At 47.0% G+C, this 236,673-nt stretch overlaps 1 protein-coding gene and 1 pseudogene across 2 annotated transcripts; both read right to left on the bottom strand.

Moving 5' to 3' along the window:
• Positions 1 to 15,169: 15,169 nt before the first annotated feature.
• Positions 15,170 to 166,707, bottom strand: NOS1 (nitric oxide synthase 1). 2 transcript variants are annotated; one of them, XM_055236050.2, is made up of 30 exons: positions 166,486 to 166,707; positions 135,424 to 136,568; positions 116,431 to 116,557; positions 95,871 to 95,999; positions 93,652 to 93,797; positions 91,687 to 91,849; positions 90,827 to 90,918; positions 86,324 to 86,465; positions 83,651 to 83,790; positions 78,018 to 78,192; positions 73,997 to 74,098; positions 71,250 to 71,444; positions 69,742 to 69,827; positions 66,394 to 66,538; positions 64,993 to 65,097; positions 64,364 to 64,422; positions 61,896 to 61,997; positions 59,724 to 59,840; positions 54,294 to 54,468; positions 50,168 to 50,306; positions 49,499 to 49,577; positions 41,435 to 41,628; positions 38,830 to 38,999; positions 34,243 to 34,453; positions 33,495 to 33,582; positions 31,819 to 31,940; positions 29,831 to 29,979; positions 27,187 to 27,381; positions 25,114 to 25,232; positions 15,170 to 22,402 (listed from the first exon to the last, which is right to left on the bottom strand). In XM_055236050.2, exons 2-30 carry the CDS (start codon positions 136,146 to 136,148, stop codon positions 22,387 to 22,389), a joined length of 4,407 nt encoding a protein of 1,468 aa, XP_055092025.1. In that variant the 5' UTR covers positions 136,149 to 136,568; positions 166,486 to 166,707; the 3' UTR covers positions 15,170 to 22,386. The 2 variants fall into 2 exon arrangements, with proteins under 2 accessions (XP_055092025.1, XP_055092026.1); XM_055236051.2 differs by lacking the exon at positions 61,896 to 61,997.
• Positions 52,434 to 53,205, bottom strand: LOC129459369 (elongin-C-like; annotated as a pseudogene).
• Positions 166,708 to 236,673: the final 69,966 nt, after the last annotated feature.

A 236,673-nucleotide genomic window follows, 5' to 3' on the forward strand; every position in this document is an offset into this window, starting at 1 on the left:
GTCTTGCTCTCACCCAGGCTGTAGGGCAGTGGCGCTATCTCGGCTCACTGCAACCTCTGCCTCCTGGGTTCAAGCGATTCTCCTGCCTCAGCCTCCCGTGTGGATGGAATTACAGGCGCGCGCCACCACGCCCAGCTAATTTTTGTATTTTTACTTTTTTTTTTTCTTTTTTGAGACGGAGTCTCACTCTGCCACCCAGGTTAGAGTGCAGTGGCCGTGATCTCGGCTCACTGCAACTTCTACGTCCCTGGTTCAAGCAATTATCCTGCCTCAGCCTCCCGAGTAGCTGGGATTACAGGCGCCTGCCACCACAGCCGGCTAATTTTTGTATTTTTAGTAGAGACAGGGTTTCACCATGTTGGTCAGGCTGGTCTCGAACTCCTGATTCGAGATTACGCTGGGATTACAGGCGTGAGCCACCGCGCCCAGCCCCTTGTCTTGGATTCTATTTCAGATCCGCTTGACTTTTGCTTGTCGGTAATCTTAACCATATGATGTAATAATAACAATATTCTTGAGTGGGTGCTATGGTAAGCCCTCTATGATAGTGTAGGGGAGTAATAATAATCCTCAAATCTGTGCCCTGATTTTAGGCTAATAGAAGGCAGGCAGAAAGCTCTCCTGTACTGGTTTCTTAATTGTTTCCAGCTCAACAATCCTTCATATTTGGGGAGCATAGTCTGACCTCTCACAATAGGTACCACAGTTATACCTATTCTACAGAAAAGGCCAAGTTCTTCCAGGTGGCAGTCACTGGTTCAAAGTCACAGAGACAACAGTGCTAAAGCCTGGATTTGAGTCTTCAAAGCAGGAGTTATCACTCAGGATTGGGTGGGTAGTCTCAGGATCTGCACATTTAAAAAAAAATTCAGTTTAGTTCAGTGCCAAAGCCCTGTGTTGTGTGCCCTGGGGATACAGGGGTGAGAAAAATGGAGTCTTTGCTTCAAAACCTCAAAGTCCAATTACAGTTAGAAGGATCTGTTGTCAGTACATGGAGGCTCCAATGAAGTCCTCCTGGCAACTTGGAAATCAACATGCCCCGAGAGAGCTGAACTAGTAAAGTGACTCTCAATGGATGGCGTTGAGCCATCTGTGGCTCCCTATTGCCCGTAGAAATGAATGTGACATCCCAAACATTGTTGCAAAGCAGCAGACTCCACCTCTTCTTACCTATCTGAAGTCTTTCTCTCTCACTAGCCAAGCATACCCCAGCAAGGCTGGTCATCTCTTTCCTCCCATTTCTGGCCCTACATATACTATTCCTGCTGCCTGCAACGACTTCATGCAGTCCTCCCCCTTCCAGTAGCTCCTTCCCTTCCTCCAGGGCTCAGCTTAACCTTTCCAAATGCTCTCCCTTCCCTCGCCCCAGCACCAGCACCAGATATGGCTCCTGCCCAGCATTTTGCAGTCTTGTAATAACTTACAACTATTCAACATGCATCTTTCCCACTAAATCTGAAGGGAATTCAGTGCTAGGACTGTGTCTGAGTCACCTCTAGAAGCCTAGTTACTTGACCCATGCCCTGCACAGAGCAGATTCTCAATTATCTATTGATTGTGATAGTCTAATCAGCTGTTTGACTAGGGAAGTTACTTAGCCTTTCTGAGGCCCAGTTTTTCATCTGTAACATGGGAATAATAATTAATAATAATAATGCCTGTCTCCTGGGGCTGTTATGAGAATTAAATGAGGAAATTCATGTGAGGGGCATAGAACAGTGGCTGGTATAGAAAAAATCCTTGAGCTGGATGCGGTAGCTCACACCTGTAATCCTAGCACTTTGGGAGGCCAAGGCAGGCAGATACCTGAGGTCAGGAGTTTGAGACCAGCCTGACCAACTTGATGAAACTCCATCTCTACAAAAATACAAAACCTAGCCAGGCATGATGCCAGGTGCCTGTAATCCCAGCTACTTGCAAGGCTGAGGCAGGAGAATCGCTTGAACCAGGGAGGTGGAGGTTGCAGTGAGCCGAGATCATGCCTTTGCACTCCAGCCTGGGTGACAGAACAAGATGCTGTCTCAAAAAAAAAACAAAACGAAAAAAAAATTGCTTGATAAAACTGTGTGGGAAGCAGGGAGAAATGGCTCAATGGATATGGGTTTTCTTGTTTGTTTGTTTTTTGAGATGGAGTCTCACTCTCTTGCCCAAGCTGGAGTGCAATGGCACGATCTTGGCTCCCTGCAACTTTGGCCTCCCGGATTCAAGAGATTCTTCCGCCTCAGCCTCCCGAGTAGCTGGGATTACAGGAGCATGCCACCATGCCTGGCTAATTTTTGTATTTTTGTAGAGATAGAATTTCACCATGTTGGCCAGGCTGGTCTTGAACTCCTGACCTCGTGATCTACCTGCCTCGGCCTCCCAAAGTGCTGGGATTACAGGTGTGAGCCATCGTGCCTGGCCTGGATATGGATTTACTTTGGGGTGATGGAATGTTTTGGAACTAGATAAGGTGGTGGTGGTGGTTGCACAGCATTGGGAATATACTAAATGCCACTGAATTGTTCTCTTTAAAATGATTAAATTTTACCAGCATGGTGGCTTAAACCTGTAGTTCCAGTTACTCGGGAGGCTGAGGTGGGAGGATCACTTGAATCTAGGTGTTCAAGGTTGCAGTGAACTATGACTAAACACCATTGCACTCCAGCCTGGGCGACAGAGCAAGACAAGACAAGGCCTCTGTGACTCCACTGTCTCCTGGTTCTCCTCTCACCTCTGGGGCTGCACCTTCTCCATCTTCTTTGCAGCCACTCAGATGTTATATGTTGAGGTATCTTGGGCCTCAGCCAGCCCTCTTCTTTCACTATCTTGCCTCTGTCCACAACATGAATGACGATCCAAATCCAATTGAAATATCCACGTTTCTCTCTTCTGCCCCACCTGCTCCTCTGGGATCTAGTCTGGCTTAGCCTGCTCACCTGCCATTCCTTTGGGCCCTTCAAACTCAACTTATCCAGGAGGGAACTCATGATCTTTGTTCTCCACTTTACTTTGTCTTCTCTTAGTAGTTCCTGCCTTAGGAAGGGCTACTCATTCATCCATTCCTATAAAACATGAACTTGTCACCATCCTTGCTACCTCTTTCTCCTTTACCATCCATAACCAAATGCCCAACAGAGGTTAATTTCTGTAAGCCTCAGTTTCCTAATCTATAAAATGGGGATAACAATCAATCTTCCTATTAAATAAGACATATACATCAGTTAGTATTGCTGTGTAACAAATAAACCCAAATTTAGTGACTGCTCTGTTTTTGGCAATGTGGGTACAAAGGTGAACAGGGTAAAGTCACAAATGCCCTGGTCACAGAGCTGAGATATTAGCGAAGGTGACAGTGGATACTGCCAATACTATCAGGACTTATCAGTGCTATCCTTAGGCAGTGATAAGTACTGGGAAGAAAGGGATAAACCAGAGGAAGAATATGGAGAATGTGGACAGTGGCAGTCTCCTTTTTCTTTTCTCTTTCTTTTTCTTTTCTTCTTTCTTCTGTCTCTCTCTCTCTCTCTTTCTTTCTTTCTTTTTTCTTTGTTTTATATTTTTTTATTATTATACTTTAAGTTTTAGGGTACATGTGCACAACGTGCAGGTTTGTTACATATGTATCCATGTGCCATGTTGGTGTGCTGCACCAATTAACTCGTCCTTTACCATTAGGTATATCTCCTAATGCTGTCCCTCCCCCCTCCCCCCACCCCACAACAGTCCCCAGAGTGTGATGTTCCCCTTCCTGTGTCCATGTGTTCTCGTTGCTCAATTCCCACCTATGAGTGAGAACATGCGATGTTTGGTTTTTTGTCTTTGCGATAGTTTACTGAGAATGATGATTTCCAGTTTCATCCATGTCCCTACAAAGGACATGAACTCATCGTTTTTTATGGTTGCATAATATTCTATGATGTATATGTGCCACACTTTCTTAATCCAGTCTATCGTTGTTGGACATTTGGGTTGGTTCCAAGTCTTTGCTATTGTGAATAGTGCTGCAATAAACATACGTGTGCATGTGTCTTTATAGCAGCATGATTTATAGTCCTTTGGGTATATACCCAGTAATGGGATGGCTGGGTCAAATGGTATTTCTAGTTCTAGATCCCTGAGGAATCGCCACACTGACTTCCACAATGGTTGAACTAGTTTACAGTCCCACCAACAGTGTAAAAGTGTTCCTATTTCTCCACATCCTCTCCAGCACCTGTTGTTTCCTAACTTTTTAATGATGGCCATTCTAACTGGTGTGAGATGGTATCTCATTGTGGTTTTGATTTGCATTCGTGAAAATGGCCATACTGCCCAAGGTAATTTATAGATTCAATGCCATCCAACATCAAGCTACTGATGACTTTCTTCACAGAATTGGAAAAAAACTACTTTAAAGTTCATATGGAACCAAAAAAGAGCCCGCATCGCCAAGTCAATCCTAAGCCAAAAGAACAAAGCTGGAGGCATCATGCTACCTGACTTCAAACTATACTACAAGGCTACAGTAACCAAAACAGCATGGTACTGGTACCAAAACAGAGATATAGCTCAATGGAACAGAACAGAGCCCTCAGAAATAGCACCGCATATCTACAACTATCTGATCTTTGACAAACCTGACAAAAACAAGCAATGGGGAAAGGATTCCCTATTTAATAAATGGTGCTGGGAAAACTGGCTAGCCATATGTAGAAAGTTGAAACTGGATCCCTTCCTTACACCTTAGACAAAAATTAATTCAAGATGGATTAAAGACTTACATGTTAGGACTAAAACCATAAAAACCCTAGAAGAAAACCTAGGCATTACCAATCAGGACATAGGCATGGGCAAGTACTTCATGTCTAAAACACCAAAAGCAATGGTAACAAAAGCCAAAATTGACAAATGGGATCTAATTAAACTAAAGAGCTTCTGCACAGCAAAAGAAACTATCAGCGGAGTGAACAGGCAACCTACAAAATTGGAGAAAATTTTCGCAACCTACTCATCTGACAAAGGGCTAATATCCAGAATCTACAACGAACTCAAACAAATTTACAAGAAAAAAACAAACAACCCCATCAAAAAGTGGGCAAAGGACATGAACAGACACTTCTCAAAAGAAGACATTTACGCAGCCAAAACACACATGAAAAAATGCTCTTTCTTTTTTCTTTTCTTTTCTTTTTTTTTTTTTTTTTTGAGACAGAGTTTTGGTCCTGTCACCCGGGCTGGAGTGAAGTGGCATGATCTCTGCTCACTGCAAGCTCCACCTCCCGGGTTCAAGAGATTATCCTGCCTCAGCCTCCCAAGTAGCTGGAATTACAGACATATGCCATCACATCCAGCTAATTTTGTATTTTTAGTAGAGATGGGATTTCACAATGTTGGCCAGGCTGGTCTTGAACTCCTGATCTCAGGTGATCCACCCACTTCGGCCTCCCAAAGTGCTGGGATTACAGACATGAGCCACCATGCCTGGCTGGCTTTTTTTTTTTTCTTTCTTTCCTTCCTTCCTTCCTTCCTTCCTTCCTTCCTTCCTTCCTTCCTTCCTTCCTTCCTTCCCTCCCTCCCTTCCTTCTTTCCTTCCTTCCTTCCTTCCCTTGTCTCTCTCTCTTCTTTGTTTCTTTCTTTTTTCTTTATTATTTTTTGAGATGGAGTTTCGCCCTTGTTGCCCAGGCTGGAGTGCAATGACCAGTTCTTGGCTCACTGCAGCCTCTGCCTCCTGGTTTCAAGTGATGCTCCTGCCTCAGCCTCCCGAGTGGCTGGGATTACAGGCATGCACCACCACACCTGGCTACTTTTGTGTTTTTAGTAGAGATGGGATTTCTCCATGTTGGTCTGGCTGGTCTCGAATTCCCGACCTCAGGTGATTTGCCCACCTCGGCCTCCCAAAGTGCTGGGATTACAGCATGAGTCACCGTGCCCGGCCTCCTTTTTTTTTTTTTTTTTTTTTTGAGAGACAGTTTCACTCTGTCATCCAGGTTGGAGTAGAGTGGCATCATCTTGGCTCACTGCAACCTCTGCCTCCTGGGCTCAAGCCAGCCTCCCACCTTAGGCTCCTGAGTAGCTGGGGCTGCAGGCACACACCAGCACGCCCGGCTAATTTTTGCATTTTTTTTTTGTAGAAACAGGGTTTCACCATGTTGTGCAGGCTGGTCTCCAACTCCTGAACTCCCACCTCGGCCTCCCAGAGTGCTGGAATTACGGGTGTGAGCCATGGCACCCAGCCTTCTTTTTCTTTTGTTTTAACTTAAATTGTTTTCCTTGATTTATATTTGCAATATGAAATAGAAGCTTTGCACAAACACACACTCATGCCAGTCTGGGGAGAGAGGGCTAGGGACAAGATCACTTGGCAGCAGGGCTGGTACCCCAGACGCTTAGGATGGCAGGAGGGGGAACCCGAACCCTCACCCAGCCCCTCCCACCCTGGGGTCCATGAAATGTACAGAAGTGGAGAAGGAAGTATGGGATATTGGTGAGAGTGTCCAGGGCCCGGTGGGATTGTATAAAAGAATGGCGCACACACAAAAGATTTATGTACCTATCAAAGGGACAGAGGATATAATTACAAACACAAAATTTCTCAAGGAAATTCTCCAAGAAAGGAAGAAGGGAATGAGTCTCTTTCCTTTTTCGCATAGGGAAAACTCTATTTTTAAATTTTCCCCTGGGATACCTTTTTGCTGAACTGGCCTCATGCCCTGACTATATCCAGCTGGTCCCCTCAACCCTAGTTGAACCTAATTGGGGTCCACTTGACCTGCACAGCAAAGCCAAACACTGACATTGGGATTGCAGCGAGGGAAAGTGAGGCATTTATTGCAGGGCCCCAATCAAGGAGAATCGGGCAGCTCATGGTTTAAGACCCAAACTCCCTGATGGCTTACAGGTAAGAGTTTTTTAGTTTGTTTGTTTGTTTGAGATGGAGTCTTGCTCTGTTGCTCAGGCTGGAGTGCAATGGCGCTATCTCAGCTCACTGTAACAACCTCTACCTCCCGAGTTCAAGCAATGCTCTTGCTTCTCAGCCTCCTGAGTAGCTGGGATTACAGGCATGCACCACCACACCTGGCTAATTTTTGTATTTTTAGTAGAGGCAGGGTTTCATGGTGTTGACTAGGCTGGTCTTGAACTCCTGACCTCAGGTGATCCACTTGCCTCGGCCTCCCAAAGTGCTGGAATTACAGGCATGAGCCACCGCGCCTGGCCACAGGTAAGAGTTTTTAAAGGCAAGGAGGCAGAGGTTACAGGCAAAGCCATAAATCAATTACATGGAGGCTATCCATTGGTTTGACCTAAAAAGGCGGGACATCTGGAAGCAGAGGCCCACAGGTCATAGGTAGATTCAAAGGTTTTTTGTTGTTGTTTTTTTGTTTGGACAACATGGTGAAACCCTGTCTCTACTAAAAATACAAAAATTAGGCAGGTGTGGTGGCAGGCACCTGTAATCACAGCTACTCGGGAGGCTGAGGCATGAGAATTGCTTGAACCTGGGAGGCGGAGGTTGCAGTGAGCAGAGATTGTGCCATTGCACTCTAGCCTGGGCGATAGAGCGAGACTCTGTTTCAAAATAAATAAATAAATAAATAAAAACTTACTTATTGTCCCTGTCCTTCTTCTGTAATGTGAGTGCTACTGGTTGATCTACCAGAGTGTGCCACATAATAGGTCCTTATTCTATTTCTATGGAATGGATGAATGAATCCTACAAGTGCATCAATTGAGCTGACTGTATTTTGTGTGTGGGGTGGACATGAATCATTGGGAGCCAGAGGATGGGCTGTGTTAAGCTGGAAATGATCCCCAAACATGTCCAGTTTCTAATGCCCGAGAATTGTGAATATGTTACCTTATGTGGCAAAAGGGGGCTTTTCAGATGTGATTAAGGAATCTTGAGAAGAGGAGATGATCCTGGATTATCTGGGTGGGTCCAATGTCATCCCGAGGGTTCTCATAAGAGGGAAGCAGGAGGGTCAGAGGCAGAGGATGAGGTGGGACAATGGAAGCAGAGGTCGGAGTGATGCTGGGCTGTGAGTCAAGGAATGTGGGAGGCTTCCAGAACCTGGAAAATGCAAAGGAATGGATTCTCCTCTAGAACAGTAGTAACAGTCAACGAATACAGATTTAATTCATATTTTGTATTAGCTTTCCTTTTTCTTTTTCTTTTTTTTTTTTTAAGGAGTTTCTCTCTTGTTGCCCAGGCTGGAGTGCAGTGACTTAGATCTCTGATCACTGCAACTTCCACTTCCCAAGTTCAAGCAATTCTCCTGCCTCAGCCTCCCAAATAGCTGGGATTACAGGTGCCTGCCACCATGCCTAGCTAATTTTTTGTATTTTTAGTAGAGACGGGGTTTCACCATGTTGGCCAGGCTGGTCTTGAACTCCTGACCTTAGGTGATCCACTTGCCTCAGCTTCCCAATGTGCTGGGATTTCAGACGTGAGCCACCGCGCCCGGCCTTAGCTTTCCTTTCCCTTTGTGTGTGTGTGTGTGTGTGTGTGTGTGTGTGTGTTTGTTTTGTTTTGAGACAGTGTCTTGCTCTGTCACCCAGGCTGGAGTGCAGTGGCACGATTTCAGCTCACTGCAACCTCCATCTCCCGGGTTCAAGCAGTTCTCCTGCCTCAGCCTCCAGAGTAGCTGGGACTACAGGCGCCCACCACCATGTCTGGCTAATTTTTGTATTTTTAGTAGAAATGGGGTTTCACTATATTGGCCAGGCTGGTCTCAAACTCCCGACCTTGTGATCTGCCTGCCTCGGCCTCCCAGAGTGCTGGGATTATAGATGTGAGCCACCACGCTTGGCCAGCTTTCCTTTTTCTTTTCTTTTTTTTTTTTTTTTTTTTTTTTTTTTTTTTTTGAGATAGGGTCTCACTCTTTTTCATGGCTCACTGCAGCCTTAGCCTCCTGGGCCCGAGGGATCCTCCTGCTTCAGCTTCCCAAGTAGCTGGGACTACAGGCGTGAGCCACCATGCCTAGCTAATGTACTAGCTTTCTTCAGTTACTCTAACAAACTACTACAATCTAGTAGCTTCAAACCATGTAATGTTATTATTTTATAGCTCTGTATGTCAGAAGTCCCCAGTAGCTCTTTTCAGGGCTAAAATCGAAGTGTTTAGCAGAGCTGTGTTCCCACTGGAAGCTCTAGAAGGACATCTGTTCTTTGTCTTTTCAGCTTGTGAAGGCCACTCGCATTCCCTCGCTCACAGCTGCATCCCTCCAACCTCTGCAGCAATAATGCAGTATGCCAGGGAGATTTTGTGGCTGTTTGTTACTCAGCATTAGTGTGGCAAGAGCTGACTGGTACAAAGAGGCAGACAGGACATACGCACAGACACGTACACAGACAACTATTGCCAAGCAACACTTCCTGGGTGCAAAGTGATTGGTATAGACAAGCAGCATAGCCAGAGGCTATAGGCAGGCACACAAAGGGGCTGTTTGAACCAAACCCTCAGCAATAGAAATGGTATCAACAGAAATAAGGGAGGAAGGTGGGTTTCCAGGTAGTGGGGAGTGGCAGAGGCACAGGCCCCATGGGAAGGAAAAGAAAAGCTGTGTTTAGAACCACTGGGGTGAATCAGCCCAGAAAGGTAGACTTGAGTGGAGCTGAGGAAGAAAGGGAAGCCAAAAAGGGCCATGTGTGGTCACACAAACACTGACTGCTGGCCAGAGGGGCTGGCCCTTCCTCCTCTGATCCCTAGTGGCACCGAATGACTTTGAGCAAAGGCATGACAGGATGAAAGAGATGTTTTAGGAAGGGCAATCTGGGGGGCAGCATGTGCTTTCCAAGGAAGGGAATGCCACCAGCCTGCAGGGAAACGGAACAGGTGTCTCTCTCCCCATAGACTTTGCCGGCAGCGTTCTGCTAATAACAGCGTTTCCGTTAGAGACTCTTTTTGAAACGTTCAAAACTAAACGGATTTGGTGACTCACTGCACCATGTTTAATTAATGCCACAGATACTACACTTCGAGTTTATTGCATGTCTCTGAGGCTTTCTCAAACTTGTTTTTTTTATTTTGAGATGGAGCCTCGATCTGTCGCCCAGGCTGGAGTGCAGTGGCATGACGTTGGCTCACGGCAACCTCCACCTCCTGGGCTCAAGCGATTCTCCTGCCTCAGCCTCCTGAATAGCTGGGACTGCAGGCGCACACCACCATGCCCAGCTAATTTTTGTATTTTTAGTAGAGACAAGTTTTCACCATGTTGACCAGGCTGATCTCAAACTCCTGACCTCAAGTGATCCGCCTGCCTTGGCCCCCCAAAGTGCTGGGATTACAAGCGTGAGCCATGGCACCCAGCTGTCTTTCTCAAACTTAATTGTTGCTTTATCTGGTAGTTCCTTTCATTATGAGAAAAGGAATTGAAGGAAAGAGGAGGAGAGTGGAAAACATCACCCCTGAATATCTTAAAATTCTTGGTCACAGTAAATTAGCAAAGGGCCAAGAGAGTGAGGCTTCCCATGTCAACTCCGGGTTCCAGCAGAGAAAACCTAGATGCATGAATGCCAGGAGATCACTCACCTCTGTACCCCCATCCCTGAGTCTAGTAATACAAAGAAATTTGAGGGTTTTTTTGTTTTGTTTTTGTTTTTTAAATCACTTTACCTGGCTGGGCGAGGTAGCTCACACCTGTAATCTCAGCACTTTGGGAGGCTGAGGCGGGCGGATCACCTGAGGTCAGGAGTTTGAGATCAGCCTGGCCAACATGGCAAAAACCCGTCTCTACTAAAAATACAAAAATTAGCCAGGTGTGGTGGCGTGCATCTGTAATCCCAGCTACTCAGGAGGCTGAGGCAGGAGAATCGCTTGAAACCCAGGAAGCGGAGGTTGCAGTGAGCAGAGATGGTGCCATGGCACTCCTGCCTGGGTGACAGAGCAAGACTCCATCTCAAATAAAAATAAAAATAAAAATAAATAAATAAATAAATAAAACAAATCATCACTTAACTAATTACTCAGGTCTCAACTCTTCTGCTGTCTGATTAACGTAACCTCATTTTCTTCTAGAGGCCATCACTAAAGTGATTTCCTTTTAGTGATGTGTATCAAACACTATATTGATTCACCTGGTTGTAAAGACTTTGCCTGTTTTTGATTTCCTGGTAATCTTGCGGAAGGTACCACAAACAAATAAACACATTTTGACTCTGTAAGGGGCTGTGAAGCTCATATTCTATGTTCATTTGTAGTGACTCAAAGATATTTTTATATTCCCTCCCCCACCACTTATTTCCCACCTGCTTCTCTTTCTGATTTGTACTTGGGAAGGTTCTGTTTTGGTGTAGACTCGGGTTTTTTACGTGGTTGCCAGGAAACAGAAGCCATTTGATTGAAATGCATATAATGTTAAATTGTTCCCAACTGCCTCTGGGGCGAAGCCTGTTGAAACTCCAGTGTGTATATAAGTCATGCTGAGATCTGGTTAGACATGAAGACGTCCGAGCCTTTCCCTGGATAGGTCAGGGAGATGCCCAGGCACTGGCTCTTTTTTTTTTTTTTTTTTTTTTTGAGACGGAGTCTCACTCTGTCACCCAGGCTGGAGTGCAGTGGCATGATCTTGGCTCATCACAACCTCCAACTCCTGGGTTCAAGCAATTCTCCTACCTCAGCCTCCCCAGTAGCTGGGACTATAGGCACACACCACCATGCCTGGCTAATTTTTGTATTTTTAGTAGAGACAGGGTTTCATTATGTTAGCCAGGCTGGTCTCGAACTCCTGACCTCATGATCCACCCGCCTTGGCCTCCCAAAGTGTTGGGATTACAGGCATAAGCCACCGTGCCTGGCTTCACCTGCTTTTAAAAGGAGAGATCCCTGTAACTGCAGGTGGTCCGAGGAGGCCTAAGAAACTCAGTGCTTAAGTATCAAATAACTTCAGGATGGGCTGTTGGAACTTCTAGAAGACACAAAAGCTGAGAAGGCTGGAAGGCACCAAAGCTGGGGCCTTATTTTATCTACCTATTCTACTCCATTCCATTCCATCCTGTCTTGCCCTAAGCATATTGCAAATATTAACTCATTTAACCCTATCGTAAACCAATGGCGTAGAAACAATCATAACCTATTTCACAGTGAATAAATGGAAGTATAGAAAGGATGGGTAACTTACCCAAAGTTGCACAGTTAGAAAGTAGAGGAGCTGGGATTTGAACCCAGATAGTCCGGGTGTCTTAGTGACAGCACGGGGTGGTGGATAGGAATGCAGATTCTTCGGCTGCACAGCTTGGGTTCAAATCTCACCTCTAACATTTACATGCTATGTTGGCCTTGCATAAACTGTCTGATCCCCTTGCACGTCAGTTACCCAAGCTTTAAATTGGAGGAGAGTAAATAGTAACATGTCAAAGCATTCTTGTCAAGACTAGGTTTTTTTTCTTTTTTTCTTTGTTTGCCTGACTCACTCTGTTGCCCAGGCTGGAGTGCAGTGGCATAATCATGGCTCATTGCAGGCTTGACCTCACAGGCTCAAGCAATTCTCCCATTTCGGCCTTCTGAGTAGCTGGGACTATAGCTACACCTGGGACTACAGGTGCACACCACCACACCCAGCTTTTTTTTTTTTGAGACAGATTCTCGCTCTTTCACACAGGCTGGAGTGCAGTGGTGTGATCTCGGCTCACTGCAACCTCCGCTTCCTGGGTTCGAGCGATTCTCCTGCCTCAGCCTCCTGAGTAGTTGGGGTTACAGGTGTGTGCCACCACACCCAGCTGATTTTGTATTTTTAGTAGAGATGGGGGTTTCACCATGTTGGCCAGGCTGGTCTTGAACTCCTGACCTCAGGTGATCCACCTGCACTGGCCTCCCAAAGTGCTGGGATTACAGGCATGAGCCCCTGTGCCCACCAAGACTGCCTTTTAATAACTGTTAGCCCTTCTTTTTTTTTTTTTTTTTTTTTGAGATGGAGTCTTTCTCTGTCCCCTAGGCTGGAGTGCAGTGGCGCGATCTCGGCTCACTGCAAGCTCCGCCTCCCGGGTTCACGCCATTCTCCTGCCTCAGCCTCCCAAGTAGCTGGGACTACAGGCACCCGCCAACACGCCCGGCTAATTTTTTGTATTTTTAGTAGAGACGAGGTTTCACTGTGTTAGCCAGGATGGTCTCGATCTCCTGACCTCGTGATCCACCCGTCTCGGCCTCCCAAAGTGCTGGGATTACAGGCGTGAGCCACCGCGCCCGGCCTACTGTTAGCCCTTCTTAAAATTGGCTAACACATTGTTGTAGGACAGTAAGTATGGCACGGAGTTCCCTGACTCCTGCTCTGTCTCTGATCTTCATCCCACACTTGAACTTAGGCGTGAGGCTCAGGGATGGGATGGAGGAGTCAGGAGTGATGTATGTGTGCAGGTGGGGTGGGCAATGAGTTGAACAAGCTACTTGGTAATTTTAAAAAAGCTGAATGTCGGCTGGGTGCAGTGGCTCATGCCTGTAATCCCAGCGCTCTGGAAGGCTGAGGCAGGCAGATCACCTGAGGTTAGGAATTTGAGACCAGCCTGGCCAACATGGTGAAACCCCGTCTCTACCAAAAATACAAAAAAAGTAGCCGGGTGTCGTGACGGATGCCTGTAATCCCAGATACTTGGGAGGCTGAGTCAGGAGAATCATTTGAACTTGGGATGGATGTTGTAGTGAGTCGAGATAGTGCCCTGCACTCCAGCCTGGGTGACGGTGATGGAGGGAGAGTCTGGCTCAAAAAAATAAAAAATAAAATAAATAAAAAAGCTGAAATGTCTAGTCACAGCATCCAAATCGCCATGTCTGGAAGGACACGATGAAGCCTCATCCCCCTGCATCAAACCCAACTGCTAGTTTATTCCTTTATGGTCACAAACCTGTCAGGCATTTGACATCAGCGCTTCTTCATCTTTTTTTTTTTTTTTTTTTTTTTTTTTCCTAGATGGAGTTTCTCTCTTGTTGCCCAGGCTGGAGTGCAATGGTGTGGTCTCGGCTCACTGCATCCTCTGCCTCCCAGATGCAAGTGATTTTCCTGCCTCTCAGCGTCCTGAGTAGCTGCGACTACAGGTGTGCACCACCACGCCCGGCTAATTTTTGTATTTTTAGTAGAGATGGGGTTTCGTCATGTTGGCCAGGCTGGTCTCAAACTCCTGACCTCATATGATCTATTAGCCTCAGCTTCCCAAAGTGCTGGGATCACAGGCATGAGCTACCGAGTCCGGCCTCTTCATCTATTCTTTTACTGCTTTTGAGGTCCCTTTGTTTTGGAACTGGGCCGGAAACCAGCCAAGAATTAGAGTTTAGGGTCCTCAGGGAGGAGGGCCCTAAATGGAAGAGGGCTGAGGGTGAAGGTCCTACTGTTTCTCTGGGGCCCTGGCTATGGATGCAGCTGTGCTGGAGGAAAGGGGGTGTTGGGGAGGAGGGCGGAGAGGATGCTCAGCTGCGCCACCCAGATCTGCATTGGGAATCAGGCACGAGTCCCCTGGCTGCTGGGAGCACCCTCAGCCTTCAGCCCCTTGGGTATGGCTTCTGCTGGTGAGAGTTGCCTGACTCAAGACCGACTGATGTAGGGGTCTAAAATCCTGCCTTCCAGTCCCAAATCAGGACACCTCTGAAAGGTCACCTTTAGAATGCCCTGCAGGGCTGGCTGAAGCTTCTGTTGAGACTTATGGCAGCTCAGCTTTGCCTCTGACCAGAGAGGCCTCCTCCCCTCCCCTCCTCTCCCCCTGCCCTTCCCTTCTGCCTCCTCCTTCCCCTCCCCTTCTCTCTTTTTCCCTTAGCTTTCTTCTCCCCTCCCTCTTTTCCTCTCTTTTTTCTTTCCCTCCTCTCTGCTCCTTCTCCTCCTCCTCTTTTCTCTCCTTCTTCTCCCTCCTCTACCCTCCCTTCTCTTCCCTTCTTTTCCCTCCCTCCCCTCCTGCTCCTTCCCTGGTCTTTCTTCTCCCTCTCCCCTGTCCCTTCCTCTCTCCCCTCTTCTCTCCTCCCCTCCCCTCCCCTCTCCTCCCTTACCCTCCCCCTCACTCCCTCCCCTCCCTTCTCTTCCTCTCTCCTCCCCTCCACTCCCTTCTCCTCCCTTCTCCCCTTCCCCTCCCTTCTCCCCTTCCCCTCTCTCCCCTCTCCTCCCCAAGAGCACTCCCTTGTCAGCCTCCTGCCAACTCCATCTCAGACCAGGCTTCTGGGGCACCCAACCCAGGACAGCAGGCCAAAGTGTGAGAAACTCCAAGCAAATCCAACAGAAGACAGCAGCCAGCCAAGTTGAATCCACTTTTTAATATTGTAACCATAATGCAAACAAGCATAATAGGCTTTTGTTGAATCCCATAAAATTGGAAGATGAGAACTATACAGAAGAAGAGCATGCGACAAACACAGCCTGGACAACCTCACAAAGAGCGTGGGGTGGGCGTCAGTCCTTCAAGGAAGGTACTGGAGCACAGGGACACTTGGCAGAGATTAGCAGCATCGAGAGCTCAGAGGTAGGGGGGACGGCCGAGTTTCTGACAGCGTGTGTGTGTGTGTGTGTGTGTGTGTGTGTATGTGTGTGTGTGGTGAGATGCAACCAGGTCTGCCCACCTCCCCAGCTTCCCAAGCCCGGAACGGACACTGTGACGTGGGGTGCCCGGCACCGCTCTTTGGGCCCTTCTGGAAAACCACTGCTGAGCCAGGAGTGTGAGTCTTAATAATCACAACGAGAACACAACAATGAAAACAGTGGCGGCAGAGCACAGGACATGGGAGGGGACTGAGACCCAGCTCAAGAGCACTGGATCTCAGTGGATCTTAATCAGAACCACCACCAAGGACATAGTGTTTTATCAAAACGGACTGCCATCCTCTGTTCTGGCATGGGAGGGCTTTTTTTTTTTCCCCCCACAGGGTCTCATTCTGTCAACAAGCTGGAGTGCAGTGGCACCATCTCGGCTCACTGCAGCCTCTGCCTCCTGGGTTCAAGCAATTCTCCTGCCTCAGCCTCCCGAGTAGATGGGATTACAGGTGCCCACCACCATGCCGGGCTGATTTTTGTATTTTTAGTAGAGATGGGGTTTTGCCATGTTAGCCAGGTTGGTCTCTAACTCCCGGCCTCAAGTGATCTGCCAGCCTCCGCCTCCCAAAGTGCTGGGATTACAGGTATGAGCCACCACGCCTGGCTTGGGAGGGGTTTTTGAAAGGACGCTGCCCTCCCCATGCCCCCTCCCCCAGATATCCTCAAATCCCACTTTGGCAGCAGATAATGGAAACAACCATTGGGCTAGGCAAAGTTTCTGCTGCTTGTTCCGGGAAATCTATAATGAGAAGTCCTGGGGTAGCCAGCAGAGATTCTCTTGACCGTGAAGTACAAGAGAGGGGTGTTGCCCCCTGGGGACGTTGGGCAATGTCTGATGACATACTTGATTGTTACCGTTGGCAGGATACTGCTACAGGTATCTCATGGATGGAGGCCACGAATGCTGCTCAGCTTCCTACAGTGCCCAAGACGGCCCCCACAAGAAAGAATTATCCAGCCCCAAATGCCAATAGTGTTGAGGTTGACAGACCCTGCGCTAGAGTCTCCTAGAACTTAGGAGTCACATCTGGGCACTTTGATGTCCTAGAGTCATTTTCTAAAAGACTACAGGAAGCAGTGCATGGAGGCAGATTTGTTCCTGCCTGCCAGGGCCATCTCGTTAATAACGGACTGTGTTTTGGGCCAGACAGGCATAGCCCCGCTTGACCAGAACTGTTCGGATATTTTAGAACAAAACAAACTCATATAAACATACTAAGGCATATTGGCACCTGACCACCTCCCTCGCACGTGGCTTTGATAAGTATTAATAGGAGACAGACTCTCAACAGACACTGCTTTCCATGGGTGAATGTGTACCTGGGTCCTTACATTTGGGGAAAGGCAGCTTTTCTTTTGGGCTCCCTTTGCCACAAGGCAGGGACTGGCAGTGGGCCAAGGATAGGGGGTGTGAGATAAAGGGCAGAGGCCAGGCCAGGTTGGCCTCCAAAGGTCAAATCCCTGTTCATGGGGAACATCTGTGTTGACTCCCTGGGAGGCAGGTCCCTTCCCTCAGTCCCTCAGACCCTCAGACCTGTGTTTCCTCAATCTCAGCGCCTAGTCTTTCATTTTAATTTTTTTTTTTTTAGAGACAGGGTCTTGCTCTGTCACCCAGGCTGGAGGGCAGTGGTGCGATCCTAGCTCACTGTCCCCTCGAACTCCTGGGATCAAGTGATCCTCCTGCCTCAGCCTCCCAAGTAGCTGGGACCACAGGAGCAAGCCACTATGCCCAGCTAATTTTTTTTTTTTTTTTTTTTTTTTGGTAGAGACGAGATTTCGCTATGTTGCCCAAACTGGTCTCAAACTCTTGGCCTCGAGTGATCCTCCCAACCTCAGTCTCCCAAAGTGCTATTACAGGCATGAACCACCATGCCTGGCCTACTTTTTGAGCCAAAGAGGACATTTGGATGCAGGAGACTATGAAGGTTGGGGACAGCCAGAGAGTATGAATGGGTTATAAAGGAAGACTAGTTAGTGTTTCTCTCTCCTTGTTGCTTCCTGGCAGTCTCAGACTACCTTCCTGATATAGACAGAAGGCTTTGAGGACATGGTGGCCACAGCAGCATGCTGGGTATCTGGGGCAGCGGGTAGGGAAATATACAAGGAAACATGGCTGGCTTAAAACACAGGCTAGAAGTCCATGGATTTCCTAATGGCATGAATGAAAAGGCTGCATTAGGTTCTGGTGCTGTAGGAGTGAAGGGGCTCAGGCATCCGGATTGCCCATCCTGTCAGGACCATTTGCCCCATGAGCTAGGAGGTCAGGACACCGCTCAGTTGTTTTGAGCTTAGGGCAAGACCTGACCTCTTTCAAAGTCCAGAGCAGGCAGCTGCTGAAAGCGTGTTTGGTCAGAAGATTCCGTGTTCTTAGCCAATGTCTACTGGCTGGGGGTCAGTTTTCCCTCCGGGCATCTGGGCATGGCTGGACTTGGGAAGGATTCACCCTGTCGACTCCAGAGAAGCTGACTATCACATCAGCTCTGAAAACTCATCTTTCCCTTGAGCCTGCTCTTCGGAGACCTCTCTCTCAGCTAGGGGCAAGATGTTTTATTTTATTTTATATTTTATTTATTTTATTTTATTTTATTTCATTTATTTCATTTTGAGATGGAGTCTTGCTCTGTCACCCAGGCTAGAGTACAGTGGTACAATCTTGGCTCACTGCAGCCTCCATCTCCCAGGCTCAAGCAATCCTCCTGCCTCAGCCTCCCAGGTAGCTGAGACTACAGGCGTGTGCCATCATGCCCGGCCAATTTTTGTTATTTTCTTAGTAGAGTCAGGATTTCTACTAACTGGCCAACTGGTCTCCAACTCCTGACCTCAGCTGATACACCTACCTCGACCTCCCAAAGTGCTGGGATTACAGACATGAGCTACCGCGCCCAGCCTGCAAGATGTTTTAATTTCTCCTTTGTTCTCACCCTCTACAATGGATGGGGCGCCAGGTATGCTGATTCAGTCCCTGGCGTCTCTTTATCACTACATCTGCCTGTTTCCTCACTCAAGCCTCGGTTGCAGCAATAACCCCCCAACAGCTCAACGGGCCATGCTCTATACTGTGGCCAGAACTTTCTTTTCCAAGCATAACTCCAATCGCCTTAATGTCCCCTTTTGAAAAACACTCTTAGGGACTCCCTGTTGCCTTCTGAATAAAGCCTAAATTTCTTGTAATGCCACTCACCTCTCCCCATGGTCTGGTCCCAGCCCACCTTTTCTCACCCTCCTCAGCCTTCCAAAGCCAGCCTCAATTTATCTTACATGCTCCCTGTGAGTGCCTTTCCTCTCACTCTTCCCAATTCCTGGCCAACTCTTACCTTCCAGAAGCTACAAGTGAAATCCCATCCATTTCTCAAATCCCAGAAATTTATGTCAGTTCCAAGACGGGTGTCTCTCTCCATCAGATTATAACCTTTGGCCAGGTGTGGTGGCTCATACTTGTAATCCCAGCACTTTGGGAGGCTGAGGTGCGTGGATCATTTGAGGTCAGGAATTCAAGACCAGCATGGCCAACATGGTGAAACCCTGACTCTACTAAAAATACAAAAATTAGCTGGGTGTGGTGGCAGGCGCCTGTAGTCCCAGTTACTAAGGAGGCCGAGGCAGAAGAATCATTTGAACTGGGGGAGGCAGAGGATGCAGTGAGCTGAGATCGCACCACTGTACTCCAGCCTGGGTGACAGAGCAAGACTCTGTCAAAAAAAAAAAAAAAAAAAAAAGATTCTAACCTTCTGCACGAGAGGAACTGTGTTTTGCTTATCTCTGCACACTCCCTGGTGCCTTCCACACACGGGAGAAGCAAGACATGTTATAAGTTAAGTGAAAAATTAAAATGCAGTAAGTTTTGAACCAGGTACTGTAACCGGGCATTTCGTGGGCATCATCTCGTTCAATCCACCTTGTTATACAGGTGGGTATGTAGATCTTAAAAAGTCAAGTGAGCCGCCCACAGCCATCTGCACCAACAGGGGCAGAATTAGGATTTGCACTCAGGTCGGCTCCCAAAATTCCATTTTGACGGGTCTGAAGTGTCCCCCCGCAAAAGAAAGACACCTGGCTGTCTCACTCCAGGGAAACCAAAAGAAGCCCTCTCTCCTCCCGAGGAGTTTAACATCATCTCTCTGCTCTTTCACGACACAAGCTGCAGGAACTGGATGCATAGTGATGGCAGGTGAGCATGATGTTCCGGTGTTCCTATTTCAGGAGACATCTTATTCCTCCTGGCCAAACTCACTTTTGTGAAATGGGGCTGGAGTTGCTACTGGCCAATTCAGGGGGAAGAGGAAAACAAACAGGCCATAACCCGAATAACCCCCAAATACCTTGTCAGCCCTATTTTGCTTACCCATTGCTTAATTCTGTTTTGCACTTACAGTTGGCTACGAGGCCTGGATGAAAAACCACCACGAGAGGGCCGTATTTCCCCACTCTTGATCTGAGCGTAACTCTAAATCTTGATTCCACTCTGGTCCTTGATAGGTTACTCAACAGAGAAAGGCTTTTGGTACCAGGAATTCTGGCAAATGAAAGAAACACATCAGATCGCTCTCCTGCCTTCTGCCTGGAGTTGTGAAGCAGCTTGTGTTGGGGATTGAAAGGTGTTTACTTAAAAAAAAATCTTTCTGGAGAAGAAGGATGAATCCTGGTTTTATAATCATTTCTTTGGACTCCTTGACAAAACGAGACAATGTTTCTGTCTGTCTGCTACTAGAAGGGCAGGGACATGCAGAAAGGAGGTGCCTGGCACAATGTAAGCTCTTCTAAGTATTTATTCCCTGATGGAAAAGCATTCCTGCATAAAGCTTGACTTGGAGTGGGAAGCACTGACCAATTTCTCTTTAATGGGGATTGGACACAGCAGTTTCCTTCCCTGGGGAATTGGGGAGGCGTCTCCAAAGGTATAAAGGATTGGAAAGAAAGCCTTTGCAAGGAAAGCTACTAGGAGCTGGAAATGGGTTTGCAGGAAAGGAGTTTAGAATGGGCTTCCCTTCAGGATAGAAGGGGTGAGTGTGGGATGCTAAGTGTTTGTTCTTCATATCTGTGGAAGAATGAGCAGGGGAAATTGAGATTAAAGGAAGGCAGGGGAGATTATAGCTGGCATGAAGTCAAGCTCCATGTGGCAGGAACAGGACACCGGTGGGGGCTGCCAGGGATGGTAGAGCAAGGTGAGTCATAGATTGCCTTTTCACTTTAACAGTCTCCTGGCCTGGGCCCTTTGGGGTCTTGGTGCCCCCACTGTAAAGCCCTTTCAAAGAGGGCCAGTGCACTTCCTCTTTAGCAGACACCCAAACTGAACACCAAGATATGCCCATGCACAGTATGTAAAAGAAATGTGGTTTTTCTGTATGGCAAGACACAACAAACAGGGTAGAACCAGCAGAACGTTCCCTTTCCATCCTTGGGGACCCTGCAGTCTGGGAGGCCACTAGGATTTCTTGTCTCTTTCTAGGAACTGCCTGACACTAATTTGTAGTATTTAAAAAAGTATACAAAGGGATCCCTTCCCACCATTTACTCTGAGAGAGTAAATTCAACAGGTTGCCTCTTAGGGAGAAATTGCACCGGCCCCAATTCCTACCGAAGACTTGGCTGCCCATTTTTGATCTGAGTTGAGGGTAATGTATTTGTCAAAATTACTTTAACAGGTTTAAAACTTTGGAGATCAACTGTAGAGGGCAACAAGCCTGAGGGCCAAGTTCTTCCCACCCCAAGTTGCGGTTCCTATCGAAGAAGCCACGTGGGACCTCATCATGGCAACTCTCTCCAACCTCATCCACTTTAACCAGCTTCCATTATTTCATCCCCAAGGGTGAAGAAGCAGCAAAGCCCCCTTTGGGGGAATAAAAAAATAACAATCACATTGTTACTTGATATTGTTTCCAGGCCCCAAAGCTTTAACATTTAATCCATTCATATTCTTTAGGTTCGTATGACATTATGACTAGGAAACATGGAGGACAAGTGACCCATCCAAAGTCACCTGGTGGCAAAGTGGGAAGATCCTTATTGCCACCAGGCTTCTTTGAACCACATAACTTCCGGGCCCCTTGGATGCTATTGCTGGAGGAGGGGGGAGTCAATGGATGTGGCCAAGTGATTCTGGCTGGGATGGGTGGGTTTGGGGAGGGGATTTGCCCAATCCATTGGATGGGTTCATGTCACATGAGGGCTCTGCTCACTGGTATCAGAATCTAAATGCAGCAAATTCTGGGAATGACTCTTTCATTGGGAGACAGCCCCTTTAATCAATTTCCCACTCCTCTCCCCATGCCCTGAACCCTTTCTAACTAGAACAATTATGGGGCTTCCAAATGTTTCAGGTACATGGGCATGGACCCTTAATTATGGACACACGAGGGATTAATATGGGCCAGGGACATGTTTCTTGGCATTGAGGGTCTCCAATGAAAGCAGTGGCGATCTAAGATCGACACACTTGTGCAGGGAAGAGGACGGACAGAGACCTGGCCCATCACACACACACACATACACACGCACAACCAAAATGTCATCATAAAAAAGGAGAAAGAGGGACTTCAGTGGCTGAGGGACTGGCTCAGAGAGCTTGTGCCTAGTTCCTGCAGCCTTTCCAGGGGAACCCCAGAGAAAAAAACTCCCACAGTGACGGCCATGTTCCAGTGCTTTCATGCACCCGTGAGTTGCCCTTGTCAGCAAGAGAGGGAGTGGGAACAGAGTTTTGTAAGAGCCACTGCAGATTAGAAAAGCATTGCATCGCAGCAGGAAAACTCAAGGAGTAAACCCAGGAGGGCCGAGGAAACCACTGAGGGGCGAGAACCCCGAAGAGAGAAACCAGGGCACAGCGACAAGGACAGGAGGCAGAGCGAGGGCCACGCGGGGTCCCAGAGGAAAGGTTCAGCAGTGTCTGTCCGCGCTTTACAAAACTTGCAGCCGGCTGGGCAAGAGGGTCCAGTTAGGAGCTGAAAACCCTGTGGAAGGAGAGGTCAGGGGGCAGTTAGTGCCGCAGGGGTGAGGCTGCTGTTTCCTCTGAGTGCCCCAGAGAAAATCACCCACGCTCTGGGTTCCGGGGCTTCGTCTCTTTCTATCTTTTTTTTTTTTTTTTTGAGACGGAGTTTTACTCTGTCACCCAGGCTGGAGTGCAGTGGCACGATCCCGGCTTACTGCAACATCCACCTCTCACTGAAATCCCAGCAGGGTTCAAGCAATTCTCCTGCTTTAGCCTCCCAAGTAGCTGGGATTACAGGTGGCTGCCACCACGCCCGGCTAATTTTTGTATTTTTAGTAGAGATGGAGTTTCACCATGTTGGCCAGGCTGGTCTCAAACTCCTGACCTCAGGTGATCTGCCCACCTCAGCCTCCCAAAGTGCTGGGATTACAGGCACCCAGCCTGTGTCTTTCATTTATTCTGTAGCCCTAGTGTCTTGGACAAGACCCGGCACCTAGCAGGGGCTTGTTTTGAAAGAAAGAAAGAATGAATGAATGAATGCTCACAAGTACAACTGGCCAGGAAGAGAAACATTTAAAAGGACTTTTTTTTTTTGAGACTGAGTCTCACTGTGTCACCCAGGCTGAAGTGCAGTGATGAGATCTTGGCTGGCTACAACCTCCGCCTCCTGGGATCAAGTGATTCTCGTGTCTCAGCCTCCTGAGTAGCTGGGATTATAGGCACATGCTACCACGCTTGGCTAATTTTTGTGTTTTTAGTAGAGACAGGGTTTTGCCATGTTGCTCAGGCTGGTCTTGAACTCCTAGGCTCAAGTGATCCACCCATCTTGGCCTTCCAAAGTGCTGGGATTACAGGTGTGAGCCACTGGGCCTGGCAAAAGGGCTTTTTTTTTTTTGAGACAGAGTCTTGTTCTGTCACCCAGGCTGGAGTGCAGTGGCGGGATCTCGGCCCACTGCAAGCTCTGCCTCCCAGATTCACGCCATTCTCCTGCCTCAGCCTCCCGAGTAGCTGGGACTACAGGCACCTGCCACCACGCTTGGCTAATTTTTTGCATTTTTAGCAGAGATGGGGTTTCACTGTGTTAGCCAGGATGGTCTCGATCTCCTGACCTCGTGATCTGCCCACCTCGGCCTCCCAAAGTGCTGGGATTACAGGTGTGAGCCAGCGCACCTGGCCTTTTTTTTTTCCTCTTGAGACACGTTCTTGCTCTGTTGCCTAGGCTGGGGTGCAGTGGTGCCATCATGGCTCACTGCAGTCTCGACCTCCGTGGGATCAGGCCATCCTCTTTCTTTAGCCTCCCAAGTAGCTGGGACCACAGGCGTGTGTCACCCTGCCCTGCTAATTTTTAAATTATTTGTAGAGACAGGGTCTCCTTGCGTTGCCTGGGCTGATCTTGAACTCCTGGGCTCAAGCAATTCACCCAACTCAGCTTCCCAAAGTGCTGGGATTATAGGCCACCACACCTGGCCTTAAAGCCTTTTGACAACCCAGGGACTTGTGGCCTTAAAGGCAATGATATGAGTCTACCGGCCACGACAGTATGTTTTCAAGACTGCTGTGTCATCGTAAAGGGAAAACAAAGAAGATGCCAAATTCAAGAAATGAGTGTATGCCTTGTGCTGCTGAAAAAAGAGACAGCTGAGTCCCCACCCAATTTAAAGTAAAGGGCATCCAGGGGTGGTTTCCAGGGCTTCTTTGGCAGGGACTGGGGCAAGCAGCATTGGGAAGTGAAATTACGATCAAGGTTGCTGTGCCATGGAATTCAAGTAAGGTTTAAATCATGAGACCCGGTCATAGCCTCCTGGTGCCTTAGACTGTTTCCAGCAATTTCTAGAGGTTCAGTGAAATTGTCAAAATCATATGAATTGTAATTTGTGTTGATGAGAAAGCCCCCAGCCATTTAGGGGATGAGAGAGCCGGTGGAAAGGACACAAAAACTGAGTGCCAGACCTCCATCTAGCTCCAGGGGCGATCCCATTCTTCTCCCCACTTTCCTAAATGAGCAACGTTCAAACACTTTTGTAGAAGAAACCCTTGCCCTAAATCTGATGCTAAACTCCAGTAGGTAAAAAACAAACAAGAAAGATACTTCTGGTAGAAATGTCACAGATCCGGCCGGGCGCGGTGGCTCACACCTATAATTCCAGCACTTTGGGAGGCTGAAGCGGGCAGATCACTTGAGGTCAGGAGTTTGAGACCAGTCTGGCCAACATGGCGAAACCCCGTCTCTACTAAAAATACAAAACTTAGCTGGGCGTGGTGGTGCACTCCTGTAGTCCTAGCTACTTGGAGGCTGAGGCACGAGAATCGCTTGAGCCTAGGAGGTGGAGGATGCAGTGAGCTGAGACTGTGTCACTGCATTCCAACCTGGAGTACAGAGCAAGACTCCATCCAAAAAAAAAGCAACTTCCCAGAGGTAGGAGCCATCATTCCACTAGGGGGTGCCCCAAACAGAAGCCAGCACCCAAAGCAGGGGTTTCCTCCCACACTGGACGGGGCCTCAGGGTTCCGCTGGAGGATTTGTTAAAATGCAAACTGCTGCATCCTAACTCCTGAGTTTCAGATCCAGCAGGTCTGGGGTGGCCTGGGAATTTGCATTTTGAACATGTTCCCAGATGGTGCTGATGCTGCTGTTTTGGGGACCCTACCGTGGGAAAGCCAGACACCCCTGCCCAATAGGACCTAGAAGAGAGGGCTCTTCCCGCCCCTCACCCAGGGATGGAGCCAGCTTACTCATCGATGTCTTTTTTGCTCTCTTCAATGAAGGCAATGGACTCGGATCTAAGGCGGTTGGTCACTTCGTACGTTCGCAGGGTGACTCCAAATATATCCTCATGGTATCGGTTGTCATCCTAGAGGACAGAAACAGCCAGAAAACAGCTCTCAAATGCCAGATAAAGGCTTGGAGCAGGGGCAGACTCGCCTGACATCTGGAATGGAATATCCCTAAGGAAGATGGTTCCTAAAGAGATGAGGCTGAAGCCAGTGTCCCTGAGGTACCTTTGATCTCGAAGACTCTGCTCAGCAAAACTGTTCTCTGGGACGTGGGGCAACTGTTCTCTGGGACGTAGCCCAGTTGGCAAAGAACATTTAGGTTGCCATCTGGAAACACCGCTGCTGCTTGGTGGATTCTCAGGTGAAAAGGAGCGATGAGGTCAAATGGAAACCTCACCATTCCCCCTTTCCTCCCTCCCTCCAACGTGCTCCTGCAAGTTCAGGTCTGGGCAAAACTGGGTTTAGTGTGAAATAGCCCATGAGACCAGAAGAAAGGGGAGGAAGGAACAAGCAGCCGCTTAGCACACAGGGAACTCCCCACAGCTGCCCACAGTGGAGACTCCTTGGGCATGCATGAGTTTCTCTGAAGATGAGCCTCTTTGCTCAACATTGCCCAGAAAGAATCAAGCAAAGAGAAGAACCTCCCTGGAGTCTCAAGAAACAGTCCAAGTGACGACTGACTTGTGACATCTGAGAATTTACCAAGCTATGGGAGCTCCTGTGGTGGGCAGTCAATATTCTCAAAGGGCAAGGGGATCAAACAAGGGGAAAATGCATCTCAGTGCTGAGGAAGGGCAGTGGTTGGGAGTGTGCGTCTGGCAAGCCAGGCATAATCGTGCACTAGGTTCCAACCTCCCTTGGTCCTGAAGGTTTTGAAGAAAGTCACCCATCTGTAGAGTGGGTTCATTTTCAGTTGGGATGAGTTTTGTTGTTGTTGTTTTTGTTTTTTTTTGGAGACAGAGTCTCGCTCTGTCACCCGGGCTGGAGTGCAGTGGTGTGATCTTGGCTCACTGCAACCTCTGCCTCCCGGGTTCAAGTGATTCTCCTGCCTCAGCCTCCTGAGCAGCTGGGACTACAGGCATGCACCACTACGCCCAGCTAATTTTTGTATTTTTAGTAGAGACGGGGTTTCACCATGTTGGTTGGCCAGGATGGTCTCGATCTCTTGACCCCATGATCCACCTGCCTTGGCCTCCCAAAGTGCTGAGATTACAGGCGTGAGCCACCGCACCTGGCCTTTTTGTTTTGTTTTGTTTTGTGTTTTGTTTTTTGTTTTTTGTTTTTGAGATGGAGTTTCACTCTCGTTGCCCAGGCTGGAGTGCAATGGCACGATCTTGGCTCACTGCAAACTCCACCTCCCAGGTTCAAGCGATTCTCCTTCCTCAGCCTCCCAAGTAGCTGGGGCTACAGGTGCCCGCTACCATGCCCAGCTAATTTTTGTATTTTTAGAAGAGACAGGGTTTCACTATGTTAGTCAGGCTGGTCTCGAACTCCCGACCTCAGGTGATCCTCCCGCCTTGGCCTCTCAAAGTGCTGGGATTATAGGAGTGAGCCACCGAGCCCAGCTGGGGTGAGTTTTAAACTCTCTTCTGCAAAATCCTGGGGAATCTTTAAAAGTGTCTCTTGAGGGTCACACTAAAGAGACTGAGTGTATAGAGGGCTCCACAGTTCTCCTCAGATCTCTTTGTGCAGTGCCCAACCTGCGCAACTACACGGGGCAGTGCTGCAGCTTCTGGGACAGGAGAAGTTAGGTTAGAATGGTTTCTGTCTAGCTACCAGACTAGACTACCTCACTCGTTATTTTCACACACAGCCTCCAATCATATTTACTACACCTGCCTGCATGCGCAGCCATCCTTCTACTTTCTCTGTCATTGTTTGGGACCACCTCTACCCTCAGTGGTAAGTGCAATGAATGGGAGCAGGGATACCATCGTGGCTCCCCTAATCATCAAGACAGGTTGGATGAAAAAGGGGGGATAGGAGAGTGGATGTAGGAAAAGGGACCTGCGAAGCCAGCCTGTCACGCACCCTCATCCGGCTGATGAACACGCCGGCGTCCTCTGTGGAGAGCTTCCCCTGCTGGGTCATGATGCGCTGGATGGCTTTGAGGACATCAGCGGCCATGGTGACGTCCCCACAGACGTAAATGTGGCCCCCTTGCTCCTTCAGGGCTTGGTACACAGACTCCGCCAGCTGCTCCTGCAGGATGTCCTGCACGTACTTCTGCAAGGAGCAGACAGCAGTGAGAAGGGGCTGGGCTGTGCAATGTGCCTGCCATAGCCAATGTCCTCCCAGGAAGCAGAGCCTGACTCAGGGGCTTGTGGGCAGGTAGGATCTTTTGTGAGCTGATCCCAGGGAACAAGAGTGAGGGACTGGGAAGAGTGAGATAGGGAAGGCGGGAAAGTCAATTGGAGGGTGAGGGAATGCATCGCTACCCTCTTTGGACAACTGGAGCTCAGCTCTGCTAAGGGCCCTCCAGGGAGCTGGATAGACTGCTTCTCAGAATCATCCCCCGGAGAGGGGAAAGACGGGGAGCATTCACTACCCACTTCTCTCTCCTGGTGGCCAATGGTCACCGGGTGTTAACACCTGCACATTTCCAGGAGTGCAGCTGGTTATTGCAGGCTTCCTATGTTACAGTGCCAGGGAAGCCCTGGGCCGATAGCAAGAGATGGGGGTGAGGTGAGGGGCCGCCAGCTTCCACCTCTGCAAAGCCGGCTGCTGTAGCGATAGCAGAAGGAAAAGGTGGGCTAAGGGGGTGTGAGGTGGGCACAAGGGGTGTCTAGTACAGCTCCAGGGAGCTCATTTGTTCAGGATGTCTTTAACTTGTCCAGGAAACTCCTGCTCTGAAGCTGATATTCAGCTGGAACATGCTGGCATGGCTGTAGCGACTCTTAAGACTGACATACTCCCACCCTAGTTGTCAAACAGACACTGCCCAGACTCTCTGAGTGGCCCCGCAACCTGCCGCGATGTCCTGACTCCTTCTCTGGGACCCCAAGACCTCCCCAAGATCCCATGGAGCTTTAGTCCTGTGGCCTGTGTCCATTCTGACTAGTATTGCCTCTTAAGGGCTGTTAAATTTATTTGTTTGTATTTATTTATTTATTTTTGAGACAGAGTCTCGCTTGTTGCCCAGGCTGGAGTGCAGTGGCATGATCTCAGCCCACTACAACCTCTGCCTCCCAGGTTCAAGCCTTCCTCCTGCCTCAGCCTCTTGAGTAGCTGGGACTACAGGCATGCGTCACCACACTCGGCTTTTTTTTTTTTTTTTAGTAGAGATGGGGCTTTACCATGTTGGTCAGGCTGGTCTCAAACTCCTGACCTCAAGTGATCTACCCACCTCAGCCTCCCAAAGTGCTGGGACTACAAGAATGTGCCACTGTGCCCAGCTAATTTTTATATTTTTATTAGAGATGGGCTTTCACCATGTTGGCCAGGTTGGTCTCGAACTCCTGACCTCAAATGATCTGCCCGCCTTGGCCACCCAAACTGCTAGGATTACAGGTGTGAACCCGGCCTAAATTTATTTTTTTAAATTTCTATTTTTAAATATTTTTAATTTTTATTTCTAATTATTTATTGTTTAGAGACAGAGTCTTGGTCTGTTGCCCAGGGTGGAGTGCAGTGGCATGATCACAGCTCACTGAAGCCTTGACCTCCCAGGCTGCCCTCCCGCCTCAAGCTGCCCTCCTGCCTCAGCCTCCCAAGGAGCTGGGACCACAGTCATATGCCACCATGCCCAGCTAACTTAATTTTTTTTTTTTTTTTAATAGGGACAGGGTCTCAGTATGTTGCCCAGGCTGGTCTTGAACTTCCAGACTCAAGTGATCCTCCCACCTCAGCCTCCCAAAGTGCTGGGATTACAGGCGTGAGTCACGGTGCCTGGCCCCACATTTTTCATTATGGTAAAAACGTCATGTAACATTTACCGTCGTAACCACTTTAAAGTGTACGATTCAGTGGCATTAAGTACCCTTCTCGGTGTTATGGGATCATCACTATCTGGTTCCAGAACTTTTTTCTTTACCCCAGATGGAAACCCCATGCCCATTTGCAGTTACTCCCCATTCTCCCCTCCCTCAGCCCCTGGCAACCACTAATCTACTCTGTCTCTATGGATTTGCCTATTCTGGATATTACATATAAGTTGAATATTATAATATAGGCTGTTAAATATTTTATTTCATCACATATATATTTTTGAGATGGAGTCTCACTTTGTCACCTAGGCTAGAGGGCAGTGGTGTGATCTCAGCTCACTGCAACCTCTGCCTCCTGGGTTCAAGTGATTCTCCTGCCTCAGCCCACCAAGTAGCTGGGACTACAGGTGTGCACCACCATGCCTGGCTAATTTTTGCATTTTTAGTAGACAGGGTTTCACCATGTTGGCCAGGCTGGTCTCGAACTCCTGACCTCAAGTGATCCACCCGCCTTGGCCTCCCAAAGTGTTGGGATTACAGGCGCTCGGCCTGTTAAATATTTTACATAGATATTTTCCCTACCCATGCTTTCCGAAGTACAGAGCAACTTCATAGAGGGGAAATCGGGAAGCTTAAGAGTGAGGGTGAGGGGTTTCTGAGAGTGGAATGTGCAAGTGTGTACACACATGAGTGTGTACCAGTGTGCATGTGTGTTGGGCTGGGCTAGGGGGTGGGCTGCTGGGGGTTACCTTTGGTTTGTCTGGCTCCCGGGAGTAAGCCGTGTACAGCTCTCTGAAGACCCCCTTGTTCTTGGCCTGCAGGGTCTCTTCCCTGTAGATATGATCTATCTTGGATTGCCGGCACCCGAAGACCAGGACCATGGGGCAGGGGTTCATTCCTGGGGACCAGGAAGACCTTATGTCACTGACGGCTCTCTGCCTGATGTGCAGGGTGGCTGAGGTGCCAGGGATGGGGTACTGAGACCTTAGCGTGCGCCATGCAGATAGAGGCTCATGAACACTGGGGCAGGCAGATGTATGCGGGCACACACATGTACACAGGTGCTCACATGCATGCACATGCACACACATACACATGCACATACTGAGGAAGGAGGTGAAGTGTGTTCAGATTTTAGTGGATCTCCCTCCCAGGTCTCAATCCTTCCTTCTGCTCCTTGACTACTTAGGAGCCCCCACCTGATGCCCAGACTCTGGGCCTAAGAGCCCAGACTCTGGAGCTAGACAGCCAGGGTTGAAATCTCAGCTCTGTGATGAACAACTTACTCAACTTTTTTTTTTTTTTGAGATGGAGTCTAGCTCTGTCACCCAGGCTGGAGTTCAGTGGCGCAATCTCGGCTCACTGCAACCTCTGCCTCCCGGGTTCAATCGATTCTCCTGCCTCAGCCTCCCAAGTACCTGGGATTACAGGCACCTGCAACTGCGCCTGGCTAATTTTTGTGTTTTTAGTAGAGACAGGGTTTCACTGTGTTGGCCAGGCTGGTCTTGAACTCTTGACCTCATGATCTGCCTGCCTTGGCCTCCCAAAGTGTTGGGAGTATAAGCGTGAGCCACTGTGCCTGGCCTTTTTATTTATTTATTTATTTATCATTATTATTATTATTATTATTTTAAGATGGAGTCTCACTATGTAGCCCAGGCTTGAGTGCAGTGGTGTGATCTTGGCTCACTGCAACCTGCAGAGTGAAACCTGCAGAGTTTCACTCTTGTTGCCCAAGCTGGAGTGCAATGGCACTATCTCAGCTCACTGCAACCTCTGCCTCCTGGGTTCAAGGGATTCTCCTGTCTCAGCCTTCTGAGTAACTTGGATTACAGATGTGTGCCACCACACCTGGCTAATTTTGTATTTTTAGTAGAGACAGGGTTTCACCATGTTGAACAGACTGGTCTTGAACTCCTGACCTCAAGTGATCCACCTGCCTCAGCCTTCCAAAGTGCTGGGATTACAGGCGTGAGCCACTGCACCTGGCCACAACGTACTCAACTTTCTAAGCCTCTGCTTCCCTATTTGCAAAATGGAAATAACAGGACTGTTGTGAGAAATGAACATGAAACATTACAACTCTGCCTGAGACCTGGCAAGTACTTTATAAATGTTAGCTGTTCCGCTAGAATGACAGTTCCATGGGGGCAAGTTTTTACTGACTGATTGATGGATTGATTCATTTTTGTAATCATCCCTCAAATCAATGGAAAAGTTTTCATTTCTATTTTAGTTGTTTTTCTGTCTTGTTCACTGCCATGCCCCAACGCCTCCAATAGTGTTTGGCACTCATTAGGTGCTCAATAAATCCTTGTCTAATGCATGCCACAATTTGGGTTTCTTTCTCTCTCTCTCCTCCCAAAGCTGATCTGCTGTGTCTTTCACACAGCACTTGCTCTTGAATAACAGTCTTTGCAATAATTACATAAGCATAGCCATTTGATAAGGACTAATGTCTATCTTTTCCAGGCTATTGGATTTTTTTTTGAAGAGATCACATCTTCACAGTCAAAGAAATGTCCTCTGGGCCTGGAATTTCAGGCCCCTGGGACAGGCTGTTTGGATTACACCATGAACTTCACCTGTGGGTCAGGTTGGTGCTACATGCCCCAGCTTTTCTGAGGCAGTGACGCCATGGAGAGACACCTTCACTGTTCTCTAGGGCTGCTGAGACACAGCTGGACCTCCCCAGGTCTGGAGGTGGGAACTAAGTGGCCGCTGGACTGTAACCCACCTTTGTGTTGGATATCAAATTGCCGCTGTTGCCAGAAACTTCGGAAAGGGGCAATGCCGGTGCCCGGTCCAACGAGGATGCAGGGGACTTGGGGGTTCCGGGGCAGGTGGAAGCTGGGTGCTCTGGGCAAGGAAGAGGGGGTCAGAAGTCTTGCAGAGCTCAAATCCAATCAAGAACAATTGAATCTTAGGTAGACCAGGTGGCCGTGTTCGGTAGCCATACAATGAGACTTACGGCTCTTCAGCTGGGGCCAGGTGCCCCTTTTCAGGGTGGGAGTCTCACCGATTAGGGGAATTCCAAAAATGGGGGGTCTTCAAGTTCTGGCTATTTCTCCATTCCCCAATTCTTCTCACTGCTGAGCTCAGCAAATTCAACCCAGGGTATCTCTACACTGGCACCATTGTCACTTGGGGTGGACACTCCTCTGTCGTGGCACTGTCCTATGCATTGTAGGGTATTGAGCAACATCCCCGGCTTCCACCCACTAGATGCCAGGAGTACATGTGAGTTGTGACAACTCAAATGTCTAAAGACATTGTCAGATGTCCCTGGGTGGCAGGGGTGGGGTGGGGTGCTGTAAAAATTACCCTAGTTTGAGAGCCACCATTTTTTTTCTTTCCTTTTTTTTTTCTTTTTTTTGAGACGGAGTCTCACTCTGTCACCCAGGCTGGAGTGCAGTGGTGTGATCTTGGCTCACTGCACTCCACCTCCCAGGTTCAAGTGATTCTCCTGCCTCGGCCTCCCAAGTAGCTGGGATTACAGGCACCCGCCACCACCCTCGGCTACTTTTTTTTTGTATTTTAGTAGAGATGGGGTTTCGCCACGTTGTCCAGGCTGGTCTCGAACTCCTGACCTCAAGTGATCTGCCTTCCTTGGCCTCCAAAAGTGTTGGGATTACAGGCGTAAGCCACTGTGCCCAGCCCAGAGCCACTCGTTTAACCAACCATGAAATCTTTAAATCAAGGAGTCACAGACTTCAGTGTGTAAAAGAATCACCTGGGGATGTTCAAGGTGCAGATTCCTGGGCCATGCACTACATCTGGGCTCAGGACTCTATGTTTGAAACACCCCAGAGGACTCTGATGCCAAGGATATTTAGATCATTATCAATGGCATGTGGACCATATAGTGAACATTCTAACCTCAATGGTTGAGAAAAATGATTGGCCAAAGCCAGTGTTCAGGTAGAGAAGTTATTCATCAACAAAACAGGTTAACTATAACTGGTCTAAGATCAGCTATAGCCTTTACAGCTGAGTTTGGGAGGAAAAGCTCCAATGAATGGGGGTGATTGGATTTTTTCCATCTCTAGGAAACTGGGACTGATTTTGAGTGAGCAGTAGAATTTGGCTAGAATTTCCACTAGCCCATATGGTCCATGAAGGTGGAGACTGTATTTGCATGGTTTTCCCCAATAGCTCCAGCATCTAGCCCAGTACACGCCCAAGTGAAATGTGTGTTGCATTGACTTGACATTGACCGGAGGACTTGCCTAGCTTGCTATGCTGCTCTGATCTTGTTTCCTTAACAACTAAGAGAGACGCAGGACATTGGTCTCCATCGTGTGTCACCCAGCCATCTCCCTAGAGCCCTTCAGACTGGTCCACCTACCCCAACTTGCGACGTCAATATGCAGATTTGAGGTGATTGCTCATTTTTCTTCACTTATTACTCACCCTCTCACGAAACAGGGGACCACTTCGTCAGCCTGTATCCGGTTGAGCCAGGAGGAGCACACGCCGTGGTGAATTGGTCCTTCTCCATCTAGCAAAATAACCAAGGCAGTCAGGGCCACCCACTGCTCCCAAGCAAGGCCTCCCCTCCTCCCTCCAATGCAAATGCCCACAGGCCCAGTGCCAAGTTTATCCTTTGGAATTCCTCCCCAGGATCCCTTCCTCTGAAGGGCAAGAGGAAATGGTATAGCTGGGGTGACTTCGTGCCTGTGCAACCACCCAGGATTCTATTGGGTAGGGGTGGGTCGGATTCGAATCCTTCCCTATTGAAGGGTGCTTTTGGTGGCTTGCTGGGCTCCTGGGACGGGCACTGTGCATTTTAATTGCTTTATCTAGGAGGAAAAATACAGGGCAGAGCTTGGGTTATCTCACTTACAACCAGCTGGGCAGGATACAGCAGAGCGCTGTCCCAGGGAGTGAGTAGTGGTGGCTTGTTCTAGTTGCTGCTTTGGGTATATTAGGGGGCGCCATTGTAAATACACATCTTGCCTCTTTCCTAATTCTGCTCAGGCTTGGCTCTGCACCAGGGGACAGTTCACCTGCTGCTTCTTCCCCCCAGTTTTCTGGTCTTGGGGGTGAGTTTCTTCCCAGGGATTTGGGATTTAGCCTGCAGGCAGTGGTTTAGGGAGCCCTCCAGAGGCCCCTTGGGGGAAAACGCAGCCAAGGAGGCTCTCCCAGTGCCTCCGCCCACCTCGAGTGCGGTAGGAAACGATGGCCACAGTGAGGTGCACTTCATCAGGGTACATGTCTGGGGAGGAGCTGATGGAATAGTAGCGGGGCTGCAGCAGGGACAGCTGGGTCAGGAGCAGGGTGGCCGGCATCTGGATGGATGGGAACTCCTCCAGCACCTCCACGATGGTGGGGTTCTTGCCCCATTTCCATTCCTCATACTCCTGCAAACCCTGTGCCAAGGAGATGGACAGAGACAAGCTTGAACCCAGCTGCTACATACTTCCCATGAGGACCTGAGGGGGTCCAGGAAGAAGGCAAAATAAAAGTAACAGTTGGCAGGTGTGGTGGCTCATGCTTGTAATTATAGTGCTTTGGGAGGCCAAGGAGAGAGGATCACTTGAGGCTAGGAGTTCAAGGCCAGCCTGGGAAACACAGTAAGATCCTGTCTTTACAAAAAATTAAGAAAAATTAGCGGGATCTGGTAGTGAATGTCTGCAGTACCCCAGTTTCTTGGGAGGCTGAGGTGGGAAGACTGCTTGAGTTCAGGTGCTTGAGGCTGCAGTGAGCTATGATCATGCCACTGCACTCCAGCCTGGGTGACAGAGTGAGACCCTGTTGACAGAAAGAAAGAAAGAGAGAGAGAGAGAGAGGGAAAGAAAGGAAGAAGGAAGGAAGGAGAAGGAAAGAAAAAGAGAAGAAAAGAAAGAGAGAAAGAAAAGAAAAAGCGAGCAATAATAGTTAACACTTGAATAGTAATTATTCTGTGCTAAGTTTTGATTCTCATGAGGACCTTATGAAATAGGTATTACTGTTTCCCCATTTTATAGATGAGGAAACTGAGGGTCATAGAGGTCCCATGGCTACTAAGTGGTGATGCTGGGTGAAACTGATCCTTGCTCTAGACAGTGTGTCCTCAGAATCTGTGTTCCTAGTCACTACACACTCCTGAAGTCAAGAGAGACGCACTATGGAAGGGAGTCATGACTCATGCAGGGAGTGGCAGGTATTCAGTAGAGACCTGTGATTTGTTGGTTGCAGAGTCTGGAGATGCATCTTTGGAGAGCTTGGGTCATGTTCATGACGGTGAGTGACAGCCCTGGAAAATCAGGTTGGGGTGTGTGGAGGACCATGTTTGGGGACGTGTTGACAGCAAAGCCCAGCTGTAACCAGGCAACAGAGGAACTCTCTGGAGCTCTGGAGTTATTTTTCCTTAATCTCAGAAGATGCCCTAGGCAGTCTCTGATTGCTGGAACAGAAGGCTCAGTTTCTGAGACCAGGGTGCGAGTGCACTGTGTAACAAAGATTTTTACCATGTTCCTAAAGACTGTCCTGGCCTTATTTATTTATTTTTAAAATTTTTTTAAATTTATTTTTTTTTGAGATGGAGTCTCACTCTGCTGCCCAGGCTGGAGTGCAATGGCACGAACTTGGCTCACTGTAAGCTCCGCCTCCCGGGGTTCACGCCATTCTCCTGCCTCAGCCTCCCAAGTAGCTGGGACTACCGGCGCCCACCACCACGCCTGACTAATTTTTTGTATTTTTAGTAGAGACGGGGTTTCACCGTGTTAGCCAGGATGGTCTCGATCTCCTGACCTTGTGATCTGCCCACCTCGGCCCCCCAAAGTGCTGGGATTATAGGGGTGAGCCACTGCACCCAGCCTGTTCTGGCTTTATTAATAGGCGATGGCATCCTTGACATTGTGCTTCTCAGACCTCTAGCTTGACTGGCCTGCAGTTGCAGGAGCAACATGGACCAAGAGCCCTGGCCTCTCAACTCTTTGAAACTGACATCACCTGAAACTGACATCCATCACCCTGTTGGTGCCAGGCCTGGCTTCACACAGGCTGCTCCCTGCCAATAACGAAGCACAGGAGTCTCCAGGGCTACTCAAGGACCTTGCTGGGCCTTCCTTAAACTGCACTGCAGTCTAGAACGTTCCCGTCCAACCTTTCTTCCTTTTCCTTTGGTTGGGGTTAGATTTGTTTTGAGGTCTGATGGTTCTCCCAGCCTTATCTGATCCATATTTTCTGTCACACAGGTGTTTCCCCTAATAAAAATCCTTGCTCATTTAATCCTGTCTTGAAGTCTGCACTTTTTGGAAGAAATGAACTAATACATATGGGTTATATCAAATTCTACTATCTATCTATCTATCTATCTATCTATCTATCTATCTATCTATCATCTATCTATCTATCTATCTATCTATCTATCTATATCATCTATCATCTATCTATCATCTATCTATCTTAGAGACAGATTCTCGCTCTGTCACCCAAGCTGGAGTGCAGTGGCATGATCTCGGCTCACTGCAAGCTCTGTCTCCTGGATTCAAGCAGTTCTTCTACCTCAGCCTCCCGAGTAGCTGGAATTACAGGTGCCCACCACCACACCCAGCTAATTTTTGCATTTTTAGTAGAGACAGGGTTTCACCATGTTGGCCAGGCTGGTCCCAAACTCCTGACCTCAGGTGATCCGCCTGCCTTGGCCTCCCAAAGTGCTGGGATTACAGGCGTGAGCCACTGCGCCTGGCCTATTTATTTACAGAGATGTGGTCTTGCTTTATTTATTTATTTATTTATAGAGATGGGGTCTTGCTCTTTCACCCATGCTGCAGTACAGTTGCAAGATCGTGATTCACTACAGCCTCGAACTCCTGGGCTCAAGTGATCCTCCCACCTTAGCCCCCTGAGTAGCTGGGACTACAGGCATGTGCCATGATGCCCAGCTAATTTAATTTTTTTGTAGAGATGGGGTCTATGTTGCCCGGTTGGTTCCAAACTCCTGGCCTCAAGCAATCTTCCCATTTCTGCCTCCCAGAGTGCTGGGATTATAGGCATGAGCCACTGTGCCCAAATTCTGCTTTAAATAAGGTAAAAACAGTACAATCTAATAAGGTACCAACAGTGCAATCTATGATCCTTCTTCCTATTAGCCACCCTCCCCCATTAATTAAAAGTTTTAAATCAAAATTATACTTGCAGATAGTCTAAAAAGTTAAATAACTTTGTAAAGCTTATGATTAAAATTAATGGTCTCCTGTTCTACCTCTGCCATCTGCTTCTAACTCCCCGGAGGTAACTACTTACAGCTCTTTAAGTGTTCCTTCTGGTATTTATTTTCATATTTCTAAATACTACGCACTCACTAATTAGCCTCTTCCTTGCTGCCCACCATTCAATCCCCTCTCCTGGACGGCAGAAGAAAGCCAAGCCATCCTGTGCTGGGGGCTTGCTTACTGGGAAGGAGCCCCCATTGGGAGCAGCGTGGGTGATTCTCCTGGGTAGAATTCTTACTGAGCAAGGCTTTGCAGCGGGCTGGGGCAGGTGATCCCAGGTTTCTAAGCAAGGTGGTAGAGGCGACGTTTGGTTCATTTTACAATCAGAGACCTCTGATCTCTAGCAGTCCCACCTGCAGCTCCTCTGCATTGGCAAAAGCTCATCATTTGCAGCCACATGCACGGAACTGGAGGACATCATCTTAAGTGAAAGAAGCCAGGCACAGTAAGACAAATTTTGCATGTTCTCACTCATTTGTGGGAGCTAAAAACTAGAAGCAAATAAAGTCATGAAGATGGAGAGTAGAAGAGGGCTACCAGATGCAGGGAAGGGTAGCGGCGAGGGGTGGGGGAAAGCGGAGATGGTTCATGGGTACAAAAATACAGTTACATAGAATGAATAAGATCCAGGCCAGGTGCGGTGGCTCATGCCTGTAATCCCAGCACTTTTGGGAGGCCAAGGTGGGTGGATCACCTGAGGTCAGGGGTTTGATGGTGAAACTCCATCTCTACTAAAGAAAAAACTACAAAAATTAGTTGGCCATGGTGGCAGGCACCTGTAATTCCAGCTGCTCGGGAGGCTGAGGCACGAGAATCCTTTGAGCCCGGGGAAATGGAGGTTGCAGTGAACCGAGATTGCAACACGGCACTCCAGCCTGGGCTAGAGAGTGAGACTCTGTCTCAGAAAAAAAAAAAAAAAAAGAATAAGATCTAGTATTTCCTAGATCTAGACAAGGTGACTATAGTCAACAACAATTTATTGTATATTTAAAAATAACTAAAAGAGTGCAATTGGAATGTTCCCAACACAAAGAAATGATGAATGCTTGAGGGGATGAATACCCCATTTGCCCTGATGTGATTATTATACATTGTATGCCTGTATCAAAACATCACATGTACCCCATAAATATATATACCTACCAACCAAGTACCCATAAAAATAAAAATTAAAAAAACAAAAAACAAGAAAAAACCTTATCTTTAAATCAAGGCGTGGTGAGATCCTGTTTCTTTTTCTCCTAAGCATGGGCTAAGATGGCACTAATGGAAGCTCAAGGTTCCAAAGGAAGACAGAAACAGAATAGCAATTTCCGTTGTAGCCAGGGAACTGTTGATTCAAGGGAGTCACTCTTGCTCTGCCAGGCCTTAGAACTGGTGGAAGACCAGCCACGTTGGACCAGCCAATATGGCGACCTACAGCAAATAATGGCCCCCTTGGCTCAAGACTTCCATCTGCTGGAAGCCTGGTAATAACAGTTTTCAACTCTTTAATGACAAGGAGGTGAAAGGCGCCCCCTAGGGTTGTGCGAAGCCTGGGGACCCACCTTGCTGAGGACCAGCAGATGCTGCTTCTCCTTCTCGCTAGTAGCTAGGGAGGCAAACTGCTGCAGCTGCAGGGGCGTTGGCGGCGTAGTGATGTCCAGGTAGTACTTGAAGGCCTGGAAGATGGTGCAGGGTGGGAGGCGGTGCTCGTCTGTCCAGTTACTGATGACACCTGTGGAGGTACAAGGCAGGTGAGGGGTGGGTGTGGGAGGGCTTGAGTCCAAGTCGGGGGTTCAGGTCTGCTCCTGGAGCAGAGGATGGGGCCAGGAGAGGAGGGTAGCTCCAGAGCCAAGCAACCTTCTAGCTCTCCACCTTTCATGCCCGGAATCCAGGGGATTTCATGTGTGCAAGAAGCAAATCCAAAATTAGGCAAATGAATCCAAAAATTAAGAAAAATACATGAAGAGAGGAGAAAAATATTAAAATAGCATGACATAGTCCACTGGCGTTCTATACAACGAGCCCCCAGCTGCGCATGACAGAGATAAGCCTATTTCAGCCTCACGTATCATGGCATAGTATCAGCCTCTCACCCCCTGAATGGGATGTTAGTGTTTGTCATTATAAACACTAACACTTACCTAGCACATTCTATATGCCAAGTACTATTATTAGTATTTTATATTAACTCATTTAATCATCACAACAATCCAAGACAGTGTTATTCTTCTCCCCGCTGAGAAAAATTGAAGCACAGAGAGGTTAAGAAATTTACCCGAGGTCACACAGCTCATAAGCATGAAGTCAGGCAGTGTGGCTTCAGACCTTGTTCTAACTACTATAATGTACTCCCTCTATATACTCTTCATCCAGTATGTCCCTAAATATAAGCCTCTCCTCCAACAGGGGTTCAATCCCAAATACAAAGCTCTATTTCAACACAGAGGAAGTACTGTCTGGGTTGGATTTATTTTTATTTTTATTTTATTTATTTATTTTTTGAGACAAGGTCTCACTCTGTTGCCCAGGCGAGTGCAGTGGTGCAATCACAGCTCACTGTAGCCTTGAACTCCTGGGCTCAAGTGATCCCCCCACCTCACGCTCCTGAGTAGCTGGGACTACAGACGTGTGCTACCATGCCTCACTAATTTTTTTTTTTTTTTTTTTTGAGATGAAATTTTGCTCTTGTTGCCCAGGCTGGAGTGCGATAGTGCGATCTTGGCTCACTGCAACCTCTGCCTCCCGGGTTCAAGCGATTCTCCTGCCTCAGCCTCCCAAGTAGCTAGGATTACAGGCATGTGCCACCACGCCCGGCTAATTTTTTGTATTTTTAGTAGAAACGGGGTTTCGCCATGTTGGCCAGGCTGGTCTCGAACTCCTGACCTCAGGTGATCCACCCGCCTCGGCCTCCCAAAGTGCTGGGATTACAGGAGTGAACAACCATGGCTGGCCTGATGCCTGGCTAATTTTTGTATTTTTTTGTAGAGATGCAGTTTCGCCACGTTGCCCAGGCTGGTCTCGAACTCCTGGGCTCAAGTAATCTGCCTGCTTCAGCCTCCCAAAGTGTTGGGATTACAGGCGTCAGCCACCTCACTCAGTCAGGATTTATTAAGAGAGGGTATGTCTCAGCCAGGTGCGGTGGCTCATGCCTGTAATCCCAGCACTTTGGGAGGCCAAGGCAGGTGGATTACCTGAGGTCAGGAGTTTGAGAACAGCCTGGCCAACATGATGAAACCTCGTCTCTACTAAAAATACAAAAAATTAGTTGGGTATGGTGGCACGTGCCTATAATCCCAGCTACTCAGGAGGCTGAGGCAGGAGAATTGCTTGAACCTGGGAAGCGGAGGTTGCAGTGAGCCGAGATTGCGCTACTGCACTCCAGCCTGGGCAACAAGAGCAAAACTCTGTCTCAAAAAAAAAAAAAAAAAAAAAGAGGGTATGTCTCTCTAAAGTAGTGCGTTCCTGAGAGGTTTTCAGCAGGGCTTTGACTACATGCTACTTTCACGTTCTATCCTGACTTTACATCCTAGCTCTTTTGTAAAAGTGACAGTCCTGTATTGGTCTGCCAGGTAAGGTCACTGCAGTTCCTTGTACCTGACCCCTGAGCCCACCTGTGCTCCTGGATGAAGTACTGAGACCCATTTGCCTTTGAAAGTTCTTCAATATGAATGTCAAGGATGGACACTCAAGCAGGCGAGAACTTGATCTAATGAGGTAAAAAATGTGGGCTCAATCCCTAGTTGGCCATCGAGCTTCCTATAGTACCTTTTGATTGTGAGAGGAGGCAGGATCAGACTTCTGCTGTTATTTACTTGGTGGACAATGGGGTACTAGAGATTTTCCTGAGGGCTAGTGGTGAGGATAGAAAGTGAAAAGAATGGCTACTGCTTAAAGTCCATGTCTAGTCAATGAAGGAAGGTAGCAGCCCCCTTCTCCCAATGGTGAGCCATCAATGGCCTGGCACTATGTGCATTTATTTGCTCAGCTGGTTGGGCCAAGGTTGATCAGTCATGAGAAAGGGGAAAATCTTTAGTCTCATAGGCTGTTAGCAACAGAGACCCACTCTCCTGCCTGGACTGGTGATTGGGAAGAAAGGGTATCTTCTTCCCCAGACACCCAGTGCCTCTGCAGCTCCCTAGAGCAGGGAAGGGCCCCCGGGAATGTTACCTAAAGCCGTATTCCGCTCCTCTAGCAGTTCCACTTTCACCATCTGGTTGACAGGGGGCGCGTCCTCTAGTCGCTCGATCAGGGCATTCACGAGGTCCTCGTGGTTGCCAGGGAAGACACCCAGGTGGTCCCCAGGCTGGTACTGCAGCTCCTGATTCCCGTTGGTGTGGAGACGCACGAAGATAGTTGACCGACTGCAGGAAATTGCAGAAGAATCATAGGACGAGGGCCAGCAACTACTTCCTCCTTTTTTTGCTCTTCTGTCTGTCCTTATTGGCTGCAGTTCTCCTCCTTCCATTCTTGTTGGGGCCTGTGCTAACCAAGCCTATGCTCCCATCATTCTATTATTATATTATTATTATTATGGTGAGACAGGGTCTTGCTCTGTCGCCCTGGCTGGAGTGCAGTGGTGCGATCACGGCTCACTGCAGCCTCTATCTCCCAAGCTTAATGATCCTCCCACCTCAGCCTCCCAAGTAGCTGGGACTATAAGCAGGCACTGTCATGCCTGGCTAATTTTGGAATTTTTTGTACAGATGGAATTTCCCTATGTGGCCCAGGCTGGTCTCAAACTTGTGAGCTGAAGCAATCTTCCCACCTCGGCCTTCCAAAGTGCTAGGATTACAGGTAAGGGCCACAATGCTCAGCCATCATTCTACATTGAGGCTTTTATCAAGGTCACCAGTGAACTCCTCACTGCAAATCCAATGGCTGGTTCCTAGGGTTCACCTGGATCTGGAAGCAGTATTGGGCATAACTACTCACTTTCTCCTTCTCAACTCCCTTCTTTTGGATTCTAGCACCCCATTCTCAGTACTAATGGGGGTTCTCTCAGTGTCTAGCACTTCACTGGGACCACAGGCTGTGGTATCCCCAATCTGTGAAATTCTATATCTCCTAGGAATTCCAAGCCCCACTCCCTTTGGCAACCAGCGTTCCTCGTATTGTTATGGTAAAGAAAAAGACTTGGCTTTAAGATTGGGTTCCTCCTATGCATAAATTCATCAATATTACAAAATTGAGAGATCTAAAAAGAAAACACGGAAGGAAACTTATTGATGCCTACCGGGTTATAACCTTTCGGCATTGATTTTCGTGTTTCAAGTTCAAGAGGCCTGTGCTAATCCAACAGCTTTCAAGAATAAACTCTCAGAATGTGATTATTCTGGTTCTTTAAAAAATTTCAGTACAGGCTGGGCACGGTGGCTCATGCCTGTAATCCCAGCATTTTGGGAGGTGGAGGTGCGCAGATCACCTGAGGTCAGGAGTTTGAGACCAGCCTGGCCAACATGACAAAACCCTGTCTCCACTAAAAATACAAAAATTAGCTGGGCATTGTGGCACATGCCTGTAATCCCAGCTACTTGGGAGGCTGAGGCGGGAGAATCACTTGAACCCAGGAGGTGGAGATTGCAGTGAGCAGAAACCGCACCACTGCATTCCAGCCTGGGCAACAGAGCAAGACTATATCCCCCTACCACCACCCAAAAAAGAAACAAACCCCACAAAAACCTTTCAGTACAGATATACTGCATTTCCCGCAACACCAGCAAACTCTAGGATCGATTACACTTTGAGAAATCAAATCCTTTGCACCCTTTGAGCTATGATTGCTTTTTCATATCTGCTTTTTCTTCACTGCCAATTAATTTTCAGTGGCTAGAGACGCTTGATATTCAACATGAAGTTTCTATATTCTCTATGGTATGTAAATCAACACTTGAATAGCCCAATGGGACTCGCTATTTAAAGGAGTTTTTGGCTCAACCAAGAACCCTTTTGTGCTACAAATAGCCATCATTTTTAAAAAGAGTTGAGCGGGCACATTATTTCGGGGGAGGAAAGGGTGTCAAGTATTTTCTTGAAGCAAGGCATCCCCGCCCTTAGCATAGTGGGGAACTTAGCGACCATAATTGTGAATGGCAGCATTAGGGTCTGGAGTCCCACTGGCCCTCCCTGGGCACATCTTGCCCTGTCTGGGAACGTGCACGACTGAACCTTCTCAGAGCTCACACCAGTCTTTGGTTCCTGGGGAGCAAAAAGACATCACCTCCAGAGAGCTGCAAGAAGGAAATCGCAGAAGCCGGGGCCAGCAGGGGGCGCTGTGGGGTTTCTAATTTGGGAGCCTCCTAAGACTACCCAAAGGAAGCCTTTGAAAGGCCCGCAAATCAATTCCCGCTTTCTTCCCAGATCATCACGATTTGTACAAAATAGAAATGCAGAGGACCTAAACTTGCTGAGCTAGCTCACGAGCACAGCCACCTCCCCCAAAGTCCTCTTGAACGAGGCAGAGGGTGGCCGTGCAGACAAGGAGCAGGCAGGGGAACGTGGCTGGCAGGTGGGCTAGAATAGAAGGTGGGCCCAGGCTCTGGCCCTGCTGGGAGTTTAACCAAGGGGACTGACTCTGCATGTCGCTTCCTGAGAACCCAGGCGGAATGCCTGCGGGGCCCCAGGGCACCTTGGTGGACTGGTCTTTGATGCTTTGCTGGGAAGCCGACCCTCTGGGGGATAGCACTGGCTCAGAAACCAGTTGTCTTAAATCTCAGTTCTGGTGAGCTTTGTAAGTGGAGAATTTTTAACATTTTATTATTATTTTTTATTTTTTTTGAGATGGAGTCTCTCTCTGTTGCCCAGGCTGGAGTGCAGTCCACCTCCTGGGTTCAAGAGATTCTCATGCCTCAGCCTCCCGAGTAGCTGGGATTACAGACGCCCGCCACCATGCTCGGCTAGTTTTTGTACTTTTAGCAGAGACAGGGTTTAACCATGATGGCCAGGCTGGTCTCAAACTCCTGATTTCAGATGATCCACCTGCCTCAACCTCCCAAAGTGCTGGGATTACAGGTGTGAGCCACCACACCTGGCCTATTTTTTATTTTTTCTTAAAGCTTGGGACACATATGGGCCATATGCGAAGTACAGGGAGAAGGGGAAGAGGCAATGGAACAGCAGCAGCCATTTGGGCCCTATTCCCTTCTCCCCCGAGTGTCCCCTCTGTGTGACTTATTTCTAGCCACATCCAGAAGCATCACATACACACACATACTTGGTGGTGGCTCAATGATAGGTTTGCAGATAAAAGAATAATTTGCTAATGTCCAGCATTAAATGGAAAAAAAAACCCCAGAAAATGTGCATTCTTCAGTGAAAAGAGTAAATATTGTCAGCTGTGAACTACTCAAGTTAACAAGGTTCCTTCAATCTACACCTATACATCTCGTGCCAGGCACTGTTCTAGCCACTGGTGAGAGAGGAGAAGGACAGCAAAGTGCCCTATTCTCATTGAGAAGTCACTTAAAAGATCTCAGGTGGGGTTGGTGATGTGGATGAGTGGGTGGTGATGGGTTGAGGGGAGTAGGCTATGTCAGATAGGACGGTCAGGGAGACCTCTCTGGCGATTTGACACTTAAGCAGAGACGTGCAAAGACCTGCAGGCACAGCATTCCAGGGATGGGGAAGAGCACGTGCAAAGGCCCAGAGGCAGAGAAAAGGTGGCATGTTCAAAGAAGGGAAAGAAGGCTGGAGTGTTTGTTTGGAGGGTGCTAGTGGCCAGATCACAAGAGCCTCATGATGACCTGTCATGGCAAGGAGTTTGGAGGTTTCCTGAAGTCCAGCAGGAGACCATCAGGGGCTGTGAAGCTGGGGAGTGACAGGCTTCAATTTATGGTTTTAAAAGATTCCTCTGTCTGAGGACCCGCTCGCATAGTAAAAGATTAGGGTGGGGGTGGCCAGAAATTCACACCCTATACAAGTAGGACACCTAGTCCTAACCAGTTTTTCTCGCCCTATGCAAATGGCATGCCTGGTCCAACCAATATTTTGCGTCCTATGTAAATCAAACACTGCCTCCTCACCAGGCATCTATAAATCCCCCTGCATTTCACCGTGGATCTGGCAACCCATTTCTCCAGGACCCCTCTGTGCAGCAGAGAGCTATTGTTTCTTTTCTTTTTTTTTTTTTTGAGACGGAGTCTCACTCTATTGCCCAGGCTGGAGGGCAGTGGTGTGATTTTGGCTGACTGCAACCTCCACCGCCCAGGTTCAAGTGATTCTCCTGCCTTAGCTTCCTGAGTAGCTGAGATTACAGGCACCTACCACCACGCCCACCTAATTTTTGTATTTTTAGTAGAGACAGGGTTTCACCATGCTGGCCAGGCTGGTCTCAAACTCCTGATCTCGTGATCTGCCTGCCTCGGCCTCCCAAAGTGCTGGGATTATAGCCGTGAGCCACTGCACCCGGCCCTTTCTTTCACTTATTAAACTTCCACTCTTAACCTCAAATAAATAAATAAATTAAATAAAAGAAAGGAAAGATTCCTCCGTCTGCTCTTCGGAAAATGATATTTTTAGAGAAAAGCTCAGAAACCAAGAGACAAGTTTGGTGGCTATTCCAGTCACTCAGACCAGAGACGCCTATGGCTTTGCTCAAGGTGGTGGGTCTGAGATATAGTTGAAAGACAAGGCCAAGGCCACCTGCTGGGAGACTGCATGACCCAGGCGAGGGAGAGAGAGGAGTGAGGATGACACTGGAAGTTTTGGCTGAAGCCAAATGTTGATGTCTTCTGTTGAGATGGGGAAGGCTGGAGAGAAGAAATTTTACTTGAGGGGAGATGAGACTGAAGCATTCTCCCCATCAAGAACTCTCCATTGTAATGTCTGCCGTTCTCCCAGACATCCTGGTGCTGACCTGGACTTCTGCTGTTCTTTCTTCCTGGACCCCCCTCCTCTCTCCTGCCTTTCTAAAGCCCACCCTCCCTTAAGAGGTTCATCTCAAGTCCTGCATTCCCCTCTTGCTCCTGACTTCTAGAACTTAGTATCTACACCCCACACATTAGCGATCCATTATGTTCTCTCTTCTGTGTCGTTTGCTAATTGTTGTACGTGCATTAGAAAATTTATTTCCAGGCTGTGATGGTGACTGCGGTCACTCTTCTCTTTAGATTTTCAAGGATCATCCTCAAAAGGCTGCCTACTTCCTCATAAGCACTTTGCCTGCAATTAATGGTCTCCTGCAGAGGGATTAGTGATATCTTGGTTGTGGCCTTTTGGGCCAGACAGCCCAACTTCAGCCTTGGGCGGGAAAAAACAGGAGAGTCATGCTTTTCCACTCAATTATCCTTTTTCTTCTTCTTTTTTTTTTTTTTATAAGACTTATGAAGCTGGAAATGGTATTAAGCTTGAAAATAGGTAGTGCTTTTAAAGCACTTTAAGCTTGAAAATACAGAACATGCTTTTTAAGAGATAAACACAGAGGTATGACTGGGTCCTTTTTGTGCTAATTCATAATTTATTTTAATTCTACACTCCAGTTCTAACCTTGTTTGGACTATTCTCTTGCTAGTCACTTTTAGACCCGTAGCTTAGAGTCAGGTGCCTCCCCTGGATTGGCGGGGGTGGGGGCTGATTTTGGGACTTTTGGTTCCACTTAGCATCAAAACATTTGCAAGTTTCCTTGCTACTTATGTACTATGGCTTTTGGAGTAAATTCTGTAAGCTGGTCTTTCACAGTTTGTTGCTGAAAGAAATTTCCGGTAGATTATTAGGCCTTCTCATGCAATGCTACTTAAATCATCCCTTCCCACAGGACCAAAATAAGTAGTAAGAGATATATTTCAAATACGGAGCCCCTCTCTATATCAGGGACCATTATGCTCTGAATTGCACTTAACTAATTATTCAGAGATTAATTTCCCACTCCATTTCTTTAATGTTTGAGAATCTAAGAGAGAATATGAGAGCCCTGGGGCTCTGCTCTGTTGATCACTTTTATCAAAGGTTTGGAAGATTACATAGAAAGCACTCACACTAAATTTGCAGGTGACATGAAGCAGGGATGGATAAGGAATACTGCCGGGACTCTATGATATGCTAGTTGCTTTATGTAGCTTATTTTTAATACTCAGCAGCCTTGCAATGCTGGTGAGGCCATCTGTGTAGCCATTTGGCACACTGACTTTGGAGTCAGATAACCAGGTCGGTGTGACCTTGAGAAAGTCACTTGTATTTTCTAGCTGTCATTGTTCCTATTTAAAATGTGTATGATAAGGGTGCCTGCTGCCCAGGCTGATTAGAATTATAAAAGATCCTGGACAGAGGACTCAACACAGTGCTTGGAACACAGAAAGCTCTAGAAAAACATTAGCAATCTTCATAGCTATCATTCCCATTCTGTAGGTAAGGAGACAGGGGCTCAGACCACCTAAATGACTTGGCCAAGCCCGCACAGCTAGTGCATGGCAGAGCTGGAGTTAGGACCCAGGACTGCTCAACTCAAGAGCCTACTCTTAGACATCACATCTCAAATTGATCAAACTGGGTCTGTCCATCCATCTTTCTACTTGTATAAGTAATTTTTCTTTTTCTTTTCTTTTCTTTTCTTTTTTTTTTTTTTTTTTTGAGACAGAGTATCACTCTGTCACCCAGGCTGGAGTGCAGTGGTGCAATCTTGGCTCACTGCAGCCTCCGCCTCCTGGGTTCCAGCGATTTGCCTGCCTCAGCTTCCTGAGTAGCTGGGATTATAGGCCCCCACAACCACACCTGGCTAATTTTGGTATTTTTATTAGAGACAGGGTTTCACCATGTTGGTCAGGCTGGTCTCAAACTCCTGACCTCGTGATCCACCCGCCTTGGCCTCTCAAGGTGCTGGGATTACAGGTGTGAGCCACTGTGCCTGGCCAAGTAATTTTTCTAGCACTAATGAAGGTTTTTGCATTGGTTCCCATTGAATGGAATGTTTTTCACTTTGTAGTTACAACAGAAGATCTTTTCAAGTCTTGATTCTTTGCACAGCATAGTTCACTGCACTATGCTTCATTCACCGGATTACCCACCTGTGTTCCCAGAGCAGCAAGGGGGTCTTTATGGCACTTTGCAATGACTGGAAAACAGCCAGTCCTTGGAATCAACAAGAGCTTGTCCTTTATTGTGGGTGGCACCTGGGAGCAGAGGTGGGTAACCTGGTGAACGAAGCACAGCGCAGTGAACTATGCTGTGCAAAGAATCAAGACTTGAAAATATCTTCTGCTGTAACTACCAAGTGAAAAAGATTCCATTCAACAGGGATCTATGCAAAGACTTTCATTAGTGCTAGAAAAATTATTTATACAAGCAGAGAGATGAGCAGACCTGGTGTGATCATTTTGAGAAGACGTGATGTCTAAGAACAGCAGTGACCGCTTTTAATGGAAGAGCAGAACGGCCATTAGAACCACGCCTGCGATCTCAGGCAGCATTAGCGTCTCCTGTTCAAATTGGTGATGGTAATAATAACCTCAGCACATTTGGCAGTGATCACATGCTCTCCACTGCACTGTGACCAGGTGAGAGTGACATTTCCAGCAGGACAGAGTGTGTCCTTTTACTAAAGCCAGAGGCTTGGGAAACCATGTCTTAGGAAGAATGACTTGAAGGAATCAGGCCCCACAGGAGACTGGTCAGTGTCGTTGGCTACTTCCAGGTCTCTCATTTGGAAAGAAATAAACTTATTTTAGGTGTCACCAGAGAGTAAAACTGGGTTTAAAATAAAGTACTAGGAAGACATGCTTTGGTTACATTAGATAAAAAGATATTGGTTATATTGGATATTAAGCTAATTTCTAACACTTAGGACTTCAAAACACAGAGTAGGCTGTTTTGTGAGGTAATGAACCTCCCATCAACCCAAAGAAATTTAAGCAGAGTGTGGGTAGCCACTTTTTAGCACTCCATTAAAAAAATTATCCACAATAGGAAATACTTGGACTAAGTGATTTCCAGCTAAGATGCTGTGGTACAATGAACATGTAGCGAATCTACAGGGGTGTGGTCTACTGTTAAAAATTACTCAGAAAACCTTTTTCTTTCCTCTTTTCATGAGATCAACACCATCTCCTTTTCTCATTCCTTCAGGTTGGAGCTGGGCAAAAGGAAAGCAGGAACCCCAGACACTATAAAGCAGCAAGGGGGTCTCTATGTCACTTTGCAATGATTGGAAAACAGCCAGTCCTTGGAGTCCACAGGGCTTGTCCTTCATTGTGGGGGGCACTCGGGAGAAGAGGTAGGTAACCCAGTGAACCAAGATGTTCCTACCTTGATTTAGGGCTCTGGAGGTTTTGACGGCTAAGGAGCCGGGCAGCTGAGACTCGCTTTTTGTGGACATTGGATAGACCTGTGGGGAGAAAAACGACAGTCTTCCTGAGAAGGGGTTGAATGTTCCATTAAAAACTCCCCAGGTGGGGCAACGTGGCTCACACCCATAATCCCAACTACTTAGGAGGCTGAGGTGGGAGGATCACTTGAGGCCAGAAGTTCAAGACCAGCCTGGGAAACATAATGAGATCTCGTCTCAAATATTAATACAAACAAACACTCTGCAGCATTTTATTCACTCTCTACTGACACTTCCACTGCTCTCTGGAGTAGAATGAGAGACAGAAGAGAGGAGATGAGGCAGGTAGTGGTTGGGATGGGTGGGGTGGTTATGGGTAGTGCAAAACAAAAAGAAAATATAGTTGAATTAAGTTGAGAAGAGGATGGTTTGGAAGAACACAGTATATTACTAGAGAGAGAGAGACAGACATTTCCCAGCACTTGTTTTACCGAGCGTGGGAGAGCAGCAAAGTATTCATTTTGGTAGGACTGCACTAAAGGGAGATCAAAGCAATGAAGCCCATCTTCTCTAAGCACCTTCCAGAGGTGAGATCGCTTCCCTTTCCCCCATTGTCATGAATGCCTCCCTGGAAGGGTTGTGGGAGGTACCTTGTGTGAGTTCTGGAGCTTCGGCCACATAGGTGAGGCGGAACTTGTTTCTCTTCCAGCTGCGGTCATTGCTGATGAGGGAATTGTTCGCCTTTTCAATGTTGACATCATCTCCCACACAGAAGACATCACAGGCTGCCTGTGGTGTACACAAGGCTTTCAGTGACCTCTTTCAGCCAAGCGGATCTCCTCTCCAACAGCTCCAAGTCATGGCATGTATCTCTCCATTCACCCATCCATCCATCTATCCAACCATTCATCCATCCATCCATCCATCCATCCATCCATCCATCCATCCATGCATCCATCCATCCATCCATCCAGCCAGCCAGCCATCCATCCATCCATCCGGTAACCCTTCCCTCCTTCCCTTCTTCCTTCCCTTCCTTTCTTCCCTCTACCCTTTCATTGTCTTCCTTCTATCCATTCACCCATCCACTCATCTACTCTTCCATTCATCTATGTTTCCACCCTCCCGTCCATGTATCCATCTTTCCATCCATCCATCCATCCAACCATCCATCCATCCATCCATCCATCCACCCACCCATCCATCTTTCCATGCACCCATCCTTCCATCTATCCACCCACTCATCCATCTTTCCATGCATCCATCCTTCCATCCACCTACCCACCCACCCACCTATCCATCTATCTTTCCATGCATGCATGCATCCATCCATCCATTCATCTATCCATCCATCCATCCTATATATTTTGAGTGTCTGCGATGTGCTGGACACGTCAGATTTGACATTGACTTTAGGACCTAAACTGTACTTAAGATATAATTCTATTGTGTCATTTATTCCTAAAACTGATGTGTGTAGAGGTTTAACATTGAAGAAGAAAGTAAACATCTCGGAATTTCCCAATCCATCTTCCTCTAAATATTTAAGAATTATATAAAGGCAGAGCATATTGAATGTCTGGATGACTGCAAATACATTTTTCTTTCTTTTTTGGTCAAGCTCACTTGTTCTTCGATTTTAACAATTCTAAGAATTGCTGTCCTTATTTGTTTATTTATTTAAGACAGAATCTCACTGTCACCCAGGCTGGAGTGCAGTGGTGTGATCTTGGCTCACTGCAGCCTTGATCTCCTCCCCAGGTTCAAGTTATTCTCATGCCTCAGCCTCCCAGGTAGGTGGGATTACAGGCATGTGCACCGCGCCCAGCTAATTTTTAGTAGAGACAGGGTTTTGCCATGTTGGCCAGGCTGGTTTCAAGCTCCTGGCCTCAAGCAATTTGCCCGCCTCAGCCTCCCAAAGTGCTGGGATTGCAGGCACGAGTCACCATGCCCGGCCAATGTCCTGATTTACTTTTTAAGGTAAAACCACAGATAATTCAAAATAATAACTTTTAAGAGTAGTTTTTACCATTGTTTGACCTCACGTTGACTTCAAAACAATCCAAATATTCATCAGTGGATGAATGGATTAACAAGATTTGACACATCCATACAATGGAATATTATTTGGCTATAAAAAAGGATGAAGTTCTGATACATGCTACGACATGGATGAACCTTGAAAACATTATACTAAGTGAAAGAAGTCAGTCACAAAAGACCACATATTATATGATTCCATTCATACGAAATGTCCAGCACAGGGAAATCTACAGAGACAGGAAATAGATTCGTGGTTGCAAGAGCTGAGGGTGGGATGGGAGGACAGGAAGTTGATGGCTAAAGGGTACAGTGGCTTTTAACAAGCCTTGCTTCCTAGTTGCTCAGTCAAGGTTGGATGATGGAAATCAAGCAACAGAATTATCCCAATGGGTATAAAAAGCCATCATCTCATCTCTCTTTGTCTGGGAGGAAATGCAGGAACAGGCTGATGAACACGGCCTCCCCACCTGGAAATCTTTATAGCCCAGGGACCTCAGCTTCCCCATTTGCTCTCTACCTGCATTTGCTTTCAGGATGAAAAGTGCCAATTGAATGACAGAAGGTTGCATAGTACCCTTCCCCCTGGGGTTGCTGAGGAGAATGTATTCCAAGGCTAGGATGGAGTGGGTAAAACTGGCACAGTCTACATTCATTACCACCTCCCACCCCAGAATGGCCAGTTTAGTCCTCCTCATATGCACATAGAAGGCCATGCATGGTTCATTTATTCTCCTGTGGCCTTAAATTTAAAACAGCTCTGGCCAATAGGATGTCTTATCATGATGGAAAGGTTCTGCACTGTCTAATAGGGTAACCCCTACCCCTGTGGCTACTGAGCATACAAAATGTGCTTACTGCAACTGAGCAATGGGATTTTTTTTTTAAATACTGAAGAAAGATAACAGTTTATTATAATTTATTTTATTTAACAATCTAGGAAGTTCACAGCCATCAGCAGTTCCAGTGCAATTTCAGGTATAACTGGGGATTCTGGAATCTCAGTGGAGCTGTGACTGTAGTGAACGTTGTATGTAAAATGCGTGCCACGCCTGTAATCCCAGCATTTTGGGAGGCCCGGAAGGCAGACTGACTGAGCTCAGGAGTTCATGACCAGCCTGGGCAACACGGTGAAACCCCATCTCTACTAAAACACAAAAAATTAGCTGGGCATGGCGGCAGCTGCCTGTAGTCCCAGCTACTTGGGAGGCTGCGGCAGGAGAATTGCTTGAACCCGGGAGGCGGAGGTTGCAGTGAGCCGAGATTGTGTCACTGCACTCCAGCCTGGGTGACAGAGCAAGACTCTGTCTCAAAAACAAAACAAAACATGTATATTTTTGGTAATATAGGGATAGGACTCGCTCTCTCAAATTAACTTCATTTGTTTTATTTTCAGCAAACTGACCTGGGCCACTTAACTTGGCTTTTATCATCCCTGATATTAGCACATGTTCTATTTTTACAGTACGTTCCTGACCATCAGAAGGTATCAATTAGACATGCGTGGCACCAGGGACTTCACAGGCACCATAGGCTTTCTCCTCTCCATCCATTATGTTCTAATGAAATTCTACTTTGCTTCCCCAGGAACTTTAGTAGTTTCCTGGTGAGGTGGGGATGCAGAGTCTGTCGCTCTATTCTGTCTGAAGGAAGTCAGGAATGGGATTTTAAACCTGTTTAATTTAATTAATTAATTATTTTTTTAAGCAGACGAGGTCTCACTATGTCGCCCAGGCTGGTCTTGAGCTCCTGGGCTCAAGCAATCCTCCTGCCCTCGCCTCCAAAAGTGCTGGGATGACAAGCATGAACCACCATGCCCAGCCTTATTTGATTTTGTACTATATAGATAGGTATAAATGTAATTCATATAACATACAACTCACTGTTTAAACATGCACAATCCTGTGGCATGTAGAACGTCCACAAGGTTATGCAACCCTTCCCACTATCTGCTTCTAGAACATTCTCATCACCCCCCCCACACTGGAAAACTTTTTTATCTATTAGCAGTCACTTCCATTTCCCATCCCCATAATCCCTAGCAACCACTAACCTGCCTTCTGTCTCTATGGATTTTCTGATTCTGGACATTTTACATAAATGGAATCCTGCAATACATATTCTTTTGTGACTGTCTTCTTCCACTTAGCGTAAAGTTTTCAAGGTCCATCCATGTTGTAGCATATATCACCACTTCATTCTTTTTTATGGGTGAAGAATATTCCATTGCATTGATGTACCACATTTTATTTACCCATTCATCATATTGAATTTTAATTAGTTTAAGTTTAAATTTAAATGGCTATGCATGGCTAGTGGCTACCATATTGGTTAGTGAAGATCTAGTACAAGAGGGGTAGGCTTGTCAAAGTTGGTAGACTGCCAAGATCTTAAGTTTAGTTTGGTTGACCAACTCTATGTTTTCTTTGTGTACCTGTAGACCAAATGGGAGTGACGGATGGCTTCCTCCCAGCCCTGACATTCCAAGACTCTATATAATTTTTTTTATGGACCAACTCCTTGCCCATAATGTAGAATGTTGGATTCTGGGTAGAAAATATGTGTTTTCAGGACACCCAAATTTGTCTGAGCTGTTTAAAGCTGTATCTTGGCTGGACACATGGGAGAGGTACTGAGGGTTCTCTCAAGTTTATTCTCTTCTTGATGGTTTAGGTGCTGTCTTTGGGGGTATGGGGAGCATTACTTCTTCCTATAGGTCCATGAGATCCAGATTACCTTGAAGACCTTCTTGGCCCAGGTCCTGAAAGCCTCTTCCTGCCCACAGAGCTCATCCCCTTCCCTCATCTTCAGGATCCTCTCCCCTCCCAGTTCTTCCAGGAGGGTGTCCACAGCATGTCCGAAGGCACAAAAGTGAGGGTATGCTCGTGAGCCGAGGCCAAAAACTGAGAACCTGTCAAGGAGACGACAGAATGTTCATGCTAAGGGACTGTGGGGAATGTGGGGAGTGTCTGGTGTAATGGGCTAAACTGTGTCCCCCCAAATTTCATATATTAAAACTCTAATCTCCTTACAACTGTATTTTGAGATAGGGCCTTTAAGGAGGTAATTAAGGTTAAATGAGGTTATAAGGGTAAAGCCCTGATCTGATAGGATTAGTGTCCTTATAAGAAGAGGAAGATCCTGGCTAACACGGTGAAATCCCGTCTCTACTAAAAATACAAAAAATTAGCCGGGCATGGTGGCAGGCGCCTGTAGTCCCAGCTACTTGGGAGGCTGAGGCAGGAGAATGGTGTGAACCCGGGAGGTGGAGCTTTCAGTGAGCCGAGATAGTGCCACTGCACTCCAGCCTAAAAAAAAAAAAAAGAAAAAGAAGAGGAAGAGACACCAGAGTGCTCTCTCTCTCTCTCCTCTCTCTTCTCTCTCTAGCTCCCTCTCTTTCTCTCTCTCCCTCTTCCCTTTCTCTCTCTATCTCTCTGGACATAGCAAGAAGGTGGCCATCTGCAAGCCAGAAAGAGTGACCTCACTAGAAAGCAGCCCTGCTAGCACCTTGATCTTGGACTTGTGGCTTCCAGTACCATGAGAAAATAAATTTCTATTCTTTAAGCTGTCTGTGAGTTCTAGAATTACAGCCAATACCACTCAGTCTGTGGTATTTTGTTATGGCAGCCTGAACTAATATATCTTGTATCTCAAGAAGGACAATGTTTAGCTGTTGGTGGTCAAGCAACCCCAAGCTCATCTGTGGAAGGGCACTTGAAACCTAAGGGCTCTCAAGGGTTTCTCTTCCTTTCTTTTGGTCTCTTCTAAGTATCGCCATCATCAGGAGAATATTCTAATTGGTTCTAAGGAGGACGAGTTAGGGATAGCAATGACCTGGAACCACTGGCTGTTTCTTGCATGCTTCTAAGCTGGACCAATTGGGGAAATTAGTCTATGCTAGTGGAAGGCTTGAATTCTACAAGTGACATAACTAGATTAGTTTTAAATATGAAGATAATGAAACTATAATATAATGGTCCTCAGGGACTTGTATTAATGAAAAGACCAGAAGAAATTGTCATCAACACATCAAACAGGTTCTTCTAAAAGGGGATGAAATAGTTATAAATATTCTGGTTCCATTCCTTGTAAGGTCTATGAAATTAATTTGCTTCACAGACCCTCTGTGCATAGATGCCACCAAGAAAATGTTGGTGCTTGAACCAGTGGGGTCAAATTCATGAGCTATTTCTCTATGTTGAGGTGGGGACACTTTGACTGAAGTATGGAAAATAGAGGGCTGTGTCCTAGATGGCTCCTGTAGGGCTGGTACACAGTCCTTCAGACACTTTCTGCTACATTTCCAGAACCTGGTCTTGGCTGTAGGTCTAGACCTCACAGGGACAGGAACAACAGGTTCACGAATGGGACAAATATACCCCATCTTGCCCCAGTTTTTAAGGTCAGAGTGTTCTGCTGTAGACTGTCACCTCAGATAAACCATGGAGTGGGGCTACTTAACCTACTCCATACAGGATCAGGCCCTGCCCCTGAATCTCTTTTTTGGATGATGGGGACAAAATGGTAACAGATTGAGATGGGAAGGAAGGAAGAAGGTAGAAGTTGGAAAGGCACTCTCCATCATTGGAGTATGAACTTGGGGTGGGTCCAGGTGCCTCACAGGTGAAAGTTAATGTAGGTTAATATACACTCCCCTCAAATCCACACTCATATTGTATCATTTCATCTTCCTTTTCTTCCTTGCCCTCCTTTCCCTAGAATTCCAGAGCCTTTCCAAATAAAGTATGTGGGATTAGATAGCATTTTGCCATTTACTTCTTTTTTTTTTTTTTAGACAGAGTTTTGCTCTTGTCACGCAAGCTGAAGTGCAGTGGTGTGATCTTGGCTCACTGCAACCTCTGCCTCCCAGGTTCAAGTAATTCTCCCACCTCAGCCTCCAGAGTAGCTGGGATTACAGGCCCCCACCACCACACGTGGCTAATTTTTGCATTTTTGTTAGAGATGGGGTTTCACCATGTTGGTCATACTGGTGTCAAACTTCTGACTCACACACTTCGGCCTCCCATAGTGCTGGGATTACAGGCATGAGCCGCCGTGCCCAGCCTGCCATTTACTCCTAACCAATGATCTTCGTGGATCTAAAAACATTATGCGTTTCTTGCAGGGTGGCGGCCTGACAGGTAGACAGAGATGGTGACTGGGTGTGGACTGACTGGAGGGGTGACAGGAAAGGGAAACCCTGCCCAAAGCCACCTGCCTCAGCCTTAGCCCAGTGCAGATCTGGGAACTTCCAGCACTAGTCATGCCTTCTGGTTAAGGTGTTGTTTCCCGAATCTCTGTGATTTATGTTGTGATGTCTGCCATATTCGATTCCGACTGACACTGTCAATCACTCATTTGTGTTTTTGAACTTGCTTTTAATTTTTCCTCACTAGCTCATCACTCCTATGGTCTGAAGGTTTGTGTCTCCCCCAAATTCATAGGTTGAAACCTAATCCCCAATGTCATGGTATTAGTGGCCTTTGGGAGATGATTAGGTCATGAAGGTGAAGCCTCATGAATGGGGTTAGTGCCTCATAAGGGGCTGAAGAGACCAGAGTTCTTCCCTTCTGCCATGTAAGGACACAGCTGGAAGGTAATACCTATGAGCCAGAGAGTGAGCCCTCACCAGACACTGAATCTGCTGGCACCTTGATCTTGGACTTCCCAGCCTCTAGAACTGTGAGAAATAAATTTCTGTTGTTTACAAGCCACCAGTTTATGGTATTTGGTACAGTAGCCCAATGGACCAAGGCTCCCAACTCTTGTGTTCACCAACAGATGATGATTCAGGCGGTTGATTCATTAATATTCTTCTTGGTGGGCCTGAGGACCTAGACTACAGTCACTTCTAGTCACATTTCCATCACAATCTTCAGCTTATGATTTCAAAATACCTATTTTAAGCCTGGAAACCAGGAGTTGGCAAACTCTTTTTTTTTTTTTTTTTTGAGACAGGGTCTCGCTCTATCATCCAGGCTGGAATGCAGCAGTAGTGTGATCATGGCTCACCGTAGCCTTGATCTCCTAGGCTCATGCGATCCCCACACCACAGCCTCCCAAGTAGCTGGGACTAAAGACATGTGCCACTATGCCCAGCTAATCAATTAATCTTTTTCATTTTTTTTTTTGTAGAGATAGGGTCCCGATATGTTGCCCAGGCTGGTCTTAAACTCCAGGGCTTAAGTGATCCTCCCACCTTGGCCTCCCAAAGTGCTGGGATGGTAGGCGTGAGCCACCGTGCCTGGTCTTGGCAAACTTTTTTTTTTGAGACAGTTTTGCTCTATCGTCCAGGCTGGAGTGCAGTGGCGCCATCTCGGCTCACTGTAACCTCTGCCTCCCAGGCTCAAGCGATCTTCCCACCTCAGTCTCCAGAGTAGCTGGGACCACAGGTGCATGCCACCATGCCCAGCTAAGTTTTTATATTTTTAGTGGAAACGGGGTTTTGCTATGTTGCCCAGGCTGGTCTCAAACTACTGAGCCCAAATGATCTGCCTGCCTTGGCCTCCCAAAGTGCTGGGATTACAGGCATGAGCCACTGTGCCTGGCATTGGCAAACTTTTTATATGTGGGGGTCAGACAGCAAATATTTTTAGGCTTACAGGCCAAGAAGCAAAATTGAAGCTATTACATAGGTACTTACAAAACAAGAAAGAAAACAAATTCCTGAACATTCTCAACTGATAAAATTAAAAACATAATAATAACAATTAAGCATACTTTAACACAGGTCTACTATGAGAAGACTGGAATTCATTTTTTGGGAGAGAATAATAACATTTTCTTTACTGGGGTTCAAAGGTAATGTTTTATACCATCAAACTAATTACAAATGTTCATCGGTAAGAAAACCATTATTAGCTCACGGGTTGTAAAAAATATGCAGTGACCAGGCTGGATTTGGCTCACAGGTGTTAGTTTGCCAACTCCTGCCATGATAGACTTAATAAGGGAAAAATGGGTCTGACTGTCAAACTCCAGAACTGACGTTTCAATGTTGAGCTGAAAAAAGTACTGATGTCAAAACCTATAGAATGTTCAACACCAAGAGTGAACCCTAAAGTAAACTATGGACTGTGGCTGATAATGATGTGTCATTATAGGTACATCAGTCCTAACAAACGCACCACTCTGGTGTGTGATGCTGATAGGAGGAGAGACTGTGCGTGTGTAGGGACAGGAGGATGTGGGAACTCTCTGTACTTTCTGCTCATTTTGCTGTCAACCTAAAATTGCTTTAAAACGTAAAGCCTATTTTAAAACGTCCTGGAGGACATAACAGATATTTCAATAGCTAGCAAACCAGTGATCTGTATCATCTACTAAGCATTGCTCTGAGTAATTACGGAGAAGGCTCAGTTAGTGAAGGTCTGAGAGATTTGTGGCCAGGCCTGAAGGTTCTTCCTACAGGGCAACTCACATCAGTCTTGTCTTGATCAATATCCACGAAACCAAGGGTTTGACATCCCAGTTTTCTTTCCTTCCAAGAACCCATTAAACTGAATACACAACTATTGTAATACAAAATATCTGTCCATGTGCCTCCTAAAATGATCTCATAGTATGTGACTATGCCATGAGATAATGTGAGGTTAGGGCAGTATTTGTCAAATCTGACTGCACATTAGAGTCAACTGGAGAGACTTAAAGAAAAAAGCAACACATGGGCCCAATTCTAGATCGATTCCATCAGAGTCTCTGGAGATGGGTCTTGGTTATTGTATTAGTACGCTGCAAACCTCTCTAGGTGATTTTGAGGAGCCTCCAGGATTGGGAACCACTGGGTCATAGCAGGTTGTCTACAGAAGCTTCTATTAAGTATACACCGTAGCTATTGGGAAGGGCAGCTCATTGAGCAATATCCAGGGATTGATATCCTTCAGCACAAATAATGGGGTGAATCTTGGGTAATGGGGCTCTGAGGGAGTGTATACACGGAAAGAAGTCACAGAAAGGATAAAAAATGGTGCACAGGAAGACCAGGCAATGTGACTTAATGGGTGGGAGGGGTCCCAGACAGCCAGGATGCAGCTGGGTTTATGAGAAATGAATGGACATAGAAGGGAGACTACCTCCCCACAACGAAGAGCTCACTTTGTAACTAGGTCAAGCTCCCCAGGAGCCTTAGTCTTCCCTGACCCCCGACCCCCTTATCCCCTTGCTCACCTCACATTGGCCAGGGGTCCAGCACTCTCAAAGTTGTCTCTGAGGTCAGGCCCATCACCTGATGATTTTTGGGAGTCAGAGTAGGAGGAGACGCTGTTGAATCGGACCTTGTAGCTCCTGCCAAAACCAAAGAGAACCTGTGAGCTCTGGCCTGGAGCTCCCTCCTGAGGTCAACATCCTTGATGGATCTTCAAGTGACCAGTCCTGATTCTAGGGTCTTCTCTTGTATGTTGAGTCAAACCATAAAACACCCATGGCTTCTTCTATAATCTACTAACTTACCCATGTCCACCACAGTGGTAACTGTTCATCTGCACTTGGTCTTACTAGTACTGAAAATGTTTCTGGCCATGCTTAACTCAGGAAACCTGAGACCCATAAAGTTAAAATGATTTAATCAGTAAGAAGTCAGGAACAGAACTAACTACTCCCCTAAACCATGAGACCATGCTTTCTTGTTTCTCAAAAAAAAAAAAAAAAAAAAAAAAATTTTTTTTGAGACAGAGTTTCACTCTTATCGCCCGGGCTGGAGTGCAATGGCACGGCCTCGTCTCACTGCAACCTCTGCCTCCCGGGTTCAAGTGATTCTCCCGCTTCAGCCTCCCAAGTAGCTGGGATTACAGGCATGTGCCAACACGCCCAGCTAATTTCGCATTTTTAGTAGAGACAGGGTTTCACCACATTGGCCAGGCTGGTCTCGAACTCCTGACCTTAGGTGATCCACCTGCCTCAGCCTCCCAAAGTGCTGGGATTACAGGCGTGAGCCACCGCACCGGGCTGTTTCTCAAATTTTAATGTGCACAAGAATCATCCTGGGATTTCCTTAAAATGCAGATTCTGATTAAGTAGTTCTGGGACCTGGCTTGGGGTTCTGCGTTTCTAACAGGCTCCCAGGAGATGCCAGTTCTCCAGACTTCCCTTTAAGTAGCTAGAAACTAGACCATGCTGTCCAAGATGGCAGCCATTGGCTAAGTGTGGCTATCTAAAGTTAAATTAATTTGAGTTAAATACAAGTCAATGTGGTTGGTACACTGCAAACCTCCCTAGGTGATTCTGATGTGCACTCAGCTTTGAGAACCGCTGGGTCATAGCAGGGTGTCACTTGCACCAGCCACATTTCGGGGCTCCAGAGCCATGTGTGGTTAGTGGCTGCTATAGTGGACAGCACAGATATAGAACATTTACATCTCTCTAGAAAGTTCTTCTGGACAGTGCTGGAGTATCCCATTCAATACTGTCCTTCCATAAAGTTATGGTCCTCAGACATTTCAGGACTCTGTCAAGTTTCATATTTCAAGTAAATATGAACAATGTTCAGCACTGACACCTGGCGTGGAAAGAGATTGCATTTTTTAAATTAAATTATTTTGAAGGTGAAGGAAGATTTCATCGGGACTCAAATCTCAGCATGAGAGGCTCAGGAACCTTGAGATTAAAAAAAAATCCAATTCCTCAGTTTTCCTCTAAAAGTGGTAAGTTCTGCTCTCAGGCAAGGCAAAACAAAGCAAACAGAAACAAACAAAAAATCTGAGACCAAACAAACAAGCAACCAAAACTCCAAAACAAAACCCAAAACTCAAGAAGCAAACCCAACACACAAATCTAATTACAAAAAAATTAAAAAGAAATGAGAAAATGAAAAAAAGAGAGAAAAAGAAGAAAAGAAAAGAAATTGTGCATTCTGGCAGCAGGGTTTCTTAGCTGGATGTTCTTTAAAGTTTTCGCTCCAGCATCAGGAAAGTTCTAAATATATGTAAGTGTATTTTCTGCCCTAAAATAGTCTCACATTGAGTCATGCAATATATCAGGGGGTGGCTGTGTCGTTAGTGTGGGAGGAATGGTTGATGGTTGTGGGTAAAAATAACAGCACGTGCATTGGTACGAGGTTGGAGGTTTTTTCAAATGCTTTCCTTTTTGTTATTACCCTTTGACCCTGCCAATAGGCCACAGAAGTGGGTGGGGCAGAGCTAATTTCTCCCCATTTGGCAGATGAGAAAGACCAAGGCCCACAGGGGTTAAGTGACGTGCTCAAGGTCACTTAGTGAGTTAGTGACACAGCTCAGGTTAGAACTCGGGTCTCCTTGAGACCTAGATGTGTGGCCTGGGATGTTCAGGCATTGGGCGTGCATGCATACACTCGCACACACCTGCGTGTACACACATGCACACTACCTGCGCTGGCTGTCACGGGCTGCAGCCAGACCGTGGACTTCTGTGTCACCACTGGGGAGGGGAGGCCCTTTACGGGGAAAGAAACGCAAGGGTTCCGGGTACCTAGAGGGGAGAATCGATGGTGCCCTATCTCTCCCTGAAGGAGGGGTGAGAGGGAACCTGCTGGGAGGCCATCTAGGATGGGGTGGGAAGGGGAGGGGCAGGGAGAATGAGGACTATGATGCTGGAGTTGGGCGTAGAACCAGGGCTGACCACAAAGGACTCAGCAACGGTCAGTCTCCTGGGTACCAAACTTATGTGAATATGGCAGCACGTTCCCTGCACAAAGAAAATCAGAAGGCATTTTCCGTTTTCCTTTTTTTTTTTTTTGAGATGGAGTCTCACTCTGTCGCCCAACCTGGAGTGCAGTAGTGCAATCTCGGCTCACTGCAACATCCGCCTCCCAGGCTCAAGTGATTCTCCTGCCTCAGCCTCCTGAATAGCTGGGATTACAGGCGCACACCACCATGCCCAGCTGATTTTTATGTTTTTAGTAGAGATGGGTTTCACCATGTTTGCCGGGCTGGTCTCAAACTTCTGACCTCAGGTGATCCTCTCGCCTCAGCCTCCCAAAATGCTGGGATTAGAGGCATGAGCCACTGTGCCTGGCCCCAGAAGGAATTTTCTGCTTAACACAGCCAATAAACACCAGCCAGCTAGAGCATTTGATGTTCACCTTAAGACACAGGGATCTGCTTGCTCCATGCTGGAGCAAATACTGAGTTGGCCTCATGAAAGGCAGCTCAGTGTGCACACACTGTGTGTCCTATACCTTATGGGGGATGCAAGGGCTTTTCAAGGGTAATTAACAAAAAATTTTTTTGGCAGGCTGTGGTGGCTTACGCCTGTAATCCCAGCACTTTGGGAGGCTGAGGCAGGCAGATCACCTGAGGTCAGGAGTTCGAGACCAGCCTGGCCAACATGGTGAAAGCCTGTCTCTACTAAAAGTACGAAAATTAGCCAGGCATGGTGGCGTGTGCCTGTAATCCCAGCTACTCAGGAGGCTGAGGCTGCAGAGTCGCTTGAACCCAGGAGGCGGAGGTTGCAGTGAGCCGAGATCGTGCCATTGCACTCCAGCCTTGGTGAGTTTTTGAAACTTCATCTCAAAAAATTTATTTTTATTTTTATTTTTTAGAGACAGGGTCTTGCTCTGTTGTCTAGGCTGGGGTGCCGTGGTACAATTATGGCTCACTGTAGCCTCAACCCCCTAAGCTCAATTGATCCTCCTGCCTCAGCCTCTGGAGTAGCTGGGACTTCAGGTGCACACTACCATGCCCAGCTAATTTTTAATTTTTTTGTAGAGATGGGATCTTGCTATATTGCCCAGGCTGGTTTGAATTCCTGGCCTCAAGCCTCAAGCAATCCTCCTGCCTCAGCCTCCCAAAGCACTGGGATTATGGGCATGAGCCACCATGCCCAGCCATCAATGGTAAGTTTGATTAGATGCTTTTTTACTTTACCAAATACCTTTAGAACTCAATCCCACATTAGATGCAGCTCCATTACAAACATATTTTTGACTACAGGCATGTTTTGTCTTACAAGGTATCTTATCTTTTGAACTCAACTTCTAGATTAGCTGCAACTTCACTGTGAGCATCAGACAGGAAGCTTCCAGGGAAAGAAGTTCCATTCTTTGATTTTAACTTTTTTTTTTTTTTTTTTTTGACAGATCTGGCTGTTCAGGCTGGCCTTGAATTCCTGGGGTCAAGTGATCCTTGTGGCTCAGCCTCCAGAGTAGCTGAGACTACAGGTGTGTGCTACCATGCCTGACTGCCTTGCACTGATTTTGAATGTAGGTTCCCAAAGAGGGAAAAAGAATAAGAACAATATTTACACAGTGCTTTTTTTTTGAGATGGAGTTTTGCTCTTGTTGCCCAGGCTGGAGTGCAATGGTGCGATCTTGGGTCACTGCAACCTCTGCCTCCCAGGTTCAAGTGATTCTCCTGCCTCAGCCTCCTGAGTAGCTGGGATTATATGCATGCACCACCATGCCCGCCTAATTTTTGTATTATTAGTAGAGACAGGGTTTCACCATGTTGGCCAGGCTGGTCTCGAACTCCTGACCTCGTGATCTGCCTGCCTCGGCCTCCCAAAGTGCTGGGATTACAGGCGTGAGTCACCACGCCCAGCACACAGTGCTTTTACATCTAGTTTGTGATTTGATTCTTACTAATTAGAAAGTCAAGGCAGGTGCTATAATCTCTATTTGATAGAAAAGGAAACTGGGGCATAAGGCTGTGAAGTGACTCAGATACCAAAATATTGGCCCCAGTAGACTGCAGACACCTCACAACTAAGACCCATCACAAATGGACTTCAGAGTACAGCCACCATCCAGAACTCAAGTGTGAACCCCAGGTGCCAAAAGTCAATGTCCAGTTACCCTCAGGGGGTGGCAGGTGACGTCGGAGGGGTCATTCACTTACTTCCTTTCTTCCTGCACAGAGTTGGGGTGCCTCATTTCCATCAAAGCACAGCCGAATTTCTGGAGGCCAAAACATATGGGTGAAATTAGCACATCTTAGTACATGGGAAATCAGGTCGGGCACTGAGGGTCTGGGGTCCTGGCTGTCAAAGAGGAGACTGATGCCCGGAGGCCAGGTTGTCAGGCGTGGTCAGGGGCTCAGGCTGGACAGTAATGCCTGGGTTACAGACAAAGTGGATACACCTGCTATTTAAATGACTACAGGTGTAGACTCCCTACCCCCAGCACACAACTTCCCTTTGGAGCCTTCCTTCTATAAAAATATTGTACCCACGTCCCTCATCTACATCAGGTGACACCAAGCTCAAGATAGGAGCAGCCATTGCAAACAAATAGCTCACTTAGGTGACTATATTTTCACCAGGGACTTGCTAACTAGTGGACACCAGTAGACTGAGTACTTGGAATTGTCCAACCTTTGTATAACGTGGATCCAAATGGAAATTACTGGGTTTGAGGCTCTGGGAGGGTTTGCTACTGAATAGCAGGTGTAGGAAGAGTCTCAACTGTGCCCCCCACTTCTTCCCGATGATGGAACCACACTCTTGAACAGGTAAAAGCTCATCTCACCTCCCCATTCTCAGGGGGATCTCCGTTGCCAAAGGTGCTGGTAACCACGAGGACCAGAGTTTCATGTTCCAGGTGCACGATGTCATATTCTTCCATGGACATCACCTAGGTGGGTGGGGCACAGGTATAGGATGGGGAGAGGAAGAAGGGGATGAGGAGAGAAAAGAGGTGGGAGAGACAAAAAGTGATGGGGGAAGGGGAAGAGGAGAGAAAGGAAAAATTCAAGTCATTTTGAGTCATCTCCTTTGGAAGGAGAACCAAAAGATCTGGGGTGTTAGTATTTCGGTGGACTCAAGTGGGTAGAACCAAACGCTTTTTGGTAGCGTGGGACCTTGCTATGGTCACTGTGGCCTGAAGGGTTGTGGAGAATCTGGAGCAATGGTTCAAGAGATTGGCAGACACTAGAAACAGAGCTTGATGGAATCCCGTGGGATTCTTACAGTCAACTGGTCTTGGATTCTTCTTGACCCCAGTTAGGCTGGGAATGATCTGGCTAGAGCTGACTAAGCCTTCTCAACCTCCTCTCTAATCCTCCCCCCAGCAGTGTGGAGCACCTGGCCAAACAAGTCTGAGATATCTGCCTTCTGGAAAGATGATTGCCCTGTGTCTCATCATCGTCTGAGCAACATTTCTCAAAATAGGTTCTAGAAAATCCCAGTCTCCTGAGATGCTCCATGAAAACAAGTGATCCACGATCAAACATGTTTGGGAAACGTCTATATTCTATCCTTGCCTCTTTTGGAGATTAGAACACATGCTTATAGATTACAGGCTCTGGGAAGTCCTGCCACAGCAATGAAAACCATTGAGCTGGCCGGGTGCGGTGGCTCACGCCTGTAATCCCAGCACTTTGGGAGGCCGAGGCGGGCGGATCATGAGGTCAGGAGATCGAGACCTTCCTGGCTAACACAGTGAAACCCCGTCTCTACTAAAAATACAAAAAATTAGCCGGGCGTGGTGGCAGGTGCCTGTAGTCCCAGCTACTCGGGAGGCTGAGGCAGGAGAATGGCGTGAACCCGGGAGGTGGAGCTTGCAGTGAACCAAGATTGCGCCACTGCGCTCCAGACTGGGCGACAGAGTGAGACTCCTCAAAAAACAAACAAAATCATTGAGCTGTACTTCAGGCAAAGCTTCCCAAAATGACCTCAGAATGGTTTCTTTTCTTATAAACCTCTAACATTTTGCACTAAAGAGGGGAATTTCATTTTGTGACTCCTGGACCCATGGGGAGAGGGATATCACAGTCCCCTGAAATTTATGCAAATGTGTATGTGAGCTGATAGGCATCGTCAGATGTGCTTTCATCCTTTGCTGAAGGCTGCTTCTCTGTTGACCCTCTCTCCTCTTCCTGCCTTAATTTACCACGAGAAGCTGGCGGAGCTAGGGCTACCCCCTACCTACCTTGGCATCAAAGGCGTGTTTGAAGATCTCACACAAGGTCTTGGCATAAGCTTGCGATTTGCCTGTCTCTGTGGCATAGAGGATGGTCGCTTTGACCCTCTTGGCCATAGCCTGTCCCATCAGCTTGGCCGAGAACTTGACAGCTCTGGAGGGAAAAGGATGGAGATGAAAAATGGGAAACAGAAAAGGGGAGAGAAGATGCTGGATTGGGACTTTCGTGCAAGAACCAGGATCCATGAAATATAACAGAAGAGAACTCTCTTGATCTTTGATGGCTTCAGGGGTTTCCTCAGAGGCATTTGAAGCCCTTGTGTTTAAGCACCGTATTATTAAAGTATTATTAAATCCGTTTATTTTTTGAACTTCTCTAGAGATAATACTGGACATTAAATCCTTTATTAAATCCCACCAGAGGCCGGGCATGGTAGCTTATGGGTCTGTAATCTCAGCACTTTGGGAGGCCGAGGCGGGTGGATTGCCTGAGCTCAGGAATTTGCCACCAGCCTGGGCAACAAGGTGAAACTCCGTCTCCACTAAAATACAAAAAAATTAGCTGGGCATGGCAGTGTGCGCCTGTAGTACCAGCTACTTGGGAGGCTAAGGCAAGAGAATTGTTTGAACCCGGGAGGCGGAGGTTGCAGTGAGCTGGGCACCACTGCACTCCAGCCTGGGTGACAGAGTGAGACTCTGTCTCAAAAAAAACAAATCCCACCAGAGCAATTAGTCATGAGTTAAAAGGAGTAGTTAGTTTTGTTAGCTTGCTACTTGATTGATCCCAGGCTTAAGAACCTTGGTTTGCCAAGCTTTGCCTCAAAATATGATCGTTCATCCATTTCCTCTCTCTTTCATTCATCAAACATTTATTAAGTGCCTAACCATGTGTCAGTATTGTTATAGGAACTGGAGACCATAGAGAACATAGCTATGGCATGCAGCTGTCATGGGGCTCATATTCTAATGTGTGTGTGTATGCACATGTGTGAATGAGAGAAAGAGAGAGAGAAATGAATCACGAATAAGTCACCAGGCATTGAGTTTGATGGGATTTTAGAGGTTTATTGGTCCACAAGGGAAGGATCAGGTCTGATTTATTCAGCAATGCATGTCGAGGGTCTTGCACAGAGCCTGATACCCAATAGGCACTAAATAAATACCTATCAAAAGAGGTTATGGGATGGGCATAGTGGCTCATGCCTGTGATCCTGGCACTTTGGGAGGCTGAGGCAGGAGGATCACTTGAGGCCAAGGGTTTGAAACGAGCTTGGTCAACAGAGCGAGACTTTGTCTTTACAAAAAAGAAATAAAAGAAGTTATGAATTTTAAAAGATGCTGCCACTGAGACCCTGGGGAGTCTGAACATCAAATCCAGCCTCTTTCTAGCTAAACAGAGAAGCCCAAACCAGTGTCTCTTCCTTCTGCTCTACTGGGCAGGGCGAGTTCCAGGGGCACAAAGCAGACAGGCCAGAGGCTCAGAAATACCCGGGCTCGACCCCTTAACAAGTCTCCCTGTTGTAACTAGAAATCTCAGTGCAGACAAATCGATAACTTTCCCCCATCTGAGATTATCGGCATTAAGTTCATTATTTTTTAGAATCAGGGAAACCGCCCATGCTGCAGGAAGACTTAGCTTAGGGGAAGAAACAGAAAGGAATAAAAGGTATCTGGAGGGTTCCCTTTGAATAATTTGAGCCTAAAGATGCATCTATAATTAATTCCCATTGTTACTACCCAAAACTTAATAGTGCAATTAATGTTTTAGATTTCTCCCTCCCCTTTCCCCCCAGAGACAGTGGAGCTGAACTGAAGCCAACAATTGCCCTCCCTGAGAATATCTGAGATATGCTTGTTAGGGAAATAGTGGCTGCTGATGTGTTCTTGCTTGGCTGGGGGATGGGATTAGGGTGGAAGGAGAGACAGGGAGGGAGGGAGGGAGGGAGGGAGAGAGAGAGAGAGAGGAGAGGGAGGGAGAGAGGGAGGGGGAGGGGGAGAGAGAGAGGAGGGAGAGAGAGAGAGAGAGAGATTGATTGATTGATTCTATGGGCTCTATTAATGGAGCCAGGACCTAGGTTTGGGTCTCTGCAAGACCCACCAGTGTCTTGCCTCTGGGGCCCATGGCTTAGATGACACCTGTTGTACAGCTAGTTATCATACATAGAGAATTCTGGACCTGAGGGAGCTAAGGAAAGACAGTAGTGTCTTCTGACAAAAAGTTAGCTCCAAACAGTGGTCTTTGGTAAGTGGATCAGTGGGGTTCTCTGTTTTTTGGGCAGAAGGCTGACATCCCCATTAAATCAACTTAGTTAACCCCACCCTACTTGTCAGCTGGTCCCCTGGCTGGTCAGGCATTCTTCAGGAAAATCACTCCTCAGTAGTCTCAGGCCATAACCCCTTCCTTTCCCTCTTTGTTTGAACTTTGTTAATCTCATTCTTTAGCTCAATTGTCACCTCCTCTGGGAAGCCCTCCCTGACCTCCCAAACTCCGTGAACCATTATTATTTCCAGGAACCATTCCTCAATGGTACCTTCCACAGCTGCCATGTTTGCTGTATTTGTTGATTCTTTGACAAAGGAATGGCTGTGAGCTTCATGACAGCAGGGACAGCATTTGTCTAGCTTGCCATGATCCCCTTGAAGCCTCACACGGTGCCTGGCACAGAATCTGAATAGCTAGGACTACAGGCGTGTGCCACGACACCCAACTAATGAATGAATGAATGAGTAAAATTAGGGGTCAGCCCTGAACGAGGGTGCTCTCCAGGCAGTAGTGTGCTGGAGCCAACTAACTCCAGCTCCTCCCTACTCTGGGTTCAGTGACTTCCTAGGCCAGGTGCAGTGGCTCACGCCTGTAATTCTAGCACTTTGGGAGGCTGAGGCAGGAGGATCACTTGAGGCCAGGTGTTCGAGACTAGCCTGGGCAACAAAGTGAGACCCCACGCAGCCTGGGGAACAGACTCTATCTCAAAAAAGAAAGAAAGAAAAAAAACAAATTGGTCATAGTGGGAATGTTTACATCATGGAAACTGGCAAACATGAAAATCAAGGTATTACTATTACTATTACTGTTATTATTATGATTATTCTTAGGAGGGCTGGTTCACCAACACACCATTGTCCCCAGGACAAGAATTTAGGAAACCGGGGTGAGGAAAGTGAGGCTGAGAAGGAGAAGAGTTGGAACGACATTCACAGCTCAGACTCAGAGGCAAAGAAGGGCACAGGCAGCTGAAGAAGATGAAGAAATCATTCTACAGAGAGGTCAGAGGGCACAGGAGTCTGCCCAGCCTCCTTCTCTGGGCTCTCTGAGTTTGTGGGCACATCCACCCCACCTGCCCACTGCAGGAAACTTACTCTGCTAGCTTCTTGAAGCCAATGGCTCGCCGCTTTGTGGGGGTCCCGTTGGTGCCTTTCCAGACATGGGTGTTCCAGGGATCAGGCTGGGAAGAGAAGGAGAGGGCTATGGTCACTCACTGCAGTGAGGGCATCTATCTCCTGTTGGGGATGCTCAGGACCACCTGGGGCTTGTGACTGCCTGACCCTCGGCCTCTGAAGGGAAGAATTCTGCCCAGTGGTGACCACCATGGGGGAAGGGATGCAGGTGGGTGGGGGGGTCCTTGCCTGGGGGGGGGTCCAGCCTTGGCAGTGTCCTGCTAGCTCTTTCCCCTTGGCCCCCAGTCCCTCTCAAACTCTGTTCTTGTGACCCCTGACTACTCACTCTTATTTTATCCCTCTTTCTCTCTCTTAAGAGATGGGGGTCTCACTCTGTTGCCCAGGTGGGAGTGCAGTGGTGTGATCATAGCTCACTGCAGCCTTGACCTCCCTAGCTCAAGGGATCCTCCTATCTCAGCCTCCCAAATAGCTGGGACTACAGGTGTGTGCCACCACACTCAGCTAATTTTCTTATTTATTTTCTTTCTTTCTCTTTCTTTCTTTTCTTTCTTTCTTTCTTTCTTTCTTTCTTTCTTTCTTTCTTTCTTTCTTTCTTTTTCTTTCCTTTTTTTCTTTTCCTTTTCTTTCTCTTTCTTTTTCTTTCTTTCTTTCTTTTTCTTTCTTTCTCTTTCTCTCTTCCTTCCTTCCTTTCCTTCCTTCCTCCCTCCTTTCTTCCTTCCTTTCTTCCTTTCCTTCCTTTTTTTCCTTCCTTCCCTCCCTCCCTCCCCTTCTCTCCCTCTCCCCACTCTCCCTCTCTCCCTCTCCCCTTCCCCCCCTCTCCCTCTCCCCCTCTTCGTCCTCTCCATCTCCCCCTCTCCCTCTCCCTTTCCCTCTCTCTCTTTCTGTCTTTCTTTCTGTCCCACTCTGTTGCCCAGGCTGGAGTTCAGTGGCTTGATCTTGGCTCACTGCAACCTCCATCTCCTGGGTTCAAGCGATTCTCTCATCTTGGCCTCTTGAGTAGCTGGCATACGCCAGGTTAATTTTTTGTATTTTTAGTAGAGATGGGGTTTCGCCATGTTGACCAGGCTGGTCTCGAACTCCTGACTCAGGTGATCCACCTGCCTTGGCCTCCCAAAGTGCTAGGATCACAGGTATGACCCACCATGCTCAGCCTGCTAATTTAAAAAAAAAATTTTAGAGATGGGGTCTCACTATATTCCCCAGGGTGGTCTCAAACTCCTGGCCTCAGGCCACCCTCCCGCCTCAACCTCCCAAATCACTGGGATTATAGGCATAAGCCATCATGTCGGCCTCATATAGTCTCTCTTGTTCTTTCAGCTAGACCTGTGCTATGCAGTATGGTATAGCCACCAGCCACATGTGGCTATTGAGTGTTCAGAGCGGTAGCCTGGGTTGAAATGAGCCTAAATGTGACACACACACCAGATACAGGACACTTAATATGAAAAGAGGCAGGGACAGGGAAGGACCTGGTATTCGAAGGAGGGGGTGAGCCGGTAGTTGAGCATCTCCTGGTGGAACACAGGGGTGATGCTGCCGGACATGGGGGGCACGATCCACACCCAGTCGGCAGGGCAGCCCCCCCGGCAGCGGTACTCATTCTCCATGTGCTTAATGAAGGACTCGGTGGCGGAGTGATGGTCAACAATGGTCACTTTGTCACTCTGTGGGAGGAGAGGGGACAGGGGTCAGGAGGTATGAGAAGCTGGGGTATTTTGGGACTCCCTCCCCCAAAGAGCAGCATTTCCCAAAGGGTGGTTCCTGAGATGGTTTAGAGCAGCGTGAAGTGAGATGGTGATTCTCTTTGCATTTCTTGTCCAGTCCTTCTACTTAGACTAAGGAGAAAGTCTTTGTTGGGTGCCATTGTGTCTTTAACACCTTTCTTGCTGATCTTGCCAATCTTCCTCTATCCCATCCCACCCCTACCTTCTTTCTTTCTTTTTTTTTTTTTCAGAGTCTTGTTCAGTCGCCCAGGCTGGAATGCAGTGGCTTGATCTCGGCTCACTGCAAGCTCCGCCTCCCAGGTTCACGCCATTCTCCTGCCTCAGCCTCCCGAGTAACTGGGACTACAGGTGCCCGCCACCACGCCCGGCTATTTTTTTTTTGTATTTTTAGTAGAGACGGGGTTTCACCGTGTTAGCCAGATGGTCTTCATCTCCTGACCTGGTGATCCACCCGCCTCAGCCTCCCAAAGTGCTGGGATTACAGGTGTGAGCCACTGTACCCGGCCTTTTTCTTTCTTTTTATATTTTTTAATTTTTATAGGTTTTTGGGGAACAGGTGGTGTTTGGTGACATCAGTAAGTTCTTTAGTGGTGATTTGTGAGATTTTGGTGCACTCATCACCCGAGCAGTATACACTGAACCCAATTTGTAGTCATTTATCCCTCACCCCTTCCTACCCTTTCCCCCTTAGTCCCCAAAGTCCACTGTGTCATTCTTATGCCTTTGTGTCCTCATAGCTTAGCTCCCACTTATGAGTGAGAACATATGATGTTTGGTTTTTCATTCCTGAGTTACTTCACTTAGAATAATAGTCTCCATTCCCATCCAGGTTGCTGCGAATGCCATGAATTCGGTCGGTTCTACATTTTTAGCAATTGCGAATTGTGCTGTTGTAAACGTGTGTGCAAGTATCTTTTTTGTATAATGACTTCTTTAAGGTTTTTTTTTCTTTTTTTTTTTTGAGATAGGGTCTCACTCTGTCGCCCAGACTGGAGTGCAGTGGCGCAATCTTGGCTCACCACAACCTCTATCTTCCAGGCTCAAGTGATTCTCCTGCCTCAGCCTCCTGAGTAGCTGGGATTACAGGCACATGCCACTACTGCCAGGCTAATTTTTGTATTTTTAGTAGAGATGGGCTTCACTATGTTGGCCAGGCTGCTCTTGAACTCCTGACCTCAAATGATCTACCCTCCTCGACCTCCCAAAGTGCTGGGATTACAGGTGTGAGCCATGGCGCCTGGCTAGTTTTCACTGTTCATCTCAATTACATCCCTGTTGTCTCTGGCTTGACAGACTTCATACCAGTCCATCAGGCCACATGCCACACTCCTGAAACCTCATTCTCCATGGTTAAGACAGAAGGGAGGTGGCCTCCTTCCCTCTTGCCCTGTCTCAACTTGTCCCTTCCCTTTGACATTCCTCAGTGCACCCACTCCATCCACATCTGACATGGGGACCTAGGGCTTCTATTCCTATCCATCCATGGCTTGATTTAACACATTCATTCTGCTGGCTGTGTGTGCCTCTCACGTGCATCTATGGTGGTCTAGCTGTCTAGACTGGAAGCTCCCAGAGGACAGTGATGGTCCCTATTATAGAGAGCAACTTCTAGTTTCTCAATCTCCTGGTTGGCCCAGGAGAATCCTAATTGATGCCCACTGTCCTGGCATAGTTATTACTAGTGTCCCCCCTCTGGCTCTCAAAAGTGTTGTGGTGGCCAGGCAAGATTCACGCCTGTAATCCCAGCACTTTGGGAGGCTGAAGCAGGTGAATCACCAGAAGTCAGGAGTTCAAGACCAGCCTGGCCAACATGGTGAAACCCCATCTCTACTAAAAATACAAAAATTAGCTGGGCGTGGTGGAAACCCCATCTCTACTAAAAATACAAAAATTAGCTGAGCATGGTGGTGGGGCACCTGTAATCCCAGCTACTCAGGAGGCTGAGGCAGGAGAATCGCTTGGGCCTGGGAGGTGGAGGTTGCAGTGAGTCGAGATTGTGCCACTGCACTCTAGTCTGGGCGACAAGAGTGAAACTCCATCTCAAAAAAAAAAAAAAAGTGTTGTGGCTTAGTTGATACATTTTCCAGCCATCCTGCTATAATGCCATTTAGCACAGCCTCATGCATTTAGAAGCCTATATGTTTCTGATGATGTTGAAGAGTATTTGTCTCGTTATGTGATAGTCTGAGGCCCTAAGAGATGACAAGACAGAGAGGATGCCTCTTGTTTGAATTCTAAAGAACTCTAAGCAACAAGACAGAGCACTCCCCTACCCCTGCCACCATCTGTTCATCTCTTAATCAAATGGTCCCCACCCGAGATCCACACTGGAGAGGAGGGCATGCAGGATGGAAGCTAGACCATACTCACGCACACTATCCCCCCAAAGGTGGTGTCTGGCAGTGAGGCCTCTTGATCCTCTGCCTCAAGGCTCTGAAAGGTTTGAACTCCCATTTGAAGCCTGACTCTGGTGGCGCGGGCCCTGGTGTTACCTGGAAGCTGTAGAGAACCGCGATATTGATCTCCACCAGCGCCTGGTCCTTCCACAGGGAGGAAGTCTTCCTCATGTCTAAGTTCATCTTCTTGGCCACTTCCTGAAAGAGGAAGGAAACACAGATATACAGGCTGGGGTATCTGTGGATTTCAGATTGAAGAGGGACAGGTCTAGTGGCATCAAATAATTTCTTTTCTTTTTTTTTTAAATGGAGTCTCACTTTGTCGCACAGGCTGGAGTACAGTGGTGTGATCTTGGCTCACTGCAACCTCTGCCTCCTGCGTTCAGGCGATTCTCCTGCTTCGGCCTCCTGAGTAGCTGGGATTACAGGCATCTGCAGCTACGCCTGGCGAAGTTTTTGTATTTTTAGAAGAGATGGGGTTTTTGCCATGTTGGCCAGGCTGGTCTCAAACTCCTGGCCTCAAGTGATCCGCCCGCTTTGGCCTCCCAAAGTGCTGGGATTACAGGCGTGAGGCACCTCGCCTGGCCAAGAACTTCTTAATTAATTAATCAACTCATTCATAGACTAATTAACTCACTCATTCAAAAATGTTTTATTGATCTGTTGGACTAGGTATGAAATAAAAATGTAAAAAAATTTAAAAAGTTAACATTTTTATCGAGAACCTAGCAGCAGCAGGAAACTAGAGACTTGGCTGGCCCTTTAGTTATTAAGCTTGCGTTGTAATGGGGGAGAGAGACACTTAATATAGTGGTAGATGCTAATTCTTAGGAAGAAAATAAGGAAATGGGATGAAGAGGGATACGGGGGCTGGGCTAATTCAGCCAGGGTAGTCAGGGAAGGCCCACTGTGGAGACAGCATGCAAGGCGAGCCCTAAGTGATGAGAAGAAGCCAGATATTTGCAGATCTGGAGAGGGCGTGCTCTAGGCAGAGGGCGCAGCAAGAGCAAAGGCCCTGGGGTGGGATCAGGCTTGGGCTATCTTAGATATGGAAAGAAGACCAGAGGGTGCTTGGAGGGTGGTACGTAAGGGGTAATTGGTGGGAGTGAGATCAGGACTAGCCGGTGTAAGATCTTGAAAGACATGCCAAGGAGTCAGGATATTATTCCAGATGTGATGGGCACAGGGGGCAAGATCTCTGGAGGATTTTTTTTTTTTAGACAGAGTCTTACTCTGTTGCCAGGCTGGAGTGCAGTGGCGCGATCTCAGCTCACTGTAACCTCCACCTCCCGGGTTCAAGTGATTCTCCTGCCTCAGCCTCCTGAGTAGCTTGGACTACAGGCACACACCACCATGCCCAGCTAATTTTTGTAATTTTAGTAGAGACGGGGTTTCACCATGTTGGCCAGGATGGTCTCGATCTCTTGACCTTGTGATCCACCCGCCTCGGCCTCCCAAAGTGCTGGGATTACAGGTGTGAGCCGCTGCACCTGGCCTCTGGAGCATTTTAACAGAGATGTGTAGGTCTGTGAGTGCATCATCTGCTTTCTAGTAGGAAAAGCTCTTCATCCATCCTACTCTACCCCCAGAGTGGTCATGACTTAGCATCTAGGCCTTGGGTGCTCTGAGCTCATGAGGTCCCTGCCAGACTCCGACACATGGGGAAACTGAGGCTCAGAGAGGTGCCTGGACTTGTCCAACGTCCACAGAACCAGTTGGCCTCAGAGTTGGAGCCCAGGGAGATGCCTAATGCCTAAGACCTTGGAGCTGCTCTCTAAGCAGCTGACGCCTTTGGCAAAATTACTTGCAGAAAAAGAACTCATGACCTGCCTGTTACAGCCAAGGCAGAAGCAGGAGCTGGTGTCAGGAGCAGGGAAGACCCAATAGCAAGTGCATTAATTAAAGCCCTGCTTTTCACTTCTTCTGTCAATACCAGTCACTGGTGGGAATCCAGGTCTCATTATGGGGCTAGAATGCAGCAATTTCTTTGCTTTGGGTAAACGGCTCCTAGACCCAGCTATCAACATTTGTACATAATGGCAGGTGGAATTGGAGGGTTGGGGTGGGAGAGAGGCTCATTTCAGTTACCTGGAGACTACTCTTTGCAACTGAAGTGTAAACAGAGATCAGAGAGCAGACTTATTAACTCACTCTTTGAGGCTGAGGCATTAGTTTCTGCTTGGGGTCTCTATCAGCGACACAGTTGTGGTAAGTAAGAAATTTGATGCTGCTTTCCTAAATACATATAAAACTGGAGTGTATGACAGAGGAAAGTGTACACACACAGAGGAAAGTATGTATAGAAGAACAATGCTATTATTATTCTATAGCATTATTTGCTTAATAGAATAGAAATTAATTGCAAGGAAAAAAAAAACTCCTTAAAAAATAATCCCCAAATGCAACTTGAGCCACATCTACGAAAACTGGCTGAAACATTTTTTCCTTCCTGCCAGAAGTTTGCACGCATTAGTGGTTGTTTAGGCTGTGTGTGGTGGCTCACCCCTGTAATCCCAGCACTTTGGGAGGCCAAGGTGGGTGGATCACCTGAGGTCAAGAGTTCAAGACTAGACTGGCCAACATGGTGAAACCTCATCTCTACTAAAAATAATAATTTTAAAAATTAGCCAGGTGTGGTGGTGTGTACCTGTAGTCCCAGCTACTTGGGAGGCTGAGGCAGGAGAATTGCTTAAACCCAGGAGGTGGAGGTTGCAGTGAGCCAAGATTGCACCACTGCATTCAAGCCTGGGTGACAGAGTGAGACTCCATTCCCCTATACCCGCCCCCCTACCAAAAAAAAAAGAAAGAAAGAAAAAAGTTTGCATGCATCAGTGGTTGTCCAGAAGAATCTCCTGGGGAACTTTGCAAAATGCAGATACCCAGGGCCCACCCCAGACCTATGACATCAGAACCCTGATGAGTGGGATCCGGGCATCACGAAGCCCCCCAGTTACCCTCCGATGTGTGGCAAAGCTGAGGATCCCTGGCATCTGTTTTTCACAGTGATACCGGTGGCTTTTTTTTTTTTTTCTTTGAGACAGAGACTCGCTCTGTCACCCAGGCTGGAGTGCAGTGGCGCAATCTCGGCTCACTGCAACCTCTGCCTCCCTGGTTCAAGCAATTCCCCTGGCTCGGCCTCCTGAGTAGCTGGGATTATAGGCAAACACCACCATGCCTGGCTAATTTTTGTATTTTTAGTAGAGACGGGGTTTCACCATGTTGGTCAGGCTGGTCTCGAACTCCAGGCTGTGATCAGCCTGCCTCGGCCTCCCAAAGTGCTGGGATTACAGGCGTGAGCCACCGTGCCCAGCCAACCAGTGGATTTTTAACAACACAAACCTGATGCTCGGTTCTGGGTTCTAATCTTGGTTCTGTGCCTTAGCTCCTGTGTGACACAGGCCCGGCTGGTGCTTAACTTCTCTGTTTCTCAGTGCCCTCTTTTGAAACAAATCCAACAGCAGCAGAGTGTTGTTAGAGACATTTGCTGACAAAAACACAGCAATCATGATGCTTTCACCAAAGTTGGGCTTCAGGAAGCACCGCTCCAGCACTTTTTAGTAGATACGGATGACTCAGCCCGGGAGGGAATCAGACCCTCTGCCGAGAAATGCTTAGAGTGGGGAACCACTGCCAACCCTCCTCGCTTGTTTTTTAGAAAAGACACTAAATATGTCCCGAGTTTGTCAGTCATCCTCAAGCTCTTCTAACAAGATTTAAGACCGAGAGGCAGTGGAGTGCAGTGGTAATGAACTTGGACCATAAAGTCAAAGTCCCAGCTCTGCTGCCCACTAGCTGTGTAACCTTGAGCTTGTCATCTGTCGAAGGGGGATTCTCATACTTCAAGGTTCAGGTGAGGATTAAATGAGAATGGAACACAGAAACATTGCTTCGAATGGTGTTAGCACGTGCTATGTGCTATGTGTGTGTTTGCTGTTACTTTCATCGTTGTTAAAGACATGGATGCCCCTGGCATTTCCAGGGGCTTCTCTGGGATTGCAATTCTATTCTAACGCCTTCAAGTTTCCAAGCCACCAAGCTCGCTGTGGGGACGGAGACTGCTGGGCTGGCACCCTCTGCTATGTGCTTTTCCCTTGTGGTGACCAGAGAGGGCCCTTACCTCCAGGATATTGTAGCGGGAGTTGTCACAGTAGTCGCGGACACCAATCTCTGTGCCCATGTACCAGCCACTGAAGGGACAGGCGCTGAACTCCAGGCCACCAATCTCCAGGAGCATGTTGGACACAGCAGGGAGGCCGTACCACTTCAGCCCCAGGTCCTTGAACCACTCAAACCTGCAGGGAGCAACAGGTCTCAGCTCACCTGGAGCAGGTGTCTCATGGGCAGGACAGCTTGAATCTAGAGATGCTGAAATGCCAAGGATGGACTGGGACTGACAAGGTCAGAATATGGTTCCTGGGCCCTGCTTCACATCTGTGGAATCACAGGTTCTGCAGCTGGGGCCTGAGAATGTGCATTTTAATGTATTTCTCAGGGGCCTCGGATGGATATCCAGGCCTGGAAACTACTGCCTTAGGCTGCTGTTTCTCTCCCAAACCCACCCTGAAAGTGAGTCTAGGCGAAAGTGTGGGGACTTCTCTTCCCCTTCCCTGACTGAGCACCTTCCTACCCTCAGGGCCTTTGCACAGGCAGCCAAACTTCAGAGCCAAACTCTGTCACCCAAACTTTTTCTTTCTTTCTTTTTTTTGGGGGGTAGGGGAATGCAGTCTCACTCTGTCACCCAGGCTTCCTCCTGGGATCTTCTCCCTTCCTTCTGTGCTTCCAGCTCTTACTCATACTTTAACTTTCAGCTAAAATCATGCTTATTCTGGAAAGCCTTCTCTGAGGCCCAGCTGGTCAGGGGATTTCATCCTAGGCACCATACATTTCCTTTGCAGAACTTTATTAAAATTAAGTTGTTATTTGAGTAATTATGTGTGTAAGAACTTCTCTTCCTTCAGATCATAAGCACCATGGGGGCAGGGATTGAGTCAGCCCCAAAAGCTAGCACAATGCCTGGCCTGCATGGGGAACTGTGTTGGATGAGCCAATAAATGAATGAATAAATGTAGGCTACATTTCACCAAGGAACTGGGTGAATCCCCAGATATCAGGCAGTGTCAGGAGCCTCAGGACACTTGCCTCCTCTCCAAGGCTGGGACTAGGGTGAGGCAGGTGTGGCACTATCCTTGGGTGTAAAATTTAAGTAGGGGGAGCTATTAGGTTGATGCAAAAGTAGTTGTGGTTTTGCAATTACTTTTGCACCAACCGAATAGTTTTCCCCTCTTAAGTTTACTTTTGCCATTAAAAGTAATGGCAAAAACCACAATTACTTTTGCATCAACCTAATAAAAACTCAATAATTAAGATCAACGCTATTATTTATTTATACAATATTTTAAATTAATGCAACATTTAAAAAATCAAAATTTATGTATATATATGATGAACAATAACGTAGGATTCCACCCTACACTTGTATGACACCTTGTTCATCTCACCCTAATCTCAGTCCTGAGCTGGATTCTATCTTTATTGAAAATGTTGATATATTGTTCACCATGTGATGTTTTTTAAAAAAAATTAACTTTGAGACCAGAAACTATAAAACTACTAGAAGAAAACATCAGGGAAATGCTTCAGGATATTGGTCTGGGAAAAGACTTTATGAATAAGACCTCAAAAGCACAGGCAACAAAAGCAAACAAACACACAGGATTATATTAAACTAACAAACGTCTGCAGAGTGAAGAAACAAGCAACAGAGTGAAAAGACCACCTAAAGAATGGGGGAAAATATTTGAAAACTATTCATCCACCAAGGGATTAATACCCAGAATATACAAGGAACACAAACATTTCAAAAGCAAAAAACCCAAACAATTGGATTAAAAAATGGGCACTTGCTCAGAACAGACATTTCTCCAGAGAAGATAGATAACCAACAAATACAGGAAGAAATGCCAACATCACTCATCACCAGGGATGTGCAAATGACACCCACAATGAGATAACATCTCATCGCAGTTAGGACGGCAAATTATAAAAAGACAAAAAATAACAAATGCTGGCAAGGTTGCAGAGAAAAGGGAACTCTTATACACTGTTGGTGGGAATATAGGCTAGTACAGGAGTATGCAGAACTGTATGGCAGATCCTCAAAACACTGCAAATAGAATTACCACGAGATCCAGCAATTCCACCAGTGGGCACTTATCCAAAGGAAAGGAAATCAGGCCTGCCGCAGTGGCTCACGCCTGTAATCCTAGCACATTGGGAGGCCGAGGCAGGTGGATCATTTGAGGTCAGGGGTTCAAGACCAGCCTGACCAACATGGTGAAACCCTGTCTCTACTAAAAATACAAAAACTTAGCTGGGCGTGGTGGTTCGTGCCTGTAGTCCCAGCTACTTGCGAGGCTGAGGCAGGAGAATGGCTTGAACTTGGAAGGTGGAGGTTGCAGTGAGCCAAGATTGTGCTACTGCATTCCAGCCTGGACTGGAGTGAGACTCCGTGTCAAAAAAAAAAAAAAAAAAAAAAAAGAAAGGACATTAACATGCCAAAGTGATATCTACATCCCTGTGTTTATTGAAGCACTATTCACAGTAGCCAAGATATGGGATCATATTTGATTGTCTAACAATGGATGAATGGATAAAGAAATGTGTGATATTTTATATATACTGTGCGATAAAAAGAAAATGTGTGATATGTTATATATACTGGCTACAGTCAATAATAACATAATTGTATGTTTCAAAATAACTTAAAGAGTGTAATTTGATTGTTTGTAACTCAAAGGATAAATGTTCGAGGGGATAAATACCCCATTCTCCATGATGTGCTTATTTCACGTTGCATGCCCATATCAAAACGTCTTATGTACTGCATAAATATATACATACATATATATATACACACCTACTATCCACCCACAAAAATTAAAAGTAATAATAAAAAAAAAAAACTCTGCCAGGTCTGGTGTGGATCAAGTTCAAAAGAAATTTGGAGTCATGAACTCCAAATTAATTCTCTCTCTCTCTCTCTGTCTCTCTCTCTCTCTCTGTATCTCTCTCTCTCTCCCTACACTGGAATACCATTCAGCCATAAAAAAGAATGAAACCATGTCACTCACAGCAACATAGATAGAACTGGAGGACATTATGTTAAGTGAAATGAACCAGGAACCGAAAGTTAAACACTGAATATTCTCACTTATAGGTAGACGCTAAAAAAAAGTTGATCTCATGGAAGTCAAAAGTAGAACAGAGGATGCTGGAGGCTGGGAGGGGGAGGGAGAAGGGGGAATGGGGAGTGATTTGTTAAAGGATACAAAATTACAGCTAGAAAGGAATAAGTTCTACTGTTCTACACCACTGTTGGATGACTATAGTTAACATTAATATACATTTTCAAATAGCTAGAAGAAAGGATAGTGAATGTTTCCAATACAAAGGATAAGCATTTGAGACAATGGGTGTATTAATTACATTGATCTGATCACTATACATTATATGTATTAAAACATCATTATATATCTCATGAATATATGCAATTATTAGACATCAATTAGAAAAATAAAATGAAACATTAATTTTGATTTAAAAAATATTGCATTCTTATATTTATCTTATTATTGAGTGTGTTAGCAACTCCCCTTGATTTTATTCAATCCCAGGTTTGGGTCTAGTGCCTCACGGTGGATGTCCTTTACTCTCAAAGGGCAAATGCTGTTTGTGTTGCTGGCCCGAGACCTTGCAGCAACTTCATGACTCCAAATTCCCTTTGAACTTGATCCATACCGGGTTCTGTAGAGTTTTTTTAATTATTATTTTTAATTTTTGTGGGTACATAGCAGGTGCATGTACTTATGGGGTACATAAAATGTTTTGATACAGGCATGTAATGTGAAATAAGCACATCATGGAGAATGGGGTATCCATCCCCTCAAGCAGTTATCCTTTGAGTTACAAAAAATCCAATTACACTGTTTATTTTAAAACATACAATTATGTTATTATTGACTATAGTCACCCTGTTGTGCTATCAAGTAATAGGTTGTATTCATTCTTTCTATTTTTTTTTTTTGAGATGGGGTCTTGCTCTGTTGTCCAGGCTGGAGTGCAGTGGCACAACTTGGGCTCACTGCAACCTCCGCTTCCCAGGTTCAAGTGATTCTCCTGCCTCAGCATCCCAAGTAACTGGGATTATGGGCATGTGTCACCATGCCCAGGGAATTTTTGTATTTTTAGTAGAGATACGGTTTTGCCATGTTGGCCAGGCTGGCCTTGAACTCTTGACCTCAGGTGATCCTTCTGCTTCGGCCTCCCAAAGTGCTGGAATTACAGGCATGAGCCACCATGCCTGGCCTCTATTTTTTTTGTACCTCTTAACCGTCCCCATCTTCCCCTCACCCCCTCCACTACCCCTTCCCAGCCTCTGGTAACCATCCTTCTACTCTTTATGCCCATGAGCTCTATTGTTTGGATTTTTAGATCCTACAAATAAGTAAGAACATGTGATGTTTGTCTTCCTCTGCTTGCCTTATTTCACTTAACATAATGATCTCCAGTTCCATCCATGTTGTTGCAAATGACTGGATCTCATTCTTTTTTATGGCTGAACAGTACTTCATTGTGTATCTGTGCCACATTTGGTTTATCTATTCATCTGTTGATGGACATTTAAGTTGCTTCCTTAGTGTTGCAGGTATTGTAAACAGTGCTGCAACAAACACAAGGGTACAGATATCTCTTTTTTGCACTGATTTCCCTTCTTTTGGGTATATACCCAGCAGTGGGATTGCTGGATCAAATGGCAGCTCAAGTTTTAGTTTTCTGAGGATCTACAAACTCTTCTCCATAGTGGTTGTACTAATTTACATTGCCACCAACAGTGTACAAGGGTTCCTTTTTCTCCACATCTTCACCAGCATTTGTTATTGCCTTCTTTTGGATAAGCCATTGTAACTGAGGTGAGATGCTATCTCATTGTGGTTTTGATTTGCATTTCAATTGAGAGAACTGTTTAAAACTCTATCTTGATCATCAGATCCTATAGAGTTTTAAACAGTTCTCTCAATTGAAAATGTGGGTCAGGTACAGTGGCTCATGCCTATAATGTCAGCACTTTGGGAGGCTGAGGTGGGAAGATCACTTGAGCCCAGGAGTCCAAGACCAGCCTGGACAATGTGGCAAAACCCCGTCTCTACTAAAAATACAAAAATTAGCCAAGCATGGCGGTGTGTGGCTGTAACCCTGTAATCCCAGCTACTTGCAGGGGTTGAGGTGGGAGGATCACTTGAGCCCAGCAGGTCGAGGCTGCAGTGAGTCATGTTTGTGCCACTGCACTCCAGCCTGGGCAACAGCAGCAGACTCTGTCTCAAAAAAAAAAAAAAAAAAAAAAAAAGAAAAAGAAAAAGAACAGGAAAAGAAAAAGTGTGCTCACAACAAGACAGTATGGTACTTCTGCTCTTTCAATGCTTAGGGCTGGAAGAAGGGCAGGTCCTTGTTAATGGCTTAGGAGTGAGATGGTTCAGAAAAGGTGGTGCTCCCCAGGCTGGTCAAAGAGGTCTTTTTGCTCCTTGAGGGAACTCACTCTGCCCAAGCCCGCAGTAAGGACAGGAACCAAGCCCCCCCTTTCCCCTTTTAGCTTCTGTCTGGACTAGAAAGAAAGCCAGGGGGGATGGGGCTGGGCAAAGAGGGGCACTGGGCAAACCCACTCACCCTCTCCCACCCCTTGCCGGTCTCTCTTACTTGGGGTGCCTGATGGGAACTTCCAACACCAGCTCTGGAGGAATCTGGAAGAGCTCAGGGTCATTGCCGTTCGCCTGAAGCAGGAGCGGCAGGACATCGAAGCGGCCTCTCGGCGGTTTCCAGCCCTGCTGTATGCAAATCTGCAAGCAGACCCGGCCAGGTAATGCCACTGTACCCCACACCCTACAAACACGACCCTTATGTGGGAAGCGGGGGTGGGGTGGACAGAGATCCAAATGCAAGCCCTCAGGAGACAGTAATTGCGGGTTTTGCCATTACTTTCAATAGCAAAAACCACAATTACTTCTGCACTAACCTAGTAACTAGCATGAGTTCTCATAGGCCCACAGGACAGAGGGCAAACCCTTCCTCTGGCACTGAGCTTTGTTTTCCGGGTCTTCCCTGCCCACTGGAATTCCCAGAAGGCAAGGGCTGAACCTGACTAACAAGTGCATCTGCAGGCTGCCAGCTCCGTGTTTGTATTAATATTAGGTACTGTAAGATACAAAGAAAATCTGCTGAATTTGATGAAGGCAGATGTATTAGAATTACAGTATATAATGCATTTGTTAGAGCTGTCCAATAAAAATATAATGCAAGCCACCTAAGTAATTAAAACTTTCTAGTAGCCACATTAGAAAAAAAAAAGGTGAAAATAATTTTGATTTTATCTTTTTTTTTTGCTAGGCTTCTTCAAATCATGGGAGAAAATAATATTAATAATATACTCATCTTAAAGTTCAACAATGTCCTTGATATTAACACTAATTTATTAATAGTAAATTAAAATATGACTATCATATATTCTAATTATATATTTGACATTAAAATTAAATATGTAACATACTTATTCATCCAATATATCAAATACATTAAATATCAACATTAATCTGTTAATAATAAATTATTAATATGAGTGTATTTAAATAATATATTTAACATTAAAAATAAAAATATGCTTATTAATCCAGTTAATCTATTAATTTGTTAATAAATATATTACCCTAATGTATCCATATTATTACTATTTCAACATTAAAAATGATCAATGGGCCAGGCGCGGTGGCTCACGCCTGTAATCCCAGCACTTTGGGAGGCCGAGGTGGGCGAATCATGAGGTCAGGATATCAAGAGCATCCTGGCCAACATGGTGAAACCCCGTTTCTACTAAAATACAAAAAATTAGCCGGGCGTGGTAGCGTGCATCTGTAGTCCCAGCTACTCAGGAGGCGGAGGCAGGGGAATTGCTTGAACTCAGAGTTGCAGTGAGCTGAGACTGCACCACTGCACTCCAGCCTGGCAACAGAGCGAGACTCCGTCTCAAAAAAAAAAAAAAAAAAAACCAAGATCAATGAGTTATTTCTCTCTCTTTTTTGGACCCAGACTTCGAGATCCACTGTATATTTTCTCTTATGGCACATCTCAACTGGGACGGCCACATTTCAAGTGATCAATAGCCACATGTGTCCCTATTAGACAGGGCAGGGTTAGAGGGTTTCAAAAGGTAAAATTACATGGTTAGGTTTGGAACGATTCTTTGTGCTTAGTAAAAAGAGGAAGGACCAAATCACGGAACAGGAGAACATGTCCCGCTCAGCAAGGTTTCCAGAGATGGAGCGAGAGGAAGAGGTTGGGGCGTTTATGTTCTGGTGACCACGAGGACAAGGTCAGCCAAGTACACAGTTAGGGCTCAGCCAAGTGGAGCAGGGAGTCTGAGCCTGGCTGCCTCTAAAATGGCACAGGTGCAGCTCCTGGTTGCCCTGGTTACAGTCCCCTCCTCATGAGAATAACATTTTCATAAGAAAAGCCACATGCAAATGAAGTCGGCAGCCAGGAGGGAGTGCAGCGGCCCTTAGCCTTGCCAGCTACATCTTCAAGGAGGTACCACCTGGGAGGGGCTTGAGCAAGGGACAACGGTGAAATTCAGCGGGGTATGAGTTGGGTGATAAAGGAAAGGTGGTAGCAGGCCTGTGTGCCTGAGATCATTCTAGACACGGGATGTGCTTGTGCTGTCATGTGGGCATGGTCTGTATAAGCTACCATGTCTTACCTGTGCTACCTGCCCGCGCTACCACCTGGAAGGAACTCTGGGCAGAGAGATGGTGGTAGTCACTTTCCTGGTGGCTTTTATGAATTGACTTGGGCTACCAGTAACTGTAGTGATGCTGGTGACAGACAAAGTCAAGCCTACTCAAAGGCTTGGGTGGCTCAAATTGTTGTATCAACAAATGAATGAATGAAATGAAACTGACATTATCTCGTAACTCAGAAAAGGTGGATGCCAGATATGGCTTCCATTTCTTGGCTCTTCCCTTCCTGGTGAGAGGCAGGAGATTTGGACTGTAGTTCTAGCTTTTCTTCTCTACTCATTTAGCAGTCTTGAGTAACTCACTTGGCCTTGGTGAGACTCGGTCTACCCATCTGTGAAATGGGAGAACAGTTCCCATAAGGAGGGCTGAGTGAGGTAATGGCATGAAAGTGACCAGATGTCCAGCTGTAAAAGAATTAGAATGGGGAACAGCCTGATGGAGAAGCAGGTTTGGAGAAGACTGATCAACCCCATTGGCGGCTCTCCCTGTGATGATAGTATTAAGCCCGAAAAAGTCTGCGGGTAAAAGTCTGGGGACATAAGAGCCCATGTTAGGGCAGGGTAGGGGGCGGCAACACTCGCACCTCTGTGAACTGCACGTTGGCCGGGTCCCCCAGGGTGGAGCCGTCGGGCTGCTTGTAGCCAGCGTAGCGGATGAGCTGGGAGTTCCAGACTCGGAAGTCATGCTTGCCGTCTGTCCTCTGGGGGAATATGGTGATGGCAGACCTGTGGTGGAGAGAGGGGAACATCCGGCATCAGGGCGGGACTTGCGCTGTGGGAACATACTAAACATGGCGCCACCCAGGGCGACAGCTGCTTGAGGCTCAGAGTGGATTACCTCCGTGCCAAGGTCCCCAGGGCCAATGGAGCAGCGGTCGGAAGGGAGGGGCCGGGCTCTGTTCCTTCACCGGAACTATGGTGTGAGGAAAACGGTGGAGGGGGTGGGTGGCCCCATGCCTCCATGCTGAAGGAAAGAATCTCTTTCTAGCTGGAGACTTTTAAATAATATTGACTTGAGCCAGTCTTCCAAAGAGTTCTTTTGCGGCCAGTCATTTCCATGGAAACAGCAGACCTTGTTTCCCTTTAAGAATGCACTATGCGCTGGGCACCATGGCTCATGCCTATAATCCCAGCACTTTGGGAGGCCGAGGTGGGTGGATCAGGAGGTCAGGTGTTTGAGACCAGCCTGGCCAACATAGTGAAACCCTGTCTTTACAAAAATACAAAAAGTTAGCTGGGTGTGGTGGCGCACGCCTGTAATCCCAGCTACTTGGGAGGCTGAGGCAGGAGAATCGCTTGAACCTGGGAGGCAGAGGTTTCAGTAAGCCAAGATCACACCACTGCACTCCAGCCTGGGTGACAGAGTGAGACTCCATCTCAAAAAATAAAATAAAACTAAAAATAAAAAAAGAATGCACTACAGGCCAGGCATGGTGGCTCATGCGTATAATCCCAGCACTTTGGGAGGCCAAGGCAGGTGGATCACGAGGACAAGAGATGGAGACCATACTGGCACACATGGTGAAACCCTGTCTCTACTAAAAATACAAAATTAGCTGGCCGTGGTGTCAGGCGCCTGTAGTCCCAGCTACTCGGAGGCTGAGGAGAATCGCTTGAACCCAGGAGGTAGAGGTTGCAGTGAGCCGGGATCACACCACTGCACTCCAGCCTGGCAACAGAGTGAGACTCCATCTCAAAAAAAGGAAGAAAGAAAAAAAAAAAAAAAAAAGAATGCACTACAGAATACCGATTCCAGTCTTCTCCCAGCCATCATTAATTCTCATCCACTTTGCCCACCTCCCTTACCAAACCAAAGTTTATAGACTTATGATTAAAAAGCAATCAGCTTGCATTTATATTCACATATATTTATTTAAAAGAAAACTGCAGGTCACCAGCCATTGGCTTCGCCTGCCTAAATAGGCAACAGTGAAGGCTGTATTCTTTTATTAATTGTGGAAAGATGTTGTCTGCTGTGAAGGTCCTATCTGGAGCCCTGGTCTCTCTGTTAAAAGGGAGATCAGCAAGTATTAGGTGTTAACAATATCTTAGTACCAAACTGAGCCTTTCTCCTCGACATCATCATCAGGATTGGAAAAAAAAAAAAGGAAAGGAAAATAACTTTTTCACGATGTAGTTCAATGTCATCTCATAGCAGGAGCTTTTGCCAGCTGGACTCGTTGGTCCCCCATCCCAGGCTATGGAAACACAGTCCTGGCTTCTTGTGTCAACACAAAGATGGCATCTCGGGTCCAACTCGCTGCTTATAGATCTTCTCACATATACATTTCTGTCCAGAACTGTGTCCCTGCTGATCCCCTTGGCTGGAATCCCCCTCTTCCATTTTACGTCCAAGTTCAAGACCTGACTCAAATCTGCTTCCTCCATACAGCAACCCCTGTCTCATCTAGTTTCATAGGGCCTTCTTTCTGAGCACGGTTTTTAGGTCTTACTCTCTACACAAGACAATGTAGCATGTAATTCTGCTGGGGTGATGCATCGCAGCTGAGGGTGAGTCTAGAATCCAGGCTGAAGGCCAAAATCACATAGGGTCAAAGATGCTCTTAAAGATCTCTTAACAGAGGCACCATCTTGGAGATAAACACAGAGTGAGTCAAACAGCTTTCCCTCCAGCACTAAAACACATTGCTGTTTCTCTGGTTGAACATCCGATAAAGGGTGTTTGTGTAATGTATATATTTTAAAAGTGTGTTTAGAAACACCAGAATCACACACAGTGAGTGGGGTGTGATGCCTACTCTATGTGCAGAAACTGAGACCAACAAAGGAACCAGAACACACATCTATGCCTCTACTCTCCTGCTTCCCTGAGCACAGGGTAAACCTGCATCTCTCCCTCTCTTCTTCTCTCTGCTGTCCTTCCCCTCTTATGCATAGATTATTCCTGTAACATGATATAACATTATATATGTATATATAATATATATATATATTTTTGAGACGGCCTCACTCTGTCACCCAGGCTGGAGTGCAGTGGTGCAACCTTGGCTCACTGCAACCTCCACCTCTTGGGTTCAAGCATTCCTCCCACCTGAGCCTCCCAAGTAGCTGGGACTACAGGCACACTCCAGCACGTCCTACTAATTTTTTGCATTTTCTGTAGAGATGGGGTTTCACCATATTGCCCAGGCTGGTCTCAAACTCGAGCTCAAGTGATCCATTCACCTTGGCCTCCCACCTTGCTGGGATTTCGGGAGTGAGCCACAGTGCCTGGCTGCATGGTATACATTCTTATACAGTTCTCATCGCTTTCAGACATGAGGGTTAAAAATTATAAAAAGAGAAAGAATCTGCTGAATGTTTTCTTTAATAGAAGATCTCGCAAAGACCCCCTAATACAGCAGTGAAAAAAGTGGAGGTGCACTGCTGGGACTGGGGTGACCCATGCTCAGAGCCTGCTCAGAGCCCCATTTGAAAACTACCAGAAGAGACTAGGCATGGTGGCTCACACCTGTGATCCCAGCACTTTGGGAGGCCGAGGCAGGTAGATCAGCTGAGGTCAGGAGTTTGAAACCAGCCTGGCCAACATGGTGAAACCCTGTATCTACTAAAAATACAATAATTAGCTGGGCATGGTGGTGCGTACCTGTAATCCCAGATACTCGGGAGGCTGAGGCAGGAAAACTGTTTGAACCTGGGAGGTGGAGGTTGCAGTGAGCCAAGATCGTGCCACTGTACTCCAACCTGGGTGACAGAGCAAGACTCTGTCTCAAAAAAAAAAAAAAAAAAAAAAAGGAAATCCACCAGAAGAGCCCATAAACTCTTTGAGGGCCTAACCTTGACCAGGTCCGGATACACAGGAGGGTTCTTTAATATTCTTTAAGGGGTGAAGTCTCTTGGAAAAGAGTTGTCTTGGGAAAGAGACCTAAATACCAATTCCTCATGCAGGCCCAGGCTTAGATTACAGGCCCTTTTCTTACTGGTGGACTCAGAAAATCGGCAAACACCATTTCCTTCTTACGGAAGAGAGGAGACACATCTAAGAAAACTAATATTTCATGCAGAGAAGCCACTTTTGGATGAACTCAGTGAAGCCCGGGGGCTTGTGGGAATATCTCTGCAGTGATCCTGTGTGGCTCCAAGATGGGACTGGTGCTCAGTGGCTGGGAACAGATGCCGTGGCAGCAGTGAGCGAGCAGAGTCAACAAGTGTAGCTGGCTGTCTGTGGGGCCCCAGCTGTTTACTTCCACCTGTCCCTCTCCCAGCTGAGACTTTCCAGCGTGGCCGCCACCAGCCACATGGATGTCTGCCTGCCTCGGCCTGCTCCCTGTGGCTTTGTTCTTTGTATTGGTGAAGAGGAGTCCGAGGCATGGCTTGGCTGGGTGGAACCTGAAGGGGCAGTTCCCATTGTATCAGCAAGAGAAATTGCCTTTTAAACCAAGGGAGATTTGGTTTGGTTTGTCTCCAGGCGACAGAGCAAGACACAGTAAAAGCAGGTCACCGCCAGCAATAGGATTTTCTGATTCCCGGGAATCTCAACTATTTGTTCCCATCCTCTCCAGGAAGGATACTGAACTGTGGGTTGAATGTGATGTTTGCTGCTGTAGTTCTGCAAACCACACAGGAATCCACTTGCCCCAGAAAAGAAGGAACATGGGACGGTGTATGGAATAAAGATGCCGGGGCCGGGCGCGGTGGCTCATGCCTGTAATCCCAGCATTTTGGGAGGCCGAGGCGGGTGGAGCACTTGAGGTCAGGAGTTTGAGACCAGCATGGTCAACATCATGAAAGCCCATCTCTACTAAAAATAAAAAAATTAGCCAGGTGTGGTGGTGGGTGCTTGTGGTCCCAGCTACTTGGTTGGCTGAGGCAGGAGAATCGCTTGAACCTGGGAGGCAGAGGTTGCAGTGAGCCAAGATCACGCCACTGTACTCCAGCTTGGGCGACAGAGCAAGACTCTGTCGCAAAAAAAAAAAAAAAAAGATGCCAGGACACCTCTCCCAGCTTGGCCCGTGTCCCTGAGATGAGGAGCATTTCCCTGGCAGGTGAGCTGACTCCAGAGTCAAAGTATAATGCTGTGGGGACTTTTGACCCCCTGCTCCCCAGTGCCCAGCTGGTCAGCTCACCTGAGGTTCCCTTTGTTGGTGGCATACTTGACGTGGTTACAGATGTAGTTGAACATCCCATGGGCCGTGGTGCAGTCGCGGGCATCGAATACCTGGAAGAGGTGCAGGAGGGAACTGATTGCCTCTTCTTTCCTTCCCCAGCTCCCCCAGTGCAATCTTCCCATTTTAGAAGAACCCAGATCCCACTCCAGCTGCTGCTCCATTGGTAAAGTGGGCACCTCATTACTGAGTCCCAGGCTGCATTTTATATTTTCTCTTTTCTATCCTAATAACCAAGGCCAATTTGATCAGAAAAAAAAAAAAAAAAATCCCCTAAAAGTAGGCATGGCATGTAAGTGAATGTGGGAAAGGAATGGTAAATGAAGGAGGGGGTTTAGATGGGCTGGTTACATTTCCTGCTAGGTTACTAGGGATTAGGGATTAAAAAACAGAACAAAAATCAAACAAAACCCCCCGATCTTGATAACAAATCTACTTCCAACTTTATTTCCTAAAATGAAATAATAACCAAGGGACACAGAAACTAATGCCTTCAGGGAGTAGGCAGATAAATAAGCTAAGTAGGTGCAAGACAAAAGGGAGTGGTGAGGTCTGTGGTCAACTGAAAAGTATAAGCCCTCCCTTCCAAGAGATATGCAAGTTCATTTTTGCAAAAGCGCTGCGTGGGCTAAATAAGACATGATTATCATCTAGAGCTGGCTGTGATCTTGGAATGTGGGACCCCGTGACCATCATCTGATAGGTCACCATGGCCACCAGGTACCCTTGGTAGAAGCTTATCCTTTTTAAAGCTCCATCCACTCCCCTTCCCCTCTTCCCTCATTTAAGGGCTCTTCAAGGTATCTGACTTCACCACCTACCTGCAGCTTGGACCACTGGATCCTGCCCACACAGCGCGAGGCATTCCGCCAGGCATGCTTGGCCCCATAGATGAGCTCTGTGTCCTTGAGCTGGTAGGTGCTAGTGGTTTCGATCTCTTTGTTCACCTCTTCCAGCCTTTCCATGTGGGCTTTGGAGCCAAATCTGAGTGAAGAGGAAGGGACATGGGAACATCACCCCCTCTTCTGAATTAGAAGTTGGTGGAAGGGGAGAGCTATTCCAAGAGGCTGGAAGCTACAAAAAATTCCAAGTTGATTTCTGGATAAAACAGCTTGATTTCTGGATGCAAGATAAAGCAGACACTGTAAACTCAAATGCCCACAAAGGCTGAACATTGTACGTATAACTCAACCAGCTGGGTGGGGACTGTGGCAAACAAGTGAGCCAGACCTTGTCCAAAGGGGGCAGCCATGACTCCACTCCTGTCAGTTGTCACCTGACAGGAGTGAGGGCCCAGGACGGCTAAATCTTTCCAGAGAAACTGGAAATCTGAGTTTTAAAGGGAACTCATAATTTTTAAATGTTGGCAATGAATTCAATTTTAGAAAGTTAGAAAAATTTTTGGTTTACAAAATGGTATACAGGATAATATAATAAACTCCCATGTCCCAAGCCTAAAAAATACTCTAATAGTTTCTTGGGGAATACTTCCCCACTGTAGCCCATTCTCTCCTCAGAAGTGACTGTTATCTTGAACCTGGCATTTACCATTCTCATGCACTTGTTTATATCTTTGCCACATGTATATCTATCCTTCAACCATGTACAATGTCATTTTGCATGTTTAAAGCATTCATATAGGCATATAGGCCGGATATAGTGGCTCACACCTGTAATCCCAGCACTTTGGGAGGCCGAGGAGGGTGGATCACTTGAGGCTAGGAATTTGAGACCAGCCTGGCCAACATGGCAAAACTCTGTCTCTACAAAAAATACAAAAATTAGCTGGGTGTGGTGGCGTATGCCTGTAATCCCAGGTACTCAGGAGGCTGAGGCAGAGAATCGCTTGAGTCTGGGAGGCAGAGGTTGCAGTGAGCCAAGATCATGCCACTGCACTCCAGCCTGGGTGACAGAGCAAGACTCTGTCTCAAAAAAAATAAATCAATAAAAAAATTCATATAAATGGTGCTATACTAGATGTCTCCTTTTACAATTTATCCTTTCTTTTGCTCAAAGTTAGCTATGAACATGAACTTCAATTCCATTAACATGCAGAGTGCTAATCCCTTTGATTTTTACGGTTGTATATTATCCCATCACTGGAATATACCATAACTTACCCATTCTCCTGTTGATGGTGTTTATGTGGTTTCTTTCTTTTTTTTTTTGAGATGGAATCTCACTCTGTTCTCCCAGGCTGGAGTGCAGTGGTGTGATCTTGGCTCACTATAACCTCCACCTCCCGGATTCAAGCAATTCTCATGCCTCAGCATCCCAAGTAGCTAGGATTATAGGTGTGCACCACCATGCCCTGCTAATTTTTGTATTTTTAATAGAGGTAAGTTTTCACCATTTTGGCAAGGCTGGTCTTGAATTCTTGGGTTCAAGCAATCTGCCCGCCTCGGTCTCCCAAAGTGCTGGGATTACAGGCGTAAGCCACTGCGCCTGGTCTCTTGTTAGTTCTTTAATTTAATTTTTTCCTGCTATAAACAATGTTTCAGTGAACACTCTTACTGATGGTTTCTTGTGAACAGGTGTGAGAATTTCTTTAGGGTATGTATCTAGGCATGGAATTGCTTGAAATCTTTCAAATTATAAGCAACCCTTTGCAGGTGAAACAAAAGCACTTCTGGGGAACAGATGTCACCTATGGGTAGCCAGTTTTAAGCCTCTGTGTATGGCAGAGGCCTTGTGCTTTGGCCTTGGTTTGCAAAGTTGGGGCTGACATCTTTGTCTCCAGCATGCGATAACTTACCTCAGGCTCCCCAGAATTGACACACACTTGCCTTTTAATTGATGAATAGTATTGATCAATAAACTCTTTGGCGAGAGGGAAGAGCTGTTCTTTTGTGCGGACGTCTTCAGGCCTCCTTGTATGCTGAGAAGGATGCATGATGGAGCCCATGCAGATGTACTCAGTGCATCCCGTTTCCTGGACGATCAAGAGATTTGGGCTATTGCTTGGTTTTACCCAAGAGTGGCAGGTGTTAGGCTGTGGGCTTGGATCTCATACTCATGGTTGAGTTTATCTGGCCCTTAATTCCCAGAGGCAGTTTCTCAAGTACCAGCTTCAAATCCTTGCTGGATATGGTCATAGTCATGTTAAGGAACAATAAGTAGCATTTTAAGGTTCCTAAAGTATTTGCTCCATTCATCTTGGGAACAGAAGCTTTTTGGCTAGGAATCAGAATCACTGGTACTAAAATCGGAAATATTTTTAGATCTTGCATGATGATCAAGGAGGAACTAATAGAGTGGCTACAGTAACTCATTTGAATGCATCTATGATAGACTGATTGCAAAATAGGACCCTAATTTTTGCCCTCCCTGTATTCACACCCTTTGTGATGTGGCTTTACAGCAATTCTCCATGAAGAAGTGAAGCCTATCCCTTAACCCCTTGACTCTGGGCTGGTTTTGACCCTTAGGATGTGGCAGAAATGACCCTTTGACAACTCTGAGTCTAGGCCTCAAGAGTTCTTACATGTTTCTGCTCATTCTCTTAGAACCCTGCAACTACATGTGAACCAGCCCAAGCTAGCTTGCTGGAAGAGGAGAAACCACATGGAACAGGGCTGAGTTATCTCAGCCAGGACCATCCTAGACCACCTTGACCTTAGTTGACCCCTCAGATGTAACTACAGATGCACGAGAAAGCCTCACCAAAATCAACAGAGTCTGGACCAGATCACTGATCTACCCAGCCAATCCGTAGACTTTTGAAAAATAATACGTAGTTTTAATAGTTGTTTTCAGCCACTAAGTTTCAGGGCAATTTGTTACATTGTAATAGCTTGCAGATACCATTCCTCCAAGAGGCCCAGGTTCAACAAAAATTTAAAGCAATATAGTGGTTTGTTGACTATTAAAAATATGAAATAAAAATATTGAGGACACACTGTGAAATCAAGGAAGGGCTTGTTTAATACTCCACCAGTGGTCAGACTGTGAGAGACAGAGATGGTATTCACAAGCAGCAACTCTCCTTAGATTCTTTTGTGTACTGGGTTCACAAATAAAAAGCATTTACATAAGAGAGTGAGAATCCACCAGTGGTTCTCAAACAGGGGTGAATTTCTTGCCCAGGGAATGTTAGGTAATGTCTTGGAGACTGTAAGAGTTGAAGAAGGAAGAAAGAAACAGGAAAAATGGCTTAACAATCAGAGACAGGTTTATTTTAAAGAATAAACCTGAGAGGGGCTTCTGGCCAAGTTAGGTTAGGAGCACTCTTTATTTTTTTTTTCTTTAAGTTCTGGGATACACGTGCAGAACGTGCAGGTTTGTTACATAGGTATACATATGCCATGGTGGGCACCTATCAACCCATCATCTAGGTTTTAAGCCCCGCATGCATTAGGTGTTTGTCCTAATGAGGAGCATTCTTTTTTACAGGCTAAGAGTATTTAAGGGTTTAGGGTGGTAGAGCTTATCACAAGCTTGGAATGCTTCTGTGTCTCTTTGTCTTGCTTATCTGGGAGGGAGAGTTTTTGTGTCTATTCCCATACATTTTCCTGCAGCTGCAGGCATACCCCGCAAGTCTGCTTTTAGCTTCCCTATCTTAGTGCATCTAAAGGGAAAGGAATATGCTTATTAAGGCCCACTGTTTCACTGGAGCCCATTGTATGAGTGTGAAGTTTGGTGGTTACCCAAGAGACTTTCCCCCCTCCCTGTGTGCCTGAGCTGTCTTATCTGTGTTTTACTATCTGCTTTTTCTGCTTGTTGTTAGAAGGGAGGTGATTTCCTTGAAATACATGAGGTTAGAAAGGGAGCTGGAACTTAAAATGGCAGTGTTTGCCCAAGATGGCAGTGCTCTTGCTCTGTCAGAGACATTTTTGGTTGTCACAACCTGGAAGGGGGCATACTGACATCTAGGGGGTATGGATCAGGGGTGGTGCTCAACACCCTACAACAGAGGACAGCCCCCACAACAAAGACTTATCCGACTCCAAATGTGGATAGTGATGAAGCTGCCACCCTCTCATCTACACCCTGCTGGGATACTTACCAATGTGCTCTTAAGGTGGAGGGTGTCAGTGAGAACCACGTCAGTCTCCCAGTTCTTGACCTTGAGGAAGCGTGGACACTTGGAGGGGCTGCCATTCTTTGTGGGGGACTGTTTTCCTGAGGCAGGGGGCTGCAGGAGAGAATGAAGGTGGAAGATGAGGCAGGGCCTTGAGTGGACTGTAACATTGTCTCCACAGAGGCTGGGAGAGCCATTGTTCTTCCTGGGATCTGCCTTGAGTCACCAACTGTCTACATCCAGATTAAGATCCTGCCCTCCCTGGTTGACATGTACAAGGTTCCTGGGAAAGAAACACCATGGAAAAGCCTCTAGGGTTCTGCTCTGGGGAGAGGGGTCAGGAACTCAAAGGTAGTCTCTCTGGTTCAACTGGTCTGACACTGAGGAAGGACTCAATGAATATTTGTTGAATGAATCCATGACTGAAAGGACACCATCAGCCTCTTTGAATGATAATAGCCCCCAGCACCGAGGAATCAAATCTAAAGCTGGGTCGATTTACTTGGATTTCTGGGCCTTTCTGTGACAGTCCAAACTCACCATTTCTGGCGAGTACTGAGAAAACAGAAAGATTTAAATTGAAAAATCCCAGCACTCTGGGAGCCCGAGGCGGGCGGATCACTTGAGATCAGAAGTTCGAGATCAGCCTGGCCAACTTGGTGAAACCTTGTCTCTATTAAAAAATATAAAAATTAGCCGGGTGTGGTAGTGCACACCTGTAACCTCAGCTACTCAGGAGGCTGAGGCAGGAGAATCGCTTGAACCCGAGAGGCAGAGGCTGCAGTGAGCCAAGATCACACCACTGCACTCCAGCCTGGGAGACAGAACGAGACTCCATCTCAGAAAAATAATAATGAAATAAAATAAAATAAAATAAAATAAAATAAAATAAATTGAAAAAATTTGAAGCAAAGAATATTGTCCCCAAATTTCTGGTTTCTGACTTTTAAAACTTCCAGGCTTGTTCCTGCCTCAGGGCCTTTGCACTTACCGTCCCCTCTGTTTTGAATACCTACATGGAAAGAAACCATGGAAGAGCCTCTTTATGGGGACCGTTAGTCCCCCATTTGTCTTCACTCTGCAAATGATTTGGCCAGTAGGTGAGGGGGGATAAGTCTCAGGCTGACCAGTGTTGGCCCATTCATTTTAGACCTCACTGATAAGGATTACATCTGTCTTTTTTTTTTTTTTTTTTTTTTGAGACAGGGTCTTGCTCTGTCACATAGGCTGGAGTGCAGTGGTGCAATCATAGCTCACTGTAGCCTTGACCTCCTAGGCTCAAGAGATCCTTCCACCTCACCCTCCAAGTAGCTGGGACTATAGGTACGTGCCACCATGCTCAGCTAATTTTTTATATTTTTTGTAGAGACAGGGGTCTCACTATGTTGCCCAGGCTGGTCTTGAACTCCTAGACTCAAGTAATCCTCCTGCCTCAGCCTCCCAAAGTGTTGGGATTACAGGTGTGAGCCATCGTGCCTGGCCTAGGATCACATCTGTCTTGGATGCTTCTGGGTTATTGTCTACCTGCCTGGGCACAGGCACACACATGCGTCAGGCAAGCATTGGTCACTTAGTAACTCTAAGGGAGGGGCAGCAGGTGCACCGTGATGCGAAAGCCAAGCAAGATCAGGGAGAAGATGAGCCAATGTTAAGTGACACTCATGCAAAGAGTACATCAGTGCACAGTGACCTTGAGGCAGGGCATTCATACATTCAACTAGTATTTATTGAGCACCTATTATAATACATGCTCCATAAATACACTGGGGATTCAGCAGTGAAGAATACAGACAGGGACCTTGCCCTCTGGAGTGTTATGTGGTAGAGGTGGAGATAAACAGTAAGTAAACTAATATAGGGTCAGTATAATTCCAGGTGATGATAACAATAGAAAATGGGGAGGTGACTGTAACTAAGTAGAGGGGAGAAGGGCAAGTGCAAAGAAACTGATGTGGGAATGAGCTTGTTAAGTTCAAAGGACCAGCAAGGAGGTTCAGTGTGGCTGGAGTGTATGCATGAGGGCAAGTGTAAGGAGATAAAATCAGAAAGGAGGCAGGGCACTCATCTCACTGGCCTGGAGGAGCTCAGGCTGGTGAGGGTAGCTGTGAATTACGATCAAATGGGCTGGATCAAAGTCCAGGATAGAAGTCACAGAGAACTGCGAAGGACTAATACTGAAAACTAACATTAAATGAGCACTTATTATGTGCCAAGCAACAACTTTATTATCTCCATTTTACAGATTAGGAAACTGAGGCACAGAGAGGTTAAGTTGCCCAAGATCGTAGAGCTAATAAGCTGAAGAAAGGAGTCCAATCCAGGCAGTCTGGCTCCCAAACCATGCCCTTAACAGCTTGACTATCCTGCCTCCTGGCCATTAGGAATAATTCACTCATTTAACATATGTTTAGTGAGTAGTTCCTATGTGCCAGGTGAGGCAGCAGAGACCAAGACTACAGTGACAAACTAGATGGATGTGATCTCTGCTCCCATGGAGTCACAGTCCTGTAGGGGGTGATGAAAACTGAATGAGCCATTGCAATCGATTGATCACAATGGATGCCATTACATGGGACCTTGGCAGCACAGGGGAGGTGGGAGCACAGAGAAGACACATCTAACTTCTAGGTCAAGACCAGAAGATGAGTACGTGCCAGCCAGGCAAAGAAGAGGAAGCAAGGTCTTACAGGCAGAGAGAACAGATCATGCAAAGGTCTTGAGTTAAGAGAACTATCATGGCCACCTTTGCAGCCAGTGGAATAAGAGTTCTGTGTTAAAGCATTCATGGTGCCATGTTGGAGCCTGGAGAACAGGAGGTGGGAGAAGAGCATGCCACTGTTAAAGACTGTTCTGGAAGAGTGCAGGCTGTGGCAGCACAGGGAACACATGGAAGGTGCTAGGATTCATAAGCTTCCACTTCTCCCCCACCCCGGCCAGATCTGGTCCTCCTCAGTGCCGGGCGCTACCAACCATCTGTGCAGGACAAGCCACAGGTGGGAGCTATCTTAGTCATCAGCCTCTTCGCTATCTCCCACACCCAACTCATCACTGATGCTCCCCCATTTTAGCTTTTTAACTAGCTCTAGAATCCATTCACTCCTCTCCCCTTCCGCTGGCCAGCACCCTGACCAAGTCATCTCTTACTTGGATGATCACAATCACCTCCTAAATGTTAGCCATTACTTATTATTATAAATGTTATTATTATGTGACTACTAGCCCAATTTACAGTATTAGAAGTATAAGTATTACTTGTAGTACTGCAATACTTCTGCAAGTATTACTACTTGTATTATTTGTATATTATTACTTGTATTATTATTACTACTTGTATTATTACTTGTATTACTATTATTACTTGTATTATTATTACTTATATTATTACTTGTATTACTATTATTATTACTTCTGCAAGTATTACTACTACACTACCACACTGGGAGCATGATAAAGGTTTGGATGAGTTCTTTCCTTTGTTCCTTATTTATACTTTCTAGCCTAAGTTATTGTGCCCATGTTTCCCTAGGAAGTTGCATACAAACAACCCCACTTTGTTCGAAGGCCTGCCCAGGCACCCTAAACACTTCTTTAGGATCCTGTCTCCCCTCCTGTGTCTTCCAGGAGGAGTCTTGGAGGTGATGAAAGTCACATCTGGGCATGGCTTGTAGTAAACACATCCCTCTGATTGTGCCAACAATCTGTATCATTGAGAAAAAAAATAAACAATCCTACCTTGCCCACAGGAAGGCACCCCAGCCATTCTCCCTACATACCCAGCTTCACTCAGCCAGTTTAGAAACCCTCTCAGCCACCCATGTGAACACTGTAGAGGCTGAGGAGCAGCTGAAATCCCAGGGTGGGGATGACAGATGTGGTGGTGACATCGGGTCTGGGCCCAGGACTCAGAGGGAGGGGTCCAGGCATGAGGAGGAGGAGCAGGGTGTGGCCTGTGGGCAGCAGCCGACAGTCTTCATCGCCAGGGAGGGGGAGGAGCAAGATAATAGGACTAATAAAAGAGGCCATCTGCGGAGGTCCCAGATGTGCGAGGGGTGGTCGTTAAGAGTCAAGTAATTGGCTGCCCGAGTGCGAGCCGTGCCACCCTCCGCCCTGGGTTTCACTGGATTGCACACTTGAAACCAGGCATTAGGAGGCTTCTGGCAGGGCTGTTGTACTTGGCGCTTTGATGTTTTAATTAGCCAGCAGCAATATTAGATGACTCATGAGGGGAGAAACTGGGAGATTAATATAGCAGTCAGGGGCCCTGCATGCAGGATGCAAATGACTTTTCTGAGTGGGCACCAAAGTTCTCCTGGTCAAAATGCAGATTAGCAGCACTTGTGAGTTATTATGCTGGGCACAGGGCACAAGTGGGCTTTGGGCTGTCCCTACATACACCCTTTTCTGGCTTTATGTCTGCAGTGGGGACAATGGAAGCTTTTAGGTGGGAGGAGACATTGGCTCGCTCTTTGTGGACCCCTGGGACACCTGCCCCTGAGTGTGCAAAGGAGGCCATGAGCTCATGGGCATTTTCATAGCCTTGTCAACACCCCTTTGCCTAGGAAGGTTGCAGAGGCCCTGAAGGAATGAAAGGAAATGGTCCTGCAGCCAGGCTCAAAACGAGGCAGGGAGGTGCGGTCATGTTAGCCGGGGCTCTGGAGCTGAGAACGCCACTTCCAAGGACTGCTGAAGCTCTGATTCCTTTTCCCCTCTCTCCTTTTCTCCCTTCTTTCTCCCCTTCAACAAGTGCATATTGAGCACCTACTATATTTTGGGGACTAGTATTCTAGGACTCAGCAGCCACTGAATGACTCTCATCCCACAACTGGGAAAAGCATCTTACAGCTGCTTCTTCTAAAGCAGAGATCTGCAGACGGCGTGGCCCACTGTCTGTTTTTATACAGCTCCTGAGCTAAGAAGGATTTTTTCCATTTTTGGATTATTGAATGCAAAAATCAAAAGGAGAATATTTTGTGACACATGAAAGTTATATGATGTTCATATGTTAGTATCCATAAATAAAATTTCATTGGGGCTCATTTGTGTCCATATAGCATGTGGCAGCTTTGACATGACAATGTCAGAGCTGGCTAGTAGTTTTGATAGAGTTCAAGGCCATGTGGCCCACAAAGCCAAAAACATTTATCTTGTCCTTTAGATAAAAGGTTTGTAGACGCCTGATGTAAAGGGTTGAATTCCAGTGGCTGACCCCGATCACTGAGTTTGCTCAAATGCCGTCGTGTTAGAGATCTTTCCTGATCATCTGATCATTCTTTTTTTTTTTTTTTTTTTTTTTGAGACGGAGTCTCACTCTGTCACCCAGGATGAAGTGCAGTGGTGCGATCTTGGCTCACTGCAACCTCCATCTCCTGGGTTAAGTGATTCTCCTGCCTCAGCCTCCTCAGTAGCTGGGATTACAGGCATGCACCACCATGCCTGGGTAATTTTTCTATTTTTTTTTTTTTTTTAGTAGAGACGAGGTTTCACCATGTTGGCCAGGCTGGTCTTGAATTCCTGACCTCAGGTGATCTGCCCAACTCAGCCTCCCAAAGTGCTAGGATTACACGTGAGCCACTCTGCCGGCTGTGATCATTCTTTAAAGCAGTGTCACCTCCTTGTCATTCCCTGCCCCCAATCACCCTTACCATGCTTTGTTTTCCCCATAGCACTTAACACTACCTGTGGTCATCACGAGCATGTATGTACCTGGACATGTATGTGCATATCTACATTTCTATATCTTGTAGATATAGATTTACATATACCTATATAGGCATTTAGATAATACTTGTTTTCTGCCTACCCACTGTTCAGTTTGTTCTATCCCTGAAACAGTGCCCAGCACACAGTACATGTTCAATAAACATATGAGATCTGCATGAGACTGCATTCTGTCCTTCATCCAAATTTATTTGAAGCCTGTGATAGTTAATATTGAGTGTCAACTTGATTGGATTGAAGAATGCAAAGTATTGTCCCTGGGTGTGTCCGTGAGGGTGTTGCCAAAGGACACTAACATTTGAGTCAGTGGACTGGGAAAGGCAGACCCACCCTCAATCTGGGTGGGCACCATCTAATCAGCTGCCAGTGCAGACAGAAGAATAAAAGCACCAGAGGAACGTAAAAAGACCAGACTGGCTTAGCCTCCGAGCCTATACCTTTCTCCCGTGCTGGATGCTTCCTGCCCTTGAACATCGGACTCCAAGTTCTTTAGCTTTGGGACTTGGGCTGGCTTCCTTGCTCCTCAGCTTGTAGATGGCCTATTGTGGGACCTCACCTTGTGTTTGTGTGAGTTAATACTCCTTAATAAACTCCCCTTTATATATACATCTTTCCTATTAATTCTGTCCGTCTAGAGAACCCTGGCTAATACAAAGCCCTAACTCCCATCCCCCCACCCCCATGTGATTTTGTTGGGAGATAGAACTTTTAGGAGATAATGAAGGTTAAACAAGGTCATAAGGATGGGGCCCTAATCTGATAGGATTGGTGGCCTTACATGAAAAGGAAGAGAGAGCTCTTTCTCTCTGTCTGCCATGTGAGGACACAGAGAAGGCAGATGTCTGCAAGCTGACAAGAGAGCCCTCACCAGAACCTGACCATGCTGGCACTATGATCTTGGACTTCCAACCCCCAGAACTGTGAGCTGTAAATTTCTGTTGTCTAAGCCACCCACACAATGGTCCTTTGTGATTAAAACCTGAGCAAACTAACACAAGGTCTTAAAAGTTTCAACACTGTAGAGTTCCTTAAATGCTAAGCCAAGGACGTTGGCCTTGATTTCATAGAGAATCACGAGCCCTGAAGCTGCCTGCCTGAATGAGTGATCTTATCTCACCTGGGTTTTAGGAAAGACATGATTGCAAGGATTGCAGGAGGGAGAGGGTCAAGGCAGAGAGACTCATGAGGAGGATGGTGCAATGAGGCTGGGAGTAGCCATGAGGTGGGAATGCAGCTGCAGGGGCAGCAGGACTGGAAGCGGGGAACTGAAGGTTGGGGGCTCCGGAAGTGGAACTGAGAGTCTCTGGGTAGGAGAGGATCGGGGCAAAGGATAAAGTCAACCTGGGTTGGGTAAGTGGAAGGATGGTGGGTTTTTTTTTTTTTTTGAGATGGAGTTTTGCTCTTGTTGCCCAGGCTGGAGTGCAACGGTGCGATCTCGGCTCACTGCAACCTCCGCCTCCTGGGTTCAAGCGATTCTCCTGCCTCAGCCGCCTGAGTAGCTGGGATTACAGGCATGTGCCACCACGCCTGGTTAACTTTTGTATTTTTAGTAGAGACGGGGTTTCTTCATGTTGGTTGGGCTCATCTCGAACTCCTGACCTCAGGTATCCACCTGCCTTGGCCTCCCAAAGTGCTGGGATTACAGGTATGAGCCACTGCACCCGGCTGGATGGTAGGCTTTTTAGCAGATGCTAGGAAGTAAGAAGCAGGTGTGCTGGGCAGTGGACGGAGGGAGATTTTTTAGGCAAGAAGACAGAAACTCAGCACCAGAACTCAGAACACCTAGACACAGAGGCCAAGCACCTGCCCTTCCCCAGTAGTGGCTGTCACTGCCATGAGCCTCACAGTGAAACCAGGACTGACAGCTACACCAAGGGAGGGGGGCAGGCGCCTCCAAGACATACAACATCTTAGGAGCTATTATGGCAGCAGTCCTCAAGCTTTTTGGCACCAGGGACCGGTTTTGTGGAAGACAATTTTTCCATGGACCGGTGGTCGGGGGCATGGTTTCAGGATGATTCAAGTGCATTACATTGATCGTGTGCACTATTTCTATTATTATTATATTATAATACACAATGAAATCATTATACAACTCACCAGAATGTAGAATCAGTGGGAGCACTGAGCTTGTTTTCTGCAACTAGATGGTCCCATCTGGGGGAGATGGGAGGCAGTGACAGATCATCAGGCATTAGATTCTCATAAGTGCAGGCAGCCTAGATCCCTTGCATGTGCAGTTCACAATAGAGTTTGAACTCCTATGAGAATCTAATGCCGCCACTGATCTGACAGGAGGCAGAGCTCAGGCGGTAATGCGAGCGATGGGGGGCAGCTGTAAACACAGATGAAGCTTCACTTGCTCGCCCGCCGCTCACTTCCTGCTGTGCAGCCCAGCTCCTAACAGGCCAGTACTGGTCTGTGGCCTGGGGTTTGGGGATCCCTGTATTATGGGCTGAACCATCTCCTCCCTCCCCATCCCCATCAAATTCATACGTTGATGTCCTAAACTGCCTCAGAATGTGGCCTTCTTTGGAGTTAGGGCCTTTACAGAGGAAATCAAGTTAAAAATGAGGTCATCAGGGTGGGTCCTGATCCAGTAGGGCTGGTGTCCTTACAGAAAAGAGAAATTTGAAGGCAGATGTGCTCACAGGGAGAATGCCATGTGAACATGAAGACGGCCACCTACAAGCTAAGGAGGGAGGACTGGGTCAGCTTCTCCCTCCCAGCCCTCGGAAGGAACCAGCACTGCCAACACCTGGATTTTGTATTTCTGGACTCTAGAACTGTGAGGCAATCCATTCTGCTGTTTAAGCCACCCGGTTGTTTACAGCAGCCCTAGTAAACTAATCTAAGAGCTAATGCCTAAACTTGTATAAAGCAAGTCGCTTCTTATTCTTATGCTATCGGCACCAGTGACAGCTCCTCTCTTAGAGGCCTGCAGCAATCTGCCCTGTTTGGCTTGTCCTGAAATGAGGGCAGCACACTGGGGCTGAGCTGGGCAGAGGGCCATTCACACCAGGGGCCAGACGCCACACACTGTGCCCTTTGCTGCAGCCCTGGGCAGCACTGCACCCACCTGTGGGTACCACCTCTCCCGGGCAGCAAGTGTAACCCAGTTACAAGCTGGGGTAGCTCAGGGTCCAGGCCCACAGACTCACAAAACCAGAAGGTACCCACTTATCCATAGAATTAAAAAATTGCTATGTATAGAACTTAACCAAGTGTATTTAGTACTTGGGAATATAATTTCCTTTAGTGTATTCAAAGCACTATGTCTAAAGTGATTCGTTCCTTAAGATAACTCAATGGAAACTTGACATTGCCGGCCGGGCGCGGTGGCTCACACCTGTAATCCCAGCACTTTGGGAGGCTGAAGTGGGCAGATCACGAGGTCAGGAGATTGAGACCATCCTGGCTAACACGGTGAAACCCCGCCTCTACTAAAAATACAAAAAAATCAGCCAGGCGTAGTGGCAGGCGTCTGTAGTTCCAGCTACTCGAGAGGCTGAGGCAGGAGAATGGCGTGAACCCGGGAGGTGGAGCTTGCAGTGAGCCGAGATCACGCCACTGCACTCCAGCCTGGGCCATGGAGCGAGACTCCGTCTCAGAAAAAAAAAAGAAACTTGACATTGTGACATTGCTTACTCTGTCCCCCTCTCTCTCTCTTCTGTAATTCAACAGTCTGTAGAGGGTGATTAAGAAAGGGGGTGCTTGGGAGTCAGACTCATCCCAGTTAAGGATTCAGGGTGATACTGGAGACCTCTGGAGGACCAAGAGGCATCAAGGCTGAATTTTTTAAGCTTTCTCCAAACTGCAGTGATATCACAGTATAGCCAGATGTTACTGGACAACTTTCAGCTTGGTCCTATTACCAGACCAGAATGTATATACACACTAGGAATTAATCTGAACAACAACCCTGTAATTATCTCGTGGCCTGCCCTACGATACTGCATTGTACCGTGTTTGTCTGTTGAAAGCCTTAACTTGCTAAATGCAAATGTTGAAAATGCACAACAAGTTGCATGTTTATGTTTTGGCCCTTTTTCTTAGAAAATCCTGGGAACCTCAGGAAATGGAAGTAGGCTGGGACTGTTGACACGTAAGAGCCTCTGTTTGGTTGGGGGTTGGTTTTGGCAACTAATACCAATTTACAGAGAGGAAGAAAAATGACTTTCACCCAACTTGCCCTTTTTGATAAAAGCATTTCAATATGGGGTGACGCAGTGAAGGAGCATGCAGAGTGGTGTCACTGATTGTGAACCACAGTGTCATTGTCAGACCTGGACAACGGTCGGGACAGCCTGCATTGAATATACTCACTCTTAAAACAAACAGTTAGCAAAATATGTGGAAATTCCAGCAGGGCTGAACCCAAACACCAGTCAATTCATGCACCACTTCCTGGCTCTGACCACCCAGGACAGCAAGCTTGGTTGCTGGCCTCTTGGCTCAGTGACCTATAAAGACCTGGGAGTCACTGAGCAGGCAATGCCTCAGGTGGAAGGAAGGAAGATGCCTCTGGAATGGAATGAGACTGTTTAGTATATATCCTTAGAAAGCATCTTGGTGGGGGGGTCTGCTGGTTTGAGGGCACCCTGGGAATGTTGGATCACCCTAGGAAGTGGGGCACTGAAGATGCTTTTGGGAAAATCCAACTTGGGTATCTAGACCAAGGCAAGGGATACCTGACCTAACTGAAGTAGGAGCAAAAATGAGTTGGACCACGGCTTAGAACTAGGGATTTGGGGCATCCTCCTACAGAGGGAAATTAATCTCAAAATGCAAAAGGTTTCTCAAATGCTTCGAGAGAGACTTAGGGAAGGGAGTAACCAAGAAGCACCCTGAGATGTCAGCCTCAAGGGAGCCAAGGGACTCTGCCAAAGCCAGCCAAGGGAGCTCTGTGGGTAACATCTGTGCATGAGTCTGTGAAACCCCAAATATCACAATACGATGACTACTGTGTGTATCTCCATCTGTAGTTTGTCTTGAAAGTAGAAGTTTTCAGAAGTTGAGGTGCATATTAAATGAGAAGAGGGGATGGCTCGGCTGTGAACTGCTCCAGGGCAGTGATCATACTCAATTTCATTTCTTTTGAGATGGAGTCTCACTCTGTCACCCAGGCTAGAGTGTAGTGGCACTATCTTGGCTCACTGCAACCTCCGTCTCCCAGGTTCAAGCGATCCTCCTGCCTCAGCCTCCCAAGTAGCTGGGATTACAAGTGTGTGCCACCACACCTGGCTAATGTTTTTTGTATTTTTACTAGAAACAGGGTTTCACCATGTTGGCCAGGCTGGTCTGAAACTCCCGACCTAAAGTGATCCACCTGCCTCAGCCTCCCAAAGTGCTGGAATTACAGGCATGAGCCACCACACCCGGCCTTCATTTCATTTTGAGTAACATTCAGTAAATGCCTATTTGGTGCCTGACCTGGGCTAGGCCACTGCACATCCATGGGCTCATTGAATCCTCATGGTAACTCATTCTTCAGATCAGAAAATAGAGGCTGTGAGAGGTGATGTGGCTTTCCCCAAATTAATGAAAAACAAGCAATAGTGCTGGGCTTGGAATCCAGGCTCTCAAAGTTCCCCTCTTTCCACTCAAGGCCCTCCTGCTCTTTACTCTGTGTGTTTCCACAGCCTGGCCCCCAGGAGGCATAAATCACATCTGTCCCATTGGTTTCAATGACTGACAAAGATGATGATGTGGTCATAAAGGGGAAGAGATGCAGCCTTGTCATGACTCAATGGGTGGTCACTTTGGGCTTTGGGTCACTTGTGGGCCACAAGGGTTTCATCCGTAAAATGGGCAAAGTGCTTCTTATCTGCCTCAAATTAGCCATATATTATTTAGCCAAATAAGAACAACAGTAATGACCCCAACATTTTCGAGCATTTATTCTGTGCCAGGCCCTGTAGAGTGGGCTCAGGGCTCCATGGCCTGGGTTCAAATCCCATCTCCATCACTTACTGGTTATGTGACCCTCATTGAACCACAAAACCCTCTGTGATTCTCAGTTTCCTCATCTGTAAAATGGAGACAATCACAATATTTCATTGGGTTGAGCTGGGGGTTCAGTGAGACCATGGACCTAAAGTGCTTAGCACAGTACTGATATTGCTCAATAAATATATTAGGTCCCATTGTTATGGTTGACATCATTATCTCATATGTTATCTCATTTCATCCTCCCCACAACTTGATGAGCCTATTAGCCCCTATTAGGAAAGGGAGGCTTAGCACAGATGCTATGAATCATTAGTTGTCTGACCAAGGTCACCAGCTAGGTGCTGGACTCCTGGCCTCAGTGCTATGGGCTCGTGAGTCCAAGGGTTAAAATGGCTACACACCTGCACCGTGATATTATTATCACTGTTACTATTTTTTTATTTTTTATTTTTTTTGAGATAGGGTCTCACTCCAATGCCCAGGCTGGAGTGCAGTGGCGCGATCTCGGCTCAATGCAACCTCCGCCTCCCCGGTTCAAGCAATTTTCCCCGCCTCAGCCTCCTGAGTAGCTGGGACTACAGGCACAAGCCACCAAGCCCAGCTAATTTTTGTATTTTTAGTAGAGACAGGGTTTCACCATGTTGGCCAGGCTGGTCTCGAACTCCTGATCTCAAGTGATCCCCCCTCATTGGCCTCCCAAAGTGTCGGGATTACAGGTGTGAGCCACTGCGCTGGGCCATTGTTACTGTTATTTTCTATCCTGACATCATTACCGTACAATGAGTCAGGGCTGATTTAGAAGGCTTCCTGGTGAGCACGCTGGGTTGTCTCCAAGAGGCAGAGCATTTTACTGGTTTGCCTTCATTCAGACCCAGGCCGGCTGGAGCTGGCTACACCCTTTTGGTTTTCAGCAAGGCCAGCAGTAGCAGGCCAGTTGGTGTCATCCTGGTGACCTTGGATCCCCTAAGATTGGGAAAGAAACGGCCCGCAAGCCTGTCCCCCACCTTTCTCATAATTTAGAGCTCTCTAGAGAAGCTGGAGGGTGCTGTCATTTACCTGGAAATAGGGAAAATCTTCTCAACAGATTTTGACATTTTGAAAGCAGCTAGCAAGCCCTGTGTCCTCAGGGGAGAGAAAATGCCATGATCCTGAGGCGGCTGAGCTTGGGGAGTGGGATTTCGATGTAACAGTCATCTCTCTATCTGATCGCCTTTACCAGCCAGAGGCTGGGGGGAGGGGCAAGGGCAGTGGGAAGGATGGAAAAGAGGAGAGAACCCCAAACAGAAACACCACTTCCCCAGGTCTGGCCCTGTCCCCACTCAAAGCTCATACTAAGTGTTTGATTGACGCTTAATTGGTATCTGAAAATAGATGTTCTGTCCCCAAACAGGGCACGGTTCTACCCCTTCTCTTTTAGGAAGGCAAACCAGACAGGTAAAGGAAACAGATGCTTAATAAGAAAGGCAGGCAAGAAGGGCTTGATTTGAATCCTAAGTTTGTGCAGGGAGGATGGCCCGACAGCAGGTCCTCATGTTATTTATCTAGGGCAGCTTTTTACTTAAGACAATTATTATGATAAGAGCCTTTAGGATGATGTTAAAACTCAACATGTGTCTCAGGTGGTGTTAGCACCAAAGACAACCTCAGAGAACTAATAATGATCCTTAGCGAAAAAAATAAAAAGCAACGTATCAGCCACAACCATTCCCTTGACTATAATACCTTTTTCCATTTTCTTTTAGGCAAACTTCTACCTGAGCTTCAAAACCCAGACCAGGTGTCACTTCTTGGGGTAAACCTTCCCTGGTACCTGCTTGCTGAGGTAATTATGTTCCCAAAGCATTTTGTGTTCCCGTTTATTTCAGCACTAATTGAACCTTATATGAGTCTCTCCTCACACACAGCCGTGAGGGTCTCAAGGGCAGGGAGGTCTGTGTTTGCTCAGCTTTGTGTCTACCCCAGAACTATGCACATGGCAGGTTATCGAGTGAATGGTGACCCGTGAACTGATTTGTTCTATCTACTATCCCGGGCCAGATGCAATTCGCAAGGGGGTGGTGAAGATGAGGCTCACAAAGTCACACACACAACGCACTCTGTGACTGGGGACTCGAGTCTCACTGGCCCCACCCACAGTGACCCAGACTGTTGGCAAGAGAAATGACTGCTAGATAAAGATTAAGGCCTCAGCCTCCTGAGATGGACTTAAAAGAAGATGCCTCTAGGGCTGATTTTCTTTAAATCTAGACAAATAAGAGCATCGAAGAGGGTGGGGATCCCTTCTGGGATTCCCAAGGAGTCAGACCTCACTATTTCCTCCAGGAACTCATAGTCTCCTGTGTCAGGAAGTTCTTCCTCATGTCTAACCTGCATCCGTCCTGCTTCAATTGCATTCTATTGCCTTTTGCCCAGTCCTTGGCAGTTGCTTTGCTGCCTTGCCCAGCTGCTTCTCAACCCCCACCTATCCCTTCCTGACTCAGGATTGCAGGTAGTGGCTGGGTTCCTCTTTGTGACATTAACAACGCTAGGCCCCCTGTGGATGCTTAAACAAGCCGTAAATGTGGGTTACAACTGGAAGGATAGAAGCTGATTCCGGCCGGCCGGGCGCAGTGGCTCATGCCTGTAATCCCAGCATTTTGGGAGGCCGAGGCGGGTGGATCACGAGGTCAGGAAATCGAGACCATCCTTGCTAACACAGTGAAACCCCGTCTCTACTAAAAACACACAAAAAAATCAGCTGGGCGCGGTGGCGGGCGCCTGTAGTCCCAGCTAGTCGGGAGGCTGAGGCGGAGAATGGCGAGAACCTGGGAGGCGGAGCTTGCAGTGAGCAGAGATCGCGTCTTGCACTCTAGCCTGGGCGACTAAGCGAGACTCCATCTCAAAAAAAAAAAAAAAAGAAGCTGATTCCAGGAGCTTCAGGTACAGTGGCTTTGAGCAGGTAGAGGCGAGGTTAGGAGATAGTCTTTCAGGATGGAAAAAAGAACATTGTGTTTTCTATTAATTTGCTCACCTTGGGAAGCATTTCTGAAGCCGGTGCCTATGGAGATGGCTAGCAGGCGGTAATAGGGCTGTTTCCTTTGCGCTGGAGCTGGGACTCAAATGTATCCGAGCGCTAGGGTCTCTGCCTCCTGACGGCTCCATTTCTGAGAGGCATTTGGAAAACTGAATCTCAGACAACAGAGCCAGGATGATTTCGCAGGCCCGTGACTTTTTTTTTTTTTTTTCTTGAGGCAGAGTCTCACTCTCTTGCCTAGGCTGGAGTGCAGTGGTGCAATCTCGGCTCACTGAAACCTCCAACTCCCAGGCTCAAGCAATTCTTGTGCAGCCTCCCGAGTAGCTAGGACTACAGGTGTGCGCCCTCACGCCCAAGCTCATTTTCGTATTTTTAGTAGAGACGGAGTTTCACCATGTTGGCCACGCTGGTTTTGAACTCCTGACCTCAGGTGATCTGCCCACCTCAGCCTCCCAAAGTGCTGGGATTACAGTTGAGAACCACCTTGACTGGCCTGGCCCGTGGTTTTAAATCTTTTTGGCTCAAATCCTACATTCAGGATTTGATGGTGGGCAAAGATGAACGTAAATCCCAAGCTCTGCTGGTCTGTCAGTCATGCACCCAGGAACTCTCTAGGCTAAAACTGCTCGGCAGACTTACTTCACCTGGGAAGATTCAGTCTTACCCCCCTTCTCCAGCACCCTCAAAGTCCTTCACTTCTCCAAGCAAATGGAATTTCTGTATTAGCAGAGCCTAAGGCAAGCTCTCCATATATCTTCCTTTCCTTTCATCGTCACATCCTGCAAAGGCTAGCGGTCCTCCTTCCAGTGCTGAGTTTGTGCAGGGAGAATGGGCCAGAAGCAGGTAGGTCCTCACGTTATTTATCTAGGGTAGCTTTTCACTTAAGATGATGATTACGAGAAGAGCCTTTAGGATGATGTCAAAACTCAGCATGTGTCTCAGGTGTTGTTAGCACCAAAGACAACCTCAGAGAACTAATAATGATCCTTAGCAAGAAAAAAAAAGCAATGTTATCCGCCACAACCATTCCTTTTTTTTTTTTTTTTTTTTTTCAGATGGAGTCTTACTCTGTCGCCCAGGCTGGAGTGCAGTGGCGTGATCTGAGCTCACTGCAACCTCCACCTCCCAGGTTCAAGCAATTCTCCCACCTCAGCCTCCTGAGTAGCTGAGATTACAGGTGCCTACCATCATGCCCGGCTAATTTTTGTATTTTTAGTAGAGACGGAGTTTCGCCATGTTGGCCAGGCTGGTCTCAAACTCCTGACCTCAGGGGATCTTCCCGCCTCGGCCTCCCAAAGTGCTGGGATTACAGGCGTGAGCCACCGCGCCTGGCCCCGCATTCCTTTGACTATAATGCCCGTTTCCATTTTGTTTTAGGCAAACGCTTATCTGATCTTCAAAACCCTGAGGCCCTGTTTTTAAAGCTGAGCTCCACTCCTCAGGCTTGAAGACCAAAGTTATGTTTTGCAAGTTGGCATTGTCTAACTAAGGTGGGCAGTGTGCAAGGAAATGACCAGTCTGCCATTGCTCAGATTTCTGCATTGACCTTCAGTGTCTTTCTCACAGAGTCAAGGCCTCCCCTGCTTCCTTCGAACCGAGATCTCAAGGGTTACTACAGACCAGGAATTACAAACTGATACCTGGAGGTGGTAGGTGGGTAAGCTAAATCAGTAAAGAAGGCTGGGTAACTTCAAAACAGGACATTTAGTTGCATATTTAAAAAGAAAGACTTTTGTATGTGTAGAAATGAAGAATGTTCTTAGGTGCTTTTTTTGGTTTTGTTTTTGTTTGAGACAGGTTCTTGCTCTGTCACCCAGGCTGCAGTGCAGTGGCACTATCACGGCTCACTGTAGCCTCAACTTCCCTGGCTCAAGCGATACTCCCGCCTCAACCTCCCAAGTAGCTGGGACTACAGGTACACGCCACCAGGCCCAGTTAATAGTTTATACTTTTTTGTAGAGATGGGGTTTTGCCATGTTGCCCAGGCTGGTCTTAAATTCCTAGGCTCAAGCGATCCACCTGCCTTGGCGTCCTAGAGTGCTGGGATTACAGGTGTGAGCCACTGTGCCCAGCCAAAAAAATCTTTCTTAAAACATGAACCTCTTGGTCCATCTCTACCTGCCACTTATAACAATGACATGGGCCCAGGTGCAGTGGCTCATACCTGTAATCTGAGCACTTTGGGAGGCTGAGGCAGGTGGATCATCTGAGGCCAGGAGTTCGAGACCAGCCTGGCCAAGATGGTGAAACCCCATCTCCAAAAAATGTAAAAATTACCCGAGTGTGGTGGCACATACCTGTAATTCCAGCTACTCGGGAGGCTGAGGGGGGAGGATTGCTTGAACCCAGGAGGCAGAGGTTGCAGTGAGCAGAGATAGCACCAGAGACTCTGTCTTACAATAAATAATAATAATAATAAAGACATGGATACAAAAAGATTTAACTTTCCTCCTAGTATAAGAAATCGAAAACACTAATGCTATTATAAATGACAGTGGACACTGGCCTTAATAAGAGGGAGACAATAGGGAGTGGTGAGGATTGTGGCCAACTAGAAAGCCACATCCTGTCTAGAGGGGGCAGCTGCTATTCAGTCTATGCAGATTGTTGCCCCATAAGAATATGGTTGGCTGCACTGACTCACACCTATAATCCCAGCACTTTGGGAGGCTGAGAAGGGAGGATAGCTTGAACTAGGAGTTTGAGACCAGCCTGGGCAATGTAGCAAGATCCTGTTTCTACAAAAAAATATAAAAAATTAGCCAGGTCTGGTGGCACTAGCCTGTAGTCCTAGTTACTTGGGATGCTGAGGTGGGAGGACCTCTTAAGTCTAGGAGATTGAGGTTGCAGTGAATAAGCTATGATGGTGCCACTGTACCTTGGCCTGGAAGACAGAGCAAGACCTGTCTCTAAAACAGACAAACAAAAACAAAAACAGAGTGTAGGCGCAATGTGGTCAGATTATGTAATTTTTTTTTTTTTTTTTGAGACAGAGTCTTGCTCTGTCACCCAGGCTGGAGTGCAGTAGTGTGATCTTGGCTGACTGCAACCTCTGCCTCCTGAGTTCAAGCAATTCTCCTGCCTCAGCCTCCTGAGTAGCTGGGATTACAGGCACCCGCCACCACGCCCAGCTAATTTTTGTATTTTTAGTAGAGATGGGGTTTCACCATGTTGGTCAGGCTGGTCTTGAACTCCAGACCTCGTGATTTGCCCCCCTCGGCCTCCCAAAGTGCTGGGATTACAGGTGTGAGCCACCGCGCCTGGCCATAGATTATGTAAATTTTAAAGAGAAGCTGTAGATATATTTATGTAAAAATTTGAAACATTAGCAATACATTTAAAATATAGCTATAAATTATCTCTTAATACAATACGGTGTAGACCTAACAAATCAGGTCTGCAGGCTAGATCTGGCCCGAGGCTGCCTCTTGCTGTCTTTCTTTCTCTTGTGAGGGCTCATATGATGACCATACCTCTTTGTTTTCAATTAAGAAAGAAAATATAAAAGAGCTTTGAACCATATTTGTTCATTTAATCATGAATGGAGAATTCTTATTCTTATAAGCATTATTCCTAATGCTTATGGTGTGGTCTTGACTTTTGAGGACAACATAATAAAAGTCTACAGTTGTGCTTTTCCACCAAACATTTCCAGATATCACTGCTAGAGGGACATTTAGCTAGTAGGACCATGGGTCTGACCCACTGCAGAATCCCTGATGTCCTTATCTTCCTGGCCAGCCATCAGCGGCTAAGGAAAGCAGCTGCCACCAAGGCTCTAGAATGTCTCATCCTCCCCGCTGAAGCTGTGTAGAGAACTTTGAGGCCTTGTTTAGATGCGCTGGCAGTGAAAGCTGCCATCTGTAGACCAAGCATCAGGAAAATGAAGCAGGTCATCACTTGCTGAGTCACCTAGGCCACCCCCATGTTTCGACCTCCCACCGGTCACTCCGGCTTCACTGCAATGCAGAGGATGGGTGTGAAATTCACATGATTCCCTAAGGTTGCCCTGGCCTGGCCCATCAGCTTACTGGACAGGTGAGACAAAGGCACTGCTGATCTCCAGCCAAATCTAGCCACTCTTTGGAAATGATATTGACTTAGCTGTCAAAACACATCTGAACAGATTGGCAGAGACTAAAAAGTTGGATAACAGATGGAGTTGGCGAGGCTGTGAAGAAACAGTCAGTCTCCTAGTTAGCTGGTAAGATTGATCCAACCACTATGGCAAGTACCACCAAAATCACAAATGTATGTGAATTTTGACCCAACAATTCCACTTCTAGGAATTTATTCTATTTTGTTTTTCTGAGACAGGGTCTCGCTCTGTTGCCCAGGCTAGAGTGCAGTGGTGCAGTAATACAATCACAGCTCACTGCAGCCTTGACCTTCCAGGCTCAGGTGATTCTCCCACCTCAGTCTTCAGGGTAGCTGGGACAACGGGCATGTGCCACCATGCCCAGCTAATTTTTGGTATTTTTTTTAGAGATAGGGTTTTGCCATGTTGCCCAGGCTGGTCTCAAACTCCTGGGCTCCAGTGATCCTCCTGCCTCGGCCTTCCAAAGTGTTGGATTACAGGCGGGAGCCGCCATGCCTGGCCTTTAGGAACTTATTCTATCGATAAGCCTGCCCATGTGCCAAATAAGCACAAGGTCACTCATTACGGCACTGTCATAGCAAAATATTGACAATGGCTCATTATGAAGGACTGATACAATAAATTACAGGATGATCACGCAATGAAATATTATATGGCTATAAAAAAGGAACCAAGATCCTCTTTACCCACCAATGGGGACTTATCTCTAAGATATGTTAATAAGTGAAAAAGCAAGATATAAAACAACATGTGTAATGTGCTCTTGTGTAAAAATATTCAAAAATAATGTGTGTGTTTGTCAATGCATAAAACACGGCTAAAAGAACACACAAAAACCATTAATATTGCTTGACTCTGGGGAGGAAAACTATGTGACTGGGATTAGGAACAGATAGAGCTTTTCATCATGTATCTTTTTGCTTATTTATTTCAATTTTTTTTAGAGACAGGGTCTCACTCTGTCACTCAGGCTAGAGTGCAGAGGTGCTATATCACAGCTCACTGCAGCCTTGACCTCCTGTCCTCAAGTGATCCTCCTGCCTCGGTCGCCTGAGTAGCTAGGAACTACAGGTATATGCCATTATGCTCCACTAATGAAAAAAATTTTTTTTAATAGAGATAGGGTCTCGCTATGTAGCCCAGGCTGGTCGTCTTTTTTTTTTTTTAATTTTTTTTTTTTGAGACGGAGTCTTGCACTGTCACCCAGGCTAGAGTGCAGTGGTGCAATCTCGGCTCACTGCAAGTTCCATCTCCTGGGTTCACGCCATTCTCCTGCCTCAGCCTCCTGAGTAGCTGGGACTACAGGTGCCCGCCACCACGCCTGGCTAACTTTTGTATTTTTAGTAGAGATGGGGTTTCACCATGTTGGTCAGGCTGGTCTTAAACTCTGGACCTCAAGCTATCCTCTGCCTTGGCCTCCCAAAATGCTGGGGTTACAGGCATGAGGCACTATGACCAGCTACCATGTATCTTTTATATCTTTTAAATTTGGAACCATGTGAATGCCTTTCCCAGTAGAAACAGAATTAAAATGTGAAAAATGGCAAGCTCACAAACAATACCAAACCACACAAAAACAAAGTCGAGGTCCACGTCCGAGGAATAGCGCTCCTGGTCTCGGCCTCCCAAGTTCTCCAGCCACGGCGGCTGATTTCCAACATGACACAGTTTAGGATTTAGCTTCCCTCCCCTCAGCTTCCCACCTGGGAGGGGGTCGAGAAGGCGTGGGAGGCAGTGGTACCAGCTTGGCATCAAGCACTTACCTGCTCCTTCTCTGAATATGGGTTGTTGAGGACGACAGGCACATTGCCCTTCCCCCATAGGTCATTGAAGACTCGGTCGTTCTCCACACCGAGGGGCAGAGGTTTGTGTGACTTGCCGTCCAACTCTCTGAAAGGCAAGGTGGGGCAGGTGAGGAAGGGGACATCAGGAGGGACTGCTGGTTGCTTTGATCTGGAAGTCCTGAGTCTGTACAGAACCTCAGTGGCTCATTCACATAACTCCATATGAGCCAGCGAGTTTTGGGTACCCAGCCTGCTGCTTCATAAAGATCGACAGTGACACGTGGGAAGGCAGCTCTGGGTGTCAAACACAGAGGGAGCTTATCCAAGGTGACCTTGACAGCTGATGTATCCCTATCTTTGTGGACATCATTTCAGGATGGCAAGGAGAAGGATTTTGCTTGTCCCTCTCCCTTCTTCATTCCATGGATCTGGGAACACAGGAGGCCTGTTTCCTAGTAATACTCCATGTACCATGAACCCCTGGACAACTTAATGCTCATGACACCTACCAGTGGGAAAAGCAGGAAGCAGGAAGGATAGAGAGGTCCTGTGGGCTTTGGGTAATAAGTTATTCTGACCCTGACTAAGACTTTCGGCTTTGAACAATAGCAGCTCAGGACAAACAGAATGATTCGGAAAATAAAGGGAACATAATGACAAAAATAATAATACTATTAATAAGGAGAGATAGCATTTATTAAGCACTTATTATGTGCCAGGGACTTTACATGTGGGTTTTTAAAAAACATTATTTTATTTATATTAGACACAGGTTCTCCCTGTGTTGGCCAGGCTGATCTCTAACTGCTGGGGTCAAGCGATGCCCCTGCCTCAGCCTCCCAAAGTGCTGGGATTACAGGCGTGAGCCACCATGCCTGGCCATGTGTTTTAGTACATTTAACTCTTGTGACAACCTTTTGAGGCAGGAATGACTGGTTTTTGTTTTTTTTTCCCAGCCTTGTCCTGTCATCCCAGCTGGAATACAGTGGCACAATCACAACTCACTGCAGCCTTGATCTCTTGGGTTCAAGTGATCCTCCTGCCTCAGCCTCCTGAGTAGCTGGGACTACAAGGGTGTACCACCACGTCTGCCTAATTTTTTTTTAAAATTTTTTGTAGAGATAGGGTCTCACTACGTTGCCCAGGCTGGTCTCGAACTCCTTGGTTCAGGTGGTCCTCCCACCCCAGCCTCCCAAAGTGCTGGGATTACAGGCGTGAGCCACTGAGCCTGTCTAGGAATGATTGTTAATCACCATTTTATTGATGGGGTAAGGGAGACAGAGAAGCTAAGTTGCTCAAGGTCACACAGTGGCAAAGCCTAGTATTCCAGCCCACTCATCACATCCATTCTAAAGTAGGGGCTGTCACTATCATCATCATCATCACCACCACCATCACCATCATCTTTATCACCACCACTACCACAATCATCACCATAGCCACCATCATTCTCACTGTTACCATCATCATTATTGTAATCATCATCATCTAACTTTCCTCATCAGCCTCCACCATAATCACCATCATCATCATCATCACCATAATCACCCTCATCATTATCATCATCAACCTCATCATATCCTAATCTTCATGATCAGTGCCATCACCTTCATTAGCAGCATCACCATTATCACCATCCTCTTCCTCCTCCTCGGCATCATGACCACACCAGCATCTTCATGACCACCAGCATCATCCTCACAATCATCATCACATGAGGAAACTATAGTTCAGAGTGGCTAAGTCACTAGCCTAAGTCACACAGCTAGTGATGGTGGATTCAAACCCAGGCTTGTTCTGGATGCTAGAGCCTGACCTTTTTCGGAGACAGTCTCGCCCTGTTACCCAGGCTGGAGTGCAGTGGTGCAATCATAGCTCACTGCAGCCTTGACCTCCTAGGCTCGAGCGATCCTCCCACCTCTGCCTCTCCAGTAGCTGGGACTACAGGCGCGCACCACCCTGCCTATGTTTTAAATTTTTTGTAGAGACAGGGTCTCACTGTGTTGTGCAAGCTGGTCTCAAACTCCCAAACTCAAGTGATCCTCTTGCCTTGGCCTCCCAAAGTGCTGGGATTACAGGTATGAGCCACCATGCCCGGCCAGAATCCAACTTCTTACCCACTAAGTTTTCCTGGCTTCCTGTCCCTGAACTCTTACGGGCTCAGGATGAGGTGATCTCAGCTAGGTTCCACAGGCTGACCACCCTCTGAGATGGAGATAGGAGTTGGCACCAAAATCCAGATGGCCTCATCAGACCTGTCTCACTCTCTGAGTCCTTCTACTCTCTGAGTACTGCCCTCCTACTTCCCAACAGCCTTTCTCCTTTTGGCTCTCCTATCCAATTTGTCTCTGACCATGGCCTCTGTCTGTTCCCTAACTGGGCAATGCAGCTTGCCCTGTGGCTTATCTTGGTTTGGGTCCCAGGCATTAAGACTGGCCCTTGTCTTGCCCTCTGTTCTATGTTCCTAACTTTGGGGACTCCTCCATCCCCCAATCTGGTACAATGACAGTCATCTGGGATGAATCAGCAGCCACAGTCCAAGCTCTGAGAGCGCGATCCCCAGTGACCCCTCCAGCGGCTCCCTCTGGGCCACCCAGATCCCCTGCCTGCAGTGTTCCATGCCGTCCCTGTGGCCCACATCAAAACCACTTCCACTCTTCTGCCTGGAGAGGTTTGCATTCATCAGAGGGAACATTCTGTTTTACCCTCTTTAAAATGTCACCAAAACATACCCAGAGTGGCTCTTGATTACAGGAATTTCCCAAGTCAACGGTTACCTACATGATCATAAACAGAAGTATGGTCTGTTGAGAGTGCTGCTCTAAATGTCACTCAGTTCCCTTTCAGCTCTGAAACTACTGATCCTATATCACATGACCATAAATGAGGATTCAGCAGAGAAGGGAGGAGGTTAATGCATTTGGAGCCTCTATAACATTGCGGGTACTTGCACAGAAGTTATTTCATTTAATTTCAACAGACATTAAAAGCCCCCATTTTACACAGGACAAAACTGAACCCAGAGGGGTTATGTAAGTGTCCCAAGGTCCCACCATAAGCATATAGTACAGCTGGGATTTGAAACTAGGTGTGACTGATGGGCTGCCAAGATCCTTCCTTTTTTATTTTTTGAGATGGAGTCTTGCTCTGTTGCCCAGGCTGGAGTGCAGTGGCGTGATCTCAGCTCACTGCAACCTCTGCCTCCCAGGTTCAAGCAATTCTCCTGCCTCAGCCTCCCACATAGCTGGGACTACAGGTGCACACCACCACACCCAGCTAATTTTTGTATTTTTAGTAGAGACGGGGTTTCACCATGTTGGCCAGGCTGGTCTCGAACTCCTGACCTCAGGCGATCCACCTGCCTTGGCCTCCCAAAGTGCTGGGATTATAGGAGATCCTTCCTTTTTTAAAACAGAGGTAGAAAAAACTGGTTAGGATGCTCATTCTAAGCCAGAGGCTACAGAGCAAGTAACCCAACATCTGCTGCTGAGTGAAGCCAATTTACAAAAATTACAAGCTACAATTACCTAGGAGACTTGGAAATGATCACATGATTCGTCTTATGTGAATTTGAATTTGCAGAGAGAGTTTCTTTTAACATCATTCTTTTTTTTTAAAAAATCCATTAAGACTTTTGTTTAAACAATGCAGTTGAAGTGTTTTGCCAACAAAAACTTAATTTTGGAGTCCTGTGTGATGAGCACATAAAATTTTTATTATTTTTTTTTTAGATAGTCTTGCTCTGTCTCCCAGGTTGGAGTGCAGTGGCATGATCTTGGCTCACTGTAACCTCCACCTCCCAGGTTCAAGTGATTCTCCTGCCTCAGCCTCCCTAGTAGCTGGGATTATAGGTGCACACCACCACGCCCAGCTAATTTTAAAAAATTTTTTTATTTTTAGTAGAGACAGGATTTCACCATGTTGGCCAGCCTGGTCTTGAACTCCTGGCCTTGAGTGATCCACCCAGGAAGGATATTTTTAATATGGGACCATGAGAAACATCCAGGTTGAACTATTTGGTTTCCCTTCCCCCAGCAGCAAAATCAGAAGTAGATTTAGTTTGATTCTCAGCCCACAATCTGTCAGTGATAACCAGGTCTGAGGGAAATATCTGGCTTATTGCCACAAATCTGTTCAACCTGGATCCACCTGTTTGCTGGGGTTGCAGGAGCAGTGTAGCATGCTGGTTAAGGATGTGGCTGTGGATTTGGTGGAACTGGATTCAAGTCCTGGCTTTGCTGGTTATAAACTGTGCAACTTTGGACGCTTCATGTCTCACACTCAGTTTACTCATCTGTTAAATAGGGTCAATAATATCTGCAATGATTAAAGGAGGTAAAGCTTATAATACTTAGCAGTGTGGCACCTGCCATCACTCTTACTGCTTATGGAGGATCAGAAAGAAACAGAGAAAGAAACTTCTAGCTCTGCGTAGAATACTGACTCTTCCTCTAAGTCATCCCTGTCTAGTAGAACTTCTTGCGATGGTGGAAATGTCTCATATCCGCACAATCTCATGTTATAGCCACTAGACACATGTGGCAATTGAGCATTTGAAATGTGGTTATTATCACGGGGGAACTAAATTTTAAATTTTATTTAACTTGGATTGATTTAAATTTAAAGAGCCATATGTGGCTTAAGGCTATATTGTCAGACAGTGCAGCCGCTGGAAACCTTAATGTCTCCAAAGACTGGGAATTGAAGGCACACATGGCTCCAACCAGGGGGCATCTTTGCTGGGGGCTGGGACACACGTGGGGAAGTCTACACTCAGACACTTTCTAAACTGCCATGTCTTGTTCACAGAGCCCAGGAATTTGATAACTCTTACTTCCCTTCCAGACTCCTACCTCCTATCATTCTTGGCCCTGATCTCTTGACTCCTCCCTCTTCCCGAGGAGCACACCATGTCCACCCTTACCTTTATACTTAAGCTCCCCAGGTTGCTCTTTCATGTTCCCTCTGCTGAGAGCCAACTCCTACTCAGCCTTGACGGCCCACTTCATGTCCCACCTGTCACGGGAATTTAATGAGATCATGCATGGAAAATGCCTAGCACATAACTGGCACTAACTAAACATGAGTGATGAATATTTCCATTTAGAACTAAGAAAACGGATGCCCAGAGAGATTAGGTAATTTGTCAAAGGTCACACAGCAGGCAACAAGAGCTTGCAGATGAGATGTCTCTTCACTGTTGTCCCAGCTGAGAGTCACTGTGTATAGGGCTTATGTGGGGGGCCTCTGGGAGGGCAGCATTTGGTTGGACCTCATATCTGAGAAGAACCTCAAACTTGGATGTTAGATGTGCTCTCCAAATGCGGTAGATGTGTTGAATATACTCATCTGTGAAATATAAATTTAGTAACTGTTTTATTATTATTATTTTATTATTTTGAGACAGAGTCTCAATCTGTCACCCAGGTTGGAGTGCAGTGGCACGATCTCAGCTTACTGCAACCTCCACCTCCTGGGTTCAAGCAATTCCCTTGCCTCAGCCTCCTGAGTAGCTGAGGTTACAGATGTGCACCACCAAGACTTGCTAATTTTTGTATTTTTAGTAGAGACGGGGTTTCACCATGTTGGCCAGGCTGGTCTCCAACTCCTGACCTCAAGTGATCCATCCGCCTCAGCCTCCCAAAGTGTTGGGATTACAGGTGTGAGCCACTGCGCCTGGCCTGTTTTATTATTTATTCACCAAAAATATATTGAGAGCTCACAGAAGGAGATGGACAGGGCCTCTTTTGACTTCTTGAGATGTCTGGATGGTAACTCCCCTTTAACAGTGCTCATGAGTCTTGGTCTTGCCCAGCTGTCTGGAATAATCTCAGTTTAGATCAGAGTTTCTCTACTTCCACACTACTGGTATTTTGGGCCTCATAATTTCTTGTTGCCGGGACTGTCTTGTGCATTGGAGGATGTTTGAGCAGCATTCCCGGCCTCTGCACACTAGATGCCAGTAGCACCCCTATCCCCAAAGTTGTCACAACCAAAAAAATGCTTCCAGATATTGCAAAGTGCCCCCTGGGAGGCAAAATTGTACTCCTAACCATTGAGAGGCACCCTCAGTGGTTTAGATGTGGCTGAGCATCTCAATGCAATGCTTCCAAGTTCCTCCCCATCCTTGCTCTATGCTCACCCAAGGATCTGCAAGGATTTATTTACCAGCTGTCCCTTGTTCCCAAATGGAATTGAGGAGTTCGCCTTCACTAAATGGCCCTCACCCACCCCTCTCAGGTGTCCTTCTCCCTCTGGGGGAGCCATCCCCCAATGAGCTTGGCATTCTGGTGGCCAGTGTCCCCAGGGCTATCAGGTGGTCACATTTGGTGATTCTCAAACTCCAGGGTGCATCCAAATCAACTGAGGGGCTTCTTAAAATTCAGATTCCTGGCCAGGCATGGTGACTCATGCCTGTCATTCCAGCACTTTAGGAGGCCGAGGTGGGAAGTTTGCTTGAGCCCAGGAGTTCCAGACCAGGCTGGGCAACAAAGTGAGACCCTGTCTATACACAAAATGAAAAAATTAGCTGAGCGTGATGGCACCTGCCTATAGTCCCAACTACTGGGGAGGCTGAGGCAGGAGAATCACTTGAGCCCAGGAGGTTGAGACTGCAGTGAGCTAAGGTTGTGTCACTGCACTCCAGCCTGGGCGACAGAAACAGACCCTGTCACACACACCACACCCCCTTCAGATTTCTGAGCTCTCCTCCTAGAGAGTTTGAGTAGTGGGTCTAGGAGGGAACCCTAGCATCTGCATCATCAGAAGCACCCCAGGTGGTCCATGGACACACTGGGAGACCCATTTCCCTGGGAACCTTCTGGCCCAGGCTCTAGCAGTAGGCAGCAAGGTTCCTTCTGGGTTAGAGATGTCAGCCTTCCCTTTCTCCTTTCCTATCTTCACTCCCGTCCTCCTATAAGGCCAGGTGTGGAGCTCTGCCTCCCTCCTGGCAAGCATTTTCTATGCTTTCTGGCAAGAACAAAACTAAATCCTTTTTTCTTCCACTTCACTAGCTGGATGATCATACGCAAGCCAAAAGTTGCTCTTGCATCTCTAAACCTTCTGAGAATCTTTGCCAGATCCTTCCAACTGAGGCTTCCTAAGAACCAGGTTCCCCGACCTCTTGCATGGAAGGAAAAGGGGTCCTGGGCTTGATTCCCCAGGAAGTTTGAAGGTGGGTCGATTGACCCGTTGCTGACCACTTACAGACCCCAAGGACCTGGGAGGGGAGCAGGTGGGCCAGGCCTGTGTGCTGGGCACAGGGAGGCGGGGGCTGCTGCCTGTTCTGGCCAACCAGACAAGGAGGCCACCGAGGAGCAGCTGGTGCTGGCAGGAGGCCCTGACCACATTTCTCAGCAGACGCTACGCTCTCTCTGACTCCTGCTTCTCCTGGCCCTGCACGCTCCAACAGCCTTGGTTTCTGCCTCCACCTGGTCTGGAATGCTGGGAGCTGAGTTAAAGTAGGAAGACTTGGAGGCTGTGGAGGCTGGGTCTGGGGTCTCTGCAAAGCTTTTCTTCTAGATTTCATCACGCTTGGAGTGGGAGGAGTGGGAAGCTCTTGTTAAACAGAAAAGTATGCTTTATTATTATTAGAGACAAAGTCTCTAAAGTACAGTGGCATGATCATAGCTCAATGCAGCCTCGAACTTCTGAGCTCAAGTGATCCTCCTGTCTCAGTTTCCTGAGTAGCAGGGATTACAGGCATGCATCACCATCCCTGACTAGTTTTTAAAATTTTTTGTAGAGATAGGGTCTTGCTCTGTTGCCTAGGCTGGTTTTAAACTCTTTGGCTTAAGCAATCCTCCTGCCTTGGCCTCCCAGTGCTGGGATTACAGGCGTGAGCCCCCACACCTGGCCAAAAGTATGCTTTCAAGAGGAGGAATTCTACCATGAATGCCGCAGCTGGGAAGTGAGGAGAGGGCCTTTGGGCTCTGTCACAATCATGACTTAATTGCTAATATCACCAAAGCTGGGCAGGATTCTCAAACTCACATGTCTGCAGAAGACAGGCTGGTGAGGTCAATGTGTGGACTGGGCTGTTTGGATGCTGGAGGATAAGAGACCCCACAGTGTCCCCTTCCCAGCTCCTGTCACTGGTTGCCTCAGGAAGATGTAGATTCTGTGTTAACAGTTCTTTGGATTTTTTTTTTTTTAAGAGGCTGGAAACTTGATTTTGCCGCAAATTCACTTTTCTAGAAAACTGCAGGCCAAATAAAACTCATGGGAGAACTGTGTGTGGTCCTCAACCTTGTTTGCAACCCTTGCCCTAAAAGGATGTTTTGAGTTCCTCTCTTTGGAGGAATGTTCCAGAGAGGTGGAATGGGGTAGTTCTTACGATCCAGGTGTGGTCTGGCCTGTGATGAGCGTGCCAGCCACTGGCCCTCACAAGGAACCTGAACACTAGTTCTGGGAGAAACCTTAAGGCTCACCTGGTCCACATCTCATTTTTAAAGATGGGGAAATTGATGCCCAAAGAGGTCAAAGGGCTTTCCTAAAGTACGTAGCTGGTGAGACGTAAAGTGGAAGGAGGGGCTAGAAGCAAGGTCAGTGAACTTAGTCCAGTGAGACATCATAGGGATGGCAAGAGGGACAGCCATTGGTTAGCCCAGGGCCGGGCCACAGCATTGCTCAATGGTGTTGGTTAGATGAGTGTGGTAGGCTGAATAACGGCCCAAGGATCTCAGGTCCTAAACCCTCGAACCCATATATGTTTCCTTAGATGGAGAAAGGGTCTCTGCAGATATGATGGGATGTTAAAGATCTTGTGATGGGCAGATTCCCTGGAGTTATCTCCGTGGGCCCTCAATTTAATCATGTGTCTTGATAAGAGGGCTACAGAGGGAGCTCTGACTACAGAGGGGATGTCACCACAGAAGCAAGATGCTCTGCTCCTGGCTTTGAAAATGGAGGAAGGGGCCACAAGCTAAAGAATGCAAGGAATGCAGCTTTAGACCCTGAAAGAGGCAAGGAAATGAGTTCTCTTCAAGAGCCTCCAGGAAAGAACACAGTCCTGCTGATACCTTGATTTGATATCAGCCCACTGAGACCACTTCAGACTTAAGACCATCAGAACGATAAGGGAATAAAGGTGTATTGCTTTCAGCCACCAAGTTTGGGGTGATTTGTTATGCAGCCATAGGAAGCTGATACAATGAGTGAATGGGGGCGGGGACAGGGATGACAGTAGGGTGGTTGATCGGCCCACCCATGGGTCCAGCCTCACTGCCCACCACTCTCCCTCCACTCACTATGCTCAAGCCCCTCGAGCTTTCTGTCCTTTGCACGTCCCAACCCTGTTCCTGTCTCAGGGCCTTCACTCCTGCTGTGCCTTCTGCTAGGAACACCCTTCCCTAGATGTCACATGGTTGGTATCTTCTGGCCTCAGTACAAATGTTGTCTTTTCAGAAAGCCCCTTCCTGACCCCCCTATCTAATGCTCTACCAAACCCCAAGCCACTTTTCTTCAAATTACTGTTTTATTTCCTTCATAGCATGTACCACTATCTAAGATGATTGCATGTGTCTATTTATTTATTTATTTAGAGATGGAGTCTCATTCTGTTGCCCAGGCTGGAGTGCGGTGGCATGGTCTCGGCTCACTGCAGCCTCTGCCTCCTGAGTTCAAGCGATTCTCCTGCCTCAGCCTCCTGGGTAGCTGGGATTACAGGCGTGTGCCACCACACCTGGCTGATTTTTGTATTTTTAGTAGAGACGGGGTTTCACCATGTTGGCCAGGCTGGTCTCGAACTCCTGACCTCAGGTGATCCACCCGCCTCAGCCTCCCAAAGTACTGGGATTACAGGCATGGGCCACCGCACCCTGCCTACTTATTTTTGATTTCTTGTCTCTGATATGATTCTCCAAGGGCAGAGGTTCACCATGGAATTCCCAGGGCTGAGTACAGCATCAGGGGCAGAATGGATGCTCAGTAAACATTCATTCCATGAAAGGCAGTGAGAAGCCCCCTGGTTACTCATCATTTTTGGTGGGCAGGCAGGCTTATCCCATGGCTCTTCCTCAGAATAAAGGGCTGGGTACCCACCTGGCAAGATGGCAGGGACACAGATGGGGAGAGGGTACAAAGCGAGAGTAATCGCCGGGAAGGGTGGATGGGGAGCTGCTTACGTTCAAGTGGGCAAGATCAGAATAAAAGGTGGAAATTCAGGTTGAAGGCTAAGTTACTGGGCTTAGTTCCTTAATTGAAATATGCCCCAGCAGAGGGATTCCAAGCTCTGAGATACATCAAGTGTGGTCTGGGAGGAGTACTTCTGACTCAGACAGTCCTGGAATCAATACTGCCATTGGTCATGCTGAGGTCAGTTCTAACGGAGAATTCTAACTAGCGTGAGTCCTCTAAGCAAAATCCGAGCCAGTCAGTCATCTTCCCTGCTGTAGAGAAAGCCATAGGGGAACAGAATCTTTCCTTCCTTCCCGCCCTCTCTCCTTCCTTCCCTCCTTCCCTCCCTCCTTCCTTCCCTCTTTCCTTCCTTCCTTCCCTCCTTCCCTACCTCCCTCTCTCTTTTACCTTCCTTCCCTCTCTCCTCCCTTCTCCTTCTCCTTGCTTCCCTTTCTTTTTCCTTCCTTCCCTCCCTCCTTCCTTCTTCCTTTTTCCTTCCTTCCTTTTCTCCTTCTTTCCCTCTCTCCTTCCTTCCCTTCCTCCCTCCTTCCTTCCCTCCCTCCTTCTTTCCCTTCCTCTTTCCTTTCTTCCTTCCCTCCTTCTGTCCCTCCTTTTCCTCCCCTCCCTCCTTCCTTCCTTCCCTCTGTCCCTCCTCCCCTCCCTCCCTTGTTCCCTCTCCTTTCCCTTCCTCCTTCCTTCTCTCCTCCCTTTCCTCCTGCTTTCCCTCCATCCTTCCTTCCCTTCCTTTCTCCCTTCCCTCCTTCCTTCCTTTCCTCTCTCCTTCTTCCCTCCCTCCTTTTTCCCTTCCTCCTTCCTTCGCTCTTTCTTTCCTTCCTTCCCTCCCTATCCCTCCTCCCCTCCCTCCCTCCTTCCCTCTTTTCTTTCCCTCCCTCCTTCCTTCCCTCCTTCCTTCCTTTCCTCTCTCCTTCTTCCCTCCCTCCTTTTTCCCTTCCTCCTTCCTTCGCTCTTTCTTTCCTTCCTTCCCTCCCTATCCCTCCTCCCCTCCCTCCCTCCTTCCCTCTTTTCTTTCCCTCCCTCCTTCCTTTCTTCCTTCCCTCTCTCATTCCTTTCCTCCTTCCTTGCTTCCTTCCTTCCCTCTCTCATTCCTTTCCTCCTTCCTTGCTTCTCTTCCTCCTTCCTTCCCTGCTTCCTTTCTTCCTTCCTTCCCTCCTTCTTTCATCTCTCCTTCCCTCCCTTCCTTCCCTCCCCACTTCCTTCCCTCCTTCCTTCCCTCCTTTCATCTCTCCTTCCCTCCCTCCTTCCTTCCCTCCCCACTTCCTTCCCTGCTTCTTTCCCTCTCTCCTTCCTTCCTTTCTCCCTTCCCTCCTTCCCTCCCTTCCTCCTTCCCTCCTTACCTCCTTCCTTGCTTCCCTCCTTACTCCCTCCCTCCCTCCTTCTTTCATGCGTTCTTCCTTCCCTCCCTCCCTCCCTCCTCTAAGGCCTACCCTGGGGTCAAGCTTGGAACTAAATGATGGGGATTCAGAGAGGAATGGAATGTGGTGCTTAAATGGTGAGACCATGGGTGGGAACCAGCCTTGGATGAAGAATGGGCTTTTTCATCCCATCCTCCACCTTCTCTCCATCTGTGCCCCTGCCATGTTGTCAGGTGGGTACCCAGACTTTTATTCTGAGGAAGAACCATGGGATAAGCCTGCCTGCCCACCAAGGTTGCAGTGAAGAAGAAAGGGCATGAGGACCACAGAGCAAATGAAGGGGCCCTTCCATAAATGGGGGAGTCCCTCCTGTTGCTTGAGTGAAGCTGGGTCTTGGGCATCTCAATGTCGTGCATCCCTCAGGGTGATCTGCATTACCTACAACAGGCCAGGGGCACTTTCTTTAGTAGATGGCACCCAAGGCCTCAGTTTCCCTTTCAGACTCTGAGAAAATATTCCAGCGTCCTCAAAAATGTGATGGCTAGAAGCCAAGTGCACTGTGGCCAACAGTGCAATCTAGAAATTCAGTAGAGGCCAAGAGTATGAATTTGGGGTCAAGTCCTGGCTTTGCTACTTGCCAGCTGTGTGATCTGGGACAAGTGACCATACCTCTCTGAGCCCTGGTTTCCCCATCAGGAAAACAAAGTGCTGTGCGGAGAAAACGAATTAATTGACATACAGACTGTAGCATGGAGCCAGACTCACTTCTAGTGCGCCACAGAGATTGACAAGCCTAATAATGATAAAACTTAGGCTTGCCAGAGAAGGAGCTTTCTTCTCTGCCTCCGACAACTGAGCTGATTCTCTGGGGTTGAAATTGACTTCTGTTCCTCCAGCCACATTCTCTTGCCTAGCGTCCCTTTAGTGTTTTATTTTATTTATTTTACTTTATTTTATTTTATTTTATTTTATTATTTTATTTTGAGACAGAGTCTGGCTCTGTCACTCAGGCTGGAGTGCAGTGGGGTGATCTCGACTCACTGCAACCTCTGCCTCCCAGGTTCAAGCGATTCTCTTGCCTCAGCCTCCCAAGTAGCTGGGACTACAGGCATGCATCACCACGTCTGGCTAATTTTTTTTTTTTTTTTTTTTTTTGATTTTTACTAGAGATGGGATTTCGCCATGTTGGCCAGGCTGACCTCAAGTGATCCACCTGCCTCAGCCTTCCAAGATGTGGGAGTACAGGCGTGAGCCACCACACCTCGCCTGTCTCTTTAGTTCTAGACACTCACTATGAGGCTTCTAGGTAGAATCAGGAGAGCATCCTGTGGCCAGTGCTGTGTGACCCTGGGAAAGTTGTTTACCTCTCTGAGCCTCTGTGGTGGCTGAAACCACACATCCTACTTATGGGGCAGAATTCAGACACTCTCGGAAGAGGCTGACAACTATTGTGAAGAGACTTTGTAAGTAACCAAGTGCTCTACAAGTGGGAGGGGTTATCAGCGCAGGGTGAGGCTGACCTGCTGGTCCAGATGGACACTGGATCGGGGACCTTGGCCTCTTTGGAACCCTCCTTCAGGGCAGCAAGCTGAGTAACCTGGATATTCTTTTACATGTAGCATTTTAAAGTGACCGCTCCAGCCAGGCACAGTGGCTCACGCTTGTAATCCCAGCACTTTGGGAGGCTGAGGCAGGTGGATAATTTGAGGCTAGGAGTTTGAGACCAGCCTGGGCAACATGATGAAACCCTGTTTCTACAAAAAATATAAAAAAATTAGCTGGGCATGGTCTCAGTTCCTTGGGGAGCTGTGGTGGGAGGATCACTTGAGCCCAGGAGGTAGAGATTGCAGTGAGCCATCAGGGCGCCACTGCACTCCAGCCTGGGCTACAGAGCAAGACTCTGTCTCTAAATAAATAAATAAATAAATAAATAAATAAATAAATAACTAAAGTGACTGCTCCCAAGTACAGAATGTGCTGAAACTTTGGGATTCACTATCTCCCTTCCCCAAACCCCCTCGTATTGCTGCCACTGCCTGCTGGAGCCACCTTCCTCCTGGGATGAAGGGATAAGACTGTCTTCAGAGTAAACATCACCTCTCCTCCCAAATAAGTACCACCATCCCGAAACTACAGGGATGCCCCACGGGAGAATGGAAGAGACGTGGCAGTAGATTAAGACTGTTGCCAAGCGGAAAGAAAGAAAGAAAATGGGGACAACAGAGCAGGAGAGACAAAGCACTGCTGAGAAGCAGTGATGGCTCCCACCTCAGCTTGGCTCCCCGACTGGCATGTGTGCCCTGGATCTGGGGCTCTGGGACTGGTGGGCTTCACTGTCACCCAAGCCCGTGGGTTTTCTTGGGCCAGCGACTTCACCCAGCATCCAGGATGCCAGTGCTGATGCCCACCCCCACATGCAGCCTGGATGGAGAGGTCACTGGGAGGATGAGCATTTTCCAGGCAGCCGTGTGCTCTAAGCGGCTTGAATCAAGCCAGGACTGCCCGTCACAAGAGTGACCCCAAAGAGCATTCTAGCTCTGGGATTCCAATTCCTGACCTGGGACACTGATGCCTAAAGAGGTCCTTATTTCAGCCCCTAGGAGGCCATTTGGTAATTTGTGGAGGTAGTTTTGGTTGTTACAAGGATGGAGGTGGGGGGGCTCCTGACATTGTAGTAGGAGGGAGGTGGCATTAGGGGTGGTGGCCATCCTGCAACACCAGGAACATGAAGGAAGAGAGTCTTGCATGCCACAGGATCTCTGGGACTTCACACATATAAAAGGCAAGCTTATATTCCTGGGCTGAGATCCCAGCTCTCTCTTGTATAAATATGGCTTTAAAACAGACTGAATTTTCCGTGCAGTAAATCCATTGGGTAAATTAAGGAAACATTGATTTACCCATTGTTTTATCAGGAGTCATTCACAATTTTGGAAAATTGCATCACCAAGGTGACGCTGCTCATGGCATTTGAGTTGCCAAAACAACACACCTGTGTCGGTCTCTGCTTCTGACGCTGTTGTGTTTGCTGCAATTCTATGCTTAGGCGCAAACATCTGATCATTCCAGTGCAGTTGTGTCTGAGCACTGATATGTTAAATTACAGGCTTTTGAAATTATAAGTTACTTTTATGAGGTCCCCTTCATTTTATAGTTAATGGCATTATATCAGATTTTAAAAATATGAAGTGCGAGTAGGTTATATGATCCATGAATTAGCATCCAGTTAGTAAAGACATTTAAAAATATGTGTTAAGAAATGGGTGTGCTGGCCGGGCATGGTGGCTCACTCCTGTAATCCCAGCACTTTGGGAGGCTGAGGTGGGTGGATCACCTGAGGTCAGGAGTTCAAGACCAGCCTGGCCAACATGGCGAAACGCTGTCTCTACTAAAAATACAAAAATTAGCCAGGTGTGGTGGCACATGCCTGTAATCCCAAGCTACTCGGGAGGCTGAGGCAGGAGAATTGCTGGAACCTGGGAGGCGGAGGTTACAGTGAGCCAAGATCATACCACAGCACTCCAGCACGGCGACAAAGCGAGACTCTGTCTCAAAAAAAAAAAAAAAAAAGAAAAAAAAAAAGAAATGGGGGTGCTTTGAGTCCAAGCCATTGAGCAAGGAGGACACACACTGTTATTAAATATCACTCATCCTTAGAACCGCTCACCTAAGTGGGTTTCACAGAGCCCTGTACTTGCTCTAAGCCACCTTCTCTAGACCTTGTCTCTCCTCTGAAGCAGGGTTTTTGGCCGCTTTCAGGCAAACCACCTCATCATGGTCACAGCTGAGATGGGTGACTAGTGGGAAGGCCGCAAGGGATGAGGGAAGCTGAGAGCTTGGATGCAGCCTCCTGAGTTGGGAAAATAGGTCTGCAGGGGCAGGACTCCATGGCAGGCCAGCTTGTCCCTCCCTCTTCCTTGGGGAAACAAAGGCAGGAGATTGCTTTCTGAGATGGCGTTTGGAGAGGAGCTCCTTGGTGCTTGGTGACACGAGGGCTCCCATGAAGTCCTCCACATCACACCCAAGCCTAGAGTTCTGCACCAATCCTTGTGTCCCAGACTGTCGGCTGGGGGGGAGGATCAAATGAACTCCCTGGAGGGGAAGGACCCGGCTCCCAGTTCTGGAAGAGACGGTGCACTGGGATCCTCTGGGGGACATCTCCACATCGCATACAGAGATTCAGACTCCTGGGGTTCTGGGGGTGTGGCTGAAATAGAGCCCCTCAGAACTCTGATACTCACCCCTCCATGCCCACCTGATGCCCAGTTGAGAATTGCAATGAAGTGCATGGACATTAGATACGGCTGGGATTCAGCTGCCCATGGGAAGGGGACTCTGCTTATATAAAGTAAGACAGAGCTCCCACTCTGGTGCTGCTCTTCTCAGGAGAGGGAGCACTGAGGGACAGGGAGGGTGGTAGAGGATTGGGAGGCAGAGGTGGTGCTTGGGGGCAGCCTTTTGGGAGGGACACTTCCCAAAGCCTCCTGGCAAACAAGGCCAATGCCTTCCGTTCTGGATCCTACAGCTGCCTTAGGATTTAACTCCATGGCATGAGCTGGACTGCTGGGAGACACAACAAGGCCTCAAGATGCCACCTCCACTGGATGTGCTGCTGGAGGGACCCACGGGCAGTGGCAGCTCCCTGAGGCGCGGGTTCCAGCCTGGGAGGGCTCCTGTGCTAGTTGTGGGTGAACCAGGCTTCAAATCTCCCCCAGCCAGCAGAATCTTGAAGACTAATCCTGGCTACCCACTCTGGAAATGGACATCCAATGCCACAGAGTTCCCCACGCATGCATCTACCTCACTGAGACGTCACACCGTGCCGTGAGTATCCGGACCAAGACTCTTGGTCTTCCTCCTCCTGGGGATGAGGACCAAAGGTGCAGGGAGGACTCCAGGCTGTCCCCAGGGAATGTACAGAGGAAAAAAGGAGTAGGTTGGAGGGAAGGGGCTTAAAGGGAGGCCAGTGACCCTGGTTTCCCCTCTGCCCAGGGACTTGTGATGGAGCCCCTGTCCTACTCCTTGGGGGGCTCTGGGGTCTCGCTGGAATTGGCCCCATTTTTGTCCAGGTGTGAGAAGTTAGGAAAACTCTGATGCACTGGCAGGCTGAGGTGGGCTGCCACAGACTGAGGGGCCACCAAAGGGCAGTTTGGGAGGAAGGTGCATGCCATGCAGTGCCTCAAACATGTTAAGCACACTCCCACCTGAGGACTCTGCACAGGATCTTCTCTCTACCTGGAGTGCCCATCCCCTCTCCCACCCCCTAGAAAGCTGCCAGACTCCTTCTCTCCCTTGCTCCAGGCATTTAATTAATTAATTATGAGACGGAGTCTCACTCTGTGGTCCAGGCTGGAGTGCAGTGGTGCGATCTCGGCTCACTGCAACCTCCGTCTCCCGGGTTCAAGCGATTCTCCTGGCTCGGCCTCCCAAGTAGCTGGGATTACAGGCACCCACCATCACACCTGGCTAATTTTGTATTTTCAGTAGAGATGGGGTTTCACCATGTTGGCAGGTTGGTCTTGAAGTCCTGACCTCAGGTGATCTGCTCGCCTCAGCCTCCCAAAGTGCTGGGATTATAGGCGTGAGCCACCTTGCCCGGCTGTATTTAAATGTTGCCTTCCTAGTGAGACCTGCCCTAGCCTCCCTATTTAAAAGCTCTCAATATTTCTGATCCCATCCTTCCCTGCTTTTTTTTTTTTCTTTTTTTTGAGATGGAGTCTCGCTCTCGCTCTGTCGCCCAGGCTGAAGTGTAGTGGCGCAATCTCGGCTCACTGCAACCTCTGCCTCCCGGGTCCAAGTGATTCTCCTGCCTCAGCCGCCTGAGTAGCTGCGACTACAGGCATGTGCCATCACACCCGGCTGATCCCTTTCCTGCTTTCTTTATCTCCTTTACATATATCCCTAACAGATGGTCACGCATCACTTAACGATGGGGACACATTCTGTGAAATGCATCATTAGGCAATTCAGTCATTGTGGGAACATCATAGAGTGCACTTACACAAACCTGGATGGGAGAGCCTACTCCACACCCAGGCTATGTAGCCTATTGCCTCCAGGCTATAGACCTGTACAGCATATGACTGTACGGAATGCTGCAGGCAACTGTAACACAATTGTAAGGATTTGTGTATCTAAACATATCTAAACATGGAAAAGGTACAGTAACAATACAGTTTTATAATCTAATGGGATCCCTGATACATAAGCGGCCCTTTGATAACTGAGACATCATTATGCACCTGTAGCGCATGACCTCATTACATATTTTATATATTTATCTTATTTATCACCAGTCCTCCCCACTATACTGTGAGCTCCCCAATGGCAGGGGATTTGTTGATTTCATTCATCATTGCTCTACCCTAGAGCGTAGGACAGTGCCTGACACACAGTAGGGCCTCAATGAACATTTGTTAAATGAGTGAATGCAGGGGCCTGGGGAGCTACCTTAATCCAGGCCCCCAGGTTGTGGGGGGTGGAATGTTCCTGAAGATCTCTAAGTGCTCTGAGGACACTTTGGGGTTCTGGGGAAAGGGTTGGGAAATCTTGGCCTGGATTTTTTGGTGGCCCCAGACTGAGCCTCCCTCTGGGTATGCTTAGACCCACCTTGGTGGCATTAGGGGCTGTAGCGTCAGTGCCAGACCTAAGATGCAAATGAAAGGAGGACAGAGAAACTCTTCTCTGTGTTTAATCTCCTGACCCATTATTCTCTGACTGCCTGGCCCAGCTGCTGATTTCTCCCCATAGAAGGAGCTAGCATCACCCACTCTGTTGCCAGCTCTCCTCCTGCAGAGAATTGAAAACATTAATCTGGCAAACACAGACGGCTGGTACCCAGTTCTTTACGTTCTAGTCCCAGCTCCCACATAATCCCAGCAAGACTGCGGTTTTCAGGAACCGGGGCCAATTCTAGACTTTGATTCCCTTCTCCTCCTTTAGAATTTTACACATCCTGGACTGGCTGCAATGAGAAGAAAGCTGATTTAAGCTAAGGGTTGCCCAGGGCTCAGCTCTTCCCTCCTGTCTTCCAAGGGTTTTTGCAGAGCCACACACCCCAGGGTGCCATGCACACATGCCTCCCACTTGCTAGGCAACCTCAGGAAGGGCAGCCTCCACTCTGAGCCTCCGTCTTCTCACTTGTGAAACATAGATTGCAAAAATGCAAGTAAGGTTCCTGGAGGATTATAGGGGATAAAGATGAGAAGACACACTGTCTGCTACCATGATGATTAATTCGCTTTGGGTTTTGTGACAAGAGAAGCATCCTAGAAGCTACGCCCTCTGGCCTCTTGTGAATGTAATTTTAAGTGAAGATCAAGGGGGCCGTCAAGTGGTTATGCAAAAACAGGTGTCTGAGACAGCCCAGGTTGGCTTCTGGGCTATGAGGCTGAGTCTCAGTAGATGCACATGTACACACACAAGCATGCACACACACACACACACACACACACACACACACACACACCCCTGTGGAGCTTACCTGTCTACCTGGATTCCCATATCTTTCATCTCTGCCTTGGCAGGTGCCCCTCCCTTGACCCCTCTGCTCCCACTGGTGAGAAGGCTCAGCACAGGCTCTATCTCCTTGAGCAGTTCATTGTTCTCCCCTCTGCCTTGGAGGCCGACTCTGGTTGCTTTCTTCGCAGGGTCCTGGCCTGGGGGCCTGGGGGCCAGGCCATTGGCATGGGGGAGCGAGCCAGCCTCCTGCCCATCATCGTAGGCATGCTGAGGCCCATTCCCGGGACCCGAGGCCCCATCCACTGCCAGGGGCTGTTCTTTGCTGGCCGATGGCTGGTGGGACAGATCCACGGCTTTGGTGGGGGGACCCAGGGGCTGTGTCACCCGGATGGTCTTGGGGGTCCCGTCACCTGTAAAGGTGGTCTCCAGGTGCGTGGTGAAACCTTCAGGGCCCCTCAGAATGAGGACCACGTGGGTCTCAGAGGCAATGCCTCTGAGTACCTCCAGGGCGCTGTCATAGCTCAGGTCCACCAAGGGCCGGCCGTTGACCGCAAGAATGATGTCTCCGGCCTGGATGAGGCCACTCTGCTCTGCGGCGCCCCCACGAATCAGGTCAGAGATGATCACGGGCGGCTTACTGACCCGCTCCTTCACCAGGAATCCCAGGCCCCCAACTTTGCGCTTGAAGAGACGAACAGAAATGACATTGGGCTGGATTTGCTGAACACCGAACATGTGATCCTCCATGGTAACCAGCTTCTGAGGGGTCCCGTCTGGAGACCTCACGATGCTATCAGGCCAAGATGATTTCACCAGGAGGAGCCAGGCTTCAGGCTACACCGAGAGCAGGAGCCGGGGTGACAGGTGCTGACAAGGCTTCAACCCTCTCCGTCTTTGACGTCAGCTCAGCGTCACCCACTCATGGCTGGTGGCCCGTCGGTGGCATGATTTCCTGCGTCCGCCTCTCTCCTTATTCTCTAAGGAAGTGATGGTTGACCAGGCAGACGTCAAGAGAGGCGGTGGGATGTGTCCCTAAGGTCAGGCAGAAAGGGAAGGAGACGCGTCTGGTGGCTGTGTCTAGAAGTGACGCATGATAGATGTGAACTATTCTCTGGGTATCTTCATTGCCAGCCTGTTAGATGCGGATCAGATCTGAGGCATCATGAGCTGAAGAGGAAGAACAGGAAGGGGATGAAAAGAATTTAAAAAAAGAGATTGAAGTAGAGTGCCCAACGCCACCTTGAAAACTGAGATAGAAAATGCAGCCAATTGACAGTCTAGCCACAAGACACTCCAGAATTCAAGCCAACCTAGAAACAAAATCCTTCTTCCTGGAGGGGCCACCTTTCAAGGTTAGCTGCAAATTACCTAGTTTCACTTCCATGATCAAAGCCCTCTGGGACGAAAGGGTCTCCCTGGGCAAACATGGACATTCAGCCCCAGAAATCAAGTGACGAGAATTAAAAGACCTCTCTTATCTCTTTCCCACCACGAGAAGTCATCAGTCCAACTTGTCAAGAATCCTAGTTGCTCTCTGTGTCTTGTATACATTTTCCATCCATAGCTCAGGGGCTCAGCTGGCACAGATTTTTGGGCTCTCTGTTGCAGCCATTCCCAAAGCCCAGTGGAACGGGAATGACACTGCCTTCCATGGACCCAACGATGACGAATGTCAGTTGGCCTTCATAACCATTTTTGTAATTATTAGCTTGTTCCATGTTCAAAAGGATAGGCTTAGTTACACTACAAACATAAATACTAAGAAGATGGGTCCACATAAAATTGTGGAAGACACTTGTGCTCCACAGACAGCTGAAACTCTGATGGAGAAACCTTAGGAAGAGTAGATTTTATACTCCTAAGGGAAACATAGGAACATTGTAGGCACTCAATGAATATTCGTTGACTGAAGAAGGAAAAACCCCAAAGACTAAACACGGCAGACACTTTTTGAGCACGTTCGCTCTTAACACATATTTGTTATTTCTCCTTTGATCCTCACGATAACCCCTCAATAGAAGAGGAAAGGGAAGCTTGGGAAGGTTCAGTAACTTGTCCAAGGTCACATAGAGAATAATGGCAGGGGGAGGATTTGACCTTGAGCCTGAGCTTTTAAACTTATACTCTAGCTCTTTCAAATTTATATTCTCGTACCAGTGTGGTGGCTCACACCTGTAATCCCAGCACTTTGGGAGGCTGAGGTGGGAGGATCGCATTAGCCCAGGAGTTCGAGACCAGCCTGGGCAACATAGCGAGACCCTTTCTCTATTTATTTAAAAAAAAAAAAAATCAGGCCGGGCACAGTGCCTCACACCTATAATCCCAGCACTTTGGGAGGCCAAGGCGGGCGGATCACCTGAGGTCAGGAGTTCGAGACCAGCCTGGCCAACATGGTGAAACTCCGTCTCTACTAAAAATGCAAAAATTAGCCGGGTGTGGTGGTGGGTGCCTGTAATCCCAGCTACTCGGGAGGCTGAGGCACAAGAATCGCTTGAACCCAGGAGGTGGAGGTTGCAGTGAGCTGAGAGTACGCCATTGCACTCCAGCCTGGGCAACAACAGAGTGAGACTGTCTCCCCTGTCCCCCCCAAAATCAAATTTATATTCCAGTTATTTTCTTAACTCCTAACTTTCTCCCTGAAATGCTGGCATCTTCCAAGTCACTGACTCCCTCAGGCTCAAAGAAATGGGGTCTGGTTGGGGTACCAAAGGCCAACAGGGGGCCCAGCTGGAGATGCTGTGGCCCAGGTGAGGGGCAAGCACCTGTAGCATGTGCCCACGGGGCGGTGTACATGCATAGTGTGGCACATCTGGGGTGGGGCAAGTGATCTGTGGGTGTGGGTAGGGTGGGAAGTAGCCGCCCATCCCTACTCATAATTATTTGTTTGTTCCAAGTTCAAAAAGATAGGTTTGGTCACACTACAAACATCAATACCAGCAAGATGGGTAGTGGACATCAGAGAACCCTTCCATCTCTTTCCCTACTCCCCACTCAAGTGCTACTTCCATCTCTGTCCCAAAGCCCCTTCCTGCCGGCATCCTCACCATGCTTCAGCACCAGGAGGGAGCCCCCATCTGCCATGACTAACAAACTGACACTCACTTCCTCGTTTCCCTTTTAGCGACTTCCCAGGGTCACGCCGGGGCTGAGGCAGCTGACAAGCTCCTGCTGCCTCTGAGAGCAGGATGTGGGTGCAGAGACCCCTCCTAGAAGGAGGTGCCACCTCCTGGATCCCCTCAATGGGGGGGTGTGTGGGGTGGTAATAAGCAAGTTCAGCCTCCCCTTTGCAGCCTGCATTACGTAACTTTGAAAGCCCCTCTGTGTGGGTGAGGAAATAATGAATCCCCGGGCTCAGCCCGGGCTGCATTCTCCATCTGGCGTTGCTCTGTGTGTGTGTTTCTCTCTGTGTATTCATGCGTCGCCCGCGTGCTGTGTCATTTTTCTGCTGTGTGTGGCCCGGGTGTCGACCGGCTGAGTGTCTTTCAGCATGTTGCTGCTGGGGTTCTGGTTTGCAGGGAAACCCATCCAGGACCGCTGTGCCCTTCTCTCTCCTTGCTTCCTTAACCCTCCCCAAGCCCCATGTCCTGCAGGTACCAAACCCAGGATGCTCACTGTTCAGTTGGTGGCAGAGACAGCCGGGATCTCCAGAGCTCTCTTGAGCATCTCGTTTGGCATTAGGGCTTAATTCTTTAATGAAAGAAGCAACTGAAAGGCCACCTCTTGGGGTGGCAAGGCCCCCAAGCTCACTTCCTCCAGACTCTGGCTTGGGCCAGACCTTACTAAAGGACAGAGGTGGGAATTAGCCTTTGGTGTACTTTGCTTAAGGAAAAAAGAAAACAGAAATGAAGCAATTGGCAACGGCCCCTGGCCACTCTCAGCATGTTCTTCTCTCTTTCTCTGCTGCATCCTAGAATCAGGGAGGACTCTGGGCTGGTGCTTGGGAAATTGGTGCGCTGTTTCTCTCTCACACCTTGGCCTTAGAAAGGAAACTTGATCTTTGGAAGGAGTTGGAAAGAAGCTGGGCTGGGGAGAGGCAGATATATTTTCTGTCTGCTGAGAGACAGAGACAGACAGAGAGGGAGGGAGACAGCAAACTCTGGGTCTGAGCTCTGGGTTCTGAGCGCTCTTCGTTGTCAATCATCTTCTTTTTTTTTAGACAGAGTCTCACTCTGTCGCCTAGGCTGGAATGCACTGGCACGATCTCAGCTCACGGCAACCTCTGCCTCCCGGATTCAAGCAATTCTCTAGCCTCAGCCTCCTGAGTAGCTGGGATTACAGGCTCCCGCCACCACATCTGGCTAATTTTGTATTTTTAGTAGGGATGGGGTTTTGCCATGTTGGCCGGGCTGGTCTCGAACTCCTGACCTCAAGTGATCTGCCTGCCTCGGCCTCCCAAAGTGCTGGGATTACAGGCATGAGCCATCGCACCTGGCCGTCAATCATTATCTTAATAACAATTCCACAACACTTTCTCTGCCTCCTTTTCCTCCCGCAAAACATCCTCATCTATCATATTTTTCATCCTTGCCCTGACCAACATCAGGTTCGGCTGTCCCCCAACTTTACAGATGAATAAATTAAGCTGCTATAAGGACACCCGCTTATCCCGGTTTTTGAATGTCCAGTTTCCACGAGGCTCCGTAGGGAGAGCTGGCTACCTCCTGCCCCAGGGAAGAGTTTTAAGGTCCTTGTTGGTTCTATCCGGGTGTTTCTGGGTGAGTTCTTTATTTTCTCTGAACCTCAGTTCCAAAATGCGGTCATTTGTAATCACCTTGTCTCTGAGTAACGGGGAGGGTTAAATGAAACAGTAAATGCAGAGAACTTGGCAATGTCATAGAGTAGTGAGAGCTCAGAAAAGTGGCTTCCTATTATTGTTATGTAATAGATAACGATTTGGACTTCCTGGCTTTTAATTCAGTGCACTTTCTACTCTGTCACTGTCCGGCCAAAGGTACTTCAGGCGCCACGTAGAAGGGGGCCCTTCCCTTGAAATCACACCGAGGCATCTCACGCCAGTCTGGGTGGGGGGCACCGTCTACGGAGAGACGGCTGCTGGATAGAATTGCCTGACAACCCTGCCTCCGCCCTTGGGAGCTGGGATTTTAAACAAATCACATATGCATGCTTGCCAGGGTACATACCATGGAAACAATACTTGGACCCAAGCCTCATTCAAGTAGTTCAGTGGCTTCGGGTGTATTTATTTCATTTACCTTGCTGTGAGGAAATTAGTAGCTGACTATCGGGGATGCCTGCCAGTGAGAGGGAGGAAGCCCAAATAGGCCAGCGTCTGCTACTCCCTCCTCTCTGTGTGACCTTGGCCAAGCCCCTCTCCACCCTGAACCTCATTTCTGCAACAGAAGGAAAGGAAACAGCAACAGCCTCCTGTGGTTGAGAGCTTACTGTGCACTAAGCATTGGTGCCTGAGCCCTCTGTGTAGGGGTTTTATTTAATTGTTACAGACTATATGAGAGAGAGAGAGAGAGAGAGAGAGACAGTCTTGATACGTTGCCCAGGCTGGTCTCAAACTCTGTGCCTCAAGTGATCCTCTTGCCTTAGTCTCCCGAGTAGCTAGGACTACAGGTGCATGCCACTACACCAAGCTAGTTGTTTTCATATTTGTAGAGACAGAGTCTCACTATGTTCTCGAACTCCTGGGCTCAAGTGACCTTCCTGCCTTGGCCTCCTGAGTTGCTGTGTCTACAGGCATGAGCCTCCATGCTGGGCCTTGTAAGCGCCATTTTTATCTGCACCTTATGGATGGATAAGGCAGATGAGGTTCAGGGACATAAATCAAGGAGGTAGATCTGGGTCTAAGTGAGTGGTCAATCACAGTCCTGAAAATAATCTCACAACACTATGCCTCCCTCCTTTTCCTCCACAAAGCACATCCTCGCCTGCGGATCTGGGTCATATTCGATTGCCCCCATTTTATAGATGAGAAAACAAAGCTCCCACAGGGAAGCCTGCTTGTCCTGGTTTACCCGTGCTTTCCATTTTTAGCATTGAAAGATGAAGAATGTTAGGATGAAGAGGAGCCACCAAGCCTATCTAGTCTAGCTTCCTCATTCAGAAATGAGAAAACAGAGGCCTGGAGAAGCAAAGGGCTCATTCAACATGGACCAGCCATAGCTAGAGCATCCGGACCTGTACTGTCCAATATGACAGCCGTTTGACACACATGGCCATTGAGCACATGGACTGTGGCTGGTTCGGTTGCAAGGTACTGCAAGAGTAAAGTGCACATTGATTTTCAAAGACTAGTATGAGAGGTGATGGGTGCACCAAAATCACAGAAGTCACCACTAAAGAACTTAGTCATGTAATCAAACACCACCTGTTCCCCAAAAAACCTATTGAAATAAAAAATATTAAAAAACAAAAAACAAAGACTAGTATGAGAAAAAGAACATAAACATCTCCACGATGTGGAACATTTGAAATGATGCTGTTACGGATATATTGCGTTAAATAAAATTATTATGAAAGTTAACTTTCCTCATTGCTTTTCACTCTTCTTTTTTTTGTGAGACAGGGTCTCACTCTGTCGCCCAGGCTGGAGGGCAGTGGCACAGTCTCGGCTCACTGTAGCCTCCACCTCCCAGGCTCAAGTGATCCTCCCACTTCAGCCTCCTGAGTAGCTGGGACTCAAGACACACGCCACCATGCCCAGCTAATTTTTGTATTTTTGTAGAGAAGAGGTTTTGCCATGCTGTCTAGGCTGGTCTTGAACTCCTGGGCTTGAGCAATCCTCCTGCCTCAGCCTCCAAAAGTATAAGGATTACAGGCATGAGCCACTGTACCCAGCTGCTTTTTACCCTTTTTTTTTTTTTTTTGAGACAGAGTCTTGCTCTGTCGCCCAGGCTGGAGTGCAGTGGCGCGATCTCGGCTCACCGCAAGCTCCGCCTCCCAGGTTCACGCCATTCTCCTGCCTCAGCCTCCCAAGTAGCTGGGACTACAGACATGCCCCACCACGCCTGGCGAATTTTTTTGTATTTTTAGTAGAGACGGGGTTTCACCGTGTTAGCCAGGATGGTCTCAAGCTCCTGACCTCGTGATCCGCCTGCCTTGGCCTCCCAAAGTGCTGGGATTACAGGCTTGAGCCACCGTGCCCGGCCGCACTTTTTACTCTTTTTAATGTGACTTATAAAGCCAAACATTACACATGTGGCTTGCATTATATTGCCACTGGGCAGCGTGGGTCTAGAGTGTGACCGTTGTTCTTTCTGTAGCCTACCATCCCTGGATCTCCTCAAGAACCTACTGGTAACAGCCAGGCAGAAGACACTTCTTAAAGTTTTCCCTTTTAAAGAAACCAGAAAAATGACAAAGAGGGTTTGCAAATATCACGTCACCTTTTGAAACTGACCTCTGGGAATACGCATGGTGGGGGTAGCATGGAGAGAGAGAAAATCCACCCAGAACCATATGAAGAGAGAGGTCATAGTAGAATGTTGCCTGGGCTAATAGTCCAGTCTCCAAAATCTTGCTTCCAAGTGTGAGTTGAAATCTAACCCAGGACTGTCATCCCAGCACTTCGGGAGGCTGAGGCAGGCAGACTGCTTGAGGCCAGGAGCTTGAAATCAGCCTGTGCAACATAGTGATATCCCATTTCTACAAAAAATACAAAAATTTGGCCACGCGCGGTAGCTCACACCTGTAATCCCAACACTTTGGGAGGCCGAGGCAGGTGGATCACTTGAGGTCAGGAGATCGAGACCAGCCTAACCAACATGGTGAAACCCCATCTCTACTAAAAATATAAAAAAGTTAGCTGGGCGTGGTGGCAGGCACCTGTGATCCCAGCTGATCAGGAGGCTGAGGCAGGAGAATGGCTTGAACCTGGGAGACGGAGGTTGCAGTGAGGTGAGATTGCGCCACTGCACTCCAGCCTGGGCAACAGAGTGAGACTCTGTCTCAAACAAAACAAAACAAAACAAAATAAAAATTAGTCAGGCATGGTGACACATGCCTGTAGTCCCAGCTATTCTGGAGACTGAGGTGGGAGGATCAATTGAGCCTTGGAGGTTGAGGCTGCAGTGAGCCAAGATAGCACCATGGCACTCCAGCCTGGGTGACAGAACGAGACCCTGTTTCAAAAAAAAAAAAAAAAAAAAAAAATCTAACTCATCCGTACAATAAATGTGTCATTAAAAACAATGAGGCAGATCTCTATCTGCAAATAAGAAATGAACTCCAAGGTATACCATTAAGGTGCAAGCAAGTTGGTTCTGTATATGTAAATACAAAGATTATTCTGGAGGAAACAGATATCAATGGTTGCATCTTAAGATAAATGTTAGAAGTCAGTAAGTGGAAGATATACATTGTATTGAATACCTTTTTATCTATTTGAGTATCATGTAAATTTTTGAAATCACATATGTATTACCTTTTACATGAATAATATCAAAGAAAACAAAACCCAGCCTGCCTGTGAAGTCTTGACTGTTTTCAGTTTGTACACCCACAAAATCTCTGATGGAGTTTCAGACCTGTTTCCCATCTCCCTCCAATCTCATTTAAAAACAAACTCCAAGTCCTCCAAGTCTTCAAAAACAAAACAAAATACTGCCACCCCCAACACAAACAAAAGACTGAAAGCGTAAACCCAACTGTGCTCTTTTTAAAAATGCAAAACCACCAACTTCTTTACATTTCCTGAACTGCTAACTTGCAGTCTTTCCCCAGAGAGATCGCCACCCAGGAATCAAGCTGAAGTGCTTTCTCCCACACTGGTAAGTCATGGCGGCAAACCCAGAAGTCACCACAAATCTGGGGGGTAAGTTGGCATTCTCTGCCTTGGGGATCCCAAAGACACAAGCATCCTGAGTCTCCCCAGCCATGGAATTCCCCCAGTTTCACGGCTACAGTTTGCCTATGATGACGTCAATCTTCCCACCTCTGGTGCCCATATCTCAGAGGTAGTAACAGGCTCAGCTTAGAGTTACAAGCACGAGCATTAATGATTGTTTAAAATGTGACACACACTCTGTTGCCAAGGCTTTGGGAAACCCCACTCTCTTACATTGCTGCTAAATACAACCTCTTTGAATGGCAGTTTGACAATATCTACCTCCAAATTTAAAATACATAAACCTTGGCCTGACAATTCAAATTTTAGGACTTTCTCCTGCAGGTAACCCGAGAGGAACATCCTAAAACACACACAAAACTCTTCTTTGCAGCGTTCTGAATATCTGAATATCAAGAGATTGAGAAAATCTTAAGTACCCATCAATAGAAGACTATTAAATCAACTATGGCACATCCATACAATGGAATTCTGGGCAGGCATTAAATAAGCAGGGGATTAGAGCTAAAAAGACCAGACTGATGAGGAATGATCTTAAAGATACAGTGTTAAATTTATAAGCAAGGTGGAGCACATCCATTTAGAAATATAATTATATGTCCATCCTACAGCTTCATCATGCGTTCATCCATGTTTCCACATAAGCTTGGAGATGCACTGAATAGCTCTGGAAAATTATTCAAGATATCAGTAATAGTGGTTACTTTTAGGAAAGGGGACTGGAAGGCTAGAAATTGGGTGGGAAGGAAGCTTACTTTTTATTGTATATTCCCATATTAGATTGCTATTATTTATTTATTTATTTATTTATTTATTTATTTATTTATTTATTTTTGAGACAGGGTCTCGCTTTGTTGCTCAAGCTGGAGTGCAGTGGTGTGATCATAGCTAACTGCAACCTCCAAGGCCTGGGCTCAAGTTATCCTCAAGCTTCGGCCTCCTGAGTAACTGGACTACAAGCACACACCACCATGCCTGGCTAATTTTTTAACTTTTTATAGAAACGGTGTCTCACTATGTTGCCCAGGATGGTCTCAAACTCCTGGCCTCAAGCAATCCTCCTACCTTGACCTCCCAAAGTGCAGAGTTTATAAGCATGAACCACTGTGCCTGGACTAAATTATTATTTTTTAACAATGTTTTTTGCATGAATTTTAAGAGAAGAGTAAGGTCTTTGAAGTCAGACTGTTTGATTCTCTATTTGGCTTTGTGATTGTGGGCAAGTTACTTACTCTCTCTGAGTCATAGTTTCTGCATGTATTAAATAGGGGTGATAAGAGATAGGGTGTTTGAGGATAGAAAGAGATAATAGTTAATGTTTTCTCCTTTCTTTTTTTTTTTTTTTTGAGACGGAGTCTCGCTCTGTCACCCAGGCTGGAGTGCGGTGGCGCAATCTCGGCTCGCTGCAACCTCTGCCTCCCAGGTTCAAGTGATTCTCCTGCCTCAGCCTCCTGAGTAGCTGGGACTACAGGCACCCGCCACCACTCCTGGCTAATTTTTGTATTTTAATTTTTAAATTTCTATTATTTTTATTCTTTTTTGAGACTTAATCTTGCTCTGTTGCCCAGGCTGAGTGCAGTGGTGTGATCTTGGCTTACTGCAACCTCTGCCTCCCAGGTTCAGGTGATCCTCCCGCCTCAGCCTCCTGAGTAGCTGAGATCACACCTGGCTATTTTTTTTTTTTTTTTTTTGTATTTTTAGTAGAGATGGGGTTTCATCATGTTGGCCAGGCTGGTCTTGAACTCCTAACCTCAAGTGATCCACCTGCCTCAGCCTCCCAAAGTGCTGGGATTACAGGCATGAGCCACTGTGCCCAGCCAATAGTTAATGTTTTCTAAGTCATTACAATGCACCATAGACTAGACAAGTGCCCAGGAAATGGATCCTTTTACCACCACTATTACTAATTATCATCACATAAGCAGTCATTTTTTCTATTGAGCATCTGTAGTGTTCAGTGGATGCGTTGCTTAAAGCACTTTGTGTTGAAGGACCAGGTAAAAGGTATGGACACGTGGACTGGTCCTGTCTCCCACGGGAGTGGAGGACTCTCACTGGCTCCTTTTCGGAATGCTGCAAAAGCAGGATTCAGTTTGTCGGAACATGGCACATGAGAGATGCATCCAGAAGCACTGAGGCCCCAGAACTTGGTGGTGAGTCAACACCACTAGGACGGGATGAGGAGGATGGTCTGGTTCATCATAAGGAGAGAGCTGCAGGGCTGTCATCCCGATGTTAGACTAGATCTGGGGAATCATAGAGTCTTCATTTCAGCTTCGTTTTGCAGAGCTCATTTACATGAGCTAGTTTGGCCGATGGAAGACCAGTATATCCATCCATCATATGACAGAAAATTTCAGGGTTTGGGGCTAAGGTTCTTAAGTTCCTTCTATCCATGGACACTTCAGTGGCACAAAAGCACAAAAGTGGCACAGATGCACTTCTGCCTCCCACCCTTGCCCCTACATACATGCCCCATTGCTGTAAATGCTGTGTGGGGGTCAAAGGCATGAATTTGGAGCTAGAAAAATCAGGGTTCGTGACCCACCTCTGCTGCCTATTAGCCTCAGATTCCTCATCTGTAAAGTGGGAACAATTCTGGTTTCTGCCTTAAAGATGGAAACCAATAAATCACATGCGATAATTTAAATGGAAGTGCATTAGAGGGGATAATTCATCTAAAGCATGTGGTACTGTTGACTATTATTTTTAGAGTCACTTTAGATTACACATCAAGATAATTGAACCATTTCAGGCTAGATATGCAAACATAATCATGGCCAAGAGGACAGCCTCATTACTATAAAAAGGAAACATATTATCGGTGGTCTTGGAAACTTTTCTTAACAATCATTAAAATAAGATGGCACATATTTTCTACCCCCCATCAACCTTATACTCTTTTACTTTTTTTCCTCCCTCCCTCTTTCTCTCCTTTGCCTCCTCTCGTCTTTCCTTTTCTTTCATTCATGCCAACCATTCATTTGCCTACTCATACATAGCTCTCCCCAGGTCAGGGCAGTCAGTGTGGAGCTTGCATTGGGATTACAGGGGTGGATAAGATAGACAGCATCCCTGCCTTCAAGCTTACAACCTAGGGTGGACGTAGCTGGAGAGAAATATTAGTGATAAAAACAATGAGTAGAACAAGAGGGAAAATACAGGGTGCTAATGAGAGCTTGCATAAGGGACATAACATGGTCTGGGTGGTGGTGGTCAGGGAAGGCTTCCTGGAGGAAGAGTCAGGATCCAGAGTTGGCCAGATAAGAAGGTGGATAGAGGAAGTGAGAAGTGGAGGACAGAGACCAGCGTGTGAGAAGGCACTGTGGTAGGATGGAGCTGGCATTGTGGTGAGAGAAGAAAGCCATGTCACGAGATAAAGCTGGAGAGGTCATCAGGGGCTGGATCATCAGGTCTCTTGAAAGGCAAGTTAATGATTTTGGACTTTATTCTTAGAGCAATGGCAAGCATTGGAGGGTTTTGAGACAAGAAGTACAGTGGTCAGATTTAGATTTTATGAAGATTACTCTGGCTGCTGCTGGATGGAAAACGGGTGGGAAAAGCAAGGCTGGGTATGGGGAGCCTGGTTAGGAGGCTGCTGCAGGCCAGAGATGAGCAATGATGGTGGTTAAGGATCAGGTGGTGAAAGGGAGGAAGGAAGGAAGTGGGCCGATTTAAGAGATGTTTACAAGATTGAGTCAACAAGATTTGGTGACTAATTGGATACAGAAGCTAACAGAGAAGGAGGTATCTGCAGTGACCCCCCAGCTCCTGGCTTCCACTAGTAGAAGGAGTGTGAAGGATTTCCTGAGAGAAGGAAATCTGAACAATGGGGTAAAAATAGGGTGAAAGGGCTGGATGCCTGTAATCCCAGCACTTTGGGAGGCTGAGGCGAGAGGATTGTTTGAGGCCAGGAGTTCAAGACCAGCCTGAGCAATACAGTAAGACCCCCATCTCTACCAAAAAAAAAAATTAACTATGATTGTGCCACTGCACACCAGCCTGGGTGACAGTGCAAGACTCTGTCAAAAAGAAAGAAGGAAGGAAGGAATGAAGGAAGGGAAGGAGGGAGGGAGGAAGGAAAGAAGGAAAACGGGGGTGAAAGAAAGAATAAGAATGAATGAAACTCATTTCATAGAACTGTCTTTCATGAATAGTAATAAGTAATTTAGTTGTGGTCTAGTATATTGCAAGAATCAACATTTCCTAATAACGTCATTTCCATAATTCTGAGAATTCAGCTACAAAAAATATGCTCAATTTGGCTCAATTCCAAGCTTTGCCATTTATAAGCTATTTGATCTTGGGTAAGTCATTTAACATTTTGACTCTGAATTTCCTTTTGTGAAATTGAAACGGTAATAACAACTAGTTGCCAAGGCTTTTGTAATGATTAAGCGAGATGGACACTGTAAAGGGGACTTTGTAAACTGTAAATGTCAACCATAATGACAATGTTGAGTGTTTATTTTTCAGGGAACATCAATAACTGTTTTCTCCAAATTGCACATCAATGTTAACTTGAGGCTCAACCAAATTTCTCCTCTCATGCTTGCCATGCTTGGGTGCTTTCTGGTGTAGGGGAGCTGAGTCAAAAAGCTGACAAAAGGTGCTCAGGGAAGAAAAAAGAAGTAAGAATAACTATTTTAAGAGAGCAGTAATAATATTTGTTCCGTTCACTTGAAAGTTCCCTTTAAATAGATCCACAACATCTATATAGGCCTGAATCAGTTACAAATGAATTTCAGTAAAGGGAAAACATGTTAAATAGAAAACATAAACTACAATGGCAGAAATAATTCCACATATGTCAGATATACCAGTAATAACAATAAACGTAATTGGGTCAAACTTGAGTAAAAGATCAAGACTCTTCAATTGTATAAAATGTATATGCAGTTGCCCTACCTTAGCATGAATGTGTAGACTAGTACCAAGGACAGGAGGGAAAATATTCATTAAGGTAGGCCTGAGCCTAGTATACATTTGCTGGCCACTTGGAGCTAAAGCACCACAGGTCTGCTTTCATCTGCACAATATAAGTGACTTTCTTCTTAGAATATGTTAGCACCTAGTAAGCATGAAATAAGTGTTGGTGAATAAGTGCTCAACTATTCACACTGAGTACTTATTAGGTTGAAATATATGAAATTAACAGTTTTGCAAAGATCAACTTTTTCAATTTCGTACAGTTCAACTTAATATTTTGAACATTTTTATATGTAAGCACTTTATTGGAAGATCTAATTTTCATTTTTGCAATACGATATGAACGTGACATGACATTATAATTCCCATTTTATAGATGTTAAAATCGAGGCTCAAAGACATTAAGTCATAGGTTATGCAGCTAGTGTCAGTGGTGGGGACTCAAGTCAAGTTTGTCTGAACTCAACGTCTTTGCTTTTCTGATGTTCTAAGCACTGCTATATATTTTTAGATCAACTCTACAATTTTAGTAATTGAAAGTTGAAAGAGATGCTAGGGATTTTCTACTCCAATTCACAATATTGATTTTATAAACCTACAGGGCTCAGGGAACCCTGAAAATCCTGAAATTGTGTGTGCAACTTTTGTGATACGTGCATTTATATGGGGAAAACAGGCCATGGCATTAATACAATTTTCCAAGTATTCCATTACACAATAAATAATAAGGGTAGAAGTCACTGGGTTAACATTACATTTGGCAGATGAGGAGCTACAGGCTCATAGTTAGGAAAGGACTTGCCTAAGATTCTTAGAAACAGAGTCAGAATGAAGATCAAATTTGGGCTATTATGATTCATTCTTGCTTGCTTGCTTGCTTTCTTTTTTTTTTTTTTTTTTTTTTTTTTTTTTGGCAGTGTCTCACTCTGTTGCCCAGGCTGGAATGCAGTGGCACAATCTCGGCTCACTGCAACCTCCGCCTCCTGGGTTCAAGCAATTCTCCTGCCTCAGCCTCCTGAGTAGCTGGGACTACAGACGCCTGCCAGCTAAGTTTTATATTTTTAGTGGAGATGGGATTTTGCCATTTTGGCCAGGCTGGTCTCGAACCCCTGACCTCATGTGATCCATCTGCCTCAGCCTCCCAAAGTGCTGGGATTACAGGTGTGAGCCACCACGTCCAGCTGCAAGATGCTCTTTCTGTCTTGTTATGCTGGAGCTTAACAATTTAAATTATTGCCCAAGCAGTCAAATACTGGCTCACCTCCCTTCCTGGTGAAATACCTCCAAAAATTATCTGCCTCCTGAGGATCAATAACAGGGTATCTGAAGATACCACTACAAGTGAGATGAGGGGGCAAGGCTAACAGATTCTAGTCACTTGTCAAAGTAAATGTTTAAATAATCAATTTCATAATTAGGATAAGAAGCTTAAAATATATATTTAGTGCTGTAAGGGAACCATAGATGATAATGTACTTTTTCAAATAAAAAATCAAATAAAAATAATGATTATGGTATCAGAGACGTCTTCATTTACTCAGCTTTTATCAAGTAACACTTAGGGCTGGGCTCAGTGGCTCATGCCTGTAATCCCAACACTTTGGGAGGTTAAGGCAGGAAGATTATTTGAGCTCAGGAGGTCGAGGCTGCAGTAAGCCATGACTGTGCCACTGGACTCTAGCCTGGGTGAAAAAGTGAGACCTTGTCTCAAACAAACAAATACACAAAAAACAAAACAAAACAAAACAACCAACTGTGCATAGCACAGGACTTGGCACATAATAGGTACTCAGTGAATCAGGTTCTCAATCTCTAAGTCTACAGCTATTGAATGAAGCAGCCCTGTGAGAGGTGAGAGGGAGCAGTGGGGACTGTAGAGAACTGGAGGGCCCATGCCATGTCTGGAGGGCAGTTCCAGCCAGTGGTTGCCATGCAGAAAGCCAAGGCTGGTCTCACTTCACTTCCTGAAAGCAGCTGCAGGGAGGTGATGGCATGGCCCATTACAAATGAATGAATGAATGAGACTTCAGACACTTGGTTAACAAAACTTGGATTCAGGCCAGGTGCCGTGGCTCACGCCTGTAATCCCAGCACTTTGGGAGGCTGAGGCGGGCGGATCACCTGAGACCAGGAGTTTGAGACCAGTCTGGCCAACATGGTGAAACCCCGTCTCTACTAAAAATACAAAATTTAACCAGGCATGGTGGCAGGTGCCTGTATTCCCAGTTACTCAGGAGGCTGAGGCAGGAGCATGGCTTAAACCCGGGAGGCTGAGGTTGTAGTGAGCCAAGATCACACCACTGCACTCCAGCCTGGACCACAGAGCGAGACTCTATCTCAAAAAACAAAAACAAAAACAAAACTTGGATTCAGAAAAAGGAAAGACAATGTGGGGTGGGTCTTAATGGAGTTTGCAAAACCACCAGCGATGAACATGGTCTAATGCTTTGCTACCCAAAGTGTGGTCTATGCACCAGCACCATCAGCATCACCTGGGAGCATATCAGCAATGCAGAATCCCAAGGCGCAGCCCAGACCTATGACTCAGACTCTGCATTTTAGGAAGATCCCCCAGTGGATTTACATGCACACTGGAATTTGAGAAACGCTGGTACAGTTTGCTTCTAAAGCCCGGTGTGACTTTTTGTGACCTACACAAATGGCCATTTTAAAGGAAATTTCAATTCCAACTCAAACTATCACCTGTTCTGCACAAAAAAATGCTTCAGATCCAGGATATCACATTCTTCAATCAGGCTCTGGTCAGATTCTATCAAAGACAGCCCATAGGTATACAAATGAATTGCGTTTGGTTAATACAGTTAAATTTTTCCCCCCAAAATTTGTTACCACCATTTAAAAACTGGAGGTTTCAGGCCGGGCATGGTGGCTCACACCTGTAATCCCAGCACTTTGGGAGGCTGAGGAAGGCGGATCACTTGAGGTCAGAAGTTGAAGACCAGCCTGGCCAAGATGGCAAAACCCTGTCTCTACTAAAAATACAAAAATTAGCTGGGTGTGGTGGTGCGCACCTGTAGTCCCAGCTGCTTGGGAGTCTGAGGCAGAAGAATTGCTTGAACCTGGGAGGCGGAGGTTGCAGTGAGCCAAGATCACGCCACTGCACTCCAGACTGGGTGAAACAGAGTGTGACCCTGTCTCAAAAAAAGGAAAAAAAAGAAAAACAAACAAACAAACAACTGGAGGTTTCGTCAAAGACAGAAATTTCTGGCTTTCTTGGAACCATGGAAGATATGTTTATACTGGGCCTGTGTTCCTGAGTACAGTCCAAACAGCTGGAGTAGGTGGTGGCACCCCCCCTTTAGGTGGGGCATGAGCTCTCTGGTTCCCCTGCAAAACCCTGTGGCCCCCATCATTCATTCGTTTCTTGCAAATAAGTATTTCGCTATAGGCCTTTGACTGTGGGACCCCTGCTAGAGAGTGAGTTTTAAAGGGCAACAAGGAAGGTCACCTTCAGAAGCTACTCAATGAAGGCACAGCATGCTCAGTGATTTGGGTCTTGTCCTAGGTGGTCCTAGTCGATCCAGGTGTTTGATGGGATCCCTACCTCCGCATGAGATCACAGCATCCACCCCAGCTTGTGCCCTGGGGCTGATGCTCAACCCTGACCTTATTCTCCCTGGGTTAAATCTACTGAGAGTGATGTAGCACTTTGCACGATCATCATCTTGATGTCTGTATCTGTTTCTTCTTTCACCTTGGGTGTGCACCAAAGCCCTTCCTGGAGTGACACCTTTCTATCTAAATTGGGCTTTTTCTTTTGATGTCAAACCAGTCCTTGCATACTCATTCTAACAGGAGCTGAGTGGAATGCAACTTCCTTCCTCCATTCGGAGGGAAGATTCAGTCCTAGATCCCCTACAGTTTTTTTTTTTTAGTGACTCTACCTGGTGGTTACCTGAACTGGCTTGGTCTTTATCTCGTGTTGCACCAGCACACCTGGGAAGCCCTTGGAGGACACCCTACCTCAACGCTGCGGGACACATCCCCACCTGAGTCAGCTTTACTGAACAGCTCTGCAAATAGCCCCTGAAATAAAAATCACAGAAGAGAACGGTGTCACCTTCAACAGTCTATAAGCTGATGTCGCAGAGGTTGGAAGGAAGAGTTAAGGGGGAATGTCACAGTTTAAGATCACAGGCACGGGATTCAAATCCTGATTCTGCCATTTACTGACATGTGAGTCGGTCAAGGGCTTCAGCATCTTGGTGCCTGTTTCTTCATCTATAAAATGGAGAGAAACAATAGTCCTGAATCTACTTTGCAGGGCTCTTGTGAAGATTCCATGAGGTAACGTCATGTTTCCCATGCTGCTCTTACCAACATCATATCTTTGCACCATACCCGTGTCTCACCTATGCAATTATTTATTTAATATTTTCCCTTACAATGAACTCACGTTCTATCTTAGATACTATAGCCTCATCCTAAAAGCTAATATCCACGAAATCATGGTATAAATTTGCTAGCTGCTTTTTTTCTATGATCTATCAAAACAAATATTTAATGAGTAAATTTTTTAAAAAATGGCTCCTTGATCTAATCATGAAAACACATGGAACAAATTCACACGAAGTGGCACTGTAACTGACCAGTCATCTTCAAAAGTGTCAAGCCCACGGGAGACAAGGAAAGAATGACAAACTGTCACAGATCAGAGGAGGCAGACAGAAATCAGCGCCGAAAGCAATGTGGGATCCTGGAACAGAAACAGCACAGTAGCGGAGAAAGTGGTGCAATTCCAGTAGGGTGTGTCGTTTAGTTAATATCATGCCATTGTCAATCTTCTGTTCTTGATAATTAGATTATGGTTATGTACATTAACATTGGGGAAACTAGGTCAGGGTATAAAGAAACTCGTTGTACCACATTGCAACTTTTCAGTGAATCTAAAATTACTTCAAAATAAAAGTTTTTCAAAAAATGAGTATCAGTAAAGTGGCTGTTCCCCTTTTCCCCTCTCCTTACCCCCTGGCAACCACTAATCTGCTTTCTGCCTCCGTGGATTTGTCTATTCTGGATACTGCATATAAATGAAATCCTACAAGATGAGGCTTTTTGTGCCTGGCTGCTTTCACTCAGCATCACGCTTTTGAGGTTCATCCACGTTACAGCATATATCAGCACTTCATTTCTTTTAGTGGCTGAGTAATATTCCATTACATAGATGGATAAGCCACTTTTAGTTTATCCACTCATCCATTGAGAGACATTTGGGTTGTTTCCACCCTTTGGCTATTGTGAATAGTGCTATGAACACACATGGAAAAGTTTTTGTTTGAATACTTGTTTTCAATTCTTAAGAAGTACAAGGTTCCCTTGGTGGATAATGGAGATGTTTTGGAACTAGATAGAGGCAATGATCACACAACACTGGGAATGTACTAAATGCTACTTTAAAATGGTTAATTTTATGTTACATGAATTTTACTTCAATGAAATAAAACAATAAAAAATGGGTCCCACCAGCGGAGTAGCCACCATATTTTGGAAACCTGTGCTTATACAGGCCCAGGGCTTAGCATGGTACCTAGTCTGTAACAAGTACATGAAGAACATTGGCTGGTGTCATTATTTATTATTTTGAGACTGGGTCTTGTTGTGTTGCCCAGGCTGGAGTGCAGTGGTGCGATCACAGCTAACTGCAGTCTCCAACTCCTGGGCTCAAGGATCCCCCTGCCTCAGCCTTCTGAATAGCTGGGACTACAGGCACGAGACACCACACTTGGTTAATTTTTTATTTTTTTGTAGAGATGGGGGTCTTGCTACGTTGCCTAGGCTGGTCTTGAACTCCTGAGCTCAAGCGATCCTCCCTCCTCAACCTCCCAAAGTGCTGGGTTTACAGGCGTGAGCCACCGTGCCTGGCTGGCTGGTGTTATTATTACTGCCAGAGACACACAAACTCTCAGCTCCCACTTCAGAGTTTTTTTCTACAGCATCATTGTCATTTCCACCAAGAAAGTTTCTCCAAGTTTAATCTACAACTCTCCTTGGAAGTCAGCAGTAAAATCTCAGGATGCCTGAGATGCTATCATTAGAAAACCTTGCTTTGAAATCTAAGAACCTTTTGCGCTTTGGTAAGACTTGCATGCCTGGCTAGCAGAACACGGCACGCCATCATCATGGGACGATGTGTGACACGCTCAGGGACAATGCAGAGTGGGCATTCAACAGGCACTTACTAGTTACCTGTTGACTGCACACCAAAGCTATTTCAACAGATTATTCAATGAGTCACACCTCCTCAATTAACTGGGTGCTTTATGTAGGACTCCACCCTACAATTTGCAGGCTAAGTTGCAATGCCCTGGCACTGTTCACTTGATTTTATAGTACCCACTCCCATTTTCTCAAAGTACCTTGGGTGTTTGAAATGAAAGCAAACGCCTGATTTATTTTGAGGATTTCTTAAGGACCTTACAGAAAACTGAAGACACACCAGCATGTCCTGGATCCAGGAAGCAAAATGGAGACATTCCAGGATGTCCCAACTCAGGGAAACTTCTTTTTGCTCAGAGCTGATGAACTGGGATTGGTCTCACTCACCATTACTGGTGAGCTCTTCCTCTTTCCCCTCATCTGTGCTAGTTGTGCTCCATCCTTTGCCCCCAGATTCATTCTCCAAACTTATCTGGGCTCCCGAAAAGGCTGACCTCTATGGACATCAAAAGGTCTCTTGGCTGGGCGCAGTGGCTCGAGCCTGTAATCCCAGCACTTTGGGAGGCCGAGGCAGGCGGATCACGATGTCAGGAGATCAAGACCATCCTGGCTAACACGGTGAAACCCCGTCTCTACTAAAAATACAAAAAAATTAGCCGGGCGTGGTGGCGGGCGCCAGTAGTCCCAGCTACTCGGGATGCTGATGCAGGAGAATGGCATGAACCTGGGAGGCTTTTGCAGTGAGCTGAAATTGCGCCACTGCACTCCAGCCTGGGCGACGGAGCGAGACTCCGTCTCAAAATAAAAAAAAAAAAAAAGTCTCTTGCCCTCTGGCCATCTGATTGGGTTTGGCCAATGGGACGTGGAGACAGGAGATGAGGGAGAAGCAGAGAGGCCAGGGTATTTCTGTCTCTGCTCTCTCCCTCTCTTAGTGCTGTAGTCTGGCAGGGTCTGCATTCCCTTCTGAGTATAGCTTCTACAGGGACCCTTCCCTTCGCCAGCATCCCCACTCCATTCCATGACCCAAAGGGCTTCGGTAACACTGTTGCTTCCCCCTGCTCCTTCAGGCCTGGAGTGGCAACTGCTGCCCTGGTTGCTAGTCCCTGAGTACTTCAGCACCCCCTTGTTGGTGCCTTAACAACTGTGTCCATAAGCTGCTCCTTAATTAAATTATCTTGGAAATCCCGGCTGCAGGTGCCTGCTGTTTCCTGCTTAGACCATGACTGACAAATCTTCACCTCCATTGCCTGTTGGGAGGAGGGATGAGGAATATCAGAAGGAACCTGGATAGTCAAGGGCATGACATGTCTAAGCCAAGTCATCCTAATCACCAACCTCATCCTTGCCGAGAAACTGATGGAGTAGCCTGCATGTGCCAAGCATTTAATGGTCTCAATAATGCAGTGAAGTGGAATTATTCCTGTGTTTACAGAAGAGGAAAATGAGATTTACAGAGAGATTAAATAACTTGCCAAGGTTACACAGTGAATAAATGGCAGTGGTTGGATTTGAACCCAGCTTTGATGGGCTTCAGAATCCTGCCTCTTCTCCATCATCCAGAGGGGTCTAAAGTGTTCAAGAACCTGCTGAGCATGGTGGCTCACGCCTGTAATCCCAGCACTTTGGGAGGCCCAGCTGGGTGGATCGCTTGAGCCCAGGAATTTGAACCCACCTTGGGCAACATGGTGAGACCCCGTCGCCAGAAAAAATTAGCCAGGTGTGGTGGTGCACACCTGTAGTCCCAGCTACTCAGGAGGCTGAGGTGGGAGGATCACCTGAGCCAGGAAAGTTGAGGTTACAGTGAGCCATCATCATGCCACTGCACTCCAGCCTGGGCAACAGAGTAAGACCGTGTCTCAGAAATACATACATACATACATACATACATACATACATACATACATAGTGTTCAAGAGCCGATGTCATGGCACTGAACACTCTGGAGGGGAGAGGCATGGGCCTGGGAGAAAGCTTGCTATCAGTGAGAAGGAGGTCAGAGCTTCAGTTTTGCACAACCCTCTGGAGCTCAAGTGCATTCACGCACGCCCGGGCTATACCGCCAGCCATGGAAAAACCAACTTTGGAAGCTATTCCAGGAACAAACCTCAAGCTCATTTCTCAGTCCCTCAAGAGGCCCTGAGCCTGTTCTGTTGCTGACAGAGGGAACTGTCGCCTGCTCACTGCTCAATGCCCCTGATGTAATGAGCACCGCCAAAGAGGGCTCGATTGGGATGCTAAACAGCCGTAAATGACATTGTCACCAGCCTTCATAAAGCATGGTGACTCACAGTGCTAATTAAAATGCTGAGGGAAAAATGTAAAGAGAAACTGCCATGAAAAACAGTGACATTCTGCTAAACTGCAGGATTATTTCTTCCAGGAAAAAAGAGGGAGAGAGAGATGTGTGTGTTCATGAGTGTGCGTATATGCGTGTGCACATGTATTCGTGTGTGGGAGGTGAGGGGATAGAAACGAGAGGCTAAATATTATTCTGCTAAGAAACTTGGAAAAATTTAACATGGAGGAAAGTTGAAAGCCAGTCTTGCCTCCCAACTTTTTTATGATAAAGTATTTAAACAGAAAATGTAAAAGAATGGTGTTTAATTCAACAGCTATTAGCATTTTCATATTTACCTACTTGTCTTTCTGTATCAGTCATCTATCTATCTATCTATCTATCTATCTATCTATCTATCTATCTATCCATCCACCCACCCACCTACCTACCTATCTACCTACTTACCTATCTACCTACCTAGCTATCTATCCATCCATCCATTCATGTACCTATCTATCTACCTACCTATATACCTATCATCTGTCTATCCATCTATCTACCAATCTATCTACCTACCTATCTGTTATCTATCTATTCATCTATCTATCTACCTATCAATCATCTACCTACCTATTCTATCCTCTAGCTATTATCTATCTATCTATCTATCTATCTATCTATCTATCTATCATCTATCTGTCATCTATCTACCTACCTACCTACCTCTCCATCTATTATCTATCTACCTATCTACTTACCTATCTTCACAATGAACCATTTTAGAACAAGTTGCAGAATCATGATGTCTCAGCTCTAAATTCTTAAGCACACATCTTCAGCGTAGAGACAGACTCCCACAAAACCCACAGTACCATTATTACACCTAAGAAAATTAACTATATACTGTACTTGCACAATTTCCCCAAATACTCAGTTAAGGTTGTTTTCTAAACAATGACAATTCAAGTCATAATCTCATCCCTGTTGGTTAGGAGAGAGAAGCAGACAAGCTGCTTCCCAGAAATAGGTGTCAAGGGTTCTTGCGAAGGAAGAGTTTTAGCGTCATGGAGGCTGGTTCCCATCATAAGAGTCATCAGATGAAGTACATGGGGCACAATGCTTGACTTAGATGTCAGTTTTGAACCAGATAGGGAATCCTGATCACACCATATTGTTTTTTTAAAATAGCCCTCCTCTAAACTAAAACTAAATCTCCACATTTTGGGCTGGGCTCATGCCTGTAATCCCAGCACTTTGGGACGCTGAGGCAGGAGGATCATTTGAGCCCAGGAGTTCAAGACCAGCCTGGGCAACATGGTGAGAATCCATCTCTACAAAAGCAAAACAAAACAACAGTGAAGAAACAAACCAACCAACCAACCAACCAACAAACAAACGAAAACCAAATCTCTACATTTCATCCAATGTCATCACCCATTTTAGCCAAAAAAAATGTGGCTCTCAATGACTTCTTGCTGTTTCTGAAATTCAACTGCATCCTCAAAAGCCCAATAAGATATCACTAGTAGGGAGATTCAGAAAGAAATATCATGCTTTCTGAAGGCAAGTCTTGAAGAAGGGACCCTCAAGAAATCCTAGACCTTGCCGGCAGCTGGAAGTGAAAACATTTATCTACATATATGAGTTTGGCATGTTTGTTACAAAGATCATCAAAATCAATAAAAATATCAAGCCAAGAAACCCATCCAGTCCCATTATTTTATACCATGCTTTGGGAGAAAGAAAGAGATTCCACTGCAGTGACTACCATGATATTAGAGGCAAAATGATAACTGAAGGTATTGCCAGCTAAGACTTATAACGAACAAGCACACAGATGCTAGCGATTGTGTTCATTACCTGATTTCTGGCACATGAACATAATTGGCTTTCATTTTTCTTACTGAATATTCCAGAGCTGAGATACTGCTTCAAAAAAATTAAAGAGAAAAATATGCCCAAAATATGTCAGTTGCTATCGAGTACTATTCTGATTTATCCCCGGAGGTTACGTTTTTTTAATGCTGAAAATTCCTGGAAATGACATAGAGCCCAGTGTGATCCATGTGGCTGTTTTAGTGACTAAATAGGACGGACTGCCCACATCATTTACCCCACTACACCTAGTTATTGGTGAGTGGATACCTGTTTTGGACACCATGAGCTGCCTTGAGCGTAGGGACTCTGTCTTCCTTTTCTTTATGCGGAAGCCTCTCTTGTGGGGACTGGCACAGAGCTGGGAGCTCAGGGTGTGTTTGTTAAATGAAGTGGTTAACTTCAATCTCGTTTATGACAAGAAATACTTTAGCTGGGAAACGACGGTTGTACATGGATACTATGTGAAGTTGCATAAGCTTTTTGAATTCACGATATTCCTTCTTCATTTCCAACTGGAAATGGGTTTCAGAAGGGCTCACCTTTTTAATCCTCATGGTAGCAAAATTTAGCTGTCAGGTTTTGAATAAAGAAGAGATTCTCGAGTATTATTTAATGCCAGTGGGCAAATGTTCCCAGCAGAAGCTGAAACGCTTTTCAGGGCACCTCTGAAAATCTGTAGGCTCCTGAAGCATCGTGGATGGTCAAAAAGAAAAGGCTCATCGTTCCCAGTTAATTCCAGTCTTAGTAGGTAACAGAACATGCAAATAAGAGGTGGGAAATGCCCAGGCTGGAAATGGGAACTTTGCCCCTTGCAAAGGACTTCTGTATTTTCCACCCAAATAGGGCCACCTTTCTCTTAGGAAATGTCAGCAGAAATCATAAATGCAATTGATGGATGACAATTGGGCCGATGTTGCTCTCAGGTAAGGCAGAAGATGTTAAAGCTGAAAAGGTCTTTGAGGGAAGTGAGTCCTGGGATTGTAAACTAAAATGCCTTGAAGGGCCGGACAGGCAAATTAAACAATATTGAATGGTGAGGCTGGTGACCTAAAGGAAAAAAAAAATACTCTCCAAACAAAACCCAACAAAACAACACCCCCAATCCAAACAAACAGAAAACAAAAAAAAGCCCTCTGCCAGACTAACAGAACATAACTGCACGTCTCTCAAGGGAGATGCCCTTTAGTTCCAACTCCATTTCACAGATAAGAAAACAGAGGCTGAACAAGAGAAAGGGGCTCAGACTACACCAACTGACTAACTCTTTTTATTTTAAAAAATTAATTAATGAATTAATTTATTTATTTTCGAGACAGGTTCTGGCTCTGTTACCCAGGATGGAGTGCAGCAGCACAATCTCAGCTCACTGCAACCTCCGCCTCCTGGGCTCAAGCTATCCTTCCACCTCAGCCTGCTGAGTAGCTGGGACCACAGGTGCACGCCACCACACCTGGCTAATTTTTTTGTAGAGATGGAGTCTCACTCTGTTTCCCAGGCTGGGCTCGAATGCTGAGCTCAAACAATCCTCCTGCCTCAGTCTCCCAAAGTGTTGGGATTACAGGCGCGAGCCACTGCGTCTGGCTGGCTAACTCTTTTTAAAATTTCTTTTCTTTGTTGTGATCACTGAGATGGGCTCGACGCCTTTTCCTTTCCAGAGTTACACACACACACTATCCCATTAAATCCTCCTAACAACCCCCTGTAGTACTTATAATCTCTGCTGTATGAATGACATGCCGGAGAGTCAGAGATGTTAACTCTCTCACTCTGAGTCACAGAATCCACAAGTGCCCAAGCCGGCCTCTGACGTTTCCTAAGATGATTCTCAGTGTGAGGCCCTGTCTTTCAACCTGGCTGCTGCTGGCCCAGTTTGGCACCAGGGACCCCATCCCTGAAAGGGTGCCACAAATCAGGCTATGGGCTTTGATGCCACCTCCTCTGAGAAGTCCTCCCTGATTCCCTCAACCACCTATCCTGGGTCCTACCACAGCACCTCATCTCCACCTCTGTTGCAGAAACTTCACGCCAGGTACAGGGCTTGTCTGGTGCTCACCACTTAGCCAGACTGCAGGCTTCATTAGAATGGGGCTCATACCACCTTTATCTGGGCACCTGCCCTTGGGGCCCAGCACTGGCCTTGCCATTTAACATGTATCATGACACATACGATAAATGTGCTGACGTCTGCTGCCGAACGGCCCACGATAACTGCTGTTCACCCTTAGCATCATATGACTGTGCCAAGACCCATGTCCACTATACCCTGTTAACCATACTTGAATTAGAGACTTAGGGGCACTTTCTGTTGATACATCATTTTCATTTAAAAGATTCGAATGGGCTCAATTTTCCAGCATTGCCGGGTGCTGCTCATCATTCTTCTACCTTAAGAACAGGCATGTGAGCAGCATAAACATGCTTGCAAAGCCTGGGTGGAAGGCCGATGGGCTGTTGAAACGAGCTCAAACCAATGGCTTTGGTGAAATCAATGGTAGTTAAACTGGGTTTATTAGCTCTGTGATTACTTCTTTGCAGAAGTTATACCTGATAGGTCACTTATAGAAGGAATTTTTCTAGGCCTGGCATGGTGGCTCACACCTGTAATCCCAGCACTTAAGGAGGCCGAGGCAGGCAGATGGCTTGAGCCCAGGAGTTTGAGACTAGCCTGGGCAACATGACAAAACCCCGTCTCTACAAAAAATACAAAAATTAGCCTGGTGTGGTAGCACATGCCTGTAGTCGCAGCTACTCGGGAGGCTGAGGAGAGATGATCATTTGAGCCCAGGAGGTCGAAGCTCCTTCCCTCTGAAAGGGAGAGATCAAATAGTGGGGCTAATGTCCAAGATAAGATGTGAACTCAGGGCTGACACCCAGCAAGGTCAAGGTGGGAGGAATTGTTTTCAGTTTCCTCTGAGCAGTTGGTCTAATTTAGAATGACAACCAGAAAGATGAAATTAAATTTCTTTAAAGTCCAGCATTTACGGGGCTTGTACTGAAGGAAACATGAAGTTATCATCGGTGAGGATTGAACAATGAGTCAAGACACTGAGGTTCTATCCCAGCTTGGGCAGTAATGTGCTGTGTGACTTTCATCGAATCACATGCCTTTTCTGGGCCTCAGTTTCCCAATTTGTACAAGGAGGGTGACAGACAAAAACTGAGGGTATTAGAATCTCCTGGAGCAGCCTTGTTAAAAATATAGACATTTCCAGTCTCCCCCAGGGATGCTGATTTGGTAGATTTAGGGTGGGGTCTGGCATCTTTGCTTTTAACCAGTGACTTGCTGTATTCTGACACTAAAGGTCCACTGGGCTGATGTTTGGCGTTTGCTGGATTAGATGACGTTTAAATGTTATCATATATTAGAACGAGGAAAATGGTCATGTCTATAACCTATGTGGTGTTAACCACACAAGCCCACACTGATCCGTGGCAGGAAACATGCCCCTCTGTTCAAACAGTCCAGATTAAAATGGGTCCTGAAATGCCAAATTCAACTTCCACAAATTCCAGTTTCTAACGGGAAAAAGCCCCAGTTCTCATGAGCACGGATTGTTGCCTGTGGCTTTTAACCACATTCCAAGCCCTGCACAGACCCACAGAACCTGAGTGACAGGCAACACATGAAGTCTTGTCATAAGACACCCCAAAACATCTGCAGATTGTGAGTGCAACAGGCACAGCCAAACCCATCTGTGCTCACAATATGCAGGCAAATTGACCTCCAAATCTTCCTGCCTCCTGGGAAATCAGCAGCCCTCCCAGTGGGGAAGTTTCTGGACAACTGAGTGGTACCTCGGACAACTCTTTGCATCTTACTCACAGAGACCCACTGGGAACAGCCTAACCCATCACGAAACCCCCGCCCTCTCACTCTTCTCCGTGCGGTCCTTCCCCAAGGAAGACAGAGACTCCTGGGGACTGGCTTTGGCCATTTGGGAAAAATAAAGAGACAGAAAGGGCAAAAAGCGGGCTGCTCTGAAAGCCACGATGACACTATTGGCCCCAAATGGCTCCATGGGACACTCTTCCCTCTGTTTTGGGTTCCCTTCCTTCCTTACAATCACCAGTCTTGGCATACCAGCATTGTTTCCAGAACCCTTTTCACATACATAATCACAAAGTCTTCAAAACAGCCCCGTGTGGGAGTTACTGTTCTCATTTTACAGATAACAGAACTGAAGCTCAGAAAGGTTAAGTGATCAACCTGAGGTCACACAGCCATGGAGTGAGCTAAGCTTGGCCTCGAGCTGAGGTCTTCACCAGGTCTCTCTACCACACTGCTCACTCTTTCTCTACATGATTTGGGACTTCGGGGAAAAAAATCACACAATTTGTGGAGACAAAGCCATGCCCCTGACCATAGCGTTGGCCTCTGGCTGAACAGATGTTATCAGGAAATACAGCTGTGTGTGCTAAGGTTCGGGCACATGCCAGACTGCCTAGGTGCCCAGATGCATGCAAAATGCCCCCAATTAAGAAGCCGAAAATTGGGGTTGAGGTCTCGGGTAGTGCCACTTACCAGCTAGGTGACTATGGGTAGGTAGTTTGGTTTGCCCCACCTCAATTTCCGCAGCTGCAAAATGGAATTCAGATGGCTGCACTGGCAACCTGAAAGTTGTTAAGAGGCTCCAGGTGAATAATATGTGTGACAGTGCCTTGGAGCTGTCAGTGACAGAGCCATGTGCCCTCAGGGCGCTTCTGAAATACAGGCTAGTGGAAAGGGGCCGGGGCCTCCATGGCGCTGCTGGTGGGGCAGACACCCCCTCCTCCTTCAGAGACCTGCCGAGGTTTCTCAAACCATCCGCTGAGATGCCTTGAGGGCGGAGAATGGACGCGACCCCTGCGCACTTGGGGAGCTGCCACAAGAGCCCTTTTCCTATTTTATCTTCAGTTCTGAAAAAATAACGGGGGAAAAAAATCTATGCTCCAGAGCTGCGTCAGTGTTCCCTGGTGTTTACGAATTTCTTGCGTTTCCCCGACCCCAATTAGAGAAGCACTGAAGAAAGGGAGCAATTTTCCCTCATTCCTCTGGGGAGGAGCGGTCTGGGGGCTCCTTTCTGCTGTCTCCCAAGGTCCTGGGTCGCCAGAGGTGAGATGAGGCGCCTATGGGCGCGCTCGCCTGCACCGCACCCTTGCCTAGCAGCGTCCCTGAGGACCCTCCTTCTGTGGTGACTGCGTGCGCGCTTTTCTTAGGCCTGAGCGCAGGGTTTGAGCTGGGCTATGGGAGTAGAGGGAAGAATCCCATGTGTCTTCCCCAGGATTACTGGGGTAGAGATGGAGGCGAGAGCAATCTTCCGCAGCCTGTAGTACCCTGTGGGGTAGACCCCCCAGTTCCTACTGGCGGGAAACCCTAGACCTGCGTGTGAGTCTCCCAGATCCGGTCCCAGAGCATTACAATAATGGTAAAATATATATATATATAAAATCAGCAACACTTCCTGCGTTAAGAACGCTTACCCTGACTTCATATTCACATTTATGATTTTTTAAGGTCCTCACGACAGCCCCACGAAAAAGGTACTGTTTCTCCATTTTACAGATGAGAAACTGAGGCTGGGAAAGATGAAGAGACTTACGGAAGGTCGCGCAACAAGTAAAGGGTCGATCTAGGACCAGAACCCAGGGGAATCACTGGAAAGGTTCCTGCCCTCCTCGACTGCCTTCTCCGTGAGAGCCTCTCCTCCCTGGATGTCTACTCCAGACAGCCTGATGCGGAGCTTGGAGAGCCATGAGCTCTCTGGTCACAGTGCCCTGGGGGTGGGGGCGAGCGTCTGGCGTCCTCTGGGGCGCAGTCCCGAGAGAGCCCCTTCTGGGACCTCGGACGCAAGGCCCCTGAGTGGCCCTGGAAGTCGGATCCCCCGGGGACCCTGCTCCGACCCTTGGCCACCTGGAAGCAACCTCATCGAGCGCTCGTGCCACTGCCCAGCCCCGAACCGCGGCGGAGCGCGCCCCTTGGCCTCCCTAGAGCCTCCTTCGCGGGAGAAGCACAACTTTCCCAGGTTCTGGAGACGGCGCTCTTACACCCCAATCTCGCCCAGACGGAAGAAGTGAGAGGTGCGGGCGGCCCCGCCATGACCGCGGGAGGAGAGCGCAAGGAGGCTCCTCGCAAAGTTGGAGGCCAGGCCGGAGCGATGTTCCGGGGAGCGGAGCCCTCCCAGCCTCGGGCCCCCAGCCGCGGACAGCTGGCGGTGCCAAAGACTCCGCCATTACCTGCGGCTCGCAGTTGTGATTCGGCCGCAGAGTCGGGCACCGAGGAAGGCGTAAAGTTGAGCTTGGGCCGGTACAACGGTCCCCAGGGACTGGCATCCCCCAGCCCGGGCTGCCCGCGGGAGGGTAGCGAGCTGTGCCAAGGGCTCCGCCATTACCGCCAGCGCACAGCTCGGAGCCAAGCGCGCGGCTGAGGAACGACTGGGGTCCTGCAAAGTTGGAGCCTGGGCGCGTAGACCCCCGGACCGGAGCCCCCGGCCTGAGGCCGCCCGCTAGGAGGAAAATGAGGCCGCCCGAACCAAGTTGGGACACGCAGCAAAGCCCAAGCCTTCCGCGCACACCAGGGGCTCGGGAGGGAGCGGGGAGCCCTGGGGACTGAGAAGGGGCGCGGGACGCCTGGATCAGGAACTCACCTGCCGCCGAGCCGGGCAGCGCCGAGGCTGCCTCTTCGCGCTGCGCACCCTCCCGCCCGCCTCCTACTCCTCCTCTTCCTCCCGGGCGCCCGCGGCCGCCGCGCTCCGGGTTCTGAATCCTCCGAGTCCGCCGCCCCGCGCGGCTGGAGGGCGCCGGTTGCACCCACTCGCCTCCTGGTAGGAGCCGCGCGCGTCCCTCCTCTTCCCCTCCGCTTTGTGCCTCCAAGATCCCTCCCCGCCCCCTCTCCCCTATCCCCCACTCCTCCCTTCTCTTCTGCCCTCCTTTGCGTCCCCTCCCTCAGCCTCGGCGAACCCAAGTTCGGGACGGAGGCTGCGGGCTTTCCCGGCGCAGTGCTGGGCGCCCCGCGCGCGCCCCTGGCTCACCCCGTCCGCTCGGCCGCTGCTCGCTGCCCGGCCGCCCCTCAGAGGAGCCGCGGCGCTAAGTAGCTCCTCACCCAGCGGCTGGAAACGCGGCATAAATATGAAGGGACTGAGCCGTGAGCTCAGCGAGGGTCGTGAGGGGGAATTTATTTCTTAATGTCCCTCCTTTATCCTATCATCGCTGAAACGAATTAGCAGTGACGTCCAACCCGACTGGTTTATGGGTGTGGGGAGGGAGACGTCGCAACCCTCATTAAAAGAGCCACTCTGGTCTCCAAAGCATACATCTTTTATATAACCTAATTTCCATTTTTTTTTCTATCAGGAAACACACACACACACATACACACACACACACACACACAATGACAATTTCTGGGAGCCTGGAGAGGGTTGAATGTAGTAGCCGCGCAAGGGAGGGCAGGTCTATTTGTGCAGAGAAGGCCCCATGGGAGGCAGGGATGGTTATTTCTGCCTCTACATCAGGTTGGGATAGCATTCCTTAATGGGACAGTGGAACACACAGCCCCCCAGGTTGGGCAGTGCTGGGAGCCCCTCCCAGGAGCCCGCAGAGGTTGCAGCCTGGGTTCTGGCCTTGGCTCTGGGGTGGACAGACGGAGAAAGGCAGCCTGTTCAGGAAATGTTGCCTGGTTCTGGTATTTTCTGGAGCCACACTCAGGCCTGGCATCTGGGGAGGGGGAAGGATGGAGGGCACATGTTCATCTGTGGCCTGGGAGCCCCACAGGTGTGGAGAGGCCAAGGTCTGGGCTGGAGGAGGGAAGACACAGAGAACGCAGCTTCCCTTCCTTTCTTAGGGGCCCTAACATATGGGTAACCATATAAACCCGACTCAAAAGCTGTCTTTTCCTGGGCAGATTGCAAAGGATTTTGCATCTCCCCATTGCTGTTGCTGCTGCTCACACAGTCTTGGGAAAACGGGGGAAAATCAAGGAAAGAGAGGACACACACACGTGTGCGCGTGCACACGCACATACATGCACACACACTTGGCACCTGGCTCTGCGTGATTTGATCTTTTCCTCCTCCCCAGCCTTGCCAAGTGGAGCAAACCCACTCAGGCTTCGAGTTGTGCAGAGAAGAGGCAAAGAGGAAACCACCACCCCCTTTGTCACTAATAAATGCTTTTCAGATCGTCTTGCACATCCAGCAGGGGAGGGGGTGTGTGACTTTGGGGGCAGGAAGAGGGGCGTGGGGGATGAGGAGGGGAGGAAGGAATAAAGAATAAGCTGACGAGGGTGCCTGGAGGTCTATGCTGTCTTCCACATGCTGGAAGGGAGGCCTGGAGAAATGCCACCAGCCCCAGGGCTCTGCCACTTCCTGGCTGCCACAAGGGCAAGTTTCAGAGCCTGTTTCCTGAGCCATGGATGGGCCGGGGGATGTCGTGAGGATATACACAACGAGATGATGCTGGTGAAGCCCTTGACATGGTGCTAGACATATAGTAAATGCTCAGGAAACAGTTGCCAACAATAATGATGATTTTGATGATGATGAGAATAATCCAGCATACAGGCTAGATATGGGGCGGGTCCCAGAAAATTGAGGCTGGAGCTGAGTCCTTGCAGTCTGGTCCCCTCCTGTTTTGGGTCCAGCGCCCCTTGCCTGAACCATTGCAAAGTTGAGCGCTGGGTTTCAGTGGTGTCATTCTCAGAACGCTGCTCCCTCAATTACCATGGCAACTGGGGAAAATCAGGAAGCCAGGGGAAGGGAAGCTGCTCTTCCACTGGGCTGGCGGTTCACCTGCTCAAAACAGAGTCCACGTCTGCCTATGCGTGGGTCGAGGCCAAAAGAAGCTCAGAGTAGGGGCACTTCCTCTCTGGGAGCACAAGCTGTTTTGAAATTGGGGAGAAGGGTGGTTGGGAGGGGATGCACGGCCACGAGATGGTGGAGATAGTGGGGTCAGGGCCAAGGCTGGCTGTGCCTGCAGAAGGCAGAGTTGGCTTGGGTTTGGGGAGGGGGGGACAGTAACCCCATTCCCCTCAGTTCTCTCCTCACTTCCAGGTGCCTTGGTGGAATTAAAAGCAAAGCATTAGAATGTAGCTCTTGAGACACAGATCTGGGAAGACAGAGCCTCAGAGCCCACGGGTGGAGCCAGGGAGCATGAGGGGCCCTCTGTGTGTGTGTGTACGTGAGAGAGGAAGACAGACAGACAGACAGACACACACTCACACACACAAACAGAGAGAGTCAGAGAAGAGAGAGAGGCAGAGAGATATATAGACAGAGAGACAGAGACAGCAGAGGACTGGCAGAGACAGTGAGAGACAGAGATAGAAAAACACACAGACTGGCAGAGAGAGAGAGAGAGATTGGCAGAGACGGAGATAGAAAAAGCACACAGAAAGAGAGACAGAGAGATTGACAGGAAGACAGAGACATATTGGCAGAGACAGAGAGAAAGAGAAAACAGAGGGAGACAGATTGGCAGAAAGAGAGTAAAAGAAGAGAGAGGCAGAGGGATTTGCAGAGAGAGAGAGAAACAGATTGGCAGAGACAGAAAGAAAAAATACACAGAGAGACATATTGGCAGAGAGAAAAAGAGAGTAACAGAAGAGAGAGAGGCAGAGAGAGATTGGTAGATTGACAGAGAGATTGGCAGAGAGAGAGAGACTGGCAGAGACAGGAAAGAGAGACAGAGATACAGAGAAAGATGGACAGTGACAGACAGAGCCAGAGACTTCCCTTCCCTCCCTCTGGTGGTCTCCCTAGGATTAATGGGAACTAGGGACAACACTAGTTGCGGCAGTAAAGAGAACAAAGGCCATCTTCTATTGACCACTTCTCATTTTGCTGGTTTTGAGCCAGGCATTTAATAGGTATAACTCACTGAACCATCATAAAAATGGTAAGAGATGACTCCCTTTCTTATTTCCATTTTACGGAGGGAGAAAATAGAGGCTCTGGAGGCAAAGTGACTTGCTCCAGGTCACCCAGGTAATCAGTGGTAAAGCAGATATTAGAACTCGGGACCCCAAAGTGGAGCTATTCCTGCCTCCTCGCCACTGTCTTGTGGAGAAAGAGGGAGAGTGAGGATGTCGGAGCCATACAGGGAGTGTCTAGGGTTTGGGGAGAGTGGCTCCTGGTGTTTGGGGACCCCTACCACATGAGTACGGGCAGTGTCTCCAGAGATCCCCAGCAAGTGGAGGGAAGAGACTTTCACCATCAACCAGGTGGCCTTGGGACAGTCCCCAAAATGCCCCTTGGCTGTAGTGCCTTGGAAGCTCCTCTGGGCTGTCACAATAACCTGATTCCACCAGGACCTCTCTGGGGTTCAGGGGGAGATGAGCGTTGTGCCACCCTTCTCTCGAGCTACTGGAAGATCAAACCAGCTGAGACCCGTCCAGGCATCAGCGTAGGGCAGGCACTTCATAAATGGTCACCGTGATAACAATTATTCTTGGCCCTTCTCTCAGGACCACACCCCTCAACCCCTGCATGGATGGTGGATGGGTGAAAAGGGTGTCCCTTCCCCCCGCCTCCCAGCCATTCTGGACCCTCACTGGTGCCCACCCCTCAGTGCAGCGGTGGACCCCAGGGGAGTGGAGCACTCTGGTGGAGCCCTGGGCAGGAGCAGGAAGGGAGGAGGCTGGCCTCACTGATGTGGCTGTCACCGAGGGGGTAATACATTATCCAGGGCTAATGAAAACATAATTATCTTCTTTTGGCTGCAGAGAGGGGCTAATTTAATAGGCTGCGATCGAAAGGCATCTGCTGAATTCACCCAGCAGTGAAAACACTTGAAGCACTCCAGTGGGGGAAATGGACAGAGTGCGGCGGGCCAGGCCCGGCGGCTGTGTCCAGGTGGCAGCTCCCTTGGGAAGAAGGGGGTTCCTGGGGGTGCAGCAGAGGGGATGTGGCTGCTGGTAGGTGTCCTATGCACAAACAGACCTGGGCTTCTTTCTTGCCATGAGTTCTCAGGCCACTTATTTCTCTCTCTCAGCCTCACCTTCCTCAGCTGTAAAATGGGTGTTAATCCTACCTTCCTGACATTGACTGGGAGGAGCGGATGAATGATATGAGAGAGAGCCTGGCACATTCTAAGTAAGTGTTTCACAAAATTTTCATCCCTCTTCCTGGGCTGGCTCTACTCGGCCTTCAAGTCTTAGCGCGAACTCCCCCTCTTGGGAGCAGCCCCAAGCACTCTGCACGTCCCTCTTCAGAACATACAAGTTCTGTGATATTTACTCGTTCAATGCCCTCACAAGGGCAGGGTGGTCTGTCTCATCCGTCACTCCAAGGCGGTGGTTCTCAAAGCGTGTTCCCTGAATGATGAGGTCAGCATCACCTGAGAACTTGCTAGTGATGCTGATTCCAGGTCCCCACCTCAGACCACCTGAATTAGACACTCAGGGTGGGGCCCTGCAATCTGCATTTTAAACAAGCCAGCCAGGTAATTCTGATGCATGCTCAAGTTTGCGAACCTCTGTTACCACCAAAAACCGAACAAATGTTTGTTTAAATAAGTAGAAGAAGAGTTTACTATTAAGCTGGGGTTCAGCTATGTGATGACAATGTCTCCCTTATTAGACACCAACTATATACCTAGTCCTCTGCATTATGCCCTTGAACCCACCAAGCCATCCCTTTATCCATCACTTACCATTTCCCACACTACTTCATCCCCAAGAAACGCCCCTTGGTCTGCCTCATTGTCCTGCCTTGCTGGCCCGTTGGAGGTGTTGGAAGACCCATGGGGTGCCTCCTCTGTGTCCTTCCTGTTCCCATGGTGCGTAGGTCCCCTCTCTCCCTTAAGCAGCCCCGTCCACCCAGGGCTTCTGATTCTGGAAAGGAATTTAGCTTTTGACCCTGTCTCTGGGTATTTGGCTGGGAAAGTGATTTGGACGTGCTTGTTGTGAAGGATGGCACCCATTGGTCAGTTTTGCAGTTAGAGTAAGGAAGGGCCCTTGGAGATGGCTGCCTCCAACCTAGCGTTTTACACTGCAGAGGCCAAGATCCAGGAAGGTTTGACAATTCATCATCCAGGGGCAGCAGCCTATCAGTGACAGATCAGTTTCCTGTCCTAACTCCCAGTTCAGGATGCCGGGTCTGAGCCTCCTAAGAGCAAAGGGGGTGTCACTAAAGTGGCCCCGGGGGCATGCTTCTGTAGGACCCAGGAACAATGAACAGCGAACAGGGTTGTCTGAGAGCCCAGAACCCCCAGGAGAGGAAGGAGCATTATAGTTTCTGGGCATGTCAAAGACTCCTACAGATATTTACAGGACTCTTGCAGAGAAGAAAGAGGGAAGAATCCTTTAAGGCTTAAAGAAGCAGCCTGAGCATTAAAAACACTAGATTTGTGGCTGGGACACCTGCTTTCCAGACCTGGCACTTCCGCTAATGTGCTATGTGAGCTCAAGGAAACTCCTTGGCATCTCTGGGTCTCAGAAGATCTTAGCCTGAATATGGCCAAGTCCCTGGAATTATATGCAAAATCAATTGCAAGTGCGTTTTGCTGGGGTAGAAGGTTCATAAGTGTGCAGCGGCTTTTTAAAGGGTGTGAGACCTTGGAAAGGTTAAAAAACAATTTCTTGCCTGAGAGCTGGCTGGCAAGTTTGCAGATGCCTGAAGCTCTATGCAGCCAGTTTGGCAGAGATGCAGTTTCCGAAATGACCAACAGATGGCGCGCTAAACCTTCGCTGTAGCCTTCCTGTTTTTCCGGAGACCAGCCAGGTAGGTCCATGGCTTCCTATATTCAGCTTTCAGGACCAGAACCTAGGTCCCCGCTAAGCTGGGCTGACCTGGGTGTGTTGAGAATGCTGGATCACCCCAGAAACTGTCTGCATCTCCTGGTTCCCAGCGTCTGTCCACATAGAGAAGGCATTAAAAAGAATGTGAGGGCATAGGCAGGAAACGGGGTGGGGGTTGCAAGCACACCAGAGGACCAAGTAAAACTTTGAGAGGGGTCCCAAGTTTTCTGTTCATACCCTCAATTTAGTCCTTAGGTTCTTCCCTTCACCCTCATTACAGAATTGCCTGGTCATCTCGCCCCAATTAAAGGCAACACATTGCAAAAATTCTCTAAGCCTGGAGTTCTGATGGTCTAAATTGCACTGGGGTATGAAGGGCTGGTCAAAGTATTTGCATTTTGAAGGCACCGTTAGGGAGAAGCCAGTGCTAACGGGTGTTGTGAATGTACATACTTGCAGGGAACATGAAGTGGGCCGGGTGGGAGACATCAGGGAGTAGTGGAGCCTGTGGCTAACTGGAGTACATGCCCCTCCTAAAGGCATTCACATTCAGATGCTTCCAAAGTAGCGTTCCATCCAACTAAATCACTTGGGCCACTAGTATAGGAGCTCTGACCAAGGAAATGGGTTTCAGCCTGGTTAGTGGAGCTGTTTGAGTGGCAAAGAAGGTCTTAATCAGAATGTAAAATAGTGACTCCCAAACTCTCAGATGTATAAGAATTCCCTGAGAAGGGGAACACCAGCTCCTTGACCCTGCCCTCAAAGACTGGGAGTCTATAGCTCTTGAGTGGCACTCAAGAGGCTGTATTTTTAATAAGCTCTCCAGGGGAAACTGAGGCAGGTTGTCTTCTGGTTCTAAGTTGGCTACCCTGTGCTGGTAAGGCCACCCCAGTGTGTTGGACTGGGTCCTTACCCTTGCTCAGCAGATAACTGGAGTTCAATGACAGAGCTTCTTAGCACCAGTGACATCCCCTCAAGATGAAAGCAGAGATCTCTTACAATTCTGCCCTCCCCACCATACCACAGACATGTGCAAAAAAGATGACATGGGTTGACTTATTTCTAAGAATTAGGCAAATTCTGAGACCAGTCCCTAGGGGAGGATAATGGGGAGGTGGTTGAAAGAGGAAGAGGTAAGTGTTCTGGAAAGCTCCCAAACCAGAGCCTGGGTACCTGACTTCTTTATTTGACCCCAGCCTCCATCTGCTGTGTGACCTTGGGCAAGTCCCCTCCTCCCTCTGGGCCTTAACTTCACCATGTATAAAATTAAGAAGGGGTAGACTGGAGCACAGTTTCCTCCTCTGTTCTAGGACCACCTTGGGCTCTCCAGCAGTGTCTTGGGGTCTGCCTGTCATGCAGGTCAAGGGGGAAGGTTGGGGAGCTGAGCTCTGAGCTCACTCAGAGCTGTTCTGTTTTTAATCTGTCTGTGTATCTGGCTTCTTCATTCAGCTTTCATTGAGAGCTACTGGCCTGGCATCTTCTAGCATACATATAATCATTCTCTTTCCCCTCTTTCTGGTGGTCCACATGCCTGGCACTATGCCAGGGGGCTGGGGCAACCAAGACCCCCAGGCAGGCTTCTGGCTCATGAAGCGCTCAGTGCTAATGGGGAAGTCAGATGAGCTCATAGTCCATAGGCCGTAACAACCAAGCCTGCTAGTGTGCTGACGCTTTGCAGCCTACACTGCCCAGAACAATGGAAAGGGATCCTGCTGGCCTCACCTTGACTTTTAAAGCCTTAATGAGAGAACCCACTTTCTTCTCCACAGCCTGACAGCCTAGAGCACTGTTAGCTTCATATGCTTTGACATTTGATTTATTCAAACAGACATGCGAGCAAACTGTCTTAGACTCTTCTCTAATTGTGTGGAAGAGGGGAGGGCACAATGATAGGGTGTGATGTAAAAGCTTTGGAGTCAGTCCCAGGCTTTGCTACTTCCTAGCTGTGCAATCTTAGGCAAGTTAATTACCCTTTCTGAGCCTCGGCTTTCTCATCTGGCAAAACTGGGGAAAATGATAATCCCTACTTCATAGGATTGTGCTGATTAAATGAGATAGTGGATTTGAAGCCCTTAGCACAGTATTTGGCACATAGTACATGCACAACAAATGGTAGCTCCTTCTCCTCCTATTATTACTAGTGTGAGGGTCCTGCCTCTGTTTTGAGATAAGGAGCTTTTTGAGGGGTAGGAGCCATGTCCGAATCTATTCTGGAATTCTCTAGTATGCCTAGCAGTTTGCCAGTACATCCCAGGCATTCGGTTACTGAATTCAATTGCATTGAGGAATTGGACAATTTCTCTAGACCAGTGGCTCTCAAAGTATTTTCCCCAGACCAGCATTACCTGGGAACTTGCTAGAAATGCAAATTTTATGAACCCACTCTAGACCTAGTGAATCAGCAATGCTGGGCATGGGGCCTGGCAATCTGCATTTTGAGAAGACTCCAGTGATTCGGGTGTACTTTCAAATTTGGGAATCAGTTATCTATATCAATTTTCAAACTTGTTTTACCTGGGGCATTAAAAAATATTCTAATGGGATTGTATGCAGAAGCCAGTATATAAAATTGGTGAAAGGGGAGCTATTGAGGAATCATGAAGCAGGGGGCAAGATTCTTGACTGCCCTGTTCTCCTCCGGGGAGCCCCTGGAGCACTTAGGACTTCCAGAAACACAGCTTAAAAGGCACTTCCTCACAATTTTTCATCCTCCTTCTCATCTACCCACCTATCCATTCAGCCACCCACTGGCCCATTCATCCATCCATCCATCCATCCATCCATCCATCCATCCATCCATCCATTTATCCAACCATCCATCCATCCATCCAGCCACCAACCCATCTGTCTGTCCAACAATTCACCCATCTATCCATCCATCCACCAACCCAGAAGTTCATTCACCAATCCATCCATCCATCCATCCATCCATCCATCCATCCACCCACCCATCCATCCATCCATCCACCCACCCATCCATCCATTTATCCAGCCAGACAACAAGCCACCAACCCATCTGCCTGTCCAACAATCTATCCATCTACCAACCCAGAAGTTCATCCACCAATCCATCCATCCATCCATCCATCCATCCATCCATCCATCCATCCATCCCTCCATCCGTCCATATCTGTTGGGAGATTATGTGTCTCTTGCATTTCTCTATATCTTGCCAGCAGAGGCACTGATTGCCTTTTTTTCAGACTATCCTTTTAAGGATGCTTACATAGAGAACATCTTTGGAAGACAGAAATAATGTTTCAATTCAGAGCAAAAGGCAGGCATGTGTACTTTCCAGTATGATAAATATACTATCTCAGGAAAAAAGGGCTGCCGGTTTGTGCAGTATACAGGATGGGGTTTCCTCTCTGGTAATGCAATCCATGTCACCTGATCCTCTTTGTGTTGGGGATTGAGGAACTGGCACAAATGCTGATACTCTGGTTATTACTATTGCTGTGAGTAATAAAATCCTATGTCTCTGACCCAGGAATCTCATGTCTTCTGCCAACATCCATAAAACTCGGCAGCTAAATTGTTGGCTTGCATGTAGGGTAAAGTCTCCAATCCTTCACACTTCTTGACACTAGTCAGCCTCCCTCCCCATCACTCTTTCATTCCTTCAGCACAGCGTGTTGGCTACTCCAGGCATGGAAAAGAAAATCATCTCCTAGCCTCAGAGGGCTTGCAGTTGGCTTGTCAAGGTGAAAGATAGAGACCCACTGAACACTCTAGCCATGCTGTCAGGCAGCAAGTGGGAGCTTTTTGGAAGAATGAGAAGTCTGGACTTGGGAGACAGCAGAATGTCCAGAGGAGGGCACATCTGTGAGGAGTCCACAGGGAAGGTCTCTGGACAGGACAACAGCATTCTTCTGCCCCTCCCTCTGTCCCTGCACTGCTCTGTGTTCACTCTCATCTGTCTCTGCTTCTCTACCTGGCTGAGCACTCTTTGGAGCAGAGATCACATTTTCTTCATCTCTTGGGCCCCAGCACTCTACCCAGTGTTTGGCACACAGTAGGTGTTTAGAAAAGGTTTGCTGACTCACAGGAAGAATTTCAGGTAATATTAATGATGATGATAAAAGAAATATGATGATCATAAACACTTAGTAGCACTTTAGCACTCACTATATGCCAGGCACGGTCCTAAGCTCTCACCCACATGGAAAGTGTTATATTCATATATTGGTATATTCGCTGTCACATACTTGGTGAATGATATATTAGTGTATTAGCTGTCACCCACTTAATGAGTGGCAGAGCCAGGATTTGAACCCAGGAAGACTGGCTGCAGGGTCTGTGCACTTAAATGCTACACAATGATTGCTAAAGTAGAAGAGGGAATGATTAGAGGGGGCAGCTTGGGACACAGGAAGATGGGGTAGCAACTAAAAAATAAGCTAAGCATCACTTCATCAAGATCACCATGGGTACCATTTCTTGAGCGCTTACTATGGGCCACGCTAATCCTCCTTATTCTTCATAGCCACCCTATTAGTTAGGTATTATTGGTCTGTTTTGGGGGAAACTAAGGTATAGAGAGGTAGAATTACTTGCTCAAGGATACCTGGCTAAGCATTGGCAGCTGCAGAATTGGAGCTCAGGTTGGTTGGACTCCAGAGCCCAGTATTCTTAAAGGGGAAGGTCTGGTTGAGGTGAAGCCCTAGAGGGTTGGGGTGACCTCAAGGCAAGGGGTTCCATTGACTGGACTTTGAGGCAAGGTTAAGCTGACCTAGGTCTGGAGCCAAAGAGAAGAAAATGAGAAAAATGGGTGCCCTTCCTAAGCTTTCCAGCCAGGGTATCTACATCACTGTTGTATCCAACTGATCAACGTTATGAAAAGAGAGAGAGGGTGGGCACTGAAGCCAGGCAAGACTCAGCCCAAATCCAGCCTCTGCCACCTGCTAGCTGTGTGACCTTGGGCAAGTTACCTAATGTCTCTGAGCCCCAGAATCTACCTGCCTGTCAAAAGCCTTGAAAATCACATGAACTAACAGCTCCAAGATACCTAGTATGTACTAGGCACCCAACCAATGTCCATTCCTTTATTTATTCAATAAATATTTACTGAAGCACCTTCTGGTGGTGCCCCACCCATATCACTTTGACACCTACCATTCCCATGCATGCTGATCTAGCTGCCAGCTGTCAGCATCTGCAACTCTTTTGCTAAAAAAAAAATCAGGGAATTCATACTCTCCCACCCCCCTCCTCACCCAAGAACACTTAACCAGTGATTGACTAGATTGGGGGTATAAATACCCGAATACTTCCTTGCACCTTGATATGGTTTGGCTCTGTGTCCCCGCCCAAATCTCACCTTGAATTGTAATAATCCCCACTTGTCATGGCAGGGACCCAGTGGGAGGTAATTGAATCATGGGGGTGGGTCTTTTCCGTGCTGTTTCCATGACAATAAATAAGTCTCATGAGATCTGATGGTTTTATAAAGGGGAGTTCCCCTGCACAAGCTCTCTCTTGCATGCTGCCATGTAAGACATTACTTTGCTTCTCATTCACATTCTGCTGTGGTTTGAGGCTTCCCTAGCCATCTGGAACTGTGAGTCAATTAAACCTCTTTTCTTTATAGATTACCCAGTCTTGGGTATGTCTTTATTAGCAGCATGAGAGCAGACTAATACACCCCTTGAGTGGACTAACTCTGAGATGTGTTTTCTACATTGGTTCCCATGACTGATAATACATCCTTCACTGGCTTCTTGCCTTCTCTGTCTCACTTCTCCATTCTCCTATCTGTGTTTCCCGAGATCACCTCCCAGAGAAATTCCTTGCATCCCAACCCTCATCTTGGAATTGGCTTCTGGAGGACTCAAACAAAAGTGAAGCTAAGACATGTACTAAACTCCTATCATATGCCACTCACTGAACTCCATCTCATGCCTGGATTAACCAGACAGATACAGTCCCTGCTGTCAGGATGCAAAGACTCAGGCCATCAGAAAAATCAATCACTAAATGAAGAAACTCATAAAGGATTAGCTGGAGGCTGGGCATGGTGACTCACCTCTGTAATTCCAGCACTTTGGGAGGCCGAGGTGAGAGGATCACTTGGGGTCAGGAGTTCGAGACCAGTCTGGCCAACATGGCAAAACCCCATCTCTACTAAAAATACAAAAAAATTAGCTGGGCGTGGTAGCACGTGCCTGTAATCCCAGTTACTCAGGAGGCTGAGGCAAGAGGATCGCTTGAATCTGGGAGGTGGAAGTTGCAGTGAGCTGAGATCACACCACTGCACTCCAGCCTTGGCAACAGAGCGAGACTCCATCTCAAACAAGAAAAAAAAAAAAAAAAAAAGAATTAACTGCAGGATATGAGGCCCATTTTCTTCCCTTTCTCTGTCTCTCAGAGAATGTTAAGGCTCCTGTCTTAGGATGCATCTGATTCTTTCCAGAATTGTAATAACTTTTCATGCCTTTTCTTGACCACTCAATGAGTAAGCATTTTGAAGCCAGAATCATGTCTCATTGTTCATATTTTTTTTTCCCTGCAAAATGCCTGGCCCATCGCTTTGTGTTCATTCGCATGATAAATATTTATTGAGCATGACTGTATGTCCTAAGCCCTGGGGAGACCACAATGAGCTAACAGAAGCGGACCCAGCCTTCATGGAGCTGATATTCTAGCTCGGGAAGCAGACCATACACAAGTAAAGACATCAATAATATAAAAGTCCACCAGTAAACAGATAATATAATGTCAAATGATGATGAGGACTCTGGCAAAAACACCAGGACAAAGGGGCTGAGAGGGGACTGGGCTGAAGCCAATTTTAGAAAATGTGGCAGGCCCCTTGGAGGATGTGCATACAGTTGGTGCTCCATAAAGTGTTGTTAAATACAGGAAGTATCATCTTTAACTATCCAGCCAGTGAATAATACTACAGATGAGGATAACACCCTTGATGTAAAAGGGAAAAGGGGCTGGATGCAGTGGCTCATGCCTGTAATCCCAGCACTTTGGGAGGCTGAGGTGGGTGGGTCACTTGAGGCCAGGAGTTCGAGACCAGCCTGGCCAATGTGGCGAAACACCATCTCTACTAAAAATACAAAAAAATTTGCCAGGCATGGTGGAGCACACCTGTAGTCCCAGCTACTTGGGAGGCTGAGGCACAAGAATCACTTGAACCCAGGAGGCGGAGGTTACAGTGAGCTGAGATGGTGCCATTACACTCCAGCCTGGGCGACATTTATCTGTAAATTAATAAATTTATCTGTAAATAAATAAATAAATGGGAAATGGCCATGTAGAATTTTCCAGTCATTCAGAAATCTGTTGGGTCCCCAGTGCACACAGTTTTTGTGCCAACTGACACCCCCCATCACCACCACCAGAGGAAGGCGGCATTGATAATTGATCGATCCTAGTAGGAGAGCTGCCAGAATCAACGAAGGAGCCATCTGAAGTCTCAGGAAACCACAGGCGCTGGTAAAAACAGAGTCTGCAACAGATTCTGTGGTAAGTCTTATGACCGAGAAGTGGCTAAGGCCGGCAACAGCTGATACTTCATGTCTGCGTCCTCTGCTGTAGGCTTCACGCTAAGTACCTTATGAGGGCCACACCATTAAGGCTCTGATAACCCTGTTAGGCAGCTACTATTATAACCCCATTTTCCAGGGGATGAGGAGATTAGTAACTTGCTCAACATCGCACAGTGACCATGCAGTGTGTTCAGGGCCATGATGGGAAATGGTGGTGAAGGAGGCACAGAGGAGGCATGCCTACCCAGCCTGGGGCAAATCAATGCCTACCTCCTGGACATAACTTCTGAGCTGAAGGCTGGAGAAGGATTAGGGTTGGCTCAGGGAAGGTGAGCAGGGAGGAGGGAGAGGAACTCATTCTAGAGATATGCAAAGATCTGGAAGTGTTGGCACTTTTAGAAACCCCCAGGAGCTTATATTTTGCCGAAGGTGAAATTAACCCCTTGTCCAATAGTTTGTGCAGCTCAGGGCTTGGCTGAATGAAAGTCACGTTTCTGGAGCCATGGTGTAGTCCTAGGCTTCCCCATTCCCCAGGGAAATGCTGTGTGGAGGGTGTGGGCACCTCCCAGGTGACTCTCTGTTCCTTCTTTGGGCAAGGTTAGCCTTGTGCCCGTCTCCCTGGGCCAACAGAGTGGAAGATCTCTGGGGTCAGTGACTGGGCTACCATCATCCCAGCAGCTACAGGGGTCTTTATATCAGCTTATGGGATTGGCTTGCATCTCTGGGTTATCGGGGGCCTTGGAGTCAATAGCTGTGGTGGCTTAAGGGTGGCTGCAAGGTCTGACAAAATTGTTAGCACATGCTGATGCTGATGCTGGCATCTAGAGCACCTCAACCTCTACCCAGGGCTGCAGCCTCCCACCCAAGCTCACCAACAGGGTTCTGAGCTGTGGTTATCAGCTTAATTAACTATCATACATATAAAGTCCCAAAGGCTCTGACCCCATCTTTCCTTCTCTATAAACACTCTGCAGTGTGAGCCATCTTCCTCGCCTGAGCCATGCCACCAGCCCCAACAGGCTTCCCTGATCCCTGCAATCCAATCTCCCAGCCCAAGTCAGCAAGATCTTTCCAAGGTGCAAATCTGACCATGCCATCTCCAGATCTGGAAGTACTTCAGAGTCCCCAGTGACCTCTGGATAAAGCCTGGATTCTGTAACATCCCTTGGTTCATTTATTCTTCCAACCCACAAATGCTGATTGAGCACCAATATATGATCCTTATTAGGTTCGATGAGGCATTCACTTCTCAACTGACATCATTTCATGTTCTTTTTGGTAGGAAGGAGCCTAGTGAGAACATTTCTTATTTTCGTAGGCTCAGCATTTGCATCCCTTCTGCAGCGGCACCCTAATTTTCTTTGGGGTGCCTCCACCCTCCTTCACTCACACTCTTGGGACTCTGGTTCCTGTCCCTGAGGCTCAATTTTTCAGCTTTTCCTCAACATCTTGGTGCTACCTCAAATCCCTCTAGTACACTCCTTCCTCCCTTTGCTGGAATTTTCCCAGAGTCAGTTTATGGTGCTTGAAACCAAAGGAATCCTAATGAATGGGGCCACCTCTCATCTTTCAGCCTGGAAGGGGCATGGGCAATTGTTGGTTTGCCCCTCCAGGTCAATTCACTACACTTCTGCACTATGCTAGGTGCCCTTGGAGGCTGACTCAATCAACAGTTCTCTCTTCCAGTTGGATTCAGTCAATAGAAAACATTGGTAGGATAATGGGGGGTGGGAGGAGAGTGAGGTTGGGTTTATTCCCTCTTGGGTTTCTGCTGTGGGCTAGAAAGAGCAGTGGCTCTGTCCCTCTGTTCAAGGCTGTCTTTGCTACATAGCTCATTACCAAGTTCTGCTAGGTGCTCTCTCCCTCTCATTCTTTGAGGTGCCCCATGGTCCTGGGTCTTGAATATTCGTTGTTGGTTTCCCTTGCCCCTGACCACACCTTTGTAAACTAGCCCTTCATTCATCTGTCCTCAATTACATGGTTTGAGTGCATATCCCTTTCCTGCCGGGGCCCTCACTGATACGGGGGAGGTCTCTGCCATGATCCATGCCTGCTTAGGATCTAGAGGAGATGGGAAGCTGTGGTGAGTCTCCCAGGCTCCTGGGAGGTAGCAATAGGATAGAAGGTCTGGAGGTAGCAATAGAATAGAAGGTCTGGATGTAGCAATAGAATAGAAGCAACAGAATAAGCACCAGCATCAGACAAAAAGTCTCTGAAAGTACATGCAACGGGAAGCTCTAAGTAGAGCTCCACTAGAAAGAGCTTGGAGCTGTAGGTCAGAGGGCAGGGGCCCAACACTTCCTTGCTGTGGGGCCCTGGAGAAAATCACCTCCTGTCTCTGAGTCTTATCTTGTCATCTGTAAAATGGAAATGATAATAGAGCCTACAGTATCGAGTTGTACTGGGGAGTTTATGACATCATGTCATTCATTCACTCAATTATTCCTTCATTCAACAAATATGTATTGTGTCCTCCTATGTGTCTGGGAATGTGCTGAGTGCTGGGCACACAGTAGGGAAGAGAAGAGGTACTGCTCTTACCCTCAGGGAAAGAGATGTAAGTAAGCAAAAAGCCGCACAAATAAATATCCAGTTATTCACTGTAAAAAGCCCCCTTGCAAGGGGCTCCATTTGGATGGAAAAGTCCTCTCTGAGGAAGTGACAGATGTTTGAGCTGAGTCTTGGAGGAGAAGGTTAGCCAGGTAGGAAAGGTGACCCAGTATAGACAGCAGAACATCCCAAGGTGGAGGTGATTGTAGGAGGAACCATGAGTGATGGGGAAGTAGAAGATGGTGGCAGGTGGCAGGAACCAGGCCAGTGAGGGCCTCGTACACCTCAGTGAGGGATCTGTATTTTATTCTGAGTGCAAGGTCTGATTTGTGGCTTGAAGGACCACTCTGGTGGGTATGTGAAGGACAGACTAGGGAAGGGAGAGGAATAGAGTCTGGGAGACCAGCAGGGACTGCCACAGTTGCCCAAGTGAGACTTGATGGTGGCTTAGACCTGAGTATTGGCTGTGTAGGTGGAGGAAATAAACTGAAGTAGAGTTGGTTGTCAGTCCCCCAAGGGTTCATACTCTCTATTTCCCTAGTTTATAGTTGTGGCTGGGAAGCAGCCAGAGACTACATTTCCCAGAGTCCTTTGCATCTGGATGAGGTCATGTGACTGGTTGTCACCAGTGAAATGAGGGCAGAAGTGATGGCATCACCTCTGGGCTGAAGTGGTTAGGAGCAGGTGTGTCTTCCCTGCCTTCTCTTTTCCTGTCTGTTAGTTGGAGGCAAAGGCCATAGGGGATGGCAGAGCCATAGATGAGAGTTCCCTACATCCTTGAATCACCACCTGAACCCTTCATTAGATTTCACTTGGTTGCAGAATAAACTCCTATCATATTGAGCTACTGAGATTACAGAGTCTTGTTTGTTACAGCAGCTAGCCCTACTGTAACCAACCTATGGACAGATTAGTTGAATATATGGAACCAGCAGGACTTGGTTATTGTGAATGAGCAAGGAGGTAAAGAATAACTTCTAAGTTTTAGCTTGAACAACTGTGGAGATGGAGTTGATGTTTTCTGAGCTGAAGATGATATCAGAGAATTTGTTTTTTCTTTTTTTATGGGAATCAAGAGTCAAGTTTAGAACATGGATGTTTGCAATGTCTGGGAGACATCTGAGTGGATATATCAAGTAGAAAGTTAGATCTAAGGATTCAAAAGAGGTCTGGGCTGGTGACGTAGTTTAGGGATTTGTTGTCTTGTAGGTAGTATTTAAAGTACTTAGTAGGTACTCAATAAACATTCTTTGAATCAGATGATGTAAATCATCTTTTCCTCACTTCTACCAAGCCTTTGGAAGTAGGTGGGCAAGAATCATCCAAAAGTGATTTAAACGCCCCCCAAAAACCCTGCAGCAAGCTGAAGAACTATCAATTCCTTGCTTTGCTATTGTATGCCCATTGAAGAGCCTCTCTGAGCTCAGAGGAGCCTGAGAATCCAGCTATTCAAAGGCTGAATGAAGGTAATGCTGATGATGCTTAAAACCACCTTCCCGCTGCATTGGGTAAAACACTCATCTTTGATGCAACGAAAACCACTTGAATGTCTGCCTTTTATTCCTTCAGACAGCTTCACCTCATAGGCCAGGATTTGAAACAGTGTAAAAAAGGCAAGGCTGGACTTCACCTGCCTCTGGCGAGGCCTCTTGTCGCCTTCCCAGGCTACAGGTATTTTACTCCATGGGGGTTCTGGTGGGATTCTGGGTCGGCCGGGAAGCAGTGTGGCTAGGAAGAGACCTCCAGGCAAAGTTGAAGCTGTCACCCAGATGGCCTATAATCCTAGGGTACTAAACTCAGACGCTTGCAGGAGTCAACCAGTCAATGAGTCAGAGAAATGGGTCACATGGGGACCTTAAGAACCAGAGAGCTCAGGTCATGGGTAATTGGTACAATTTGGCTCCAGCCCATTTGTTACCACATGGAACACAAGTCCAGGTTGGCGGGTCTTCTGAATTTTCAAAAGAAGCCCCAAATTCAGATTTGATATGAAATTTTCTGAGTTTTAAATGCTGGCAAAGGGTTACATTTTAAAAAGTGCACTGGGGGCCAAACGAAGAATTTGTACATGGTGCCAGTGATGCCTGGGCTTGCAACCAGCTTGAAACCCTTGGGGAGCTGTGGAGCAGACGTGTGCCTCCTTCTCAATCAGTTGTCCAAGGGGACATACCACTTGGGAATTGTTATTGAACCAACACACGCTCTTTGACTCAGCCACAGAAATTGCGAACTATAATTATGGTTCTTTTAATTCCTCCTTTAATTAGGTGAACATTTAAAGTTTTTCAACAAGTGAGAAAAAGAAAAGATAAAGACTGAGAAAGAACTAGAATTCAAGAAAGAGCTAGAATTTGAACATGGGGGCTATGTATGTCTTATCCACTGCTGTAAGCCAGGGCTGGGTGCACAAAAAATGCTGCTGAATAAAGTATTGAATGAAAGGAAAGGTGAATAGAAGTAGAAAAGTCACAGAGCCAAGTTTGCATATTTCAGGGTGTGGAAGGGTGGCCCAGTGGTTTCCCAAGCCCCACATTTTAGTTCTATTACATCTAAATTATTCTCTGAAGAGGACATCTATAGGATGCTGGTGCAATGTACGAATGTACGATGGTTCCCATTGAGGAACATGAACTTAGTGTTACCAAGGTCTATGTGTGGCTGACCTGGCATTCTCTTTTCCCTTCTCTCCCCACTAGAATTCCCCTCCAGCCTTTAAATTGTAGCTCCAGACTGTACCACATATGAAGCTTTTATTGACTCCCTCAGACAATAATAGCAGCAATAACAGTCCCATTCAATGAAAAACTACTCCCTGCTAAACATTGTCCTGGATGTCTGTAATGATAACATTTTAGACACCTGGCCATAGTGGTGAGTACACATGACTAAGGCCTGGCCAATCATAGCACCTCATACCCTTCCCCTAAAGTGACTGGTCTGAAAGGTAAGCAAGTGACTCAAGCAGGGCCAATCAGGCCTCTTCCCTGGAACTAATATACTGTTACTGGGTGAAGGAAGCTGTCTTCCTGCTGAGGCTGCTAAGCTGAAGCTATTAGTGGTATTGTTACTGCCGCTTGGGAAAGGCTCATCTGCAGGAGAAGAGACTGAGGTTTGTACAAATCAAGAGAAGAGACAAGCAGAGAACAGAGGAAACTGTGGATGCAATGCATTCCTTTATCTGTCTCCTTGGAGTAGGTTTTTTGTCATTTACAACCAAAAGAATCCTGACAGATACAGCCCATTATATACATTGTCATACTGAACTGTCTTAAGAACCCTGTGACACTGATATTCATAACCCTCATTTTATAGGTTAGGAAATTAAGGCTCAGAGAGGTGAAGGGACTTGCCCAAGGCCACACAGCTACTAAGAGGATGGTTCGATGACTCTGGATGCTCAATTTCCATTGTGTTGCTCAGCCTGTCTTGATAAACCAGTTGTCTGGGTTAGAGCAAGCTAACAACACAAAATATCATTATTATTCCTGTAGGGCAGGAATGTCTCCCCAACTAAGAAATCTACTGTTTCGGGGTTAGAAGGAACTTCAGAGTTCAGCTGAGGTTCTTTGGAAAGAGCAGGGAACTTGGAATCAGGAGGCTTCTAGGGGAAGTTCTGGTTGTTACTAGCTGGGAAAGTCAGTCACTCAATGTCTCTGTATTTGAATGTCCTCATCTGTGAAAAGAGGATAATACTCAAGATAACAAGATTGTTATGACAATTAAAGGAGATAAAGTACACGAAACTGTCTTAGACATGTCAAGCCCTATATAAAAGTAAGGTACTAGTACTATTATTTACCCCTATGATGCTTATGCCTCATCTCAGTCTATGCCTCCATACTCCCACATACAGGGAACTCACTGTCCCTCAAGGCAGTTCTTGCCTCCTTTGGACTATTTTGATTATTATGAAAGTTTTTCATATTCCAAGTTGAGATATTTTCTCCTTGGACTTGTGTTCATTGATTCTATTTTATCCCCATGGGTTTCTTCTTTTTTTTTTTTTAAATTGAGATGGAGTCTCCCTCTGTCACCCAGGCTGAAGTGCAGTGGTGCAATCTTGGCTCACTGCAGCCTCCATCTCCTGGGTTCAAGTGATTCTCCTGCCTCAGCCTCCCGAGTAGCTGGGACTACAGGCGCATGCCACCATACCCGGCTAATTTTTTTGTATTTTTAGTAGAGACGAGATTTCACCATGTTGGCCAGGCTGGCCTCCAACTCCTGACTTCAAGCAATCTGCCTGCCTTGGCCTCCCAAAGTGTTGGCATTACAGGCGTGAACCAGTGTACCTGGCCTCCCTTGGGTTTCATCCATCCATCAGTCTATCCATCCATCCATCCATTTTCCTCCCTCCCTCCCTCCCTTTTTTTCTTTCTTCATTCCTTTTTTGCACCCATCAATCCACTGAGGTAAATACTGAAGGAAATTGGAGAATCCAGAAGATACAGTGCATGTCCACACTAGCTTCACCCCACCTATCCAATTCTCCATCCAACAGTTGGAATAATTTTCTAACACAAATATAATCCTGTTACCTCCTTACTTCAAGCCCACCAGTGGTCATCCATGGCCCTCATGATAGAATAAGCTGCAGACTTCTGTCTGACATGGCCCCTGCCCACCTCTCCAGCCTTGCCTCTCCCCTCTCCCATCTCATGACTATCCTCAAACCGAATAGAGTGACCCAGCTGAATAGAGTGACTGACAGTTATTGGGATGGGCCACTGTCTTCCCCCACTGGGCCTCTGCACAAGCTCTTCTCTATGCCTGGAATACGCCCCCCACCACCCCTACTCTTTACCCAGCTCAATCCTACTTATCCTTCAGATTTCAGTTGAGACATCACTTCCTCCAGGAAGCCTCTCCTACCTCCAAAGACTGGGTGAAATAGCCCCCCTGGTATTTCCAGAGCCCCCTGGGCTCACCTCCAGCCCAGCATAGATCACACTACAGTTGGTTCCCTGGTTGCCTGTCTGTTTTCTGTCTCTGTGTTATATTGATATCTGATTCTCCAACACCTAAAAGAGTCTCAATAAAGAGTTTTAAATGGATACCATCTCTCCTTTCATTTCTGTCTCTTGTCACTTGCCTCCATCCCTCAGGACCCTGTGAATTATAAAGAGAGCTAATGACTCCACTACAGTAGGGATGAAAGGCTCTGGAAGGGGCCCCTGTCTGCAGTAGCTCTAGCTTACCACAGTAGCTGAAGCACTACCATTAGCAAATCATTAAGGTAAGCATTGCCCTCTTCTGAGGGATCCTCAGAGACCCATAATAAGTGAAAGGTGTATGTGTGTGTGCGCGCGTGTGTATGCTCCTCACTGCAGCACTGCAAGGGTCCCAAACTCCCACTTTCCAGCATCAATACTGCCAGGGGCCAGGGTGAGAGGCTGCTCATAGGAGGCTGTGTGGCACAGTGGTTGTCTCCTGTAACTGTGGTGTTGACTTCCTGGGTTTGAATCCTGACTCTACAACTTCCCAGCTGGGTATCCTAGGGTAAGTCATTGAATGCATCAGTGCCTCAGTTTCCCCCTCTGTAATATGGTCTTGATAATAACAATATTAACTTTTGGGGTCAGGATGAGGGTATTCAGCAACACGATGCCAGTACAGTGTTCAGTACAGAGCTGGGGCAGAGTAAGAACTTAGTAGAACTCAGTTATTATCATTGTTCTCCTTTAAATTTACATTATTCTGCTTACCCAGAAGTCCTGGCATCTGGTCCCAGCTCTGCTGCTAACCCTATGGAGGGCCCTGGATAAGTCCTTTTCCCTCTCTGCACTTCCCCCTCTTTCTTGAATTCTCCTGCCTCAGAGCTTCAGGTGACTGGGCTTTACTGAGAAGCTGTGAAGTGGCAGTTGGACTGCCTGGCCCTGAGCCTGCCCTTTTGTGGGGGATGAGAAGGTAGGCAGTGGGCCTGAATCATCCCGGATGATTTGCCTTCAGAAGCACAGGAGGGCATGGGTAAAAAGGGCCTGTAAGCTGAGAGGTCATAGGTGGAGTGACCAACCTTGCTGATGTGCCCAGGACTTTTCTGGCTTTAGCACTGAAACTTCCATGTTCCAGGTACCCTCTCTGTTCTGGGATCAGTAGATGTCCACTGAGCAGGATCATCATGTTTCTGGGAAATTGATCTGGGGATAATGAGGTTGGGACGGGAACTGGAGGCTGGGGAGGGGCTGTCGAATGCACCTGGCACTGCTGGCTGGGGGTACATAGAGGCAGGATATGGTCTCAGCAAAGCGAAGGAGAAAGTAGAGGGAGAGGGGGAAGGGCTGATGCTACCCTTTCTCTCTCTCTCTCTCTATATATATATATGATATATATTATTTATATATCATATATATTTATATATTATATATATTTATATATTATTTATATATTATATATTTTTATGTATTATATATTTTTATATATATTATATAGAATATATGTTATATATTTTTATATATATTATATAGAATATATGTTATATATTTTTATATATATTATATAGAATATATGTTATATATTTTTATATATTATATAGAATATATGTTATATATTTTTATATATATTATATATAAATATATATTATATATTTATATATCATATATTTATATATCATATATTTATATATATAATATATATTTATATATTATATATATTTATATATAATATATATTTATATATTATATATATTTATATATAATATATATTTATATATTATATATATTTATATATAATATATATTTATATATTATATATATTTATATATATTATATATATTTATATATTATATATATTTATATATATTATATATATTTATATATTATATATATTTATATATATTATATATATTTATATATTATATATATTTATATATTATATATATTTTTATATATTATATATATTTATATATATTATATATATTTATATATATTATATATATTTATATATTATATATATTTATATATTATATATATTTATATATTATATATATTTATATATTATATATATTTATATATTATATATATTTATATATATTATATATATTTATATATTATATATATTTATATATATATATATATATTTTTTTTTTGGATAGAGTCTCGCTCTGTTGCCCAGGCTGGAGTGCTGTGTCACAAATAGGGCTCCTTGCAGCCTGGACCTCATGGGCTCAGGCGATCCTTCCAACTCAGTCTGCTGAATAACTGGGACCACAGGCATACACCATCATGCCCAGCTAATTTTATTTGAATTTTAGTAGAGATGGGGTCTCCTTATGTTTCCCAGGCTGGTCCCGAACTCCCGAGCAAGTGATCCTTCCTCCTCGACCTCCCATAGTGCTGGGATTACAGGTGTGAGCCACCGTGCTTGAGCTGTTTCTATTTCTGCACATCTCCTCCAAGTATCAGCTGCCCTGTGTGGGATGAAAGCGGGGGCTTTTCCAGCCTCTGGTGTTTGCTCTTCCTGTACCCCCTCCTGTTACCTACTTAGGAAGTGGGCCCATATTGATATCCTTCCCAGGTTGCCTTGTAGCTCTCCATATATGTTTGATGAATGAACACTGAATCACACTACAGGTTTCAAAGCCTCATTTGACTCTCTAGTCTAGGGGGGACTAGAAAGGTCTTTTGGCAAGACAACAACAATAATAACTAATGTTTGTTGAGTATTTCTGTGTGCCCGTGAATGTCCTAAGCACCCTACAGCAGTGCAGGTTCTTTTAACTCAGAAAATCGTTGCCGGCCCCAGGTCGCCTCCATCCATCAGTGCTGACATGGCACTACACAACAGGAAACAGTCTACCCCAGTAATTCTCAACAGGATGACTCTGTGCCCCAGGAGACTCTTGGCAATGCCTGGAGACATTTTTGGTTGTCACAACTGAGGGAAAGGTGGAGACCAGGGATGCTACTCAATACCCTACAGTGCGCATGGCTGCCCCCACCACAAAGAATTATCTGGACCATTATGTCAGCAGTGCAGAGGTGGGGAGACCCTACATGACATGCGTTATCTCCTATTTTATCCTCTCAGTGGCCCCGTGATGTGGGATCACAGAAGAGGAAACTGAGCATCAGGCAGGTTAGGCAAATGCCCAGTGGAGCCAGGACATGATCGCTGGTTGATTGGCTGTCAAATCCCGTGCTCTTAGCCCCTGCTCTGGGGAAGCTGACTGGGAGATGAGGGCAGAGAGGCTGCCTTGGGCAGGGACAGGGGGGCCGCTCTGCTGGAGGGCGTGGATCCTCCGGATTGCTAAACACAGTCCTGTCTGAGGGTCACTGGAGGGTCGAGGCATGGCAGAGTGGCTTGTCCAGAGCCCAGAGACAGCCTGTGGGGTATTTTCCTGGCTGGCCAGAGCAGCCACCAGATGGGAGACTGAGCAGAATGTAATATCTGGCCATCTGCAGTCAGCAGCCCCCAAATGCAGCAGGCAGCCCCTCCCGGCGGATGAGAAGATTCTTCCTGCAACCCTGTGTGCTGGATTTGCTGCTGGTCTAGGAAGACTGGACTTTGGGGAATAGAGCGTCTCACATGCGATTGATACATGCATGTGCTCATGTGCACACAAGACACATGCCTGCACACGGCCTCCGCCTCTTCATTTGCCTCAGGTGCCAGGGGCTCTGACGGGCACTGAGACCACTGGTGACCACAACTGTTGGACCATTCACCTCTCTGTCATATGCCTGCTCTTTTCTCTGTGCCTCTCCTTAGGAAACTGTCAGGATTTACCTACAATGGAGGATTTCTTTGCCCCCTGTGCCAAGCAGAAGGGAAAACATCAAGATTGCTATGAGTGGAGGCACGATGCATTCAGGAGGGCATGCGGGGTGGCAAGGGGGCAGGTCACTCTCACCTGTCCTCAGTCTACCCTGTGCCTTCAGAATACCTGTTCTCCTGTGAGTCCTGTGAGTCTTCAGCAAGTGCTCCTCTCCTCTCTGATCTGCTTCCAAGGAAATACAACCAGCTTCACTTTTTGGGACCCGAGAGAGTCTTTATGAGTTACAGAATCATCCGAGAACAATGAGAACTACCATTCACTGAGGATTTAAATCAGGCACCAGGGGCTGTGATGCACATGTCTCCTCCAAGTCCTGTGATAGCTCTGAGAGATGTTGACATAAACCCCGTTTTCTGAAGCTCAGAGAGGTGAGGTCTTTCTCCCAAGGTCACAGAGCAAAGTACATTATTTCAGCGTTTTCTAGGAAGTTGAGACTTGCTGTAGATCAGGCAGAAGAGTGCAGAGCAGGGCGTATGGCAGGGAACCCAGATTCATCTATGTCCTTGTAGGGGATTAGGGAACCCTCTTCAGCGACAGACAAGAGCTGCTCATAACCAGTCTCACACAGGGCTACCTCTCAGGTGTTGGGGGGCACGTGGCTTTTTGCAGTGGTTAAAATACACTCTTATTGTCAGGTAAAGAGGAAATAAACATTGTTGACTCATTTGGTCAAAGCTTTCTTTAAAAATAGGAGCATGACCCACTTCATATGGACTCAACATCTGAGAATGGCTCAAATTCTTGGATTTGCATCCTCCAAGCCTTCACCCAGTTCAGAAGTTGCATTCTTCCTTGATTATCTCCCTGATTAACTAAATGTGACTGTGGTCCAAGTCTGAGCCTGGCATGAGGAACACAAACATGAAGGCACGGGGTGGTGGAGCTGTCCATTCACCGAGAAGGGTGACTATTTATAAAGCACCTACTACGTGTTGAGTGGCTTTGCAAACTCGCCACTTCCTTATCCTCATGGCGGTCCTGTGAGTTTAGATAATCATCACTTTTATTTTGCAAATCAGGAGACTGGGGCTTGGAAGCGTTTTTGTGGCTTGATCAGGGTCCTGCAATCACATAGTGGCAGGGGTGGGATGGGGACCCAGGCCTGGCTGGGGCATAAGTCCTTATCCCTTCTGGGTATGATCTCTACCCACATGTGGAAGACTGCCCTGGTCTGAGCTGGGGTCAGGATGGGGAGGGCCTCTTCATTTGCCTCCTGGGTTACACTACTTAGCTTTGCTACCTTCGGGGGTTCAAGGCTGTTTTCCTCCCAGTGGGATTAGCTCTGTTCTGATTTTAACCCAAATGGAAATTTCTGGCTACAATCATTAAGGGCCCTTCAAGTCTCCAATGAGACCAAGCCAGACAGGCCAAGGAGTTTGCTCCCCTAGCCCAGAACACCCAGTCTGCCCCAGGCAAGGAAATCACATTACTGAATTACGGTTCATTTGCCAGGCTCCCCTGTGCAGCCAGGATGCTGGCTTCCTGACCCCATTAATCAGATATTCACCTTTCCAAGTGCAGGGCGGCCTACACAGTCCATGGTAGTTGTCCCAAGGACCACGGCCTGACCGTTGTGGACTGAGATGCTAACGCTGAAATCAGGTTTGAATTCCAGCAGCTCCTCCCAATTTTTAGGCAATTATCTAATAACTTCTCTGAGCCTCAACTTTCTCACCTACAAAATAGGGATAGTCATGGTGTTTGGCAGGCTTTTCTTTTCCTTTTCTTTTTGTCTTTTTTTGCTTTTTGGCTAGCAATCCATGTCCCCATATTTTTAAGGAGAGAATTCACCTTTTTCTCTGTTGGATGATCACGGGTTCTGCTCTTCCCAATCCAGAGGCAGGTACTATTCACCCCATGGGGTCATAGAGAGGATTAAACAGGGTGATGCCTAAAATGGGAATATTTGAAAACCTTTCTTCCAGCTTTTTTGTTTGTTTTTTGAGACGAGTGTTGCTCTGTCACCCTCACCCAGGCTGGAGTACAGTGATGTGATCTCAGCTCACTGCAACATCCACCTCCTGGGTTCAAGTGATCCTCCTGCCTCAGCCTGCTGAGTAGCTGGGACTGCAGGTTCCTGCTACTGTGCCCAGCTAATTTTTGTATCTTGGGTAGAGACGGGGTTGCACCACATTGGCCAGGCTGGTCTCAAAACTCCAGACCTCAGGTGATCCGCCTGCCTTGACCTCCCAAAGTGCTGGGATTACAGGTATGAACCACCATGCCTGGCCCTTCCAGTGATTTTGCAAAGCATTTACCCAGGGCCTGGCACTTGGCATGGACATTAACTGTCCCTCAGGGGTAGGCAGCCTTCAAGATGCCCCGGCTCAGTCTTGCATATGGTCACACAGCCAGGTATTCACAGCCAGACCCCATGTGACTCCTTTCCCTTCAAGTGTGGGTGGGACGTTGTGACTTGCTTCTAATGAATTGATACAGCAAAAGTGAGGGGCTGGTACAAAAAGATCGGGTGACAAAAAGGCAGTGGCTTCTGTCCTTTCCTCTTGCCATTGCTATCGTAAGAGCCCTGGAAAAGCAAGAGGCCAGGTTGTGAGCTGCCCTAGGGAGAGGCCGACGTGGCACGGAGCTGATGCCTCAGGCCTGCAGCCAGAGAGCACACACCTGAGGCTTGCCAAGAACCACGTGGGCGAGCTTGAAAATGAAGTGAGCTATCTGCTTCCTTTTCCCCACCTTTGGGAGAATAGATGGTATTCTGTAAGCTCTGAAACCCTCTGTGATTTTTGCTATTTTTCTGTTAACTATTGCTCTAGCAACTGCCAGCAGCAAGCCCCACTGGCCACATGCTTTCTATGTGCTATGCACTGTGTTAAACCCATTTGTCTACTTTCTTTTTGAGACAGAGTCTCACTGTGTCGCCCAGGCTGGAGTGCAGTGGCATGATCTTGGCTCACTGCAACCTCCACCTCCTGGGCTCAAGCAATTCTCCTGCCTCAGCCTCTCGAGTAGTTGGGACTGCAGGCACCCACCACTGCGCCCAGCTAATTTTTGTATTTTTAGTAGAGATGGGGTTTTGTCATGTTGGCCAGACTGGTCTTGAACTCCTGACCTCAGGTAATCCTCCTACCTCAGCCTCCCAAAGTGCTGGGAATACAGGCATGAGCCACCACGCCTGGTCCATTTGTCTACTTTTTTTTTTTTTTTAATCCCATTTTTACAGAGGTGACACTGAAGCTTGAAAGGGATGAGTCTTGCATATGGTCACACAGCCAGCACGTGGCTGAGCAGGGGGCCCAAAGCAAAGTCAGCCTGACTTTTTGGCATCTGCTTCTGGACAGATGTAGGCTGAGGCTTCTGAGAAAGGAGCCCCAAGAAGCCTTTTATGCACTCCGGGGAGCACCCCTGACTGCGGCAGGGTTGTTGGGGGTGCCAGTGTTGTTTTGCACCGAGGGTCATGCAGAGCTGAGACTGTTCTGGAGAGACTCAGAGATTGGGGGTTTGCAGCATCTTCCTCTTAGTTGGAGGAGAGCATGGGGGCAGGCCTGCGTGGGGGCAGTGGGATGGCTGAGTTGGCCTGCCTGAGCTTTGGACACTCCAGGTTTCTTGGCCATGCACTTTTGTTCCTGAGCTCAGAGGCCCTGGCCACAGGCTTCTGGCTATGGGTCTCTGGCGACTCCTGTGGGAGAGGGGCCCCACCTGTGTGACTGAAGAAGACAAGGACCCTCCGTGGTCATTCCGCTTCCCAGGGAACCGCCTCTGAGCCAAAGGTCTGTGGCTGCTGTGACCTCATCCTCTTGCGCCAGTTCCTGCTTCCCTGTAATTTATGGCCACGTCCACATTAATTGATGCTGCAGAGGCCGTGAACTGGGCTAATTGTTTCCAAATATCAAATTGCAGGGTTTCTTGGCTGATTACAGGGGCATTAGAGTGGAAAGTGGCAAGGTTCTGCTGTTGTGATAATGAATGATGGACCCCGGGGATGCCATCTGCCCGGATGAGACTGAGAGACCTCCGTGTGGCGCAGTCACCCAGCAGGCTGGGACACCTCCAACCCCTGGCCATGAGAGGGGCACATTTTCTGGAAGGAGCTGGGGGAGTTCTTCTCTATGGCGATGTCTTCAATGTCCCCCATTATCCCGTGGTGATAATGGGACAGACAGGGGCCTAGCAATGCACTTCCAGGCCACAGAGGAAGCAGATGCTTGCTAGATCATCAACATCATCATCATTACCTTATAATAGCACCTACTGCGTGCTAGGAGCTATGCCAGACCTCTCCGTAGAGCTCACTTATTTAATGCATCATCGCCATGCAGAAGGTACTCTTTCCACTGCCATTTTACAATGAGGAAACTGAGGCACAAAAAGGTGACATCACACAGCCAGTAGGTGGTGGAGCTGGTCTTTAACCCTGTGTAGTCTGACTCTAATACACACGCTCTTAACCACCACACCAAGAGTCTCTCCAGGGGGCTCTGTGCCAGCCAGACGAGCTTGTATCTCCAGTTCTGGAAGCTTTGGGGTCGGGTTTTTAAACTCCCCGTTGTTTTCTTTTTGCTCTGTGCCCAGGCTAGAGTGCACTGGTGCAATCTCGGCTCACTGCAACCTCCGCCTCCCAGGTTCAAGCGATTCTCCTGCCTTAGCCTCCCGAGTAGCTGGGACTACAGGCATCCGCTACCACTTCCGGCTAATTTTTGTATTTTTAGTAGAGATGGGGTTTCACCATGTTGGCCAGGCTGGTCTCAAACTCTTGACCTCAGGTGATCTGCTCGCCTTGGCCTCCCAAAGTGCTGGGATTACAGGCATGAGCCACCGTGCCTGGTTCCCATTGCTTTCTAATTGTTTCAATTTCCATTCATTTCCAGGTCAGCCCCTCTGCACTTCCCTTATCCCAGTTACTCCAGGGCCTTCTCCCTTTCCTTCCTGACTTCTCACCTCTTCAGTTTGGGTGGATTTAGGACAGAGTGGGAAGGAGGGAAGTAAGGCTTACTGAGTTCCTACTACTTATGAATAATTTTGCAAATATGATCTCATTTAATCCTTAAAACCTATGTCGTTATTTTTTATTTTTATAATGAGATAATGAGAAAACTGAGGCTGAGAGGTATTTGGCTTGCCCAAGATTACCTAGTTATAGAAGTGGTAGAGCCAGGAATGGTCTGACCTCGGTCTGTTTTCTTTTTTTTTTTTTTTTTTTGAGACGGAGTCTTGCTCTGTGCCCCAGGCTGGAGTGTACTGGCGTGATCTCGGCTCACTGCAAGCTCCACCTCCCAGGTTCACACCATTCTCCTGCCTCAGCCTCCCGAGTAGCTGGGACTACAGGCGCCCGCCAACACAACCAGCTAATTTTTTTGTTTTTGTTTTTAGTAGAGACGGGGTTTCACCTTGTTAGCCAGGATGGTCTCGATCTCCTGACCTCATGATCCACTGCCTCGGACTCCCAAAGTGCTGGGATTACAGGTGTGAGCCACCACGCCTGGCCAACCTCGGTCTGTTTTCACAGTGACATGTCGCCTCAGGACAATCAGTCTGTTATTGCTTTGCATGTATTTCTAGCTGGGCATTTTTCACAGTGTTAACCATTTGATCAGGTGTGGCAAGTATTTGTCATGTGTACACAACCTGCCCTTCTCATGTCCCTGGCAGACATTACTAGTGGATCACAGTACACTCTCCTGCTGAGCCTGGATCTGCTCTCAACACTGTGGTCTAGGCCATCATTACCAAACCCTTTGAGATAACATTTGATGTAAAAACCCGGCTGGGTGCGGTGGCTCACACCTGTAATCCTAGTGCTTTGGGATGCCAGGGCAGGAGGATCTCTTGAGTCCAGCAGTTGGAGACAAGCCTGGGCAACAAAGCAAGGTCCCATGTCTACAACATTAAAAAATAAACATTAGGCCAGGCGTGGTGGCTCACGCCTGTAATCCTAGCACTTTGGGAGGCCGAGGTGGGCGGATCACAAGGTCAGGAGATCAAGACCATCCTTGCTAACATGGTGAAACCCCATCTCTACTAAAAAATACAAAAAATTAGCCAGGCGTGGTAGCAGGCGCCTATCGTCCCAGCTACTCAGGAGGCTAAGGCAGGAGAATGGCATGAGCCCAGGAGGTGGAGCTTGCAGTGAGCCAAGATCGCACCACTGCTCTCCAACCTGGGTGACAGAGCGAGATTCCATCTCAAAAAATAAATAAATAAATAAATAAATAAGTAAAATAAAAATAAAAATTAGCCAGGCATGGTGGTGCATGGCTGTAATCCCTGCTACTCAGGAGGCTGAGGTGGAAGGGTTGCTTTAGCCCAGGAGTTCAAGGCTGCAGTGAGCTATGATCATACCATTGCACTCCAGACTAGGTGACAGAGAAAGACCCTGTCTCTAAAAAAAACTCCAAACAACAACAACAACAAAAACAACAACCAAAAAAAAAACAAACAAAAAAACAAACAGATACCACTCTTGTGATGGTCATCTTGAGGAAAAGGCAACAACTTCTTATTCCTTGGTCTCCAATCTCAACCTCAAATGGCCTACCAGTAACAAGGGGCAATCAAGAAACTCCTCAATCTTGCTGAAAATAAACCCAACCCAAGGTTTAGCCTCCTCCCCAAACACAACCAGTTTTGGAAGTTGCCCTTCTGGATTAAATATTACCTCAGTGCTATTAAATTGCAACTCTCAACTTTTACTCTTCAGAGACCTGCAAAGACAGACGAGGCTAAGCATTCTCATGAGTGTTCCTAGATTTCAAGGTTGGAAAAACATTTTGCAGAGAAGTAAAGCAGTTTAGTAGCTTGTAGCCACCAGGGCTGCCAACTCCCACCAGTGACAGCTTCATGGTGTCAGGCATGTTGTGGCTGAAATAGGACAGAAGGTAGGTGCAGACCCCTGTGTATCTACCCATGGTGAGTCCACATCCTTTCTTCCTGCTCAGAAAAGCTTGTCAGTGACTGAAAGTGACATTTCTTTCAAGGACCTCCTAGAATCTGCTCTGATTTCTCTAGAATCAAGTATTTGTGTATCAAGCAAGTATCAAGACTTGTGTGCTCTGGCACCTCTTGATTGGTCCTGACACATCAATGTCCCACCCCAGCAGTGAGAACGATTGCCCTAAGCCAGGAGGCCAGAAATGACCACTTCCCTCTCTAGTGCCCAGAGGCTCTTCCATGATGCCTGGTACTGAGTCCTACACACCGTGAATACTTGCTCTAGAAGTGAAAAGGATCCTTGAGCCTGTTGCCTCCACAGTCTAGCTTAAGACAGTTCCTGAGTTTTCCTGACCAGCTCTATCCCCCCTCTTTCTGATAATGGCACCCCATTTTCCTTGGGAGAACAATTCGGCTTTTATTTTCATGGCCATGGGATTGGTTGAGGAGAAACAAGTGCCTCCAGGCAGGGCAATCAGAGGCAACACACACTAATTGAGTTCTACCACACCCCTTCCAATACTCTCCAATTCCACCTCAATTATAATTGTTTCAGAGCACTTAGTAGGGTCTGACTGTTGTCTGCCCACTAGAATGTAAGCTTTAAGATGGCAAGGACTCAGTCCATTTTGATTACTCATGATGCCTCCATTCTTACAATGGTGCCTAGAACATAGTAAGTGCTCAATAAAGACTTGTCAAATGAATAAATGGTGACTTGACTTTGGCAAAAGAGAGTCTTAAGGAGAGCCTTTCTTTCCACTGGCGTTGTTAAAGGGATAGAACAAAAATCTGCCCTGAGAAGAGCCTGCTTGAGAATGAAGACTGCATAGAAGAAAGAAGACCTGAGAGATGAACAGAGAAAGATTCCTGATAACGCTGGTCATCTGGATCCAGCTGTGTCTGAAGCCAGAACTAGAACCACTGCTTAGATGGCTGCTTTCTCATTTATTCTACTATGAGTAATTCACCTGTTAGGTGCTGGGTAACACTTTGGCAAATAAACATCCATGATGCCTGCCTTCATATTCCAGAGGAGGAACAAGACAGCATAAAAGCAAGCAAATTAACAAAAGCTATAACCATTAGCCATGATAAAGGCTGTAAAGAAATGTCATATGATGGCTAGGTGCAGTGGCTTAGGCCTGTAATACCAACATTCTGGGAGGCTGAGGTGGGAGGATCGCTTGAGCCCAGGAGGTCAAAGCTGCAGTGAGCCGTGATCATGCCACTGCACTCCAGCCTGGGTGACAGAGTGAGATCTTGTCTCAGAAAAAAAAACCCATAACAAAAACCCAAAAAACTTGAAGATTTAGAAGTACCCCTGCTCCGCCAATGAAGAGGAGGTGTTCCAAGCAGAAGAAACAGCATATGCAAAGGCCCTGAGGTTGGAGGAAGCTTGGTATGTGTGAAGATGCCAGAATCCTGGCACGTACAGAGTGAGGGAACACCTGGCTTGAGACAGAGCTGGACATTAGCATATATCTTAGCCTAGAACTTGGAGATCAAGGTGAGGCATTTAGATTTTCTCTGATGTGCCCTGGTAAGTGACAGAAGGATCTGGAACAAGGAATGACAATCACCTTGTGTCTAGACAGATTCCTCTGCCTGCTTAAGGCAAACGCATTGGGACACAGGGTGAAAGAGGACGTAAGGGCTCCAGGTGAGAGAAGACAGTGGACTGGGTGAGTATGGTGATGCTGGACAAGGCAAGGAGTGGGCAGAGGTGAGGACTGTGGTCCAGCTGAATTTTCAGAGGCCTCTCATGTGTGCCCACTCTTCAGAATCATTCTTATAGATACCCTATGGGATGCCCACCCCCCAGCCTGGCCCCGCGTCACACTGAGTCATATCTAATCATATGCTCCCAGGGTGATTTCCTTACCTGCTTTTTTCTGTGTTTTTAAGCTCTTCATTACTTTCTAATTGTCCTGATTTTAGTTCTTTCTTGTTCTTGTCAAACACCCATTTAGAAAATGAGTCATCATTAACTGCATGCCACTCTTCATTTAGAATTAGGCCCATTTCACCCTTTCTCTCTCTCTTTTTTTCCACTTCAAAAAAACTGGGGGATTAAAAAAATTACACTTTTCTGACATCCTTTTTTTTTTTAATCTCTTTTGCTAGCGCAAATGCTATTGGCTGCTCAACTGCCTTAAGGGTTTCTTCTGCAGCCCAAATGAACAGCTTTGTGCTTCCAGCCTTTGACAGCTCCTGGGGGTGTTGATCACTGAGCCAAACCTCCAGGTCTCAGCCTCCCATAGTGGCCTGCTCAGGCATGAGTCAAATCAAGACTAGACCATCAGAGGACAAGAAGCTACTGCTCACCTTGCAGTGAAGCTGGCCTGGACTTGAGCCACTCCCTGTGCAGTAATCCTAGGCACTTCTAATGCTGCAACTCCAAAACCCAGCAAGACAGGTGCTAACATTCAGTCAATCAACAAACATGTCTACTGGGTCACAAGGCCTCCACTGGGAGATAGGACAGAGCTAAAGGTAGGCTCTAGAATCAAACTGCCTGAGGCTGCTTTTTTATAGCTGGTAGAATTTGGGACAAATGACTTAACCACTCTGAAGCTCAGTTTCCTCATCTGTAAGTTGGCGGAATACAAACACCCTACTTATAGTGTTGCTTTGTGAATTGAAATGGATGCTATGGAAGCCATTGTCTAGCCATGGGTGATGAGATCTTGAGGGAAATGTACTTTACACAGAGGAAGAGGGATAGACATCAGCTAGTGTCAATGGACATGGTCACTCAAGCTGAGTTTTCAGATGGGATGAGAGATAAAAAATAAATTGGTCAACTCTCAAGAAGGGGCCTACGGCACAAAGAGAACATATTGTATGATTCCGTCTTATGAAGTTCAAGAGGAAGAACACTACTGATGGTGGTAGATATCAGAATGGTGGTGACCCATAAGGGTGGGTTATTTTTTAGTATTTTTCTGAGACAGGGTCTCACTCTGTTGCCCGTGCTGGAGTGCAGTGGCACAATCATAGCTCACTGCAGTCTCAATCTCCTGGGCTCAAGCAATCCTCCAGCCTCAGCTTCCCAAGTAGCTGGGACCACAGGCATGTGCCACCATGCCCTGCTAATTGTTTTGATTTTTTAGTAGAGATGAGGTCTCACTATGTTGCCTAGGCTAGTCTCAAATTCCTGAGCTCAGGCAATCCTTCTGCCTTGGCCTCCCAAAGTGCTGGGATGATAGGCGTGAGCCACTGCACCTGGTCAAGGGGTGGGCTATTGATTGGGTGGGGCACAGGGATATTGTAGGATGTGTTGGAAATGCCCTGCATCTTGATGCAGGTGGCAGATACACAGGAGCCTTGTTAAAACCCAGCAAGGGTGTACCTTTAATATTAGCACACTTAACTGGGTATAAGTTATGCCTATAACTCTCCTTATAACTCTTGGTATCAAACACCTTATCTGCTGCTTCTACCCAGTTATTTTTCTTCCATCTATCCATCTATTCATCCATCTATCCTTCCATTCACCATTCATTCATCTACCCATTCATCCTTCCTTCCATCTATCCATCTTTCCATTATCCAGCCATCCATTCATTCACTCCTCAATCTATCCATCATGTAATCATTCACCCTCCATCCATATTTCCTTCCTTCCATTTTTCCTTCCTTCCTTCCTTCCTTCCTTCCTTCCTTCCTTCCTTCCTTCCTTCCTCCCTTCCTTCCACCCACGCATTTGTCTTTTGGTCCATCCATCCACCCACCCATCCATCTATCCTTCTATTCATCATTTATTCATTTATTCACCAATTAATCCATTTATCCTTCCTTTCTTCCTTCATCCATCCTTTTGCTCCTTCAGAAACTAGTAATGGCCCCTACAATATGCCAGGCATTGAACCAACTCAACTAGGAGGATGCGACGATGAAGAAATCACCATCCTCGCCCTCTTTCAGCTCAGTTCAGGAGACAGAACCCAAATCCACCTCTACAATGCACCATCGAAAGTGCTACAGGGGTGAAATGGAGCCCTGTGCTTACAGCTAGGGAGTCTGGGGAAAGGGATGTGTTTTTCAGAGGAGCTGATGTCTTGGATGAAATGTGAAGGCTGACCTGGTGTTTACTAGGGTAAGGAACGGCAGTAGCATTCCAGGTGGGGGGAAGAGTGTGTGCAAGGCATGGGGGATGAAGGAGCAACTGAAGTTCTAGGACTTGCATATTCAGCCTGCGAGAGTATAAGGAGTGTGAGCAGAAGACTTACAGGTCTTGAGGCTAGCAGGGAGGACCACGTGGTGGAGGATTCTGTGTAGGAGCCAATGGGCCCTGGCTGCATTAACTGCATGGTACTTAGGGAAGGAGGAAACTATTTCTAAGGCAGGGGGCAGCCCCAGACCCTTCTGACATATATAAACAAAAGCCCTTCCAAAGCTATACAGGGACATCTATCTCTTTTCTCAAAACCTGAAGATGTCTGAGGTCTGGAGGAAAAACAGGCCCTAGGCCATGATTAAATATCTACGATATGCTTAGTTATGTGTGCAGTTTAGATTTAATAAGAGGGCTCCTGGATTGTATAATAAAATACAAGGAGCATGTTACCAGGTGAGGCCTGATCTTTATTTAATTAGATGCTAGCTTCATGTGGCTTCAGGGAATGAGAAAAGGACTTATGGGTTAGGGGATGAATTTTGCAGTAAGATTTATCTATGTCCCTCTCTAGGGCATCTGTTGAAATTACCAAACGAATATACAAATCAGGGAAAGCCTTTATCAGTGCTGGAAACTAGGGAAGATTGGCATCCATATAAATTCATATAATTTATGCAAAATAGAGTGTGGATGAGATTTGACTGAAAGAAGGTCTGAACAGATTTGTAGAAGGTCATGAAGGAGTAAGTCACCTTCCAGTTAGTGGAAGAGACCCCAGAGCATACAACTGTCAGGAATGGGAAGTAACAAATAGGTTCATTTAAATCCAGCTGGTGCCTCTGGGAAGGATGTAGTATGGGCCACCATGTTGTGGGGAAGCCCAAGTGAGTGTTAATCCTTGGCTGGTGGCCACGGAGGGAAGCCAGGCTCGGCAGACAGTAAGGGCATTGCCTTCATTATTTCTCTGATTCCACAATTACCAGAGAAAAGACACCATTTGACCCAAGGCTGAGCCTTCTGCTGAGGTTGCCCACGATAACCGTCCCCCACTCTGCTTTCCTGGGGGGCTGGAATCCCCAACTGGAAATGTTCAACTGTGATTAGTCCAGTTTTCCCCTTCTGTTTCTGTTGGCCTTGATAGGATTAATAGGGCTCATGTAACCTTAGAAACATGGAGGATCAATTCAGATATTATGGAAGAGGGAGTAGAACAAAGAGAAAAATAATTTTAAAACATAGAAAACTTTCTTGAGGCTTCAGTCTATAATTGGCTGAGCCAAGGGAGTATCTCAGCCAAATCGAACAAAAATCATATCAGGAATTTCAGAATAAGAAAAAATTTCTGCAAGTATTTAAGAAAAAAAATAAAGCGAAACCAAACCCCAAACCCCAAACGACCACCACCACTACCCAGGTGATCTTTATAAAGGAACAGAATCAGGCTTGCCACAGATTTCTAAAACTTGATACCACAAGCAAAAGAAGCAAATAGGCAAAAGAGTTGAACAGGCACTTCATGAAAGAATATATCCAAATGACTGGTACGTAAGCATGTGAAAAGATGTTCGAAGTCATAAGACATTAGAGAAATACAAATTAAAACCACAGTGAGCTCTCTCTACACACCTGGAATGGCCCAAACCAAACAAAATAAGAATTTAAACCCTGGCAAATTCCAAGGGTCAACAAGGACATGGAGCAAGTGCAACTCTCATGCATGGATGGTGGGAAATGGTGCAGGCATGTTGGGAAACTCTTTGACAGGTTCTTACAGTGTTCACCTCCTATATGATCGAGCAATTCCACACCTACATACATACCTGGGGAAATGAATTCAGTGTCTACAGAAAACACCTGTATAATAACAGTAATCCCAAACTGGAAACCACCCAAATATCTATCATGAGGAAAATGGATAGACAAACTGTGGTACAGTCATTCAATGGACTAATACTCAGAAAAAAGTAATTTAAAGGGACAAATTAGTGATATACACAACATAGGTGAATCTAAAAGAAATAAGACCTAGTGTTCGATAGACCAGTAGGGTGATTATAGTTACCAATAATACTATTGTACATTTCAAAATGGCTAGAAGGTAATAAAACAGATGTTCCTAGCATAAAGAAAAGACATAGCCTGGGCAACATAGTGGGACCCTGTCTCAACAAAAATAAAATAAAATAAATAAAATAAAATAAAATAAAATAAAAAATTAGCCAGGTGTGATGGTGGCATGCACCTGTAGTCCCAGCTACTCGGGAGGTTGAGGCAGGAGGACCCCTGGGGCTTGAGAGACTGAGGATGCAGTGAGCTATTACTGTGCCACTGCACTCTGGCCTGGGTGACAAAGTGCCCTGTCTCAAAAAAAATAAAGAGTCAAGGTGCTGAATATCCCTATTACCCTGATTTGATCTTCACACATGGTATGAAATGTAACAAATGATCACACATATGTGAAAATGTGTACATCTATTATGTACCAATTAAGAAAAACTTAATGTGGAGTAGAATAAGCCAGATGTAGGCTCCAAACTGTGTGATTCCATTTATATGAAGTTCAAGAATAGATAAAACTAAATTGCTATGATCCTCAGGGTGGTTGCACCTGGGGGTGGAAGAATGCCTGCAAAGGAGGATAAGGGGACATTCCTGGGTCATGGGAATTGTATTAATCTGTTTTCATGCTGCTGATAACGACATACCTGAGACTGGGTAATTTATAAAGAATAAGAGGTTTAATGGACTCACAGTTCCATATGGCTGGGGAGGCCTCACAATCATGGTGGAAGTCAAAGGAGGAGCAAAGGCATGTCTTACATGGTGGCAGGCAAGAGAGAGAATGACAGCCAACCATCAGATCTCACGAGACTTATTCACTACCACAAGAACAATATGGAGGAAAATGCCCCCCTGATTTAATTATCTCCCACCAGGTCCCTCCCACAGTGTGGGAATTATGGGAGCTACAATTCAAGATGAGATTTGGGTAGGGACACAGTGAAACCATATCAGGAATATTCAGATTGTGGTCCAAGAATTCTCCACTCTTATATTTACCTTTCAGGTGCCACGAATATATTCTCAGACAAAAACTTGGAAAGTCTGCCACTTGTGTGCCCTCAAACAAAACAAAATGAAAAACTCAAATGCAAGCCCTTGTTGACCCAACAATAAATCAAAACAAATAATCCAAGAATGGGGAGATCATGGATTTAAAGAACTGATATTGAGCAACAAAACCAGAAAAACGAAAAATAAATCTATGTATATTTTTGTTAATAGTTACTGACAATGCAAATATAAAAATAATTATCTAAAGTGGGGTCTTTAAATAAAACTATTTTATTAATACTAACAATTTGAATCTAAGCTCCTAGAATACAATGAAAGAAATTCTGAAACTAGGGAAAGGAGAGAAGAAATAAATCTTAAGGAAATAAACAGATACAGGAAAAAAAGATGGATGTTCACGGAGAGTTAAGAAGTTATTGACCAGACAGAAGAAATGATCTAAATTTTCATAATGGAGGACTATATGACAGAATATTACACAGTCCATAATATTATGTCCTTTTTCTCATCTGGACTCTTTCAATTACAGGGTAGGTGACCTCAAGGGAGCCTCAGATTCCTCATTTGTAAAATAGGGTCATTCATTCACTCCACAAATATTTATTGAGCACCTACTAAGTGCCAGGCACTGTGGAAGGTCCCCAGAACACAGAACGAACACACCAGGGTCCTGCATTCATGTAGCTCACATTCTAGTGTGTAAGGAGGTAATGGTGCTGCAGAGAACATTACGACAGGGTAGAGAAACAGAGGGGGACAGGATATGCTGGAGTGGTCAGCAAATACCTCTTTGAAGAAGAATCACTTCATCAGAGACCTGACAGAGATGAGAAAATGAGGAGCCCTTGGAAGGCTTTGAGTAGGGCAATGATGTCATCCAACTCCTATTTTAATAGAATCCTTCTATGTGGGATCATAAATGTAGGGTCACTCAAGGATTCATGGACAACGGGGTCAAGGGATTGACAGAATATGGTACACAACCATCATGAAATAAGGGTTTTTGTTTTTGTTTTTTGACACTGGGTCTTGCTCCATCACCCAGGCTAGAGTGCAGCGGCAGGATCCTAGCTCACTGTAGCCTCGAACCCCTGAGCTCAAGTGATTTTCTCACCTCAGCCTCCTGAGTACCTGGGACTACAGGTGTTCACCACCATGGCTGGCTTATTTTTTAAAAAACTTTTTGTAGAGACAGCATCCTGCTATGTTGCTCAGCCTGGCCTTAAACTCCTGGCCTCAAATGATCTTTCCTCCTTGTTCTCCAAAAGTGCTAGGATTACAAGTGTGAGCTGCTACACCCAGCTGAAAGAATATATTTGAAACTCCCCACTGCTCAATGAAATAAAAGAGGATACAAACAAATGGAAGAACATTCCATGCTCATGGGTTGGAAGAATTAATATCATGAAAATGGCCATACTGCCCAAGGTAATTTATAGATTCAATGCCATCCCCATCAAGCTACCAATGACTTTCTTCACAGAATTGGAAAAAACCACTTTAAAGTTCATATGGAACCAAAAAAGAGCCTGCATTGCCAAGTCAATCCTAAGCCAAAAGAACAAAGCTGGAGGCATCACGCTACCTGACTTCAAACTATATTACAAGGCTACAGTAACCAAAACAGCATGGTACTGGTACCACAACAGCGACATAGATCAATGGAACAGAACAGAGCCCTCAGAAATAATGCCGCATATCTACAACTATCTGATCTTTGACAAACCTGACAAAAACAAGCATTAGGGAAAGGATTCCCTATTTAATAAATGGTGCTGGGAAAACTGGCTAGCCATATGTAGAAAGCTGAAACTGGATCCCTTCCTTACACCTTATACAAAAATTAATTCAAGATGGATTAAAGACTTAAATGTTAGACCTAAAACCATAAAAACCCTAGAAGAAAACCTAGGCAATACCATTCAGGACATAGGCGTGGGCAAGGACTTCATGTCTAAAACACCAAAAGCAATGGCAACAAAAGCCAAAATTGACAAATGGGATCTAATTAAACTAAAGAGCTTCTGCACAGCAAAAGAAACTACCATCAGAGTGAACAGGCAACCTACAGAATGGGAGAAAATTTTGGCAACCTACTCATCTGACAAAGGGCTAATATCCAGAATCTACAAAGAACTCAAACAAATTTACAAGAAAAAAACAAACAACCCCATCAAAAAGTGGGCGAAGGACATGAACAGACACTTCTCAAAAGAAGACATTTATGCAGCCTAAAAACACATGAAAAAATGCTCATCATCACTGGCCATCAGAGAAATGCAAATCAAAACCACAATGAGATACCATCTCACACCAGTTAGAATGGCCATCATTAAAAAGTCAGGAAACAACAGGTGCTGGAGAGGATGTGGAGAAATAGGAACATTTTTACACTGTTGGTGGGACTGTAAACTAGTTCAACCATTGTGGAAGTCAGTGTGGCGATTCCTCAGGGATCTAGAACTAGAAATACCATTTGACCCAGCCATCCCATTACTGGGTATATACCCAAAGGACTATAAATCATGCTGCTTTAAAGACACATGCACACATATGTTTATTGCGGCACTATTCACAATAGCAAAGACTTGGAACCAACCCAATGTCCAACAACGATAGACTGGATTAAGAAAATGTGGCACATATACACCATGGAATACTATGCAGCCATAAAAAACGATGAGTTCCTGTCCTTTGTAGGGACATGGATGAAACTGGAAAACATCATTCTCAGTAAACTATCGCAAGGACAAAAAACCAAACATCGCATGTTCTCACTCATAGGTGGGAATTGAACAATGAGAACTCACGAACACAGGAAGGGGAACATCACACTCTGGGGACTGTTGTGGGGTGGGGGGAGGGGGGAGGGACAGCATTAGGAGATATACCTAATGCTAAATGACGAGTTAATGGGTGCAGCAAACCAACACGGCACATGGATACATATGTAACAAGCCTGCACATTGTGCACATGTACCCTAAAACCTAAAGTATAATAATAAAATAAAAAAAATTTAAAAAAAGAATATATTTGAAACTCCATTTGCACTTAGGAGAAAGTAGAGTTCTTTCTGTTGTGGCAGATGGGAAGGGAGGCAACTAAAATCTTGATTTGGTCCATTGTTTTCTAGTTTTGCTCTGGAGACAGGGCTCTGCCTATGCTGAGACTGTTTCCAATGGACACGGCATGATTTGCTCTGTGCGGCTTCTGCCAAGCTCTCTGCAACCCACTGGTAGAAATGGACTGAGGGGTCCATTTCTACCAACTCCATTGGTAGAAATGACCACTGAAGGATCATTACCACATAGCCTCTGATGACCTTTCTGCAGGCAGAGGGTGACAACACTTTCCTGAAGTCCCCTGCTCTTCCGTGCCTCACCAGCAAAGGTGTCAATGCCTCAGGAGTACTGGCCTGCTGGGACCCCTCCCCAGGGGCTTGGTGAGAAGAGGATGCTGTGTCATGAAACGTTCCCCCAGGGATTCTCCAGAGGTCCAACCCCTTTCTCCAGCCTTTGAAGCCTAGCTGCTCTAGAGCTGAGACTTCTTTAACTGAGACGCCTGCTTCCTCTCTTGCTGTCCCTAGGGATGGGAATCAGGAGGGTGCCTGGAAGTACTCTCTTCCTTCATTCACTCATTCATAAATTTATTTACTCAATGCCATCTAATGCGCAAACTCAACAGGTTTAACTCCCACAGGGGAAGTGCTGGGGCACAATGGGGAAGACCATGGACTCTAGACTCAGCCAGCCCTGGGTTCGAATCTTGGCTCTGCAATTTACTCCCTGGGTAGTGTTGGGGAAGTCACTTTATTTCTCTGTGACTCAGTTTCCTTTTCTGTAAAATGGAGATCCTAGTGGTACCTTCCTCGTAGAGCTGATAGATTTGTGCACCTAAAATACTTAGCCTTGTAATTGGCATATGATGATAAGACAAAATGGCAACTATCATTATTATCATTATTATTATTATTGCTAAATCTGCCTGAATTTGAATCCCAGTGATGCCAGTTACTTTTGGGTGACTGGAGGGTTATAAAACCTTCTTCTTTAGGGGTGTTGGAGGCATCAATGAAATAATTCAGGGGAAGTATTTGGAAGAGGGCCTAATACAAGTAAGAAAGTAGTAAGTGTGAAATCAGTACAAAAAGGCCAGCTGGGCACGGTGGCTCATGTCTGTAATCCCAACACTTTGGGAGGCTGTGGCGGGCAGATCATTTGAAATCAAGAGTTCGAGACCAGCCTGGCCAACACGGTGAAACCCCATTTCCACTAAACATACAAAAATTAGCTGGGCGTGGTGGCGTGCACCTGTAATCCCAGCTGTTCGGGACACTGAGGCAGGAGAATTGCTTGAACCTGGGAGGTGGAGGTTGCAGTGAGCTGAGATCACGCCACTGCACTCCAGCCTGGGTGATAGAGCAAGACTCCGTCTCAAAAAAAAAAAAAAAAAATTAAAAAAAGTTTTTAAAAGGGCAAATTTTCCCCCAGTGTTGCATGCCACACTGACACCAGGAGAAGAAGGGCAGAGTCCATTTGACTTGGAGGAGGGTGGAGAGAGTGGTGGTTTGGTCCCCCTACTATGGAAAGAAACCCTCGGAGTGACCTATCTGCTTTGCGCATACCTGTTTGTAACCTTCCCACACCCCGCCCACAGGCCTAGACTGTTATGCAGTCAGCAGAGTTGAAGGGGGCACGGTGCAGCCACAGACAGCATGGACTTCAGAGCCAGACTGACCCAGTTTGAGTCTTGACTCTGCTGCCTCCTAGCTGTGTGACTTGGACATATGCTGTCACTCCTCTCATCTGTAAAATGGGGATGATAATAATGGTGCCTGTCTGGTTGGGTTGGTGAAGGATTAAATGAGATCATTCCACACTGCCTGCACCTCCTATGGGCTAGGCCTAATGGAAGGCACCAGGGAACATCAGTGGATAGGACAGGTATGGTTCCTGGCCTTGAACAGGGGACACTGTCACAGTCAGCTTTCAATAACCCTCATCAATCATCATAATAACTATATGATGGTGTTTGTTCTCTTGCATCTGCTCCAAACAACACAAATAGCCAAGGGCTGGATTAATCATCCTCTTCTTTGAACACTTCTGATCTCAGTTTTCCCAGGCTTGTGAGATGCTTGGTGGCTGATCACTGGCACTCTTGTAGGAAAGTCACCAGGCACCAAGATGGCCTGAGACTCCTCTACCAACCTGGCCGCACTCATGGAGGACACGTTTCTTTCCTGCATCTTAGAACCTGTGGCTATGAGACATCTCAGAGCACACAGGCTGTGTTTATTGAACGAAAGCGAACCTTTGCCTGGGAAAGGGGTTCATTGAGAATGGTTTAGGCCAAGAAATTTCAAAGTTTGCTTTTAGACCAGCTAACAGAATTATCGAAGGGGCATTTGGCTGATGCTTAGTATTTAAGCTCAAAAAAAAAAAAAAAAAGGGTCGTGAGAGTTTCTGGCAAAATCACTTGGGTTTTTCCTGGGAAAATAGACAGGAGGATTGATGGAGGATCCACCAGGGGCTTGCCAGACCTTGGCTACTGATAAATTACAGAGAACTTGGCTCGGAGGGGAGAGATACCTGCGCCCAGCAGGAGCAGTCGGGCCTCGTTTTGTTTCAAGGGCTGATAATAAAATAATAGCCCCTTCTACCTCTACTATTTATCTGAGCTTTCTGACAACTTGTGAGGCAGGCAGGTTAGGCATAATTTGCCTGAATTATAAATGAGGAAACTGAAGCCCAGAGAAGCTAAGGAACTGCCCAAGGCCACATAGCTAAGTAATTGACAGTTTCTTAGCGCCAAATTGCATGCTGGTGCCACTAACTGTGAGGATGCTAAATAAGTGCAGGAACTCAGCCTGGAAGGAAAATGTCACTGTGGTACATTGCAAAAATGATGACAATAGTCTGTGACTCCTCCTACTAAGGGGGGAAGTATGTTTCCCCATCCCTTGAATATGGGCTGGTCATGGAACTTGCTTTGACCAGGAGAATACAGCAGAAATGATATTTCTCAGTTCCCAATGTGGGCTTCAAGAGTCTGTGTAGCTGCTCTCATGCTCCTAAAATGCTGCCACTACCACATATACAAGCTTGGACTAGAAGGCTGGAGGATGAGAGACCACGTGGAGCAGAGATGACCCATCTCAGCTAAGAAATGTTTGGATTAGCCAGGCTGCAGTTGACCTGGTAGCTGATCACAAGCACACGAGTGAGCCTATCTGAGACCAGAAGTACCACTCATCTGACCTAGCCCAAACTGCTGACTTGCAGAATCGTGAACTTAAATAACTTCAAATAACAAGCATTGGCATTTTGGGGTGGATTGTTACACAGCAAATGCTGACTGATACATGGAAAGGAGAGACAGTTTTGAAGGACCATCATCGACCCAACATGTCAGACTAGGAGTATCCATAGAGATAGGACCTTCCTCTCTTGGGAGGTCAGAGCCTCGATACATGCCGTCTTATATTCAGCCTTCTTAGAGATCCCCCAATCTGCTTCCAAAGTTATGACCACAAATGCCTCTTGCACAATGAACAGATGTTTTGCGGCATGCCTGAACTCTACCTGCTAGACACCAGTAGCACCATCCACCCAAGCTGTGACAACCAAAGGTATGTCCAGACATTGCTAAATATTCCTTGGGGGGATACAATTGTCTCTGGTTGAAAACCACTGACATAGCCACCCTCTGATGCCCAAGAAACAGGGCAGAACTTCCTCCATGGCTGAGGATGGCAGAAGGTGGAGAGAGGCAGCTAAAAATAACGCTGCCCAATCAAGAATTATAAATCCCCGTGAAGAGAGTGCTCTCGCCCAGATGATGCCATCTGTTTCCAAGTTGGTGGTGGAGGTGCCCGGGTAAGCTGGCCTGGAGGGGAAGGCAGAACAGGGAAGAGATGGGGAAAGTGGGGAATAAGTGAAACCAAGGTGGGAGGGAGGGGGATTCGGAAGGCTGAGATGAAAAGAGATAGTGTCTTGGGTTGGTTTCCCCAGAGGCACACTCTGAGATGAAGATTCCTGCCACTGTGATTTACTGGGAAATGTCCTCAGGAAAAATGACAGAGAAGAGGGGGAAATAGAACCACGAAGGGAAGAGAGCCAAGCAAGCCTGTGATAGCAGCCAAGTCCCCTGGAGGCTCAGTCCTGGAGGGCAGTACTGCAGACAGCATAGGCGATACCCCAGAGATGTTCTTGTTAGTGGCAAGGGAGCTGCACCCCCCAGTCACTGAGGGTCACCCTTTACGGGTCACCCATAGAAGAATGCACATTCCTAGGAACTCAGGGTCTCTCCCAGGCAAAGCCTGAGGACAGCCCGCTGCAAAGAGATGCAGCTGCCGGCTGTTGGGAGTAAAAATGCACCAAGAGCTGGTATGTTATGCAAACATGGTGAAGAAATCTTAGTGACTGTGCACAGGTAATGACAGTGTCTGCTGTAGACACCCAGAGAAAGAAGTAGACGGAAGAGCAAGAATACATATGCAGCTGCCTTTTATCATACTAAGTGCCAGGTACTGTGCCTGTCACTTAATGTATGATCCCAGCTCATGCCCATGATAAGCCAATGAGTTGGTTGTCATTGTTCCCGTTTATAAATGAGCTTCAGGGTAAATGACTACTCAAGTCACACCTCTGTAAAGTGCCAAAGTAGCATTTGAACTTAGCTCTTCCTGGCACTAAATTCTTTTTGTTGTTGTTGTTGTTGTTGTTGTTGTTGTTGTTGAGACAGAGTCTTGCTCTGTCACCCAGGCTGGAGTGCAGTGGCATGATCTTGGCTCACTGCAACCTCCGCCTCCTGGGCTCAAGCGATTCTCCTGCCTCAGCCTCCTGAGTAGCTGGGATTACACGTGCCTGCCACCATGCCTGGCTAATGTTTTTTGTATTTTTAAGAAGCCAGGTTGGTCTCGAACTCCTGACCTCAGGGGATCCTCTCACCTCAGCCTCCCAAAGTGCTGGGATTACAGGCATAAGCCACCGTGCCTGGCCCCTGGCACTAAATTCCGACTACTGGGCTATGGGGAAGAGAAAGAGAGATACAGATGAAGAAGTGGAACCTAGAGGTATGTCTTAGATGAGGCAAAAAGAGAGGCTGGGGCTGCTGGGATCCCAGCCTTTCCTTCCATGTCCTCATTCTCCTGCCCTTGCTTCCTTCTGTCTGGAAAAATTAAAAGCTGCCTTGAACCAGTGTCAGCCAGCCTGGCCCATGCAGAGCAGCTCCAGACCAGCTCCTTTAGGTGAAGGGGCCATAAGGAATGGTTGACCCCCAACCCCGCAGTCCTCAGGATTAGGACCTAGGGGAGGCTGGATGAGCACTTGGGGTGGCAGGAAATAAGGTGACTTGTGGTGTCATGGAGGCTCCCAAGGCAGGGACCCCAGACCCTGATGCCTCTGGGAGCCAGGCTGGGTGGCCCCCGGAGGCATTGGGGTCTGAGGTCATTTACACCGAGGTGCAAATTAGGAAGTGGGTGAGGTTAGGGGCTGGATTGAACTGGAGAGCCTATGACCTCATCTACGGTGGGCACCTATTGCTGCCCTTCCACTTTGACTGCTTGTCCCCAAGTGGGAACATGGAGCCTTCAGTGTCATCAGGCTCTCTGATTTTTCACAAGAAGCTGGACACCTAGATTATTTTGTTAAAAATGTGAAATCCCAAATTATAAATCTTGATGGCTAACCTCAAAAAGCAAACCCAATCAGGCAAAACATTACAGTATACATGAAACATGCCCACCTGAGAGCTACTTACATGTGACAACTGGCTTATTGGGTTGAAGAAATGGGGACAGTTCGATGGCAGTGGAAATGGTGAGAACATAATGGTAAACCTTACTTTATAGGACCCTAACTTTAAGAAAACCAGTACCTCTTTCTCTCTTCATTCCCTTCTCCTCTCTCCAGCCGGCCCCACCCCACCCCTGCCACCTCCTTTTGCCAGAAATTTTGCAACTGATGAACTTTTCACCTTGCCTCAAATACACCACAGTCATTTCACACCTCTGTACCTTTGCACATGCTGTTCCCTTTGCCTGGAATGCCCTCTGTCACCCCCTTCTTCTCTGGCTCAGTGTCTGTTCATTCTAAAGAGGAAATCAGGTGTTAAGCTCTTGGGCCCAGCCCTCATCACCTCTAATACAGAACATAATTCCTGTTATTGTAACCTGCTGTTTAATGGATTTATGTCCCTCTGTTTTCCCCATCCTTAGCTTTAGGAGGGCAGTAACAATATAGTGCCTGCCACAGAGAAAGTGTGCACCAAAACTGTGAATGAACAAACCACATCCCCTCTCGGTGGCTTCCTAGTGGCTGGCTGGCACAGTGGCTGATCGTATCATTAACAAGGCCAAGGTGAGGGTTTCATTTCTTCCTTACGTGCTTGGGAACCTATGTCAGGGTAGCTAAAACCTCAAGTGAGCCCTGAAGTTATCTCAGACTCCTGATAACAAACATCCCTGATCATTCTGCTTTTCTGTATTTCCTAATTCATTTACAAAGAATACACATGTATGTAATTAAAAACAAAGTCTTGATAGATCTGTAAGTACAGAAAGTCTGGCTGAATTGACTTCAGGAATGAAGGTTCCAATCCCCAAATATAACTAAGAGTCTTTCCTTCTTTGCCTCTGCCTACCTGCCTCTCCCTCCTCTGCCCTCATACCAAGGCGCCAGACTTATCTGTCCATTGTCTGCCCTCCTCCACTTGGCTCATGCTCATTTATCCTTCACGTCCCAGATTAGATCCACCTCCACCAAGAAGTCCCCCAGGCTTTCCCAGGCAGGTGAGAGGCTTCCTCCATGCTCCCGCCGTGCACTGCCTCATCCAATCATATCTCTTAAGTCCCCACACCAGAAGGAGTCCCTCATGTCTTTCTATGACCTGCCCACAGGTCTTGCCAACTGCAGGGAATGGGGGTCTCAAACCCAGGCATCTGGAATTATCTCCCAATGTGGTTATTCATACAGTCACCAAAATGCAGCAGTAGGGTCCCAAGCAGATGACATTTATCAAACAAGTTTTAACTTCTGCCCTGTCCCAGACTTTGCCAGCTGTAATGCACTATGAATTAATATTTAAAGCGAATCCTGTCACTTTCTTATGACCAGCATCCTCCTATCACGTTGTGGAACGGCGTGCAGCGCAGTCTCATGAGTGCATTTCAAGGATTAAAAATCTAGCAGCGAGTTTGAAAACGCTGTTTTGAAACTCCCTCATTTTTTCGTATACCAGGAGCTTCAGGAAGTGGGAGCGGTCTGGGTCTCTTTCAAACTCCGAGAGGCCCTGTTCTTGGCTCCTGCTTCCAATTCCTCTCTGACCATTCAGACCTCCCCCCTCTTCCCCCAGGAGCTGCTCTTGATCTTTCCAGTGCCCACAATGGGCATTTGCCTAACAAAATACAGACCCCGCCCAGGATCGCAAGACTGGTGGTGCCAGGGCAGGCCTCACCGAGGGTTCGGGACAGCACAGAGTCTTGGCAGAAAGCCCCTTCCTACTGGGCCGGATGACTGGAATCTTCCCTGCCCAGGCCTCCTACCTGGCTGAGGCCGCCGAGTCCCTCCAAGGCTCCTCCTTTTCCTCCTCCTCCTCCTTCTTAGGATCCGGGCAGATCCTGAGGTCACCTCTGCCTGCTCTCCCAGAGGCCTGGCCTTCTCAGGCTCCTGGCAGCCTGGCACTGAGCAGGTCTGACCCGTGGCCTCAGCAAGCCCTCCCCTTCCAGGGCTCTGGGCCGTGAGAATCAGCCCAGGTGCATCCCGGGGCCCTGTCACCTGGGCCCAGCTGTCCCCACGCTCCAGGGCTGCATGTGAGGCTTGGGGAGAAAGTGGAGCTGAGACGTGGCTCACTCACCCCAAGGCTTGTCCGCTCATCACAGATTCCCAGTCTGAATGGGTGTCTCCAGGAGGGTTCCAGAAATCTGTGTTTTTAACAGGTGTACCAGCAATTCTCACAATTTGGCAAGTTAGGCAATGGTGAAGGAAAATTCTGGGAAGGAGCCTGGAACCCTTGAACCCTGTGGGCTGGCCCAGGCTGCTAGCTAGACAGAGAAGTGTCAGGAGAGGTTGGTAGTCGGGACCAGCTAGTGAAGAGTCAGCCAGCCAGGCTGCAGCCTGGTTGGTTTCCCTGAGTCTTAGACCTACTTGCAATTATACACTTATATGTTTGTTTACTTTGATGCTGTGCCCTCTACTAGAATGTCAGCCCTAGGAGGCTGGAACTGTGTCTGACTTGTTTGTTGCTCTCTCCCAGGACTAGTACAGTGCCTGGCACATAATAGGTATTCAATAAATACTTGTGGAATAAGTGAATGAATAAAATAATGGATGTGTGAGAGGATGGACAGGCAGGGAGGTGGATAGAGGGATGAATGAGTGAATGGAGGGGTGGAAGGTGGATGGAGGGATGGATGGAGGGAGGGATGAATGGATGGGTGGATGGATGGATGGGTGGATGGGTGTATGGAGGGATGAGTGGATAGAAGGATGGATGGGTGGATGGATGGATGAGTGGATAGAGGAATGAATGAGTGGAAGGGGGATAGATGGGTGGATGAAGGGGTGGAGGGGTGGATAGAGGGTAGATGGATGAATGGATGGGTGGATGGATGGATGGGTGGATGGGTGTATGGAGGGATGAGTGGATAGAAGGATGGATGGGTGGATGGATGGATGAGTGGATAGAGGAATGAATGAGTGGAAGGGGGATAGATGGGTGGATGAAGGGGTGGAGGGGTGGATAGAGGGTAGATGGATGGGTGGATGAGTGGATGGAGGGATGGATTGGTGGATGGAAGGATGGATAGGTGAATGGAGAGGTGGAGGGGTGGGTGAATGGATGAGTGGATAGAGGGATGGATGGGTGGATGGGTGGATCGAGGCCCTGAGGGGCCCTCAGAGCCTTGAGACTGCCTCCACTCCCTCTGTCAACTTGGCCCAAGTCCCTCCAACTTCCCCAGCAGCCTGCCACTCCCCTTGTCCATTTCCAGACAAAGAAAATCTACTCAGAGAGAAAAGCTGCCCCTGGGGTCATGCCAGAGAGTTCTGGAGGCCAGGACAGAGCTGTCCTGAGCAGACCTGGAAGCATCAGACCCAAAGCTGAAGGGTGGCTGGAGGCCAGGGCTCATTTCAGCCACTGAGGCCCCAGGGAACCACCCTAGCCCTGCCTTCCAGCCTCAAAGGTGGGGAGGGTCTGGAATTTTTTAAAAGTACAAAAATGTACAAAGAATAAAAATAACTCTCCCGCATGGTCCCACCCCAGCACTAACCTGGGTTAATATTGTGCATGTTTGCATCCAGCTTTTTTCCTAGGCAAATGCTTTTTAAAATTACATCAGTAGTGTATGAACACATTATCCTCTAAAAACATGACCAGCATTAATTGAATACCTACCCTATGCCAGGAGGTGTTTTATGCATTTTATATAAATTATCTCTTGTCATCCTCACAACAACTCTATCATATAGGTATTATCAGTTCCATTCTACAGATGAGGAGACTGAGGTTGGGATGAATGAAGTAACTTGTCTTGGGGCCAGGATCAGGACTCAGGCAGTCTGCCTTCAGAACCCATGCTCTTAACCACTATGCTGGAAAAAAATTCGGATATTATAGGTAAAGCTAAAGTCCCTTTTAACTCCCAGCTCTGACTCTGGTCCTCTGTATCCCCTCCCCAGCAACGGGCACCAAGGGCGGGGATGAGGGAGTAACCTGGTTGCAGGTAATAAGGGGCTGGGCTGTCGGTAGAAAAATGTACAACAATCATAAAACTGACAAAAGTCAGTCTGCTTTTTCTTATCACCATGAACTGGCTGTTTTAAACAATATCAGGGATCAAATATTTCACCCTGAGAAAGTATTCTGTTTGTCTAAATTCTAAACCACTGCTGCATTATTACTAAGTTTTACTAATAAGCTTCAAATTAGTACATTTAAAAAACCGATACATAATATTTGTGCATATGTATGGGGCACATATGATACTTTGTTACGTGCATAGAATGTGTAATATCAAGCCATGGTATTTAGCGTACCGATCACCTAGAGTATTTATCATTTCTGTGTGTTGAGAACAGTTCAATTCCTCTCTTCTAGCTATTTTGAAGTACACAATACATTGCTGTTAACTATCGTCGCCCCACTCTGAGATCGAACATTAGAACTTATTCCTTCTATTGGACTGTATGTTATTATCTCACCAACCTCTCTTCACCTCTCCGACTCACACATCCTTCCCAGCCTCTGATAACCATCATTCCACTCTCTACCTCCACAAGATCAACTTTTTTAGCTCCTACATGTGAGTGAGAACATGCGATATTTGTCTTTCTGTGCCTGGCATATTTCACGTAACATAATGACTTCTAGTTCAATTCATGTTACTTAATTAGCACATTTTTATTAGTTATTCTTTTTTTTTTCTTTGAGACAGAGTTTCGCTCTTGTTGCCCACACTGGAGTGCAATGGTGTGATCTCGGCTCACTGCAACCTCCGCCTCCCCAGTTCAAGTGATTTTCCTGCCTCAGCCTCCCAAGTAGCTGGGATTACAGGTGCGTGCCACCACGCCTGGCTAATTTTTTGTATTTTTAGTAGAGACGGGTTTTCACTATGTTGGCCAGGCTGGTCTCAGACTCCTGACTTCAGGTGATCTGCCCACCTCAGCCTCCCAAAGTGTTGGGATTACAGGCGTGAGCCACCACGCCCCGCCTAGTTATTCTTTAATGAACATAGTACATTATTCTACATGGAAGCAAATTCAGAGAAGCCCCTGGTTATACACAGGCAGACTCAACATGCAATTATTTCAAAAGTTGGAAAGTTCAGAACCGTTTGGAATTGTTCAAAGTCACTGAGGGCCCAGTCTGTGTCTTCAGCCTCTGGAATAATATACCTTCCTTTGTTTAAACAATAGATTCAACATAAACAGTGATTATAGACACAAGGAAGTAGCACTTGAGTTAATTCTGTCATTCTTTGCCACCACTGGGAATGCTGTTTAACATTTATTTCTGATTAAAATTTAAAATGGTGAGGTATTTTTTTTTTTTTTTTTTTTTTTTACTTTCAACCAACTCCAAAGAAATTTTTTGGGTGTTTTGTTAGGCACAAATTTATAGTTTACACACAATCTATTTTACTGAATTTGAATATAACTTTAACATAGAAATGTATTGTTTTTAAATAATTGTTCAATAATTTTAAATAAAGAACAAGAAACTGTGAAAAGAATCCTTATTATTAGAGGATTATTACTGAAAATAATTTTGTCATAGAGAGGAGGGGAGTGCTAAAAAATGATCCTCTCCAGGTGTCCTCCAATGTCACTGTTTCCCAGAGGTAATCTATGCTGTAAGTTTCCTGTGATCTTTCCACGCTTGCTTTCTACTGATACATACGAATATATGCACCAGCATAGTATAGATAGCACCATTTTGTAGATGGACGAATGTTCAAGCCTATCTACATATTATCACCTTTTAACCTTATTCTACTGCCTCCTTTTCTCACTCCACAGGATGTGTTTGAGATCGGGTCATGTGGATACTTACAGATCTAGCTCTTTCTTTTAACTTGCCATATGCATGATAGAGACCACATGTTACTCATTTGCTCCTGGATGGGCACTCAGGCTATTTCCGGTTCTTCACTGTTACAATGTGTCCCTGGGGTAGGGTTTCTCTACACATGGAAAGGTCAGAGGCAGACATAGTTCTCAGCTTAATAGATCCCGTCAGGCGCCGTCCTGAAGGCCATCCCAACCTGCAGCTTCTCTCGCTCCGGGGTTATTTTCACCCCTGTCCTTTTCCACGAGGCCCAGGGCCAGGCCAGACCTAGGATGCCTTTCTCAACTGCAGTGGCACCTCCAGCAGATCCCGTGACCCTCACATGTGGCTGTCACTAACCCTATTCCATGAGCCCTGGGATCTGTGCTATTTAGGTGATTATGCATGCATATGTGTGTGTGTGCACGTGCATACACACACACACACATACACACACACACACTGCATCCGTTGTTCTCTCCATGCCAATGGGAGAATTCCAGGCCCGATCATATTACCCTGCTCTGTATTTCCTGGGCTGGCAACTAGAGCTGGGGATACCAGGGGCTGTTCCCACTGTCTGTCTACACACGTAGTTTTTCCTCTTTCCAAAAGCATTCCCTTGGCCATTGCCCCAGCCTGGGAGGTACGCCAGGCATGGCTGATTCTCCTCTTCCTTTTATATAAGTGTCTATCTCTCCAACTAGCCTGTGATATCCTTGAGGGTAGGGAAAGCATCTTGCTCACCAGGTCCCCAGAACTTGGCACAAAGGAGGTTCTGGGTCATTGGAGAATTAACGATTGATCAATGAAACACTTACAGCTGCTGTGTGTGGGCCCTTATTCTGTTGGGCACCATACTTTTTGTGTATTTTCTCATTTAATTCTTACTTGGCCTTATGAATAGAAGGCTTTATACACTGTTACAATTCTTGTGAGGTAGTAAAATAGTCCTTGTTTTGTGGTTGGGAAACCCAAGGCTCAGAGACCTTATGAATTTTGCTCAAGGTCACATAGCAAGTACCTCTGTGGCCAAGATTTGAACTAGTGTGTGTCTAACTTCCGCTGGTGACTAGGTGAAGTTTGGGAGTTCAGAGGTGAGATGGGCATCATTTTAAACCCCAATTCCTCAGCCCTAATTGAAAGCCTTAGACCACCACCAACTCTGGTGAGGATGATGGTGAATGCCTCTTAGCTGGTCTATTGCCTGCTCTTGTACCCCCACTGAAGTTCTTCACAGCAGCCAACATGATCTTTCTGTAGCATCAGTCTGAATCTGTCTCCCCTTGCTCAAATTCCATCCATGGCTACCTATTGCCCACCCTCCTAAAGACGGCTGATGGCCCTCTTTGACCGAGACCTGCTTTTGTCTCCAGGCTAATTTCTCCTCATCAGCCCCCTCCAGCCTCCCTAGTCCAGCCAAACCCAGCTGCGTTCAATTCGGTACTTATATTTCCCACTCCCTCACTTCAGGGACTTTGCACATGCTGTCCCCTCTGCCTGGAGCACTCTTCCTTCCTTCCCTTTGCTGACTCAACTTTCAGATCTCAGCTTAGAGACCATGCCCTCTAAGAGGCCCTTCCCTGTCTCCCCTAGACTGATTTGGTTCCCCCTGTACCTCAAGCACAGCACTGATCACATTCTATGGTAATACCCCACTGTAGATATGGGCTGCTAAAAACCATAGAGAGGGCCGGGCGCGGTCGCTCACACCTGTAATCCCAGCGCTTTGGGAGGCCGAGGCGTGCAGATCACGAGGTCAAGAGATCAAGACCATCCTGGCCAACACGGTGAAACCCTGTCTCCAAATACATTAGTTGGACATGGTGGCGCACGCCTGTAGTCCCAGCTACTGGGGAGGCTGAGGCAGCAGAATTGCTTGAACCCAGGAAGCAGAGGTTGCAGTGAGCCAAGATCATGCCACTGCACTCCAGCCTGGTGACAGAGTGAGACTCCATCTCAAAAAAAAAAATTAAATTTAGAAAAAAAGCCATACAAAGATATTCATCATCATGGGCCGTGGCACATAGTAGGCATTCAACTAATATTTAGTGAATGACTAAGTAAAAAATTAAACTCCTGGGCAAGAGTGCAGGAAAGTGAAACTGGGTGAGCTTGGCTAGTTTAGTTCAATCCTTTCCATCTCACCTATCCCTGCCCCCTAACTCCTAGAAATGCCACTGCAAGCCCATTCTCTTAGGCCCCAGTGACCCAAGCGGCCCCTCCTTCCTCCTCCTCTTCCTGGCTCATAGCGTCCAGTATTTTACCGCCTTTCCCTGCCCCCGACTGCTGCTTGGTTTCTCACTGAAAGGAGGGTCTGCTTCTTGTTACCAAGGTGTAGCCTCGATCGGGGGTTCAACATCACCTGACTGTCCACCATGGGGATAGCTCTTGTCTCAGCTGAGGGGATGACAGCTCTAGATCTAGATTACGGTTGGGGAAACCAGGGCTCAGAGAGCTTAAGCGTTTTGCCCAAGGCCACACAGCAGGTTCCTCCATGGCCACGATTTGAACTGGGCTGTTCTCCAACAGTGATGTACACACCGGCCACATGGGGGTCTTGCTCACAGGCAGGGTCTGACTCAGTGGGTCTGGGGCAGGGCCAGAGTTCTGCGTTTCTAGCCAATTCCCAGGTGACGCCGATGCTGTGAGTCTATGGCTCCTGCTTCAGGAGCAAGGCACGAGCTAAATGCTTTTCAAATGTAGCAACAAAGCCCCCTTTTTCAAATGCAGTCATATGTCCTATGTGTCTGAGGAATGCCAATTATTCTGATCTTAAGATCCCTGGTAGGCTGCAGCGAGCCCACACTCCAGCCTGGGCAACACAGGGAGACTCTGTCAAAACAAAAACAAAAACAAACAAAACAAAACAAAACAAAACAAAACAAAAAACAACACCTTGTAATCTTCTTTAAAAGTCTATGGAATGAAAAGTAACTCCCTAAAATCAACACACATTTATTGAGAACTTACTACGTCCCAGACCAGCCAGGCAGGCCCATGTCCGTGACCTCTGACTTAGTTTCCCAGGACTGTCCTAACACATTGCCACAAACTTTGTGGCTTAAAACAACAGACACTTATTCTCTAAGAGTTTGGAGGCCAGAAGTCCTCAACCAAGGTGTTGGCAGGGCCAGACTCTCCGCAAAGGCTCACGGGAGAATCCATCCCATGCCTCTCCTAGCTTCTGGCAGCAAGCCTTGGAGTTCCTTGGCATGTAAATGCATCAGTTCAATCTCTGATTTCATTTTCACATTCCGTTCTTCTCTGTGTCCTAAATTTTCTTCTCCTTTCTCATAAGGATACCAGTCATAGGATTTAGGGGCTACCCTTAGTCCAGATAATCTCATCCCAAATCCCTGACTTAATCACATCTGCAAAGACCCTATTTTCAAATAAGGTCATATTCACAGGCACCAGACATTACATGCATCTATTTTGAGGACACTGTTCAACCCATTTGCAGCCTCTCTTAGCAGGAGGTGGGGCTAGGAAATAGAATTAAAAACTTGCAACTCAGCTCGGTGTGGTGGCTCACGCCTATAATCTCAATATTTTGGGAGGCCAAGGGTAGCGGATCACCTGAGGTCGGGAGTTCAAGACCAGCCTGACCAACATGGAAAAACCCCATCTCTACTAAAAATACAAAATTAGCCAGGCGTGGTGCTGCATGCCTGTAATCCCAGCTACTTGGGAGGCTGAGGCAGAAGAATCGCTTGAACCCGGGAGGCAGAGGTTGTGGTGAGCTGAGATCGAGCTGTCGCACTCCAGCCTGGTCAACAAGAGCAAAACTCCTTCTCAAAAACAAAAAACAAAAAACTTCCAACTCAATTCTGAAGCCTACTGACTTGGTGACAGCCTCAGGTGACCCCCAGCTTCACCAGGAGACCCCGACAGTAGTGGGTCCAGCTCACACCAGCCTTTCCCTCTCTACTCCCCACCCCTCAGTGCCCATTACAGCATCTCATGTCCTGGCAGTTTCCTACAGAATCAAATATCACTGACAGGGCTGCAGGCTCCTGGATAGTAGAGGCTGGGACCTTGGAATGACTTGGTTTCCAACTTTGAACTTCTCTGCCGTCCAAGACCAGGCCAAGAAGAGCCGGACTGCCCCCCTGAGGGTCCAGCTGCACGCTGAGCAGGTGGTTCTGGAGTCAGGGCTTGAGGCTAGGGTGGTGATTGGGAGACACAGCATTCCTTGCTACCGGGGGGGTGGTGTCAAAGGTTTGCACACCTCCAGCATCAGCATCAGCAGTCAGGATGCAGAGACTGGTCACTGCTCAACCTCCCCCACTGCCCCCCGGCAACAAACTTGAGAAAATCCCTTCTTCATTTTCTGGCATTGGGCTGGACCACTGCTGGCTAATTCGAGCAGTGGGAGATAAGGACCATAAGGAAGCACCCCTTGTCCATCAGCCTCGTTTTGCTTTATTCTTTCATGTTAATTACCCACGCCCTCCACGCACCAGGCACTGGGAGAGATCCGATGGCAACCACCGGCTTCTGAAAGAGGACTGGCGATTTTCAGACCCAATCTTAGGTATGGATCCTCTTGAAATTCCAGGGCACTCTTTCCTCCTTGGAGTGTCCTGGTGCAGGGTCTCTCTAAAAATGGTGCCTGCAATGCCACCTGCCACCTGTGATGCCTGCTTGACTGGATTTCATAGGGGACACCAGTTGTTGTCCATCTTCCCACATGGGAAAATTACACAGAAAAGTCAGGCTGACCTTCCTGATATCCCTCTGTGGTGGACCTAGGCCAAATCACAAATTGGTTTAGGACTTGTGGTTGGTGAAGGGCTAAGAGTTCAGGGCACAGACATTTGTCCTTTGGACTCTGCCACATCCCTTTCCAGAGGTGGGAGAGGCAGAGGCTGGGCTTCAGGTATCACCCTTCCCCCAGCTGCCTCCAGGACATGAAGAAGAAGGGACCCTCTTCCACAGCATGGCCATGTCCAACTCTGAAAGTAGCTCTTACATCTTTCTGGCCACAGTTTTCAGAACTACTTTTAAGAGATTAGTGGGGAGGGAGGTTGGTCAGGAAGCTACAGCTCAAACCCACTTACCCAGAAACCTCCCAGAAACTTCCCAGCTCACCTTCTGTGCCAGACCATCTGCCAAGGATGGTCTGCAGCCCCCTGCACCACAATCACCCAAGGACCTGGTGAAATGCAGATTCCAAGGCCCCACCCAGATCTTCTGAATCAGAATCACGAGCCTGTGACCTGTGCAGCTGCTGTTGCTGTCCTAAAATTCTTATTAGTTTTTGAACTAATTTTCATTTTGCATGGGGCCCTGAAAATTATGTAGCCTGTCCTGATTAGCATCTCTGGAAGTAGGGATCAGAAAGCTCCTTATTTAAAAAAAAAAAAAAATAGGCCTCTGGGTGAATCTGATGCATGCTAAAATTTAAGAGCTACTGCTCTGCGGAACCTACAGTAGGCAAAAAAAGGAGATTTAAAATTCTCCCATTGAAAAAGATAAAATAAATTGAACACCGTTTTGGTTTTTTTTTCCCAAAACTTCCAACAGCTTCCTTTTGCCCACCTGTCCCTGGTTACCCAAATCCCTGGTCTGTGGCAGGGGCAGTGACCATATATATATTATATATTCTCTTTCTTATAAAGGAATCAGCCTCAAAATGCCCAAGTACTTCATGTTCCACTTATTTGAAGAGAGGGAAGGTAGAGAGGGAGGAGAAAGGGGAGGAGGGAGAGGAGGGGGAAAGGGAAGGAGAGAAAGGGGAGGAGGAAGAGGAGGGGGAGAGGGAGGAGAGAAAGGGGAGGAGGGAGAGGAAAAGAGGAAGGAGGGGGAGAGGAACCACAGCAGAGTTCTAATGACGAGCCTTGTGTGTTTTACTTAGGTTCTGTAAGTTCACTTATTTTAATTTTAATTTTTAAATTTTACTTATTTTTTGAGACGGGGTCTCACCCTGTTGCCCAGGCTGGAGTGCAGTGGCATGACTTCAGTTCACTGCAACCTCCACCTCCCGGGCTCAAGCAATCCTCCCACCTCAGCCGCCCGAGTAGCTGGGACCACAGGCATGTGTCGCCATGCTTGGCTAATTTTTAAATTTTTTTTTGTAGAGACAGGGTTTTGCCATGTTGCCCAGGCTGGTCTTGAACTCCTGAATTTAAGCAATCCACTTGCCTTGTGATATGGTTTGGCTGTGTCCCCACCCAAATCTCATTTTGAATTGTAATTCCCACAATCCCCACGTGTCGTGGGAGGGACCAGGTGGGAGGAAATTGAATCATGGGGGCAGTTACCCCCATGCTGCTCTTCTCATGGTAGTGAGTGAGTTTTCATGAGGTCTGATGGTTTTATAAGCGGCTTTTCCCCCTTTGCTCAGCACTTCTTCTTCCTGCTGCCCTGTGAAGAAGGACGTGTTTGCTTGCACTTCTGCCATGATTGTAAGTTTCCGGAGGCCTCTCAAGCCACGTGGAACTGTGAGTCAATTAAACCTCTTTCCTTTATAAAGTATCCAGTCTCCGTCAGTTCTTTATAGCAGCGTGAGAATGGTCTAATACACCTTGGTTTCCCAAAGTGCTGGGATTACAAGTGTGAGCCACCATGCCCAGACTGTACATTCATTTATAATCACATTCTCTCCCCTCTCCAATCCTCCTTTCTCCTTATCTCCTTATCTAGCTCTTGACCACTTAAGGAAGGGATGAGAGATTCTAAGGCCATTCTTACACATTCCTGAATTGCTGTGAAGTCCCCTCTTGTTATGGGCTGAATTCTGTCCCCCAACCCCCAATTCATATGTTGAAGTCCTCACCTCAGTACCTCAGGATGTGACCTTGTTTGAGAAAATGGTCACTGCAGATGTTATTAGTTAAGATGATGTCACACTAAAGTATGGTGGACCCCAATCCCGTATGATGAGTGTTCTTACAAAAAGAACACCGTGTGAAGAGACAGACATGCATAGAGTGGGGAGGATGTGAAGACGTAGGGAGAAGGAACACTACGAGTTAAGAAACACCTGAGGCTGCAGAGGCAAAGAGGGAGGCTTGGAGAAGATTCTTCCTCATGGCTCTCTGAAGGCATCTGCCCCCGACACCTTGGATTTGAAATTCTGGCCTCCAGAACTGTGGAAGAAGAAATCTCTGTTGTTGGAGCCACTTAGTTTGTGGTAGTTTGTTAGGGGAACCCTAGGAAATTAATACATCTCTTATCCAGACCCAGGCTGGAGTGCAATGGTGCGATCACAGCTCACTACAGCCTTGACTTCTTGGACTCAAGGGATCCTCCCACCTTAGCCTCCCAAGTAGCTGGGAATAGAGATGCACGCCACCATGCCCAGCTAAATTTTTACTTTTGTAGAGATGGGGTCTCACTATGTTGCCCAGGTTGGTCTTGAACTCTTTGGCTCAAGCAATCCTCTTGCCTCGGCCTCCCAAGGTGCTGGGATTACAGGTTTGAGCTACTGAGTCCGGCTGTACATTTCAAATATATACAATAAACTTTTTGAAAAATTGAAGGGGTAGGAAAAAATGCTAATATGTATAGATGGCTTAGCATAGTGCCAGAAACACAGGAAATGTCCATGCAATGGTGATGGTTTTTTTTTAATCAATTCACAGATAATTTAGAGCATTTTCTTGCTTGTCCATAGAGAGGCTTTCAAACCAGAGCATCCATGTTGCCCTTGGTTTCCAAAATCCAAGATCACTCAAATGTTAATGTGAACAACTGCATGATTCCAATTTTAGCCCTAAGACCAGGAGGTCTGACCCTGGGCCCACAGAGGTCTGCAAACCTCCTTTGCAAGATGCGAGAAACAATTCAGGGTATGCATGTGTTTTTCTGCAGAGAAAGGCTTTCACTGTTACCAATTCTCAAAGGGATTCTCCGTCCACAAAAGGATCAGCTTGTGAGGATGATGTGAGCAGGCTGCTTATGTCCGGGAGCCAGAAGAAGGGACCCACTCTTTACTGACCCTTCTAAGTGCCAGGCTGACGTACACTATCCCCATACGAACAACAATCAGACAAGGTGGGCATCATTACTCCCACTTTCTAGATGAGGAAGCTGAGGCTCGGAGAGCTCAAATTAGGAGACAGACACTGAGCTCTATCACTTACCCTACAGCTGGTACAGGGCTGGGATTTCAGCTTGTGTCTATGTGATCCCAAGCTGGGTCCTGTCCTTGGTGCCATGCAGCCTCTGGGGAATGGAGTGAGGTGATCTAGCCAGGAGATGAATGCCCTGTCTTCTGTCAGAGCCCTCAGGAGACCAGGCTTTGAAGTTTTAGAGACCACCTCTTTAAATCTATGAGTAACTACTCTCAAGTACACAGAATGTCCCACCCAAACTCTGATATCCCCTCCTGGGTAAAGTCTCTGCCTTTCCTCCAATAAGAGTCCATTTCTCTCTTCTCCATGTTCCTCTGGTACATGGCTTATACCCCTCTTGGTTCCTCTCTCATGGTCTGGCTGTGTGCTATGTCAGAGGCCATGGAGTGGTTAAAAACCTGGGTCTTGGAGGCAGGTAGAGTTCTGGCTCTGCCACTTATCAGCTGTGTGACCTTGAATTATTCACTTAACCCCTCTGAGCCTCACTTTCTACACTTATGAAATGAAGCTAATAGGACCCACCTCACATGATAGGGTATGATATTTTTCTCTTGTACTCTGTATCAGGGGCATCCTCTCTTCATTCTCCATCTACGTCCTATTCTCCTATTAGTTAGAACTTAATAAATGGCAGCAATGATCTCAGCCATTGTCATTGTGTTATTATTAGCTGAGTGCACATTTACATCCGCCACTTCCCCCAGACCCTAAGCTCCCGGAAGGCAGTGATTTTTCATTTCCATATCTCTAGCACCTGCCATAGTTGCTGGAGCATAATATATCCTTAGGAAATGTTTGTTGCTGAATAAGAAATTCAAAAAAGTCCCGCTTACACAATTGATAATATACATGTAACATTCAGAGCTCCAAATCTGCTCCGTAAAAGTACAAGTTCCAGGAAGATTCAGAGACTTTTTTTTTTTTTAGACAGGGTCTCGCTCTGTCACCCAGGCTGGAGTGCAGTGGCATGATCATAGCTCATTACAACCTCAACCTCTGGGCTCAAACAATCCTCCAGCCTCAGCCCCCTGAGTAGCTGGGACTATAGGCGCATGCCACCATACCTGGCTAAGTTTTGTATATTTTGTAGAGACAAGATTTCGAGCCCATGTTGCCCAGGCTGGTCTTGAACTCCTGGGCTCAAGTGATCTACTCTCCTAGGTCTCCCAAAATGCTGGGATTATAGGCATGAGCCACTGTGCCCAGCCCAGAGATACTTTTGAGTGAAAGATCCTCCATGGGTTACTGGGAGAGCTGGGGAAAGTTAGCACATGAACTTAACCTCCGGGCTACATGCAATAGGGCCAACTGTTACTCCATGATGTGTGTTTTGATGGCACTTGTCCACTTTATCAGGGACCAGAGGTCATGTGCCTTCCATCTTTCCAACCGGTAACCTTTTCACCCATTTGTGTATCCATCCCAGCCTTCCAGTTATTTATGCAACCATCCCTTCATCCACTCATCCATCTATCCACGCATTCAAACAACCATCCCCTTCCACCATCAATTCATACATTTATCCACTCGTACACTCATCACAAACATCTTTATTGAACACTTTCTAGCTTCCAGGCACTGTGTTAGGCATTGTTGTGACCTAATGCTGAATATCATATGAATTTCACCTGCAAGGAATTTATACTTTAGAGGGGGAGACCATTGAGTAAATAGATCATCTCAATTCAATGATATAGATGATGATAGGGAAGAGTTCAAGAGGCTGTGGGAGGACATAGGACCTAGGAGGCCTCAGGGAAGACTGGCAGAGGTGCTGTCTATGCCAAGGTAGGAAAGACAAGTAGGGGATGCTGCTGGGGAGGAGAGCTTTCCATGTAGAACAGCAAGGGCAAGAGGATGTCTACTGATCTGGGGAAATTGCAAGTGGTTATATTTGGCTTGATTATGGGAGGTGAAGCTGGAAGGAATAGGGTTGGCTAGAGACCAGGGCTTGGTCACAATGGGCCTTGGGTTGAGTTTGGATTTGGATTTTATCCCAAGGGACTGGAGAGCCTTGGATTGATATCAGAGGCTTGAGTGAAGAGAGCAGGCTTTAGAAAGATCTCTCACACATGAGATTTCTCTTGTAGGAAATAGATTCTCTTTATGAAGCAGGAACAGCACCCGGGAAACAAGTCATCAAACTCGGGAATGATAGCGAAAGCCTTCTTCCTTCTGACATCTGGTCTTGCTGTCTCCTTTTCCAGGACCATTTTATGCCTGGCTGAAAATCTAGTGATGCTGGTGGGAGGAAAGCTAATGATTTGGACAGTCATTAATATTCTCCCTGAAGAAGCTTCCTTGAAGCTCTAATGGGAAATCAGACCCCCAAGGCCAGGAGAATTTCTGTAGTGCGTAACTGCGGGCAATAATAGCCCCCATGACTATGCTTTGGCCAGTCAGTGGGGATGGGCTTGCATGCATCATATCAGCTCCACTCCTTCCCCTGGCTATAGTGGTGGCTGGGGGCTAATTTTCCAGATCGGCAGCCAGGTTAGCGGGCACATACTACAGCCAAAGGGCAGAGCACGGGACACAGATTTACTGCACACCTAGTATGTGCCATTAGATCCACTTGAGATATAAGAGAAATCAAACCAGGTCCCTTGCTTTCCAGGAGCTTATAGCTATATTAAGTGTACAGGACCTATGCATCAAAAGAAAGATGTCAACATTTTTTCTTTGTTCTTTTTTTTTTTTTTTTTTGAGATAGGGTCTGGCTCTGTCACCCAGGCTGGAGTTCAGTGGCATGATCTCATTTCACTGCAACTTCCACCTCCCAGGCTCAAGTGATCCTGCCGACTCAGCCTCCTGAATAGATAGGACCACAGGCATACGCCACCATGCCCCGCAAAATTTTTTAAAAATATTTTTTGTAGAGATGGGATTTCGCCACATTGCCCAGGCTGGTCTCAAATGTCTGAACTCAAGAATCCTACTGCCTCGGCCTCCCAAAGTGCTGGGATTTCAGCTGTGAGCCACTGCAACCAGCCAGTTGTCAATATTTTGAAATGCAGAGAAAGGGGAAGAACAAAGGAAGGTGAAGCACCAACATCTCATCTGAAATAGTGTGGAGTCAAAATGTAACACCTGTAGTGGATGAAATAAGAAATGGAATCATAAAGGCATTTGTTAGAGTTGCCAAGGTAACCAAGGTAGAACTAAAAATAGTGATAAACCTATTTTGGGAGGACAGGGTAAGAAATATCAATAGATGAGGTCTAAGGTCTGTAAATTAATAAATACCATGTTTTAGCATGGTGTTTAGAGATTTAGAGATAACCACGGAGGAAACAGCTAGAAAACTTAAGAATGGTAGCCCCTGGGAAGCAGAATAAAAGTAGGAAGAAGTGGGGGGAGAACTGTTTCCTGTTGTATGGGGTTCTCTCTCATTTGATTCTTTTTTTTCACCATGTGCATGTTGGTAGATAAAAATAATTTTGAATGTTCAAATAGAAATAAGTCTTAACTAAATGGAATCAGTAGCATGAGGCAGACAGCACCATTTGATTTGTAGCAAGGGGTCTGTGGATACAATTCAGAGAAGCTGTGAACCTGGATGGGAAAAAAATACATCTTTATTTTACATTAACCTCTAACTGAAATGTAGCACTTGCTTTCATTATGAACATAGACCAATAGCCACAGTAGTATTATCAGGACCTGTGACTTTGTCACCAAAAGAAATCACAAGTATTTTCATATCACCTTACAGTTGTTACAAATATCTTGAAATGTTTATGTTCATTACTACTTCAAAATTATAGAATCTGTTAGACTCACAGCTAGCTCGTTTGTTAATGCGTTAATAAAGAAACACACATGTTGGCTGGGCGCGGTGGCTGACGCCTGTAATCCCAGCACTTTGGGAGGGCAAGGTGGGTGGATCATCTGAGGTCAGAAGTTTGAGAGCAGCCTGGTTAACATGGTAAAACCCTGTCTCTACCAAAAATACAAAAATTAGCCAGGCGTGGTGGCGTGAACCTGTACGCTACTCGGGAGGCTGAGGCAGGAGAATCACTTGAACCCAGGAGGCAGAGGTTGCAGTGAGTCGAGGTTGCACCACTGCACTTCAGCCTGGGTGACAGAGTGATACTCTGTCTCGAAAAAAAAAAAAAAAAAACAAAACACTTGGTAACGATATTTCAGTATAATTACTTCCTTTGCAATCCTATGTGTTATGTTTTATGCATTTAAAAACATTATTTGTTTTCAAAATAGCAAAGATATGGGATCAACCTAGATGCCCAGCAGTGGACTGGATAAAGAAAATATGGTTTGGGTCGGGAGCAGTGGCTCATGCCTGCAATCCCAGCACTTTGGGAGGCCAAGGCAGGAGGATCGCTTGAGCTCAATTTGAGACCAGACTGGACAACATGGTGCAACCCCATCTCTCCAAGAAACACAAAAATTAGCTGGGCATGGTGGCCCAAGGACCTCTGGTTCCAGCTACTCAGGATACTGAGGCAGGAGGATTGCTTGAGCCCCACTGAGCTGAGCCACTCCACTGTACTCCAGCCTAGGCAACAGAATGAGACCTTGTCTCCACAAAAAAGAAAAGAAAAGAAAAGAAAAAAAAATGTGGTACATACAAATCATGGAATACTACACAGGCATAAAAAAGAATGAAATCACCTTCTTTGCAGCAACATGGATGCAGCTGGAGGCCATTGTCCTAAGCGAATTAATGCAGAAACAGAAAACCAAATACCGCATGTTCTCACTTATAAGTGGGTGCTAAATATTGAGTACACATGGACACAAAGAGGGGAACAATAGACACCAAGACTTACTTGAGGGTGAAGGGTGGGAGAAGGGTGAGGTTCAAAAAACTACCTATCGAGTACTTATGTTCACTACCTGGTGACAAAATCGTGTGTACACCAAACCCCAGCGACACACAATTTTCCTATGTAACGAACTTGCGCATGTGCCCTCTGAACCTAAAAAAGAAGTTGGACTTCATCCATGTCCCTACAAAGGACATGAACTCATCCTTTTTTAAGGCTGCATAGTATTCCATGGTATATATGTGCCACATTTTCTTAATCCAGTCTATCATTGTTGGACATTTGGAGGGGGAGGGAAAGAAGTTGGAAGAGAAAAAGAAAGAAATAAAAACCTTATTCTGAGAAAGAGTCTGTAGGTTTCACCAGTCTACCAAAGAGTCTACGGCATAAAACAGGTTTAGAACCTGCATTAGAAAAAGGAGAATAGCTGTGAGGTAAAGACACTGGACAAAGTCTTCATAGGCAGAGAAGCAGGATTCACATGTTGAGGGAAGCTAGGACCCAGAATGATGGAGAGATAGAGAAAGCTGGTGAGGGAATGATGATGATGGTAACACGTCATCATTGATGATATGAATGAGGTTGATGGTAACAGTAACACAGCAGTTATTATTTACTGAGCGGGTCACAAAGTTTCAGACGCTGACCAAGCCCCTTGCAAACACGATCACATTCACTTTTGACAATAACTGTACAAAGGTGTGAATGCTATTTCTCTTTTACAGCCTAGGAAACACAGCCCCGGATATGTCCAGGGTCTACTCTTGGGTCTCCTAGCTAGCAAGTCGTAGAGCTAGAATTCAGGCCATGGGCTGCCTGATTTCCCAGCTTGTGCCCTTACTCACTTGTCCATTCTGCCAAGCGCAGGGAAGGTCTTATTCTCATTTAACCAATGAAAAAACTAAGGCTCAGAACGAGTAAAGTGAAGCCAAGCCCAGGATCTCAATACGCTTAGGAAAAGCAGCTGAGGTTTCTCCCTTGCTTTGCTGCTACTGATTTCCTTCCTCATCTCTGATGGCACCTCTAGGGCCTGGGCAGCTCAAGGAACCTCGTGCCAGTTCTCTGGGCATCACCATCAAAGCTCAAATCCTGCCTAGTCTTCCTTTAACACAACACATGGCTCAGATTCTTCCTTCCAATGTTTTTTTTTTTTAGATGGGTTCTCACTCTGTCACCCAGGCTGGAGTGCGGTGGCATGATCACGGCTCACTGCAGCCTTGACCTCCTGGGGCTCAAGCAATCCTCCCACCTCAGCCTCCTGAATAGCTGGGACTACAGGAGCATGCCACCACACCTGGCTAATTTTTATTTCTATTTTTTTGTAAAGACAGGGTTTCGCCACGTTGCCCAGCCTGGTCTTTAACTCCTGGATTCAAGTGATCCTCCTGCCTCGGCCTCCCAAAGTGCTGGGATTACAGGTGTAAGCCACCACACCTGGCCCTTCCTTCCCATTTTAGCCATTGAAGCCCTCCTGCTATCAGGCCTAAATAACTTCATAGCCTCTTAATTCAGCTCCCCAATTCTAATCCATGCTCCCCATGGATGCGAGATGTGTCTGAACATGAGTTTCTCAAATTGGGGTCCCCTGGGGGTCCACAGTACACTATGATCACGTTGTAATTGCTTTAAGTTACAGGATATTACCATCATCCTTTTCTGAATTAACTGATCACTATCTAATCATCATGCATTGCCACATGATTCTGGTGTCTGTTCTGCATTTGTGTTTGTGATGACAACTGTGCTGAACTGTCTCACTTTAATTACTGCACAATGACAAGAAAATACCATGGGCATGATACAGAAATGCTCTTCTTTGTGCCTGGTAAAGGCTCAAGAATGGAGTGCCATGCTGTATGAACAGAAGGTTCACAGAAGTCTGAGAAGGGGGAAGTGGAAAATCACAGAGGTCCTCAGAGAGGCAGGGGAAAATCAAAAGAACTCTCTGGAGTAAATACATTTTTTAAAATGATATGTGCTGATGAAGCTCTTGAAAAAAGAACTGTCTGTGGAGTGTGTCCACCATTCAGATTGTGAATGGCAGTTTTGTCTCAGCAAAACATCACCGTGCCCACCACAGACATGTTTTTAATTTGAATTTTATTAGTTTTGTAATTGTGGTCATATTTAATTTGCAGATTTGTTTTTGTTTTATAGTAGTAGATAAGGTATAAGTGAAGAACTTATATCTGCTTTTATGCCAACATACATTTAAAAACATCATAATAGAAATATTTCATGGCGACATTGGCCAAGGGGAGGTGTCTGTGAGAATAGATACCCTTTAAAAGCATCCCATGTTAGCCGGGCATGGTGACGCGTGCCTGTAGTCCCAGCTCCTTGGGAGGCTGAGGCAGGAGGATGGCTTGAGGCCGGGAGGTTAAGGTTGCAGTGAGCTGTGATCATGCCACTGCACTCCAGCCTGGGTGACCAGGCAAGACCCTGTCTCAGTTAAAAAAACAAACAAACAAAACAAAACAAAATGGCCAGAGGTCACATGGTAGCTCATGCCTATAATCCCAGCCCTTTGGGAAGCTGAGGTATGTAGATTGAGCCCAGCAGTTTAAGACCAGCCTGGGGAATCCCTGTCTGTGCAAAAAATTAAAAAATTTGCCAGGCATTGTGGAGCATGCCTATAGTCCCAGCCACTGTGGAGGCTGAGGCGGGAGGATCACCTGAGCCCAGGGAGACTGAGGCTGCAGTGAGCCATGATCATGCCATTGCACTCCAGCCTGGGTGACAGAGCAAGGCCCTGTCTCAAAAAAAAATTAAAAATTTTTAAAAGAATTTTTAAAAAGCATCCCATGTTTGGAAGATGCTGACCCGCTTGCCACTTTGCAGATTACATTTACTGTTCAAATTGTCACCCATTTGGAGTTAATGCTTCACGTGCTTCACCTGGCCTCTGTATCCTGCTGGGTTGGTGGACAGATCCTCTGCTTCAGTCAGATGGGTAGATATAACACCCTTTGAGTCGTCTGTGCGGTACTTTCACCTACAGTTAAGGATGGGGTGTGCTGAGTGCTCATACTAGCACCTACAACATTGATCAGTGCCTCCTAAGTGATAACCACTATTCATATGAGCATGGTCGCCTCTTCAAGAGAATGCAGAAACAGATGTCACATCTGCTGGCATAAACCCCCCTCTCCTGATGTTCCTGTCTCTGCATCTTACAGCCTGATCATGACAATAGAAGAAAAATTAAGGTAAATGTGTTATCCAAAGTAGAGAAATGCCTGGGAATGAGTTTTGGGAGGCTCCATCATGTTGTGGGAAAGAATATTCTGGATTAGGGAATACAGAGACTTAAGGGTAGGGCCCAGCTCTGTGTGCCCTTGGACAAGACACCTAGCCTCTCTGAGCCTCTAGCTCTGCTATGTTGAATAGAACAAAGGATCATTCTAGTCCTGCTCACTTCATGGAGCAGGCGGCAGGATCAATGAGGTCAGGGATGTGGAAGGTGGAAGTGACAGTGACCTGAGGGGCTGCCATTATTATTGCTAGAGTGACAGTGATGAAGCAGAGTTGGAGAGATGCTCAGAGAGCTGGCAAAGGAGGGCAAGACAGAGACAGAGAAGAGTAACTCTATTGCCTTCGCTGTCTGTCTTTTCTCCAGAGCTAACTCAGGCACACACAGTTACTATAAATTTTCCTCATAGCCTCTTCTCTCAACTGGGTTCAGCTCACACAGACTCTCTAAGGCTGCCTTGGTGGCAGCTGAGGTCCCAGTAGAGAAGCTGGAATAGTTACCTTGGAGCACCATAGGAAAAAGAGGGAGGACACGGGTGAGGGGCATGGCTGCTCAGAGTGAAGGGTGCCCATGGCTGAGTTGTGCTCAGCTCAGACCACACTGGGCTCACTGAGGGCCTGCAGCTCAGCATTGACCCTTGGTTCATCCCAGAGACATGTGCCCCAGGAGGGCCCTTCTCTCCACATGTCTCACTTCCTCTGTGGAGGAGGAGATGGAATGAGATGCTCTTTTTAAAGGCATTCAGAATGTGAGCGACTTGATGGGAGTGGGTGGGGAATGTCTCATCCATTTCTGCAGTCTCGAGCCCAGTAAGACAGGATGAGAGTAAATGTTTAATGCATGTTGGGTGAAATAAATGAGTAGATAGAAAGATGGATAGGTGGATAGACGGATGGACAGAACGACAGA

This window comes from Symphalangus syndactylus, chromosome 13 (genome assembly GCF_028878055.3).
Source record: "Symphalangus syndactylus isolate Jambi chromosome 13, NHGRI_mSymSyn1-v2.1_pri, whole genome shotgun sequence".
NCBI lineage: Eukaryota > Metazoa > Chordata > Mammalia > Primates > Hylobatidae > Symphalangus > Symphalangus syndactylus.

What these genes read in the sequence shown, in the direction of transcription:
- NOS1 (XM_055236050.2), bottom strand. Translation starts at nt 136,148, where the DNA reads ATGGAGGATCACATGTTCGGTGTTCAGCAAATCCAGCCCAATGTCATT. An exon ending in TCCAGTGGTCCAAGCTGCAG is followed by an intron (nt 90,919 to 91,686) that starts GTAGGTGGTGAA and finishes CACCTCTTCCAG; the next exon opens with GTATTCGATGCCCGCGACTG. An exon ending in AGCTCCAGAACTCACACAAG is followed by an intron (nt 49,578 to 50,167) that starts GTACCTCCCACA and finishes TTCTCCCCACAG; the next exon opens with GTCTATCCAATGTCCACAAA.